This window comes from Chrysoperla carnea, chromosome 3, assembly GCF_905475395.1.
Source record: "Chrysoperla carnea chromosome 3, inChrCarn1.1, whole genome shotgun sequence".
In the NCBI taxonomy this organism is placed as follows: domain Eukaryota; kingdom Metazoa; phylum Arthropoda; class Insecta; order Neuroptera; family Chrysopidae; genus Chrysoperla; species Chrysoperla carnea.
Genome location: NC_058339.1, coordinates 16,901,996 through 17,190,353, shown reverse-complemented (window position 1 = coordinate 17,190,353; position 288,358 = coordinate 16,901,996). Strand labels below are relative to the sequence as shown.

Here is a 288,358-nt window from a genome sequence, read left to right as displayed (position 1 = left end):
ATAGAATTTCTTTTTTATTTAGATATGAATTTGTCCAATCAAAACTTTTCTTCATAATTCAATTTTCCGTTAATAGAAAACAAAACAAGAAGTTTTTCTAAAAAATTAAAGTTTAATAGAATCACGTATTAGCCATATATTATATCTTATTCTTATAAACGTACATTTTCTGTGTTTGGAAAGTCTTTGCATTTTCATGTATACGCACTACTTCCATTATTTGAGAAAAAAGCAAGTAGTACAGATGAAAAAAATTAACAAAAAATTTTAATACCCTCTACCACAATGGCGCGGGGGTAAAAACTAAACATTTCCGTATAAATATCATCGAAGATAATAAATGAGAGCTCCAGGATATTTTGAAACAAATTTCGATTTTTGCTCCAATTTCCTAGATCAATTTTTTGTATTAAATAAATTTGTATTTCGACTACCAAGTAGTCATCATCAGAATGAATTAGCTAATCGTAATTACTCTTATTGTGTATGCTACTATGCTACTCGTTGCTTATTTAAGCAGTTCGCCACCAAATTACGAACGAGTAACATTCCCAATAAGAGTAATTACGATTAGCTAATTTATACTGATTATGACTTCTTGGTAGTCGAAATACGTAATTATATAATACAAGAAATTGATCTAGACAATTGGGGCATAAATCGAAATTTATTTTAAAAAGTTCCGCTTTAACCCGTATATACTTTTTTAAGAATAATTTTCTGAAGCCAATGCAAAAAACTTTTTGGAGGAAAAGGTTCGTCTACTATTCTAAATTTGCGATTAGAAAATGATCAAGAAGATGAAGAGGTGCTGATGGAAGTAAGCTGCTATCAACTTTTCAAAAATTTATTAGCAATAAATGTTTATCAAAACATTACGATCTGATTCAATTATTAAAAAATAAAAATAAAAAGTAAAAAAAAAATTTTGTACATTGATTATTATCCCAAAAGATACCCAAAAAATAATATAAAAACAATTGATAAACAAAAATAGGTAGTAGCAAAATTAATAATATTTTCAAATATTCAATTTTAACTAAATATATTATATTTTATAAATGTCAACAAAACTTGTCTCAGTGATGAATATTGAATTCAATTAATTAATCATTTTCATTCCAGATTTCGATATAGGTAGGTACTAATATGATATTGATATAGAAGTAAAGAGAGTTTGGGAAATGTTTAAAACTGATTGAATGATATTCGTTTTGAGGTAGGGTTTCAAAAGATCATAAAGCTAGAGCCAACTTTGCCCACACTTTTTCTATAGATATTTTCTTATCTTCTTCAAATCATATACACAAAATGGAAATTTTCTAAAGCTAGGCAGTGTAACCTTTGAGTACAATTAGCTTTGTTCTTATGCCAGCAAGACAGTTAAAAAATTAAATTACTAGCTTACTCCAACTACTTGTATTTCATATCCTCGGCTAGACACCACTGGCCTTATGCAATGTCAATAGAATAAATCAAGTTTATGTATTCGGGCTTTCACAATTTTTGTCCCAAAAGTTTGAGAAAATATGAGTTGATTGAGCGAAATACCCCGTGTTGACAGCTATTTATAAAAAAATTAGTTTTCGAAATTTTCGAAAAGGTATTTTCTTAAGTATTTTTTAATGTTTTTTTTTTTAAATTTTTGAAACTTACACGCTTTGAAACGAGATTTTATCTCTTTGATCCCCTAATACTGCCGAATGGGCTCTATTCGAAGCTACATTCATATTTGAAACCGTCTGTCTTTTAGTTTTTGGGAATATTTAATTTGTCCAATTTTAAACATTTATTTATCTCTTACGATGTAGAAAATGGGTTTATGCCATGAACCAGTTGACATATGCTGTTCGTTTACAAACACAAAGTCTCAAAGAAATTTTAATATCATAAGAATATCAACACAATATCGAAACTCATTTGTTACTTTTAAATTTTTGTTCTATCTCTAACGGTTTACAATATGTGATTCCAAAACCCAATTGATTTATGTTGCTCATTTACGAACTCGACCTTACTTTATACGCCTTGAGCACGCTGAAAAATTTTCACTTGATATCTGTTTTAATTTTTGAGCTATCGCGTTGACAGACAGACAACCGAAAATCGACTAATTAGGTGATTTTATGAATACCTATACCAAAATTTTGTTCATAAAATCAATATTTTTAAGCGTTACCAACTTGAAACTAAACTTAGTATACCGTGATATATTTCATATACATGATATAAAAATCGTAATATAAATTATGCCTGCAATTCTTAAAGCACTCCCAGTATATTTCGTGTGTTGTTGTCATTTTGTAAAATTTTATTTCCATTCTCTCTTTCTTTGAATTTCTTCTACTTCTCATCATGTCACCTGTGAATTTTTTTTGTTTTTTTCCATCTATATTATAATATATTATTATTATTATATGTATAACGCCGTATCTGTAGATATTTTGATATTTCGTGTGTATCATTTTCGTCTTGTTTAATAGTTAAGATTGTTTTGACTGTTATAAGGTTTCATGATGAAAATTGTCATTGGTTGTAAATCCTTTGGGATATTTTCTTCACATCGTTGGTTATCTATAAAATATACATGTTGTTTCAAAATTTATTTTAAAGTTAACCAAGTTTATTTTTTTATTTTTAATATATAAATCAATTTTTCCTTTGGGTTAATCTTTGTTAGTTTTGATTCATTTTATATAACTTATTTATTGAGAAAGTGTTTAATTTCAAAGAATTTCTTGGAAGGCATCTACGGGAGCTTCGTAGATGTAGTTCAAGTGTCAATGTTGTATTTAACTTATCGATTATTGAAAATTTTTATTATTAAAATCAAAGCAGATTTTATTATTTCTCTGCTTTTGCTAACAAATTATAACCACTTGATTGTTAAATGAAGTGCAAACTTATCTCAGGAAGTGTTCTGCATATTGACCGTGAAATAGTAAGATCTGACTAATGGAACAGAACAAGAGTCTAGTAGAAATCTAGAATATGACTAATGGTTTAAGAGACGCTGTAGGGTGGATCTTTGCCCACCTGATAACTCAGATTTTCACCATGAGAAAAGTGCGCGTTCCTTTGCTAGAAAAATAGTTTTTAGGTACTGTACGCGTCCTTCTTTAGGTTTGCATATTTCGATACGTCTATTAAAAACTAAGTGGTCAAGCGAATTAAAGCGCATTTGACTTTAACCGATTGGCTAGATTGCGGGTTCGAATCTAGGTAGCGATAGTCTGATCAATTATAATTAATGGGGAGGTAAATAGATCACACTGTCGTCGCTTGGATATGAACGAAGTAACCAGCTTCACCCACATGATAAAAATTTAATTGTAATCGGATGTAGTTTAATAAATAAAGATTAAAAATAAGTGTTAGAGACGTTTATGTCTGAGGAACGGATTTTAAACCCCATTATTATTATTATTATTATATTTCGATACGTTTAAGTAAGTGTAAAATTGAGTACTTAACAAGTTATACTTCGAATTAGCTGTTATAATCTCAGTTATTTCTTTTCATTCTTTTCATTCTTATCACATATTCATTTCTATTATAATCTCAATTTTTATGTATTTCGACTATATATACAGATTAGTTTCCTCTAATAAATATCTATAATATTTACTGGGTATTTAATTCATTTTGATATGTTACAACACCTGCCAACTAAACTTTCCGAATCACTAACGAAAAATGTTATATGAACGTTGTTAGCAACATCGTCAATGTGAATCAGGGATTAATAATTTTGTATCGGATACTGTGTTGTGTTATTGTCGGGGAACATACAAACTTTTGTCAAAGAAAGGATATTATATATATTTTGACATTATTGATTGGATTATATTTGTGACAACACCTATAAATACATGTACAATGTGTTTCAAGATGTTGAGCAAACAGTATGAGTCAAGTAGATAAAAGAGAATGCCATTTAAATAAAGAGTTTCGAGAACAAACTGAAAGCATCTCCAATAATTTGAACTTTTGTGTATAAATTATTTATAATATCTGGATGACCGAGCTTTGCTCGGTTATTCGCCAATAGATGTCAGCAAGAGTCATATTTTTCACTTTAGACTACTCAAACGCCTCCTTTTTGTTATGTTATAATTTGCATTGTATTTCATTAACTACGTTATACACCAATAGATGTCTGATGAATTTTTCATGAAAAGACGGATAAAACGACATTTCTGATAAATGAAACCTAGCTAGATCGACTTATCGCCCCAAAAAACCCCTACATACTCATTTTCATGAAAATCGTTGGAGCCATTTCCAAGATCGTTGATATATATATATATATATATATATATATATATATATATATATATATATATATATATATATATATATATATACAAGAATTGCTCGTTTAAATATATAAGATTTTCTGTTAAAGTTTCAAGTCGATTCTCTGTAAGGCTTACGTGAAAACAATTATTTTAAACAGTATTTTTTCATCCTTATTAATGGGAGCGCCCGCTTTCGGCATCCGTTTTCTAAAATTTATAAGGGCAAATTTGTAAATAAAGAAATTTGAGGCGCTAACTCCAGAGTGTCGGATTTATGAAAGTGGAGTTTTTTTATTTTTGTGATTGTTATAAAATCTTTGTTGGCTAGCATTGCTGTGATATTGACAACGTCCTGCGATTTTATTCCATATATTATGTTGTAATAGCAATATCAGACGAACAAAAGGTGACAAGAACATGTAAATCGAAAAACTCGTTTTCCATAAAGTGGGAACTAGAGTCACAGATCAAATTTATTAATAATCCAACTGACATTTATCAATACTCAAAAGGGCAGACAAATATAATTAGGAAATTACGTTTTAAATGTTTACGGTCTTTTTTTACCCGACTGTCAAGGACTCGCTATGTTTTTCGTGCGTGTCTTGTATGTATAATTTTCTTTATTATGTCGTATTTTCCAAACAGCTCAATGGATTGCAACATTTAAGGTATCATTATATTTGTCATAAAACTCAAGAGTTTTAAGGTAAGTGTTGAAAAAAAAGGTCAAATTTTTGGAGCGAAATAGTAATGCGGTTAAAAAAAATTAACAAAACCTATCGATTATTTATGTTATCAAAATTGAGGGAATTTAAAAAGCATTAGAAAAGTTATATGTTCAAATTTAATTTGGAATAATTAATTGGCTTTAAAGTTTTAATAAAGTATATTAAGAGGATTTTTTTTAGTGCTGGGACTTGAAAATAAAAAACCTGACTGCGTTAAATAAATTCTGAGAAGAAAGAAACAAGTCCAGTAGTATACAACGCGACTTTAACAGTCATGGCACATTAACAACTAGACCTACCCAAATTTTCCCACTAATAGGTCCCGAATGTTAAAGTGGCTTTGTAAACTACAAGCCTTGTTTCTTTTCAGAATTTCTTTAACGCAGTCGGGTTTTTATTTATTTTTTTTTATTATTTATTTTATTATTATATTCGGTTTTTCACCACAATACACCTATGATGACACATTTTGTATTTGTATACATGTCTATATATTTTATGTAATAATGTAACAGACGTACACATATGTAACTAATATTATATTATGATCTTTCAAATAACATAAAATAAAATGTCCTGGAGAAAGATTCTATTTAAGATTTATTAGATTGTTGTATTTTATTAAAAAAAATTTTTATCAGCCCGATTATTACATGTCTTTTCATACAATATGAAATACTACACCTTAAGCTTCACATATTACAGAGAATTATTTTGTCCGTATAAAATTTTATTCGTAGAAATTTTTTTCTAAATGAAGATTCACAGAAAAAGTTCTTATAAATTTCAACAAAAATAATTATAATATTTAGAAAAATATTTCATTTTGAAATAACAATCTAGCGAATTAGTGGTTTATCTTTAAAAAGACTTTATAGTACGCTATTTTCATACTTATTTGACAATAATTAAATCATAAATTTTCTCAACTTCTCTTTAAGGCAATCTGTAATTTCAGATTACTTACTACAACCTGTGGTTGTGATTCAACTGGTCTATTTTTGGTTGGTTTTTATGATATTTATGTAATAAATTTCAATATAAAATAATCTAATCTAGATTTAGAATATAGCACCTACTATAATACCAAGTTGTGGTGGGTATGGTCTTTGGGGTCAGCCAATAACTTTCTGGGCTTAGGAGAACTATATCCATTTTATTAAGTAACTGAGATATTTCAGTTTGAGGGATACAAAAATTGTAAAATGGATTTGAAAAAGTTAGACATACAATTTATAATAAATATTAGGATTATTTGACTAATTGACTTCTGATCTGATGACGAATTTTTTAATATTAACCGTGAAAATCTAACTTTTGTGTTCGAACCCAAGGAATTATACTTAATACAAATTAATTAATACAAATTAGGCAATGGAAAATTAACATTGAGAAATCAGCTCTCAAATAAATAAAAAAAGATAAGAAAACGTTTTTAAATAGTTTTAGCTGGTGTAATTCTGCGACAGTTCACGACAATATGCAAAACCCCAAATTAACATTAACAGTTTTTCGACGATAGCTTAAAAAATATACAACCATTTGAAAAAAAAATGGAATTGCCAAGTAATATTTCATTTTTTATTCAAATTGAATTGTCAACGAGTCAAAAACGACATTCAATGAGCCATATCTCCGAGAGTAATATCATTACAGAATTGAACCTTTATAGTGCTATCACACTTTGCTTTGAATTTAATGTACGGTTTTCGAGTGACTTGATTTTCGAAATAAAACCAATAAGTTTCTATCAGAAAGTTAATAATGTACACATATCGGCACCACACCACCTCCTGCCTCCATTATGTGATACCTCTTTAATTGAATCAAATGTGCACCACAATTTATGTTATCAGTATGATATATGTGCAAGTCGTGATCATAAGTCTTGTAGTAATAATAATATAATAATGTTATACCAAACCACTAAACTCATCTTATGTCTCATTTCTCATTTTATCCTTTTACAAATAATATACAGCTTCATGGGTAGATAGATATAGATAGTATAGGAATATGTAAGTCGTTTATTTTCAACAACTTAATCGTTTTGAAATGTCGTCTTGAGAATCAATTTATTAATAATGCTTTTATAAAAAAAAGTACTCCGATTATAATAAAGTGTGGAGAAAAAGAAACAATGATAAATATCAAGCAATTTGCAACTTCCTCACCTTCAGCTTTATAAAAAAAATAACTCGTGGGCGGCAGAGTTTCATCACTAAACTCATATTTCCCTCTTATTTATTGTTTCTTATTTTAGATATGTTCATTGAAATGGGATGTTAGTCCTTTGTCAACTCCACACACTATAACCAGTTTTCATAGACATATGGAATATTTTTAAAAAAACTCAAAATTGTAATTTTTTCTATAAATTTTATAAATTTTTCGCGAATAAATGAATTTGAAAATGAACTTACTACTTACTAGCAAGACACTATCTTTACATTAAGGTATTTCCAGCATGGTATTTGCAGTTTCTATGTTAAAGCAATGGTACAATTTTTTTTTCGACAGAATTTAACGAAAAATTAAATTTAAGAATTTAATAATGCTTACTATTAATTCCCAAAGTTTCAGAAATTTTGACCGTTTAAAATGGGAAATAATTATGCCAACGTCCCAATTTCGATCAATTTACGACAAAATTAATATCTCGAAAGTGAAAATTAATTTCTAAATTTTTTTTTTTAGAATTTTATTGTATAAACATTTTTTTCTACTTTTTCTTCAATATATAATAATATCATAAAAAATAGTTGGAGAGACCGGACATTTTACATGCTTTAAATGGGACATGACCCTCAAAATCGCGAACTTTGTCTTTAAATATCTCGCGATCTAAACGGTCAAAAATTATGAAATTTTAGGAATTCATAAATAAAGCTATTATAAACCCGAGAAAAAAAATTCGGCCAAATCTGTCGAAAAGTGATTTCATGCTGGTACTACCTTAATATTTCAGAATCCATTGTATATATTGGAAAATTTTACTCTTAATTTTCGTCAAATTTTCCAAAGTTCTAACAGATTTTGTGAATTAAATTCAAAACAGAAATCTCAAGTACTATCATACCTACATTTACTTTTTGAGAAACTACCTTAGCTTAGCTTATTTTAGAATAATTACATAAGGTATAATTTTTTTTAAATTATTTTATTTAACAAGTAGGTATCCTAGAAACAAAAAAAAAGGTTCAAAATAATGATGTAATGTACTTACTTTAAATATAGGTACACTGTATAATTGCTTCGTTATTTTATGACTAGAGATTGGAGAAAGCATACGATTATCGGAGAAATAATTCATCATTGAAACACCATCCGTTTTGGTGGGTTTGTTTACATAATTTCATGTTTTTTATCGCTTCTACTATTTAAATTTTTCGTTAATTTTGAAAACTTTGATGTGTTCTCGAAGGTTTATCTAAAAGTGCAGTCTACTTTATTATACCATGTATATATGAAATATACATAGTATATTAAGTTTAGTCCCAAGTTTGTAACGCTTAAAAATAATGATGCTAGAATAAAAATTTTGTCATAGGTGTTCATAAAATCACCTAATTAGTTCATCTCCGGCTATCCGTCCGTCCGTCTGTGGACACGATAACTCAAAAACGAAAAAAGATATCGAGCTGAAATTTTTACAGCGTACTCAGGACGTAAAAAGTGAGGTCGAGTTCGTAAATTAGCATCATAGATCAATTGGGTCTTGGGTCCGTAGGAACCGTCTTGTAAACCGTTAGAGATAGAACAAAAAATTAAATGTAAAAAATGTTTCTTATCAAAAATTAAACAACTTTTGTTTGAAATATTTTTTCGTAAACATCACTGTTTACCCATGAGGGTGCCAATTAGGCGGAAATTTTATAAAAATCAACACTGACTTTGCATGGTATTTCAACAATTAACTCAGTCAATTGTTTGTTTTCACTTGTTTTTAACATAAGAGTAGTCATGTCATTAAAAACATCGCTGCAATAATTAAAGATGCGATATATTAAACAATTTTAATTCTACATCAAAAATAAATATTAAGAAAGAATTAATTTAAATTTTTTTATTTTTTTCTAAACTCATTTCTCAAATTAGGCACTGAAAAATATTTTCGGCCAAAAAACATTCAAGGGAGAACTTTGACATGTTCTTTGGTTCTATCTGCGTATCTATCAATCCTACGAACTATATCTCAACACGAAGTAAACTAAAATTCATTCTTATAACTATTAGTAAGTAAATTAAAATTTAAGTACCTACCATAGAACCAACTAAACTTATTTCTAAAATTATATATTCCCCCATTTTGTGTAACTTGACCAATCCCTCGTGCAAGTCTTTTGAAGAAAAGAAACGTAGAAATAATAATTATATTTAACTATTTTAAAGGTTTTGATAGAAAAGGTCATTTGACAATCGATGATGAATGAATATACATATTTCGGTGAAAATAATCTTATTCAAGGAAATTATAATGTAATCGTCAATTCGAATTCATGTTTTAGTGTTACAATTTCCTACATACTTCCGATTACATTTCCATTAAAATTCATTTGACATTTATTTATATTAAGTATTTTTTGACGTTCGACAGTGAAAATTGTATATTTACTCAGAAAAACCATCAACTTTCAAAAGTTAATAAGTACGCATTGCAGTAGTAGATTCGGTATAAAAATTGAAATTGTGAACTATTTTAAGATGAAATAATTGTCCTACTATTCGATTCTAGTGGAAAAATAAAGAAGCATTTCTTTATTCCTTTGCTTTTCCTTTTTAACCGGCTGCAAACAAAAACGGAGGAGGTTATCAATTCGACTGTATTTTTTTTGTTTTTTTTTTTTTTTTATGTTTGTTACCTCAGAACTTTTGACTGGGTAAGCCGATTTTGATTATCCTTTATCTGTTTGAAAGCTGGTGCTTCCCATTTGGTCCCATTTTGGTCTAGTTCTGACAACGGCATCCATGAAAAAATCATAAAAGTCTTAAATTTGCATTAAGTATGCACGACAAGAGGACGAATAACTCAATATCACTTCGATGATTATTTTTTTAGTGACACCGACTCCAAAAATAACAATAATTTTAACTACATTATATTATCGTTATTTTTTTACTTTTTAGTGCATTTTAATTTATTTTGGAAAAGTTTATCTTTTGAAGTCGGTTTTCTTTTGGTTAAAAGTTTTTTTTTTTTTTTAATTGTTTCCATCAGCTTATTTTGCGCACATTTTAGATTTTAAATTAAATTTACTGAAACTTAATTGTTGTGTTTGAGATAACTGTATTGTATGAATTTCTAACGTTTTCTATAGGAAATGAAAATTTGTAACCGAAATACTAAGAAAAAGCTAAAGTAGAAAAGACTAGGAAACACGGAGTGAACCGCCTTTGGCTGTTGTACGATATATTGCTATATTTTTAACAGACTAATATAATTGATGATTATTGACTCTGATAATAGAATGAATCTAAAATTAAAATAACAAAGGTTTTATTTATAAATACCTAATTTAATGATATGTAATTATAATTCAGGTATGATTCAGAAATTATTAATTAAAAATTTGATGTTGATTAATTAAAAACATTTTCTTGGCATTGTCAAAAATTATGCCTATTCATATTGAAATGTACGTATTATATTTTGAACAAACTGCACTCTCAGTGCCAACATATGAAATACAAAAGGAATAGCACACCACCCCAATTTTTTACTGTTCGTTCAAGTTCAAGCTCAAAATAATTCTATACTTATGCGACGGTAGCCCCTATAGTTTTGAATTTTTTTTGTGTTACGTTTTTGTGACGCAAAAAAATTAATTTTTTACCCTAGTGTTACTATATACTTGTCATTGACAATTGTGTGTCCGACCGAAACTTCGGCTTCGGCTACTTTCGGCCAAAAAAACCACCTTTGACCAACCTTCGGCTTCGGCCTGAATTTCGGCCGAAGTCGAAGGTTTATTCGAAGATTCCTAGCAAACGTCGGAATTGAACGAACTGTTACGAACTAATGCCTCAATAAGTTCGTACTTCTAGAGATCATAATCTCTAGATCAAATTCTAGAGATCAACTTTAATATTAAAGTTTTAAAATCATTTTCTTAAACCTTCGGCTTCGGCCGAAGGTTGTGGCGATAGCCGATTAATCAGCTTCGGCTTCGGCCAAAAATTGATAATGTACACTATTGATAATCTTTTCTTTTCCGTTTTTATCTCTCAGGAAGTTAAAAAATCGTGTTTTTGAAACTATTATTTATTTATTCAAGACAAAAGAACGCTTTTATGGATTATCGGTTCAAATTTCTGTACAAACAAAAGCGGCCAAAACGAAACTTTCATTGGCATCCGTTATCCTACCATGATAAGGAACTATTTGTTTCCTGGAATTGAAGTCCGTGATCTCCAAGACATTTGGTATCAAAAGGATTGTGTCCGTCAAGATTATATAAATACTCGAAATGATCGGATGCGCCATCGAAAATTGGAACTGCGGAATCGAAAATGTTAACCGTAGCTATGGGCAACATTTGAAAGAAATAACCTTTTAAAAATAAATGTCAAGAATGGTTATTTTGTATGATAACAAAGATATTCCCCCTGCAGATTTATATATATATATATTTTTAGTTTTGATAAAAGTATATCCAAATATATTACCCGTTTCATTATTGTACCACTAGGGCTGATACACTTGTATATACAATCATGAACAGGTGTATTACAAAAAAAATTTGTTTTTCCTTTGTAGGAAAAAAAAGCTTGTGCTTTAAGAAGTATTTTTTGCTTGAATTTTTTTAATGTACATATAACGGTATAGTCTATATAGATATAAAACTTATTCTTTAATTGTTGTACATCAACAGTTCACAACAAAACCTCTCTTAACAATCAACATCGTGTAACATCGTCTCAAACGATAACGGCCGATAATAAAAGAACGACGTCTGACGACATAACGCGACGTTAAACAACCATTGAGGAGAGATGATCGTAATGATGATTTCCTATATAGTATTATATAGTAATTCACTATACAAACAAAACCGAAGAGAAATAAGAGAATACATGCTATCTGCAAGGTACTTCCACACACATAGCACATAGATTCATAACAAACGAACTAGAAGAGAATAGAAGAGAATGTACATGGCATGAAGAGAGTATGATGATAATAATATTTATTCATCACATCGCCGCTCGTTGAACGTCAAACGAAATAGTAACACCGCGTGCGTCGTGATATTCAGACGTGGTTTTTATTTTTATATGTATTGAAACAAAAGTATGATTATTATATTTCGTTGTCGTAATCATCAAATATTATTTATTATAAAATAATTTTACGTCAAAATCTGATTTTAAATTGTGACGTTGTGTTTATTACGTTAATAACCGCCCACTTTAGTTTAATTAAATAAATTTGGCAATTTTTTATTTTATTTATAAATCTTAGTGGTTTTTTTAAATAATATTTTATATAAAAATATAACAAATATTATTCAATCCAGTATTTTTGATTATAGGAAATTTTTAAAGGTGAATAATACTTTTTTTTTTCAAAATATTTATATTTAAAAATAATATTTTTTATTTAATTTAATTCCACTATTTCGTGATTTTTGTATGTTGATAGGTATTAATGGATTTTATAATTTTAATGTTAAATAATTAAACATAAAAATTATAAAATCACACTTTTTATTAATAAATAAGTTTATACAACGAAAATCTCTTATTTAATTTAAACAAATCTGTTTAATATTAACATTTTATTCATAAAATAAATTAACTTTTTGAATTGCTTTTAAAATATTTTATATAATGTAAAACAATGGAATGCATTTTAGTCGTATATTTTTTGTTGTTGGTTTTGGTTTGAGTTATAATCTTATCTAGTTTCCCGGAATTTTAAAACTGAATGTTTTATTTAGCAGTTGTTGGTTTATGTTTTATTAAATGTAAACACAAGGATTAAAAACGGAATGCCTTAAAATAATTTATTTTTAAACTTTCAAAAAATAATTTACTTTTTTTTTCCTTGAGATAATTTTATCTGATGTACCATCAAGTTATACTTTTTAAAATTGTTCTTTCTTTTTTTTTTTGTTAGCTTTTGACTTATGTTCTTCATAATTTTTCAAACATTTTTTTCTTGATAATGTCTGTGTAATCGTAAATATTAGTTAATTATACTTTTAATTTTTTATCTCGAATACAAGATCACTTGAACACGTGTGTGTGATAGTTAATAGTTATTTTTTATAGTCGTACATAAAAAAAAGAAATTTGTAAGTAATATATTTTTCTTTTTTATAACCATTGTATACACATATTCGTTTTATTAAATTTTCTATTTAAGTATAGAGAAAAATCGTATTGCATTTTCCAACACGTGTGTAGCAACGTCTGTTCGTACTTAATGTACCAACAAGAGAAAATTTTTCAATATACAAATTTACATTAAATTCATTAGTTAGTCGAATACATTTAAAACAAAAACGTTGGTAATTATTAAAGTTTGTTATTTGTCAAATTACCTACCAAATTCCAGCGATAACAACCCCTCGAACTTAAAAAAGGGGTGTTATAAGTTTGACCGCTATGTGTGTGTGTCTGTCTGTGGCATCGTAGCGCCTAAACGGATTAACCGATTTTAATTTTTTTGGTTTCATTTGAAAGGCAATTTATCGAAGAATTATCAAAAGTTTAAGGTTATCACTGAATTACAATACCAATGAATTTTTGTCTAAAAATTTATTTCCGAAATGAATATAGATTGCATGTTATCATTGTGGAAGCGTCTTTATAGTTATTCAATTGCTATAACTTCTTTTAATTCAATTCTTCTTCTTTTTTAAATGTCACTTTCATGTAAACTGGCGCGATACGTATATTTATGTAATTATAAATCAGTGAATGGTGGTAGTTAAAGCAAAGCCGGATTAGAGCCTGGTTTGAAATTTGAATCTTAAGTGGAGTCACTCCTATCCCCATTTTAATGGGAATATACAACGGACTCCTAGTCAGATGGCTATGACAAAACGGCTAGAGTTCTGTTTTTGCTTCTGGCAATATAATCAAAGATTATGAGAATTTGTACATAAGCTAAAAATTCGTAGGCACGTATTAATTAAGGCATCTTTATGTAATATTGAAACGAATGAAACTTTAAAGCATTTAGGAAAAAAAGGACGGGAAAAAATAGACAAAACTAATTTTTGTAATAGTGTCCCATTTTTAAACGCAAGGGCTAAAAACTTCAAAATCCAACCAACTCCTCTAAAGTCGACAAACTCACCCAACCATCTAGTAATTACAACAATAGTCCGGGCCTGCAAAATTTTTGGTTTATTTCTTCGGTTTACTTTCTCCGATTAGGCTGCCGTTTTTATTATATAGCAGTCGTTATCCGCCCACTTCGCTTGACAATTCTGGCTTCTTGAGTTTATTCCCAGATGACTTCCTTCGTTCTATTTTCTAAGACAACAAATATGCATTTCAAGCTGCCTTCAGTCTTTGGATTACCTCATTAGGCCTCTTTTGCCGCCTTTATTTAGACTCCAAATAGGTGTTTCTACCTAAATTTGGTCTTTGCATAAAACATTGTGAGGATGCTTTGGCCTTCATCCCTGAATGAAAGTTAAAGAGAGGAATCAAGGAAGTCTTCGGTATTAAAATTCGCTACACCTGAATAAGATGTGAATCCTAAATAGCGTTTGCTACGACAAGAGTTTACCATTGAGAGGGGGAGCATCAAGGGGAGCTTTATTTAAACAAGAACCGTAGATAAAACAAATATTCATTGTGAATTTAGTCTCAAGTCGTTATTTTAAATTTTACATTTTAGTAGGTTCTGAATTAAAAGCTTGATTTACGAATTTTTTTAATATTAAATACATAAATAGTTGATTACTATAAATTATAGTTTTTTTTTAAATAGATTTATTTATTCATTGTTATAAATAAATATTCAACAAGTAATAATAATAACTTATCAAGTAATAACAATAATTTAAGAAAGGGTTCATTATGTTTCTTTCAATTCAATTATTTAATAATCAGTTCATATATTGTTGTATATAGGTACGAAAATGGGTGTAAATTGAAATTATCATGAAAAATTTATGATAAAGACAAAAACCATTTTTATTATTAAATTAAATGTAAGTATTACATGCCAGTATATTGTTAGGGTGTTCTATGGGCATATGCAGGCTTGTAGAAAGAATATTAACAATAAAGTTTTATTAAAAATCAATTATACTATAATATATCCACCAGCTTAGCTTTTATCGTACGAAAAGAAAGATCCGTTGAAATATCAATGAAGTTCTTTGAACTAATGAATGCTGGAAAACTTAACTTATTTTACCTATTTGAAATTCTTTTGTGGAATTCATAAACTAACATTTTAGATAGGTTTTCTTTACATGATTCTAAAGGCAATACAAAACTCAGAATTTGACTGTGCTCGGTTGAAACTAACTAGAACACAGCTGAGAAGGGTAATGGAAATTCTTAGAATGAGAATCTTTTGTGATCCCATTTGTAGAGCCTGATGATGTATAACGAAACCTCTCTACATGTTATTTACACCTCCAAGAACCTGCGGGATGTTTGGAATAGAATGTTTGGATCCGAAACCTTTGAAACATCAATTCTGGGAGTTATCCTGGCGGAGAAGCTGTGAGCTGCGTGGCGTCTGGCCTCGACAATATCATATGAAGGAATGAAGGTTGCCTTAAATAGAATCTATAACCTGAAGACATTTCGCTTTTTGGATGGCATGTTGTTCTTAAGAAGGGCACAGACGGTCCCTTGGTCTTTGTGCTAGAAACCGGACCCTTTCTATCTGTATTAATAGTATATCCTTTGGAGACCATGGAGACCATGGTTAACATTTTTCAAGGTTTTTATCGAACTATACAATTATTTGCTACCAATTTTTTTAGGAAGTTTTGTTATCTGAATCGATTTTTAATATGAAATTGATTCAGCTTTCGATTATCTACGAAGAACATGTAAATTCAAATTAGGATTTATAAAAAACTAAATAATAGTCATGACATTGACTTTTTAGGCGTGAATTTCTGTTTGAAATATATCTTATTCTTTTCACATAGGAATGTTTAATGAAATTTAACATTTAGACATATCTCTTACTTTTTTTATTTAATGTCTTCATAGTTTATATTTACACCGCTTACACTGAAAATATAGAACACAGGATATTGAAGAAAATTATACATGTACTTAATAATATTCAGGTATAGCTATGAATCTATACATCGATAGTAACTGAACAATGAAATCCGTTGTGTGCTGGAAAGCCTAAATAAACACATATATAGCGAATCGTTTTTATTCGAAAATGTATTACGTTTTGCAAAATGCTGTGATGTTTAGCTAAATTCACACACTTCCACAATTGATTTGTTTGGCGCTTACATTGATTTGTTGTATTATTGAAAAGCTATCGAATTGCAACAACAATAACACTGTAATTCAATGGAGATTGTTTTTAGCTATGTTTTAATGTTAGCTAAGTTTCGATGATCGGTTTAGTTTTGAAAATGCTTTGAAGAAAAAGGTAATTTAAAGAAGAGTGTTCTTAGATACGTTTCAAGTGCGAGTTTAGGGTCTCGTACCCGATAAATGTCGTGTGTTTTTTAAATTTTCTAAATTAAATCCCTTCCAATGAAAACATAGCAAAGTAGGTGAGGTCTGTTGCGACCCTTGAGGTAACCCTGGAAGCCCACGTTGGTCCTCTCTTCGTTTATCGAATCTAAATATTTGTGGACGTACTAAGCAATATATTTGGATAGACATTTTGAGATAGGATAAAATTCAAAATTTGCTTCCACCCTGGAAAATGCTTTAACAAATATGAATTCATTGAACATGTGTTACAAACAGGAATATATTTATGTTCCCTTTATTCCCAATGTTGGCATTATTTAACATGTGTTTGTAAAATAATAGTTATTAATGCTACAAGTGGGATAACTAGCAAATAATCTGACAGTCGTGGTGTTGCGGCATGAGCGTAAGGTTATGAGACATTCTTATGAAGACGAGTGTGGTAGATGTCGCTACGAGCCGTAGGCGAGTTGCGACAACCACACGAGTCTTCATAAGAATGTCTCATAACCTTAGAGCGAATGCCGTAATCACGACTGTCATATTTGCTAGTTATTCCGCAAGTAGCATTCAATACTTTTTACAACAATCGCTCGGGAAGTTGACTTTGAGAGAAATTTATCAATTTGAGAAATGATTTATTTACTTATTTTAAATTTAAATTTTATTGCATACAAATTTTTATTGCTCGTTCATTTTAATTTCAATTTTTAATTTTGTTTTTTTGTATGTAACACTCGCGTTTGACACAATCAGTGTGGTAACTTTAATAAATGAGGGTTAAGATTGATTACTTATTTTTTTTTAGTACAGATGGCGTGTCAGTAGTACATACAATTATGTAGTCTATAACCGAACATGTGCGTTTATGAAACACCTATAACCGAACATGTGCGTTTATGAAACACATATAGTTAAGTATGCGATTATTGTGTATTTTGAAGGTGACATACAGCGCTCGAAAAGTCTACTTCCCGAGTGGGCGTTGTAAAAAATTATATTGTTTAATTTCTGCTGTTTTCTAATAATGTAGGCAGTTGTTTATTTATTTACGTTTAGCGACACGGGGTTTTCTAGGAAAGAGTATTATCATAAATTCATGTTTTATAGAGACCTAACAATAATAAAAGCTTATAAACTGATGAGTTTTTTCTGTGTAGAAACACTAAATCAGAAAATAATTATAAAATTATAGTTTCTAATATAGTTTCTGATTAAAAAGGTCGATATTTATGTTTTTTAATTATATTTTTTAAATAGAATTTTATTTCGAGTATCGTGGTATTTATTATCGACCCTAGTAGCTCAATTGGTTAAAGTGTAACCAATTCCATTCGTGGTATGCTTAAGGTAGCGGGTTCGATTACCGCCATCACAACAAAAATTAATTTAAGTTTTAGGAGCTGCTGTGCATGCTATATGCATGAAGGAGGTGCACTCTCCAAATAATTGAGGAGCTGATAAATGAAAATAGCGAAAAAATTGGTAAAACTCATATATGGTATCTAAATAGGTTCTATTTAGGACTAAGTGTGTCCTTCGTGGGCAGTCAATATAACCTAACCTAACCTAACCTATTGTAGTATTTATTTCAATAACTATGTCTCAACTCGAATTCAAAAAAAATTCATTCTTATTTTTCGATCATGCTTATGAAGCGTAAATTTTCATTATTTCACAGCCTTTCTTTATTTAAGGGGGTAAATATTCATAAAAAAACCAAATCACCGACATATTTTACACACCATCAAAAAATAATCAAAGTCAACAATTTCTTGAACATTCTGTACATATATTTAATTATTATTAGTTGTAATTTGTATTTTTCCTCAAGAGATACATATTCTTAAATTACATTCATTTACACATTTGCTACTACGATATGTATGTTTATGTATATCCAGAAAAAGAAGAAAAGTTTTATAATAAATTTGAAAATTTTTGCTGATGTTACACGCCTTTTGAAAGAAGCAATGATTTATATAAGTTTGTTACAATTAATCTTATGTTCATTTTCTTAATATGTGTGTTTCATGTTTACAATGTTATTAGTAAATTATTTATTTGTGTTCAAATTCCAATATTTTTTTTCCTTGATATGTATTTGAAATGAATGAAAGAGTAATTAGTCTTCGAGATGCGTTTTTAGCTCATTTATTCAAATGATCGTTGCCAAAACGCTACCGTAAAAGTTTGGTTAGCCACAAAACCTTGATGATCCGTAACGTAGTGGAGAATATACAGAGTATATCGAATTGTTATATTATCTATCTTTGCTTATATATTTTCCTGGCTTTCCTGGCTTTTCCAAAGCATCACCAATCATATGCCTTCCTGAGTGCGATGATACTTATTGAATAATACCGCATTGTTATCGAATTTTTGGTAGACCGTGGAAAACTAAGGGTGCTTAGTAAAATGATTAATACATACTTAAAATTTCGTGAGTTGCTTTTTTTTGGCGAGTCTACCAAACTTGTCTGTGCGACTTTTTTTCGAAAGCGCTGCGTTCTAAAATGAACACGATGACGTAATATTGAAGTTATCGGTCTGAAAAAACTCAACAAGATATTTGTCGGACTCTATGATCACTTGATAAATCACATTAGTAATTATTAAAGAATAAAATTTTTTTTCCGACAAAAATACTGCACCGATGAGCTTGTCTACGACCTCGAACATGTCGTACCTAGGTATTTTTGCCTTTCGATACATACGTAGTTCATCTTTGCTCAATTGATAAATAATTATGAATGTTATCAAGTCGTCACAGTTTCCGACAAATTTTCAGAACGATAACGCTTTCAAAAAAAGCAAAGTACAAAGCAGTTTGATAGACTCCACAAAAGGAAGCTACTCACGAAATTTCAAGTATGTATTGATCATTTTACAAAGCATCTTTTCCGACTCACGGTCTAAAGTATATATTTGCAATATTTCATATCATTCAGATATCCGGTCGAGTTTAGTTCATATAAACGTGTTAAAGGAATTTTACTCTGAAAGTTTTGTACTAAATTCCATAGATTTCAGTATATACAGAGAATCGAAACTATTTACTTAGTTAGTTGTTACATCTCTTGTTTTAAATATTTTTCCCTCATTGAGATTTTATAATAAATGTTTTCATATAACTATATTTTTAAACTGTATGCTTCAATGAATTATTTAATGTTTAATTTTATGCGTTATATTAAAGTACAATGAGTTTATAATTTATGTAATTTTTTCCATTTCTCCATTAAAATAATTAAATACGTCCTTGAACATTATTTATAATCATATTCATTTGATTATTAATAATAATAAAAACAATGATTTATTAAAAACTATCAAAGAGGAAGTTTTGACATTTCATTATTAAGTTTTTTTTTTTTTTTTTTTCAATTCAACAAGTTCATGTTTCATAAAAATAAATATAATTCTGTTAAGAAGTATTTAAACAAAATTAAGTTTTTCTAAAATTTTATAGCCACTTTATATTAGCATGAAACTTGTTTCATTTTATAGGAAAAAAAAGCTTTAGCCGTTTTAGTAAAAATAAAAATAAGTAATAAATTAAAAATAGTTATAATTATTCGCCGGGTGCCTTAGTGGATAGCCGTATCACTGGACTCTTGAAAATTTTTAACTAGCAATAAGGAACTTTGTCCCAAAAGTTATTCTTACTAACCTGGAAAACCTTGGAACTACCCGGTAAACGATATTCAGATATAAAAATCTTCATAGGCCACGTAGCCCGCGTGGTTTTCAAACCTAATTTGTTTGATCAAATTGTTCACAGTAGGTACATATTTTAACGGAATCTAAAGTATAAAGTGAAACTCTCAACGACATTTCTCTTACTATAATTCCGGTACTAAATATCTGATACCATTACAACACATTTTGGAAATCAAATATAAAACCTTTTGCATTCTAAGGAAGCTGAAGCTATTTCTTTGCTATCTAAAGGCTTTGTTTCTCCACCACTTAATTTAATTGTAATGATATCTTAAAAATTTTTTTGTTAATTTTTAATGTAATTAAGCAAAAAATACGTATTGAATTAATTTTATACCTTCGGTACCGTTATTCTAAGAGAATTGAAAAAAAAAACATATACCAATTGAACATAGGAGATAGAGGAAATCGATTCACGCCCTACCAGCATTTCATGCAAAGCTTCCTACCAACTCTACCATATTGTAGACGTAATGTGTAATTTTTTCAACTCAATGACAAATTTTTACTTTGTAGATTATATAATTGTAATTTGATTGTCATACGAGTTTCTAATATGAAAAAAAAAATACCACCTATACTGGAGAGAATGTCGATTTTAATAGAAAATTTGACACTCAAATAATTGAAAAAGTTATATTTTACTATTTTATTATACCGCGTTGCAATGAATGGCATCGATAAAATGTTCAAAATATCGAATACATATGATGTTCGTTCAACGTTAAAAAGCTAAATGAAACTCAATATTGTAGGTGTACGAATGAATACAATTTCAAGAATAATACAATTATGTCAACGGAAGTTTAATTATGTAATAAAATATTTATTAATTGCGAACAAAAATAACCACAAAATTTTATTGTCAAATAAATTATAATTACATTTTTATTTATAAATAGGTATCTATCACATACAATGAAATTTTATTTTTATATCTTGTAAACATGTTTTTATTTTTACAAAAACAAGCAAATAAAATTGATACAGTTATAGTTGCAGTACGACCATCAGAATATTTTTAAATGACTCATAATATAAATATGATGAGTTTTTCACTTATAATGAATATAGATCTGATAAAATCGGTCATTGAGAATGAATAATTTTCGTATGGAAAATTTTTGCAGGGTCCCGTATAAAAAATGCTCCTGAACGTAAAAGTTTGTGTTGCCAGTGCAGCCATCATAAGTTTATCGCACATTTTCGAATGTTGGCCTAATCCATCGGGATTCCAAAAAACAGTTTCAAACAAAATTTGCTTAAAAAAATAACTAAAAACTTTTAATTGAAACATTGTCTCGTAAATTCAACTGATTCGGCGGAAATCCTAAATAATGCAATCCGCAAACAACCGTTTTAAAATTTGTCTTCATTAAGAAGTTAAGTTTCGTGCCACAGTAATAAATTTTCTCGTTTTTCCTCATTTTTGTTATTGGAAAATTGAAAAAGTAGTTTTGCACAAATAACCCCAAAAAGTACTTTTTTCGACTTTACTATAACGATTTATACAAATATGTGTTCGTAACTGTAGGAACAGATTTTTGTCTGGATTTTGATCTGTTTTATTTACAAAAAACAAGTTTCGATGAAAAATTGTTGGAACTCGAAACCGATGTTGTTTTAAAAAGCAACTTCGAATCTTTTATCGAAAATGTTTACCTTCGTTATTTACTGTATAATCATAGATACAGTAAATATAGAAAACGCATATGTAAATCTTTCTCTGCAATTAGTACTAATTAAATGATTGTGTTATATTCATTAACACTGTTTCAAAAATATCCAAGGTAGAATAATTTTAGTTTATATATTATGTCCATTTCGTTTAAAAAAACTATATTTAAAAAAACCGACTTCAAAAGACAAACTTTTCCAAAACAAATTATTATGCACTAAAAAGTAAAAAAATAACGATAATATCATATAGTTAAAATTATTGTAACTTTTGGAGTCGGTGTCAGCCAAAGAAAAAACTCTGATAGAGCAGTTTGCTACATTAGCTTCAACGGCTGACACCGACTCCAAAAATAACAATAATTTTAACTACATTTTATTATCGTAATTTTTTTACTTTTTAGTTCATTTTAATTTGTCTTAGAAATGATTTTCTTTTGAAGTTGAATCATCAAAATCGGTTCATTCAGTCGAAAGTTCTGATGTAACACACATAAAAAATATATAGTCGAATTGATAACCTCGTCCTTTTTTGTTTGAAGTCGGTTAAAAAATTGTAATAATAAACTACACATTCCAGAATTCTTAAAAGAGAAAATCTTCTCTTGAATGTTAATAAATTTCCTGTATATATTCACCATATCGTTTATGATTCATATTTACTACAATATCAAGAAAAATAAATATTTTCATATTGTTATTTTTATTTAATTAAAAGTTTTTACTTTCTTATTCGTGACTATACTAAATATTTCTATTAAATTAATTATTTCATTTAGCATATTATTCTTATCACTTAGCATACATATCTAGTCTACTGTTGTTTTGTATGAGTGATTTATGGAAAATTATACATTTTTCATATCACATTAAACAAATTAAACATTTTTCAAATTTTATTTTCATTTTATTTTGACGTGAATACTTTTATACCATGTATATGAAATATATCAAGGTATACTAAGTTAAGTCCAAAGTTTGTAAAGCTTAAAAATATTGATGCTTTGAACAAAATTTTGGTATAGGTGTTTATAAAATCACCTAATTAATTCCTTTCCGGTTGTCTGTATGTTGTCTGTCCGTCTGTCATCACGATTACTCAAAAACGAAAAGAGATATCAAGCTGAAATTTTTATAGCATGCTGAAGACGTAAAAAGTTAGGTCGAGCGCGTAAATGAGCAACATAGGTCAATTAGGTCTTGGGTTCGTAGAATCCATCTTGTAAACCGTTAAAGATAGAACAAAAGTTTAAATGTAAAAAATGTTCCTAAATAATAAACAAACAACTTTTGTTTGAAACATTATTTCGTAAACATCACTGTTTACCCGTGAGAGCGCATATTAAGCGCAAATTGTAGTATTCTATGGGTATATCAATTATATTTATGTGACATGTATGTATGTGTAATGTGACAGAGTAATCAACACTATCTATACATGGTATTTCAACAATTAACTCAGGTCATTGTTTGTTTTCACTTGTTAAAATGAGTGACTGCACTGTTTAAAATGAAGGTATGAAAAATTGGCCAGTTCAAAGATTGAGAAAGTCGGAAGTGTACATCAATTCAATCCGATGATGATTTGGAGGGGATGAAAATCACGTTCAGCGATTCCGTTACATAAAAGATACATATATCAAGCTAAAAAAATGCGTGATAAAATCAGATTAATTTTTTTTATTTCTTTATTGTAAGAATTACGACCAATTTTCATGAAACAACAAGAACTTTTTGACCGAAATATAACAATTTACAATTATCGCGGTAATTTTCAAATGTCACCGCTTGTAGTCTCTAAACTCACATAAAATTCAGCTTTATAAAAAATGATAACATAAATATAAAATTATATATTTTTAATACCAAAATTTTAATACATTTAATGACTTTCAATGTTTTTCAATAAATTTATATCATCTTAAAATAATAAAAATGATGTATTTTTAATTTACTTTCAATATATAAAATAAACATACGAACAAGATACTTCATACCTAGCACATACAAATAAATTGGAAAAAAATTTATATTTTATGCAAAAAGAAAATGAAAAAATGATATCCAAATTTCAACATAAAATAAACCTATTGCCTACATGTAATTTAAAACAAGTGAAAACAAATGTATAGACATGTGTTGATTACTCTGTCCCATTACACATACATACATGTCACACATATATAACTGATATACTCATATAATACTACAATTTGTGCATATTATGCGCTCTCACGGGTAAACAGTGATGTTTACGAAAAAATGTTTCTAACACAAGTTGTTTATTTTTATACATGGAACATTTTTTACATTTAAACTTTTGTTCTATCTCTAACGGTTTACAAGATGGATCCTATGGACCCAAGACCCAATTGACCTATGTTGCTCATTTACGAACTCGACCTCACTTTTTATGTCCTCAGCACGCTATAAAAATTTCGTAATAATAGACGGGCAGGCAGACGACAGAAAGACATACAGACAACCGGAAATGGACTAATAAGGGGATTTTATGAACACCTATAATACCAAATTTTTTTTTCGTAACATCAATATTTTTAAGCGTTACAAACTTGGGAATTAATTTAACGTACTATGTATATTATATCCTGTATATATGAAATATATAAAAGGTATAGTAAGTTTAGTCCCAAGTTTACAACGCTTATAAATATTGATGATACTAAAAAAATTTTGCTATAGGTGTGTATAAAATCACTTCATTAGTCCATTTCCGTCTGTCTGTCGGTCGTCTGTCATCACGATTACTCAAAAATAAAAAGAGATATCAAGTTGAAATTTTCATAGCGTGCTTAGGACGTAAAAAGTGAGGTCAAGTTCGTAAATGAGCAACATAGGTCAATTGGGTCTTGGGTCCGTAGGACCCATCTTGTTTCAAATATACATGGTAAAATTTTCAGAATGTTTATAAACTATTTTGTTTGCTTGATTACATTAGGTAATGTTTTGGAATCTCAAAAACGCATCCAAAGATTTTCATGAAATTTTGTATGCAGGAGCTTTTCGGTACGAAAAATCCACCTAGATAGGTTTTATTTTGCCAGAAATGCCAGAAATACTTTACTTATTACCAAAATATAGTTTTATAGGATTCAAGTATCTCAAAAATAACATAGTATACCTAATTAAATAAATTGTAGAAGTTATAATTAAAGTGGCTTTTGTGTTAATAAAATTATCATTGATTATTTTTGATAATTCTTATATAACAAAATAAATAATTATTATTCATTTAATTTTTGTTCTAAAATTAAAGTTCATTACTTAAAATTTTATTTATATAAAATTATTTGTTGTAATAATTATTACAATAAAACAAATCAAAGAAATAATGAGTAAACGGTGAATGTCGTTTTTGTTTTTGACATAGTAACAACCGTTCATAATTTCATATCAAATGTTATTCTATTTATTTTATTTTTGAAAGTTATTTACACATTTCTACGTTATTTATAACGTAAACAAATAAATAATACCTACCTAGAAGTTTATTTTGAATTTAAAAGTAAGACAGAATATTATAATTTAAGACAAAAGAATTTTAATTTAATTTTTTACTTCTATAGGTATATAAGGTTTTAAAAAAGTATGGAACCTTGCTGAAAGATGAAATATTTTTTTGCTTCTAAAAAAGGTAATCTAATATACCCGAAATGCTAATGTTTTAAGCCAACACAGTAAGCCGGTATTCCATCTCTTATGAGCTTAGAAGATATGAATCTTTCTTGAGCATTAGGCGCACATTTCCGAACGCATACATACTTATTATATTATTTTCGAAGGTATTTGTTTTCAAAGTTTTTGCGGGCAAAAATGACATTCAAAAGTTTCGGTTTAAGCCCTGACAGTGATAACTTCTCTTATATCGATATATTAAAGGATCCAATAGCCGTCTGTACCACAGGTACCTACACAGGTTTCGTTGCGATATCTGCGCTGTCTATAAGCGTGTAATCTATATTTGTAGATTAACATCTGTTATAAAAGTGTTGTTTAAAACATGCACTGATACTTCGTATAATAAACAATTATCTCTATATCAGTTAATTATAGTTTTGAATTGTAAATAAACATCTACATTTGGTGATTTATCATCAGATACGTTTATTCTCGTTTTACAGATTCAAATCACAGTAAAAAATAAATACACTGCATACAATTATTTTATAAGTATATTTTTTTCAAAAAATACATTTTTTTTGATAAAAAAATGTAATGATTGAATCGATACTTGGATTAGCCTGATAGTGATCTTCAGGATCAACGATTAAATAAAAAATCTTGATGGTTGAAGCGCAGATAACATTCCATAATATTAATAAATAAGAGTTAAAAAAATACGCTCTTGTAACTAGCTGAACTATAAAGTACAAAATAATTTCTTTAAGTTCAAAAAACTTACCAATAAAATATTTACAATAATTAAAATCTAGCACTTTTTTCCTTATGAATGATTTTTGACAATGATCGCTTTTATAAATACCTCAAAATAGATTAATTTTACGGAAAACGTTGTTTTTTTGTGAAAATGGGCGCAAGTCTAGATACGTAAGGGAATATTTTAAGTAATTTTAAAATCTTTCAAGTCTCTTTCATTTAAAAGAAATTCTAAAAAAAAATTAAACGTATTGTCTTTATTTACGACTTCAATGGAATATAAAGATATTTTCCCTATAGAAAAATATTAATTATAAATGATTGCTTCATGCTTCCATTCAATACTAAAACCCTTTTTTTTTATATAAAATAATGTATAATTGATAGTGCGATAAAAATAATCAAACATAAATCAAATTAAACAAATATCGGTTAAGTGAGAGAAAAGACTAATATCGAAAATTCTATGCAGATAACTGTTTTTTTAAAATATATTCAGGTAAATTAGCTTGCTAACAATTTGTGAATAGTTGCAAACAATTTGGAAGTATAATTCGGTGTCATATTTCTAGCATTCGGTGTCTACACCGAAATGTATGGCGTTTACTACAATGATGGTAAGGTATAGAGACAGATATTAAGGTATCTATTTTAACATAAGTAATTATTGAATAGAAGGCCAGAAGTGTTGTGGGTATCACCAACCAGTGTGGACCTGACACCCATACTGCATTGACCGGTCCGCCATAATTATTACTAATGTTACTACTCCCTTAATCCTTTGGCCAAATCAGTATGGCGTTCACATCGATACTGATATAGTGATATACACAAAAAATGTGTTACCGTGTTTCAATTTTTAATATGTTATAAAGTGTTGGGTTCGTTTGAAAAAATATTATTTATAAGTCTTACAATCAGTTACCCTAGAGAACATACTAATGCAAAAATTTCGATTATACTCTTCGGAAAGACAGACCTTAGATAAATCATAAGACCACTTTCACTCTCCTTTCATCAATAGGATGCACCCAACAAGACGTTTGTGTTTTCGTCTCTTTCGTCGACGATTATGTAACCATAGTAACCACTTAACCACACTGAGTTTGTGATGGAAAATAGCCGTGTATTTTATTGGCCGTGTGGTCGAAAACATATGGTGTGAAAAGGGCCTTGAAGAGTACACGTAGCAATTTATTTATCGCACAAGTTTGTTTACTTTTATCATTGATATGATAAATACTTCATATTTTTATCCTTTGCAACAGAAAAGGAAAATGCTCGTCATTAAGGGAATCCCAAGGGAGTGTTAATTTACAAACTGGTTGAAAATTGATAAGTTTTTAAAGCTTTATTACTGAATTTAATTTAGTTAGAAAATGTATAACTTTTTCTAGATACGAGATCCTGAAATCAGCATCGATATAATACGATTTGATCATTATATATATAATATTATTGATATTGTATATAAATAAATATATGTATATAATAATAAATATATATATTTAGAGGACATAATCACATATCCATCACATTCATCAATCAATCAATCAAAATCACATTTGTATATGAACTGTAAATTGCCTCGCTTATGTATTTTATGTTTTGTTTAATTACATTGTACACATTATGGGTTCAAAATACAAACATACAATAAATAGGTACACTGTGTATCAGTATCATAACACTACAGTTATTTGGAGTAGTGATGAGCGAGACCAAGGCTAAGACCAAAGACTGTTAGGTTAGGTTAGAGTGGCTCTCCTGTGGTGGGACATACTTAGACCATAGGGTCCGTTGTGATACCGTAAATGGATTTGGCCCATCCCCGGCCACTACCCCATGAACCATTTGGAACTGTTTAAGAACAGCAGAAGGGCTTTGACGTCGAGTGACTTTAGTTCGGAGAGGTCGCCAAAGAGAGGCTGGCTTAAGTAAGTCCATCTTTTCATGAAAAGAGCTGGGCAGTGACAGAGAAGATGAGACATTGTCTCTTCCTCTTCACCACTGTGACAACTTCTGCAGTAGTCGTGATACACTGCCAACGAAGACTGTATGAGAGTATCTTTGTTTAACGAAATTTTTACCAAAAAAATATTTGATCTTAAAAAAGTGGATTGCGTTTCAAAACAGATATTATATGTCAACAACATTCTATACAATGTGATCGAAATAAAATAATATTTTCAATATGATGTAAGCATTTTGCGATTTTAATTATAATTCTTCATGATCAAACAATAAATGAAATAATAAATATTCACTTTCAGTTATTTATTTTTACTCACAAAAAATTATGAAATCATTTTATTTTCATTGAAATAAAAATTTAATTCTTTACAATAAATCAGAAACAATTAAAAGAAATTTGAGAACAATGATTAATAATTTTTGCCTACTGTTATAACAAGGTTAGTAAAATGGTCCCTATTGAGAAAAATTGAATAGTTCTAAAAATTTGATCAAATCAAAAGAAACTGGGCATTTCAATATTGCAACAAATGAATAAAAAACCAATATTATTTCAACGTTACTAATATTTCGAATAATTTGGCTATAAATTACATTATTTCGTAGGAAAATCATTATAGGACACCATCCCCTACATATCCGCTACCCCCGCCGTGAAGAAAGTAATTTAAAGCTGTATAAAAGAAAGAAGGGTAAATTTATGCAAAATGCTCAAAGAAAAATTCGACAGAAAAGTTCATATGCACCCAGCAAAACCTTGGACTTTTATCTGATTGGCTATAAATTTTTAAGATAGGCTGTTCCATATATAATCCTGTATTATTTCTTGCGTTAATTTAAGGACACCCTATAGATACCAGAAGAAAATGTCATCTGACGTTTTTATCGTTCAGAAAAAATAATTCTTTAAGGGCTCTCAATTATTACTACTTAAAAATCAGATCCTAAAGATGACACATTGAATACTTATAATTTAGTCTAAAAAATACTACTATCTGTAGTCATTTTTAACCTCCAAACTAAAAAAGGGGTGTTATAAGTTTGACCGCTAAGTGTGTGTGTCTGTCAGTCTGTCTGTCTGTGGCATCTTAGCGCCTAAACTTTTGTTTTCAAGTACGCGTTGTGGTTTACGTACGCTAAAAATCTAAAAAGTTAGCGATGATCTTCAAAATTGGCTCAGTTTGGAAAAAGCTTTAAGAAGGAATATAATTTAATGCAGAGTTTTCTTGGATATATTTCAAGTGCAGGTTTAGGATTCCGTAACTGAAAAATTTGCCGAAGGTTTTTTAAATTTTGTAAATTTCACTTGTGACTTGTATGTTTCCTGGGTAATAACATACAGATGTACCAGTGATAGTGAACTACTCCTGTCCCTTTCTATATAATTAATTACAATAATATAAAACTATTATTATAACATACATACGATAATAAAAAAATAAAAATAAAAATTGTAGATGAGAAAGAAAGTGGAAAAAAATAATTATAATAAATAAACACTTTCGTGTTTTAAAAGCATTTAATATATAGCTAAGCTATATCATTTCAATTATCTACAATTATTACATTAGCAAGGTAATGATACTAATGGAAATAATTCAATTAAATATTTAAATAGATAAATACTATTTATTTATTTATTTATTGATCAAATTTTAACTGTTGATGAAAACGATATACAACGATATAATATAAGGTAAAAGTGTTCATAATTTTTGTTTTATACAAAATACTAGAGTGATACCCACCCGCTTCGCTGGGCTTAAAAATAAAGATTGATAAAGATTGCTCTCGCTTATCCCCTTTCTATAACACTCGAAATAATGGTAAGGATTATTTTACACAGGTAAAATAAATGTATGGTTTTTTATTTTCTTTTAATAGTAATTATTTTTATTTATTAATTGTAATTATTCATTGAGTATATCAGAGAAGATGGCCGTGAAATATTTTATATTGACTATTTTTACAGAAATCTGTTATTTATGGTAATGTCAAATGTCAAATTAAATCTTTATAAATTATAGTTCATGTGTTATTTTGATATATCAGCTATATTGCTGTACAGTTTCATTAAAAACCATTCGCTAGTTTAAGCGTGAAAACGTAACAAACAAACAAACAAACAAACATGCCTACTTTCGCATTTATAATATATAGAGATTTCTCTAAACAACTCATAGTTATTTTTCATTTGATATTTTAAAAAAACATAAAATAAAATTGGTGACACTCTCATATGACCTACATACACAAACATTACATTACCAAAAAAAATAAATGTATAATAAGGTCAGTCGTAAGTATCGTTTCCAAAATAACATACAGTTAAGTATACTTCAATTTTAGTTGTTTTAAAAAATCTCGAATTTTTTTAGTCAAGTTAATCTTAAAATTACGTTTGACTAGCAGTTTCCCACCAGCTTCGCTGGATAAATTCATCTCCATAAACAGACGCTATCGCGCTATAGTCTTGAACTATCTTGCCCTCATTTTACGTTCTTTTGTTTCATAGCTCTCAATTTCATGAGTTTTAATTTTTTTGGCTAAATCAAAATTTTTTTTTAAATCAAAAATATATCCCATATTTTTTGGGAGAAAAATTTTTTTAATCGAAGTTGGTCTTGAGTTTATTTATTACAAACAAAAAAAAAAAAAAAAAAAAAAAAAAAAAAAAAAAAAAAAAACATATACTTGCTCATTCTAGATTATCATTCTAGATTATCATTGTGGAAATCGAAATTTTTCGAACTTATCTTTTAATTTGATTATTTCGAGTTAATTTTTTGAAAATCCTATCTTGCCAGCATGTATAGAACAGAAAATCGTTATTTTTCTGTGGTTCGTCGATACCTTTTTATAATGTGAGTCTATTTTTCGTCATTAGCCCGCACACTTAGCTTTAAAATGAAAGGTAAATCATGGAAATTAATATAGGAATAGGGAAGATTTAGCGAAGTGGCAAAAAAAACCAGAGAAATATTATACACAAAAAATTAATAATAATAAAACATAAATCAATTAACTTTTGTTGGTTGTAATTAATCAGTGCACTGAAGATATTTAATACTTATAACAATTAACTTATGTAAACATATTTCGAGATATTGAGTTTCAAGATAAACTGTAGGAGATTTAATTCTTTTTGTATGATTAACCATTGTTACTTAATAATGATGATAGATTGAATTTCGATTACTTGAAAGACGATTTTGTTTAAAATTTTTTATTTCTTAGGTAAAAAAATTGGATTCGAACAAGAAAAAAAAACAAACCTGTAACTTATCCGAGTTTTAGTCTTTACATCAAGGCAAACTTTAGTGAGGAAAGAATGTACCTATCTTAAAGGACGCCTGGTCTAATCTGGTCTAATTTGCTGTATTTACACAGCATCATTTTTGCTCTAATTGAACAGGTAGTATATTACTTTATTTTTACGAAAATTTAAGCTACATGTCGAATTTAAATAGAATCCATTATCGAAATGGGAAACGGTTTTCGCAAATTTTCTTAAAAATGTTATTTTCTACAATAAATTATGAAATATCATTCCCTTTTAGAAACTAAGCATGTAATTTCACCTTTAATATTATATAAAAAGTATCTCTTAATGTGAATATAACTCATTATAACAACACAACCATGTATTTTGTAACATCTGACTAAATGAGTGAATTCATAATATCTACTGTTTCAAGTTCACATCCCATTTCAAACAACACATGAGATGATACGACTATTAAATAAGTCATTCTTCACTAGTCAGTTGGAATACATTTTGACTTATTATATGTATTTATAAACACACACTACTTCAGACTATAGAGAATTTTTTTCTGCATTGAATTACAGGAGTTATTTTTATACCATGTGTATATGAAATATACATAGTATATTAAGTTTAGTTTGTAACGCTTAAAAATATTATTACTTTATGTTTTTGTTGTTTACTTTTAATCATGCATACGATATTTATTTACATCATGGTCTCTTCGATTATCATTGATATTTTAATATGATGCATATACAGTGTAAACTAAATTGACAAATATATTGTTTAGTTATTTTAATTAAAAAGAATTGAAAAAAATTCCCTCGAACCAGGACTCGAACCCGGACTTCGTTGATTCATGTCAAGCGCCCTACCAATTAGGCTATTCGACTTCAAGACACGAATGCAATTTTTTGAACTAATTGAATATTTTTTACATGCTACGAAAAAAAAATGGTATAGGTGTTCATAGCATCATCTAATTAATCCATTTTCCGTTGTCCGTCCGTCCGTCCGTCTGTGAACGCGATAACTCAAAAACGAGAAAAGGTATCAAGCGGAACAGCGCACTCAGGACGTAAAAAGTGAGGTCGAGTTCGTAAATTAGCCATATAGGTCAATTTAGTCTTGGGTCCGTACAACCGTTAGGGATAGAACAAAAATTTAAGTATAAAAAATGCTCCTTATTAAAAAATAAACAACTTTTGTTCGAAACATTTTTCGTAAACATCACTGTCTACTCGCGAGGGCATACATTAGATGCAAATTTTATAGTATGTATTAATATGGGATTTTCAGCTATGTATGTGTGACATGTATGTAAATGTAATGTGATAGAGTAATCAACACTGTCTATACATGGTATTCCAACAATTTACTGAGTCAATTGTTTGTTTTTACTTGTTTAATTTAAAAAAGTTCAGTATCACGTACTGAATGTAATAGCACAAAATTCTTACAAGAGTAGGCGGGGGAAGTTCCTGTATGAAAACCGTTTTGGAAAAAAAAATTGGTAATTTAATTATCTACAATAAAGATTATTTTCATTTTCGTTCTTAAGTGCACGGTTATGGAGATATAACCCAAAACGGTTTTCGTTAAAACGAAGGCATTTCGCCTTCATTTTTGTAAGGATTTTAAGCATCTACATTGAGTACGTGATACTGAACCTATTTAAATAAAAAATAACTCCTGTAATAGGGTATTATCGTTAGTCAAAAATAAATTATGAAATTTGAAAAAAGTTAAAATTTATATAAAAATATACTTAAATATTCCAATTTCGAGTCATAAAAGCACATTTTTCTTTTAAAATATTAAAATTAAAAATCGTAATTTTTAAGCTGTATATCACGTGATCTAAAACGCGGCCAAGCCTTGCTGTGATGTCATATCGGTAGTAGCCATTAGTTCAGTGTAGACAGCTGGGTATACTATATCCATTGATAATAAGTATTTATATTTATTATAACCAGATGTCTATGAATATATCTGTCAAACTTATTTGTGTTATTTCGTGTAATGAAAGTTTGACAGTTTAAAATAGGATTAAAATTTAATTTAAGTTTTTGGCAAGAATGGGTGTGTATTTTTCGGATATAAATTTTTGATGGCTTTTTATAAGCAAAATCAACATTTTGAAGTACTTTTTCAAAAATAGTAGAATACCCTATTTAGTGCATTATGGACAAGAGTAACTAGCTTCTATATAACCTGTATTACACTGTCAGCGCGCATACATTTTGTGTATGCATGTACCATAGTAAAAAGTGTTTATGTTAAATTTATGTTAAAAATTCACAAAATATTATTCAATTAGACTGTTTTTCTTGTGTATCTTTTACTTATATTTTGAATAAAATGATTTATTCTTAATTTGGTACATTTAAATGTGATAAAAAAAAAAGTACAACACCATATTCAGCAGTGAAGAAACTCATAAAATATACTGGTGTTTCGCTTTTTCTTTTTTATAATTCAAGCTTTATGTTAAACGAGAAAGCACAAAAAATTCTCATTTTGTTTTGGATTGTTTTTTTCCCAAGTTGGTGTATTCTCTAACTCAATACATATAATATTTATTATATCATACATATAATGTCAAAATATCAAATTCAGTTATCGTTTGCATGACTATAATTGTATTTTATCCATGAAATTGAATTTCTCCTGTAGTCGGAGCTTATGATGTGTTGGAAACATGAATAATTTCCGAATGGTATGGTTGACTAGGCCTTAAGGAAGTCGGTTTTTTGCTTGCTCCGGCTAGAAATTGTCCAGTAGGTGCACAACACCTTATCCATTTTGACACCGCAGTAAACTTGAATTTTAATACATTATTATAATTTCTAATTCAACTTCTTCTGTTTTTAAATTAAGGAAGTCAAGTACTATTGTGAAAAACATAAATTAATGCTGAATGGATAATTTTCCAATAAATCAATATATTAGTGATTTATTTCACAGAGAAACTGCACTTAACTGAATCCAAACAATTAAAAGATCTGATGCAAATGGCATTCAGCTGACACGTACCTAAAATAAACAGGATGGACCATTTTAATTTATTATGGCTAAAAGCTCGTGTTGTAATTTACTAATCAAAAACAACTTAAAGAAAACTTGTAGAGTTTGATGGGGGTATCGTGTTCTGATATCAGATTTAACCTAGAGTTGTCAGATCCTAAAAGGTTAGATAGAGAATAACACTTTAAATTAAAAAGTTGAGCTTTATAAAAAAACTAACATTTTTTATTGAAACCGAATTAAAAAAGGGGAGTTATAAGTTTCACCGCTATGTGTGTGAGTCTGTGTGTTTGTCTGTCTGTGGCATCGTAATACCTCAACGGATGAACTGATTTTAATTTTTTTGTTTTCGATTGAAAGGTAATTTAACGTTGAGTGCTCTAAGCTATGTTTCAAGTGCGAGCTTGGAGTTCCGTTTTGCTATGCTCTTCAAAGTCGATTCAGATTGGAAAAGTCATGACGTATAATTTTAACATATAAATAATTACTATAGAAATGAATGGTCAAATTAACCTGGCTCAATTCATTTTGAAAAGTGAAATGGAAATAATTAGGTAATTCAAAACAATAATTCAAAAGAACAAACTCAACTCAAATATTTCAATTTCAATTAAAATATTTCCAAAAATTTGTTCCAAAAAAATGATAGCTCCGTAAATTTCATCTCATCTGATGACCTTGACCATCACTTTGATAATGATTTAAGCAGGAGTGATATAAGTTTAAAGTGTTTATCTGTGCGTCTGAATGTTTCATAATGGCATCGTAGCATCTAAACGGTCGAACCGCCTTGATTGAGAACATTTTATAGCTAAATTTCCAAAAATCGGTTTACAAGGAATAAATCGCATTTGTCGAAGGGTTTTAAAATTTTGTAAATTTCACTTGTTTTTTCAGTTTTCTGGGAATAAATTGGTTATAGACATTTTTATAATCAATGAATTTCATGAATGGTTGCTTCGATATATAATATACAACAGATAAGTACAAGAGTTTGTAAAGAACATAAAAATAGAGTATTATGTTTTGTTGCAGCTACAAAACATTACTTGTATAGAAAAACTTAGATACTCAGAATATACGATATTTACAACCAGAGACACTATGAATTGGCTGAATGTTGTTTTTAACATCAAATGGTCGATGTAAAAATTCTTTTCATCGTATAAACTCATTTATAGTTTTACTATGATGTTAATAGTGAAGCTTTATATAATTTGGAAAGAATTACTTTTTTCTAACGACATTCCTTGAGAATGTTGAATAAGGCGGTAGGTTGTCTGTGCTAAGGCACGATGAAGTTTTAGCCCCCGTCGTAAATGGAAAAGTGTTTTAAGTTCATATCAGTTGTCTGTCTAACTTGGTATCTGTACAAGACATCATGTCTCCCGAAAAAAATATTCAATGTTATTTTTCAATTGAAAAGACGGTTATTTAATGTAGGAATATTTGAAAATCATAAAATTGTGTAAGTGCAGGAAAGAGTAAAATTAATTTCAAAAATTGGATGCAGAGTTTTCGGAGATATCGCAATATTTCGATCGATTTTAGCCCATATCTCAAAATTTATTCAACCAGTCATCAAATGCACCCGAATTTTGTACTTTTTGGGTCAAAATTACCTTATATACTGAGTTTTATCGAAATTGGAGATAACAAAGATTTTTTCAATTTTTTTAAGGGGTACCCCTTTAAAAAAAAGAATTTTTTTTTGGAATTTGATGAAACTCGTTGGAACTATGGAAACTCTATAGAGGTAGAGTCACCAATTATGAGAGATATATTATTCTAATCACATAAAGTATGATGTTGACTGACGCATGCATATCATATATTCTAGTTACATATTACGTACAGTATCATTGTAGTATAACTAATCGTTTAACTCCGCACACAATCTAACGATTTGACCGCCGTTGATATAAAAATGAATTTGTTGTTTTATTTATATGACGATGGTCTGTGTGTCTGGTATCTACGTACAACACGATAGTAACACGATTATAATTGTACAATGTTTTATACGTTCACCTATATTAAACGAAAATGATAACTCTGTAAATGATTCCTCAAAAGCTTTTCATTCACATTTTGTGTATTTTGATATTAATTGTAAGTCAGAAACTTTACGAACTTTTATAAATATATTCATCTGATTCCTCATGAATGCATTACCCTAAATATAAATAATAAATTCTAAAAGTCATATCTACACATGACTCGATGTATGGTATTTAACTTGCAATGTTTGTATGTATTGATGTATGCCTGTCTGTCTGGGTGCCTGTCTGTGGCATCGTAGCGTCTAAACGGATAAACCGATTTTGATTTTTTTGTTTCGTTTGAAAGGTAATTTAACGGGGAGTGTTCTTAGCTATGTTTCAAGTGCTAGTTAAGAAATTGGTACCCGAAAAATTGTTCGGGGTTTTTTTTAATTTTGTAAATTTAACTTCTTGAATTATTTTTTGGGTTTGTTAAAATTTACAAACTGCTTCTCTATGAAAATACGTAAGAAAACTGATTAGTGAATGAACACCATTAAGTGCATATTTAGTTAAATACATAATAAACTTTTGTAGAATCACTAGCAGCGTTTTTTTTTACGTTAAAATCAACATATGGTAAAATGTGTGATATGTGAGCTCTTATTTTATCACGTATTATGTAATCTATCAAATAAAAAAAATGTGCACGTGATAATGTTTATGTTTTGGAAAATATTATCCTTTTTTTTAGAAGAGTGCTTGTTTTGCCGGTGATAGTAATGAATATTTTCGTATAATCTTGCCATTATTATTCGTTCGATAGACTTATTTGGTTAATATAAGGTATTTAAGAAAAAAAATTAAGAGAAAAATAAGTTTTCATATTAAAAAATTTTCTCTCATTATTTTTCTTTGTACACTACTTTTAACTTCATTTAAAATTTAGGTGTAAAATGAATGTACTAAATTTACAACAAGTGTATTTCTTTATTCACTTAGAATGGTCAAAGGTATATTTTTTAAGGTTTCCAGATTTAAGCTTTTTTTAATCACTCATGTAATGGCTTTCAAAATACCCGCTGTACCTCTAAAATGCTTAACGCTGTGGTAAATATGTTTATAATTTTGGCATGGAATAAGTATAGAAAACATCTGTGACATAAAGCAAACAAGTCTTTAATTTTCCATTAGAATAGAGTACACATACAAAATGCATGAGCTTAAATAGTATTGCATTTACTAACATACATGCTTTAAAACATATGAATTCAAAATGTGTGGATATACCTTTATACTAAATGTTATTGTTCTAGTTTATTTTAAATACTAACCTCTCTCAAAATATAACAACAATAATACAATAATAATATGTTACATATGAGATGTGATGTTGTGTGGAATTCACTTTAAATTTAACATCCGTTGATTACTGTTGTGTAATGATGATAATAATTGAGGCTTTATGTGTTTGTTAAACTGAAAACTGTATACATTGTCATTTATATTTTGTAGTTCTCTAAAGAGACGTTCACATCACAACTGATGTTAGATTCCATTTGCTGGTTTATCCGACTAAAAAATGCTCATTCAAAAGGCGATACATATGAATGGTATATAACAATGAATTTTTCATATCTTATAGGCAAGTATTTAATACAACAATAGTCGAAGTACGTGCTTATTGAAAAGGAAATGATAGTCAAAATTCTCGTTTTGTTGACCAGTTATTTTCGAATAGCTATTCACGAAAATCATGAAGTCTTACAATTTGATTACTCCAAGCAAATGCTATTACAAATCGATATCATTAAGTATCTTTGAATTTCAGGAAAATTATGATTTTAATAAATGACTGGTCACAAACGGTTAGTTAACACAAATATTCCAATGTAATCAGACGACAAAAAGTAGTCGAAATAGCATTATGGAATAGAACTACAATGCAAACATTACGAAGAGTGTCATGAATTATAGCCTTGGTCAACCTAAAAAAAAATTAAACACTTTTTAAGATCCTGGATTTTATTTGACTTAAAATTTAAAAAAATATTTTCTTTCCTTTAATCACTTTTGCATGGCTATTTGTAAAACAAACCGAAGATTTTTAATTTTCGATTTCTAAATCCTTTGAAATTCGAAATTTTTAGGGGTAAAAACTTCTTTTTTTTTTTAACTCAAAGGCAATCAATAGTTTATATTTCATTATTTTCTGAAAAGAATAATAGCAAATCAAAAAGTGTTAAAAAAAATTGTTATTTTTTAAAATATTTACGATATTTATTTAATAAACATAGACCAACATGTTTTGAGTAAACATGAATAATATTTCGTTTTGCAATTCAGTTATGTCTATCGATTGAATTTTATTGATAGTTTAAGTTGTTTAACTTCCGTCGTCTTCAAACTTTTTTTTGTGTGTCTTATAATCAATATGAATATTCAATACGATTAAATCCAGATGAATTGGCGTAATTGGGTTGTTCAACCAAATTTTTCTTTTGACAAAAATGGAAAAATCATACATAAGTTTTATAACCAAACTGTTTTTTATGTTTTCTTGATAATTTTAAAGATACAGGCAGTTTTAAAAAACTTTTCGAAGGAGAGGAAAACGCCCGACATAAAAAATGGTCTTAAAAGATCGTGTTACGTCATTATGTTAATTAATAATTGTATACAGTGTATACTATTCAATTAACATTATTACGGCACATGTTTTACGAATACTTTTTTGTCGGGCGTTTTCGTTTTCCTTTTGAAACTAAAAAATAAAAACAGTTTTGTAATAAAACTTATATGCGATTTTTCCATTGTTGTCAAAGACATTATTGACCGCTTAAAGGGAGGCAGAAAAAAGAGGCCGTCTTCCTCTGTGTCTCGTAGCCTATCAAAGAGCTATATTAATATTTTGAATTATTGTATAAACACGTGAATGTGTATGTCTTTCATAAAAGTATGATAAGACAGGCAAAGACAGCTATACGCGTACTTTTTGTAGGTCTCTCTGTATAACGATCAACCGTTTGGAGGCCACACTACGGTTCTATGTTATTAAACTCTATTATTATAACTGATAAAATTATTTTTCAATTTTTAGTTATTGAAATTTACCTGCAATCGAAATTTTAAAATACACCTGTGTGTAATTAAAGTTTAAACGATGAAAATAAATTTTTATTTTTAGTTTCTTGTATGATGTCCGAGTTGTTTACATGATTTAAAATTAAAAATATCAATTTGTATTTAGAAATTAAAAATAAATAATTTCAATATTCAATCATGTTTAAAATTTCTGCTATAATATATTCATCCTCCGCAATCTATCCGGTTAAAAATAAAATTGTAAATTAAAAATTATTATTTTTGCTTGAAAATTAGTTTTTATTCATTACTGGGTATTATTGGATATCCATTTTAAACAAGCGCAAGATAATTATATTCGTATTTAAATCACACCCAAATAGAAGAAAAATGTCTCAGACCTCATGTTTGTTATCCTCAGCTTCGCCTTGGGCGAAAATGAACATAAGATCAGAGGCATTCTTTACTTTTACTCCTTAGATTTGTAATATACTATTCAAATAATTTTCACAAAGACAATGGAGAATGCTTAACTCAACTAGTATTACAAACAATAAACAAATTTAAATTTAAAAAAAACTTGTTTAGGGGCAAGCTTTTATTGTATTGAAAAGAAGAAAATAGTTTTTCTTATGGGTCTACGCATACATGACTATTTGTAAAAGCTCGGTACGCTCAATTTATAATGTTAAACATGCTTCAGAGCGCCTCAAACTTTTACAAATCAAGGAAAGGAAAATAATGATTTTCTAATTTAAAATATAAAAAAAGCCCTTAAAAAGTATTTTATTTAAATTTCTTACTGAAAACTAAAAAACCGATGTATATCGAATATGGTGGACGCGATAAGAAAAGCAAGCCATACCTACTATAAATTGCATTGTTACGGCAACAAGACGTCTGTGTCAAATTTCAGCCCGATCATTTTAGCGGAAGTATATTAAATATTGATTAAAAAATTTCAGGACATATATATTTATAACAAGTGCAGTTAAATAATAGGAGGTAATAGAAGCTGATATTGTTATATAGGAGTTTGAAATGGTTTATCTTACTTGAATAAAAGTACAAATACAAATATAAAACAAGTGAAAACAAACAATTGACTGAGTTAATTGATGAAATACCTTGTATAGACAGTGTTGATTACACTATCGTTTGTTTTTTGACGACTTGTAAGTAAAGAAAGATATCCACTCTTAGATAGCCACACACATGTAACTGATATTCCCATATAATACATACTATAAAATTTGCACCTAATTTACGCCCGGTGGGTAAACAGTTATGTTTAAAAAATGTTTCAATCCAAAGTTTATTATTTTTATATATGGAACATTTTTTTACAATTAAACTTTTGTTCTTTCTCACTTTTTATGTCCTAAGCACGTTGTAAAAATTTCAGCTTGATATCATTTTTTGTTTTTGAGTTATCGTGTTGACAGACAGAATCAGAGACGGGCGGACAGTCGAAAATGGATTTTATGAACATTAGGTGATTAGGTGATTTTATGAACAGCTATAACAAACTTTCTGGTAAATTTGTATACCTGGGGAAACTCTTTCACAACAATAATAATAATAGTGTTGAAATAAAATCAAGGATATTTCAAGCAAAGAATGCATTTTTGAAGCTAAAAAGTTTTTGACGGACAAAGAAATAAACAAAAGTATACGTGTGCGGTTTCTAAAATGTTACGTTTGGTCAGTTTTTGATTATGCTTGTGAAACGTGGACCTTGTCAACAAATATAATAAAAACAATAAATTCATTTGAAATGTGGTGCTATAGAAAAATTCTAAAAATTTCATGAAACACATACACAACAAATAGTAAAGTGCTTAAAATTATTGGACTTTCAGCAGAACTGAGCAAGACCGTCAAAAAAAGACAATTAAGCTACTTTGGGCATATTATTAGATCGAACAAATATAATATGATTAAGGTGGCCTTATTTGGTAAAATTCCAGCTAAACGAGCAGTTGGAAGGAAAAAAATTAGCTGGATGGATAATATAAAAGCTTGGACGGGAATGACATTAGAAGAAATATGCAGAGCCCCGGAAAAGCGAAAAACATGGACTAAATTAGTCTCTAACATCCCTTAAAGGGATCTGGAACCATACATACATATACCAAACTTTCGGTCGTAGCATTATTATTTTTAAGCGTTACAAACTTGGGACTAAACTTGGGTACTATGATATAGTTCATATATGCATGGTATAAAAATATTGATTATTATTATTTAAAGTTTTGGAAATATTTATCATATTATTATAATATTTAATAGGACAGAAATGAACAAACAAAATGCTAAAAATATATTTTTAAATAAATTATATGGTCAAGGTTGTAGAAATGATGATATAGATATACTAATAGTCTTTTGACTAATACAACAGCAACCAGACTAATAGGCGTGTGTATAAAAATTATTTTGATAAACGTAAATAACAAATAAATTTTCATAAAATTTAATTAATATAAATTGTATAAAAAATACTTATAAATCAAAGATGTCGTTTTGTTTATTTCGAACAGATTCTAACTATATATTCAGGTCTCTAGAAATATTGGATATAGAAAGAAATGTTATTGCATGTCCGCCATATTAGTTCAGAAATGGATTTAGAAATGCCCAAATCCAGACTTCTGCCTCCTCTCCACTACTGTTCATATCATTATTAAGAAAAATATTATAGGAATATTATATCATGAAGGTTCTCTTATGGTTTTCGCATTTATCTCAGATATTTTCAATCTGAGTTTTTTGTACCGGAAATGTCCGGAATTTGCACGTCTTGGTAGCCTTTGGATCTGTGTGTTATATTGTATTAATCAAACATTATGTGTTCTCATATTTTCAGGTTATTTATATCTTTTGAGGGGTACAAATTTAGTGATAGCGGTATTCTTTTACACTTTTTACTCCGACTATAATGGCGAAGGTTATGTGTTTGACCGATATGTATGTATATTAATCTATTCGAATCTACTTTCTTAACTTCGTATCATAATTTGACAAATGAGATATCGTTAGAAGCGACTTAATTGCCCGCTGGTTACAGGTTATGCGGCATCATATTAAATTGAATATGGCGCCCTCTAGTGGTCATAAAGTTATGATCGAAAAACAAATTTCGATTTAATTATAGCGTATTTGGTATCAAATTAGACGGCGTAGTTAGCACTTTTCAAAAATAAATTTATCTCGAAATTATACCCCGAAATAGTTTAAAATATATGTATTTTCGTCTGTTCCTTCGAGCTCCAATTTACATGGTATCATCTTATTGAATAACATTGTATAGCAATCTACACATATCACGGTGAACTATTTTAATATCCAATCAAAACCTTGCAGGGCAACAAAAATACGGAAATATTATCAAAACAATGAATGTTAGTTTCAAAGGGATGTTTTTTGGGCACCATGAAATTAACATTAACCATCAAGATCCTTTTAAAGTCACCTGGCTTTCGACCGATAAAAGAATCGAAGATATATATATATTTTTTTAAGAATAAATTTCTAATTTAAAGCGTTCAACTAGGTATGTCTTGTCAAAAGAAAACCTGTGATCACTTTTAGATAATTCTTTGATTAAAGTCAAATTTCTCTAGCTTCTCCGAGGTCAACATTTTTATTTAAAAATTTTTTCCCATTATCAACGAAAATGTCCACCATCCATGATTTATTTAATACGCACCTTCAAAATGTATCTGTAGCAATGAATATTATACATATTTATTGTAGGGTAATTGTTTTAAAAACACCGGATTTCCACAATGTGATTTTGACGAGGTCAAAGTAAAATAAATAAATAAAAATGTGGTACTCACACGAGTATTTGAGTGTGTGCATATTTTTAAAATACCTACTATTATTAACTCAGTAATATGACAATTACACAGTGTGATGCTACTATTGTCTATGAATGGCAATTTATAGTTTAAATTAAACAAAATAGATAAACTTATTACAGAGTGATACAACGTTGGTGGCATTTAAAATCAATAGTCTATTTTTAACTGTGTTTTCTTGCTTTCTGTATGGATATGGCTGTATGGCTATGTATGGTTATGATGACAGTATAGGGGGATACATTTTAATACAAGTGATATTTACAAAATTTAAAAAACCCCCGATAAATACGATTTATTCCTTGTAAACCGATTTTTGGAAACTTAGATATAATACTTCTCAATCAAGTCGGTTCGACCGTTTAAAGGCTACGATGCCACTGAGAAACACACAGATAAACACTTAAAACTAATAACACTCCTTCTTAAATCAATATCAAAGTAATGGTCAAGGACATCAGTTGAGAAGGAAAGGATACTAAGGGAGCTATCATTTTTTGGGACAAATTTTTGGAAATATTTTATTTGAAATATTTGAGTTGACTTAGTTCTTTTGAGTTATTGTTTTGAACTACCTAATTATTTTACCATTTCACATTTGAAAATGAATTGAGCCAGGTTTATTTGACCATTCATTTCCATAGTAATTATTTATATGTTAAAATTATATGTCATGCCTTTTACAAACTGAATAAATTTTGAAGATCACCGCCAATGTTTTAGTTTTTTCGGGTACGGAAACCTTAGCTCGCACAGCTAAGAACACTCTCTGTTAAATTACTTTTGAAATGTTTATTACATCCGTTCAGGCGCTACGATGCCACACACAGACACACTTTTAGTGTCTTAGGCCTTCGGCTGAACAATGAACTATGATGCTACAGTTATGTGTTTCATCATTTACTCATTATTATATATGTTTTTCTATAGATAAATCAATTTAGCACACATTGTAGATGTTACAATTACTGCGTTTGAATTAAGCGCCGAAAGGTAAGTACACACATCAGACAGTCTATTATATACATTTAATGAGTAAAAGGATGCTAGAGGGCGTAAAATTTTTCAAATTAATGGATCGAAAGGTATATATTGAATAGGAAAATGGTGTTAATTATATATCAAACGAGCGTCAGAGCTTCACAAGTGGAATGTTCGCCATTTTTTTATGATGCGCCTCTCTAATATGTTGCAATCTTGTAAATTGGAAAACCTTTCGGATTAGAACAGTGTAGGTATAATTAAAAAGTATACTTTTCAAATTAGCCTACACCAATAACAGAAGTTACTTACAGTATTGTTAATTAATCATTGTGTATCCCGCGAATCCATAGAACAAGGCCACCATGGAGGGACTCTAACAGGCACTATATTCAACCATACCACATTCAGCAAACTATGTAAACAACACATAATTCGCACAAGAAGTAGCTAGAATCTTCTGGGATTAGAGTGTTAACCTACCTTTACAATTGTTACGTACTAAAAACTATTTTAAATTACTTGTACTTTAAACGTAAATAAAACATATTATCATAATTAGAATATTGTTATATAGACTACTACTAAAAAAAAAAAAAAAAACCGTAATATTGTAGAAAATTATTATTATTTTGTTTATACAAAATTATTATTAACAAAAACAGACATATTTTAAACTAAATTAAATGTTAAATTTTTATGAATGGAATAGGCATGTGTATAATTAACACATATAATAATACAATTAATAATAATATAGTGACAAATTTATAGTCCGTTATAATAAAACACTTAATAATAGTCATTGAAAAATTTCTTTTTTCATTAAAAATTATTATGCATGCACATGTTAGAAAGTATTATCTTCCTTTCCAAATTATCAAAGCGTTTACGATTTAATAAACTGTTTATGTGAAATGAAAATTTAGTCATTTGTGCAAATAATTTTTTCAAGTTTAGTTTTTACATAAGTGACAAAAGGCTTATGCTACTCGCGAGTATTATGATATAGTTATTTATTACTTGCTTTCTAGAGTTGGACCTTCTGTGATCATAAATATAAATTTAAAACTTGAAACGAGGTTCCCTTGATATTACTGATATAAAAATGTAAAAGTTTTTTGAAATAGAGAAAAAAGAAAGAGAAGAGCCACGTTAAAATAGATTAATATATTTTGTCAGAACAATTTTGTGGTATTTGCAAAACGGCAATGTCTCAACACCTTAGGGGAGTGTGAAACTATGTTTTGCAAGCAAAAGACGTTGTTCCACCTGCATAATACGTAAAAATATATTTGACATAATTTCACACTCTTCTACGGGATCCCAATAACATACTGAAAAACCTTTCCATCGCCTTCCGGCCACCATTTGTACTAGTTTTCGAAAATTTTTCGAAACATTTCTAGAAATTTTTTGTTATTTTCATAAGGCGTACTAGTTGAACCTACCGTCTTTTATATGTTTGGAGAACATTATATTTTAGTTTTTCAACTATTATTAGTGGAATGTTATCTGCGCTTCCACCAGAATTATAGTTATACCAGAGTTATTTATATTATGAAATCGTTATCCTTAAGATCCTGTTCAAGATAATCGGACAAACTTTATTATATTAAATAATTATATTAATACTAGCATTTAATTAAATAAATTTTTATTATAATTAAATTCAAATAATTGGAAAACTTGTACATGTTTCAATTATTATTTAAATAAAGTGATTGTGATTGAGATGAAGTTATTGTGAAAAAACCTTCAAAATAATTTTATTTATAATTGACATGATTAACAATATTAAAATGATGGTGAACCTTATAACTAAACATCTAATATAAATAACAACTATCAATTTTAATTGTATTTATAACATACAAATAGAGTTCTATTCATGGTCAAGTTAAGCTCTAACATTCTTCATTAAGTGTGCTTGATATGTTTAACTGAGTTTAATAAACATAATTTATTTATTTTTTGTCAAACACTAAAATTCTGCCAATTAAATTGTTACGTAATTGAAATTGTTCTATCAGACACCCAGGTACAGTCACAAAAACAACTCCCAGTTCTAGAGGCGCACTGCGGAGAAAGTCTACAAGAAGTAAATGTGAGCAAAACAAGGACGGGCAGCAAGCTCTCTAGTTTGGTTGAAGGCATCATATTGTCCAAGGGATAGAAGTGAAGTTGATGTTTAGGGAGCCGGAGCAAGTGGAGAGGAAAAAAATTAATACATTTGGTTTGTTAGTTAGTTGGCATTGTCTATATTGCGAGGGAAGCGTGTGGGTACCTGCTAGTAACTTACAATATTACACAATCATATTGTTTTTTTATTCATTGTTCATCATAAATCATTATTAATATGTCTCATTAATTTTGAACTTGGCTCTGGCATTCACCTTCAGAACTTCTGTTTATTTATACAATTGTTAAACATTTATACAAATGATTATAGATAACGGTTGTACCGTGCAAAGTGTAGCGATCAGTTCTTTAACAAAAACCTGTTTCTAGAAAACATTTCTTTGCCAAATTCGTTCGTTAAAAGTTTTTTTAAAATTTTATCCAGATTAACTAAAGCTTCTTTTTTTACATATTTTCTCCAAAACTATAAAAGAGAGTGAGTTGAAATTTGCAGGTAGTTTCAACTGATTTTCTCTTCTTTTATGGGAATTGGATTTAAGTGAAATTAATCAAACTTATTTCTTAAAGTTTTAGCATAAGACGTATGACGTACCGATCGTACATCCTTAAGTTTCTAGATTACCAAAAAACATTGACTTTTGCTGGGAATCTGGGGGATTTTTTGAGGGGAATTATCATTTATAAGATTCAGAACAATACACTCTGTATAATCTATAATATGTAAAGTTGATAATTAATATTTATTACTACGTGCAAATGTTATGATGAAATATTTGTTTAGTAATAATTCTTACATTAGTGATAATTTCATAGATATTTGAAGATCTCTGTGAAATGTTTTAGCACAAATTCGATTAATTTACTAACGAAAATAGTTTTAATATTATTGTTTGAATTAAAACCTCTTATAAAGAAACTAGCTGTGAACTACCCGCTTTGCTGGGCAACATTCCCACTTTCACCCCTCCCCCCATATTCCATATCCTTTTCTAGGTTACTATCTATCACCTAAATAAATTTCATCAAAATCCGTTCAGCCCTTTAGGCATGATAGAGCAAAACTCCCAGCAAAAACCATAAAAAAATCACTAACTCAATTCAGTTTTCTGCCTACTTCCTACCCCCTAAGTACGATGACGTGATCATTTTGATCTTATATCCGTTTTTAGGTAACCATATATTACCTTACTAAATTTCATCAAAATCTGTTCAGTCGTTTAGACGTGAAAGAGCAAAAATCCCAACAAAAACGACTAAAAATCACTAACTCAATTTAGTTATCTGCTTACTGCCTACCCCCTAAGAACGATGGCGTGATTATTTATAGCCTATGACCATTTCTAGGTTATCATCTATCACCATACCAAATTTCATCAAAATCCGTTCAGCCGTTTAGGCGTGAAAGAGTAACAGACAGACAGACAGACAGACAGAGTTACTTTCGCATGTATAATATTAGTATGGATTGTTTTAGATTATCTCTAGAATAAAAGTGCTTTATGAAAAAATGCTTAATTTTTAAAAATATTATTATTACGTCTAAAACTGTTTTTTTCTTTCGTTCAACAGCCAGGAAAATTTTGATTATAGGTTTTCATAAAATCTCTTAATTAGTCTATTTTCGTTTGTCCGTTCGTCAGCTCAAAAAAGAAACGAGATATTGAACTGAAATTTTTACTGTGTGATCAGGGCGTAAAAAGTGAGTTTAAGTTTTTTCGTACACGTCGTTGTTATCCCGTTAGGGTGCTAATTAATGCAAAACAAATAGAGAATTGAAAATTTGTAGGTGGCTCTAAAATATTTTCAAAAACACTAATACCCAACACTGACTATACAGGGTATTCCAACAATTAACTCAGTCAATTGTTTCTTATCACAATAAGATTGACCATAAAATTTTCGATTGATCATAAAAGTTGCTGATGATATTCCTGATCAATGCAATAAAAAACTGTTTACATAGTTGCGGGTTAAGTTAATATTAACACAAATGTCAAATATTACCGGAAGTTAATATTAACACAAATGTCAAATATTAACACAAAATTTAAATAATATAGCTATTTTTTTTGTACTTAAATTATAATTGAAAAGCTCATATTCTTCAGCTGTTTACTTGACTCGTCGTCATATTTTTCCATATAAAGAGTCGTGTGAAAAAATAATTTTCTTCAACTTTGTTTTATCTTTATCCAGTAAGGAAAATACATCATTTTAATCCATTTTTCTTATTTATTTAAAATGTTTATTTTCTTAACATGACAGTGAGACTAATTTTAATTTTATTATCACACATAGGCATAAATATTTTTTTTTACATTCATATGGTAATTAATTCACCTTGAGGAGTAAAAATAAGTTAATTTTTGTACTTGTATATATTCATTATCATTTGAATTTCTAGGTAATATATCTACGCTTTAAAAAAATGCTTCATATCTTATATTTTTAAAATCTGGAAAAAAACCTGAATATAAAGCAAACTAAACAACGAAAATCCTTTTGAAGAAAAGTCCTTGAGGCATTTTGAAATTTTATATTTTAATATAATGATATAAAAAATAAATACGTAGGTACTGTATCAAGTTGTGATGTTTTAAATTGTATTCTTTAAACTTCGAAATAATATGTTCGAGGCTTGTTGAGATCTAGACAGAGCTTGGTTTATGTCTTTAACAGTGGAAAATAGGTAGTTTGCAGCGCATTCGTAATGCGAACGAATACAAATATTTAGAGCGCCCATTAATTTGAATATACAACAAGTACAGTTAGTACACACATTCTAAGGACAGCAATAATTCTGTCAGCAGAAAAAACGAACAACGGCTTCATTTTTGTGCAGTCGTGTGAAGCAAACGCGCTACTCGATCTCGAGGGCGTATACAAATTTGAAATTATAGTTTATTACACAGAAATAATAATGTTTTGTTTTGATATTTATCCTTGAGAATAGGTATTTGTTGCTCCATTTGAAGCAATTTTTCAAAGTTCCAATAACTAAAAAAGCGTGGATTGGTGCATTGTACTTACTAATTAAGCATAAATAATTTTATATGCATCAACAAAATAATTAAAACTATTTGATCTTGCAAATACAAATTTCATGCATTCTCATTTGTTTAAATTATTTGTAATGTTAATTGCTTTACTTTTATGCATAATTTGCGTTAAATCTTAGGGTCATGTTAATTCGTAGGCGGCTTCCATGCTGGCTAGGCATGTAATTCCACGTCAATCTGATTTGTAAAAATATTCTAGTTGTTATCAGGTACCGAACCCTAAACTCACTTTGATGATATAGCTACTAAGAACATTCATGGTTAAAGAATCTTTCAAAGACAAAAAAAAAAAAAACAAAAAAAAAAACAAAAATCAATATTCGTTTCACTTATAATCCCTTCTTTTCATTGAGGGATTAATAATAACAAACTCGAAGTGCTGAAAAATAGAGTTAAAAATCCATTTCCTTCATATGTGAAAAACCCATCTTTCTTCTTTAAGTTTATTTGAACTGAAACAGTTTGAATTTGTTCAGAAAAGTATTTTTTCGTTCTAACAATGAAGCATTTTTTTGGAAACATTCTTGGAAATCCTATTTCTCAATTCTTGAAAATCCTATGATATGATACATCATGAAACATTGCCACATAGAGTTAAAAACCAAATGTTAAAAACAACAAACGGTCCGTGCGGACGGTTACGTGATTTCAATCTAATGTCTCTACAATATTTTTAGCACATTGATTTTCTATTTTATTTTTTGTGAAGTAAGTTTTGACCTCCTTGAATATTACTTGTATAATAATAAATAAGTACTTTGATCTCAAAAATTTATCCTATTTAATCAATTAAGTATTTAAAAAGTGAATGAATTATTTATCTTACTTAATAATACTTTGTATTGTTTACATTTATGTGAGAAAAATAAAACAATTTCCCATTTATTTAAAATAATTATTGCAAAACATGGTCTATTCATTATTTATGAATAAAAAGTAAAACCCACTTATTGTATGGGTGTACTACATGCAAATTGTATTAAGTATAAATTTTGTTTTTTGTATTTATATTAAAAAACTAAAATTTTCTCACATTTTTTTTACAATTGCAAAATTTGTTTTATCAGTGATATTTATCAGAAAACCTTCATCTAACCGTAACGAATCGGATTCTATTATCTGATAGTTTAAGCCTCAACGTTTTTTAGTGTAGGAATTATACCATTTTTTAAAGAAATATTTTTACTATTTTCAATAGACAAAGTTTTTTCATATACAGTTTCTTTGAAACACAAAATAATTCTAAAAGTGTTGTATTTTTAAAATTTTTAAATAAGATAATCTATTTTTATACCATGTATATATGAAATATATCAACGTATGCTAAATTTAGTCCCAAGTTTGTAACGTTTAAAAATTTTCATACTACGAACAAAATTTTGGTATAGGTGTTCATAAAATCATTATCTGTCTGCCCGTCCGTATCACGATAACTTAAAAACGAAAAGAGATATATAGCTGAAAAAGCGAGCTTTATAGCGGGCTTAAGGCATAAAAAGTGACGTAGAGTTCGTAAATGAGCAACATAAGTCAATTGTGTTTTGTATACCGTTTGAGATATAACAAAACTTTTAATGCAAAAAATGTTTCTTATACAAAACAAAATAAAAAAAATCTATATTTCGATGAAAGATACTCTTATAACTTTGTGTGTATGAGTGCCTATCTTTCTTTGTATCTATCTTTTTTTCCTTCTAAAAGCTAGCAAATTATACAATTTAAAATTGCAGAAAATAAAATTGTTGATTATTCAATTTATTTTCATACGTACATAATCGAAAAAAATCATGCAATTATTTTGATTTGTTGAAGCTAAATAATGTGAAACAAACTATTAACAAAAAACACAATACTGCAAATAAACTTAATTTATAATTAAATAGAAAAATCATACATATATGCATCGATTGCTAAATTCTCAATATACATAGCGTTAATCTGTAATTGTTTAAACGCTCAATTTATGTTCAAATTTTTAGAAATAGTTACTTACGATACTAGTGCGATAACAATCGCAGAAGTACATTATTAATGCGTTATCACACGTATATCGAACAAAACTTTATCTACGCCTATAAAATGTGAAAATAAACGATAATTATTATTTAAAATTTATCATGGCTTATCTAGAAAAAAAAATTTAAAAAGTTATTATTGTAACTGAATTCATTACCGCCCCAATGCGAGAATAAATTCATCATTACATTAGGGCGGTAATGAACTATTTTTCCAACGCATACTGAGTGAGAAAAGTACTTCTTTCTCACGGGCGTAGATAAAATATTTGTATGTACTATTTGGTTGCATCAATGAATGTTTTTACTCGGAAGTCCTCAAAAGCAGCTCAGATTTTGATCCTTTGTTTTTGAAATTAAAAAAAAAATGTTACTTAAAATCAGAGATCTTTCAGAGGCGGGAAATAATTTGTGGGGTATCCCGCCTGATATCAACACCCAGCCTAAATAAGTTTTTGATAGGAGTATGAAACTTCGAGAAGATATTCATTATATGCAATGAGATGAAATTATTATGATTAAGTACAAATATTGGGGAGTTATTACAAACAGTAACACGGCAACTTACATACCAAAAAACCTTTTTGTTAAGTTTTTGCACACTGTGTCTGTAAAACCCCCGGCATAAAAACAGGAGTGTTATAATTTTGACCGCTATGTGTGTGTGTGTTTCTGTCGGTCTGTCTGTGCTACTGTAGCTCCTAAAAGAATGAATCAATTTTAATTTTGTTTGCTTAAGTTTGAAAAGTAATTTGATTCGGATTTTTCTTTGCTATGTCCCAATTTGGGGGGGGGGTCAAGGTCAAATTTTATTTTTACCTTTTGAATTTTATTTATGGTATTTGCTACTTCAATTGAGCTAAAAATTAAAATTTGTCTTCTTTGCTAATTTTAAGTCAAGCTTAATTATTAACTGAGTTTACTAGTTTGTAAAGTGAATTACTAGTTATATGTAGGTTAATTATATTGGTAGCAATAAATATCTAGTTGCCTAATGATAATCGAATTTTCTGATTGACACATGTTATATAACAAACAATTGGTATTACCGAATCTATTTACTACACATACATAATCACAGATTATTCTCTCTAATTGAGCTGCAATGTTTGCTAAATTGACCGCAATAATATCACAATTTATACAAATTAGTGTATATATGTATATCATCACAAGAGCAATATGTATATCTAACCTCAAACTATATCTCCTGTATCTACTCAGTACTCATAGTACTCAATACTTTGTTGTGTGCCGTCTGATTATAATTGTACTCTACTTATCACTCTATATATAGTAGGTTAAGCCTTGAAATATCTATTAACTACAGATAGATATAATAATAAACGTCTATATCACAATTCGAAATTTAACTCTTTTATAATCTGATTAGGATGATTATAGAAAATATTTTATATATGTTATTTATTATTTATGTCGGTCTATTCGATAAAACTTTAATATTCTCAAACATTTTGTCCTATCCAAACTAGGTCAAAAGAGGGAGAACCCCTTTAAAAAAATGGCAATATTTGGATCGATTTTGGTCCGTATCTCAAAACTATTCGACCAGTCAACAAATGCACCCGATTTATGTACTTTTTGGGTCAAAATTACCTTATATACTGAGTTTTATTGAAATTGTAGACAAAAATTTTTTTCGATTTTTTGCAAATTATTTAAGGGGTACCCTTTTGAAAAAATCGAGAAAATCGAAAACAAAATTTTAGTTTTGGAATTTGATGAAACTTAATGGATGGGGTAATTTTGATTCAAAAAGTGCAAAAATCGGGTTATTTTAATGATTGGATGCCGAGTTTCAGAAATATCGCAAAATTTTTATCGATTTTAGCCCATATTTCAAAAACTATTCGACCAGTCAACAAATGCACCCGATTTTTGTACTTTTTAGGTCAAAATTACCTTATATACAACGTTTTATCGAAATTGGAAGTAAAAAAATTTTTCGATTTTTTGCAATTTTTTTAAGGGGTACGTACCCCTTTGAAAAAATCGAGAAAATCGAAAAAAAAAATATTGTTTTGGAATATGATGAAACTCGGTTCATGGGGTAATTTTGGTTCAAAAAGTATAAAAATCCGGTTAATTTAATGATTGGATGCAGAGTTTCTGAGATATCGCCATATTTGGCACGATTTTAGCCCCTATCTTAAAAACTATTCGACCAGTCAACAAATGCATCCGATTTTTGAACTTATTGGGTCAAAATTACCTTATATACAAAGTTTTATCGAAATTAGAAGTAAGAAAAATTTTTCGATTTTTTGAAATTTTTTTAAAAATCGAAAAAAAGTCAAGTTAACAAATGCACCCGATTTTTATACGTTTTCGTGATGAAGAAGAAATGCACAATCTTATATTGTTTTTAAACAAAACCATAAAACTCATTTAAATAGAAAACATAAAACCAAATAAAATAATATCTAATTTAAAAATGAAACAATTATTTTTTAATTGTTATGTTTTCAAAAATGTATATCAAATTGTATTTTTTTATTCTAAAAAATAAGCACTAATTGAAATATAAACCTACTAATCTGAATATGTTAAATTAAATGCAAACAATATAAAATTAAAGCTCATGAGGATGCATAGAATACATACAAGGTTCGACAAAGTAGAAAAAGCTATAGAAAAGCTGTGTTGTTTAGAAAGAAATCCTATCAATTTTATTAAAATATCCCTTTAAACTGCATTCAGAAGCCTTTAAAAAGTAAGCACTAATGAAAATTATCAAACCATCGTTATCAAACATACACGAAGACACCCGAACGTCATTTGCACAATTTTAAGCATTAGAGAAGTCTATTTTGTGGTCGCTCCCATTACCCGCGGGCTCCCATTAGGCTTTGATCTCCCACCTATTCGCACCGTGCGTAATTTTGTTTTGGAGGCGTTTCCATGGTAACGATACACTACTTTAATTATAGAATTGTATGAATGCAAATAAAATTGTATGGAGTGCATTTATGACTTACATTCAAAATTTAATATTATTGTCTCACAAATTTAAATAAATAATTATGATAATCTACATTTGAAAAATAATATTTGTGCAATTTGATTTCTTATTTTGACTATTTTTAATGCATTAAATTTTATTAATTCGTGTTTTTCAATAATTTTAATTTGACATTTCCTATAACATTAACATATAAAGAATTCCAAATAAGTCATAACAGCCTCTTTTATCGCGAAAATTTTTCACTGGAAGCGCTGGCATCGATTTTATTGTCCCTACTATGACTATGCACACAACGAATACTATGTAAAACATGAATGTCAATTGTAAATTCCAATTAGTTTTGTAATTAAATTGGTTATCAGCAGTTGTATACTATTGACAAATGACGTTCTTTTAAAACAATGTTTTAAATACAATAATATTCTTATATTTTACAGAAAACAGAAAATCAGCAAATTTTTTAAACAAAAAATTGAATGAACCCTTGTTTTAATGATGAACGAAAAATTATGATTTAGATATTATCAATAAAAATATTTATATAATGAAAGATATTATACTAACAAAAATCATCTTATAATGGATATAACATTTAGATACCAATCTAATGATTTTTAGATAAGTTAATTCATTTATAAATTATAGTAAAATTTATTTTTCTCGCTCATGATAGGTACATTTTTCTATTATCTTAATAATAATCAGTTCCTCTTCCGTATAAATAAACCTATTTCAACGCCTTTTTAGCTTCTTCTTGATTAAATTCTTTTTTCGCAAGTTCAGAAAAATGTCACCTCAAACATTCACGTGCATTTTATTTAAATAAAAGTGTAAGTAGGAAAGAATTATTTGAATCTCAAAGATTAAAAATAAAGTCTAAAGTTCATAAAATTATCGATTTTGATTGTCGAGTGGAATAAATTGTAACTTTCTATTAAAGACTTTAAATGTAATTGCACACTCGCCGTTTTACACATCTTAGATGTTACTAAATAAAACTGTCTGACCACTGAAGTAATTACTTACTTCTCAGTAAGTTTGAAGCATCTATATTAATGAAATAATCTTAAACATCCGAATGAAATTCAAAATCTAAATTATTTCATTGTTTACAAAAATATTTAGATAATTATCTTCAATTTTTAAATGGTATGGTACAAGTGTATCCATAGTTTTTTGGCTAGGAGAATGCTGCAAAAACATTTTTCTTGCCAACCTTTAAATTGTATGGATTATCTCTGTTACTGAAGTCGCAAGAGTTCGGAAGGGTTTCTTCCTAAATTGAAATACGATCGGACAAATAACAATATCCAAGTGAAATATTCGATACATAGAGCAGTATAATATGAAAAAGTTCGTTTATATCGAAGTTTTTTTCTTTCACCTTGAATTCCGAAGTTTATACTGCTTGGATTTAACAGACAAAAGTTTACTGGTACAGACTTCAGGATGCAGTAGCTCGAAGGCGGCTGAATTACGGCAAAAAATCCTCTGAAAACTTTTTTCAAAACTATAATTACTTTGAAATTTTTTGTACTCTGTCTTTGAACCGAAGCCAATACTACTAAGGGTAAGAATATTTTAAGGAACCATGAAAGATTGGACACAGCTACAGAGCCTTTCCTCACATTAAATTATGCCTTTAATTGAATGAAATTACCTCAGTAACTTTAAAAAAGCGAAGTTAATTTGTAAGATAACGATTAATTTTGACGGTATACTTTGCTAGGAGATCCAAATGAGAAAATTTTCACGAAAAAACTTTTTTTTTGCTATGTAATCCATGAAAGGTTTTATTAACGTATTTAATTGAGTAAGCGTATGATTTTGAAATCAAGTATTTTATTATTTTTTAAACTGTATTTATTGATTGATAAGAATAAAATATATAAACAAAATAAATACTTTATTTATACTACTAATAAGTCTTAAATAAATAAGTATTAATTGTCTGTATCATTTATACATATAGTTGAAGAAGTATAAAATATTTGTTTGTTATTTTAAGTAAAAAAGTTATGGTCAATTGATTTGATTTACAGGTAGGATTCTTGAATTCCTTCATTATTAAGTATATATTTAATAACATGTATACAGTGTCCCTAATGTATATATAATGTAGATATTTTCTTCTGCCAAGCAAGAATTTTCTCATGTCAATCAAATATCTTGCCAAATTCACTCAGAATTAAGTAATTTGTATAACATGAATATATTCATTATAAAGAGCAATTAACTAACTGACGATGAACAAAAAATCACACACGAACGCAGACCTGATTTCATACTCTTTGAAAAAATAGAATGGACAATTTGTGAGGGTTGTCTACAATCCACTATGCGAAAAATCACTAACTTAACTCAATATCTCTTTAACTCACCTCGCGTGAGTAATGGACAACGTTTTGTACTATGTACTAAGATTTCGTATTTAAAATCACATTCTTAACGTACACATGACTGACTCATAATATCATTTTTATAATATCATTTTTTATAACACTAAGAATATTATAAGTTATTCAATTTTATTGCTGTCGTGGCATTTTTTACTCAAATTATTATCTGTACTTTATTCAAAGGTGTGATTAATAAAATAGAGTAATTTATGATAGGATAAAGTCTTTGCTTTCTTTGCTTCGAACGTTTGAACGCTTGGATTACAAAGCAAACTTTATTTTTTCATACCAAATTATCACAAAGAAATTAATAATTTAAGGATGTATGAGTATTTTTAAAATATTTTAATGATTCCTCTGAAAAGTTATTTATTATTTTGTAAAAAAAGACATAATTAATTAATATTTAATGTACCTATTTATACAAGATCTCAATTTTATCGGGATAATAACCTCTTTCATACAATTGGGCTAATAACATTCGAAATATGGAGTAAAATAAGGGAGTGTAACTTTAAATAAGAAAATTTGCCCTACTCAAATTTAAGTGCGTAAAATGGCAGCATTAAAAATATTAAAAACAAGAAACTACAATGATTTACAATCATTTCCGAGTTTCTCACTATATAATTTGCCAAAACACTTCAAAATATGGTGGAAGCAATGTGAAGAATTTATTGATAAATTAAAAATTTTCTATAAGTAATAAAATCGTTTATTTTAATGCAAACAAAGTTAATAGAAAAGTACTTTTCCACTTAGTATTAAAAACATGTTAGAGGTACAAGGCAACGAAGTTAAAAACCCTTAGGAAAATGTTTGGGAATCATAACCGATAGGAGATAGAACATTCTATTTAAACAACTATAACTTATTAAAACATTTTAAAACTCTCTTTGTGAATACCAAATCAACTTCGCAAAAGATGAAAAAAAATAAATAAATAAGTATACATTATTGCTTTTTATGCAATCTATATTACGATAAAATTTAGTCAATAAAGTTTTTTGTTTTTATATCGGAAAATTTTTTATTTCAAGTGCCCTCTTTTGTATTGCCATGACTTTTCCGTCATAGTCTGACACTTTTGTTAGACGTGGTATTACTAGATTACTACTTATATGTGGAATATACTAATAATTACTGTTTGTATAATCTGTTTTACTGAAAGAAATTGTTTTTGCGCCGACGAATTAAAACTTGTTTCTATGCTACTACATCCTTAAAAAAGTTGATTAAACACACTGAAGTCAATAAACACACACATGGCAACTAATCATTTGTTTCTAAGTAAAATATTCTGAATTAGCAAAAATTTTATGATTTTCATGCAACATTGGTAAAGTAATATGACCTCAATTATATTTACACATATATTCCAAGTTAACAAAATAATATCTGTTTTAATATAAATGCATTTGTCTGCCTGCACAGTTAAAAAAATAAAACCTTTAAATATTACTACCTACTAACTAAACAAACTGCATTTTTCATTATCATTCAAAATGTTTTTTAAAATTAAAATGACCATATTTTTCCCAAAAATGACATTATATGATAAAAAGTATTTTAATCGAATATTTTGAAGCGAATATCACGACCGTAGTAGCCCATTTTTATTAAGGTGAAATGAAATACCTAATTTGGTATTGGAATTTATAGATCGAGCGAATTTGAAAGGAAAAACCTACCTTACACTTCAATCTAAAACCTTTATGTAAAAATCTAACTATAAAAATAACTAACTTAACTTTTTTGGTATGTTATTTGGACCCCTAAAAGGAGTGTAAAACTTCGAATTTGGCGAACAAAAAAAAAATATCCCGTGAATAACTGCAATATTTTCGGACTTTTTTCAGTTTTTGTACTTGAATTCGAAAGCTATGTGCTTTTGACATTAGTTACTACTATCATTTTGAAAGAATATTAAATTTGAAACATTTGAAGCCAACCCTCAGCTCCGTTATTGCTTGTGTTAAACCGTTAGAGATAGAAAAAAAATTTAAATGTAAAAAATATTTCTTATAAAAAATTAACACCTTTTCGTAAACATCATTGTTTTCTCGTGAGAGGGCAAATTAGAACAAAACTTTGTTGTCCATTTTTTCAAAATTTTCGAAAACTGGTATAAATTACGGCTGTAAGGCGATATAAAGCTGCTTTTTTGGTATGTTTTCTGAACCTCTTAATGTCAAACTAAGTTTTGCAAGCAAAAAAAGTTGTGTTATCCCCTAAGGGACCAAATAGCTTGCAAAACAAGCAGCTTTACATTTCTTTTTGCGATTTTAATGAGGAATTTGACTAGCGTATTTGTAGTTAAATATATATTTATTTTAAATTTTGATTGAAATAAATAACTTAATAAAAATTAAACATAATAGTCAGATGATTGTCGTCCTCCAGACGAAAATTAATATTTTTGTATCGAAATTGTGCCATAAAATAATACCTACGATATTTCTTCAATAATGATAGTTTACAATTGGTCTCGGGCGAGTGTTTTTATTAATAGTGAACTATTTTAAAGGCGAAATGTATTCCATTTTATTTTATTATTGTCAATGTTTTGTCAACATTTTAGACTTTGTCAGAGTTCCTTTAAGCTTTCAAAAAATGTATGTTAATAATCTATTTGAGCCGTGACGTGATGAAGTAAACAATACAAAGAAACAAGTGAAGTTTATAAAATTTTAAGAACCACCGATAAAAATTTTGGGTACGGAACCCTAAATCCGCACTTTGAACATATCTAAGAACATTAAATTAATTAAAGAGAATTGAAAAAAATACACTCGAACCAGGACTCGAACCCGGACTTCTTGGATTCATGTCAAGCGCCCTACCAATTAGGCTATTCGAGTTCTAGACACGAATGCAATTTTTTCAACTCAATGAATTTTTTACTTTGTTTATCCACCTTATTTATTATTATTACTTATTTTTGTTGTTCACATTTAATTATGCACACAATATTTACATCATGGTCTTTCGACTAATTTTGATATATAATATGTTACATTCAATCGTGAACTAAATTGACAAATGTCTTGTCTAGCAATCTTAATTAAAGAGAATTGAAAGATTGTGTGCATAATTAAATGTGAACAACAAAAATAAGTAATAATAATAAATAAGGTGGATAAACAAAGTAAAAAATTCATTGAGTTGAAAAAATTGCATTCGTGTCTAGAACTCGAATAGCCTAATTGGTAGGGCGCTTGACATGAATCCAAGAAGTCCGGGTTCGAGTCCTGGTTCGAGTGTATTTTTTTCAATTCTCTTTAATTAAGATTGCTAGACAAGACATTTGTCAATTTAGTTCACGATTGAATGTAACATATTATATATCAAAATTAGTCGAAAGACCATGATGTAAATATTGTGTGCATAATTAAATGTGAACAACAAAAATAAGTAATAATAATAAATAAGGTGGATAAACAAAGTAAAAAATTCATTGAGTTGAAAAAATTGCATTCGTGTCTAGAACTCGAATAGCCTAATTGGTAGGGCGCTTGACATGAATCCAAGAAGTCCGGGTTCGAGTCCTGGTTCGAGTGTATTTTTTTCAATTCTCTTTAATTAAGATTGCTAGACAAGACATTTGTCAATTTAGTTCACGATTGAATGTAACATATTATATATCAAAATTAGTCGAAAGACCATGATGTAAATATTGTGTGCATAATTAAATGTGAACAACAAAAATAAGTAATAATAATAAATAAGGTGGATAAACAAAGTAAAAAATTCATTGAGTTGAAAAAATTGCATTCGTGTCTAGAACTCGAATAGCCTAATTGGTAGGGCGCTTGACATGAATCCAAGAAGTCCGGGTTCGAGTCCTGGTTCGAGTGTATTTTTTTCAATTCTCTTTAATTAAGATTGCTAGACAAGACATTTGTCAATTTAGTTCACGATTGAATGTAACATATTATATATCAAAATTAGTCGAAAGACCATGATGTAAATATTGTGTGCATAATTAAATGTGAACAACAAAAATAAGTAATAATAATAAATAAGGTGGATAAACAAAGTAAAAAATTCATTGAGTTGAAAAAATTGCATTCGTGTCTAGAACTCGAATAGCCTAATTGGTAGGGCGCTTGACATGAATCCAAGAAGTCCGGGTTCGAGTCCTGGTTCGAGTGTATTTTTTTCAATTCTCTTTAATTAAGATTGCTAGACAAGACATTTGTCAATTTAGTTCACGATTGAATGTAACATATTATATATCAAAATTAGTCGAAAGACCATGATGTAAATATTGTGTGCATAATTAAATGTGAACAACAAAAATAAGTAATAATAATAAATAAGGTGGATAAACAAAGTAAAAAATTCATTGAGTTGAAAAAATTGCATTCGTGTCTAGAACTCGAATAGCCTAATTGGTAGGGCGCTTGACATGAATCCAAGAAGTCCGGGTTCGAGTCCTGGTTCGAGTGTATTTTTTTCAATTCTCTTTAATTAAGATTGCTAGACAAGACATTTGTCAATTTAGTTCACGATTGAATGTAACATATTATATATCAAAATTAGTCGAAAGACCATGATGTAAATATTGTGTGCATAATTAAATGTGAACAACAAAAATAAGTAATAATAATAAATAAGGTGGATAAACAAAGTAAAAAATTCATTGAGTTGAAAAAATTGCATTCGTGTCTAGAACTCGAATAGCCTAATTGGTAGGGCGCTTGACATGAATCCAAGAAGTCCGGGTTCGAGTCCTGGTTCGAGTGTATTTTTTTCAATTCTCTTTAATTAAGATTGCTAGACAAGACATTTGTCAATTTAGTTCACGATTGAATGTAACATATTATATATCAAAATTAGTCGAAAGACCATGATGTAAATATTGTGTGCATAATTAAATGTGAACAACAAAAATAAGTAATAATAATAAATAAGGTGGATAAACAAAGTAAAAAATTCATTGAGTTGAAAAAATTGCATTCGTGTCTAGAACTCGAATAGCCTAATTGGTAGGGCGCTTGACATGAATCCAAGAAGTCCGGGTTCGAGTCCTGGTTCGAGTGTATTTTTTTCAATTCTCTTTAATTAAGATTGCTAGACAAGACATTTGTCAATTTAGTTCACGATTGAATGTAACATATTATATATCAAAATTAGTCGAAAGACCATGATGTAAATATTGTGTGCATAATTAAATGTGAACAACAAAAATAAGTAATAACATTAAATTACCTTTCAAACGAAACAAAAAAAATTCAAAATCGGTTCATCCGTTTAGGTGCTACGATGCCACAGACAGGCAGACACCGGTCAAAATTCATTTTTAATTTTCGTTAAAAAATATTTCATTATTATCTTTGAAGGACACAAATAACAATAATTGATGCCCCCTCATAAAAATAGTTTTTGTACACGACCGTATGTTCTATAGTAAATATATATTAATAATATCACATTGAAAGAAATTTAGTAAATGTTATCAGTTAAAAACTTAGTAAGTCATCACCATGACAGCTTAATGATAAGATTAGATACATAAATTTAATTTTAATAATAACAAACAAATACAGACATATACCCAAACTAATGATTTGTGTTCACAGGATGACTTAAAATATATAAACTTTTATTATATAGACTGCGTCATGAAACACTTTACTCTCTCTATTTCAAAATCACATCATTACTTGTAAAAAAGATGATAGAAGTAATATCATTCAACTCCGTTATCGAAAAATAAGTAAGATATAAAATATGGTTTGGCGGCTGTAATATGTCGATTAGCATAACTGACAACAAAATCGTATCTTACTTGATCCAACATTTGTAAGATCCGATATGGGGGGATCCGATATAATATACGGAGTGTATAATTCGTCGATACAAGAGTGTATATCCATAAAATTTCATAAAAAATACATATCATTTGATTACAGGTAAACGTTGGTAATTAATTCATATGCATTAATTCTTTCACTCATTTTGTTTCCATATTGACTAAAAACTTACAAAATTATTTCAACAAAGTGGCAATACTGTCAGAATTATCAAAACTTAGTTGCTCTTAATCTCTTTACTAGATTCTGCTTGACTTATCTGGACAACGACAAATTGGAGTCATTTTATCCATGAAAGAATGCTATCACAACACACATAACCTCTTGGATGAACTGATTATTATGCAGACCGTCAATGCTTCTAGCACGCGTTGCTATTACGTGCTTCAAATTTTATTTATCGTATATCATTGATGTCAGCTACATTAAGATGAATATAATTCACTGTTTATTACTGTCCAGCCATCATATTTGCTTTCGAGATTTTAAATTCAATATCACTTTTAAACCGTAGAATATATTCTTAAACGATATACAAGTATTCTGTGAAAAGTTCTAAAGGTTTGCTGTTCCTCCTTCCCTGTTAACAAGATATTAGTTTTAACTTATCACAATAGGCTATTCCACTGGACTTTATCAATTTGCTTTCCTGGATTGGCACAAGGCAGTGATAATTAGTTAATAAAAAAGGTAGACGATTATATTAGTACGGGTTAAGCATATATAAATGCTATTAGTCTATGTACTGCTCTAACACAAAGAGGGCAAGAACAGAACAATGTCTTCACTAGTTTCTCATGTAGGAAATCCAAGCTTGACGATTGATCTTTCTTTAGTGCTTGCCAAGGCTACAAAATCAAGCCGTGGTTCATCAGTTCTTGCTTTTGCCAAGGTTGCTAAATCAAGGCTTGCTTTAGTTGCTTTAGGCAAATGCAACATTTTTGTTTACATGGAGAAAATTTTAATATAGGCTGTCTTAATAGGATCAGTTTACTGCTCTGACATAAAATACTACCCTCGCTTATCCTGGACAGACATCATCTTAAAGTTCAGGAAAACATTTTTCTTAATAATTTACTATTCTCCACTTACATCTACGATTATGTAACGGCGTTGGTTGAATGAACATAACTTGACGAGGGCGACATTCGTTGATGATGGATGTATAGAATGAAGAGAGGTAAACTTTCCATTTAGGAATGTTTTAATAAGTGGTTACTAAAAATGTTAAATGTTTGTACACCCTGTGTTTTTAACAAAAAATTTAAAAGATAACACATACACACAACCAATTACCAAGACAATAATGTAGTTTTAGTTGGAAAAAATTTTACAAACATAATATGTACATAAATATAATCTTATTATTACAGAAAGAATTACACTGGAGACGCAGCTTACAACAGTTGATCAGTCTCTGACATGTGTCGAGACAATACACACATCAACAACAAATCAACATTATTACAACAAATTAAAAAATACAAATACAACAATACCAACAACAACAACAATACAACCACAACCATTGTTGATCACATCATCAACAATAGTCAACAAACAAAACAATACATTACAAACAACAATCAACAACAATCATCAAACAGACGACGTTCAAATAAAGGAAGTCGTGCCAGACATAAATAATAAAACAATTGATGATCATGTGTTACTAACAAATGTTAATAATAATGCTAATAATTTAATACCAAAAAGACCTCCTAGAAGAACTTCGAAATTATTAAATAGAGGGCGACAACAGCATCAACAACAAGTGAATAACGATTGTGGTAGTGCCTTGTGTTTACAGAATAATAATAATAATATTAATAATAATCATAATCATAATAATAGTGCAGTTGATTTATTAAAAAAACGTTCAATTTGTAATAGTGAACAACAAACAGTGCCAATTATTTTTGTAAATAAAAAGACAACAAATTCAATAAATAATAATCATGAACAAATTACAAAATTAAAAAAATCACCACCACCAGACGAATTTATTGTAATACAAAATTCAAAAAATGCTTGTGATACAAAAAAACTAATAGCCAATAATAATAATATTTTAAATATTGATAGTCAGCAAAATAGTAATTTCAATAAAACTAATATTGATTTGTGTAATAATCAACAGTCATCAACATCATCAACGACTTTATTACAACAACAACAATCATCCACGATTACAAAATCATCATCATTTAAACATAATAATAATAGTAAAAAATCAACAAGTGATTATTATTGGTGGCTGTCACGTGATCAATTATTAGCCATGTTGTGTATGCGAGGCGGTAATTTTAAATTAAAAGAACGTTTAATATTATGTTTTAGTATTGGTGTTGTGTTATTTACATTATTATTAGTGATTGATTTACAAATGGATTATGGTTTTAGTGGGCATCATTTAGTGCCATCACATGGACGTGTGAAAATTGGTAATGATTTCGATGGACCTAATAGTGCATATAATAGTTTTCGAAAGCGATTTTTACAAAAGACTCAAAGGTATGTAATTTTATTGTAATTTAGTTTACATTATGAGTGTCTAAATATCTTTTCATACTGGGAACTGATTTTGTAAAGTATGGGAAACGACCTATGCTCACTGTTGACGTAGAGAAAGGTGGTCTAAAATGATCCACCTAAGAAAAAAATACAATTATTCGACATATGTACAATGTCGAAATATTTGCGAGTTCTTTATTTAAATATTACAATATTGGTATGTAATTTTCATTAGATTTGTTCCAATTTTTAGAACTATTCAATATTTCCCAAAAGGGATCGTTTTGACCGACCTTGTAAGGATAGTGAGTAAAATGATCCCATTGCATTTTTATCAAACAGTTCACATAAAATATCAACTGTTCTTTTACATTGCATCAACAACGATTAGTAGGAAAACAAAAATCACTGGTAAATTCATCTAAATCAGCACATTCAAGACCCGTTACATGATGGGAGATCAATTTATCTATTATAATTTTACACACATACTAGGGATCATTTTAGCCTATATAAAGGGGATCATTTTAACTGTAACGACATATTTGAATTTCGACATAAAAACTGACCTTAAAATTTATTATACGCCTATGAAAATATGTTATTAATTATTAATAGTCAACAAAAGCCAAGAGTAAAAACAGCCAGCCGGCAAAAACTAATACAAAAAAAGAAATTTGTCTTACCATAAAGCATAAGCAGTAAAATTAATTATTTTGTTACGAAACAAAAATTTCCTTATACATCACCATAAGTTTTTGTTGAACGATTAATTTGATCGCGCGGAAACCATCTATCGATAAATATATTAGAAGGCTTTAATGGTTTACTTAAAACAATGAAGGATCATTATAGACCACTTTTCCCTAAATCTTCTTTAAAAGAAATGACATTCAAAACTAACTTCCTTATATTACAAACTAACTTTGTATCGCAGATACCATTTATGGTATATTTGAAACTATTTAAAACAGAAACGTGTTGGCGACGCTAGACACAAAAATTAAATGAAATTTTGTTTTTAATCCAGCGCATAATTTTATTTTATGTAAATTATTGAACTAATTAAAATTATTTAATTAAAAACTTCATTTTTTTACTTCATTTATTTAAGTTTGTAAAAATATTAATTTTATTATTAACATTTAAAATATTTTAAATATTACAGAAATGTCAGATTTTTTTATCTAAACTGATATACAGATAAAAAAACCTGTTACTTCTATATACAAGTTTCACCAAATCTTTATATCTTTATGTTTTGCTTATCAAGTTTCATGGGACTAAACTTAGTATACCTAGGTATATTTCATATACATGGTATAAAAATGGAAGTTACCGGAAATAGATTTGTTTACACGAATCGAAAATTCACGTAAAGCTATATATAAACGATTAATGGTAATATTTAGATACCTTAAGGACTTTTATTTACCACCATGTTTTGCTATTTGCGTTCATAAGGAAAAAGTATAAAATTTTTAATAATTTTAAATGCAAAAAAAAATTGAAAATTTTGTGAAGTTGGAAAAAAAAATTTTAATTATTGTTTTAAAATAATTTATGGCGGGGTCATTTCTACTTTGAAACTGATATTAAGCCCCTTAAAAACAGCTAATTTCTTCAACATTTAAACAATAATATTTCTTGAAAAAAAACTTTATTTTCTTTTGATACAAAAATGTACTTTCGAAAGTAATTTTACTATTTTTACTATTTTTTGAGATGTTTAAATTGAGATTGTTATGAACGCCAACATTGCCTGTATATATAGAGGGTTATGTGCAGCTATTAACATCACACTGTTTTTATTAAAAAGGAAATATTTGGTTACTTTTAAATATAATGTTGTGGTTTTTAGTTTGTTTGATTATAATACTTCCTATGCCATTGTAATTATACTCACTTAGTGTGATAATAAATATAAAATCCCGTGTTATAAATATGCATGTAAATATGTACAAGATGATCCAAGTTATGACCGCAGGATTTTATCTAATGTAATCTTAAAATAATATCAACTTCTCAATACGATTGTAGTCGAGGAAAAGTCTTTTTCTGGATACAGGTTGTTGAAATTTTGGGAGAAAAATTGTATTTTTGTTTCAATATAAGCTGAATTTGTTCTCTAAAAGCACGAGTGATCGCCCTCTTGTTGTCGCAAACCTCAAAAAGCTTTTAAAAAACTCCAAAGAAAAAGATTCAAGAAAAAATAAAACTCATGATTTGTAAGATTGTTTATGGCTTAATCTCTGTAAATTTTTCTTTCACATTTTATGAAGCTAAACCATTATTTGTATTTGGCGAACTGTGGCTGCCAAACCTTTCGAATTCGGTTTTCGTCTAGGGCTCTAGTTTAAAAAACGTTGTCTTGGTTTTTGTACTGTGAAAATTTTAGGACACTCTTTACAACAACGTAATACAATGCCTTGGGATATTGTGTGTAAAATTGTCAATTTCTCTAAGCTTTTTTGACTAACATTCTAGGTTTAGAAAAGGACACCTTCTTGACTAAAAGTTTATTAGGAAATTATCATTTTTTAACTTCGTATATCATTTGAGTCCTGTGGTTATTACTTGAATCACTCTGTATATGTGTGTATTGTATATGTATGCATGTTTGAGTTCACTTAAGTACAAAATATAGAAAACAAAAGTACTGAATATGTGATTTTTATATTTTATTTTGAATATTGTTGAATTGTAATTTTTTTTCGTGAACTTTGTAGGCAGTAAATATCTAATTCAACAATGATGCCATTTATATTTATTGAATGTGTGTGTTTGCCTGTCTACAATAGGTACATTTGATAAATATTTCAACATCATTGAGACGATTTTATTGTCAATTCAAAGTCAACACGCACTATTATTTTTTAAAAGTTAAAAATGAAAGTGTTTATTTAGCGAATTCTTTGAAAAAAATGTTTAATACCTCGAGTCCATGTACTAGATATGGAAAATATTCGCTTTTAAACGATCTTGAAGGTAAAATTGAGTCTTCCTTGCATCTTTTACCAAAACAAAATTTGCTTGGATAATTTATAGGTGCAAATTTTAGTCCGATTAGCAATGTTGAAATAAGATATCTAGACTACTTTCTGAACTGGGCTTTGTGATGGTGGGTATGACCAAGACTAAAATTACTGAGATCTTGGATTTAGTCTTACTTAATATACTTAATCTTTCTTGCAGCAAAGCTCTTACAAGAGTTGTGTTAAAAAAGTTAAAAAAACCTGTTTTGAATCTTTATATTTTCGAGATACACAGGTGGTAATTTTAAAAACAAAAAGAAGATAATGCTAAGTAAATCTAAGTCCTATAAACATGCGGTTAAATATTTTTCATTATCGAAAAATTAAATTTGGAATAAAAGTTTGAAAACATCATGATAGTATACTTCAAAAATGAAAAGTTTCAAAGGAATCTCAAAAACTAATTTAATTCTCATGACAATTTTATGGAAATTTTCTGATTATTTTGTCAAACTTTTACTGGTCACATATTTAATTACCTGAAGGTAGCACCTCATTCAGAGAATAGAAGCAGTAATCGTCTATTACTTTTTAATACAAATTATGTGTAAAAATCGTAATCACAGTAGGTATATAAAATATCAAAACACATCGAAATGTTTCCATAGACTTGATCGCCGCAATTGTAATTTATACGGCTATGCCTACAGTTTAAATTTAACACACAATTTCACATTTTAAATGAAAGTATAATCCTTACATCTTAAATATAATAAATATGGTCCAACTCTCTTTCGTACAGCTTTATAAATCATTTTGTTATATATTATGGCATCGACTTACAGTTTTTAATAATGATGGTAACTTCTCAAATATTTTATAAAGTGTGTTATTGTAAACTTGAACTTATTGATTGATTCAATTACACATCATGCATAATTTTCAAGTCTAGCGGTAAGATTTATTTTATTTATTGTACCTTGCCCACCTTCATTAATGAATAAAAAGCATGGAATCGATCTTGAGTACCTATCCCAGGAGAAAAAGCTGAAATTCATATCTTACTCATTGATTTTTTAGAAGTACATTTTGAAATTTTTCTTAAAACAACGTTTCCTCAAAGTAACGTTTCACAATTTATATTTATGGTACGGTTGATCGGGGGTAATTAAGCAGGTTTTGTCTTCTATAGCTTCTTAACGACTTATCATATTTCAATTTTGGTAGGTAGCCAATCTCTTCCTGAAAAAATTCTTTCAAAGCAATGCCAGTATCTCTTGTAGTTTCAGAAAAAACTAGCTTAAAGTGCAATGGTCGTGGCTGCTCAACTTATCTTTCTAGTGATGTAAGTTTTCTTCACCTGTCCCTCCTCCTTATCATATTTCTTCTTCTTCTCATATTTTCATGCCTTGTCACCCACTACTGAGCTAAGGTCCAAATTACAAATCTCTAGCTCATCGGAAAATTAGTTTGAAAACAGTTACAAAATTCGACCTGGCCAAAAAAAAAGCGAATTAATAAAAACATGTTAAAAATCTGTATATGCAACATGTTACATATACCTACGACAAATTCTCATAACACATACTTTTAATTAACCAATCACTAATTAGTGATTAATGTTAATAAATAAAATAAACACAATGAATTTTATTGTAAATAAAATAAATTGTGAAATTAAATAATATTAAAAAAAAAGAAAAAAATTAAATTAAATGGGTAATTGTGCTATTAATTTACAAAACTAATAAAAAAAAAACTAACGAATACTTATTAACTGAAATATATTATTATTAAATAACTAACATCTTGTTACACAATAATTAAAGTTTAATTAAAATCAATCTAAAAAACATAATTATGTTATGTGTTTCTTTATTGCCTATAGGCAGGTAGAAATAAACACCTTACAATTTATGAATATAATTTATCTTTGTATGAATAAAATGTAAGTTTTGCTTGTATCAGTACATGCATCACGCGAAGGCTCATTCAAGATTTCGGGATGATATTCTTTTAATTTTTAATGTCTTTGTAGTAGTTCTAGTCCGGACGATGAGCCGATTTTCGTATCCAATTGAGTTCCACGAAAAGTCTTTTGTTTACGAACCCATTTGAATAATAAAAAATATAAACTTTATTACAATTAAATAAATTGAAAATAAATATAATGAATATCTAACTAATGTTTTTTATGTAACGTTCAATTCACATCTTTGTTTGAAAAAGAACTGTTACACAAGCAATAATCTTCTCTAGTTATCAATATAACAATAATTACTCGAATTTAATTTCAACTTGTGAATTAAATTCTGCAAGGAATTAATTATTATTATTATTTGTTTATTAAGTTTATTTCACATAATTTTGCAAATTATGTTTAATTTGAGGTCACTTTAATTTGTGATAACATTTCAAGTAAAATGATTTATCGTTCCAATAAATTTTAATACAATGTATGTTATTTTTGTACATTTTTAAATATTTATACGAATTTTTTATCAGTGGTTAATATATTGAGTTGATGAATTAAAACTGTTGCAAAAGATATTATATTAGAAAAATACAAAGAATAAGACCTGAAAACTAAAACCGAAAAAATTATAAGCTTTATTTGAAAAGTATGGCCCAAATTTAGTAGAATTACATACTTATCTTATTCAAATTGGATAAAATTTGGGTATGATAGAACAAAATTAAATTTTTTGAATTCTGATGACGTCACAAAGTAAAAAAATTCGATTTTTTTGATAACACAGGCAAATTTGATACGATCTTATTGGAATTGTTTTTGAAACCCACTAATTTTGGGCCATTCTTTTCAGCTGTGATATAATTTTTACGCTATCTATCACTAATATGCTTAATTCGGCAAACCAGGACTCCACATTCTTGAAATTTATTAGAGCTAGGTTTATTTTGATCACAAATTTGAAAAGTATGACCCAAATTTAGTAGGATTAGGTACTTGGTTTATCAAAATTGGATAAAATTTGGATGTGATAGAGCAAAATTAAATTTTTTGGATTCTGATGACGTCACAAAGTTAAAAAATTCGTTTTTTTTGATAACACAGGCAAATTTGATCCGTTCTTATTGTAATTTTTTTTGAAACCCACTAATTTTGGGTCGTTCTTTTTAGCAGTGATGTCAATTTTTCGCTAGCTATCTCTTGGTAATTAATTCTACTCTTAAAAAATATGCGTGACCTACGTTTGTTTCATCTTTTCAAGAACAAAATCTTATTAAGCTAATATAATAAATGTGTGAAATACGTGAACTGAAAATATTTGTAACCTTGAAAAATATTTCACTTAAAAGATATAATTAAAAGTTTAAATCTAACACGTTCGTAGTATATCATATTTTTGATTAGTACGTTCAACATAAAAAACCACAAGTCGACATAAAACATATATTTTTTGAAGCATTAATATGTATGTTTGTTTAATAATGTGTTTTAAAATAATTGAATCATTGCATCTTAAACGATGCGACATTGTATGTATCCAAGTGATAAAAAAATTTCCCGATTTTTTGCAATTTTTTTAAGTTGTACCCCTATGAAAAATCGAGAAAACGCGAAAAAAAGATTTTGTTTTGGAATTTGATGAATATCGGTGGATGGGGTAATTATGATCCAAAAAGTATAAAAATCAGGTTAATTTAATGATTGGTTCAAAACCAGTCAACAAATGCACCCGATTTTTGTAGTTTTTGGGGTCAAAATTACCTTATATACTGAGTTTTATCGAAATTGGAGATACAAAAATTTTTTTCAGATTGAGATAATAAAATCGAGTAAATCGAAAAAAAATTATTGTTTGGGAATTTGATGAAACTCGATGGATGGGGTAATTTTGAGCCAAAAATTATAAACTGACCTCTGTTTGTTCATGAAACCTGATCTCGTGTAAAAAATCAAATACTGTGTTTTCATTGCTCCTAAAAAAAAGTCCATTTTGACTATTTCGGCTTTTTCATTAATTGCTGTCGAAATAAAGGTGGAAACTTTTTAAAAGATCACTCTGTTTATGACAATATAGTGAATTGAATAATTTTACCAAATAGAGACATATTTTCCAAGACATTAACAATCTACTGGGTTTTATGAAACGAAGTATATTAATAATACTAATCATTCTTTATGATTTTATATTTCACATGTCGTCTGTTGAGAAGACATTTTAAATAAAACAATAGACAACAAACTGTACCTGCTCCAAGTATAAAAAAAATATATTTAGAATTTTGTGTTATTAAAATTAATAAATTCATACATATTGTTGTAATAATAACAATAAAAATAATATTCTTATTTTATTATATATTTATTTATTTTTTATGTTTTTTAATAATTAATTTCATTGTGTGAAATTTTTGAAAATATAAATAACTTTCGTTTGTTTTTAAATTCAATTATCTTTTGTTTTTATGAAGTTATTTTTGTTTTTGTTTTCTATAAAAAAGATTCCTCACTTTTTTTTCTCTTTTATATACAAACAAGCCACCAGTATTTCATAAGTACAATATTGTTTTCGATATAAAAATTCCATTTTCTTTTAATCCAACGGTACTTTTGCTCGATAAATAGATATATCAGTGGATAACTTCAGATTTTATCTGAATTCGGGTTTCGTTAGTACGGAAATTGCTTAGAAATTCAAACTTTTTATTCATTAGGATTGTTCGAGTAAAACTTAGTTGTCGACAATTTTAACTGGAAGGTTTATTTTTTAAAAACTTGAATTGGGACATCGCTCCACAACAACGAAATACACACATTTATTATATATTTGACACATTTCAAATCGATTTGTACTAAATCTTTGAATTTTTGATTGATAACAGACATAGAAATAAAACCATGCAGGTAGTAGTAACTGTAAAATTCGTTGAGCTCGATTATTCTACAAAACCAGTAACCATTGTTTATTAGTTTTCTACAGATATTATTATATCTTGTTTCATAGAAGTCAAATAATTAAACGGATTGTAGGTAGCACTGTCTATGGGAAATCAAAATTTTGTACACATTGGAAAAAATTAAGTGGACCTCAAAATTTCATGTCCAATTGATTGCTTTTTATCGCTTACGAATTTGAAATCGATTTTTACTTACTTAGTTGTTTTACTTACTATTAAAATTTCAGCTGGCTATCATTAACATTTTCACGGATAGACAGTTGATTTAAAAGGTATCTTCTTTTTGTTAAATTAGGTTTAGACAAGAAATAATAATTAATTGATTTAATAAGGTTGGTCTACTATTACATCGTAAGTCATAAATCAAGTTTCTGCGATTAGAGTTTAAGGCGTTACCGATTCCGTACGAGGTGTGTCTATGATAGTATGTTCGATTGCTACCGCCACAACATAAATTAACAGTTGTGATGGGCTGAAGTAATGCGATATTTTCTAGGAGGACATATTCAGCCGTTCAAAATAATTTAGGAACTGAAATAATCAGCGAAAAAGATGGTAAAACAAAGAGCTCTAGGCCTCCGAGTTAGTGTCGGAAGTACGGAACCTGCCCTGTAACCTATACCTGCCTATTTGTCTGTCCATTATATAAGATGAAAATTGTTGAATTTCAATGCCTTACTATTAACTTGTAAACAGATAAAAAAAATCGTCTAAAAACACAAAAATTGATGAGCTTGATGTACATAAATTCGTCGCACGAGCCAAAATTAAATACTCTAAATGGAAGACAATGAAATAAATAATTAATTTCGTAATCCCTTTTGAAATTCCTTTATTTTGAGACCCAACTTGATAGGCTTAGTTTTTTTTTTTTTTTATTAACTTATTACTATTTTGCGGCAAAAAATGCGCCATTTTGTCTTTTTACCAATTATTCAAGGGCACTTGAAGATATGAGATATACATACATACATACATACATACATACAAGATACGCGCGAAAAACATAACCACTCTTTGACAGTCGGGTAAAAGTATCATAGATTATCACAAAACAATACGTCCAGGCGTTTTCTACCATCGAATTAAAATTTAATAATGTTTTATTATCATTATACATAATAATAATTACTTTTTATTAAATTTAATTTATGCGTTGGTTCCATTTGATAAAAAACGGAAAAATATAAAAATCATTTGTTTTTTGTCATCATATTGTTGTTGTTTGTTTTTGAACAATAAAACAAACAAATAAATATTATAAATAAATAAACAAAATTTGTATCAATAAATAATTGAAATGTAACGTTATATAAATAAATATATTTGATGTGAATGATGCTACTGATGCTACCTATTGTTTGTGTTTCCTCATAAATTTTCTGATTTTTTTTGTTTGTAAATATGAATTTTTATTTCCTATTGATATTGTTTCTTTATTAAATTTTATTCAAAATATGGATTTCTGAAATTTTTTTTTTCACATTCTGTTTGAGATACACTTAAAGAATGTGAAGAATTATTATATACTTTTTTTGTTCTTATTTTATATCATGCATAAAAATTGATTTGGATATTGGAGCATTATATGTATGTATTATATGTACCTGCCTATATCTTAAGTGAGTGAGTGCTTAGATGATTGAATTCGTTGCTTTTCTATGTGAGTAAAGGCTATGTTCAACAACAACTTATAATAATATAAAAATAAAACGGGGCAAAATGCTTTTGGGCACATTTTATCATCATTTTTCAATTTTAAAAATGTAAAATAGTCTAAAGCGTGTACTATATCAGAAAATCCTGGTTCCTATTCACTCTTTTTACAGAAACCTTTAAACTGCGCCATAGATGGCGCAGTGAAATGACAAGAAATAAATTTGATTTTTTTTTTAAATTATATTTATTTAATATAATTATAAATTATAGCTCATGTGTTAATATGATGTATGTGCTATATTATTGTAAAAATTAAAATCCATTGAAATTTTTTTGCTTGATACCCGCTCGCTTCGCTAGGTTTAAAGTAAAGACACCGCGTTATAGCTTAATAATTGCAATAATATAGCTTAATAATATAGCGCAATAATTGTCATTGGATTAAGTCAGCAAAACCGACTGGCATGTGTACACATGCGCATTCTTTAATTTTACCTGTAAAACGACATCTATGAATAAAAAACGTAAGAGACTAAATGAAATGTCAAAAATAGCTCCCTTCAAGTTTTACTTTTGCGACACAAAGTAGCCGTTATTTTAGTAAGGTTCTTCTCTATACTAGAAGCCATCAAAATTGGTTTAGGTGCGTTTATTTAGATTCTACAATTAAAAAATTTACATTTTGTCAATCATTTGCCACCATGAAGGAATAGGTATCACAAGTCCACACGTTTTTTGTCCCAAAATTAAATTCTTACAGCGTTAAATCCTCTTTGAGAGAATCAAATAGCAAATCTGCCGTTCACAAATTGTAAATTAACTTACTTAGAATTATTATAGACTATTGTATTAAAACTTTCGGAGTAATTTCACACGTGGTATTTTCTAACAAACATAATCTGTGAATCTATTTATGGTATATAAATTGTCACACATTTACTAATACCTTCGTTGTAAAACTGGGTTAACGAATACACGTGTACTTGGTTTTTCTGTCAATAAGAAAATCGTATAATTTTTATGATTTATTATATTCTGCATATAAAAATAAATTTTATATTTGACAATATGAAGTGTATTATAAACTTTTCTTATGTCCGCCCGCCATATAATCGGAAATAATTATGTATATTTAATTTTTTGTCGGAAGTTAAGCATATACATTTTTTTTTTAAATAAAAAATAATTATGTATACTTTTATAAAATAATTTTGACAATTTAATAATTTATTTAATAATTAAGTTTTTTTTAATATGTCAAGTGAAAAAAATGTCATAATTTTCTGTTCAAATTATATGGTTTTATTTTCACTTTTAATTGTGAACATATCAAAACTATAGACCTATAGCCACGATGAATGAATTTTATCTTCTAGATTTTATCCAGGCCTATCAGATTTTAGATTCAGTTACGTTAAAATGGAATGGGTACACTGGCAACTTGAAGCGAATTTCAAATGTAAAAAAAAAATGTTTTTCCTTTTTCAGAAGATTTTTATCGTATTTTTTATCACAGATAATTTTTCCCAGGGAGCTTTAATCTCGACAATATATCTATAATTTAGATTCAATATTAATACGCCGAACTTTTCGGTACGATACTTTTTGTTTGCTACTTTATACTGACTCAAAACATGGTTTTCACTGAATCCCGATGTGATTTAAGTTAGTTTATCTACCTTCTTGAAATTTACATTATAATTTACAGCTAAGACTTCGCAATGCAAATCCCCGGGGTTCCTAGGTAACTTGAAAATAAGACGCCCCTTCTTTTATTATAAACCATGTAAATAACTTTGGCACCTCCTGGGAAACCTAGCTTATTTCGGGTCCCTAGGCACCTAATCCACCTAATGTGTAATCCGTCACTGCCCACTATATAATTACCGGGACTGATTAGAAATTGAATAAATTCGGTACAACAAGTTTGGAAACGAGCGTGGATTCATTTCTATGATCGTTTATCATTTTCAAGTCCTGCAGTGGAATTCGAAAGGAAAAAAAACTCTTAAAAGTGATTTCACTATGACGAATTACTAAGGTCTGAAAAATGAATTTATTTTTCTAGAAATTAATTTTATGAGAGACTATCTATGAAAACTGGAAGAATGGGTGGGTATAAGTATTTTTCCGCTTTGAACTTTTTGTCATGCGAATAAAAATTATGAAATCTTATAAATGAAAATAAAGGTGGTAGATGATATACACGTATAAAAGTAATATAAAGAATAAATAAATATAGAAATTCAAAAACATAAATTGTTTATAAAATAAGATTTATATTTATTAAAATATTCTTTGAGAATAAATGTCAATATATAGTGCAGTAACTACAACAATTATCGGAAGACATTTTATAGTTGTGCAATATGTATACTTGCAATTGAATTTAAAGTGGCTTTTATGGTTGCTATCCGGATCTAGATCCAAAATAGATATAGATATACATACTGTGTCAAAAAAATAAGATTACATTTGAATTTAAACGGTGCGCGTTTGTTGTTCATTATGAATTCCTTCCGCCCGTGGAGAGACAATTCATGGTTGTTACACCACGATAATGCAACAACCCATACTGCACTCATAATTCGTGATCATTTCGCCAAAAACTCAAGTCATATCGTTCCGCAACCACCGTATTCACCTGATCTGGTGCAGTGTGATTTCTGGCTGTTCAGCAGATCGCTACGGAGAAACCGTTTTGATACGATAGAGGAGATTCAAGCCGCAGAGAAGACAGAACTGAAGGCAATCGGGAACGGATCTAGATCCAAAATAGATATAGATATATCTACATACTGTGTCAAAAAAATAAGGTGACATTTAAATTTAAACAGCGCGCGTTTGTTGTTCATTATGAATTCCTTCCGCTCGGCCAAACAGTCAACAAGGAATATTATTTGAACGTTATTCGTCATTTACATAACGCTATCCGCCTAAAAAGGCCGTAATTGTGGAAAGACAATTCATGGTTGTTACACCACGATAATGCACCAACTCATACTGCACTCATAATTCGTGATCATTTCGTCAAAAATTCAAGTCATATCGTTCCACAACCACCGTATTCACTTGATCTGGTGCAGTGTTACGGTTACTCTAACAAATGCCGGAATATTAGCCACTCAACCGGAGACCGTAGGTTTGGGCGAAGAGTCAAACATGCAAAAGAGAAAATTTATTGCAACGAACAGGTACGTGGGTGATGATTTATCAGAATGATAACAGGGATGTTATATAAACAGTTTTCCAAAACACAGCCAGGTAGCCGAGAATGTAAGTCTGAGTGGAGAGCCAAACATGGAAAAGAAATTTTTGCAACCAACAGGTACATGGCTGATGTTTTGTCAGAATGTTAACAGAGATGTTAAAAACAGTTTGCCAAAACATCTGCCAGGTAGCCGGGATCGTAAGGGATCGGCAGGGTAGCAAGGTTTAAACTCACGTATCTGTTTTGCTATTAAATTTATATTTAGAGCATAAAAATTCACATTTGATTTCTCCTAAAGAAGAAGCTGCATAAGTTACCTTCTTTTTGTTCTCGAAGTTACCATCAATTTCTTGATGACGAAACATTTTTACAACAAAATACCATTTAGATATCTTATTACGGAGAAATATTTCCAAAGGTAATGATAAGGAAACAAATGGAAAATTGCAAAACACCTTTGGTACAGAAATTACTTACACACATTGAAGTAAAAACTTTTATAAAAGTTTATATAATACAATTTGAAACATGCTCGATGTAGATGCAGTAACATATATCTTGAAGTTGCCCATCTCTACTACATATACAATACTTTTTACAAAAATATAATATAGTTAAACTGTAAATAAAAAAATACTTATATATATAATTTTCTACTTTTTTGCACTGCCTCTTTATACAGTAAAAATCAATAAAATATAGGTTTGTCCAAATGAGTTAGTGTGATATCAGCATTTTTTTTAATAAAAATAATATATTGAGAATGTGTTGTTTAATGTTTAGTTTTGCCTTGCTTTTCTTTTCCATCATTCTAAAAAAAAAATTATTTTATTTCTTCATTTATACCACATCACTCATTGTTATATAACAGCATGATTCCACCGAGTACAACGAATGACGCTTTGTTAAAAAATTTTTAATCAAATATATTAATTTTTTATACATTTTCTGTTATTTATAAAAGGAATACAATCGAAAGTTTGCTATTTGATATTTTAATCAAAATATTTCTAAACATTGATCTCCATACTTTTACAACAAAAGTTAAATATTAGAACGACGCTGTATTCATCTGATTTCAAGGTATTTCTATATCGAAAAAATAAATCCAAAATAATACTAAAGATTTGAAATTTTCTTTATCAATTAACCATCCTTTTATATACGGCTTTAGTGAAAAATTCATATTGATTCTCGCACGGTTTATGAAAAATTAACTGTCAAAGTCACCCGAAGGTTTCATTCAATTTCATGTCGCATTAAAAAAAACCACATCTTTCTAGCATGTCTAGAAGTAGCTCAGAATTTGTATATGTCAATGATTGAGTCAATTAGTCAGCTTCAGTTTGGGAATTTGCTGCTGATTGGTTTTTATTTTTTAATTTCTTAAATACCTTACTTAAGGATATAAACATTTCAAAATACCTAAAAAACATTTTTTAATCATGAAAATAATTATTTAGGGGCCCTTCAAGGACAATTACAAAATTTTCCATAGTGGCTATAGAACATACTCCAAATTGTTCATCAGCTCTCGGACTATAAGTTTAATTAAAGTAATCAATGTTCCTATGTATGCTTAGATCTGTAAAGCTACTCAACGGATTTTAATGCGATTTTTGCTAATACCTAGAGTGATTCAAGAGGGAGATTTATAATACATGCATAATGTAGTGCAGAAACACTAATAATTTAAGAGGTTAAAAGAAATTGTGAACAAAAGGAGGGTAAGTGACGAAATATCAAGTGTCCAACAAAGCGAGTAGTTCAAGAGACAATTTTCAATCGTAACAAACTGCTTAAGTTGCCATTTTATTTCTAATTATAAAAGTATAAAAATTTTTGTTTCCTGCCGGCCGTAAACATTTATTACGTTGAAGCCCACCAGGTCATTAAAATGAATAATAAATAAATAAAATGAAAAAGTCATAAGACAATGTTCAATCGCGAAAAACAGCTTAAGTTATCGTTCTACCCCCAAATGATAAAAGTATAAAATTTATTTGTTTCTTGATATGATGGCTTTAAAAATTTATTATGTGGGCTTATATTTAACATTGAAATTCAAAATTGATCATTAAACTGATTAATCTAAATTATTTTTAGATTAATTTATAGTCATTTATTACGGGAATTATATACCTATTATCACAATTATTTAAATTTTAATATTTTTATGTAAATATGTAATTATATTACTGCTGTAGCCAGTAATAAAGGCAATGTTTGTTGTGTCCCTCCTTTTAATGACATTCAAAATGTTTTAATATTTTATAAATACAAGTTGATTGGCTATGTTGGATATAATATTAGATAGAGCGAGCAGATTTAACAGAAATAATTGAATGAAAGAATATCCTTTTGAGTACTCAAAATAGAGAGAGTTTCAAATGCGAAATGCGGATTTTGAGCTGTTAAATTTTGCGTTTATACATATAAATCCTATAATATTAAAGAGGTTTTTAAGGTATACTTATATTATATAACAAGTTCCTTTTAATAAAGAAAATTGTAGTACGTGGCATTCGTTTTTCCATAAAATACATTTAAAGTGATAAAATGAATGGCATTTGTGTGTTGTGTGATTTTCTTTAGGCATAAATATTACAAAAATTATGTCGAAAAATTTTACCATTAACTTTCGTTTAATTTTACCTAGTTCTAAAAGAATCCACCCTCAAAATTTGAAACGAAAGTCTCAAATATTTGCATACATTCTTTTTGGGAACGTCCTTGAGTAAAAACAAGTGAAAACAAACAATTGACGGAGTTAATTGTTGAAATACCATATACATATAGTCAGTGTTGATTACGCAATCGTTTGTTTTCTTACGTCATGTAAGTAAAGAAAAATGGTCACTCTTAGAAAGCCAAGTCGTGTATATAAGTATAACACGAATGTGTTGCCACTATAAAATGTTTCCAACCTAATTTTTGCTCTTGCGGGTAAACAGTGATGTTTAGGAAAAAATATTTTTTTTAAATTATTTGTAAAAGTAAAATTTTTTTCATTTATACTCTTGTTTTATATCTAACGGCTTGCAAGATGGACCCAATTGACCTATGTTGTTTATTTACGAACTCCACCTCACTTTTTACGTCCTGAACACGATATAAATATTTCAAATTGATGTATTACTGGAGTAAATCTAAGCAAAAAAAGGCTGTTATATGGATTAAAAGTTCGAGCAACGAAACTTTGGGGTTTTTCTTTTCACATCAAAATAAGTATTTTTTGAAATTTTTTACTTTCCCGGAGTGGTGCAACATGTTTAAAAAACAAAATGGCGTCAAAAATGAAATTTTTTTCAGAAATTTTATCATTTTTATTTTATATTCGCAAAAGGAGGCATCGATGCATATCCAAATTTGGTAGGTTTGTAGTCCATGTTAAGAACTACTCCTCATAATTTTTTGGTGGGGTTTCGTCCCTTCCCCTCCCAGTTATATATATATGTATACATACATATGGTAAAACAGTTCATTTGACTATAACTTGAAAAATATTCGATTGATTTTAATAAAAACTAATATCAATAGTAGGTTTTATTACTTACAACTTTCGGTTAAAATTTTAGCGAAATCCGTTAAATAGTTCGGCCAAAATTTCCAATTTAGGAAATTGTTTAAAATGGCTGCCATTTTATGCCATTTTGTCCTACGAGGTTAAATTTTTTTTTAAATTGTAGCATTTTTTATTATCTTTCGATTTTATAATAAGTGGCTTACCCGTAAAATGACTCCTTGATCCATATTTTTGCGAAAAACGGAAAATTTAGCACTTTCTGGAAATAATTGTTTGGGGGATGTATGGACTGGCTTTGGGGGGTGTTTTTTGCTTTGGCATGAGAAAACTATTTTTAAAAGAGGTCTATATGGTTTAAAGCAAAATTTTTAAGTTTTAACCCCCGCGCTGTAAGGGGGAAGGAGTGTATGAAATAAATGTGTCTTAAAAGATTTTAAAAAGAGGTCAAAATAGCTTAAAATGCTAAAGTAACCCAAAATTTTAGATGCTTTTATTAATATAGCACTTTTTACAACATCCACCCCTTCCCCTCCTGCTTTCATATTTTTTGCTAATTCAAAATTTTTATGACGTATAAAGAGGTTTTGGGGGTCGCTGATCTCGAACTTTTGGCCCAAATAAGTACACCCCCTAAAAATATTACAATTGTTTTTGATAATCTATTGCAAAATTCGAGATCAGCGACCCCAAAAACCCCTTTATACGTCATAAAAATTTTGAATTTGCAAAAAATATGAAAGCGGGAGGGGAAGGGGTGGATGTTGTAAAAAGTGCTATATTAATAAAAGCATCTAAAATTTTGGGTTACTTTAGCATTTTAAGCTATTTTGACCTCTTTTTAAAATCTTTTAAGACACATTTATTTCATACACCCCTTCCCCCTTACAGCGCGGGGGTTAAAACTTAAAAATTTTGCTTTAAACCATATAGACCTCTTTTAAAAATAGTTTTCTCATGCCAAAGCAAAAAACACCCCCCAAAGCCAGTCCATACACCCCCCAAACAATTATTTCCAGAAAGTGCTAAATTTTCCGTTTTTCGCAAAAATATGGATCAAGGAGTCATTTTACGGGTAAGCCACTTATTATAAAATCGAAAGATAATAAAAAATGCTACAATTTAAAAAAAAATTTAACCTCGTAGGACAAAATGGCATAAAATGGCAGCCATTTTAAACAATTTCCTAAATTGGAAATTTTGGCCGAACTATTTAACGGATTTCGCTAAAATTTTAACCGAAAGTTGTAAGTAATAAAACCTACTATTGATATTAGTTTCATTAAAATCAATCGAATATTTTTCAAGTTATAGTCAAATGATTTGTTTTACCATATGTATGTATACATATATATATAACTGGGAGGGGAAGGGACGAAACCCCACCAAAAAATTATGAGGAGTAGTTCTTAACATGGACTACAAACCTACCAAATTTGGATATGCACCGATGCCTCCTTTTGCGAATATAAAATAAAAATGATAAAATTTCTGAAAAAAATTTCATTTTTGACGCCATTTTGTTTTTTAAACATGTTGCACCACTCCGGGAAAGTAAAAAATTTCAAAAAATACTTATTTTGATGTGAAAAGAAAAACCCCAAAGTTTCGTTGCTCGAACTTTTAATCCATACACAAGGCGTAATTTCACTCTACTAGATATATTTTTTTGTTTTTGAGCTATCGTTTGACGAACGGACTAACGGACAAACTCTGGAAATGAACAAATTAGGTGATTTTATGAACATCTATACAAAATTTTGTTTATAGCATCAATATTATTAAGCGTTACAAACTTGGGACTAAACTCCGTATACCTTGATATTTTTCATATATACATGGTATAAAAACAATAACTATCACTTTGGTCGGTTGGTTGATATGTCGAATTAGAATTTGAAGTAGAAAACAGAAAAAAAAATCTTTAGAGATGGATTAAAAGATCTAGTCTATCAACGCTCGAATATGAATATATATAGCAAGTCTCTTTCTTGGGACGAGAATCATGCTTGTTGCTATCATAAAAGTATGATGAACAATTATTGAAAACTTATCAATTGGAAAGAATCAATCATTTTGTATATTTTTAATCATCACATTAATCTCATCAAATAAAATACTTTTAATACATTTAATAATTCACATCATTAAAACTACTAGCTACGTGTACCTATATGATATTGTTTTTTTTGTTTTTTTTTTTGATAATAATCGTTTGACGTCATTAATGCTTTTATGCTGTTGTATAAAAAGGAAAAACACCAACAACTAACTTAAACACATATTTAATATCAATTGTTTATTAAAATATAATTTTAAGCTATTTTAGTATTAAATTGTTTAATTATTTTCTAATTTCTAATGATTAATATAAAAAATCAAAATAATGAACACGATATATCTCCTTTACGAATATAATTAACTACCAAAGTCAGGGTTTTTACCAAAAAAACTTTTCATTTTTATGCACAGTTCTTAATTTTGGTATGATTATAAGGGTTAAAACTTGAAAAAAATTGATACAGGTTTTTTATGTTAATGGTTACATTTTTAAATACACTAAAAAACAATATTTATAACGACTATGGTCATATACCACCATGTAAAATGTATTGTTTTTAATAAATCGTATACCGTACAAAGAATCGGCTTGAAATTTATACAGAATGCGTATTAAATACTCATTAACTGACACAATAAAATTTCAGTGTTTTGGTAACACTTTCGTTGTGGTATCGAAACGCCTTAAGAACAACGCTGTTGCTGACATTTACGAATTGATTTGGATAATATAATATATTTTTGTTTTCGATAAAAGAACCAATCGATATGACATATGTATTTGTGAAAGAAAAATAGCATGTCGTGATAAATGTTTTGACAATTGCAATTCTCGAAATACTTTTGAAAATAAATTGTGATTGCGTACGTGATTTCTTTCCATTTTAAAACGAAATCTCACTTTGTGGTCTGTTGATCACTTTTTACACTATCTATTTGAAAAAGACTGAGAAATTTTTGTTTTGCTTAACATAAATGGCTGTTGTATAAACGGCTTGTATTATCATTTAAAGGTCAATAAAAAAGATAAAATATCATATATTAAGAAAATATTATGAAGTAAATTGATAAATGTTTTGTTTCGGATACAAAGCAAAATTATTATTTAAATTCCGATCTTTGAAATACACGTAGTTACTGTTTTATGAAATTTGTAAAATGTTTTCTTGTGGAATAATTAATTCAGTGAAATTTTATCTGCTGTACGCTTGAATATCTTATATCTCGTAATATCTTACAAACTTGGGACCAAACGTAGTTTACCTTGATACTCATACATGGTATAAATATGCAAAATAATAAAGGCCCAATCTGTTGCTTGTTTGAAGACATTGACTATCGTTGTTGCTGTTTGGGGGGACAGGGTAACCATAGGTCAATTCTACTTTTTATACCATGCATATATGTAATATGCAAGGTATACTAAGTTTAGTCCCAAGTTTGTAAAGCTTGAAAATATTGATGCTAAGCACAAAATTTTGATATAGGTGTTCATAAAATCACGTAATTAGTCCATTTCCGGTTGTCCGCCCGTCCGTCCGTCTGTGGACACGATAACTCAAAAACGAAAAAACTTATCAAGCTGAAATTTTTACAGCGTACTCAGGACGTAAAAAGTGAGGTCGAGTTCGTTAATGAGCAACATGGGTCAATTGGCTCTTGGGTCCGTAGAAGCCATCTTGTAAACCGTTAGAGATAGAACAAAAGTTTAAATATAAAAAATATTCCTTATAAAAAAATAACCAGCTTTTTTTTGAAACATTTTCACGTAAACATCACTGTTTAGCCGTGAGGGCGCAAATTATGCGTAAATTTTATAGTATTTATTATATGGGAATATTAGTTATGTATGTGTGACATATATGTATCTGTAATGTGATAGAGTAATCAACACTGTCTATGCATGGTATTTCAACAATTAACTCAGTCAATTGTTTGTTTTCACTTGTCTTATTGTAGTTTTTGTGTTCATGCAAGGAAAGCAGAAATCTTAGAGCTCCTACGCTATAAATTTTCTCATATGATTTTTAAATGAGTTTTTTTTGAAGAATGAAATTGACAATTTTTTATTTAAGAATTTGGAGTTTTAACTTTGAAATTTGCAGTTTTATTTACCTCTTATCATTATTAGAATGTGTAAACAAACACTTTAATCAATCTTAGTCTTTTTAACACGCTTTTATAAGTTTGGAGTGTATCTATGTAACGCGATCTTTAAACGTAATTTTCACCCACTTGCTGCAATTCTATGAAATATTAGCATAATAATTTGGATATCTCATATCGTCACAGAAAATAATCCATGGGAGTAAAATCATACAAATTATATGAATTTTCATAATTGATATTATTTAGCGAAAAATTACGGTGTAATAGAAAACATATCGAATATAAATCGTCTATCAGCTGTCAAATTAACTGCCATTGGGAAATGTGTGGCCATGTATCATTTTTGCACCACTTTCGGCTTCTAGATTATTTATATTTTTTATTTTCATATTTCATTCTGTTAAGGTAGCACTATTGATACAACAAGTGTCTTATGTGCTTTGACTTGTTTCACTTACGTAGTATTTATATCTATCTACCTACGCCTACGTAAAAGCAAGAGAAATAGAGCTTGTAAGCTTACAGTTACCTACTGTTTCTATAGTTGTATAAGCTCTTTGGTACACTATGAATTGTCATAATAGATGACGTCATGATTCATGGAACACGTTTCTGAAAAATCACAATTTTTTTAAGCGATTATATTTATTGCAAAACACTTTTAAATGTTAATATTTTACTATAGGAATAATTTCTTTAGTCCCCACAATCGATTCGACGTGTTTTTGGTACATCAAAAATATCTATTCTTAAATTTAATATCAGAAAAAGAGTATTTGAATTTATAAAAACAAAAAGATAATTTGGAAAATCATAAACTTTTTGGGCATAATCGACTAATTCTGTTTTTTGATTGAACCTACTAATAATTTGTGTTATTTGTTTCAGCAGTAATGCATCCAAAGAAAGTCAACAGCATAATCCAATTGAAGTTCCTACACAATCATCAAATGCACAAAACAGTGATAAATCTACACAACAACAACAGCAACAACAGCAACAACAACAACCAAATAATGATCCTAGTAATCGTAAAGACACAAATATTGATTTAAATGATAAATCAACATATGAAAAACATGATACATTTAGTGATTTAGTAACATACGTAAGTTTAACCAGTGATGAACGATTAGAATTAATTAAATCAACACATGAAATTGTTAAAAAATCACCACCAATTAAAAATAATCCAACAATTAGTGAACAAATTGGAGTACCTATTGAGTAAGTATTTTTTTATACAATTATTTATTATTATTATTGAATTTTATAATTTACTTGGCATGCTTTTTTCTCTACATGATTTATTTTTATAATTATTGTGAGTATGGAAACTTTTTAGGTGCTTGGGTCTCGGTTTTATCTTCAGAATATCTATTCAGACAAGCATATAACGGAGCCGCTTACTAAAATTTTCTTTGGCATGTTCAAGTCTGTCCTGGTCGATTAGGTCAATGTTATTTATTTGTATTTTAAAAAATTAGTTTAAGATAGTTTTGGTAATTTCTCTATATAAAAGGTAATTTTGGCCCAAAAAATACAAAAATCAGGTTTACGTATCGATTGGATGCATAGTTTTTGAGAAAATCGCTATTTGTATCCAATTTTGGATTATATTTCACAGGCCACAGACCCAATCATTAAATAAACCCGATTTTTTTATTTTTTGGGTCAAAATTATCTTATATAATAAATTTTGTCGATATTGGAGGCCAAAAAAAAAATTTTAGATTTTTTGGAATTTTCTTAAAGGGTTCCTTAGAAAAAATCGAAAAAATCGGGAAAAAATTGTTGTTTCTGATTTCGATAAAACTGTATATATAAGATAATTTTGACCCAAAAAATGCAAAAATCGGGTTAATGTATCGATTGGATGTATAGTTTTTGAGAAAATCGCTCTTTGTATCCAATTTTGGATTATATTTCAAAAGCCACGCACCCAATCATTAAATAAACCCGATTTTTGAATTTTTTGGGTCAAAATTATCTTATATAATGCATTTTATCGATATTGGAGGCAAAAAAAAATATTCGATTTTTTGGAATTTTCTTAAGGGTACCCCTTAGAAAAAATCGAAAAAATCGGGAAAAAATTGTTGTTTCTGATTTCGATAAAACTCTATATATAAGGTAATTTTGACCCAAAAAATACAAAAATCGGGTTAATGTATCGATTGGATGTATATTTTTTAAGAAAATCGCTCTTTGTATCCAATTTTGGATTATGTCTCAAAAAACCACCCATCCAATGATTAAATAGACCCGATTTTTGGATTTTTTTTTAGTTAAAATTATCTTATGAAGAGAATTTTATCGATATCGGAGGCATAAGATAGCATTGGTGGGTAAATGACTTTAAAAAAATTCACCAAATTAATTTAATTGATTATGCACATTTTGAATATATATTATTCCGATTTTTAAATAAATATAAAATAAATCCTATATAAGGTAAATCCTTTATTTTACACTGGTAATAATTTTTAAATGAAAAAGTTTTTTGATTTAATGAATTCATATTTCATAAAATAATTTTTTTTATCCAGTTTTTTATAAACGATGAGATAGCGGGATAGATATTTATTTTCACAAATGATAAAATGATATTTGTGTTAACTTTAATAATAGTATTTATGTATATATATATATATATATATATTATATATTATATATAATATTATACTTTGTTATATTTTGTATGTTTTCATTGGGTTAGCAGGTAGCTTTTGTACCACCATATTCTTATGTAGAGAATGAATCCATACCATGATAGGAAAAATGTGGTTAAACACATATTATGGTTGTCACATTAAATAAACACCGTTATACAACTTAAACGTCTAAGTAGGGAACAAGGATTTAATTTAGTTATAGCGTCATTCATTTAACTTTTTTTCTTAAAAGTCCATGACCTTTTGTGTATGTATCATGTTGTGAACTTTTCTACGATTATCCTCATACATTTCAAGATTGAGCAAAATAAAAAACTATACTTCTATTGACACATTTGGAATTTGACACATTAGGAACCTGTGATGTTGTGACCTTATTTCTTTTGACACATTTGGAACCTGTGATGTTGTGACCTTATTCATGATGCAGTTCAATAACTGTCTGAAAAATTTGAAGTTTAAAACTATTTGAAATGCAATTTGTAATAATCATTGAGCTTACTTGTACATAAAATGAACATAAAAAAGGTCGAATCATTAGTCTTTGGATAAATTTTATCATTATCATAAAATAATTAATTAAATTTCAAAAGCTCACATACGTGACACTAAAAAATATATAAGGATTATCGTAGAAAAATGGTTCAGCTGAATACCATTCTACAGTAATATTTTTTATTCTTATTTCATTTTCATATACAGGGTTGGTCATTTAATTCGATTACGACTAATAGCTCGTTATCTTATAAATTTGATAATATAGATATTGCTCTTCAATCATCAATACTCTTACTATAGTCGTCTCGGTTTATCAAATGATGAATCCTCGATGAACTCATAATTAAATTAAAATTTTGTATTTATAACATCGACAACCTTATATTTTTATGGTATTATTATAAACTTCAAGATTGTTTAACAATATTTAAGAGAGTTTTTTATCACCCTTTTTGAAATAAAAATATCCAATTGAAAAGGATAACCTATAAAATTCATCATTTTTTCAGCCAACTTTGAACGATAAAATAATAATAAAAAGCCCGATAACCTAGGAATTTTTTGTGATTTTTGGAAACTTTGTTAATCAAAAAATGTATTTTTAAAAGTTTTATTAAAATCCTTTGACTATTCAATCCTTGCATATCGCCTGAACCACCCACGAGTACCATCGTTAATCTGAGTACATCAATATGTATTGCATAAAATGCGACTATAATTTTTTTTTTTTTTCGTTTTTGTTAACATTGTTTAACAATATTTCATTATATAAGCCATCAGTATACCTGAAACTTAAATATAATTATATAAGAGCTTCATTTTTAAATGATATTGTATTTGATTTATATGTATATGTATATAATATTATAATGTGAAAATTTATTCAACATTTGTGTATGTTAATATTCATCTTTCATGTCTTGAACAGATTTCAATTAAGTATAACAATACACAATCTTAATGACTTCTCTTTATTTAAATCCATCAAGAATTGTTGTTGTAGGTAGACTAGCTTAGTGTACTGTGTAGAGTGTAAGAGTATAAGTACACAGTACCACAGTACAATATATAGGTGTACCTATGGTGATGGTTCTTCTATATTATACAATACTACTTCTTTATAATATATTGTACTATAATATTAACAAATGAGTACCTAGTGTCATCATAAGTACTACGAGTACAAAGTTTAAAAAAAAAAGCTTTATCAAACTTAATTTATATAAATATTGTGTGCTCTTTAATTTGAATCTATTTTAATGTTTTACTTATTTAAGTTCAAATATGTAATATTCAGTATTGTAAAAAGTTTTGGTTTATTGCACGGTACATACATATAAACCAAATTCATACTTTGTAGTCAAATAATGTGTTATTTTTAGCTTTAAAATACCACGCAACTACAAAAATATATAATATATTGTGTGCAAGTGATGTTAATAAATTTGATAATATAGATATCGCTCTTCAATCATCAATACTATAACTATAGTCGTCTCTTTTCATCAAATGATGGATCTTATATGAACTCATAATTAACTTAAAATTTTATTTTTATTTCGTCGACAACCTGATATTTTTATGGTATTATTATAAACTACAAGATTGTCTAAATATTGTTTGATAGTTTTTTATAACACTCTCTAGATTTTTTGATATAGAAATATCCAATTGAAAAGGACAATCAGTATTAGTTTTCCAAATTAATCTCAAAAATTAAATTTTAAAAACGCATACTTTAATTTACGTGCTTGCAAAGAGCGTTAATGAAAATTCATATTAACGATTTAAGGATGGTCATGCGAAGACGTGATTTTTTAAGAACGCCCTTAAATCAAAATACATACCTTATTTGATTGGCTGCTGTTTTTATAGATATGTGAGTACCTACATAAAGTAGATCTGGGCCTATATTACACTCAGTAGGATCAAGTTTCGATGAGGAAAGCCTATATATAATAATTATTAATATTATTATAAATAAATAAAACAAAACAATCAAAAATAATAAGTTTAAGAAACAAATGAAATTGGTTTTTAGGTTGATTCTCCACAAAAAACTTTTTGTGTGAAACTAATTTTCACTTGACTATTTATAATAATACAGAATAAAATACACACACAGAAAAGTTTATTTTATTTAATTCAAAATAAATATTTGAAAGGGATTTTCAAGTTATAATTATTTGTCAAAAGTATTTACATCTTTTATATAAATTATAATTATTATACACAAATGATTAACATATTTGTGTTGAAATATTTTTTGAACTGAAGTAGCAAACAATTTTCGAAGAAGGTGTGTATTTTATTTATTTAATCAAAAAAAAAAAAAAAAAATTATTTATGCAATGTCAAAGGGTAGGGCAATTTTATATTTCTGTTAAATTTTCTTGAAAAGTGAAATTTACAAAATTAAAAAACACCGGAGAAATTTTTCTCGTACGAAATCCTAAACTCACACTTGAAACGTATCTTAGAACGCTCTCCATTAAATTATCTTTTTCCTTCAGGATAATTTTTAGGATTATCACCGGTTATTTAGTTATTCCTATACGTTTCAAACAAAACAAAAAATTCCAAATCGGTCCATCAATTTAGGCGCTACGATGGCACAGACAGACACACAGACAGATAGGCACACATAGCGGTCAGACTTTTAACACCTCTTTTTTGGTTCGGGGGTTAAAAAAATGTAAATCTTTTCTATTTATCGCCAACGTTTCGTCAACTTTGCTGACTTCTTCAGAGCTAATAACATACACATCTTCCTCCAAAACTATTTTAATAAAATTGATCAATATAGCTAACGAAGTTTTCACTTCAAAAATAAGCGGAATGATTCTTCTGTTAAGGAAATATGAAAAAGATTTGTTATCCTTTTAATAGAAAAGCTGTATTGACCTAGGTGATATATGATACCAATTATCAGGAATATTTGATTAACTAAAACCAAATTAGCGAACCATTTTAACTATGTTCTCAATACTAGAGACCAATCTAGAAAATTAAAAAAAAACAAAACACAAAAATATTCTATGGTATAAGAATTTTTCCGAGATTTTCTCGTAATTATAATAAATTAAATAAATAATGAAAAATAAATGAATTTTAATTGAATATTTTACTAAAACTAATTTGATTAAATATGCTTTTATTATATGAACAGGAGAATGTTATATATAATTAAAAATTAAATTGTTCTAGGAATGAAGAATTTTTTTTTCTTTTTTCATTAAAAAAATGCTATTAAAGACAGAATGAAAATATTTATGCTAGTAATATTGGATTTTCTAACTTATGTTTTTCTCTTTCCTTTTTTTTTCTTATTTATAAAATATTCAATTCTTCATTAATTAGTAATTCACTGAAGAAATGAGTTTTTTGTCTTGTATATTTGTGTAAAAGGGCATTAAAAAAATACAATGAAAATTTAATAGAAAATTTATGAAATTAATTAAGGTTTTGAGACAGTTTACATTAAAATGTTACAACATTATAATGCGATCTTTTTCACAGTTTTCTTTTTAAAAACTAGGTTTACTAAAAAAAAATAGTATTTTTTATTCTTCTTTATAAAAAATTTCTTTTATAGTTTAAATTTTTTTTCTTGGTATTTGTTTGAGTAGATAATAAATTACTTTTTAGTCTCCAAGTGATTTTAAGTGGTAATCGAAATTATCTAATTATTAAAAAAAAAATTGGTCAGAATTAAGAAGTCAAACAAAATCATGGATTTGTGCCCACATTTTTACGCCCAGAAAGAATAAAAAATAAATGTCTGTCAAACTTTCTTTTCAAACTTCATGATTTTGAGAGAATAAAATTTTTGATGCTTGTCGATTTAGTAGAAAATTGAAAATATCAAGGAAGATACAAATGAAATGGTAAGGGGGCGTCCACAAATTACGTGAGATGATTAAGGGGGGGAGGGGGTCGAGTCAAATATCATCTAATCTCACGTTGGGGAGAGGGGGGGTCTCGACAAATATCACGCAATTTTTCAATCAGCACGCCTTATGATCTCTATTGCCCAAGTGTACATGATGATTTAGAGAAAAGGTGCTGTAGTACATGCGGTATTTACTTTACATCTGTCACAAGAGCTGCAGAGCACAGGCGAGCCGCCTACATTGTACCAGCTAAACAAGCACGTATGCTCCGCAAAATGCGACCATCACGGATTGTCACAAGACGAGCTAATGAGTTACTGTGCGCAAGCGTCAACGGCTTGGAGTGGCTAAATCAGAACGAAGTTGAAGGAGCGGATGATTTTACTGAAAATCATATGGACATGTTGGTTCCAATAGTCTCTCTTGAGACCGCGCATAATTCTCCATGGACTGATTAGAGTAATTCTTTTTTTTAAATCACAGTAGACATAATTTAAGTATTCTATTCTTAACTTTTTATTACATTTATAACTCTCAGCAATATTGATTGGTAGTCTTAACTAGTCGTAAATAAAAGCACAAACCAAATTGTTTTTTTCTTTTTACAATAAACAATCTAACGCGTTTACGTAATAAACCCACATTCTGAAAAATCTCACGTGAGATTGGGGGACGGGGGAGGGGGTTGACTAAAACCTCACGACATCTCACCAAGGGGAGAGGGAGGGACAGAAAATTTAAAAAAACACCTCACGTAATTTATGGACGCCCCCTAATACAATGCCATGATACAAGAACGAGAAGTAGTAGAAGAACTTTTTAAGCTGATAGCAAGTGAAGAGATATGGTTAAACATAATTTGACGAGTTATTTTTGTGTTTCAATTTCAATTTTTTCTTCTCGGTCAATTTTCGGACAAAGAACACACTAGATGATTCACTATGTTTTGGATAAAGTGTTGTATTGATTGTTCTAGGAAACGATCAAAGAAATCTGAACAAAATTTTCAAGTACAACTATTAGAAACTAAATTTCTATAAAATCTAAAATATATTTTCTCACATATTAATTTACATTGCGTGATGCCCTAGATAGTTCAAATGCCGTATAATTTTTTAAAATATAGCTACCTCCAATATTTATATAATACAAATTGAAAATTAATTAAAATCTGGGTCATGAGTGATATTTCAATTTATGATTTTCACATATTTAATAAATTTCATACAATAAAACCAATAATTAAACAATAACAAAAATAAAACAACAGTAAAATAAATAATTATTAAAATCAATTAACTTATGTATAAAATTTTTAATTATTTTACAAAAGATCACCACAGATCAGAGAACATCAAAATGAAAATAAATGTTAACGAAGTTGTTATTCGTAAGCTACATAATTCGTGAGTACTTATGAGTATTAAAATAGAATTTTTTGAAATAAGTTTTACAGATTTTTATATATTTATGGCAAGAAGGTCCGGTCCGTTAAACAAAAGTATCAACAAAAGTTTATCGTAAAATTTTGGTTTTGTATTGACATAAATGACGATCAGATTAAAATAAAAGCTTTAAAATAAGAGTGTTTTTTGAAGAAATTCTTAAAATTCTAGAGGGGCGAGGCCAATATCAGATTGTGGTCCATTTTTTTTAAATTTAAATACTCTATAGACTAGAATGAATTTAATGACTTGATGAAACACTTGAACATGTGGCAAGCATGGAGTAAGGGTTCCTTTAAATTTTACCCAAGTGTTAAAAACTTGCTTCTCGATAATTTCAGTAGTTTTTGAGTGATCCACAGACTGATACCCTTCTATATTAATAATATACATATATCAAGGTATATTAATTTTAGTTTCTAGATCATAAAATCAATGAATTAGTTATTTCGGAAACACGTTAACTCAAAAACGAAAAGAGATATCGAGGTGAAAGTTCTATAACGTGCTCAAAACGTTTAGGAGCAACATAGGTTAATTGGGGATCAATCCTCTGCCCCTGGAGTCAAACCTGTAAACCGTAAGAAATACAACTTAATCTTATATGTAATGTTCCTTACGCAAAACCTTTGTGTTCCTTGGCGTCCTAAGGGCAAAATTTTGGTATTTTTTGTCCAAAACTACTACAGTAACAGTAACTTCAAATTCTTGGTCTTGTAATAGATTTTAAAAAATTTTTAAATAAGTTTTTTTAGGAAATGGAGGGACCGCCATAAATGTATTGGTTTTTTAAAGTTTTCTTATTTATTAAAAATAATGTCAATTTATTTTCATTTGTTTGTCAATAGAAGAGTAGAAAAAAGACTTACTAGAAGTTGTACGTGTGAAATCTCCCCTTATTTTAAGTAAATATCAACGTTCAGAGTTTATATGAATTAATGGTAAAACCTACATTTGTAGAAAACTTCGAACATATAATATCTATCTGTACAGAGCAGCTTATAGTAGGTGTTTACCGAAATATAAAAGCAGTAATGTAAATAAAAATACAATAAAACATGTAATTATAATTATTAGCATGAATTTTTTTTTTTGTATTTAAAACCATAATATTAATAATATTATAAAGCTTTCACACATATAAAAATCTTTTTAGAAGTCAAATTGTTCGTTGATACAAAGCATTTGTAAAAAATTCAAGGTAGATTACTCTGATTTTACAGCTCTGATTTGATTAAGAAAATTTAAATTAGAAATATTGAAAACGGCAACAAAATTATATAAAATATTATCCCTATATATATTTAAGTTTGAAAGTAAGAATGTTTGTTTGTTTGTTTGCTACGCTATATATATCTATACAACAACAAAGGCCTTGGAATTTTTAAATTTTGTTTGGTAATGAGATAGGTTTACGGAGGGCTCTTTTAAATATATATAGTGCTTTTTTTTTTAAACTTCTACAAAACTGGATGTAAAATTTAAAATTTGTAGCCATAAGACAATCTTTTTTACATTCTATTTATGTCGAAAATATTATATTCATACCTTATCATAGTGCCAACCCGTGTGGAAAACCCGTGCTGAAGAAATAATATATAAGTGATAAATCTCAGTACTTTTTATTTATAGGAACTTTTGTTACAGTAATATTTATAGATCGTGAGTCTATTTTTCGTCATTAGCCAGCACGGTAAGCTTTAAAATTAGGATTAAATCATGGATATTGATAGAGAAACTTCCTTATTCCGTCATCAATTATTTCAAAGAGAAATAATCCTCCTGCATAAATTTATATATTCTCGGTACATCGCCTACATCCAATACCATTGATGTTGAACAAAAACGAAAAATATTATAGTTAATATAATACTAGTAATAATTTTTAATTATTAACATAAAAATATATAAGCGAATACATAAAAATAGCATTACCACCATAAAAAAGCGTAAAAAAAATAAAATAACTGTTCATTGCGTTCGTTATAAGTTATTATAGGTTAAACAAAAAAATCACCACTCATCACTTAACTCAGTAATGTCTGTCTATATTGTGTAGTATGCCTTTTAAATATCATCACACATTTTTTGAAAAGAATAAAAACAAAAAAATTTATATATACATATTTTGGAAATGATGATAAATTAAAAATTTAAATTAATGTTTATAAAAGCTATGTAATTGTCATACGAAAATAAAATTTATTACGTGTGTAAAATACTCGAAAAAAATGGTGATTGTTGATGGTAATGAAATCGATGATTTAGTGGGGAATATGTACAGTTACATACCGTATAAAAGCTTTCATTGAATTTGGCCTCGAACTCACTATTTACGGATTGAAACGGTTCGGAAACTGTTTCAATTTTGAAAACTAAGCGTTTTAAATTGAAACTTTATAATAAGCTAAGAAATCAAAAAGTTAAATTTACTATAAATTATGATCTGAACATACTTATAATATTTAAGTACTACTAAAATGTTTCCCCTTTCAATAATTTATTAATGCTTATTAATCATAAGTCGCGGGAGCCTAATAATTCGTTCTTTTTGGCATATTTTTAACCCTCGAATTAAAAAAAAGTGTGTGTCTGTGTGTTTGTCTGTCTGTGGCATTGTAGCGCCAAGCGATTAACCGATTTTAATTTTTCTGGTATCATTTGATAGGTAATTTAACAGAGAGTGTCCTTCGCTATGTTTCAAAAGCGAGCTTATGGTTCCCTTTTTGAAAAAACTAAAAAAGTGGCGATGATATTCAAAATCGATTCATTTTGGAAAAGGCATGACGTATAATTTTAACATATAAATAATTACTATGGAAATGAATGGGCAAATAAACCTGGCTCAATTCATTCTGAAAAGTGGAACGGTAAAATAATTAGGTAATTCAAAGCAATAATTCAAAATTTCAAACTCAACTCAAATATTTAAATTTCCGTTAAAATATTTCCAAAAATTTGTCCCCAAAAATGATAGCTCTCTAAATATCCTGCTCATCTCATCTGCTGTCCTTGATCATCACTTTGATATTGATTTAAGAACGAGTATTATAAGTTTAAAGTGTTTATCTGTAAGTCTGTGTGTTTCTCAATGGCATCGTAGCCCCTTAACGGCTGAACCTACTTGATTGAGAACATTTTATGGATGGAAGTTTCCAAAAAAAAGTTTTTTAAATTTTGTAAATTTAACTTGTTGTTTAATGATTGAAACTAATAAAATTTATTGTTTTATTAACTTATAGATTTTATAGTAAGAATGACGTAGTGTTAAAAATGTATTGACATGATGTTTTCAATCACCAATTTAATAAAGTAAAAAATAAAGCTATTAAAGTGAATTGCCAATAAATTGTATATTGAATGTGTGTTTATTTTGACGGTGACAAATTAGGGTGAAAAACCATGTCATGTTGTATGGATGCCGCCAATCTAATTTTATTGTTATATATGCATATTATACAGGTTGACTTATAAAACAAAATTCAAAACTAACCTTTTCCTTGTAGTCTTTTGACTGGCTGTCTTTGTGATTTAATCGCAAATGTAAATGTTTTTTCAAAGTTCTCTTAAAATAAAGAACATTGGATAGAAATATCGATTGTTCGGCAAAGAATTATAAATTTTACAATAGTTTCCAAAAAATTTTTTTTCCAAAATTTCAAACAGCTGTATCTCTACAAAAAATCATCGAATTTGGAAAAACTATAGCTCGTTTGAAAACTTGCATTTTCAATTTTTAAAATCTTTTGCTCAAAACTTCTTTTCATTCCGTACCACTTTGCACGTGGATTGTGGAAATGGTGAGAAATGTTTTCACTAAATTTTACTATTAGCTTAAAATGGCTATATCTCGGCCCATTTTTAACCAATTTTGCTATATAACCTATATTTTCATGAGAAAAAAATCTTTTACTCTTGACTTTTTAGTGCATTTTTATTTTTTTACTTTTTGAAGTCGGTTTTCTTTTTGTTAAATGTTTTTTTTTTATATAGCAAATCCTCTGTGCAGAGTAAAAATATTTTGATATGTTTTTAGAATGGCTGATGCTGTAAAGAACATTCTATATTTTATAATAGAGCTATTTTTAGTTTCTGTTAAATGAATATAGAACATACGCAAATTTTAGTATTGGCTACAAAATAAAAATGTTTGATAATTTATCACAAAAACCTACATGCTTTCAAGTCATAATAGATTATACGTGCAATTTTTTATAATATAACTATTTTTCTTTTAAAATTAAATTTGTTGCTAGTGCAAAAGTGATTTGATATACATCTTAACAATGTATAACAGAAAACTCTTGAATAAATAACTAGTCCTAATAGGGTATCACCTCGGAATCTCATGAAATAAGCTGAATAGTTCTACAAACCTTTATTTTAAGTACAATATTGTCTCAAAAGGCATATATGATCACGCGTGAGCATCCATACATATTCAAGATCAAATGTCCCAAAAATCAGTTTTTGAGAATATATCGTTTATTTTACCATTGATCGTAATTACATTTAGTACAAAAGTTGTAGAGGACAAAATTTCCTATAAATTTTGTCTGAAAACTTTAACACACGAACTAAAAGAGGGTTCTTATAAGTTTGACCGCTGTTTGTGTGTTTGTCTGCCTAAGTGGATGAACCGATTTTGATTTCTTTGGTTTAGGTTGAAAGGTAACTTCACGGAGAGTGTTCTTAGCTATGTTTCAAGTGCGAACTTAGGGTGCCGTAGCCGAAAAATTTGTAGGGGGTTTTTTAAATTTTGTAAATTTCACATGTTTATACGTTTTTTTAACCATTTTTAAAATAGACCATATAACAATATATATTAAAACATTTTATTAAAAATAATTAAAAATTTGTTCACAATAATTTAAACAAACACAATAATTTAAACTAAAATCTATTAAAAACAAAAACGAAAAACAATATAATACATTTAATTTTTTTTTAAATATTAAATTATGTTTTACCCAGAAATGTATTAATGAAATGTATTTAACCTATCGATAAAAAATTTTTTGAGCTTATCATAGTCCTAAAATGATCTTTGAACTTAATTTCATAAAGTTCGGAAGGTTAAAGGTAAGTGAGTATAAGGTTAGTATAGACATATGGAAAAGGAGATATTTAAAATGACGTCACTTCGCAAATCAGGCCTTGTCAGTTGAACATGTACATAAAATTTCAGCTCAATTGGTTGAGGATAACTTCTTAATTTAAGTAAAAGATTTGACCCGAACAAACAAACATACATTCAAACGTTGTAAGTTTAATAAGAGCTTTTAAAATTATGCAAATGAAAATATTTTCAGATACACGGTAAGGAATGCATGGCATTTATTATAATGCTGGTATGGTACAGAAACAGATACATATACAGTATCTATGTAAACCTAAGTAATTTTGCCGTATTGAATAGGGCTGATGGGCTATCTGATGTATTGTTGGCATTGCCAACCCGAATTTCTTATCGTATAGTGAGACTACCTTTACAGATGGAACGTCTTACGACCATTAAAACATACAATTTTCTACATCTAACTTTTACTTTCCAAAATATTTTCAGAGAAAAAATATGCTATGCATTTTGTATTAGCCAATCATGTTTATTTACTCGATAACATGTACAGTATCATGTAAATTGCACGTCATTTATTTCTTCATTTAAAGTGATATTTTTATGAATTTCTTCAAAAATATAATGGTTTTTGAATGGGAATACCAAGACGGCTTTTCAAAAAATTTATTTGACTTAATCTGCTGACCACTACAAAATTCATCAATTTTGAATATATCTGCGCCCTGTTTATATATCTTCGACCTGTTTATGATCGTATTTCTTCCCACCAATTTCCTCTATGGATAGTGGAAGACTTTTGAGCGATATTTTACGCTCTTTTCAAAACACACACATACAAATGCAAAGATTTGATACATTAATACCGATAAAATTCCTAAAATCTGCAATTCTGAAAACGTGTAAATGGCAACCGTTTCATACAATAAAGCTCCATATGCGTAATAAACTTCGTTTAATTTATTATTCATAAAAGATAAAAATAAAAAAATGAAATAAAAAAACTATGTACGTGTTATACCGAATACAATTTTAACCTCCATATATCAAGATCTTTTTCGAGGTTTGAGGGTATACTTAGGAGCTTATTATATAAATTTGAAAGTTGAACTTTTTTGTAGATTGGAGTTTTGAAACAAGGTACACATGTAAATTGTTGAGTAAAGTAGTAAGCGAATTTGAAAAGGCTGTAAAAATATCTAACAAATTTAACAATTAATTTTTCTTCTATTTTAATATGAGTAAATAAGCTTTTAGGAAATTAACTTTCTTAAATGAAAGACTCAAAATAATTTTAACTAAATCCGCGTCATTGCCAACCAGTAAATACTGTCAGATTTCTTGTTTCAGTTGTTGGTGGGTTATCACGAAAGACTTGATACTCAAGTAAATCATCAAGATAAAGTCGCCCACTAATTTACAACCTACTTAATTAGCTTAAGATATAAACTAACCCATAAAAACCAAGCTATATTATACTTCCCTTTCTAAATTTTCCCGTTTTTCGGTTATAATTCGCATATTAACTTTGGTACATACATACGGATTATGTGGAGCTACTAAATGTCAAATTTTTACAATTTTTTTTTTTATTATAACCATTAAAAATGTAATTAAAACTTTTATAATATATGAATGCAATGTGGGCATATTTATATTAAAATGGTTTATTTATTTTATTATTATTATTATTAATTTTTTTAAATATTTTCATGAATATAATTTAATAATAATAAAACTAATAATATAACCAAGTCGTTGATAACATGTTTAACGGTGACTTATTATTCATATTTTAAGGTAGTTTAATGTGTTAACGTTCACATAACGTTTAAAATGATTAAAATCTTGTATAAGCTTTTTTTTTTAAAACGTTATATCAATCATTCAAAGTCATCTGAAAACCATCTAAATTTAATGCTTTTTATGCGCCGTATTTGATAAATGGTTACGGTAACTTATTAAATATTTCAATTGAGTCTAAGTCCTTAACTTATGTTCTACAAACTAATTTTTATACATCTTTGCATAGAAATCTTTACCGAGAAAATCTTGAATCGTAAGATTCTACAAGAAGTCAGCTTTTAATAGTATTATATTAATCGTTCAAAAAATTATCTGAAAAAAAAAAAATTAAACTTGTTTTACAGTTTTCTTAATTAAAGATAATTGAAAATAATACACAAGTTGTATGATTTGTACCAAGGTCTCTTGGATTTGTGCCAAGCGCCTTAAACAATTTGCATTTTTCGATAATATTATTAATTAATTTGTTGAAGCTACTTGCAAATTTTCAACTCTATATCATTTATAGTTTTGGAGAAAGTGGACACCAATGTTTAGTCCTAATTTGCGCCGTCACGGGTAAACAGTAACGTTTACGGAAAAATATTTCAAGCAAAAGTTGTTATTTAATTTTTTTAAGGAATTTTTTCTTACGTTTAAATAATGCACATTATGGCGTGCACATATGGAATTTTTATGAATCTCATATCTTCAGTAGCACTATATCACTTTATAGCAGTTTTCATTACTGTTATGTCTTCAGTAGCACTCACAAGGCTAAGACAAATCGATTGACGTCAGAATCATGAAAATCGGGTCACGCGCGTGGCCTCTATTGCGCCACTTAGGAACACACAAACATTTTTTCCACAATATGGCGTCTGGTGGTCGCCATATGGAATTACTATGACTGCCATATCTTCAGTAGCACTCATCAAGTTAAAACAAATCGATTGACGTGAGAATGATCAAAATCGGGCCACGCGTGTGGCCTCTATTGCGCCACATAGGAACACACATACATATTTTCCACAATATGGCGCCTAGTGGTCGCCATATGGAATTTTCATCATTGCCATATCTTCAGTAGCACTTCCAAGGTTAAGACAAATCGCTTGAAGTCAGAATCATTAAAAATCCATCTAGTGAGTCATATAGGAACACACATATGGCTAATAAACACATTACCACTCCTTTGCGTTGCTCAGTCGGGTAAAAACAAATTACATTTAAAGTCATTATTTCGTAAACATCAATTTATTTTTGGGCGTATTAAATGTTCGTTATTAAACATGATATAATGTTTATAAAACTAGTGTTTGTTAAAATGTTTAAAACAGGTAGAATAATTAAAACGGGATCTATTGTTATAAATATTATTATGTAAGCAATATTATAGACCCTAATTATAGTAATGTCACTTGTGTATACAATACTTATATATATATTATATATATATATATATATAATATATATATACTTTATATTAAGTTTCTATTCAGTATGTATCTAAGTATAACAGATATTTTAAATTGTTTCAGTGCCAGAAACCACATATTGTAATTAAAATATATGTTCACTTTTCTGGTATTTGTGTGAACTACTTCTTATTTTATAATTGCACTTGACATATATGTAGAAATTCAAATTTCGTAGAACAATATGAAGAATTCTTCTGATTAAAAAAAATGCAAAAGTTGTTTTTCAGGTCCAATCATTAAATTAACCTGATTTTAATACTTTTTGGATCAAAATTACCCCATCCACTGAGTTTCATCAAATTTCAAAACAAAATTTTTTTTGCGTTTTTCTCGATTTTTTTAAAAGGGCATCCCTTAAAAAAATTGCAAAAAATCGAAAAATTTTTTTTACCCCCAATTTCGATAAAACTCAGTATATAAGGTAATTTAGACCCAAAAAGTACAAAAATCGGGTGCATTTCTTCACTGGTCGAATTTTTTATGAGATTTGCACTAAAATCGATTCAAATATTGCGATATCTCAAAAACTCTGCATCCAATCATTAAATTAACCTGATTTTTATACTTTTTGGATCAAAATTACCCCATGAACCGAGTAACATCAAATTCCAAAACAAAAATTTTTTTTACGTTTTTCTCGATTTTTTTAAAGGGGTACCCTTTAAAAAATTGCAAAAAATCGAAAAATTTTTTCACCCCCAATTTCGATAAAACTCAGTATATAAGGTAATTTTGACCCAAAAAGTACAAAAATCGGTTGCATTTGATGACTAGTCGAATAGATTTTCACATACCGACTACAATCGATCCAAACATTGCGATTTTAACTCAACCTGAAACCTTAACTCAACCTCAACCTAATGTTTTACATCCCGAGCTCTCCATAAAAATTTCAGCTTTATCTCTCTTTTCGTGTTTGAGTTTTGTAGTTTTCGTTTTTGAGTTGAGAGTACCTACCATAAATTTGTTCGTAGCATCAATATTTTTAAGCGTTACAAACTTGGGACTAACCTTAGAAGCCCTTGGTACACGGTACCAATTTCATATATAGGTATACGGTTTTATCTTTCGGTACATCGGAGAGTTCTCTCACATTCTGAACATGCTTAACTTTTCATATAATGGTCATTTAACATTATTTTTTCGATATATTTCGATTTTATTACAATACAAACATATTTTTATTGCATACTGTGATTTTATACAATTTATTTAATTGAATAAATAGATTTATTAAGTAATAATAAATAATAACATATACTACAACAATTTTTTTTTTTTAAATCAACCAAGCGCACATCATCTCCGGTCGTAAATTACAAAACAATGTTTTTATATTTACAATTATACATCTAAAAATATAAATATATATAAATATCTTTCGATCAATTGATTGAAAAAATAATAAAAATATATAGAAATTTATTGTATACTTATTAATAATATAACAATAAAATTTTGTATTATTTCATTGTATTTCAATGATTTTGTCTAGCTCAGGCATGGGCAAACGTGGCTTAGAGTAGCCCCTCAGACTTCTGTACCTAAAATACGAGTAAGACAGTAACAACCGTACCAGTGACAACCAAAAATACGAATAAAACAGAGAGACAACATTTTTTTTTTTCTATTTATCTCATTACTAAAGAGAAACTGGGATAGGTAGAAGAGTCGTATTCCGTCTTGCTTAATCCTCTATGAGCAATGTGGTCTTGGATCAAGAAACACAATAAAGTTATAACAATGGTCACTTCGACTTAAAATAGCTCGCCCATACCTGGTCTAGCTAACGAAGAAAAATCGCTTGAACTTTTTACTACACGATGAAATCTGGTAGAATGTGTTGTTTTGGGTGTTTATGAGCCAACCTCTAAGGGATTGAAATGGGGCAATATTGGTCTAACCCGCTTAAAATTGAAAACACGTGCGTTAAATAAAAAAATAAATAATTCATAAAAAGTTGCTTGCATGATTTCGCACATTTTTATACTCTTTTATAGTATAGTAGATTGCGGATATATAACTGATACATATTTATCAAATCCTTTCAGATTTTTAGCCGAATTCTTCCGGTTTATGAAAAAAAATATTTAAGAAAATGGACAAAAGTGCGTTAAAATTACGATTCATGAATTTCATTATTTTAAAAGTTCATTCAACATTATATGTTATCAAGTGATTATAGTATCCCACAAATTCCCCGCTACGTTTTTTCAAACTTATCGCTCATATGACGTTATCATGTTCATTTGAAAACGCATCACTCTTAAAAAAAAGTCATAGAGAGAAAATTTTGTATACTAAAGAACAAGTCAATCACGAAATCTGTACCTACCTATTAATATTTTAACAAAAAGAGTGCGGTTCCGAGAACTATATACATTTCAATTAAACCGCGTAGCCATACATTCTAACAGGCCATTAAAATATTAATATCTGATTTTCAAATATCAAAAAACGTCAGTTACCTATTCGAGTTAAAAGCCATAAAATCATACAAACAGGCACACATTAATTATGGACAAAAAAAAAATTTAATTTCAATGAAATTCATAAATTCAAATAAGAAAGAATCTTTTATGTTCACCTTCTTGTAAAGACATTTGCGGTGAGCACCAATGTTATTTAATGTCGATAATGCCTTTTTTCGATAAATGAAAGAAAGATTTTACATAATTTAGTATAATAATATTGTATTGAGTACAATATACTTTTTTTCAAAAAGGTTTTTCCATGTGCCTCGTAAAGTATCAACATATGCCAAGACTATTTCAAATTTAATAATAATGTTTTTTATTTCTCTTCATTTTGAAGAAAGTTTCAATCATACTACATATAGAGATGATGATATCTACTGCTATATGTAAGTGCTTCGCACTATATACTATAGTATTTCCAACTATCCGACATTTTTTAAGTATCTACTTACCTACCTACAAACGTGGAACAGTGCGTTTGTTTTATAATGATGTTATATGATAATTTATTTTCATAGAAAAAATATTTTTCGACAAAATTATTTACACAAGTGAAATTTACAAAGTTTAAAAAACTCCCGACAAATGCGATTTATTCCTTGTAAACTGAATTTTGGAAACTATAAAATGTGATGAAGTCGGTTCGACCGTTTAGGGGATACGAAACCACTGAGAAAACACACAGACGCACAGATCAACACTTTAAAGCTATAAAACTCCTTCTTAAATCAATATCAAAGTGATCGTCAAGGAATGAGATGAAAAGGATACTTAGAGAGCTATCGTTTTTTGGAACAAATTTTTGGAAATATTTTAATTAGAATTGAGTTGAGTTTATTCTTTTGAATTACCTAATTATTTTACAATTACACTTTTCAAAATGAATTGAACCAGGTTTATTTGACCATGTATTTCCATGGTAATTATTTATATGTTAAAGTTATACGTCATGCCTTTTTCAAACTGAATCGATTTTGAAGATAATCGCCAATTTTTTCGAGTACGGAACCCTAAGCTCGTATTTGATAGCTAAGAACACTCTACGTTAAATTACCTTTCAAAAGAAAACCAAAATATTTAAATCGTTTCATCCGTTTAGGCGCTACGATGCCACAGACAGACACACACACATAGTGGTCAAACTTATAACACCCCATTTTTTAGTTCAATTACATCAAGAGTTAATAAGAGTGGATACCTTCCATTTTCTATGTAGTATATCGTTGGAATAAATCGATCAATTTCAAGTTTTTATCATGTTTTAAAAGAGAATTTTATGCTCTTTCCAATTATGCATCACAAGGTAGGAAGTACTACTTGAAATTTCAAAGTTAGGGAAGCTGGTGGTGAAGAGATGAAACCTAAAATTCTCTAGGTGTCATTTTTGAACTTCCCCTTCGATATCTAAATCGATGTGTTCTCACTCAAAACAATAATCACATCAGGTTAAAAGTTATTAAGGATGGATACTTTTGAAATGAAACTGGTCAATGATATAACCATCGCTGTCGTCTGGGTAAAAACTAATGGGTAACTCATTTGCGAATGTTAAATCTATTTTCAATGATTATATAACCTCAATTTTTACCAAATTCTTTGTATACTTTGTAAATATTCAATATATCCTACGACTGTGTAATGAAACTTTTGAACAATTTTTTTTCACAGTTCGTATCATTGAAATGAAAAAAAAGTTTGCCACAAGTAATTTATATAGACTATAATTTTTTTTTAACCACCATACGTAAACCATATTATATAACATATATAAACTTCGGATATCGAATGAGAAGGCTCAATAATAATTATTTCTAGAAACTTTTCTATTCTACAAGAACAACAAAAAAAAACCCTCTCTAATTCTCTGGCATACAAGTTTATGTTTATTACATCATGTGTTATTATAAAAGTACTACATAACATATCGTTAATAATGCTATCATAATTATATGTACAAACTTGAATTTGATGTGTTCATTGTCCAATGTCTTTTCTTATCTTAAAAACTATAACTCTCCAAGGAACAATAAGCAGGGTCAGATGTGTTAACAAAGATTTTAAGGGAACAAAACTTTCATCTATTCCTTATTGATCACGTGTTACATAACCGATTAATAGTTTTAAATGAATGAGATAATATAGCAGAGAATGGTAATTAATAGTACATTAACTGCAGGCTGTTTGTATAATTTTAACAAGTGAAATTTACAAAATTTAAAAAAACCCCGACAAATGCGATTAATTTTTGTAAACCGATTTTTGGAAACTTAGCTATAAAATGTTCTTAATCAAATCTGTTCGACCGTTTAAGGGCTACGATATCACTGAGAAACACACGGACGCACAGATAAACACTTTAAACCTATAATTCTCCTTCTTTAATCAATATCAAAGTGATGGTCAAGAACATCAGATGCGATGAAAAGGATACTTAGAGAGCTATCATTTTATGGGACAAATTTTTTTATATTTTAATTGAAATTAAAATATTTGAGTTAACTTTGTTCTTTTGAATTACCTAATTGTATTACCATTTCACTTTGAAAATGAATGGAGCCATGTTTATTTGACCATTCATTTCCATGGTAATTATTTATATGTTAAAATTATATGTCATGCCTTTTCCAAACTGAAACCGTGCTTGTTTTTCAACGAGTTTATCACCTCATATGTATAATCATAATAATAATAATAATAGTATTCAAATTATAATATTCTTTAAATTTATTTATATATATTTTTTATTATGAATATTATTATTATCTAATATAATAAAAATAACATATAATTTTATTTATACGATAAATATAATGTAAAACTAATAAAACATAAGGAAAAACAATATTGTTTTTGTTACCAATTATTATTACTTATATATAGAAAAATGGATGTCGTAGACGGAGACAGTTTATGACTTTAAAAACTAATTTACGTAAAAGTAATTTACGATTTTTTTTATAACATTTATGTCATCTAGCGTTTTTTGTCCTTTCATTAACCCTGTGATTTAAGAATCATCGTCTGTGAATTTTAACCTCAGGGGTAACGCGAGCCGAAAATCTTGAGATTCGTGCTAATTGGATTTCATCATTAAAGACAAGGCGAATCCAAAGAACGCTTAGGTATTTCAATTTCAGGGTTAACCAATGTTAACTCGGCTTCATTTATTTGGAAAACTTGATTGTTTTCTGGCTTGAAATCTATTTTTTCGTTAATCTGTACCATGAATCCCTTCCCTATATATTACAAATGTGAAAGTAAAAATGTTTGTTTTATTCTTTGCTTGTCTGTTTGTTTGTTATGCTTTCACGCAAAAACAAGCGAATGGATTTGAATGAAACTGTACAAAAATATAGCTCATAAATCAGAATAACACATCAGCCATAATTTATAAAGTTATATTTGAATTGAAAGAAAAATGTGCAAATATTTTAGCTGTGTAGGTAAAACAATTCCTTCAAGTGTTATGGAAAAGAAATAATTGACATCAAAAGAGGTGGAGGTCATAAAGCGGTTGTTGTTACTTTTGAGTCCAGTGAACCGGGCGGGTAGCAAGACAGTATTATAATAAATTTGGATTTGGAATTTAAATTTGGAAAATTGAAACTTTTGAAAATTGGAAAACTACTTATTTATTATTTCTTAAAAGTCCTGTATATTTGCTTGAAATAGTAATTATATTCATTATGTCAAAACTTTAGTAGCAGTTTTGAGAAACGTATTGCAATAATGGCTGAACCTTGTTCAACTGTTTTACGAAGCGGAGCTGTTCTGTAAAACAACTAACGGCTCCAATACTTCCCACTCACATTGTTACACTAAACTCATTTTAATGTATCTTCTTAAAAATAAAATATTTATTTAAAAAAATATTCATATCTCATGAATATGCATACTGAATTTTTTGTAATTAAAAAATTAATGATTTCCATTCATTTTTCTCAAGTGTACAAAACAACAAAAAAATAATGATTTTTATTTTAAAAAAAATATCCCAACTTAATTATAAAGTTTTATTTTTTAACTATTATTTTCTTTGTTATGTTTTTTTAGTTGACATTTTGATACGACACATATATATACACACCTGAATAAATTCCCAATAGTAACATTTAAATCTTGGTTACATTTTCTGGATCGGTTGTAATAAATTTTATTGACGTACTACTGGTAAGAGCTATAGATATGTAGTAGGTACCTACACCTACCTATGTATGTAACTTGTAAGTATAGTGAGGAGTTGTGGTGATATTGTGCATATGTCAGCAACAATACTCCTTATATACCTTCTAGTTGTATAATAGGTAACACCAATGTATTAGTACGGACACAGAGGCATCGTAAATTCCCAAACATATTTCTTTTTATAACTACCACGTTTTCAACATTCCTTTATACTTTTATATGTATGAAGGGTATTATTTTCTACGTTTACGGATACAGCGAACGTCAATATTTTGTACTGACATTATTTAGAAAGAAGATAAAATAATAATTTTAAAAAGTTCGTTTAACACATCAGTTTTTAATTTTCTTGTTTCTGCTTAACAGTGCGTTAAAAATTCCACTTTTCACAAGTATTTAGTAAAATATTTCGAGTAACACGAAGCTGCCTACAGAAGAATTCATTCAAGAAAGAGACACGATTTCCAGATTCCTTGATTTTTCAGAACAACCATGTGAACTAACTAAATTCCGACTGCATTGGAAAAATAGTCTTGGTAGGAGTAAGCAAAAGTTTTTATTGTCCCAAAATCGAATCCAACTAAACCTTCTGTCTTGCTTTAAACACAGCTAGTAGCTTCTTCTGTGTCCTTTATTTTGTGTGTGTACATTTTCGTTTGTTTCGTTTTCTTTAAAAGAAAATGCGTTAATCCATTCTGTTGAGATGGCAAAAGTTAATAAAAGTATACAGCCATATAAAAATGGAAATTACCTTTAATTAGGTAAGTCAGCAAATTTCGAAATACTATTCACAAAAAAATACGTTTAATAAATACAAAATAACTTCTAATTATTGTTCAAAGATGGCGTTCGATATAAAATATTAAAAGCATGAATATTTTTATGATTTCTTTATATTTTTATAATAATACAATTAATATAATAATATTGGAGTTTAACCTCCGTTTTTCAGATATCTATCTATAACAGAAGTCATCCACATCACTATTTCTTCATTTATTTAACTTTAAACTACATCCAATATACAATTAAATTTTATAATGTGAGTAGAGTAACTTCATTCTTACTTCTGAGTTACTTCGTTCTTATCCAAGCGACGACAGTGTGATCAATTTTACCACCCCTTTATTATAATTACTCAAAATGCCGCTGCCTGGATTCGAACTCGCAACCTTCCAGTCAATAGCCGAACGTTTTAAAGACATAATTAATATGAAAATGTCTTTTTTCATAACTTGATAAACGAAAACTTTATGAAACATAATTTTATTACTGTGCCTTTATTGTAGTTGTTATTCAATAATACATAATTTAAAACGAAAGGGACATAGTTCCTACCGGTTGTACGACGAAATTTAAAACTTTAATAAATGATTCATTCGGTTAAACCTTTGAGTCACCTTCAACTTGAATCAATGACATTTAAGATGACTTGTACTGTTTATATGTTAAGCTGTAAGACCAATAGTTTGAGGTTACATGGAATTCAACTCTTAATTCGTATATATATGTTATATAATATACCAATGTATATAACAATACAAAAATATACACATAATTTACGTCGAGTGTTGTGTATGCATTAGCATTTTTCTGGTTTATGTGGTTATTTGTTATCCGAAATATTTATTAAGTGAGTGCTTAGAAGAAGAAGCAGAGCTATCACTATATATTTATGTAGTTGGCGGAATGTATGTATAATGTGCAAATAAAGCTTTGGTCACAGTATTATATCAAGCATGAAAATTCTAGTGATTGTCAATAAATAAAATATAAAATACTATAAAAATTGGCGTTAATTTAATTATATTCTCTATTTAACTGTTACACAATTTTCCCATTTAAATAAAACTACTTTTAAGAAGATATGCAAGGATTGGATAATACAAGGGATTTCAATAAAACTTTATAAATACATTTTTTGATTAACAAGGTTTCTTAAAATCACAAAAAAATCCTAAGTCACCGGGCTTTTATTATTATTTTATCGTTCGAAGTTTTTTGTAATTTTTGAATCACTGAGTATACAACTGTTTGCTTGCTACAAATTTGTAATTTTAAGTAAAGCTACTTTTAACTGAAAGAAGTTTTGTCGTGATCGATAATTTTTAGCCAACGAAGGACCGAAATTTTCTGTATGCTTTAGTAATTTTTAAATTACGTATACCAACAGTATAAGTGTGAACACACCTTTATTGATATAAAAAGTCGATAAAGTAAATCTAAAAATTTTATTTGGTATACCATTTATGCCATTTGCAATTTAACAACATAAATAAATACAAATTTTATTATTTAAGTATATACAAAAATCTGTGTGTATGTATGTATGCGGGTAAAAAAAGAAAAACATGAAAAACCAAACCCATTCACATCGATTTAACCGACTTACGTTTCACCGATATTACATATGTATAAGCAGCACCCTTATGTACATAGAATTTCAAAAGTATTGAAAGTAGAATACTCTTAATTTAGATATTTAAGGCTAGGTGGTTATACTCGCAATATTGCTCGTAAATGTTATTATATCTTAGTAAAATTTAATGTCTTTTATTCATAATTAATAATTAAATCTGTCCCAAATTTCGTTTCAAATAAAGGAATATTGTCTAAATCTTGTACAACTAGTTTTTCAAATATTAAATACCCTATGAATATCAAGTATACTCAATGTCAGAAAAAATGATCGGTATAAAACATTCTAAGTGTTACTATTATAACATTACATATGATGAGTACGCTTAGAATGTTTTAACTGTGGCATTTTTTCTGACAGTGAGTTACGTTTTTCAGTAACAAGCAAATTTGACATATGCCTTTGGGCGGTTCAACGCACAACCTAAACCAGCGATAGTACTGATCTGAAACGATGTTACAAATAAGGTGTGGGGGGGCGGTCTCAAAAAGTAGGGAAGTAGTGTCTACTTTGAATCTTTTCGGCGCCAGTTGGAAGGAAGTTTAGACGGAACATTATGAGATTATCAGAAAATCCTTTCATATTCTCAAACAATTTCGAATAATCAATCACAAAATTTCAACAAAAAATTTAAATTTTATCGTAGTATTCAAAAATTTTGGTATCATTACTAAAGCGGGTTGAAGGATTTTTGCATTGGGTTCGATATTTGTCTTCGTCACATTTTATGCTTTACAACAAATTTCTATCTGAAATTCTTCTCACCAAGAAAATTATATACCCTGAACATTTTAGAAACCTTTTGTACATACAACATTTAGATATTATATTTGTTCAATGGTTATAAAGAGATGTATATTTCACGAAAAATAGAATCATTGTCAAGCGTTTCATGTAGAATGGGTTATCCAATTTTGCGAACATAAAATTTGATTGTGTATACGAATATCATCATATGAATAGAAGACGATATACCCATATACTTTAGCCTGATTATATTCTTCATGATATTTGTAATGTAACTAGTTTCCCGGCTTTTAGTGCAGCGAAACAATTGAAGTCAGTAGTTACACGTTTTTTTGTAACTGAAATTTCTTATGATTGCGTCATTTTTCAAAGTATAACTATGGAAATAGAATTTCTTTTGGTTTCTTTTATTTGAGAAATTAAATGTTTTTTAGTTTTCCATAAAAACGTGTGATCTATTGTACATGATGTGTGTGCCATGGTATATTAGCATAATGTACCATGGAAAACATCATATTACACCTTGGATAACCTTCCTCGATTTTTCTTGAAGGCATTCTCTTCTACATGTAATCGTTACAGCTCACTCTACGGAACAGAATCATAGAATATATGTGATTGAATCATTGAAAACCCAAAATGTTTTTACAGGAATTTGCTATTCTGGGCAGCCAGAAACAGTTTCAGAAAGGGCAGCAAGAAACATGTTTTTTTAATGACACCTGGTGAATGAGTTTTTTTTACTTATACATCGCTTACCTATAGGTACTAGGTAATGCATATAAACAAGAATACAATTTAAAAATTTTGTGCATGTTACACTGTATCAACGGTACAATATGTTATACAGACTCAAAGTACTTAACTACGTATTTAAAACTTTTCCTCCTCAAAATTTAACGTTAGTTTTAGAACTGGCATATGGTATGGTACAACCTACTTCCATGACCAATGCTTTACGTTGAATATGATTTATATAGCAATATGCAATTCTTGTAAATAGAGAGCCAGAAGAATTAAATAGCATTCAAATAAAATACCCTTATTTCAATGCAAATATTGTCTAATAAAATGCTATCAACATATGTCGAGAAAGTACAAAATGACTCATGTACTGTCCTACATTTTACCCTATACCTAATTTAATTTAAACTCGTAGCCCCTGTGGCCTTAGTAGATAATAACAATATAATTTAATCTAATTAATCTAATCATCTCATCCACAAATTATCTCCATCGTATAGCCCAAGTATAATAACGACCATAAACAAAATAGCTTCTGTCGTGTGTAGTGTCGCGTTGTTGGTAGTATCCATCAGCAGTTGGTATAATTAATCTTTTTCTAGCACTCGTACTACATGTACAATGTTGTCTGTTGGCTTTTCAACTTTTCATTTATTCAAATGAAAATATGGTTAGAATAGTTTTTTTTTTTTTCAAACAGAAAGTTCTTGCTTAGACCCCGATTGCTTCTACTAATTAAAGATACAACACCATTGGAAAAATGTAAGTGTTTATAGCTATGACCACTTTTTTGTCGAATATTTCCACGCAAAATTCATGCGACCCATTGAAAATGTGTAAAATCGATAAAATTTTTAATGATGAAACCCAAGAAAAGATTTTAGATGGAAGGATTAACATAAAATATGGAATTTTGTCAAAATTGTCTGCATTGCGACTAAAGTAAACAAAGATAGTCAGTCGTGGGAATTGTCGGCGGATGTGAAAACTTAATTTGTTTATTAAAATAATTGACGTGTGTATAAAAACTATTAAAAATAATATTTAGAAAAACGCCATCTATGGGCAGTAATCAGAAGGTACCAAAGATTAGAACCACTTAGTTAATAGTTAGTTGTACTGCTTTAATCATGATTACACAGGCGTCGTTTTTTCGATCGAAAAAAGTTTTAGTTTCCTAGGTTACAGTGTTACACATCTGTAGCTATATTCATAGTATGTTGATGACGTAAAACCACAAGATTTTACCGTACCAAATATTATTTATTTACCAAATTTTTAATTTTTATCAGAAGCCAAATTGTTGAAAATAAATTTTCTCATAATTGAATAATGAATAGAATAATCCACCCAATATTTTGATATCTTCTTTAAAACAGTAATTTACTTAATAATTTTTGGTCTAACTTCTAAAGCTCACAGCCACCATAGACACCTTTTCTTTTTTTTTGTTGGTATATTCAATGTGATAATACTACATGAAAATAATGTAAGTTCCCAAAGGTCTTTATTAAAATATCACATTCGTATGAGATATTATATAACAAACATAACAATATCATCCCTCTATACATTTGTTAATTATATTGTTGATACTCTGGTGTGTTGCTTCTGTCTTTTTGAGTTAATAACTATTACTGTGATTAGAGCACCATATTATCATTCTCTTCTAGCTCTAACTCGCTATTATACCGAGTTGTTCAATAAGGTGTCGCCACAAAAATGGCAGATATTTTGTGCAACACTTAAGTAGGATGGGCACATTGCAAATGTTACTGCCACTAAATACCAACGTTCATGAGAAAATTCGCATTTTTGATTTTTTCATTACTTGGGTCCACACTCATAATTATTACAAGTTTATCGAAATATTTGAATACATTACATTATTAAATTATCAATTCGTCCAGTTTTTACATTCTATAACACACTGGTTATAAAATTAAAAAATTAACTTTTATAACTAGTGTACTATGGAATGTAAAAACTGGACAAATTGATAATTTAATAGTGTTATTGGGTATAAAACAATATCCATTCTTAGTAACTTTTTCTTATAGTTTTTTTTCTATATCTCTAATTATATCTTACGTTTGGCAAAATATTAAGTAGCGACCCTATTTGTCAATTTTTAAGTAGCTGAGCTTTTAAGTTTTGATTTCGATTAAGTATCTTAAAAGTCTGGTTGACTGGACAAAATTTCACTTTGATATTCTAATAAATAACGAAAATATGAGGATATCTTCATCTTAAATGCAACACACTGTTACATACAACTTGTCACTCTTGTATTATGCTATTAAAATACATGCCTCCACCCATTTAAGTAGCAGTATCTTCTTGAACAACCCTGTAAATAACATACATATATAGTAGCAATAATAATAATAATAATAATAATAATAATAATAATAATAATAATAATAATAATAATTTCGTATGAAAATAATACTTCATTATGAGATAATTATTAAATGATGGCATATTACTTCGTATAGAGTATTTGTTGAAATAGAAATCATAGATTAGATTAAAATTATATGTATGCTAATATTGTATATGCCCCCAGTTGTGTCCTGCGGCTTTGTACTCGTGAACTATTAATTGAATTGAATTGTTTGTAAGCTAATCTTTTAAAAGGAGAAGTTCTGTAAATTACCCAGTAATAATAATAAACACACTCAACTGACGAAGACTAATGAGGAACGTTTGAGATTTTGGTATACTTTTGAAATTGCAAATCGATTCGTGTTCTGCTTACAGCTTTAAGAGCGGCGAAAAGTTACTACAACCAGTTGTTCATCAATATCTATATACTGGCCGTTCATTCTTTAAAAATGGTAGAAACCCACTGAAAAAAGTTTCTTTATCCAAAATCACCCTGTTTTGGGATAGTAAAAAAATTCTTAAGCCTTCCCTTCATTAATATTTTCGTTTAACGCGTTTATTTCATTCCACATTACTTTCTAGATAGAATTTATAAATTTTTTTTTTAGCGAATTTTCGAAGGAAACTAGGCTATTGCTTTTGTACTGATGATGGAATTTTGAATTATTTATCTATCCTACCAAATAGGTGTCAAAAATGAAATGAGGATTTTTCTATTTGAAAGGTCAAGTTCATTAATGAGAAAAATCGACAGATAACCAAGGGGGGGGGGATGAATGCATGAAGTACAAAATTTTGAATTTATTCAAAATAAAAAATATTTTTGTATTTTTTGATCAGTTTTAAGCAAAAAAATACTTTTATGATTTTTTCTCTAGGCTCCTCTTTTTTGAAATAATATGGACTTTTTACATAGCTTTATGAAAATCCCAAAATAAAGTTTAAAGTTAAATTTTAGAATATTTTTATAAATTTACAAATAGTCATTTTTTGATATTCATTAATTTTTTGTATGTGCTCCTGATGATAAATAAATTGGATAAATTGTTTATTAATTATATTAGTATTGACACAAAAATTTAACGTAAATATACAGAGTAAATAAATTCAGTGGCTTGAAATATTTTACTGACATGTGCAATTTGTCCAGAATATACATCCTACACAGCAAAATTATTCTCTTTGAGCTTGAGTTCCTAGAGGAATTTATATATTATTTTTCCCTTAATAACAAGAAATGCATGATGCCTTTAATGTATTCTGAGTAAATTTGTATAGATAAAATAAATGTACGGCTTTAAAATAAATTCTATAGAGTGTTTGATTTTAATTACCTCAATTAAATTTTTCTTTAACAAACCGTTTTCGTAAGAATGATCGCCGCAAATCTATTTAGAGGGTAATATTTTACGAAGACGTCGATAAACCTTAACGTTCAGAATATTTGAAAAATTCAATTCTTGTTAGTAAATGATATGAAAAAGAGAAAATTGTTAAATAATATAGTTGAATTACTTTAATTTCTTTACCATTTCTTCATTTTTCAAAATGAATTGAGCCAGGTTTATTTGACCATTCATTTCCATAGTAATTATTTTTATGTTAAAATTATACGTCATGCCATTTACAAACTGAATCGATTTTGAAGATCATCACAATTTTTTAGTTTTTTCGAGAACGGAACTCTAAGCTCGCACTTAGCTAAGAACACTCTCCGTTTAATTGCCTTTCTAATTAAACCAAAAAAATGAAAATCGGTTCATCCGTTTAGGCGCTACGATGCCACAGACAGACAAATACACATACACACACACATAGCGGTCAAACTAATAACGCCCCTTTTTTTTAATTCGGGACCTAAATAATAATTCGAGTAAAAAAGTAACTAATACTTTCCTCGTTTATTCTTTACAAACATGAATTGAATTTTAAACAGGTGAAAAACAGGAGACCTGTCTCTAATCTACACAGCTTTTACCCGAGTAATTTTCGACGAGAATCTTTTGTTAAAGAAAAATATATGTAGAAATTAAAATGGGTCACCTTATATGTATATTACTCGAGTATTATTTATTGTATTTGTAAAGTGGGTGTACTTGGGTTTATTATCAGAAACCATATACTTAGTACCTACAGATATGATTTAATAATTATAATAATTTCTACACTATACGAGAGTAATTATAACAACTTAATAAAGTTTTATTATTTTCTAGTGTCAAATTAATTATATTTTATTACTTTAATAATAATTTAATATTCATAACTATTATTATGTAATTATTATTCATATAAATATAACATATCGTATCGCATAAGTATACATAAGTATCTTAATTTCTTCCTTAAATGATACTGTTAATTATTATATATGAATATAATTCCTAAAATTTTTTTTATACAAGTTTAGACACCAAGGATATTAACTGCAATGAGTATATTTCAGTTTATTTTATACAATGTGTCGCATTTAAGATGAAGACACCCTCACACTTTCGCCATTTATACAAATATTGATTTGAAAATTTGTCACAGTCATACAGGGGCATGAGTCCCATTTTTTAAGATATTTAGCCGAAACCTGAACCTTAACCTCAGCTTACTACAAATTGATAAATAGAGCAAATTCTTAAAATTTTGCCAAGCGCCAGAGATGGTTAGGGATATCGAAAGTTTCAGAAGAAACTTTTTCTCTTTTTCGAGTTGCTAATTTCTTATGTTTCTTGTAGGTTTTAAATCATAGATCCGCTCAGTGGTGGAGCAATCTAAGACGTTAGTCTTAGACAGTCTAGCTACTGACTGGGAGATTGCGGGTTCGAGTCCAGGCAGCGGCAGTGTGAACAAGTATAATTAATGGAGGTGCAGAATTGATCACATTGTCGTCGCTTGGATAAGAATGAAGTAACCAAATCCACCCACATCAAAATGTAATTGTTAATATGTATGTAGTTAAATAAATAAAGGTTAACAAATAATGATGTGGGTGGCCTCTGTTATGAGGCGTATATGTCAGAGAAACGGAGGTTAAACTCCATTATTATTATTAAAGTCATAGATTTTTATTTGTTAGCAGCTGATTAATTAAATTACTAACAATTTTGAATTTTTTTAAATGATTTTCGCCACTTGTGAAAATGAACTAATGAGGTGTTTCTTACAATTTTTTGAACGTCCATCGTCAAGCACACCAGGACCAACGGAATGTTTAACATTTCTCCAAAAAACATTTTGTCTACGAGTCGGCTTTTTCAAAATATCTCTGGTCATAAGGGATTAAAATCTTGCCCAAAAGAAATTTAAATTTAAAATTAAAATGGTCTCATATACATTTTTAGTTCAAGATCATTTCGAATATAAATAACTAATTTAAGTTTTATATTAGAAAAAGCACTGAATTTATAAAAATTTAGATTATTTTTATATTACTAACTAGAAAAGTGTACATTTTTTGCCATGTTGTTTTAATTATTTATTAGAAGAGAAACACTAGTAGACAGTTAAATTAAAGTAGTGTCTTCTAGACATTTTCATTATTTTTTTTCAAACATTAGAATTTATTTATAATGAAATAAAATAGAGGTTTTAAACTAACATTAGCCTTGTAGGTAATCTTTATTAAGGTTACATTTATTATTTGAAACAATCTATTGCCAGAAGAAGAACAGATATCTCATCTTCGTGGTACTTAATTCTAGTAGATGTATTTAGATGTAGCTGTTTTTGCTTTTTATTAGTTAAATATCAACATTACTGTATAAACTATATCGTGATTATCGTCATTTCATCTAGAAATGAAAAACATTTAGCCTCTATACTGAGTGATTCAGAACTAATAAAGCGGCTTTGAATAGAATAGTTGACCTTAAAAAATATAGAGTTAGCTAAAATTCTTTAGAACACTTTTGAAAATCATTTTGTTTAATAAAAAAAGTAACCGGCTAAGTGGCCGACTCCACCCACACCATAAATTTAATTGTATTCGGATGTAGTTTAAATAAATAAAGATTAAAAATGATGATGTGGATGATCTCTGTTATAGATGTGTATGTCTGAGAGGAAAGGAGACTAAACTCCATTATTCTTATTAATAAAAAAAAAGTTCCAACGACTACGAATCACATTCTAAAACGTATGAAAACAAGAAAATATTTTTATCAGAAATTGTTATGATAAGTAAAATTACAGTGGGTGGACAACTAAGATTAAAAAGTTTGTCCCTGATTTAAGTTATCTAAGTAGGTGATTTTATGAAGACCTATACCAAAAAATTGTTCGAAAAATCAGTATTTCTAAGCGTTACAAACTTGGGACTAAAATTAGTAAACCTTGAAATATATATCTCGTATAAACAAAGTATAAAACAAGATCTATAGAGTTTTTATTGACAAAAATAGCAAAAAAGTTGTTCTACATAAAAAGTGTATCAGTGCATTTAATTAAATATCTATAATGCTAGCGTAGATGACATATTATATCCATTGACATTATTTCTATGTCACTATTATCCGTAATGATTTAGAAAAGATTTACTTAATTTTCTTCCATAATCAGGTTAGAAACTATGCAGCGTTGTCTCATGTATCTTTACATAAATGTATTTTGTAAATACCACATGCCTAACGAACATACATATATTATTAGATACATACAGTGTGTGTTTGACATTATAGAAGAGTATATATGGAAAGTACTTGTATTTTAATTATTGATAAAAATTAAGGAGAAAGGTTAGAATTGGATAATAGTTGTGTAGCCATTAAAAAAATTGCAAAAATTTTTTGTATCTCCAATTTCGATAAAACTCAGTATATAAGGTAATTTTGACCCAAAAAGTACAAAAATCGGGTGCATTTGTTGATTGGTCGAATAGTTTTTGAGATACGGACTAAAATCGATCCAAATATTACGATATCTCAGAAACTCTGAATCCAACCATTAAATTAACCGGATTTTTATACTTTTTGGACCAAAATTACCCCATCCACCGAGTTTCATCAAATTCCAAAACAAAAATTTTTTTCCCGTTTTTCTCGATTTTTTCAAAGGGGTACCCCTTAATAAAATTGCAAAATATCGAAAAATTTTGTTTATCTCCAATTTCGATAAAACTCAGTATATAAGGTAATTTTGATCCAAAAAGTACACTGATCGAATAGTTTTTGAGATACGGACTAAAATCGATCCAAATCGATTGCGAAACACTTATTTCCTTTTTCGTGCCTAGTTTCGTTGTTTTTAATTTTTGGTGCGATTCACGGCGACCAGTTTGTTAACAATAAATAAATTTTAGGAAATTCTTCGAAATATCATTCACTTCACTTGATTGGAGATCCCAAGTGAGGGTGTCAATTTCCTCCTTTTCGTTAAAAAAACGTCAGCTATGGTTAAATAACACCCTGTATATTATATAAGTGAAGCAACTAATATAATGTATATATCTAGTGATGTCATCTAATAAATGTCCTGATAGAATATAATACCAGTATATTATTATCACTTAGTTATATACCTATCTCCCTAACTCCCTAGTACCTACGTCAATACCTACCTACATAGATACCCACTACACATTATTACCTAATGAACTGTGTATATACTCTTGTAATTACAGTTAAAATAAACCACTAGGTATGTTGGTTGCTAGTTGCTACCTACTATACTATATACCATATTATATTGGTCGTGGTCGTTACATGTAGGTACCTTACTACCTACCATTACATACGGTGAACCAGGATTGTTATCATTAACTATCTATGGTTGCTCTTGTTTTTGTTGTTGTTGTTGTTGTTACAGTTTACGAAAATTTCACGTGTATTATATATAACACCGAAAATGTTGTTACAATTACCATGGAAATATTAGAAGTAACTTGTTAAACAGGATGATTCATTAAAAATTTCAAAAGGAAATTATGGGTCTTTCTATTTTCTTAGAAAATGAAAAATATGTGTCTGGTTTTATTTTCTGAAGACACCTTCCAAATCAAATGATGGTCAAGTTTGCTTTTTAATAGGAACTCCCTATTTTTCCAAGCAGATTCTTATTCAATGATTCAACAAGTAAAATTTACAAAATTTAACAAACCGCCGACAAATTTTTCGGGAACGGAACCCCAAATTCGCACTTGAAACACATCTAAAAACACTCTCCATTAAATAACCCTACAAAAAAATTAAAATCAAAATCGATTCATCCGTTTAGGCTCTACGATGCCACAGACAGACACACAGACACACATAGCGGTCAAATTTATAATTTAAGTCAAAAGTTCACCAAAAATTTTCTTGGTGAAAACTTTCTTACCTTATTTAAAAATCACCTGTATAATATTTGCTATGTTATCTACGATATCTTGGCTAAAAATGGCCTTTATATTTGATGTAGCTTTTATAACATGACTACTAAATATTATGATTAAGTTTTGGTTTTTCTTTTTACTTATGTGTGTGTACGGGAGAAATACATAAAACTTTCTGCAACTTCGTAACCAGATCAACTTTACTCAACGAAACTATTTTTATCCGATCGAGCATCGCAAAAGAGTGGTAATTTGTTTATCAGTCTATATATGTGTGTTCCTATATGGCACGCTAGAGACCAAACGCGAGGACCGACTTTGATGATTCAGACATCAATCGACTTTTCTTAGGCTTGCGAGTACTACTGAAGATATGGCAGTATTGAAAATTCAATACGGTGACCAACAGACGCCATACTGTGAAAAAAACTGTATGCGTGTTCCTATGTGACACACTAGAGACCAGCGCGAGGCCGATTTTAATGATTCTGACGCCAATTGGTTTGTTTTAAACTTACGTATACAGTCTATGGTTGTGGTTTTGACTTCTCAACAGGTGTCATCTTATTTCATAAAATTTTTATAAATTATTGATATAATCATATTTTGAATTGAATTTATAACTTTTGACTTTTTTAATGTTCCAACAAATGTTTTCATAGTGAATTTTTAAAATTATATTATGTCCCCTAATTTGCTTTTAAATAGACGCAAGTATGAGTAATTATAGTTCGTGTATGTTGAATGCATTATCTTTGACTGTTTAAAAAGTATTATAACTAGATTATAGTTCCTTGTTTATGAAATTCATAATATAATGTGATATCAATTTTATATCTTAAATTATTATTAGAGGCTTTCATTACTATTATTATTAGGATAGTGTTTTGGTTTTCTGTGAAGTTTACGAATATAATTATGGTATCTATGCTTCATTTAACGTAAATAAGTTAATGTATTAATAACTAACTATAGAGTTATAAACAATATTCATGTATGTGTATATACAGGGTGTTCTGTTATTGATAACAAAAAATTATACCACTAAATTAAGCTTATCAAGACAAATGGAGAAGCTCCTTACCAAATTTCGATCCGAGGCCCGATTTGGGAGATGTGGCTATGGGACAAATAGAATGATTTATGAATTCACAGACCAATCAAATTCATTAAATTGGTAGATGTTACTTTAGAATATAGAGGTGACTATCATAAAACAATAATTTTAAAATGATTTAATTGGGTAGCGTAAAAAAGAAATTTTTTTGTCGTTATTTAGGAAAGAAAAAAGTAATACATACCTATTTATCAAATTATTTCACCAATACAAAGACAATTAGATGTGGGAGGTATCAAATTATATAAAAAGTATATACTTTTCTTTGAGTTATATGGGATATCAATGAATTCTTTTTTTAACACACATCTACTTTCTTTTTCATAAAATACTATCCAAAATTTTAGGTTTTCTGTACTTTGGAAACATTTGAAAAAAAAAGTGGAGCTAGATTTCTATAATAATTAAAGTGTTTTACCATTTTATGTGTCAATAAAAACTTTTCATTTCCTCTATCCTTAACGAGTATATGCATATAATATAAAATAAAGACTGTAAGGAAATTAGAAAACTAACCTTGAAAAATGTTCTTCATGAAATAAATACACGATGTGCATAATGATTGTGATTGTTGAGGTCGCGACATAAATCCTTGAGCTTTTCTTGGTAATTCTTTACGAAATAGTAAATATTTATAAATATTGTGAATTGATTTATTTTACTATCGTTCTGTAAATTTACAATTATGAGTTTTTCATTTTTAGTCGTACTTGTATCTCCTTGCTCCGAAGTTCAATTTTTGCTGAAGCAATGTATATATACGGCTGGGATTGAAACAAATATTTTAAAAATTGTGAATAAATTAAAACTGTCTTTAATATCTGTTTAAAAAATGTAGGTTATTTGAAACGGTTTAACAAATTATGATTTCTTTTGTTATTCTTATATTATTTTTATACCATGTATATTTATCTATATGTAATATATATCAAGGTATACTAAGTTTAGTCCCAAGTTTGTAACGCTTAAAAATAGTGATGCTACGAACAAAAGTTTGGTGTTCATAAATTCACCTAATTAGTCCATTTCTGGTTGTCCGTCTGTCCGTTCGTCCGTCCGCCTGTGAAGACGGTAACTCAATGTTTGTGTTGAAATTAAAATTTGCAAAGCCCCTTTAAGGAATGCCTCACATTTTCCAGAAATTTCACAAATAAAAATGCTATAGATTTACTGAAAGAAGGGAGAAAGTGTATCTCTGTTAATAGCCACTAGTGAAAAAGTGCATTATTTTGGAGTCGGTTCTTTTTTTGCAAAAAATTTTTATTGTATAATTCAAATTATTGATTTGAACTACAAATTTTCTAAGAAATATTTGAAGTAGTTTTCTTTGAAATTGAATTATTAATTTTAAACTTCTACAGATTAGAATAAAAATTATATGAATTATTATGATTATTATAAGTTTGATGGAACTTGATATCATTTTTGGAAGGTTATAATATAAATATCATTTTACAAAATATAAATAAATACTATGTTGTATATTGTATTTGTTTTATACATGCAACCATTGTAAAATCAATATTTAAACAAATTTTAATATCTAATCGACCAATTCTTTGCTTGCCAAAATTATAAAAAATACAAAACTTGCATATTTCAATCAAATACATTTTTCAAGTAGCTTAAATAAATTGAGCTGCGTTATTTTACAGAAAATTTATCCTGTAAGAAAAGTTATATGACATTATTTATCTAGCTTTTGTAACCACATTTCCTTAACCAGCTCAGTTCAGATCCGCTCAGCCTTCTCCGACAGTACGATACAAACGATACGGTACGGTACCGTACAAAAAATCGAATTTTCCTAGAATATATGACAGGAAAATGTTTGGGGGGGGGGGCTTTTCCCACTTTGTTAATTCGACTTTATTACACGTCCAATAGAAAAACCCCATCATTCTAGCTTGAATTGAAGTTGAAAAAGACAGTTTTAGAGGTGTTCTCCTTATTTAACACCGCTATTAGTTTTATTGTTCTGACAAATTCCCTATGTCTTTTCCCAATGTCCCATCGTTTAAAGATAAACAGAGTTAAGATATAGATATTAACTACACATTTATAATAGTTATTAGTTAGTAATACAATTAGGTATTATAAATATTATCCTAGTAATCGTCAAATCCATGTTATAAAAACTGTTATAATATCTTTTAACCTTAAATTATTTTAACGTTAAAAAACAATTTTGGCTGTAAAATTTATGAATATATAGCGTTTTAGATAAAATTATTTAATAAATTGTCGCCCAGTTGCCCTTGATTAAATTTTTACGTAAACTGATATTACATTTTCAGTTAATAAAAAAATAAAAATGATAAAAAATTTAATATACCACGTTTTTATAGCGGGCTAAAAAGTATAAAATAATAAAAAGGTTTTAAAATACTTGTGAGATTGCAACATGAGGCGTATGCAGCAGTTATTTATTGTTACATGTCACACATATATAACTGATATACCCATATAATACATGCTATACAATTTCCGTCTAATTTGCGCTTTCACGGGTAAACAGTGATGTTAACGTTTTTACATTTAAACTTTTGTTCCATCTCTAACGGTTTACAAGATGGGTCCTACGGACTCAAGACTCAATTTACCTATGTTGCTCATTTACGAACTCAACCCCACTTTTTACATTCTCACCACGCTATTAAAATTTCAGCTAGATATCTCTTTTCGTTTTTGAATAATGATGATGACAGACGGATAGGCGGACAGACGACAGACAGGCAAACAGGAAGAAGTCTCTTATTTGGAAGAAGTATCAGTTTTTTTTTTCACTTCTAATTCTTTTGAATATTCCAACCAACCGGAGTAATAGTATTTTCTCAAGAAAATCTTCAACTATATAAATATTAATATTTGGTTTATTAGAATATTAAAATAATTTAGTACAAATACTATAATTTATTTTCATTCATTTTACATGCAGTTTTCGAGACATGTAACATTATAAGATTGTATGTAACAAACTAAATATTGTCACAACGTATAATATTCGGTTCATTAAAATACTTGTGTATATATATTTAATTGCATGCACAACAAATATTATTTCTAATAATTTACATTTTTCGTTTACAAGGAAATATATATTTGTCACAAAAATAATTTACAAAGACGAAAATTCTAATTTGACAAATATCTAATTTTCTGCATTCATATTTGCCATGTAGATGTAGTGCTTTTATGATGCTAGTACTACATATTAATCATAATTTCAAACATCATTCCACTTCCATTAAATTAACTAATTTACTTACATATCCAATTGGGGATGAAAGTTTATATGAAACTCTGTAATTTTGGTGGCGAAAAGGGGGATGATAGTTTGTATGAAAATTCGTCATTTTTGAATTTACTACTTAACGTCGATTATAGTCTGTATCTCAAAAACTATTCGATCAGTCAACAAATGCACCCAATTTTTTTACTTTTTGGGTCAAAATTACCTTATAAACTGAGTTTTATCAAAATTGGAGATACAAAAAATTTTTCGATTTTTTGCAATTTGAAAAAATCGAGAAAAACGGAAAAAAAAATTTTGTTTGAAATTTGATGAACACCATTGATAAGAATTTGAAAATGATTGAGATTTTAAGTAGATACAGATTCATACTAACAGTTTTTAAACACTTGTATATTATTATGGAAGTAGATATGTGTATGAACACAAAAAATGAACAAAATTAGTAATTTGCAATGTACATATTTTAACACAAAAACCAACTAAAACAAATATCTAAAAAAGAAAGATATCAAAATAAACCAACATATAACCCACGCTACTAAGCCAATGAAAAGCTTTGATAATAAAGAAAAAGACAGATTGTATGATAATACCACACAAATAACCATGTTGTGTTGTTCTTAGATAATTTTCAGGTTATAACATTTTATACTATACAAACCAAGTCAGCCACTAGTCAGAAAAAGTTATACATTTACCAAAAATTTATTATCCAGATTCCAAACTATCGTTATTATTATACACACACAAAGTTTGCAAAATATTGAAGGAGGCATCTATTTACTGTTTAATAATAAAGGGATTATTTATATATTATAAATAAATAAATAATACATACAGTAGTGTTTATCATAAATTTTTGGATAATTTAACAATTTTCTAAATTTACTAAGAAGTAGCCAACTTTTGAGATTTTTCCAAGCGTTACCGATAAAACAGTTATGAAATAATATATACAAAGTTCAAGAGAAAAGTAAAAAATATATTATTCCGAAATTAGACACGATTTATTTGTATTTTTAAATTGTGCTTTATTAGTTACTGAAGAAATACTTATTCATTAACAGTATATTTTTCTCCAATTTCGCAAGGGCTTTAATTATAATAGTATTAAACTCTTTTAATAAAAGTAGGGAATCAATTTGTAGTTTGGTGGTCATCATTAGATCACCGAAGTTAAGCAACGTAGTTCATAGTCATTACTTGGATGGGTGACAACTAGAGAACAGTGTGTGATGTTTCTTTTTTATTAATTTACTAGATTTATACCCGCCCACTTTACTGGGCTTAAAAATAAAAACAAACCACTTCATTGTCTCCACCTCTTTTGATCTTACTTACACCCCATTCCATAACTCTCAGAGGGATTGGTTTACACAGCCTAAATATATACATAGTTTTCAATTTTAATAAATTGGACAATAGTCATAATTCATTGAGTTTATTAGAAAAGATTGCCATGAATTATTTTACATTTACTATTTAAAATGTTTACATAAATCTCTAATTAATAGTTCGAAATGATGATCATAAATGGAATAGTAAAATATTAGATTATATTCAATTTTGTTTTTGTTTTAGATATATCTTTATAAATTCAAACTTTGTTATTCTGATGTATGAACTATATTGTTATACAGTTTCATTCAAATCCATTCGGTAGTTTTTGCCTGAAAGCGAAACAAACAAAAAAACATCCTTGCTTTCACTTTTATAATATATAAGGATATATATATTATCTATAAAAATTTGACTTCCGTTTGTTTACGGCCGAAAAAATCGACAGATAGTCGATGGATAGACTTGAAATTTTGGCAGGTCGTTGCATTTATACTCAAGAGTGTTGCACATATAAGGGTGTTTGCATCCCAAAACTTTCACGAGAACAAATATTTAAAAACAACTGAAAAAAGTGGTTTAGACCATATAAATAAACGTGGCCGGACTTAGGTAGTATGTTAATAATTTTCAAATTATCTAATATTAATTATTAATACTATTGAAAAAGTCAAAAAGGCACAGTTATTCCAAAGTTTTAAGTTTTCATGTCTGTCAGCAAATTTTATGACTGCCTATCATTTTTATACCATGTATATATGAAATATACATAGTATATTAAGTTTAGTCCAAAGTTTGTAACGCCTAAAAATATTCATGCTACAAAAAAAATTTTGGTAAAGGTGTTCATAGAATCACCTATAATTAGTCCATTTCCGTCGGTCCGTTTGTGGACATGATAACTCAAAAACGAAAAGAGATATCAAGATGAAATTTTTATAGCGTACTCAGGACCTAAAAACTGAGGTCGAGTTCGTAAATGAGCAATATGGGTCAATTGGGTCTTGGGTCCGTAGGACCCATCTTGTAAACCGTTAGAGATAGAACAAAAGTTTAAATGTAAAAAATGTTCTTTATAAAAAAATAAACAACTTTTGTTTGAAAAATTTTTTTGTAAACATCACTGTTTACCCACGAGGGCGCTTATTAGGTGCAAATTTTATAGTATGCATTAATATGGGAATATCAGTGTGTGTGTGGCTATTTAAAAGTGGATATCTTTTTTTATTAACGTGACGTCAAAAAACAAACGATTGCTTCATCAACACTGTCTATACATGGTATTTCAACAATTAACTCAGTCAATTGTTTGTTTTCACTTGTTATTCTATGAAATAATAAAATGTAAATAATGTTTCGTAGTTCTTTTTGGAAGTGAATGTCTACAATCACTATACGATATGACATGTGTATCTATAATAGTATTTCTGTCTATATGAATATATTTAAATATTCCCGGTTGTTTGCATGCATGAATCCAATGTACTAGATCTATCCACATAGAAGCAAAATAACAGCGAATGAAATAGAAAAAGCAAGTTATAGTAAGAAATAAATAAGTTATTATACGTTAAAACATAGGTTACACATATTTATAACCAAACCTTATACAGATACAGCGAAAATCATTTATAGTGATGCGTGTTTGTACATACGACATATCCGGTATTGTATTAAAGTATGCGTTAAATTATCTGTGCATAATGCTAAAATATACTAATTAATTATGAGAAAATCCGAATAAAATTCCGTTGAGTATATAACTTGGCCTCATTATCCCCATTCCTGTATATAATAGATGTAAAATTAAGGATGTTTGTTTGTTTGTGTGTTTGCTACACTTTCGCGCAAAAACTACCGAATGGACTTGAATGAAACTCTACTTTTATAAAGCTCATACATCAGAATAACACATGAGCTATAATTTATAAAGATATATTTAGAAAAAATTTTTTTAAATATCTTCCCTGCAGTAAAAATTCAAATCGGCTGTTTACAATATTACAATAAAAGTTATTAAATTAACATTTTTTATTGACATCCGGGGATTTTTTTAGTTGATAAAATTCTGACTATAAGCAAAAGTGAAATTAAAATCTGATGTTTATATTTAATAACCAAGAAACAAATTTCTCTAACTAAACCTTAAATCCAAGAATACATACAATTAATTCCCTTTAAATGGTTTATTCTCTTGTGATTCGTCTTTGATCATGATCTAATTAAATTTTTTTATTTACCAAGATCACCTTCTGAAAAACGAAACAAAAAAGTACCGGGCGATCTATGAATTTCTTAAAAACAAATTACCTGATTTTATTTGCGTTCTTCTTTCAAGAATTCTTTTAATTTTTATTAGCTTAATGAGCGAATCATTTAAAATTACTTACATTATTATAAGATTTACGACATACATAAAAAGGTATTCTACATCGCATATGAATCAATTTCATTTGTACAATTTCATTAAGGTTGTGAAACGACAAAGTCTTTTTTTTCAAAACCAAAACAGTATGGTATGTTTGGGACTGTCATAGGACTGTCGACGGAAGTGAAAGTGATATTTTTTAATTGATTATAATATAAATAAATAAAATTGCATAATTTTATATTGTAATAATTAACAAATGTATGAAAAAACTATTATAAATTATTTTAAAAAGCAACAACACACAGTACTTTCAAGGGGTAATCTATCCTAGAACTAAGTATGCTCAATGTAGCCTAGCTCAGTGATCGGGTGATAAACGTTGTTTTCAAAAACATTTGAATTTTTTGTTGATGTTGTTGCAGGGAAGTAAACAATATTTTATTAATTATTTTTTTCTGAGAGAGCACTTCCTGATACATACTGTATAGTTTTAAGTAAATATAAATAAATCAACCTGTATGTGAAGGGTAGATAAATACATTTATTAAGTTTATATTTTATATACAGTCTTATAATATATATTACCTACATATCAAACAACATCCGGTAACCTAAGTATATAGATCTGCATATACATGTAGGTTTATAGGTTTACGGTAAGATATAGTACTAAGAATACATGTACCTCGATTCCTTCGATAACGTTAAATTTTGAGCCGGTACATTTAGACAAAACCCACCATCATGTACCTTAGTTTAAGCAATATGGTGTACCACAAATAGTTGACAAAAGATACGCACTAAATTTAAGAGTTTGAATTATTATTACCTCCTTCGTTATAGGTAGTCAAGTAAAGGCTAGCGTAGCAAAAGCGGAAAAAAAGATGACTCCTTCATTCAGAATCAATAAAAATACTAGTTATACATACCTATTGCAGGACAGTAGAAAAGGAGGCTTGTAAGAGAAACTTGTACATGTTTCAATCACGTACATTATATGATGATGTTTCCTAGAATGAACGGTAAATATCATATGTTGAAGAAAGAACCTTCCGGTAAAATCAGTGGGAGTGATTCTAGATACATTAGTTAGGGTATCGTTCATTCTGATATTGTTCCATGGATCACACATCTCGTAATATAGTTCACACTTCTTTACTGGCAGCGTATTACAAAAAAAATTTTTTTTCTGAGATTTAACAGTGCCTTAAACAGAGGCTATTTTCATTATGATATTTAAAAAAATATTTTGAATCCTGGTACTACAGTCTCCCTTACTATATACCTCTGTAGTATGTAGAATACATAGTATATGAAGATGAAGAACTTCTTCAGGGAATATTCAAATTATATTAAAATATGAAAAATGAAATTTATTTTTATTATTAATGGTGACATCATATTTATATGGATAGATATGTGTATAAGAACAAGTTAGTTATATTTTTATTTTTATCAATATGTTTTTTAGTAAAAAAAATTGTATATTATTGATAATAATAAGATATAAAATATGTATAAAAAACGGAATGCTATTGTATAGAGTGTTATTTTTATTAATGAAGTGATTTCTTGGGTCATTTTATGTAGCATCTAATCTTCATATGCTATCATTGGTGGAAATACATAAGAAATTATTATATCGGGTGTTAAAAGTCACGGGATGGTCCAAAAACTTCCAAGAAAGAAGTATTTTTTTGATAAGACTTTGAAATGACCATGATAGCAACTTACTAAGAAAACATAATAAACGAAAGATATTTTCGTTTGCTACATTTTTCTTAATAAGGTAAAACTTTTGACCTTTGAAACTTTTATTTGAAATATTTAATAAAATATAACTAAGCTTGCAACCTGTTTTCCGTAGTAAAATTATCGTCCGTGAACACTTGTTTCGATGTCCCTGTCGGATACCAGATCCTCACATTTTTTTCAAATGTCAGTTTTATTTATATTTTTATTGGTTCAACTTATCTACTTAAATTGAAATAATCAGCGGATTGGAAAGAGAACGCTGCATTTTTTTTAAATTTCTTAGGTGGTTCGAAATTTTTGGTGGAGGAAAAGTCGCATTTGTTGTTTTTACTTAACAAGATCTTTACTTAACCATGTTCACGCGAAATTTTAGCAACGAGAGAGGGTAGAACGTTTTTCTGTTGAAAACTATTACTCAAGATATATACACGCCTTCCGAAAAAACTATAAATTTAATTTTTAAATAATTTAAACGTCGAATAGTTTAACTGTATAATTTGTGATTAAATTATTCAGCAACAACACAATTTGTTGTAGTCAGTAAATTTTCTTTATCACCACTATTACAAAATTTGTGATAGTTGAATATATTCCCTAATTTTGAGCCCAAAAGTGCATTATTTTCATTTGTGATATATTGAACGATTTTACTTTTAAAAATAACTTGTTGCATGTAGTCAAACATTAGAATTTATTTGTTCAGTTATATTTTACCACTCCATATTTTCCACATAGATTTATGTATTATTTCATTAGATGAATCAAATATTGAGATTTTTACATAATCAAATTCTGCCCAATTTAATTTTATATTCAAATTCCTGTTCATTATAATTGCATGTTATGAGAATGTCATGCATCATAATATGTCAATTCAATCTCCTGCCACCGGTTATTATAAACTGATTTTTATACCATGTATATATGAAATATATCAAGGTATACTACTAGTTTAGTCCCAACTTTATAACGCTTAGAAATATTGATGATACGAACATAATTTTAGTAAAGGTGTTCATAGAATTACCTAATTAATCCTTTTTCGGTTGTCTGTTCGTCCGTCCGTTTGTCTGAACACACGATAACTCAAGAAAAAAAAAAAAAGATAACGAGCTGTCCAGTTTCTTAAATATTATATAATATTATATATTTAAACGAGCAATCAACAATCTCGGAAATGGCTCCAACGATTTTCATGAAATTGAGTATACAGGGGTTTTTTGGGGCGATAAGTCGACCTAGCTACGCTTCTTTTTAAAAAACGTCGTTTTATTCGTGTTTTCAGGAAAAACTGAAACATAAACTGCAAAATATGACTTTTTCTGACATCTATTGGTGTATATCGTAGTTAACGAAATAAAGTACATTACCGGGACATTCAAATTGATATTTGTGTTTAGACAATTTAAACGGTACTTTTATTATTGATAAAATTTGTATCTTTTAACTAAAAAATTACCGAACAAAGCTCGGTCATCCAAGTACTAAAAGTTTTAATGAAAAAAAAGTTCCTTATAAAAATATAAACAGCTTTTCTTCGAAAATATTTTTCGTAAACATGACTGTTTACGCCAATTAGATATTATATAATTTGTATGTATTTTATTAAGTATACCCACATACAATGTATTTGCTGTGTATTTAAACAATTAACTCAATTGTTTGTTTTCACTTGTTTTCATGTAACTTGTTGTCAATTGCTTTTTAAGATATAAGGTAGGTAAAAAACAATAACCAAAAGAAAACCGAAAAATTTAATCAAATTAAAACATGCTTCTTTCTCAATCCTGAAAATGGCAGATAAAAATAATCATGGAAATATTGCGGTATATTATGGATACACGGTGTTTTTGTGAGATATTATTGGGTGCGACGGGTATAATAATATATCAATGCTGTGAATCGAACGCATAAATAAAAATAAACGATGAATGAATAAAGAGTGTGGTAGTAAATAAGTTTGGTTAGATATACCTAAAAATAAAATAAAAAAAACATTGAAATACCAATAAATTTATTTGTTGAATAATAAAGCACTTTTTTTTTATCTTTATATACATGTAGATAGATATACATACAATATACATACATACGTATCTAGACTAAAAAACATATTTATTCTTTTTAGTCTCATCTTACCAGTCTTCTTTCAATTTAATAAATTTTCTTATTTTTCCTACTTCATGGTTCAAGTCGATAGATAATCAGGTTTACCACCACGGCAATCAAATCCTATACAATTGTGTATACTTATACTAACAATAATAGTTATCCCGTTACGCTATTTTTGTATATCAAATACAGGGTGAGTATTTTTTTTCACTCGAAATAAATCATGCTTAAATATATTGTTTTCTGAAGACCAATCTTTTTTTGTAGGTTTTATTAGTAGGCTTTTATAAAAGGGTAAACGTTATTTCAGAAGCATGATTTATAAGGAACAGTAGAGCCTAAATGGCCGAGCGGTCTAAGGCGTTTGCCTGTGACTGTTTGTCAATAGGTTCGGGTTCGAATCCAGGCAGCGGCAGTGTGAACAATTTATAATTAATGGGAGTGACCGACTCCACCCACACCAAAATGTAATTGTAAATATGTTTGTAATTAAAATAAATATAGATTAACAAATTATGATGTGGTTGGCCTCTGTTGTAGGCGTGTATGCCAGAGAAACGGAGGTTAAACCCCATTATTTTTATTATAATGAACATGTCTATATCGAAAAGTGATAAGCATCTTTTTAATTTTTCCTCTCAACTTTCTGGGCTTTTTGACGTTAACTATGCTAACTGCGCCAATGCATTGTCGTTAATAATACTTTAACGATTATGTTTCATTATTTGTGAAATATAGATAAAGGTGCTTAAAAACTCTGCGAAATCTCAATATATGTAAACGTCAGTCATATCTGAAACCTTTCAAAAAATTTGTTTTTATTTATGATTAAATCTTTTGGGAAATAATGTCTCATTTGTGTCTCACACTTTTTATATAATACAACTTTTTTTTTTAATCATTCCTATGCAATTTCTTAGTGCTTATCACAGTATTTCAAAGCTATAAAGTGTCGTAAAAATTACCTCAAACCATCATTTGAACAAATAAATCATATTTACAGCGAAATATTTTGAAATTAGTAATAGGCGAATTCTAGATATATCAGTACCCCTTTAAGTTTACAATCATTACATTATCCCTGGTAAGCTGAGAAAAAATATTCTTTGCTCACTTGGACGTATCAAGAAGAAAACTATTGAGTTGACGAAAGGAGGTGTCAAACAAAAAATTTTTTCAATAGTGATTAAATACGATTATTTTGTGAATACCTGCATCGAATTTTATTAATACAATCTTTTGACTAATACACCTTTTCATATTAAAAACGTGATTATTGATACTGAGTGATTTTTATCCGAGTGTCAAGGGATGATTAAGTTTTGCGCGTACCTTGTATGCATGTATATTTGTTTGTAAATTTCTTTATTACCTCATATCTTTCAAACGGCTCGACGGATTTTGCAAGTAAAGATATCGTTATATTCGTTTTAAAACCCCAAGTTGCTTGAAAAGAACCAAACCCGTCGAGTAGGGTATCAAAATAAAGGAAATTAAAAGCGAATTACAAAAATAAATATAAGTTTATGTTTAAATTTAATAAAGGATAATAAATTGTATTACTTGCGAGGGTTTTTAAACTACTGCACTCTTTTTTCTTTTCAGGTTTTATTTGACACAGTCGGGTTTTTGATTTGTTTAATTATTTTCATAACTTTTATTGACCATACTGTAAACAAAGGTTTCTATTTATCTCATTGCATGAAGTTGTTATTTGAATCTTTTCCGCTATCATTCTCAGTTTCTACTATTCTCATACCATTTTGTACTTGCACGTATTTTTACACATATGTTTAAACCGTCAGTGAAAACGGGGTATATTCCGTTATGTATAACAGTTATATAAATACAGTTAGAGTTGGTCCCATCTTCTAAGTTTATCTGAAGTGATCTAGAATGAAGTGGTTGGTCGTGTATGTATTGTCTAGTAATAGTTCTTGGAAATGGTTTGTTCTACGTTAAATGCAAAAGACATCTGGTGGTATGTTTGGTAAACTAACTACTCTATAGAAAACATAGTTGTAGAGTTATCTTGAACAACAAACATAGTAACTAACACAAGCTATAGTTTAAGGGTATTCTTGATGTTTGTATGGTAAAACCATCTACCCTTATATTAAACTTTATATATATATATATATATATATATATATATATATATATATATATATATATATATATATATACTACATTCATGAGCCGTGTCTGGTAGCATCATCATATATACTTAGTGCCCTTTCTCTATTCTTGAAGATAACACACACCACACACTCACTTAAAAAGGTTTATTTCATTGCAATCTGCATAAAGCTTCTTCTTGTTATTGTGGTTACTATACACATATTAATACAAAGAGTTTTATTAATATTGAAACAGAATAACTTATTATTTTAAACTTTAATTTTTATGAGCTTTTGAGTGTAGTGCTACTAGTAACTTGAGTACATTATTAAGAATTCAGTCGAGTTGTTTCGAGCCGGGATAGTTTTCTTTTAAATTTTTTCCTGGTCGATACTGCGCGAACAAAAAATAACATCGACTTCGTTTAGGGTTCGATCGAAGCGTATTAACGGCAGTACAATTCGAAAAGAAATTCATAACATTCGGTCGAGTCGGTCGGTGTGGTTTTGTAAAAGTGATCAGAACCGTAAAAATTATGTAAAAATAATTTTGTTGAAATGTTTGAACTTCAAAATTTAAAAACTATCAATTATTGTACTCCAAGGCGAGATTTTTTATTTATAAGTTGCTTTTTCTCTAAGCGTTTTGATCTGACCCACCACCAAAAACTGTAATTTCAGGGCCTAACGCTTCCATTGCTGAAGTAAATTAAACATAAAATTTAATTTTAATAAGTATTATCCAATTTATGAAAATATATATATATATATCGTGGAATATTAATAACTCTCTATAAATTTTTAAAAACAATTCAATTTTGCCCTGAATCAAACAAAAAGAAATTAGCAAATTGATGTTCAAAATTCTACCATGTTCATCCAAAATATTCTTTATCATTAAAAAAAGCTAAACATTTGGTGAACCCCTTTTATTTGTATGCGTTGTTAGTTTATACGATAGTATTACTTCGTATAGAAGATCATATGATTAGAGTAGGATAACATACTATTATATAGCCTGAGAACGTATATATCTACTATTTCTTTTATATAATATGGATATAATATACTTCATATAAACATTTATCATCTTAAAATGATGGAAGTGTTTCTCTAAATAAAATACAATAAAATTATTCTTTTTAAAAATGAAATATCAACTTTTAAATAAATCTACGTTATAATAAATATATAAAAAAAGAAACGTAACATTTATGTAACTGATTCAATATATTTTATTAACTTGCCAAACTTTATAGATGATCTCTTACTTTTCTTCAAGATGTATTTTTTTTGTTGCAATGTGTTAGTGTTTGGAATTCTATTATATCCTTTTTTTTAATACGAATTATAAAAAATGATAAGCTATAAATGTTACAAGTCTTATGTTGATAAAATAAAGTATTCTGAAGTCATGGATATCTAAAATTTTATTTAATAACAGTCAAACCCCCGGTGCAAAAAGAAGGGTGTTATAAGTTTGGCCGTATTCGTTGTGTGCGTAGTCATGGTAGGGACAATAAAAACGATGCCAGCGCTTCCAGTGAAAAATTTTGGTGTTAAAGGAGGCTGTTATGACTAATTTGCAATTCTTTACATGTTAATGTTATAGAAAATGTCAAGTTAAAATTATTGAAAAACACTAATTAATTAAACTTAATGCGTTAAAAATTGTGAAAATAAGAAATCAAATTGCACAAATATTAGTTTTCAAATGTAAGTTATCATAATTATTTATTTAAATTTGTGAAACAATAATATTAAATTTTCAATGTAAGTCATAAATGCAATCCATACAATTATATATGCATACATTTAATTCTATAATTAAAGTAGTGTATGGTTACCATGGAAACGCCTCCAACAAAACTCACGCACGGTCAAAATATCGAAACCTTCTCAGTACCAGCAACTCATAATTCTATTTCTTTAAGGTTATCAGGTCAAAATATCGAACCCCTCTCAGTATCTTCTAAGCAACTCATAATTCGTTTTCGAAGAAAATGTCACCTTTGTCCTTAGCACGTATTGTAAGCCTTAGGCCTTATTAAATTATTTTCCAACGATACCGAAATAAAATATTATTGCCTTTTTTCACCTTGGTAGTATAGTACTTTAAATATTTCGTCATAACATAAGTAAATATGAAACTGATTCATCTGGGGGCGAAGTTTAATAGATGCAATTCATTTTCGACGGCAACATTATAAAACTTAACTAAATTTTGAATAACCTCTAACACTCAAACAGTTTCCATGTGATATTTAAATCATTTTTTTCAGTAAAGAATGAATAAACCAACCTCATATCGTGTGGTTTACAACAAGTATGACGATTTATGTACACATGTACTATATAATGTTAAATAAATCCCTTTTAAAATTCCATCAAGATATGTAGCGGTAAAGGATAACTTAAAGCATTGCGAACGATATTATCTTTTCTAAATGTTATATTATGTAATACATACATTTTACATATATATATCCATCCATATTATATGAATAGCCAATGGCATTTTTTTTTTCTCTTTTAAAAAAATCATATTATTTTTTGTAATATGATGGTGTTTTTACTTTTACATGAATATATAAATGTTTATGCAAAACCGTTACATTTAAATGTGCAATGTGCATCAGTAAAACATTTTTGATAGTTTTTGAGATACGGATTAAAATCGATCCAAATATTGCGATATCTCAGAAACTCTACATTCAATCATTAAATTAATCTGATTCTTATACTTTTTGGGTCAAAAATACCCCATTCACTGAGTTTCATCAAATTCCAAAACAAAATATTTTTTTGCGTTTTTTTAGGTTTTTTCAAAGGGGTACCCCTTAAAAAAATTGCAAAAAATCGAAATTTTTTTTTAATCTCCAATTTCGATAAAACTCAGTATATAAGGTAATTTTGACCCAAAAACTACAAAAATCGGATGCATTTGCTGACTGGTCGAATAGTTTTTGAGATACGGACTAAAATCGATACAAATATTGCGATATCACACTTGTTATATATACCTATAGATATGTATAAATACTTCTGCTACATTCAGTATTCGTTTTAAAATTATTTAAATATCCATAAAAACAATATTGTTTAAATAGTCAGAAGAAAATTATTTTCCACTTTCATTTATTTAAAACATTCATAAATAGTTACACACATATAGTATCTTTTTTGTAATGGATTTCTTTTTTGTGTAGTAACATCTCGCTCTATAGGTGTCGCTTATGCAAACAAATGTACCTACGTGATACTTTAATATAGAAAATAATATAGTTATTGTAGGGAATAGAAATCTATTTGTAACTTGAATAATATGTTGGGTACATTATCTATGATCAGATAATACTTACCCATTTAATTTATTATCTTACATCCAAATGTTATATTTATATGTTATAATGATAAAGGAAAAAACAATAGTTTTTGTACGGCAATAAAATGTACAAAGTTTAGTTCCTTTAACTAATGTGATGGTGAGGTTAAAGTTACTATAAGCCCAGTATGCCGTGGTATGCCCAGGGTAGCGGGTTCGATTCCCGCCGTCGCAACAAAAATTAATTTAATTTATAGTTGTGATGGGCTGGTGTAGTGCATGGTATAAACATGAAGGAGGTACACTCTGAAATTGAGGAGCTGATAAATGAAATTATCAGTGGAAAAGGTGGTAAAACACATATATGGTATCACAGTATGCTTTATAGCCTAAGTGTGTCCTTCGTGGACAGCCAATACCTAACCTAACCTAACCTGTAAAAATTTTAAAAATGGTAAATGTCAAATTAAATTCATTTTTTTAAATATATCTTTATAAATTATAGTTCATGTGTTATTCTGATATATCAGCTATATTGCTGTACAGTTTTATTAAGAACCATTCGCTAGTTTTAGCGTAAAAGCGTAACAAACAAACAAACAAATAAACAAGCATGCTTACTTTCTTTTTATAATATATAGGGGTTTGAACTTTATTTGAACAACGGTAAAGTCTGTTTAAACGGACACTCAAAGTTGATGTCTGATATCTTTTAAGGTTCACCAAATATTTCAGAAATCTACTTTTTGAAAAATGCTCCTGTGCTGTATATTTTTATTCATTGCCCAATTTTTTTAGTATTGATTATTTTATCACATAAGTTTTAATATTTTATTTGTAATTTTAATCTAAATTTTAATTTGTTTCAGAGAAAAGTCATCAAATCAAGAGAAATTCCAATTATCAATAAGAAAACATGAATTATATACTAAAGATAGTGAAAAACTAGTCCAAAAAATACTAAATGAAATGGCTACAGCACCAATTGAACATGTTTGTAAGTAATTTTTATTAAAACAATTTCTTTAAGTTAATAAATTATTTTAGCACATTGATCTTTGCTTAATCATCTCAGTGAAATGTAAAGTAAACAAGAACTAGGAAGTTATAATTATAACAACATAGTTAGAAGCTATTTATTTACGTGTGTCCAATATATGGAAGCCCCCAGATAATTAGAGTAATAACTATTCAGTGTATAATATTTTTTGTGTATATTTTAATTACAAAAATATGTTACTTAATTATCCAAACAAATTTGTTGCAATATATTTGTATAATTGCACTTACATAATTTTATGTTAATGAGCGTTTACAAATATTGTCATGTTTAAAACCATTTTTTTTAAATTTACGTAGTAAATTATAAATTATAAGCGACTGTGTTACTTTTGAAGCCTCATTTTTAGCCTCACTAATGCCATTGCTCAATGTATCTGGGCGACGACATTGATGAATGCTTACGTTAAAATAAAATAGTTAGTTCTTACTCCAAGTTCTTACTCGAGTATTTGCCGTTTTGAACCTAAAAAAAATTTTTTTGTAATATTTTGATTGTAATTGAAATATTTGAGTTGACTTTGTTCTTTTGAATTAATGTTTTGAATTACCTAATTCTTTTACCATTTCACTTTTCGAAATGAATTGAGCCAGGTCTATAATATGTTAAAATTATATGTCATGCTTTTTCCAAACTGACTTGATTTTTAAGATCATCGCCAGTTTTTTAGAGCATGCCACCCTAAGGTCGCACTTGAAATATAGCTAATAACACTCTCCATTAAATTACCTTTCAAATAAAACCAAAAAAAAAATCGGTTCATCCGTTAAGGCGCTACGATGTCATAGACAGACAAACACACAGACACACTCACATAGCGGTCAAACTTATAACACCCCTTTTTTTTAGCTCGTGGGTTAAAAAATATTTGCACCTAATGAAAAGAAATTCTGAATTGTATAATTAAAACAATTTAAAAATGTGGCGCCTTTGATCCTACATATTTTTTTCTAATACAAACACAAACATCATATATTTTCTCGATGATTAATTAAAAACGAATATACATTTTTCAATCAAAACTAATGTATTCGATATTGTATTTTAATTACCAATATAAATTTTATTTGTATGTAGGTATATATCATAACTATCAATCCATACATAAATAGTATGAATATCTATTTACTTTTTTTGAATCAATAAAAATATCATTAGTAACTAATTAATTTATATTATAAAATATTCAAATAATTTAATAAAATTGATAGACATGCTATATGTAAAAGTAATTTTTAATCTATGACGTTATTGTATTTGTATATGTAAAAGAAATATAATATATCATATGTTGGACATAAATCTCGTTGACGAATTAACTATAGGTTAGGTTAGGTTATATGGCTGTCCACGAAGGACACACTTAGGCTATAGAGCCCATTGTGATACCATATATGTGTTTTACCACCTTTCCGCTGATAATTTCATTTTCCGATGATAATTAACTATAGAAAATTCACAAAATATTTTATCAATGGATTATAAAATTTTGTTGTTTTTTGTTTGAATATACATAACTAAAAAAATTACAGAAGTTTCAAATGCCATGGTATCTGGTGTTAACACATACGAGGGACAGTAACACTCTACAGCTACAGATGTATTAGAAAAATAAGTATTTATTTATTTATTTATTTAGGGCCCCTGAAGGGAAATATTTACAAGAAGTGCAAATCTTACAATCTTTATTCAATAGGAATCTCTTGCCGCTATTTAAGGATTAGATTTAAAGTTTATTTTGATAAACGCCATTCTTTTGTTAAGCGACTTCAAACAAAAAAGGAGGAGGTTATTAATTCGACTGTATTCTCAAAACTAATTTTTCTCTTTATGTCTAGAAAATACGATTTGTGTATGATATTAACACTCACATCAGTGAGAAATTCTTTTGTATAATCTTTTGTCAATTGAAAAAAAAAACATCGTACAGCGGTTGCTTAAGATTATTATATAAAAATTATGTTTATGAGAAATAGGTGTAATTATAATTATATTTTAAATTTCATTCAATATTATACCTTAATATTTTATACAATAAATAAATCGTTTGTAATTATTAATATCATCTAATAATAATTAATTAAATTATAATTTGTATTAGCTCTTTCTTATCAGAAATGAGTTAGGAATTTTAGCTCCAATTTGTGATTATATGCTTGAAGAAGGTACAATAAATTATAAATCAAAAGTAATTAAACTACATATTAATTTTTATGCAAAATAAATACAAAAATTTAAAATTAAAAGTATTTTCACTGTCAATTTAAAATGAACAAGAATTGAAAATTATTTATTTCCATATTTTCCTAAGATTATTCTAATAAAATTTAAAAAACAATTACCAAAAATTGCAAATAAATAATAATATAAATAAACAGCAGGACATTAGATGGTTGATAGCTTTAAAATAATGAAAATTTCTCAATACCAGAAGTTTGAAATTTTATAGGTATTTCGTGAAAAACTCATTTCGATTATGTCTATGGTTTAAGAGGAATTAATACAAGTCAATATACCAAAAAGGGGCACATTTCTCATAAACCGAAAAAGAGAGTAGATTAGAATTTTTTACAAAAAACCTAGATAAGGGTGATTGATCATTTATATTTCTCTTTAAGGTATTTCGATACCGAAAAAATGAAAATTTTACCAGAAGTTTGAAATTTTATACGTCATTTGTGGAAAATTCATATCAATTATGAGAAATCTGTACGGTTTATGATAATTGAACTATCAAAGTCAGTGTTTTTACTTAATTAGTACTTAATTTGATTACTTCCAAATAGAGTAACTTTTAGGTAAATTTAGTTCAATCAACTTATTTTGAGTTGTACTACCTGGTTTAGCACCATACAGATAAATTAAAAGAGTATCTTGATAATAATATGGTGAGGCACCCTACGATTTACGAATATTCCAAAACTAAAATCAATAAAACAGATGTACAAAACAAAAATATTCATTTCATTAAATTATAATTGAATTTGTTATGTTTATTCAATAAATATCTAGATCCTATATAGGTGGGTAGCAGATACAATGTACGGTATACAGAATGTTCGACTTACATCTAGGCATAAAAATATCACGAGGTATTATATACATGTGTTGTTTACTAAATAAAATATATGCCTAGATGATAAACCAAATATGTAATCCTACTAAATTTGGGTCATGCTTTACAAATTTGTTATCAAAATTAACCTAGCTTTAATAGGTTTCAAAAATGTGGAGTCATGGTCCCGGAATTAAGCACATAGGTGATAGCTAGGGAAAAATTGACATCACAGCGGAAAAGAATGACCCAAAATTAGTGGGTTTCAAAAAAAATTCCAATAAAATCGGATCAAATTTGCCTTTGTTATCAAAAAAATAAAATTTTTTAACTTTATGACGTCATCAAAATCCAAAAAATTTAATTTTGCTCTATCACATCCAAATTTTATCCAATTTTGATAAGCCAAGTATGTAATCCTACTAAATTTGGGTCATACTTTTCAAATTTGTTATCAAAATTAACCTAGCTCTAATAGGTTTCAAAAATGTAAAGTCCTGGTCCCGGAGTTAAGCACATAGGTGATAACTAAAGAAAAATTGACATCACAGCCGAAAAGAATGTATACAACACATGTATTTAAAAAAAGAACTGAATAAGAGGTATTATATACATGTGTTGAAGCTTCGATATGCATTGAGATAGTTGTAAGACGCTTGGAGAGTGGGAGTTTCTTAGTTGAATAGATGAACTACAACAGAAAAGCCACGATACAAGTCATTTATTCAATTTCGTATAATACCTATAATACCTCTTACTTAGATGCATTGCTGAACGCATGTATTCTTGTCATACTCGTGATATTTATATACCTAGTGTATAGATGTAAATCGAACATTCTGTATAGTTTAGTCATACAATTTAGGTATTTGTTGTTATGGTAAATTGACTGACTATACAAGAACAATACTAACATATTTATATGAAAATCTAATAACCGTACGTACGGTGGTAGCACTGGATTGGTTAGATTTGGTTATTCATATAATACACATTGACTTCCTTATTATTGACATTTAACTACTGTTTTACTAATATTACACAAAATAATATTGAAGCTATCTACCTACCTACCTACCTACCGACCTCCTACCTTTTAAATTTAAAGGATGTCACAAAATTAAGGTAGTACCAGCATGAAATCACTTTTCGACAGATTTGGCCGAATTTTTTTTCTCGGGTTTATAATAGCTTTATTTATGAATTCCTAAAATTTCATAATTTTTGACCGTTTAGATCGCGAGATATTTAAAGACAAAGTTCGCGATTTTGAGGGTCATGTCCCATTTAAAGCATGTAAAATGTCCGGTCTCTCCAACTATTTTTTATGATATTATTATATATTGAAGAAAAAATAGAAAAAAATGTTTATACAATACAATTCTAAAAAAAAAATTTAGAAATTAATTTTCACTTTCGAGATATTAATTTTGACGTAAATTGATCGAAATTGGGACGTTGGCATAATTATTTCCCATTTTAAACGGTCAAAATTTCTGAAACTTTGGGAATTAATAAATTCTTAAATTTAATTTTTCGTTAAATTCTGTCGAAAAAAAAATTGTACCATTGCTTTAACATAGAAACTGCAAATACCATGCTGGAACATCCTTAACTTGGAATATTTTGTATTCTACCACAAGAGAACAAAAGTCATCTTTAGTGATGAGCAGGATCAAGACTATGACTAGGACGAAGGTCTAGGTAATTTGAAATGTTTTTTTCAATGTTCAAATTCAAATAATAACAATAAATATTTTGACAGAATTTCTTGCTGTGAAATGACTGGTCAAGGATTGAATAATACTAGAAATTTCAATAAACTAAGAAAGTTTCCAAAAATCACAAAAAATTCCTAAGTCATCAGGGTTTTCATTATTATTATATCCTTCAAAGTTGATTGAAAAAGTGATAAATCTAAAATCGTATAGGTTATCTTTTTCAATTGAATATTTCTATATAGAAAAAATCTAGAAACTGTGATAAAAAACTATCTTAAGTATTTAGACAATCTTATAGTTAATAATAATACCATAAAAATATAAGGTTGTCGATGATATAAAAACAAAATTTTAATTTAATTATGAGTTCATCGAAGATCAATCATTTGATGAACAGAGACGACTATAGTTTGAGTATTCATGATTGAGGAGCGATATCTATATTATAAAATTTATAAGCATCACTTGCACACAATATATTATATATTTTTATAGTGTTTATAGTTGTGTTTAATTACCAAACTCTAAGTTTGTACTTTATATTTAAAATAGAAATATTCGTACTTTTTAAATTAATAATTTATACGATTAACGAAAACTTAAAATAGTAGTTCATCCTTTATAAAGTGGAGCTTTAACCTATTTTTATATTGAATTATATACTAGTAGTTATATTTAGAGAGCTACGTTTATTATCTACGTATCTATAGATGTATATCATGTATCAAGAATGTCAGTTTTTTACATTTTTGGATTTGATAAAAAAGTTTTTGTTTTATACATTACTGAAGTTATTGCTGCGATCTTTGTACACGTTGAAAGTGAATTAGTATCAATTGAAAATGATGTAAAAATAACATTTTTGGTGTCTAAAACAGAGAATGTGGTACTTGCAGGAAAATAAAACAAAGATCCGCCACTCTTTAAAAACCGCTCGGAGCTAACAACAATTGACGGAAAATATGTGCTACTATTGTTACATATGGTTCTAAGGGTAGTGGTTTTGTGAGGGGGGCGAGCATTTCTAAAGGTGCACTGTGGTTTTTATGATTTTTATTCTATACGAAGCTAATGTAGAATTCATCTAATTATCCAATGAGAGCAGGTTGAGAAGGGATGACGTTACCACAGCATAAAGATCATAAAGATCAAAAATTTCATCTGATGAAAAATTTTATCTCATTTTGATTTTTAGTTTTCTTAATATGATAATAAGTCAAAATTGATTAAAGCTACGTGACACAAGCTTAATAAAGAATCTAATTTTATGAATGTATTGTCATATTATAGAAACAATTTCAGCTATTTTGTTGAGACGACTCTTCACAGTACGAGTGACTTAATTATAGTTGTTCATTTTAATATAGAAATATATGGTTATAATCGATTTTGATTGAATTAATTTAGTAGCTTAGAGGCGGAGACTAGGGAGGGGCTTAATAAAGCTTATAACGTGGTGATAATTGATTCTTAAGTTGACATAAGGCTATCGATATGGAGGGAAGATTTTAAGTTGAAATTACTTAGTGTAGCGAATGAGCATCGACTAAATGAGTTTCCGAATTCTTAAAAATGGCTTTTTACTCTTATTTTATTCTATAAACATAATTTAACATTACCAAACTTTGTATAAATATGGACAATAATGTATCAAACTAAAATGATGCACAATATAATATACAGCAGATGACAGATGTATATGTGTAGGATCATCATCAGTATGTAATAAATTTAATTTCTAGAACTATGACATACAGACTTCGAACAATATTTACATACATATACATCTTTGCACAGAGTGTTTCGTAACTAAATAATATTTCATCCAGTCTACTATTTTTTTCCTATTCTATATGTTGAGTTAAAATACAAAACACTCAGAATGGTCAAGTTTGAAGGAGATATGCATAGATTGAATAATACTAGGGTTTTCAATAAATCTTTATAAATAGTTTTTAATTAATTAACAAAGTTTCCAAAAATCACAAAATATTCCTAGGTCATCGGGTTTTTTATTATTATTTTATCGTTCAAAGTTGGCTGAAACAATGATGAATCATATAGGTTAACCTTTTCAATTGGATATCTTCTTCTAGAGAGTCTGATAAAAAACTATCTAAAATATTTAGACAATCTTATAGTTAATAATAATACCATAAAAATATAAGGTTGTATAAGATGATATAAGAACAAAATTTTAATTTAATTATGAGCTCATCGAAGATCAATCATTTTATGAACAGAGACGACTGTAGTTAGAGTATTGATGATTGAAGAGCGATATCTATATTATCAAATTTATGAGCATCACTTGCACACAATATATTATATAATTTGTAGTTGCGTGGTATTGTAAAGCTTAAAATAACTCATTTCTTGACTACAATCTACAATCCTCTTTAAAGCTTATTTACTAAATAATGCTTCATTATAATTGCATTATACTCCCGATAATATTTTGATTATACTCCATTTCACAATCGTATTCTTTCCTCCCAACTCACGGAACAAGAATAAATGCGCAAAACAAAAGTGGTAAAATTATGGTCTCGATCTTTCTATACAATATAGCAACAAAATCATAATATCTGGTTTACTGCATTGCAATTTGATTTGTAAATATTGTGAGTACATACCTACAACATACTCTCATCCAGAATACAATAGACTCATGATAAATACAATATTTAACTAATTGATGATTTGTTAAACCAATTTAGAATTTGTTATTGTTTATACATATCTAATTTGTTTTTGATTGTTATGTCATCATTATTAATTCAATATATTGTTTAAATCAATATCAACAAAATATATATCCATCCATACCATCATCGTGCGGTAGTAGCTTCCAAAACAACACAATATTGTTATTGTTATATTGAATTGAAATCAACTCTGGTATTGTATTGTAGTACAGACTGCGAGTAGTAAACCCAACAATTAACTATTGACGCATACTCTTACAGAGCTAGCAACATCAATCTAATGTTTTGTTATCTAATTAACTTTTCAAATACATTTTTGAGAAATAAATGTTACACAATTTGTGTTGAAAGTCTAAATATAAAGTATCCCAAAGCTATCGCAAAGAAGATAATATTCTAAGAATAAATATTCTAAGAATTTCTCTATTAATATTAGTCAAATTGAAGCTCTAAAAAAATAAAGACTAGTATAATTTTCCCCTTTATATTTTGCTCCCTAAATTTTATATATTGTTAGGCCCTGGACGGCGTTATCCTTAAAAACGTGGTTCTAACACATTAAATCAATCAAATTATTACTATTAAATATTATTACTTAATTTGATTGATTTAATGTGTTAGAACCACGTTTTTAAGGATAACGCCGTCCAGGGCCTAACAATATCAGATATTTATTTACGTTTAAACTTCCCAAATAATTTATTTATGTTAAATTTGAAATTTTGTACTTTTGAACATTGAATAGAAGTATCTCCAGAACCGTTAAGCTCAAATAAAAATGTTGAGTTGATAAATTTTTTATGCTTTTTGCACAAATATAAATAATATATAATAAATAGTATACAGTTTTAATTAAACACTTCAATCAAAAAAGACAATCATTGACAAAAATTTCAGACAGAAGAACAATAACGAAGAGGGGACAATTTAACGCCTGAAATGCTTCTTCATAAAGAGTCAAAAATTTATGAAAGATTTGAGATCAAAATGGTAATGAACATACAAACAATCAAATTTGTTATAAAAACAAACGTTATTGAAAGAGAAACGGCATTACAATGACTGAGCTATTCTCTGAGTATAACAATTGTTAGCTTTAATAAATTCACTTAAATACCACGACAATCATAACCTAAACTTATTTTTTTATTGGACATACATAAGGGCCGACTGGCCAGCCCTGTTCCAACACCTATCTAACTGACAGTCATAGCTGTTATTTATATGCAATATACAATTTGAATAAAAATTTCCAGCTTTAGTAAATACATTTAAATATCACGGAAATCATACCCGTTTCGATAGCATATATCTGATCCCAGTTCTATCGTTCGCTTGACTATCGCAGTATGTGTGTGTGTACACAACTACTATAATGAATCCTAAAATGATCAATTTCAGTAAATTCAACGAATTTTTTTTCGGCCTGGATCTTTGGCCTGGAATAAGTATAAGGTCTAGTTTTACGTAAAATAATTAAACATAATTTCAAGTAGTGTTTACGTATTATAATTTCAATGGGATGTAGTCAGTGGGTAGTTATCGTTAAAGACATTTAAATATAAGACCTATATATAGTTCGTTCAGGATCTGATAATAGAATTCTAAAAAAAACTGTTTTATAAACGAATGTAACTAAAAAGAGAAACATATACTAATAAGAGAAACATATAATAATTGGTTATTTATTTCATAGGATATTTACATGTATAGTTATGTGGACTTTTATGTTTTGCTAATTAGTTGATAATTAGCAAAACATAAAAGTCCACATAACTATACATGTAAATATCCTATGAAATAAATAACCATACACATTAAATAAATTGTCGACCAGGACAATATCTACTTCGTGTATGTATAAATATATGGTATGTAATGCAAATAACACAACTTATAGTATTCTCCTATAAATCGTTATGAATTCGAACTAGAAGAACCTTAATAAAGTTAATGTAAGAAACAATATTTTTATACGGAATGATGTTATTGAGGTCTCAGTAATCACTATCTATGCTAGAATCTATTATCGCACAATCCTCATATAAGATTTACTTGAATTGATTGAAGATTTGAAATTGAATTAACAGCAATTTAAGGAGATGTGAAAGGATTGAATAATACTAGGGATTTCTATAAAACTAAATAAATACATTTTTTGTTAAACAAAGTTTCGAAAAATCACAAAAAATTAATAGGTCACCGGCCTTTTTATTAATATTTTATCGTTCAAAGTTGACTGAGAAAATGATGAATCATATAGGTTATCATTTTCAATTGGGTATTTCTATATCAAAAAATCTAGATAGTATGATAAAAAATATCTAAAATATTTAGACAATTTTGTAGTTTATAATAATACCATAAAAATATAAGGTTGTCGATGATATAACAACAAAATTTTAATTTAATTATGAGTTCATTATTTGATAAACAGAACTACTATAGTATTGATGATTGACGATCGATATCTATATTATCAAATTTATGCACACAATATATTATATATTTTGGCAGTTGCGTAGTATTGTAAAGCCAACATCATAGCCTTGGACCATACTTGGGTAAAAATTGGCAAACGAAGGCAGTTCTTCTACCTCTGCACTTACATGCACGTCTGACGATATAATGTCAAGATGGACATTTCTTTCTTTGGAAGTACTACATACTGGAAAAATTGTTTTGCATATGAATAAAAAAGCTGCTTTTAAGGATGTTCCTATCATCCATACTATACATTGAGGTTATAAATACCACATCCGTCATTTTTTTCTTAATATGAAATATATTTCGTCAAAAAATATTGCTTTATTTTTATACCATGTATATATGAAATATACATAGTATATTAAGTTTCGTCCCAAGTTTGTAACGCTTAAAAATATTGATGCTACGAAAAAAATTTTGGTATAGGTGTTCATAGAATCACCTAATTAATCCATTTCCGGTTGTCCCTCCGACCGTCCGTCCGTCCGTCTGTGGACACGATAACTCAAAAACGAAAAAAGATATCGAGCTGAAATTTTTACAGCGTACTCAGGACGTAAAAAGTGAGGTCAAGTTCGTAAATGAGCATCATAGGTCAATTGGGTCTGGTGTCCGTAGGACCCATCTTGTAAACCGTTAGAGATAGAACAAAAAATTAAATGTAAAAAATGTTCCTTATCAAAAATTAAACAACTTTTGTTTGAAACATTTTTTCGTAAACATCACTGTTTACCCGTGAGGGCGCCAATTAGGCGGAAATTTTATAATATGTACTATACTTGAATATCAGTTATTTATGTGTCACATGTTTGTATGTGTAATGTGATAAAGAAATCAACACTGACTATACATGGTATTTCAACAATTAACTCAGTCAATAATTTGTTTTCACTTGTTTTTTCTTAATATGAAATATTTCGTCAAAAAATATTGCTTTATTTTTATTTTTATGTCTTGTTAATTGTCGAAATATTTACAAAATAAGAAATTAATTAAAATGTTTGTTATGTAATAATATTCTTTCGACACATTTGTTTTTGACATTTCGTTTATTCCATGTAAATAATACAAACAGAAAATATATTCTATGTATGTATATAGAGAATTTTCTGGGGAAAAGTTAATAGCGGTGAAATGAACATTTCGTCAAACATAATTCTAGAAGTCTTCGATACTCTCTCTTTGAATTTCAAAATGTATTCATTTTTCATACCGTGTGTTAACGAAATGGTTATACATTTTTTAATTTGTAATGTCGATGAAAATACCTTTTATAATGTTGATGAAAACCGTAAAATAGCAGTCGATCTCGTGTGAAGAGTGTTTTTTGGTCATAAATCATTTATTCATATGCTGTCTTTTATATTCTTGAATAAACGGACTGAAATCGACTACAAGTGTAATTTACAAGATTTCAAAAACCCTTAACTAATTTTTCATATAGAAGAACACTCTTCATTAAATTTTGGAGAGCGTTGCCAATTTTTTTAGTTTTTTTTTCGGGTACGGCACCCTAAACACGCACTTAAAACATAGCTAAGAACACTCTCGGATGAAGCGATTTTGATTATTTTTGTTTCGTTTGAAAGGTAATTTAATGGAGAGTGTTCTTAGGTACGTTTCAAACCCTAGGTTAGGGTTCCGTATCCGCAACAACTAAAAACTAGACAATGATCCTCTAAATTGGTTCAGTTGGGAGAAGACGCTAAGGCGAAAGGTAATTAAATAGATAATGTTTTTAGATATTTTTCGATGGTTTTTCAAGGTTCCATACCCGTAAATTTCACTTGTTTTAAAAGTTGCATGATCCAAATATTTAAATAGTACAAATTCAAAAAAACACATTCAATAGTTGCTTGAGAGTAATGAGTAACTTAAATGCTTGAAATTAGTGAATAGATTGACATTTTTAAATACGGAATTCATTTTTGGGCATGGATAGTCAATTCCATATTCACTGTTACGGCTGCTAAATAACGCCACCGCTTTCCGAAGGAATGGCTGCTTAAGCAGCCAGTGAGACGTAGAGAAAAAAATTGTAAGCATTCTTTTAGTAAGGAAAAACTGGTTTTTGTCGAAATCTTACGAAAGAAATGAAACAATGTAAATAAAGTCTCTAAACAGAATACTTGAACGAAAGTTTCCAGAGGGTACTATTCTTTTATCCAATAGACTATTTCGTATCATATTAGATATATTCTGAATATACCGTTTTTCTTGTTACCTTTATATCTATATACACATATAATATATGGTATGGTTTTTGTTCGGACGGTATAAAATATCGATAAATATCGAGTACTTTATACGCATTTATCATGTATGGCACAATTTATATACCAGGTGTAAAAAATTACCGGTACCACACAATTACTCAAAATGTAATTGTTTTCAAATTTTTCAACGACCTTAATAACTCACGAAAATCGGCATCAAGGTAATTAATTATCACGTATTACAAGTATTTTAAAAATAAAAGTGATGGCTTTTGAAATGAACCTTGTACCTTGTACCTTGCACCTTCCAAGACCTCTAGATTCAACTTTACACGGTAAGAAATGCATGGCGTTTACTACAATGTTGGTATTGTATAGAGGCAAATACTAAAGCATCAATGTTTAATCACCAGAAGTATTGTATCGCCAACCAGTGCAGTGTGGCTATCGCCGTCTAACGCACATACCGTCTTACAGTATCAGTACAGTAAATACAGTATCGAATCACTCCGATACTTACGTAGTATCACACCGATACTTACATAGTGATTTCCACAAAAAATTTCTTACCGTGTACCCTGTGATGTATTTTAACGTGAAACTTTTGGTTCATTTCCGATATCAAATGGGAGGGTTTCTAGTAGAAAATCTTCGAATTACGCAAAAAGTTGCCTTGGAAATTGATTATGGTAAAGTTCAATATCAGTACAAACCTTGGAACCCTTAAACTTTTTTATTTAATTTAATTTCTTGAATAATTGTTCCTCGAGTAATTTTGTGATAACGGTATTTTTTACACACTGTCTACGTATCTACATAATGTAATATATCGACTTTTCACTATCAGTTCGAGGTATCAATTTAAATAGCCAATATTAATGTAGTTTTAGTCTACTTGCTTATTTATACCATGTGTGTCAAACAGTGATGTCATCACTGCCCATATAGAATTTTCACTTTATGAACAGATATTTATTTTATTACAAAATTTAATTCTGTATCTTTTGCTCATTTACTTAAAATGTCTTCCAAATTATGAATCTTTATTTAAAACTGGGTCATAATACTTGACTTGTGAGGTTTTCAGATCATTTGATTGAAAAATTTTTTTGATCATGTAATGACGCCTGTTATCCAATGCAATAGCCAATTAAATTTGTTTTAATATTTTGGCGAGATACAATTTTAAACTAGGCCCATTACCACCAAAAGTTGTTCTACTTCAAAACATACAAAGTCTTTTAAATATCAACTCAAGTTCAAAAATTTTGTGCAATATTTTGCTGCCGTATGTATTAGGTCTACGAAAAACTCAACAAACTCAACTGCAACAAAAGATAGAATGACTTTCGAATTAAGAAATGTTCTTTATAGCTGATTATATAAAGACATTATCAGTTCAGATTAAATTTAAGGATTTTCTATCTATTCTAGTCTTCGTTGATGAAAAGAAGGATATTGGTAAGGCCGCATTTTTGCACCAGAATAACGAGGGAATAATCTCTAATTTTTTTCTAAAAATATTTTTTTTCGTTAGACACACAGTCTCCTTTTAAAATATATAAAGAAAACATCAAATCGTATGACTTTATTTTTTGTCCTTATCGATATCCCCTTCCCTTTTCAGGTGGTTTTTTTTAATAGCCACCCTGTGTATATATGTTAATATATATCTATGATATATAATAACAGGGTTAATACATTTAACGTGATGATCGACTAAAACCAAAGACAAAGTTGAGGTGAAGTTTGACTTCCTATTATGTTATTTATTCTATCACATCGTATCGTTTGAAATACATTTACAAAGCTAGTCATCCAACAGTCAACCAGCCAGCCAGAGCCTGCTGCATATATTATTATCATGTATCATCCTGATGATAGGAAGGATAAATAGAATGAGAAAGGTTTGGCTGTCCGTCGTTTTATATCAGTTTGATACATTTTATATAAATAATTAAATATCCTCTATCTGTCTGCTAGTTACGTATAATGTAGTCGATAATAATATTATATTAACTTTCAAAATAATAATGAGTAACTAATAATAAATATATCTGGTCGGATTTAATTTTAATTATTTAAAACCTTTCAATACTGTTTGAAGTTTATGCATATAATATTTTATTTTTAATTTCATATATAATAGAAGAGAACAGGGATTAAATATACACCGTGTTCTGTTAAATACTGCAGAAATCCAGCTTACCAAAATAAGCTCATCAAGAGTAACAAAAAAATTATTTTCCAAATTTTCATCTGAGGCCTAATATAGGAGATACGGGTATGGCAAAAACTGATAAATTTGTTCATTCACAGACTATCATTCGATATCCAGTAGCCAATGATAATCAGTTGATATTAGTAAAATTACTTTCGACGAAAATACGATATCTACGTGGCAGAGATACATTGCTAAATTTTGATATGCTTCAAAGACCTGAAGTGACTTTTTGTAGATTTTTTAAGACTAGTTTTATGGCACAAAATATATTAAAATTTTATAAACTTATAATAATAAATAGATAAATAATAAACATCAAGTGACTTGAAAAAATACGAAAACTCAAAGCTTTTTTTAAAGATTTTTTAGTGAAAATTCAAATGATTTTCTAAGAAAGCATATTCTTTTTTTTATACGGCCAGGATTCTATATATTAATTTCTTTATATAAATATAATTTATATATACCATATCTTAAAATTCTGGGAAAATTTAACGCAAACAGTTAGTAATGCTGTTATTATTATTATTATTATGATAGATATCAAATAACAAGTACGGATTGTATGCAATACGTATGAAGTAACATATTTTAATAAGTACAGCACTTTTGTTGGTATATATGAAGTTTTCAGATAAAGAAATGCACATTTCCTGTAGTAGTAGTAATACGTACAACTGTTGTACTGTAATACTTTCTATAAAAAATTCTACAATGCATTCGAAAATTGGACAATGTTTTAATTAAATAAGTGCAAACAAACAATTTACTGAGTTAATTGTTTAAATACCTTGTATAGAAAGGTTGAAAGTCAGTGCTTGCTTTATTTTTTTTATAAATTAGAAGAGAATAAAAAAACAACACAATTATTTCGACCTTTCGGCTGCCATTTATTTGGTTTTCGAAAATAATTTCTAGAATTTTTCTAGAACGAATGTTTCACAAGACCAATAGTTGCAGCTATCTGCAAAGTTTTAACTGTCTATCATTCATGATTTTGGAGAATATAATAAGAGAGAATAATAGTGGCCCACAAAAATATTGGGCGGTTTGGTGTGACCTCCATCCCCAACAGGTCGAAAATACGGGGGTATGAAAATTTATGAACAACCGGCTAATTTTTAAGCAATGGTTTAGTAAATATAATTAAAATTAAATTTACATAATGGCCTACATATTTCACGAGCCGTTTTCTCAGACCTACGTCAGTTTAACGACTATGTATTTTATTAAGCTAACGTCCCAATTTCCAAAGTTTTCGCTAGTAAAAATGTTGGAGGTTACGCTGAAATGTAGCCACCCACAAAGTTTCATGAGTGTGAGAGGGGTCACACCCCTCTCTGGACTATACCGTTTTGTTTTATTAAAAATTTGAACATTTGCACCAGCACAAAAATTTAATTTTGTAGGTTTATCAAATAATCGTAAATAACGAAGATTCTAGAAATTTTTGAAATACAAAGTAAAGTAATAATAATAATGTTGCACACTAAATGCTACGATTGTGTACAACATAGATAAAGTGCAAAATGCAGTGTGGCATTAAATTGGTATAGGAAGGTTGGTGGTAAAGATAGAATAACTCGACGCTATATCACACAAAACACAAAACCTATATGCATATACTCCAAATATGTAGGTACTGTAAGTATGTATTTGAATGCATGTATACAAATGAATAGTTATCTAGGTTTTACAGTAAGCAAATAACTTACATTGTTTCACTAAATAAGAAAACCTTCAGTTTTCATTTGTAGATTTGTCTGCTATGTCTCATATAATCTAGCGCGTCATATTTAGAAGAAAATAGTTAAAATGTAAGATTATAAGCGTTCAGCTTAAGTTTTCTTATTTTTTTCCTTGAATATATGAAAGGTTCCTGCATAATGTATGTATGGTTCCATATCTCTTAGGTTAGAGACTACTTTAGTCCATATTATTCGCTTTTTCGGGAATCTGCATATTTCTTCCAATGGCATTATGGTCCAGGCTTTTAAATTATCGATCCAGTTAATTTTTCACAACAGCTCGTTTTACTGTAATTTTACCAAATAAAGCCAACCTGATCATATCATATTGGTGAGGCCGAATAATATGCCAAAGTAACTTAAGTGTCTCTTTTTGACGGTCTTGCTCAGTTCTGGTGAAAGTCCAGTAATTTTAATCACTTTACTGTTTGATCTCTGATGCCTTTCATGAAATTTTTAGAACCTTCCTATACCGTGACATTTCAAAAGCATCTAATGTTTTTATTTTGTTTAGTGTTACGGTCCAAGTTTCATAAGCATAAAGAAAAATGACCACACATAACATTTTAAAAACCGCACACGTATACTTTTGTTTATTTTTTTGCCCGTTAAGAACTTTTTTAGTTTCATAAATTTACTCTTTGCTTGCTCTATCCTTGATTTTGTTTCAACACTAGCCTTGTTATTGTTGTGAAAGAGGTTCCCCAGGTATCTAAATTCACCAAATTGTTTTAGGTAAACACGCATGACACTCTATTTTAAAGATTAGTATATTCAGTACTTGGAATCCACAAATTTGATCCCCCAATGAAAATATTTTTGATTACGGCTTTGCGCTTGTTTTGTTTTTTTATTCTTACTTCTACCATCAATATTTATTGTTCTTTAAAGGTTTTTTTGGCTAAGATTGTACTGGCTCACCACTAGATTTAAATTAAAAACATTTAATAAAAGTCTTTTCAAATAGAAATGAGTGGTACATACTAAGTTCGAAATGGAATGTAATATAAGAACAAATGAAAACGAACAACTGACTGAAATAATTGTTGAAAAACTTATGTATAGACAATGTTGATTACACATGCATACATGTCACACATATAAAACTGATATTCCCATATAATACATACCCTACGATTTGCTCATAATTTGCGCTCTCACGAGTAAACAGTGACGCTTACGAAAAAATGCTTAATTCAAAAGTTGTTTATTTTTTTATAAAAAAACTATTTTTATATTTAAATTTTTGTTCTATCTCTAATGGTTTACATGATGGTTCGAACGGACCAAAGACCCAATTGACCTATGTTGCTCATTTACGAACTTGATCTCACTTTTTACGTCCTAAGCACGCAATAAAAGAGACTAAGCGCGTTAAGTTTTAGCTTGATATCTCTTTACATTTTTGAGTAATCGTGATGACAGACGGACAGACGACAGACGACAGACAGACAGACAACCGGAAATGAATTAATGAGGTGATTTTATGAACACCTATACCAAAATTTTGTTCATAGTATCAATATTTTTAAGCGTTACAAAACTTGGGACTAAACTTAGTATACCTTGGTATATTTCATATACATGGTATAATAATTTGTATTAGCAGAAATCGTACTTGGCCTATATCATGACCCGGTTCATTATCATTTCCATCTTCAACCATAACAAATATTGACTTTTAAAATTAAAACAATAATGTCTATTGTTTGTTTTCCACGTGACCCATGAAACATATAGAGATTATTTTTGTATTTTGGCACAGTTTTAATATCAATATTGTTAAAATTTATATTAATTAAAATGTAATTAATTATATATATATGCTATTTATTTATTAAAGTTTTTCTGTATACAAAGTTATTTACAAATGAAATTAAATCTTATAAAATTCAATTCTAAAATTACTTGAAAATATTCATGAAAAATAATTCCAAATATTATATACTATTTATTTAGTCTTAAAAGATATCCCAGACCAAGGTCTTCTTTCACGCACTTTGATTCTCGGGTTTTACTTTAGGGTTTCGTAGCCGAAAAAAACTAAAAAAAGAAAAGGCATGACATTTTAACATATAAATAATTACTATGGAAATGAATGGTCAAATAAACCTGGCTTAATTCATTTCAAAATGTGAAATGGTAAAATAATTAGGTATTTTAAAACAATAATTCAAAAGAACAAAATAAACTCAAATATTTCAATTAATAAAATATTTCCGAAAATTTGTCCCAAAAAAATGACAGCTCTCTAAGTTCATCTCATCTGATGTCCTTGACCATCACTTTGATATTGATATAAGAAGAAGTGTTATAAGTTTAAAGTGTTTACCTGTACGTCTATGTGTTTCTCAGTGGTATCGTAGCTCCTAAACGGTCGAACCGCCTTGATTGAGAACATTTTATAGCTAAGTTTCCAAAAATCGATTTACAAGAATTAAATCGCATTTGTCGGGGTTTTTTTAAATTTCGTAAATTTCACTTGTAGATCTAAAATTTGTGTTTAAATCTTTTTTTCTTCGAATTTCGTGTATTTTGTTTACTGGGACACCTTGTAGATGAGTACATATTAACTAGTGACTTAAAACCCATTTCATGTTCTCGTAACCATCTAATTACACTTGCAATATCCATAACTCTAATATTCAGTTTAGATGTAGTCTTGGATAGCTTAATAGATCACTTACATTTAATACATTCGTAACAATATGTATCCACTATGCATGATGCAGTTACTCTCGAATAATACAGATAGTTAGTTGGGAACAAAATATTAAATTGCAGAAATTAAATAATATAAAATTGAATATTACGAAAAGTTTTCTAATATTTACTGAATACAATTTTATAGTTATTTACACAAACAAACACTATTTTAAAATTAAATTTTCATCCACTCAATAAAAAAAAAGTTAAAAAAGAAAAACAAACAACATAGGTATGTTGAAATTTGTTTACAAACAATAGATATCTACCTTTTATGAAAAATCACTATTTTATTCGCTCCGTGCGTGAGTTTCGTTTCCATGGTAACGATAAACTACTTTAATTATAGAATTGTATGGATGCATATATAATTGTATGGATTGCATTTAAAACTTCCATTGAAAATTTAATATTATTGTCTCACAAATTTAAATAAATAATTATGATAACTTACATTTGAAAAATAATATTTGTACAATTTGATTTCTTATTTTCACAATTTTTAATGCATTAAGTTTAATTAATTCGTGTTTTACAATAATTTTAATTTGACATTTCTATAACATTAACATGTAAAGAACTGCAAATTAGTAATAACAGCCCCCTTTAACGCCAAAATTTTTCACTGGAAGCGCTGGCATCGATTTTATTGTCCCTACCATGACTACGCACACAACGAAAAGGTAACTTAATAGTCGCATCAATGAGGGTTTTTATCCGGAAGTCCTCAATAGCAGCTTCGATTATGATTATTTCTTTTAAATATGTTTTTTTTTTATATTTAAAATCAGAAACTTTTCGGGGAGGGGAAATAATGTTGGGGGAGGGGATGGAATGTCCTGACTAATATATCAAGCCCCAGCCTAAATCGCTAATTACAGAAGTTTGAAATTCTGAGAGGATATTGATTTTTTTCGAAATTCATTCCCAATAAGCCGTCATTTTTAAGTTCACTACTCAACCACGTAAACAAAAAAAATTTTTATCTAAAAAATGATTTTTTTTGTCCCGTTTGCCATTTAGAAAATATATTACTAAACACATATCAAATTCATTTTAACAGTGATTATCTCACCTTGTCTAATATGAATTTTTATTTGAACTAAGAGAATATTTAAAACACAAAAATAAGAAGAGAAAAAAAAAAACATAAAAACAAATAACACAAATAAATATAAAATTAGATTAACATGATACAACACGAATTTAATGTAACGAAATGATTACCTTGGCTGCTCTACATATCTAGTGTTGGCTATTTAATTCTATTTGAACAGCTTTAAAATAAAACTATAAAATTGGAATTTGATCAGCTTTGAATTTTTAATAATATTTGAATGAACTTCGCTTGAGTGACAAATTTTACTTTGTTTTTGAATATAAACATGCAATATCTTCGTCAGAAAAACTTTTTAAACTGTAGGTAAGCAATCTTGTATAAATGATTGGAAAATTGATTACCAATTTCATCAATTTCATGCGTATATGCAAAACCCATCTTTCCAGGAGAAATGTTCGTACAAAACGTTGCTCTTTCTAGATGTTGTGATTTCTACAGCAAGATGTTTCAAATGTAGAAGAGAATACAACAAGCCCACCCTGATCGATAGGTTTTGTTGAAAGCTCAATGAAAGGAAAAATTGTACACTACTATCACAGAAAAACAAGTTTTCTTGACTCAAGAAATATTTGAACCGAAGGATCTTCAAATAAGAATTTAAAAGGGAGAAAAAAATTCTTGATGTGCAGAGAAATTTTTTATGGGAAAGAATTTGTTTATTTTAGTCTTATGCTAAATCTTCGTTTTCCTTTGAATATTTTTTAGCTAAAAAAACCAATTTTTCTATGTATAACTTATGTGTACTCAGTTGAAACAAACTAAGGCTAAATTGAAATAGGTATTGGGTCTCTTGACTGGAAATTAAATTTCAATAAACATGATTTGTGAATCACCGGTGACGATTCCCAGTCTAGAGAGCATGTATACGGGATGATGACGTTTGACTAATGTTATCTATATAACACTACTTTAGGTAGAAGTCCCCATACACATACACTAAAATCAAGAAGTGTGGGTGTGTAAACCAGAATGTAAAATCGTTGTATATCTATTTCATTAGTGATAGCTTACCTAGAATACACTATATTCGATAAAGCACATTATAGTCTCCAGTACATCGCTTAATTTTTTCAGTTATTTCACACAGTTATTACACGTTTCAAACTTCGTGAGTGACTTGCGTTTTGACAAGTCTCAACCATTTTGATAATTCTAAGAAATAGTGCGTTTTCGAGATAGACGCCACTAAAATGTCAATTTAGCCGTATGGTGATTATTTATGATTCCTTACTTATTGTAAATAAGTGATTATTTCAAAATAATAGATATTTTTTGTGTGATAAACGTAATGCAGCGTTGGTTCAGTCCACAGTCAATTTAAGGATGTATATACGAGTGCAATTTTGGATAAAAAGCTTTATTTTTCTGAAATTGGACTAAGTTTAAATAAATTCTGAAAATTTTATGGGGAAAATAAATAAAAAACCGTTGAGCTAATTAAGGATGTACCAGCACGGTAGAGGGGACACAAATGTAAAAAAATATGTAAGACATAAAGTAAGAATAAAATTTTTCAATATCTAGAGTAATTTTCAAAATATTGAAAATTGAAAATTTTGTTTACTTATCTATCTTTTGATATTTTGAAAACCAAGACAGATATCAAAAAGTTGTATTAAAAGTCTCATCATCAAAGTTGAAAATAAGATGTACTGGGGACTATTAGAAATACTACCTACTAGCAAATTACATTCAATACAGCAAATTCAATAACAAAATTAATGAAACTCGAGAGTTTACAATTCATATTGCAACTTGTTTTACTGCACTCTTGAGGTTTACATTTCTATAAACAAATATATTTTTTCACAATGTTTTTTTGTTTTGTTTTTAAATTAAACAATTTTGTACTAATGTAATATAAACTCTTAGAAACCATTTCTGCTCACATTATCTGTTTAGAGAATCATAGATTATTAAGTATATAGACTTTAGCAGAATCTGGCATATGGTACACGTAACTATCGATATTGAACAGTTTGTAAATGGTAAATAACTAGAATTATAAACTTATAACAAGCATATATCTAGAAAAGTAACATTGCACTGCTCAATTATCGGATACTCATAGTTTTCTGTGGTCTGCAAAAAATTGGTTTTTTCTATTTATATATAGTCTCACGATCTGTATATCTTATGTCCTAAGGTGTTTTGAAACAAATAGAAAAAACCAATTTTTTAATGAATTTGTACGGATTTTCCTGTGGTACGTGGTCGTACTAAACGCCAGAAAAAAAGTACAAAGCTGTCATAATTAAGTGCATTACAATACTGCTACTTAAGCGCGCGTAAGACAAGTCCAAAAGCATTCATTGCCCTTTTGTTTTATATACAATGTAGAACAGGCAAATTTCAACGAAAAGAAAATACGGAAAACATAATGTCCAACTGAAATGTTTCTAACACAAAAACATATTAAAAAACTCTTGAGCAGCAGAACTCTATCACTAAAGTCATATTCCCCTCTCATTATTATTTAGTATTTTCTAAAGAAATGTTATTATTGTCTTTGGATATTTAAAAAAATTAAATGGGATATATACATAAACAAACGGCTTGAAGAGGTGTCCGACTGCCAATACTGCTAAAAGGCAGTTCCTTAACACTAACTTATTTTAAAAGGTACATTACTCATTTTAGTGAAGAACTAATAATTGAAGCTGCTTGTTTTAGGTAGTTGTTCAATAAGTAACCACGTAAATGGGGAAGAATTTACCATTTTATTGAGAGAAACTTGTAGAACAAAAACATGTTACCACTTAAATGGGAAAGAGGCACTAATATAAGAAGTATATTTATGTTATTAATTATAAATTAAATATTACTCTTACACCTACTACCTTCCTAAATACATGTCTTTCCCCGTTTCAGTGGTAACTTAAATGGGGAAAAAGTCTTCCATTTTGGTGGAAACCTCTTATTGAACACTATGTACTTACAGCAACAAAATAAAATTCATACATGAGAGGTTCCAATTCCATATGACGTTAATAACCATAAAATCTGCGAAAAACCCACGGGTTTTTCACAGATTTCGCTCGTGATTTCAACGTAATTAATTTACCCTAAAATCCCTCTGGTTTATGTTTATGTGTTTTTCTTGCTACTAATGGAGCTACTAAGAGTAACTAACAAACTATTATGATCCCCTTGAACTCATACAAATGTTAAGCCTCTATCTTTCACCGTTTGAAAGTAATTTGAGGATTGTCCAATTTTTTTCCATCACTGAATATAGATCGATATATAATTATCAAACATTCCCAAATCTCCATAAAACGTATTCTAAGAGTCATAAAACAGATTTATAGCGTAGCTTCACCTGGCTTCGTTGCACCTCGTTACAGTGCATAAGTCTACATTTTCATGAAAAATATGACTAAAAACTACTATTACCTATACCTAACCTTTATTTGTATTAACAATATGGTTCCAACTGATAATAATATTTATAGATGCTGTTTTGTGTTTTTTATTTATGAGACACTTTACAACAAGAGAGATAATAATATTTGTACTTATATTTATTTTTATTTTTATTTTGTTTCAGCTCAAAAAGAAGGAGGAACACAATTGAAATTAATAATAGATTTCCCTCCAAGTACACAAGCATTATTTAAGCCAATGAGGTATGTAGTTCTTTGTATATTATTTTTATTTTTCAATATTTTTCTTTATAATTTGAATTGTTAAAAATCTAAAACCGACTCTTATAAAAGAACAAGTGAAAACAAACAATTGACTGAGTTAATTGTTGAAATACCATGCATAGTCAGTGTTGATTTCTTTATTACACATACAAACATGTGACACATACATAACTGATAATCAAGTATAGTACATATGTAAATGACTTTATAGTGTTCTGCATTACCGACCGACATTTAGTGTATAGTTTGTACACATATTATAAAATTTCCGCCTAATTGGCGCCCTCACGGGTAAACAGTGATGTTTACGAAAAAATGTTTCAAACAAAAGTTGTTTAATTTTTGATAAGGAACATTTTTTACATTTAAACTTTTGTTCTATCTCTAACGGTTTACAAGATGGGTCCTACGGACCCAAGACCAATTGACCTATGATGCTCATTTACGAACTTGACCTCACTTTTTACGTCCTGAGTACGCTGTAAAAATTTCAGCTCGATATCTTTTTTCGTTTTTGAGTTATCGTGACCACAGACGGACGGACGGACAACCGGAAATGGACTAATTAGGTGATTCTATGAACACCTATGACAAAATTTTTTTCCTAGCATCATTATTTTTAAGCGTTACAAACTTGGGACTAAACTTATAATACTATGTATATTTTATATATACATGGTATAAAAATATTAAAATACTTTTCTGATCTTCAACTGTCAATCAACTGTCTTCCACGTCCAGTGTAACTTGTGTTAAATAGTCCGCAGGCCAGTACCATTTTTCTTAAATGATTAATACAAACTTGAAACTTCATGAGTGGCTTCCTTTTGGAATGGCGAGTCTACCAAACATTCTCTCTATGACATTCTCTTTTTCGAAAATGTTTCGCTTTCAAATGAACATGATAAGATCATATTTAAGCTATCGGTCTGAAAAAACGCAGCAGAGAATTGGTCAGACACAATGATCACTTGAGTTTATCTTAAGAACCAATCGATCGATTTTTTTTTTTACCGATCGGTTGAAGAGAGAATTGTATGCCCTTTCAAATGAGGTATCACAAGGTAGGAGATGCTATTTGAAAGTCGAAGTGAATAGGGGTTTAAGGATGAGACCTAAACTTCTCTAGGTACAATTTTAGAGCTTTAAATAGAAATTTACAAATAAGTGAAAATATTCAAAAAATTTATGAATCCCGTTGAATATTAAAAGACACAACTTAGAAATCAACCCCCGTCGTGGCTGGTTATGTTAAATCAAAACTTTTAATGGTTAACACAGGTTATTCAATCACAAAATCAGTTTCTTTATTCCAAATCGTTACATTTTAATAGAAATATTATCGAACTATTCTACCAATCAATTCAGTATGAGTGAAAATCGACTTCTTATATTTGTCAGCGAACTTTATAGTTTCCATTCAAGCACAGGCAAGTAGAGTAAAGTCAACTGACATAAAAAGTCTTAAAAAAATAGATTTCACTTCATTGTAAATTATCTTTCTACGAAAAAAATAATTGAAATTCGATATAAAATTACTCAAAGTTTATATAAGTAATTTATTTAAACATGTATCAAATTAATTCTTTTTATATAATCTAAGTACAGCAGTAAATTGATTATATAATAATATATCATTACTAGCAACATACTCTACATATATCTAGTCGTCGCCGAATATAAGTCCTTGATCATACGAGATTTCTTCCAAAACAATATTTAAAAAATAAAAGATATTCAGTCTGGATAGAGACTGTCGACGGAAGTGAAAACTTAAAACTTTGGAAAAAGCATATTTTTTTAAAAACTTTTTAATTATTTAAAATTTCATAATTTGTTAATAGAAATGATTAATGTGTGTACAAAAAACTATCACCACATATGCACAGTTATCAGAAGTTACCAGAGATTAGAATCACTTATCTAACAGTTAATTGTACAGCTTTAATTATTATTACATAGGTGTCGTTTTTTCGATTGAAAAAAGTTTTACTTTCCTAGTTTACGATGCTATATGTGAAGTTATATTCATGGCATGTTGATGACGATGTGATGACCCTAAGATAAGATTTTACCCTACTTAAAATCTAATGCGCCCATAAAAGTTTTCACGACGAAAAAACATAAATTAAGATTCATTCATTGTAAAAGTTAACCTTATAAATGACTTTCACTATAATTTAATTTTATCGTTTAATAACGGTATCAAATGTTACTGCTTGAAAAAAATAAAAAATAATCGACAAAAATAAATAAAAATTACACAATTCATGAAGCTTTTGTCAATTTACACATAAACTTTGTAATCAATCAAAAAGACTTGTAAACAACCAAAGCAGTGATGGTATGGGGTCAATCCACATGTTATATTGTAGCATCACAGGGGATTTTAACTGGTTTTTTTTCTCTTTATTGTCTTACATCACATATTTTTTTAGAAGCATATATAGTATATACGAGGTGGTACGTAAATTTTCACAAGACTCTTGATAAAATCTTGTTTGGGTTGCTTTTTCAAAAGCTTTGACCAAAATTCGTTCAATGTCAAATAAATTTGAAGAATACCTTTGAAAAAATCGAGAAAAACGCAATAAAAATTTTGTTTTGGAATTTGATGAAACTCGGTGGATGGGGTAATTTTGATCCAAAAAGTAAAAAAAATCAGGTAAATTTTATGATTGCATGCAGGGATTTGGAGATATCGCAATATTTGGATCGATTTTAGTTCGTATCTCAAAAATTAGTCGACCAGTCAACAAATGCACCGGATTTTTGCTTTTTGTGCGTCAAAATTACCTTTTATTCTGAGTTTTATCGAAATTGGAGATTAAAAATTTCTTTTGAATAAAGTTTGTAAATGTAAATGTGTTTTAGATCATACTGTACACATGGTATTCTATTAAAAAGTGTAACATTAAAACACTATTATTATCTTTACGTAATCTATTACGTAATTTAATATCAATTAAGAAAACACACTACAGGTGAATAATGTTAAATTAAAAACTATGGTTCTTATTTCAATAAATTTATTCAATTACAATACAGAAAAAAACAAGTGAAAACAAACAATTGACTGAGTTAATTGTTGAAATACCATGTAAAGACAGTGTTGATTACTCTGTTGCATTACACATACATGCATGTCACACACATATAACTGATATACCCATATAATACTACAATTTGCGCATAATATGCGCTCTCGCGGGTAAACAGTGATGTTTACGAAAAATTGTTTCAAACAAAAGTTGTTTATTTTTTTATAAGGAACATTTTTTTACATTTAAACTTTTGTTCTATCGCTAATCGTTTACAAGCTCACTTTTTACGCCCTGAGCACGCTATAAAAAACAGACAGCCGGAAATGTACTAATTAGGCGATTTTATGAACACCCATATCAAAGTTTTGTTCATAGCATCAATATTTTTAAGCGTTACAAACTTGGGACTAAACTAAGTATACTTTGGCTTATTTCATATACATGGTATAAAAATCTATATGTACTGAACATCAATTAGTTCGTTCTCGTCTACTTTGAAAAATAAAATACAGAATAATGTCTTCCACATTATTTACCAGAATATAATCAACAAAATCTTTTTATTAAATATTTTATCTTGTCTTGTCGTTTATTAAATATTTTATCTTTTTTTTTCAGACATGAAATGTACATTCCTAATTTAAATATAAATATTTATCTTTGCGAAGAGATTTGTTTTCTGTACATGAGCATGAAAAAAAAACTACATGGGTTTTATCTTAATTAAAATTTGTATTAGCTTCTAAATAATAATGTTTATACGTGAAACGTTAAAAACATCAGTCCTGTGTTTTTAACATCAGGGAGCAAAAAAAAAAACATACGTATGCTTCAAATTTTGTACCTTTTGTAACTAATATTATTTACATCCTAACGACTTTACAATATATAAAACTTCTTTTACAAAAATTAATTTATTACTTTTTTCAACAAATTCTATTTTAAATCTTACATTCTTGCTTTTACAATTTCTAAACGACAGAATACATCATAAAGATAAATGAATTATGCATCAAATTAATATCAAAATATCATTTCAGCATTTTTAAGTTGAGAAATCACAGGCCTATGATACAAAATTGTTAATTTTTCTCTAAGATAAAGAAGCTCTTTAAAATCTTGGAAAATTTGATTCGTGTTTTATGTGATTTTGGACTTCTTTACCGGTAGAACTTTCAAATTTTTGGAAGCCAAATCTATTTTGACATATATATATATATATATATATATATATATATATGTCAAAATATATATATGTCCAAATCTATTTTGACATATATATATATATATATATATATATATATATATATATGTCAAAATAGATTTGGCTTCCAAAAATTTGAAAGTTATATATATATTTATAGAGTGATTTGACTATTTTAATGGTATTCAAGTCAAGCATTTTTCTTCTGTTCGTTTAATTTTTCGTAGCATGTGTGTGTGTGTGTCTGTGGCATCCTAGAGCCCAAACGGAAGAGCCGATTTTAATTTATTTGGTCTCGTTTGAAAGGTAATTTAACGGAGAGTCTTAGCTTTGTTTCAAGTGCAAGTTAAGAGCTACTTTCATTTTAAAACTAGTCAGGAAAACCGACGCAATTACCCAAACAATGAAACCATTTATACGAACTACATTGTACACATAGTTTGTTAAGCAACACAAAATTTGTAACATAATAATATACTTCTACATATAGAAGAAAAAAAACACCTTCTCCGCCATGCACAAAACACAACAGTAACAAACTCAAGGGAGTTTATCTTACACTCCATGTAGATAAACAGATATACAGTACGTACACTACAGGCCATAAAAATTGAATCTAATAGTTATTGTAAACTCTTTTATTATCGAATAGAGATAAAATCAATATCATCACTCAGAATAGATCGATTCACACTACATAATCAATTAATTCATAAATTGATTATGAAGTTTTCTTGCTGTGACAGGCATAAAAACTGCTATCTGGGTTAACAACAGTTCGCCTCTTTGTAAGCTCGTGCCTGTAGGCATGGCACGTGCCTACTTTGCCTTATAGTACATTTAATAAGCCAGAAAATACCATCAAATGTGGAAAAGTGGTGGAACAGCTCCGATTTCAAAAATTTTCTTTCTGCACCTTCAGCAACATTCAGCAGCACTAACCTCGGCGTTAGAAAGAAAACTGAGAAAATTAGGGTAGTGAAGAAAATCGTCTCCTAAAGGTTTTCGATGTCGCTGATCATGAATTCAAGGTTAAAAGGAACTGAATACGTTTCCAACCACATTTAAACTATTCCTGAAAGTGACTTTTATGAAATTCAAAATTTAACCTCAGAAATCGTCTTGAAGAGCTTTTAGATTCGCCGTTCAAGAATCCTAGGTCAAAAAGCAACTGAAGATGGTTTCAACCCCATTAACTACCCCTTGAATTGTCAATGACAAAAATATTTTGAAAATTCTCAATTTCATCTCAGAAATTGTCTCTGAGGTTTTCGGAGTCGTTGATCATGAATTTTAGAACAAAAAGCAGCTGAATGTCGCTTCATCCTCATTAAAACCACCACTAGAAGTGACAATGAAAAAACATTTAGGAAATTCTAAACATCACATCGGAAATCATGTCTTGGTAGTTTTCGGAGTCGTTTTTTCATAAATTCAATGTCAAAAAGCAACCTTTATGAAGTTGCAACCACATTAAAGTCATTCCTAGAAGTGGCAATGATAAAAATTTTGAAATTTCCACATTTTTATTATGGATAATGTGCCTCTGATTACATATGATAATGATAAGTTCAACTTTTAGAAGCTTGATTGTACATAATACTAACCATCCATACTTGTAGATATATACCTACACATTCAGTCAAGGAGATAGTGTTTATTAGTAACAAGAGAGCTTTAACCTCAATACTTAAACATAATACTTGAATATTATGTTGATGACTTGCACGTTACCACTTCTCCACTTTTTTTTTGTTTTGTACTCAACTCAACATTTTTTCGTTTTTTTGTAATTTACAATGATGAAAAATACATGAATTTGTTGTTGTATGGAGTCTGTGTGTATAGAGAAAATGACAACACGCATACAGAGCAACTGTGTGGAAAAATAATAACGAAAAGTAGTACATAGAAAGTATACAAAAAAGGGATTTGATGTTATATTTTAGATAATAATTATCTTGATTATTATAATAATGGATTATCTATCATCTTATTATTAAGGATTACCAAATTAAATTTATATACATTTTATATTAAATCGAATCTACTAACAAAAGTTTATATTTGTACAGATGAAGTTTCTTCTTCATCGGATGAAGTTTCTTCTTCAGGCACCAAAATCACTGAGCCAAACAGAAAATATGTTTTCCTTCCAAAATTCTAAGACGAAAAGTTCTTTTTTCGTATTACTTTTTGTTTTTGTTGTTTACTTTTAATCATGCATACGATATTTATTTACATCATGGTCTCTTCGATTATCATTGATGTTTTTAATATGATGCATATACAGTGTAAACTAAATTGACAAAAATCTTGTCTAGTAATCTTAATTAAAGAGAATTGAAAAAAATATACTGTGTCTTTGATCATGTTTTTTGATTTTTCAAGTTAAGTTACCAGCATTTTCTAGTTTAAACAAATATTAGAAGACATATCGGTCAAATAGTCAATAAATAAATCGTCATAGTCGTATAAGTAAGAAACGGTTGGAGGTACAAAAAAGTTAGTTTTCAAAATAGGTCGGTAATTTAATTAACTACCATAAAGGTTATTACCAATTTTGGTCTTAAGTGCACTGTTATGGAGATATTTACTAAAACAGTTTTCGTTAAAATGGAGGCACTTCCCCCTCCTATTTTTGTAAGGATTTGTGCATTTAAAAATAACTCCTGTAATTTTATGATGAAAAAATTTCTCTGAAGTCTGAAGTATAAAAACTATTTCCGAAATCTATTAGGAACAAACATCGAGTACTTACCTAAGTTTTTAAACCTAAAATATCACGCAAACTAGTGTTTAAATTTTTCACCCTATATACTTAATCGTATTTTAATTAGTCAAAGCAATTAGAATTAAATAGAATTTCTTAGTCATGTTGATTATATTCGAGAAATTGTTTTCTGATGTTTAATGTAGGAGGATTTATATTCTAAAAGAATAATAATTTCCGTTGTATATAATTTACTAGTGGCTTCGCTTGAGTTTACTAATTACTTCGTCAAGATAAAGAATAATTAAGAAACATTTTGATTTTCAGTCAATTTCAAATTTTATGTTTTGAAACATTGAACAAGTCTATCTCTTCTGTAAATATTTAATTTTAATTGTGACTACTGGACACTGCATATTAAAATTAATTTTAATTTCTGAAATCTTCTAAATACACAATTCATTTTATACAAGATGATTTTTTTAAAAGCTTCCTCGCTTATATTTATAAAAAGGAATGAAAACAAATTTTATAAAAAAATACATAATTCAGTTCCTTTCTACGATGACGTCTTCGTACCCAAACTGGGGAAAAATTTGCTTTTAAAAAATTACTAACCGATCAAAAAAGGAGGAGGTTTTCAATTCGACTGTATTTTTTTTTTTTTAATGTTTGTTACCGCAGAACTTTTGACTGGGTGAACCGATTTTGACGATTCTTTATCTGTTTGAAAGCTGGTGCTTCCCGTGTGGTCCCATTTCATTTTGGTCCAGTTCTGACAACGACATCCATGAGAAAACCATAAAAGTCTTAAATTTGCATTAAATATGCTCGGCATTAAAAATCACAAAATAAAAAAAACAAAAAGAAAACCAACTTCAAAGGAAAAACTTTTCAAAAATAAATTAATATGCACTAAAAAGTAAAAAAATTATTGTTAAAATTGCAGTTAAAATTATTGTTATTTTTGGAGTCGGTGTCAGCCAAGGAAACAACTCTGACAGAACAGTTTGCTACATCAGCTTGGCTGACACCGACTCCAAAAATAACAATAATTTTAACTGCATTATATTATCGTTATTTTTTTACTTTTTAGTGCATATTAATTTATTTTTGAAAAGTTTTTCCTTTGAAGTCGGTTTTCTTTTTCCAACTACAATAATAGTTTGGAATATAATTTTTTTATTAAAATTGGTTTTTCAATAAAAAAAGTTAGATATTCCTTCTTTAAAATCTATACAAGAAAATAATATTTCTTTCATTGTTAGAATAAAAATTATTTATAAAATGTAAAATATATTTATAATATTACACATATAATAATTATAAAGATAAGAAGAATAAAATATTCACATATTTCTGAAAATAACTTGGCACACATATTTATAACGAAAGAAAATAAACGTATACAAACATTTTTATATATAACAAGAACAACTAACTAAACAACAACAAACGACCGACCACCAGTGCTGGATTTACACTAGGGTCAGCCGGGGCTAGCGCCCAGGGCGGCAAATTTTCTAGGGCGGAAAAATTTGGAAAGTGAGAAAACATTTTCTATACAATATATAAATAACTAATTCTTTTAAATAAACATTTGATCTTTCAAGAAATATAATTGCATTATGTATCAAATTAAAATTTTGTATATTATAATATATTAAATTTAAGTGAAAACTATATTAAAATAAAATTAATTTCCATAAAGGTTTGAAAAAATTAAATTTGATATTTTTTTTTCTGGAATTGATAAATATAGTTTTTTTTTTTGAAGAATTAAAAAAAATTTTTTTTCTCATATTTATTGAGAACTCTAGACATAAAGCTGAAGATTTGCTAGTTGCTGTATTATCTGTTCTTGAGTTTTTTGATCTTGATCTCTCAGATTGTCAAAGTCAGTCAGATGATAACGCGAATAATGTATCAGGGATTTATTCGGGCTTACAGGCAAGAATTCATGAAATTATATCTTGCAGAACATGCTCCTTGTGCTGCTCATTCTATGAATTTAGTTGGAGTTCACGCAGTAGAATGCGCCCCAGAAGCTGCTTCATTCTTTCATACAGTACAAACTTTATACAACTTTTTTACTGCATCGACGCATCGCTGGGAAGTCTTACAGTTTCATACTGAAAAAAGAATTGCGTTAAAATCTTTATCTGCAACCAGATAGTCAGCTCGTTATGAAGCGGTTCTTTTTTCTGCAATTAATTAGTTATTCTAATTCTTAAAAAATAAGATATCAAAACTATTAAAATAAAATTTCAGTCATAAGGCGGCATTTTCTTCAGTGCCCCAGGGCGGCAGAAATTTAAATCCGGCCCTGCCGACCACCATGATCATTTCATAACAATTTTCACTGCTACTTAACAGTGACTTACTTTATTTGTGTGACATAGAAATTTAAATATACTTTAAATAAAGAGAATTCGAAAAATATTCAATGCAAATATTCAATAATTGTTCTTTAGTTTTTCAGTTATTTTGTGTAATTTATTCTAGGATTATTATTCTCGTGATTGTACCAGAGATTTTTAATCTATTTTTGTTGTAAATTTAATGTTTCGTTTTCAAAAGCTACTTCACAAATTCATAGGAATATTTTCAAAAAATTCATTGCCATCGCTAAATAAGAATGGAGGTACCTTATGAATGAACTTTATGAGTTAAGAAGAAATTATAAACATCTTCCTCGAAAAAGAGATTGAATGAAGTATTTTTAAACATTAACTGTATGCACTTTCGACATGTAAAAAGTGCTCTGTATGTATTTATGAGTCCTATAAATTATTATAAATGATCTTTCATATACATAATAAAATAGTTTAACAACGTGTTATATCGTACGTACATAATACGCCTACAAATTTGTGCTAAAATTAATTTTTTCACATGATTTCAATAACACTTGATATTTAAAAATAATATTATATATTTTAAACTTTAGAAATTTAGTTCAACATGCTATAATAGTGTCAGTACTACTATTTACTAATAATTCGAAAAAAGACATATAAATTCTTCAAAACTTGTAGTAATAACAAAAAATATTTCTGTGCAATACTCAAGTTCTTGCTTATTATTTGGAAATAGTCTAGTTCGGAGGTCATTTTAAAAATTCTTGATGTTGGATTGAAAAAAACAATTTTTTGGTGTCTTCCGATACAGTTTGGCAACCATCTCGTAAGCTATTTACAAAAAAGAGAGTATAAAATATGTAGAAAGACGTTCTTATGCATAAAAAAAGAAATCAACACTGCAGTGTTGTATTGCAATTACATAGCAGGGCACGTTTGGTGTGTCTATTGACAGCGATCATACCACATAGGAGGATCATACCAAACCTGCCTTGCTATGACATTGCTATATAACACCACTGCGTGGTTTTCTTTGTTTTATGCGTAAGAACGTCTTACTTCATATTTTATACTCCTTCATATATTATAAATGGCTGACGAGATGGCTGCCAACCTGTATATATTTTAATAGAAGAACATAGAAGAATTGTAATTTGTTCAAAATATTTGAAGCATTTTATAATGATACCTACCTATGTGTAGTTATACCATGTATATATGTAATATATATCAAGGTATACTATACTTAGTCCCAAGTTTGTAACGCTTAAAAATATTGATGCAACGAACAAAATTTTGATAGGTGTTCATAAAATCACTTAATTAGTCCATTTCTCGTAAATGAGTCAATTGGGTCTTGGTCAACCGTTAGAGATAGAACAAAAGTTTCAATATAAAAAAATGTTCCTTATAAAAAATTAAACTAACTTTTGATTGAAACATTTTTTCGTAAATATGAGTGTTTACCCGTGAGAGCGCAAATTAAGTTAATTAAATTACATATGTGTGACATGTATGTATATGTAATGTGACACAGTAATGAACACTGTCTATACATGGTATTTCAACAATTAACTCAGTCAATTGTTTGTTTTCACTTGTTTACTTATATGTTACATCATATCATTCTCCTTTGTAATACATGTAATAAACAATAATATTATCATCGACATCATCTGTGTCTTTTTCATGCTCATTTTTTGTTTGTTTTTGTTTTTTATGTTTCTTCTGTTTTATGTTTTTAAGTACAACAAAGTTTCTTAACTTTAAATTAAACGAATAGTTACTGTCTCATATAATTCTCTCTCTAGCTAAGCTAAGCTTAGAACAAAGCATTAAATAAATAAAATATAATAACTACTATGTTATGCTTTAGTCCTTTAAGTTATAGTTTACGAGTTTCACAAAAATGCAATAAAGAGGCCAAATTTTTCGTTTTGTCTCTGACATTTTCCACACATATTAAATAGAAAATGATCCTCGATTAAATTCGCTTACTTTTTCAAATGTTCTTCGTCTCGATGTGCAGAACAAATGTTCCCACGGGAACGAGTCTACAATATGCTTCTTTGCAGAATTTTTAGAAGAATATAGCTAAGAATACTCTCCGTTAAAGTACCTTGCAAACGAAACCAAGAAAAGTTAAAATCGGTTCATTCGTTTAGGCGCTACGATACCGCAGACAGATAGACACAAACACACACATAGCAGTCAAACTTATAACACCCGTTTTTTTAGTTCGGGGGTAAAAAATGGATCCTGATGATTAGTTACCATCACTTCTACACTTCGCTTTCTAAATTCTTATTTTTATTAACCAAATACAAAATAAAGCATACAAAAATTTGCTGTTTTATAATTGAATATTTTGGCTTGTAGTGTTCACGCCCGAATATTGATCCCCGAAACGTCGTTATACGTGAAACCTTGTTGGTTATTTAAGAACGCCGTTCACCCTATTGGCGAGTGCCGTCGCACATTATATATCTTTAAAAGAAGCTCGATGCAAAATTTCGAAAATTACGCATAAATACTTGATTATAACCAGCAAATTTTGGTAAACTTTATTAACTTCAAAGACTTGTTATACTTGCATGTTTAAAGAGTTTAACAAAGTAAAAAAACGGTGAAATGGTTGTTTCCATACCGTATGAAAATTATTATTATAATTAAATTAAATATAGTAACGTTAAAACAATAATCCAATTTTTTAAACTTTATATATTAAATTAAATTTGATTTAAATTCTTGTTGACATGAATACATTTTAAAAGTTTTGTACATTTAATGAGTTAATTAGTAGGGAATCTTCACAAGTTAATTTTAAAATAATACCGAGTGAGTCATAAAAGAGAGTAAACGAACTATTTTATTTTCTGTATATGATATTTAAAAATGAAATAGAGAAAAAAATGATGTGCTGTTTGCCCGAATAAAATAAGACCGAATTATTTGTATTCAAACATTATTTGTTGCAAATGGTCGATTTATAGTACTTTGAAAATATTTTTTGATATAAACTTAGAAACGAAATTTTCGACATAGCCTCGCAGTAGCTCTCAAAATGAATTATACAAGCAAAAATTGACGTCTTTGGTATTTGACAACGTTCTCAATAATATGTATTGGGAACGTTTCAAATTACAGCTCAACTGAACTGTAAGTTGACATTATCATTAACCATGAAAAAATATACACAAATATGTCATTACCAAATAATTTTCTTTTAGCGTTTTTTTTTTTCGGTTATAAAATTTTATTTCAATTAAACATTAAATGTTTCCGATACACTAAAATATAACACATCCACATTTAAAAAAATCGGAAGTTGAATAAAAAACCAAAGCAACAAAGTTATCTGATCGAAACTAACATGCAAATGAGAGTTACACATAATAATAAATGTATTATTTAAAGTAATTGAACTGAAAATTAAAAAAAAAAGAGAATATAATATTATATTAATAATGATATCAATTGAACTGTAAGTTGACATAATCAATGACATATGCGTGCATGATATATCTACTAAATTTCATAATAATTGTACTCACCTTACAGGGTGAATCGCAAAAAATTCCTAGGTCATCGGGTTTTTTATTATTATTTTATCGGTCAAAATTGGCTGAAAAAATGACGAATCATATTAGTTATTCTATTCAATTGGATATTTCCATATCATAAAATCTGGAGAGTATGATAAAAAACTATCTAAAATATTTAAACAATCTTGTAGTTTATAATAATACCATACAAATATAATGTTGCCGATGATATAAAAACATAATTTTAATTTAATTATGAGTTCATCGAAGATCCATCATTTGATGAACAGAGACGACTACAGGTATTGATAATTGAAGAGAGATATCTATATTATCATTATTAATTTTTAAGCAGCACTTGCACATAATATGTGATGTATTTTTGTAGTTGCGTGGTATTGTAAAGCTAAAAATAACGCATTATTTGACTACAATACAAAGCATATATTTGGTTTATATGTATGTGCCGAACAATCAACCAAAACTTTTTTACAATACTGTAGGTTTACAATCCCCTTAATTAGCGACTCTAAATCAGGCGTGCGCCAGTTATTTTAAGTCAAAGCTACCATATTCATAAGTTTATTGCGTGCCATAAAGTTTATTGTGTGTCTCTTTATGCATGTCTTCATTGCTCTTAGAGGAGGAAGCGAGACAGGTCTACGACTCTTCTCTTCTACCTATCTCAGTTTCTCTAATAGTAATTAAATATTTAGAAAAAAAATGTTGTCTCTCTGTCTTACTCGTATTATTGGTTGACACTGGTTAGGGTGTCACTGTCTTACTCGTATGTTAGATATAGAAGTCTGAGTGGCTTCTCTAAACCACATTTGCCCATGGATGCTCTTAACCCATTGGTATCAGTATTTACTTAAAATTCCAACTTCTTACGTTAGATACATCACTGTAGGTGACATATAACTATAATATATAATGTAATAATGTTTTATATGGATAAAATATCCATATACACACAGGTAGAATAGGTATACCTACCTATATAAAAGACTCTACTATAATATTGTGAATGTGAATCATACATATTATAGATTTTACATATAAAACATGTAAAATATTCATCAATTATGTCAAACAATTACAATTTAAATAACACAGGATATGAATACACTTATACAATATGTATATACAATACAACATATATGTATTGTATTGTATTATATTACAAATTACAATTAAAATATATATTATGTATTCAAACTACTAAGGGAAGGTGAAGTACCTGTCCTTAACATTTGTTTTTTGTGCTTTTAATATGCATTAAAATATCACAATGAAAATTATCTTTATTTATATCACTGTTGTTCCTCAACATTACGTAGTTTTTTTAGTCTTCAAATTATCGATAATATTATAACTATTTACCATAGAATGATTCAATGTAAATTTGACTCTAGGCACTACACTTTACCGTATACAAAATTTTATTTTATTTTAATACTTATTTATATGCAAGGTGAACTATTTATGTAATACATAAGGTCATTGATTACATGAGGAAAATAGTGTTTTGTTAATTAAATAATGCAAAGTTTAACATACAGGGTAGGCCATTCATTAAATAAACCTGATTTTTATAATTTTTGAATCAAAACTACTCCATCCACCGAGGTTTATCAAATTTCAAAACAAAACTTTTTTTTTGCGTTTTTCTCGATTTTTTTCAATGGGTACCCCTTTAAAAAAATTTCAAAATATCGAAAAAAAATCTCCAATTTCGATAAAACTCAGTATATAAGGTAATTTTGACCCAAAAAGTTCAAAAATCGGGTGCATTTGTTGACTGGTTGAATAGTTTTTGAGATACGGACTAAAATCGATCAAAATATTGCGATACCTCAGAAACTTTACATCCAATCATTAAAATAACCTGATTTTTATACTTTTTGGGTCAACATTACCCCATCCACCGAGTTTCATCAAATTCCAAAACAAAATTTTATTTTCCGTTTTTCTCGATTTTTTCAAATGGTGCACCCCTTAAAAAAATTGCAAAAAATGGGAAAATTTTGTTTATCTTTAATTTCGATAAAACTCAATATATTAATTTTGCCCCAAATCGGGTGCATTTGTTGACTGGTCGAATAGTTTTTGAGTTTGTTCAAATAAAAAGTTTGACACTTTTTATTTGAAAACAGGTTAAAAACAAGTGGAGATCTCATTAAACTATTATGAAAAATAGGTGTTGGTTTTAAACTGTACTATAAATACATAAATAAAGAATAGAATTGAACCTAATTTTATTTCACACGCACTGTAATATTTAATAATAATATATGTTTAATGATGTAAATGATTTTTATTAAAATTTATTAGTTTTCATATAAATTTCTTAAAGATTGTTTTTTTTTTCTTCATAATGTTATCGAACAAAAGAATTAGTTTTCTATAAATTCGTTACAATAATAAAATCTATAAATTATATGTTTTTATAATATGCATAAAGCTTTTTACAATAATATACAAATAAGGCATTGATGAATGATAGTAAAAAGTTTACCATATGCATAAATAATACACAAAATTCTCGTAAAAATGTGGGACACAACTTTCCTTAATTACACTGCCAACGCTTCGCCGCGTGACAAATCTCGAACTGCACCACAGTTTAAGATTGATTAGAAAATTAAAAAACAAGAACTGCTTAACTATTTCATTTTAACTAATTCATAAAAATATATAAAAAAAAATAAACATTTATATTATAATTTCAGAATTAATGCTTCTGTGTTCGCTTACATTATGCTTTTTAACGAACTCAACCTTTCTAAAGCAAAAGATACACCAATAACCTTTGTTAGACAAAAAAAGTTAAATAAAACCTTTTAAAAACTGTCGTAGTTTCCGATCTTCTCTGTATAGCTCAATGGAATATATGCATTTTCAAATTCTTGAAAATGTAGCGCAAAAGCTTCCAGTAACATTTCTTAGCGATTTCTTCCGAGCATTATAAGAATCGAAAAAAATTTGTCCATTTATTTTAAAGCCAAAAATGTTGATTTTGCTCAAAAAAATTCATTCGACAACGCTGAATAAAGTTTTTTTTTTCAAAGAAAATACCAGGCTTGTCGGTGATAATATCGGTTTCATGCAAAATAAATGGGGAAAATTTTCCACCAATTCCATCTTCCTACACCTTTTAATAGTTAGTAAAACTTTCCATTAAACAACTTACTTCGATAGTTTACCTAATGTTTATGTTGCTCATATACTTTTCACTGTTGTTCACGTTAAGTATGGAAAATAATACAAAATATAATAATTTATAGTTGATTTTGTGAATAGGAGCTTATTATATTTCAACAAACATCATATGACCAATTCTCTATTGTATAATAAAGTCATAATATCTGCTTGAATTCACCATATATACAAACCACACTATAGATACTTTATATCTTATAAACCTACGTAGTGATGTACCGAATCAGCTAAAATTTAGAACCGCGAATTCGAATTCGGGTCATTAGAGGAAAGATTCAAGTGTAAGGATACTGATATGAATCTTTGATTTAAATTATGATTATGCAAATTTCGTTTGATGAGTGTATAAATTGGAGCAAACAAAGATCTCTTTTTTGTCTTGTAACATCTCGCTCTATAGGTGTCGCTTATATAGGTAAACTAGGCAATTTCTACCATAAAAACAAAGACTACCACGGTATAGCCCTCACTTATGCTCCCTTTTGTTCACAATTTTATGGATAATAATTTTTTTGAAATATATTTTAAAATCGGTTAAGTAGTTAATTTAAAAATGACTAATTTTCAAACAAACTATGATCCCCTTTTCACCACCAAAACTACGAATTTTCATCCCCTATTTGACCCTCTGAAAGAATGAATTTTCATAAAAAAACAAAAATAAAATTAAGTTTTACATTTCTAACTTCAAAAATGACAAAGTTTCATATAAATTTTCACCCCCTAATGTACTACCTTTTTTTTCAAAATAGTAATACAGAAAACTTTTGTTTCGAATCATGCTCATATATCATTTTTACATTTCTTGAAATTATTAAAGAGTGTGTAAAAAACTATTATAATAATAATTATTATAAAAATACAAACAAATCATAAAATTAATCATTCGTTCCAATCTTTATATCAAACTCCATCTATGAAGAATAATCTTACGTTACCAAAGATCAGAATCACTTAGTTATTAGTTAATTGTGAAGCTAGGATTATTATTACATAGGTGTCGTTTTTTCGATTGAACAAAGTTTTAGTTTCCTATGTTACGGTGCTATATTTACATATTTCGAAAGGACCATAAGGTTTTACCCTGCCAAATATTATTTATTAAACATATATTACATATCTAACGCGCCTATAGAAGTAATAACTAGTAAAAAAAAACCATATAAGATCTGTGAAAAAAGAAACAGATATGGATATTTTATTTTTGACAGATATCCGCTCTTATAGATACAGATACGAATATCCGGCAGTACACTAATACCTTACCCAACTTATATCTATGGTATTAAACACATTATTAATTTATACTTATTTGTTTATGCTACTACTAGTAACTAACTATCCAATAGGTAAATCCTACTAGGTACTATTATTAACATGAAAGTTTCTAAAAACGTATGGATGTTTGTTAAGCACAAAAACTACTGGATTTTTATGAAACTTTACAGTATTGTTACTAATACATCAGAATAAGACTTTAATTTATATCGTTACGATAAAACACTTACAATACCTGGATATTAAACCTTAGAGCCAGATTAAAGTCTTCTTGTCACAGCTCAGGGGTGAAACTAAAACTGGCTTTCATTCGACGGGGATATCTGTGTTGAAGGATAGCATATGGTTGATTTGTTTTCAAAGTTGGCATTATTTAAATTGTAGGTGTTCTGGAAGAGGAATATAAGCAAGTCGAAATTGCCTAACAAAGCAGGCGGATAGCGGCTAGTACAATATAATAAAGATCGTTTTCAATGTTTAATATATATTCACCATACTATATACTATAATTATTATTGCTTTTATACCTAAGAGTAACAATATATAATATTTAATATCGTAAGTTTTGATGTTTCAAACTACTACTGATTAAAAATACTTTTGTGTGTTAACGACTTTTGGTCTTATTTGTTAAATTTTACTATTATAAAAGTATTATGCCCACACTTTAACATTTAAGCACTGGTTAATTAGATTATAAATATTAAAGATTAATCATCGATTTATATCAGCCTATAAATAGTAAATTTAATTTCCTAGAATTATCCTTACAGTTAACAAACTAATGAGGAAGGAGTTAATATATAAAATCTAGACATACTAGGTGGAAACTTCTTCCTTGTCCAGTTAGTTGTCTCTTCGATAACATCTTATATTTGAAAATTAGAGTAACTTCCAATGAAATCGAGACCTGGAAATTACAGAACATATGTAAATGAACTGATAATACAATTTTAAAACATAAATATACTAGAAGTCCAAACTGGAATCGTGGAAATTGTCTTTTCCTGCGCGGTAATGATTAACGAAGTCTATCCATAAGCAATAGTGATAAAAGTAAAGAAAGATAGCTAAACATACATACATACATGTCACACACATTTAATTGATATTCCCATATAATACACACTATATAATTTGTGCCTAATTTGCGCTCTAACGGATAAATAGTGATGTTTACGAAAAAATGTTTCAAACAAAAGTTATTTATTTTTTTATGAGGTAAATTTTTTATATTTTAACTTATGTTCAATCTCTAACGGTTTACCAGATGGGTCCTACAGATTTACTCGTCGAGTCCTACGAACTCGACCTCACAATAAAATTTTAGCTTGATTTTTTTCTTTCGTTTTTGAGCTATCGTGTTGACGAACAGACGGACAGACATACAAACAACTTAAAATGGAATAATTAGGTGATTTTATAAACACCTATACACAAATTTTGTTCGTAGCGTCAATATTTTTAAGCGTTACAAACTTGGAACTGAAGTTAGTAAACCTTATATATTTCCTATACATGGTATAATAAGCAAAATGTAATGTTATTAATTTTTCATGTTTGAAATTTCTTCGACAGCCGTATATTTTATCATATAGATTGATTCCAATCTTACATGTAAGATACATATATAATATACAAAAAAAGGACTAAATTATGATTATGCAAAGTATATATTGGGCACGGGAAAAGCTAAAATAATCTAATTTCCCTGTTGTAATGGAACATACCTCTTGTATAATAATAATAATATCATTCTCACCTATTTATATTATATAGGTGGGTATATAGATACGTGTTCAATCATTTTAAGACATCATCTACAGCAGCACCTCCTCAACAATATATATCTCTTGCTCTCTCTTTACACTTAAATAATGCTAGCACATCAATTGTATTATTATTATTATATATTCATCAAGTTTTCATTCTCTATGGTACTATATAATACGATATTGTTGTACTTTGTGTACGCTCCAAATTACAAAAAATTGAGATATTATAAAAAAATAAAGTTCGAAAACTAAAACCCCGACAATTACAGAATCGCGCTCTAAAAAGTATGAAAACAAGAAAATATTTTCAACTGAAATTTTTATGATAAGTAAAATCGTCATTATAGTCGGGGGATCTCTTTTCGGTCTTGGTGGAAAACTGTTGAATCATAGAGATACCCGACTGTAATGATGATTTTACTTATCATAACAATTTCAGATAATAATATTGTCTTGTTTTCATACTTTTAAGAGCGTGATTCTGTAATTGTCGGGGTTTAAGTTTTCGAACTTTATTTTATTTAAATCATTTTGGGGTTATAATTACGTGAGAAAGTATAACTAGAAATTGATATTTGAAAAGTGTTATCGTAGCTTTATGTCCTCTAGAAGGCGCCGTATTTAATTTAATGTGACGCCTATAATCAGCGGGCAATCAAGATGCTTCTAAGAATATCTTATTTGTCAAAGTAATTTCGAAGCTAGGTCCAAACAGATGAACATACATACATATCGGTCAAACACATAACCTTCGCCATGTTATAGTCGGAGTAATAAAAATTTATGCACAGGAAGTCATATGTGACCAGATTAATGTTGATGAAATCAATTAATAGTATAAGAGACATGGTTATTCTTCGAGTTGAGACACAGTTATTGAAATAAATACCACGATACTCGAAATAAAATTGTAACAACAGACTTACATTTTGCTCAATTTTGATATTTCGATTGCAACGCAACCATCGTCAGTAGCTAAATTTATTCATATAACGCATTACAAACAGTTTTTACAAAGTTGAAAATAAATAAATCTATTAAAAACACGAGTACTGCATTAAGAAATTCCCCACGATTCGGGCTAGTTTCATTTAATATAAAAATAACTTAAACTGAAGAACTCACGACTCTATAATTAAATTTGACATTAAACTATTCTATGAATAGTACGAAATTAATTATGATATATGATAATTGATTATGTTTGAAGAAAACCTAATTCTGGTATTATATAATCCCAGATGCCTAAGGATCTAATAAAAGAAATTAATATTTTATTGTTCAAACAAATTTTCAAAAAAAAAAATGAATCGGCGGTTAAGAAAAGTAAGAGCTTCTGTTGTTCAATTCTTCTCTAAAATATAATACTTCTTCTCTAAAATATAGGAATATTTTTTTTAAATATTCCTTCAGGCTATAGACTCAAGTTTTTTGATAAGTTATGTACTAATATATGTGGAGGTATACACTATTGGTGGAGGTATATATATTTGTGTTGATGATGATGTTTTGTTCCAATTCTATTCGAACTATGAAGGAGATGATTTGTGGATCATGATAATAATGTATAATAATAATAAGTATCATCTATGTATATTGTATATGGTGGTTGGTTTTAGAGAAGGTCGATCGACCTGCAGACTAACTCCTCTGTCTGTTGTCAGTTGAATTGTTATAGATACGAGATTAGTTTGGTTTTCATTTATATGTGTATGTATGTTATACAAGACATTATTGTAAATTTGATTTGCGTTCACTTTGAAATAAATTGCATATTGATGCAAATTCTATTAGATACTTAGATACATAGATTATAAACGTTTTCACTGTAATTTTTAGAAAAATGAAACGATTCTCTTGTGACGAACAAAGAATAATAGTTTAAACAAGTGAAAACAAACAATTGACTGAATTAATTGTTGAAATACCATATATAGTCAGTGTTGATTTCTTTATCACATAACACATTCATACATGTGACACATACATAACTGATAATCAAGTATAGTACATATCATAAAATTTCCGCCTAATTGGCGCCCTCACGGGTAAACAGTGATGTTTACGAAAAAATGTTTCAAGCAAAAGTTGTTTATTTTTTAAGGGACACTTTTTACATTTAAACTTTTGTTCTATCTCTAACGGTTTACAAGATGGATCCAACGGACCCAAGACCCAATTGACCTATGATGCTCATTTACGAACTCGACCTCACTTTTTACGTCCTGAGTACGCTGTAAATTTCAGCTCGATATCTTTTCGTTTTTGAGTTATCGTGTCCACAGACGGACGGACGGACGACCGGAAATGGACTAATTAGGTGATTCTATGAACACCTATAGCAAAATTTTGTGCGTGGCATCAATATTTTTAAGCGTTACAAACTTGGGACTAAACTTAGTATACCTTGCATATTACATATATGCATGGTATAAAAAGGCTTTTGCTTCTGTCATGATATTAACACTTAGGGGTAAAAAGTAAAGAACGTTTTAGGTCTCATTCAAAGGAGAGAAGTTCGTTTTATGTCCTCGCAGGTTATATGAAAAAATAATAGTTTTGTGAGGGCGCAAATAAGGTAAGAAACATTATACAGTGTTATCATTTCAAAAGTATCCACCCTTAGTAACTCTTGACCTGAAGTGATTTTTTTTTTATTTATGCATATTTCAAGTCGCTCCGAGAACCCAGGTTCTTGGCAACTGCACTTATAACTACAATGTTTCGATAAATTTATAGGTATATAAATTACAGGCGCGAACATTTGGTTTTACAGATATAACTATGTTACTATTTGCATATTAGCAGATTAGTTTCATCGAGTTTAACAATTTGATAGCTTGGAGGCAATGGCTATTGTTGTCCCTACCTTGGACTACTTCATTCGAAAGAGCATAAATTTCTCTGTTCAAGCATGAGAAAAAAAATTAAATCGATCGATTGATTCTCAAGATAGACTTCGCAGAAGATGGAAGTTATCCACCCTTAATAACACTTGACCTTATATGATTATTGTTTTGAGTGAATGGAAGGTATGAATTCCATCTTCTGTGTAGTTTATCTTAAGAACCAATCGATCAACTAAATTTTTTTAAATCATGGTTAAAGAGAGAATTGTATGCCCTTTCAAATGTGGTTTTGAAAGGTAGGGGGAACTACTTGAAATTTCAAAGTTGGGGTGGATGGTGATGAATGTATAAAACTTTTCATTCTCTAGGTACCATTTTTGAACTTGACCGTTGATATCTAAATCGACGTGTTTTCACTCAAAACAATAATAACAACATTACTAAATTTATACAATTCAATTTTTTACAATTTTTCACGTTTAATTTCCATGCTAATAATCTAAATAAAATATCAATGTTATATTTTAAATTTTATATTAAAATTAAAGACTAGACACCATTAACGTTTTTATCTTTCTTCCCGTAACCTCAACCATTTAAAATTCTATTTCGAAGCTCTCACGATATCAGATTCATACTATCATACTATTATTGTATTGTCAATGATTGTTAAATAATTTCAAAGCATTCAAACTTAATTGAAAATTCCATTACATTCATGTAACCATATCAAGCTTATAAAAGAGTGTTAAAAACTGCATCGCATACCAAACAAAACTATTACTTTAGGTTCTAAAGAAAGTATTTCATTAATTCATTTCCACAAAGAGTTGTTGTACACAAACAATTATTTATTGCTCATGAATTACTATCTACTCTTGGAAACTGTCTTTTGTTTTAAATGTCATGCCATCTAGTGTTATTTTATCGCATGCGGGGAGCACTTTAACCCTTCCGATGGCTATATAGGGTGTTCTATAATTGACTGCAGACGTCTTCATTTTATGAATAAGCGGGAAAAAAAAGAAAGAAAAAGTTCTTGACCAAATTTCGATCTGAGGCCTAATTTAGGAGATATGGTTATAGAAAAAAATGAAAAATTGGTTTATTCACTCACCACTAATTTTTTAAAACACCTCATACATTATTAAGGACAATTTGTCCTTTTATAAAAAAAAAATAAGAGAAAATCTGATAAGGTAATAAATACTGTGATAATTTTGTATTTTAAAGTCTCTAAATCAGGTTTACACGTTTCGTATGATGTAAAATAACGTCTATTTGTGATGAAATTAATCATATTACACCTTAGAACGTAAACATGTATATTTTTATATATTTTTTACTATAATCCATTTTTATATAATAATAATTCATAATTTAGACGAATCTAAAAAAATTTATGACTTAAAACATATAAAACATATCAACACGGGGTATGTTCGTTGCTGTTTTAGTCACATATTTTCTAGTGTACAACATACTTACTGATGGCGTGTATACGATGTCAATTTCGCCCGCTGAAAATACATAAAATTTGTACAAGAATGAAAAATGAAGAAAAAATAACTTCATTTCATCAAAATAATGTCATATGAAACAATATTTTAAAATTATGTAATAAATATAAAATTATATTATATGATATAATAATATGTTTTTTTTTTCATTTTTGGTTTATGATTTATATTTTTAGATTTTTAAAATTATCAAGTTTTTATGTACGTTTATTTTTTTTTTAAATTTAGTAATCAGAATCAAACCCGTGCAAAAAAAACAACGAGTCTTTTTTGGTAAAAACTGATAAAGTCTTTTAAAATAGCATTTAACTATGCCTCCAATAATTTAAAGTTGGGTATAAATGGAACATGTGCATGAAAAATTTCAATCTGTGATGATATTCAGGATTTTTATTATTTGAGAGAATTGGTAATTAGATAGGGGTATGTTTATTCGGTTAGATGACTTATATTCCACGACAAAAAATCCCATGCATCAAAATAACTCCTGTTTAAATATAAAAAAATCAATTTTCTATAAATGCATTATTTATTTTGTAGTATTGATAGATTTTGATCTAAAATTATTTTGGGAATGTATTTACATCTGAAACACCAAAAATTCCGTAGGGGTGTCCTAACTCGACTCCATTAAAAGCATGACCAATCCATGGATCACAGTGTGGTCGTTACAAAATTGACCTGAGTGCCAAGAGAACTCGCAGACCTGTTCTTCCTCAACTCCAATATGGTTATAAACTGCAGAGTGCAGACTCATGCTTACTCGCCCCTCTCATTAAACGCATGGCCAAACGGTATATCACATTGTGATCGCATTTAACAAGATTGATGTGATTGCCAAAATTCGCAGGTCTGTGCTTACTCAACTTCATAATAGTTGTAGACTATAGTAAAGTGTAATCACGCGGTTAATCCGTTGATCATAGGGTAGAGTTAAAATAATAGCACTGGTAAGACACATATTTTTTACCGACATTGCATCCGTCGATATTTTATTGGCGGATATTTCTCTCATTCGGATGTTTTACTAAGCGGATATTTTATTATGTGAATGTGATGTGGATAGTTTGTAACGCAACACCTTAAATATATTATCATAAAATTTTATTTTTTAAATTTACTATACAGGACCGATTTTTCCAATTTTTGATTTTTCCTGAAGTATATATTTTTTCTCGGGGGATATTTTTCCTAGAATACATTGCCACAGTTTATTATTCCCAGGATATTTAGTCTTGTCGTCATAGATATGATTGTTCGTTCTATAGTGTTATTATTGGCATTTTATTATTTGATTGGTTTTATCGATCTTTTATTAGATTTCAAGTTTTTATTGATCTGCATATTTTAAAAGTTAATTTGAAAATATTTTTTGTAAATAAAACAAGAAAAAAAAACTTGAATTACTCTGATTACTTCATAAAGTATCGGCTGTTTGTAGTCGGCATAGTACATTGCGTTATAGTAAATTTTATTAATTTACAAAACAGTGATATCGGCTTAAAAATTTTGAGAAGAAACGTTTTTTCAAAATTATAATAATTCATTTAATTTTTATATAATAAATTAAATTGATAAAAGTAAATTTATTTTACTATTGTTGGACATAAAAATCAAGTTAGGCCTTATTATAAAATTTGATAGAAAATCTATCATAAAAATACACATAAAATTTAAAAATAACGATAATAATTTAAACCAAATCTTATTTTATTCTTATCACAATGACATACAGTCGACGGTACAAAGTGTGAGATGCCTTAGGTTAACAGTTTGTAGAATGGGAAATAGAGAAAACGGTGGATATGGCGGTGTTACTACACACATAAGAATAATGAACAAACTAAAATATACTAGTACCAACCCAAGCTAACATGTTTTCAAGAACAAATATTTAAAATCTGAACAAAAAATCCGTTCAAAATTCATATTCATATTTTGTAACTACAGTTAAATCTATAAGAGAGTTGAATTATTCACCACCTGAAATCAATGACAATATTGTTGGTGACATATGTTTCAAATGATTATTGAATATCTATCAAATTATTCATACAGATATCTTAAACAACTGTGTCTCCCGCTGTGCATGTATCGAATATATTTCCATAAGATAATAATTAGAATTAGAAATTTACTGAGATTAAATTTATCGTTTGTCCAAGTTTATCATTTAACATTTTTCTGTACTTCTAACTAACAAAATTCGAAAATTTAGTAGATTTTATTTTGTGTACACGCTTTCCCTGGAAAACAACTTTATTTTTGATTATCTTCCAGAATCACACAAGTATTCAACTTTTTTTATTTCTTAGTATTTGTTTTAGGTGTTATTTCAAATTTGAAATAAATGTTATAATTAAGTAACTCCTGTCCACGTGAAATCTTGCTTTATCAAATTTCATGATTTACTTCTCTTTTTCAAGGTTTTCGTGTTGTCGACTAAAGGAAAATACCACAGTCTTAAAATGTACCGCTTAGGAAACAGACTAGAAAAATCATATTAAGATTTAATATCGTTTATTATGTAATTGGTAAATCATATCTGTAATAAAATTGTCTATAAATGAAAAGAAAACAATCATTTATATAGTAGTACTAGCTGATGACCCCGTGAACTTATTGTTTCACCTACAATTAATTTATTTGAGTATAACTTTTGAGCAGCTATTATTAATCTACGTTAACATCTGCAAATCCAATTATTATTCATTAATAACTAATACTATTGATTAGCTTGCCCGCCAACGATTTCAATTTTTTGACACGAAATCGGCAAATTCATTATTTATCGACCAAACTTTGCTCTAGGGGGTTCTACACGGATTCTATGATTTGAAATCAGCGAACAAAAATACCTCTTACATCGCAGTTTGGACGATAAGGACTTAGTTTACCGTTTTTGTGCCTTAAAATGGAAATTTTAAGGAAAAATTGCACGATTTTTTAAAGACGTGACAAAGTCTGTCAAATCTGACATTTGATTCGTAATCAGCGAACAAAAATACCTTATAGAGCACAGTTTGGACGGTAAATATTAAGTTTATCGTAGGGCAGTCATCACTAGGTTAAGTTGTCTGAATGTTCCTTGGAGTCCTATAAACACGTATTTAGCCACAGGTACCGCACTAGGGAATTCCTCACGAGGGAGCTAGTATTTGTTATTCAAATGTACATTTAGTTACTTAAGAAGAATTAAATTAAAGTGTCTCTAACACGAGGTAAAAATAAGCAATAGCTAGTTAATGAAAATTTGTTTGTTAAATGTTATAATTTTTTAGAAAGGTTTCACTGTAGTATAAGCAAGTGACAAACAATATAATATATGTGTATGTATATGAAAAATCTTGATGGAAAGAATACAATAAGTAGCTCTAGTTAGTATAAACTAGAAAATTTTATATAGCCACATAAGTAACGTCATCTACCAGTAACTCGTCCTCGTCCTCGTCCTCGTCCTCGTCGTCTAACATCACCCATATATTCCTGGAATCCCGTTGTTCTTTTTTTTTTCTTCTTCCATAAAATCCACCGAGCTTCCCCCCTCTATATATTTATATACGTATATGATATATAGTTTAATAGTATAAGGATGATGTTGGTTGCTGTTATAAGTACCTATCTACCTACCTACCTACCAATCTACGTCTACCCCAGTACCTACTACGTACACATACGTAGTATTTATATTCTCTCTTGGCTGTTTGTCGAATAGACTGGGGTAACAAAGGGACAATCTACAGATAACAAATAGACCTGTACGTTACGTGACCACAATACTCAATTTATATATATGTTTAATGTATATCATATATACAGGGTGTCACTCACTAAAAGACGTGCAAAAATTTTAAAGCCTAATATTTGTAACTGTACTAGAGCAAGTGTCGTAACCACTATAATAGACCATCTTTGATAATGATATTACAAACACTAGTGGGGCCTGGCTAATTCTACAGATACTTACTCTCTAATCTCTAAATATTGAAAATTGTAGATAAAATACATTAGGTTTCAGTTTACCACTTTTCACAGATATCGATCCTTTTCATGGTAGGGGTTAAGATATAATACTGTCAAAAAACACCAGGTTACCAATTTAATCCTTCGGTTATCGTAATGTCGAATTGAAAGTTCAAAATTATTTATTAATATCGGCAATTTACAAAGTTAAAATACAATATGTCAAATTTTTCGGATATGGAACCTTAAGCTCGCACTTGAAACATATCTAAGAACACTGTCCATTAAATTACCTTTTTCCTTAAAGCCTTTTTCCAAGCTGAGCCGATTTTGAAGATCATTGTCAATTTTTTAGTTTTTTTGGGCACAAAACCCTAAACTCGCACTTAAAGCATAGCTCATCAAATCACATCACTCTCCATCAAATTTGCATTCAAAAAAACCCAAAAAACTCAAAATCGGTTTATCCGTTTAGGCGCTACGTTGTCTCAGACAGATAAAGACAGATAGACAGACACACAAGCAGACACACACACACATAGCGGTCAAACTTATAACACCCCTTTTTTTTAGGTCGGAGCTTAAAAATGGCTTTATTTAAGAAGGACAACTGTGCAGTGAAATTAAAATTCTTTTCAAGTCTATTGCTCCATATTGCTCCAAAAATGTTTTAATAGACCTTTTCATCATGTCACATGCGCAAGTGCAGAGTTTATTTTTTCGTACTGACAGCAATAAGTAGGACTAAGATAGAAGATATTTGTTATGCATTTTATCACATTGGTTATAAATCATTTAGTACGAAACAAATGTGAGTCGTGATTTTAAAATGAAAAGCCCTATTTAATATTGGTCAGAATAATTTTGTTATCAATGTTATTTTGATTTTTTTTGTAAATAATACTTGTTAGCCTTTCTAATTTTTGAAATTTTTTTCAAAAATGTTTCTATTAACCGTTGTTAACTAGGCCAAATTCAATTCTTCCCTTCAAACAGGCCAAATTTTGCTTGAATTCCTTGAAGAAATATTATACTGCGTTAAAAAAAATGTGCATCCTGTATACATAAATATATTTTATGTGTATATGGTTGCCAATTTACATTTCTAGGTATACATAACGGTAACCACCCATACCATATAACTATAAAACCATCAGTCTTACAACTCATTCAGTTTCGTAACAAAAAAATTTTTTATTTGTGCTTTGCTTTTTTCGAGATTTGTCGTATGTCATATAAGTTAAGTACACCGTCATTGCACACAGTAACGACTATTTTTAACTTCCTGTTATCAACACAGAAGTAAAAATATCATTTATTTTATGACAATATGTATTTGTAAACTACCATCATGCAATTTTATTAACTAGCTGTTTGTTTTCTATAAAGTTTAATGATGAATTGATATTCTCTGTTTTCTCTGAAGCTTACCTTTATAGATCGTTACCTATCAGTTGTAAACCGTGTTTTAGCCGGATAATTTTCTTTCATGTTTTTTTACAATAAATTGCTTTTATTGTGTCTTTTAACGTCATTTTATCGTCATTGATAAAAAATACAATTGAAATGAATTTATTTATTCATTCATTTATTCATATTCATTTTGCATTTACAATTTAAATTTCGAAATCACTCGATCGCTTTGAAGATGAAACAAAATGTTCTGTTTCGCAATGTTCAAAGTATGAAAAAATTATTGTTAAAAAGAGTCTCAAAACTTTATAAATCAAAGATATACTTAAAGTCGAACTGCTGACTAAATAAGGGCATTGTATAGTGATTAAAGTATTATATAACAGCCCTAGTTTCTCGACAAATAGGATTGACAAAAAAATGACGTTTTGTTGTAAAAATTAAAAAATTTGAATTATGTCCTTTCGGTAACTTGATTGGTGGACACACTGTATATATTGAAAATATTACTAAATTTGATTCAAAATCTGAACTATTAATAAATAAATTTTCGAAATGTTTGACATGCCTCTCTAGACGATAACTCGATCAGAGTACATAATCAACGCTTGTCGGTACATACATTTGTGGTTATTCAAATTCTCTTCAAAGTCTAGGTCATGCTAGATATTGTACATGTCTTACGATATTAAATAGAAAGTGCCTGTTTAAATTTCACCTGGAGATGTGGTTTCATATTCTCATTTAAGCATTAAGTGTAAAGACTAATTAAAATTTGTAAACTTCTACTCGATAAAGTTTGGAATAATTGTATGGGGTTGTAATAACTATAGCAAAAAAGTTCCAAAAACTATACTATTACAAAAAAAATTAAGTTATTAGAATTATAATTGCTCTAAAAAAATAGACAGTTGTTTTCAAAGATAGAGAAATTTTGACATTTCACACTATTTATGCACTTGAAATGCATGCGAAAATTCATTCAAAACTTTTCCTTAAGAATAAAAATTATTTCAGAACAAATAATGCCAGTACAGATATTTTTGCAGCACGCACAATGGCGTGGTTATGCGTAACTCGGTTGCGTTTACAGATGTGTCGAATTAGGACCTCAAAGCAAACAATTCTTCTGTATAATAAATGTATAAGTTGGAAAAAAATTAATCCCATGAAAGAGAGGGAAGCATCGAGTTTTGTGTTTGCACTAAAAAGCAAATATTTATTAATATTTATCGATATTTTTTAGACGATATGTTGAGTTACGATTCTTTTTTCATTTGTAATTTACAGAAAAGCACTTTTATGCTATCTGGATTATTTAAAACTTACTTCACAAATTGTATTATGGATAGATTTCTGTATATTTATTTTATATATTCTCTCTTTATTTTTGACTTCTGAGTTGATTTGATAATAAATAATACCTATAAAATATTTCGAAATTCAATTCGATTTAAAATATCGAAAATTAAAATTTTGGTTTAATCATTTAGCATTCTATATTTCGAAAACCAAGGCAGATATAAATATTTTATTCACATTTTTCGTCTACGTTAATGAAGTTATAACAAAATTAATCAAGGTGAAAATAAGTACAAATTATTTCAACCACAAGCCTAAACTCGCTCGGCACTCGGTGCTACCTTAATTGAATTGACAGTATGACAGTGCAGACGTATTTAGTTAAATAAATTAGTTTTTCCTAAAATATTACAATTCAACTTAATTTTAATGTGTTTTATCTAAAGAAAATTATTCTTAAATAATAATCATTAATGAATTAAAATTAGTTATTTTAACTTAAATACAAATATAAGAGATTTAAATAATATTAATTTAGAATAGACTAACCTAAGTGTCGTTGCATTTTTTTTTTTTTTTTAATTAAAAGTGTGTTGTCATTTATTTACCTGTGTTATTATAAACAATTAATTATTTACAGTTATTATTATAAAACATTAAATTTAACTAATAAAGTTTTTTTTTTTTTTTTTTTGTTACAGATATCCACGAGAACAACAAACATTACCAAACCATTTTTATTTTACGGATTTTGAACGGCATAATGCTGAAATTGCTGCATATCATTTAGATAAGTAAGTACTTTTATCAAATAATCTATTAAGTGATACATATTTTTAAAAAATTTTCAAAAGCTACCTCTACAAAATTGTATAGCGAATTGTATTACTTTAATAAAAGGCTAAATAAAACTATTTATGAGTTTGTACACGGGACTCTTATAAAATAAAATTATATATTTGTAAGAATTTTTGGATATAAAAACGATTAGTTATTTTTAACAATAGAGAAATAAGAAAAATTCGGTATGAAATTGGTAATTTACTGCGAACGCCACGTTTCTTTAGGCCCTTCTTCCTCTTTGTTATATTTCGTTACGTTCAGCAATAGTCGTTCTTCGTTAAGGTTGCATGACTAACGACAAACTATGTATTTTCATGGTTAAAGTACAACAATTACGAAATTCATTCAAAATTAGAACTATGCCCTAGTTACTCTATAGATACAACTTGTATACTCCTGTTTCTATACATTCTTGTGCCGTTCATGTAATAAATATAGGTAAAATTGAATTTGTAATATGTGTAACAAAACTTCCGGTGCATGATTTAACTTCAATTTGGAACTCCCAATAATACATAATTATCTTATGTTTAAATCAGCTTTTGAGTTATTTCTAAGTAACCTATTAAATCGAAAGAGATAGAAGTAATATACAAAAACTGCTCATTTTGAGAAAAGAAATAAGTTTATTCATTAACATTTATTTGAAAAATTTTCCCAATTTCGCTTAAATTTTAACTTAAGGCCAAGCTCAAATTATAGTAGTACTTGACATACGACTTATAAAGACTATGTACTTAGTGTATGGAAACGGTCGATGAGCTCGAGTAAAAACTCTTCGTATACACTCGAGTTCGTAAATAAGCAACATAGGTCAATTGAGTCTTGAGTCCGTAGGACCCATCTTGTTAACCGTAGAAGTAGAACAAAAGTTTTAATATAAAAAAATGTTCCTTATAAAAAAATAAACAATTTTTGTTCGAACATTTTTTTTCGTAAGCATCATTGTTTACCCGCCAGGGCACTAAGTCGGTTAAGAAACATTATATAGTATGTATGCAGGTAACTTTAGTATATGGACACCTGTATACTGAGGATGTTAGTAAGAGTAGCGATCTTCCTTTACTTATAAGACATAAAAAAAACAAACCGATGCGTAATGAACACTGTCTATACATGGTATTTCAACAATTAACTCAGTCAATTGTTTGTTTTCACTTGTTAATTTAAACATTGATCTTAAATATCAACAAACGGGTTATCAAAACAATTAACTTAAGTAAGTTTTTTTCTTTACTTCTTTAGTTTTCATTCAGGTTTGCTCATTCAATTTTTCATTTCTATCTTCCAAACCTTCCTTATTTAAACCACGTTGTAGTATTTATATTTACCAAACAAAATAAGTTTTTTTATTTACACAAATAATGCTAAATGATACACCAAACTTTTTTTCTTCAGCAAACTTTCATCGAAAATGTTTACAAAAACTTTCAAATTTATAGAAAACTTCTATGTATATAAACTTCAACAGCTACAGAAAATTTTCGTCAAAATATTTGTGTATAATAATACGCGGGTTGGTTGGGTCAGTCAAATGTCAATAAAAAGTTTTATGTTTATATACTACAACAACTATTTTCAAGCATCCTCATTTTTATATTTATTTTATTATCATTTTGAACTTTGTATATATATATTCAGTTTGAATTGGATTATGCCAAACTTTTTAATCTATTGGTTAAAGCATTATAAACTTGTAAGTGAATTCGTATATTATAAGCTTATATGTAGTGATGAAGTAAGCCATTGTTTCACGAAAACACGTATAAAGTTGCTTGCTGCTATTCTTCAATAATAATATTTTATAATAATTATTATTTAAAGTATTTAAACGCTTAAAAATAAATGATGTTTAACTTTCTTTTTCAAATAATATTGTTATTTAAGATTATCACAAATTTATCAAGTATTTTTAATCTGAACATTCTTAATACGATCAAGTTTTTATACCATGCATATATGTAATATACAAGGTATACTAAGTTTAGTCCAAAGTTTGTAACGCTTAAAAATATTGATGCCACGCACAAAATTTTGCTATAGGTGTTCATAGAATCACCTAATTAGTCCATTTCCGGTTGTCCGCCCGTCCGTCTGTGGACACGATAACTCAAAAACAAAAAAAGATATCGAGCTGAAATTTTTACAGCGTACTCAGGACGTAAAAAGTGAGGTCGAGTTCGTAAATGAGCATCATTGGTCAATTGGGTCTTGGGTCCGTAGGATCCATCTTTTCAACCGTTAGAGATAGAACAAAAGTTTAAATGTAAAAAGTGTCCCTTAAAAAATAAACAACTTTTGCTTGAAACATTTTTTCGTAAACATCACTGTTTACCCGTGAGGGCGCCAATTAGGCGGAAATTTTTATAGTATGTACCATACTTGTATGTGTTATATGATAAAGAAATCAACACTAACTATGCATGGTATTTCAACAATTAATTCAGTCAATTGTTTTTTTTCACTTGTTTCTTTATCAGTGTTATATCCAAAGAGGTTATATAACATAGAGGCTTAAAACCATAGGAAACGCAATAAGTGAATTATTGACTGCTAAAAAAGAGAACTGAAAAATGGTACCTTTAAACTCTTTATTCTATTTCATAGAGTTAATATATGACAGACGAAGGCAGCATACGCGTACTTTAGGTCTCTTTCCATAACGATCAACATAATAATAAACTACCAGATAATAATAAACTACCAGAAAACCACTCCAACCCTCGCTCAACTATCTCAATGCCTATTATTAGTGAATTTTGTTCAATACAAAGAGTTGGACTTAGTTGTTCAGAGTCGAATTAGCATGAGTTTGGGTGGTTTAAGGCCATTTTTTTAACGATTAATATTCAATCTTACTAGTTGGTTTACAATATGACGCAGAAGAAAGAGCTTAAATGGCCGAGTGGTCTAAGGCGTTAGTCATAGAACGTTGGACTATTTAGACTTAGGTTGTGGGTTCGAATCCAGGCAGCGGCAGTGTGAACAATTTATAATTAATGGTAGTGCAAAATTGATGACATTGTCGTCGCTTGGATAAGAACGAAGTAACCAACTCCACCCACATCAAAAATGTAATTGTAAAATATGTTTGTAATTGAATAACTAAAGATTAACAAATAATGGTGTGGGTGGCCTCTGTGATAAGGCGTATGTCACAAATACGGAGGTTAAACCCCCATTATTATTATTATGACGCAGAAAAGTTTAACGGTGACATATACAGGGAGGACCACTTTAATATAAGCTAATAGCCCGTTTTGTAGCCAACCAACAAAGACAAAAAATTTAAACAAAAGTTGCAGATTTTGATGGGGGACATCATGTTCTGACATCATATTGTACTTAGTTCTCTGGGTTGCTTTAACATTCAATTTAGTTCCTAGACAGAAAGAGATAAAGTAACACTTTAAATTAGAAAGTTGACAATCATAAGAAAACAATCATTTTTTATTCGAAACATTTTTTCGAAAATTGTTATATTTGATTAGCAACTTAACAGGTTTACTTACACTATAAAATATTTTATTTTTTATGGTGATAACTATCCATCAGTTTTCTAGCGATCTATCATGATACGGTAATAATTTCTAGGCACATTATATTTTGCTATAACTGTACTATACTTTTCAACAAATTACAATTTTTCAGACGTCAGTATTATTATAAAATTTCTATGGTATAATGATAAATGGGCCATTAACGAACTAATAAATAATAAAAATAAGTCTATTGATCTTGAATTTGAAGAAATTTATCACACAGTTAATGGAAAAATGCGACTTATTTTTGTTCTTATTGTCACCATTGTGATACCGTAAATAAAAGTTTTAAGTTGTAATAAATCTTTTTAACTGTAGTTTATACAAATATTACAAAATTGATTTAGTTGACGATTATATTATTGTAGAACTTTTTAAATGGATTGTAGTCAAATATTGGGTACCTTATACATTTTTCATTTATTTTTCGTAAATTTCTTTATAATGCCCAACATTATTGTAGCTTCAAAAAGAGTAAGGCTTCATTTTGTTTTATTATCTAATCCGAGTGTTTATAAATAATGTTAATGTTATTATTATTATTTTATAATAATGTTTAAACTTTTATTGGGTTGCTTCCGTGATCTTTAAATAATTTTTTAACGTAAAAAGATTCTAATACACTATTGGTATAGAGAAACTATAGTCGAAATATTTTGATAGTTTTTAATACAAGCGGATGGGTAGAATTACTGAGATATCGTAATATTTGGATCGATTTTAGTCCGTATCTCAAAAACTATTCGACCAGTCAATAAATGCATCTGATTTTTGTACTTTTTGGGTCAAAATTACCTTATATACTAAGTTTTATCGAAATTGGAGATTTTAAAAAATTTCCGATTTTTTGCAATTTTTTTAAGGGGTATATTGCAATATTTTTATCGATTTGAGTCCGTATCTCAAAAACTATTCGACCAGTCAGTCATCAAATGCACGAAATTGGAGATCAAAAAAATTTTTCGATTGTTTACAATTGTTTTTACAATTGGGTTGGGTTGGGTTGGGAAAATCGAGAAAAATAATTTTGTTTTGAAATTTGATGAAACTCGGTGGATGGGGTAATTTTGATCCAAAAAGTATAAAAATCCGGTTATTCATTCTTTAATGCAGAGTTTCTGAAATATCGCAATATTTGGATCGATTTTAGTCCGTGGAAATGTGGAACTATATATACAAAACACTTTGACTATATTTACATACTTGGGTAGAAAACGGTATGCTTAGGGTATCGGGTTCGATTCCCGCCGTTGCAACAAAATTATTTTAATTAATAGTTTTGATGGACTGGTGTAGTGCATGTTATATGCATGAAGGAGGTGCACTCGCCCTTTGAAATTGAGGAGCTGTTAAATGAAATTATCAGCGGAAAGGTGGTAAAACACATATATGGTATCACAATGGGCTCTATAGCCTAAGTGTGTCCTTCGTGGACAGCCAATATAACCTAACCTAACCTAACCGGTATAGAAAACTACAATATAAACTATTTTCATTGAAGAAATATCACCATTGGTACAAATTTATATTTAATTAGAAGTACGAAGAAGAAGAATCTACCATTAGTTCATTAAAAATATTTCGTGTATTTGGACAACACACGACACGACACACATAGGAAATAAAAAGAAAATTGTTAGAATTTAGTTTCTCAATGGTTGGTTATAGAACGTAATAATAAAATGAATGTGACTCACCCGCCAAATGTTAGTGACTTTCTATAAGAAATCAAATAAATTTTAAAAGTTTTACAATAGCTTGTTTACTTTACAGTTTTCTTCGTAAGAAGGTTCAAAACTTATTTGATACCTTCCTTATGTATACACAAATACACACTCAATTGTCGTACTCGTACACTTAAATACTGGGCACACACTTTTAAACAAGACCATTTTATTAAGGATATAATAGGATGACGGGAGAGTGGCATTGAAAATGAGTCAATACATTATTTGTCTAAAAATGTTACATCGTTCGTACCAACAATTATTTCGCAACCGGTAAAAATTCGTTTTGAACAGAAAAAGAATTCCCAAATATAGAAAGGTATCATTTTTTCCTCTTGAGTAAAATAATAAATTTCTATTAATTCATTCCCGAACCAAAAAAAGGGATGTTATAAGTTTGACCGCAATGTGTGTCTGTCTGTCTGTGGTCGCCTAGTGCCTAAACGAATGAATCGATTTGGATTTTTTTGTTTCGTTTGAAATGTTATTTAATATGGAGTGTTCATGGCTATGTTTCAAGGGCGACTTGGGGTTCCGTACCTGAAACAACTAAAAATAGGCAATGATCCTCAAAATCGGTTCAGTTTGTAGAAGGCTCTAAGCAAAAAGGTTATTTAATAGAGTGTTTTAGATACGTTTCAAGAGCGAGTTTAGGGTTACGTACCCGAAAAATTTCTCGGAGGTTCTTTAAATTTTGTAAATTTTACTTGTTTATATTTTTAACAAACTCATGTCTAATAAACTGGGAAATAGTAGGATAGTTAGCGAGAAAATAACTCCCCTAAAAATTTATATCATAGCCAAACTATTTGAAATATGTATAACGTCGGAATAGTTTTGGTTTCTTTATTTGTGTAGTCTTATATTGGCAAAATATTAAAATTGTAAATATTTTTCAAATTAACGTTTCTCGAGAAGGATCATTTTAGCCACCTTGATTGGCAGAAAAATCAGCCAGTTCGTATTCAATATTAATTGTTCTTGTAGTTGCATCATTTCATCTATATCAATTTTTAGAAATAAAATAGGGATCATTTTACCCAATACAAAGGAGATCATTTAATCTATAACGACATTAATTTGCAACGAATATATTAAAAAACAAATTTTAAAAGTTTCTATGCGCCTTATTACTATAAACAATTGCTTTCCTTTAATAATAATATTACATAAGAGGAGTACCGCAAATGGATCCCTATAACACCTAGAACAAGAAGTTCTCTCTGTCTTCCTTGAGAATTCGTCTTCCTGTCACCCTGAACATTTCATTAAAAATTTTTTCTTGATATTCGAACCAACGTACTGTTCTGAAAACTTTCTTTGCGTTAATCTTCCTGTGCTACCCTTAAAATGAAGACGGTAATGTCACAGTAACTTGCATTTGGGTATAACGAATTAATCTTTAATAAATAGAACAGTGGAATATTCTACAGACGAAAGTTAATTTTTGGACATTATATGAACTTTCTTATTACTCTTACGATGTCAAAATTATCTATCAACTATTGAGCTTAAACATTTTTCAATCAAACTGACTTCGATATATTAAACTATTTTCAAAATTAAGCTACATTTTCTCTTTAATAAATATACGCTGAAGTTTCTAATGTATTTATTTCTTACAGATTATTAGATTTTCGACGTGCAATGCCTGTTGTTGGACGTCTTGTAAACATCACATCAGAACTATATCAGAAATGTGAAGGTGAATTATTAAAGACCTTCTTCATATCTCCATCAAATAACGTTTGTTTTCATGGAAAATGTAGTTACTATTGTGATACGTCACATGCATTCTGTGGTAATCCAGATACAATTGAAGGCAGTTTAGCAGCGTTTTTACCTGGCAAGGATGTTGCTTCTAGAAAAGTAAGTAAATAGTTTTAAAGTAATGTATTCATATTGCTTTTCTGTTTAAACAAAAAGACTAACAATTACTATATTCTGGAAATTTAAGAAACAATTTATTTCATATACTTTTCAAGGATAGTTTATAAATAACTGTAGTGACATATAAACATATAAATTTTATTTCGAGTATCGTGGTATGTATTTCAATAACTATATAAATGTGTTGAAATTTTTGATTTTTATACCATGTTTATATGTAATATGCAAGGTATACTAAGTTTAGTCCCAAGATTGTACTAAATTTTGGTATAGGTGTTCATAAAATTTGGTGCCCGTTCGTCTGTGGACGATAACTCAAAAACGAAAAAAGATATCAAGCTGAAACCTACAGCGTACTCAGGACGTCAAAAGTGAGGCCGAGTTCGTAAATGAGCAGCATAGGTCAATTGTTTCCTGGGTCCATAGGACCCATCTTGTAAACCGTTAGAGATTGCAACGACATTGTAATTGCGTTTCTATCGAATGTATGTACATTCGATAGATACGACTTTGCTTTGTAGAGTTTTGAATGATCAAAAATTTACTGATAAGTAATTTTAAGACCTTTTTTCAATTAGGAAGAACGTATTAGCTGGGAAATCCAATAGATTTGTTCAAAATTTGAAACCTTGGAAAGTGTTTCAACAATTGCAAAAAACTTTTTAGTTATTCAATTTAAATAAATATAATTAAAATTATTTTAAATTTATTCTACAAAATCAATTTGTATTTTAAATGTAAAAAGTGGGTAAAAGCTATGAAGAACTCATTTTTTTACATTGTGAGAAAATTGACTAATGTTTTGAAATAAAACTTGAAAAACTTAACAGTTCAATATTATATATTGCGTATTATATTTATATAAAGTTGTTTTTATATAATTATATTATCATCAATGAATAAATATTATTAATATATATATTGGAAAAGTTAAATAAGTTTCCATGTTTATTAATTCAAATGTATTTAAATTGAATTTTTTGTTAATCGAATTAGTAAAAAATTTTCAATAACAATTATTGTTTTATTCAATTTTTAGAAATTGTATTTTGGAAGAACAAAAAAATTATTTTTAATATGGTTCTGGTTTATTTATTTTCCATTTAATTGTAAAAACAGATTTTTTTAAATATTATACACAATATTGATGTACAGGATAATTTTGTCACTTGATCCCTGGTTAACTTCTTTTCAAAACTTGCCCTTGCAATAACTACTTTTTGGGTCAAAATAACCTTATATACTGAGTTTTATCGAAATTGGAGATAAAAATTTTTTTTCGATTTTTTGAAATTTTTTTAAGGGGTACGTACCCCTTCGAAAAAATCGAGAAAAACGCAAAAAAAATTTGTTTTGGATTTCGATGAAACTCCGTGGGTGGGGTTATTTTGATCCAAAAATTATAAAAATCGAATCGAAGAAAACCATACATATATTTTACCTGTGTTAAAACAATCCTCACCATTATTTCGAGTGTTATAGAAAGAGGATAAGCGAGAGCAATCTTTATCAATCTTTACTTTTAAATCCAGCGAAGCGGGTGGGTCTCACTATAGTCAGAATATAATTTTGACGGCCTTGTTTATCGAAACTCCTCCATTTCATAATTTATTAACCAGAAACAATACATCAAATCCTCCTACATACAGTGAAACGAAATAATACAATAAAAAATTTCATTTAAATGCATATTCTATTCAAAAATACTCCCAAAAGTAATAAACAAATACATAATATACTTTTTTTTATATTTATTTTGTATATATTTGTTGTAGGTGTGGAGACATCCATGGAGACGTTCATATCATAAACGGCGTAAAGCACAATGGGAATTAGATGGGGACTATTGCTCTTTAGTTAGAGAAATACCACCATACGATAGTGGACGCCGATTACTTGATCTAATGGACATGGCAATATATGATTTTCTCATGGGAAATATGGACCGTCATCATTATGAGACATTCAAGTATGTTTTTAAAAATAAAAATCACAAATTTATTATTTACGTATATATTTTCTATTTTATTTATTCATTTATAAATGTTTTTTTATTTTGTTTTGCTTGACCTAAATATTTTATCCTTTTTATTGAATTTTGCTTTGTCGTTAAACTTAATTTTAAAAAAGTTTTTGGTATAAATACAGTGTGCTAAAATTAACAGCATAACACCAAGCCTTCCAACCACTCCGTTATTTGTAAAGCACTCCATAGCAAAACCTTTCTACACTATAAAGTGTAGAGATAAAGGTGCAAACTATCATGATGTCCACAATCCATCATGGTGTCTTGATTCAAAAAGTGTCCACAACATTGCCTTAAATAAAGAGGCTAAAATCGCGCTTATGTAGCAAGAGGGCATTTGATGTACACTTCTCTATCCTTCTTAAACCAGTGTATAGACCTTTTCATCATGTCATATGCGCAAGTGCAGAATTTATTTTTTCGTACTGACAGCAATAAGTAGGACTAAGATAGAAGATATTTGTTATGCATTTTATCACATTGGTTATAAATCATTTAGTACGAAACAAATGTGAATCGTGATTTTAAAATGAAAAGCTCTATAAAAAGTAATTGATAGTAAAATTACCAAAATTATTATATTCCCAAAAAAAATATATAAAAATAATAATATCCAAATATTTCCCGAGAAAAAAACTCTACCCCTTGCAAAAAAAAGCACCATATACAATTTTTATTTAATTTTATTCATTTCATTTTATGTTTCTTGAAATTAAAGGGAAAAAAAGAGATGGGTGGGTATGGGTATGGAGGTTAGCGGGCCATGCTCGAGCAAGCTCGGGTCTCGAAGCAATGTTTCAGAGCACCTAGCCAAATAGACCCTTGTACTCTATCCCCGCTACGCTTTCCAGTGGCTATTATAACCAACTAATAATAAAAAAGAGAGATAATTCTATTCAATGAATTTTTTCTTACATTTTCTCCTATTTCTTGTAAAATTTACTTCCTTTTGGGACAGAATTTAGTAAAAAGAAAGTAAAGTTGCTTTTTCTATTTGAAATCTATGGATTTTGAGTTAATTGTTGAGTATAGGCTTTCAAAAACTTTTTCTCTGCTTACAGCATATTTGGAAATAATACATTTCCAATACACTTGGATCATGGACGTGGTTTTGGACGACCATTTCATGATGAATTATCAATTATCGCGCCCGTTTTGCAGTGCTGTTTAATACGTGAATCCACCTTACGAACATTACTTAAGTGAGTACAAATTATAGAATTTTTTTTTAAAGACAATTTAAGAATTTTTTATTCTAGTTTAAGAAGTGTTTTTCAATATCATAGAGTAGTGTTCGAACAAGCCCCAAACTCTAAACAAATCATGTTTACATGAAATAGAAAATTCTCTACAGGGAAAGATAAACTACTAAATCAGATCACGGTCGAGCATGCTTTTTTTAAACACAATTATTGAGCCGCCATTATTTGCCTGCCATAAAGATTGAATTTCCTAAGTCTCTGGAATTCCCCTTCAATTTTTATTTTCTACATTTTACAACTATAAATTATATATATCATTTTAAATAACAAAATGGTAACAGGTCAAGATACCAAAGGTAAATATAGGTATCACAAATAAAATATTTCATCTCGGCTTTAGGATTTATAAGATAAAGTAAAAACTCTCTTCTAGAATTGTATTTATAACATCTAAAACCAATAATATGATAATCAGTAATTGAATAGATATCATTCCAGTAATGTATTTCATATATTATCTCTAAAAGCTTTCCAAAACATCTAGAAAAATTCTAAGAATTATTCAAATATCCAATCCAATTGTTTTATTTTTCAATATAAATATTGTAATCCACTTCACTAACGAACATAGAATGTATAATCCAAGAGCTGGTGACACATTTAGAGCACGGTATCGTCTACGATAGTTATGCAGGAAACTATTAGTCTCGCTTGCACAAGTGGGGCAGGTACTGTACAAGGTAGAAAAATTTTATTGACCCAGAATGAAATAACATAAATGGTAGTTTAGTATCAATAAAAAGCGTAATATATGCACCGCAGTTTCAATTGTTCTTTTACATTTCATCAACGATTAGTATGAAAAAGAAATCACTGGTAAAAATAATCTAGCCTGTCACATTATGAGGGATCATTATAATTTAACGCACAAAATAGGAATCATTTTAAGGTATATAAAGGGGATCATTTTACCTGTAACGACATATTTGAATATCGTCATAAAAACTGTCCTAAAAATTTTGTATTCGCCTATCAAAATGTATTCTAATATTATTAAACGTCAACAGAAATCACGAGTAAAACAAACAGCCGACGAAAAGTAACACAGAAAAAAAAATTTGTCTTACCATAGATTATTAAAATTATCATAGAACAGTAAAATTAATACTTTTGATACGAAACAAAAAATACATCGCGACAAATCTTTATTGAGCGATTAATTTGATCACGTAAAACCCATTTATCGTTAAATATACTAGATGACTTTAATAGGGCTCGCTTAAAACAATGAGAGATCGTTGTACCTTGCGGGATCAGTATATAGCACTTTTCCCATCGGATCGTTTTGACAGTGGAGTCAGCTGTCAGACACGCTAATATTCTTGAAAACAGAGTGAGACCGAAGTAAATGTGTCACCAGTTCTCGGATTAATAGTAAAGCTTGCTGTTTATATACGTAATGTTTTCCAAAAACAAAGTGGATTACACGGAGAATCATATGTATTTGTTTCATATTCCTAAGAGAAGCATGGATAATGTTTATATATACGTTAGGGTGGCAATATTTTTCGACTTTTTTTTATTTATGAAGCTCTCATGAAAAACTGTAGGTTGAAAATTTTTAAAGAGTCCTCGAGTTGTTCTAGATTTTTTAAATCAATATTTTATTTAAAGAAAACTTTTTTCGCCGGTTCAATGGACATACCAAAATTTTTAATTGTTTACATGTAAATGATATAGTAAATGCCAAATTAAAATTATTGAAAAAAAAAATTATATTATGTTCGTACTTAAATTGTAGTTTGATCAAATATTTTACGAGGACATTCGTCTTCGCATTTATTAAAATATTTTTTCATTATTTATTTATGTTGTAGATAATAGCATGATTGTCAAAAAGTGCGTTAATTACTTTTCTGTAAAAACGATTACCTGCATATTTCGAAAAAAGTTAACACTTTTTTAAAGTTAGTTGATGTACATAAATCAAAACTTCACCTCCTAATCACACAGATATTACAAAATTGACCTTATGCTATAATTTGTGAGACAAACCCATTTTATTAGAGTGGCTGTTTCATTTCTTACAAATTCGTGAATACATCAAATGAAATAACTACCTACCTATAAGAATATTACTGATTTTTATATTTCTCGTAAAAATTTGGGATATGTTTTTTTCTGAAGCACGCTATACAATCATAGCTTACTATAAAAGTAAAAATAACCTAATCTTTATGAATGATGTGTATAGCAAACCCATACAGTGAAAATATAGGTATAAAGATAGAGTACATTTATCGCACTTACTTACACAAAGTCAAAAATTTCTGTACTCCATAAGTAGTTTAACTCTTTTTAATATTTGCACCCGGCCAATTTCTTCATTACTATGAAAGTTTTTGTTATTTATTTTACATACATTAAGGTTGACTGACCAGTTTTGTTCTAACATTTAACTGACCGACTGACATAACTGTTATTTATATGCAATATAGAATCTGTATAACAATTTTCTGAATTAGCAAGTTCATTTAAATACTATGACAATCATAACCGTTTTGATAGCATATATCTGACCCCTGATCTATCGTTCGCTTGACTGACCGCAGTATGTGTGTGTACAAAACTACTATAACCAATCGTTAAATGATTAGCTTTAGTAAATTCAGATATTTTTTTTTGCCTGGCTGTTATTTCATTATTTGAACTTTTAATCAGGGTGACAATACCATCCTGTATGCAATGTTTCAAGAAATTTTTACCGAAAGAAAAATTCAATGCTATATGAGCGGGTTCCTCTTAAAATAAGCTCAAAAAATGTGTGCCAGTTTTACACCTAATAACTTCTTCAACATACATTGTCTATAAAGTTTCCCAGTACAGCAAACAGATAAAAAAACTCATATAATATTACTTGATATTCATTTGTCCAACAAGATGGTAAAATAATGTTAGTCAAGTACCTACTGAGATCAACTATATATCATTGATAATGGAAACTGAAGTATAATTTTGTAATTCTATTTTGTATACTTTACTTTACTTTACTTTACTTTCTTGAAGTCAGTCACAATGACAATGAGAGAACGTGTGAATGTGTAATAAAGAGGACTCAAGTTGATCATCCAAAGTTGTCCCAATGAAGCCATGAATGTTATTATTGCCTCATAGAGGTTTATTAATTATTAAATAGGTTATGTGTTTGTCAGTATATTGTATTATATATATGTATATAATATACTTAGAGGTAGCACTAGGTGGAGCTGAACTATACGATATCCGAAATGTATATTTCATGTATTCTATTATAATATTTATGAATTTGTTTTTAGTATTTCTTATGTTTATGTATACAAAGTGTTGCAGACTAATCAAAATTGAGATATTGAGAGCTACGAAAAATATTATCTTTATTACCCCGACTATACTATGGCGAGGGTAATGTGTTTGACCGGTATGTATGTATGTTCGTCTGTTCTGACCTAGCTTCTAAACTGCTTATCATAATTGGACAAATGAGGTATCGTTAAAAGCGTCTTAATTTTCCGTTGGCTATAGGTTATGTGACGTCACGTTAAACTGAATATGGCGATCGCTAAGATATATAAAGTTATGATCGAAAAACGAATTGACTTAATGATAATGTGTTTGGAATCAAATGAAAGGGTCGTTAACACTTTTCAAAAATATATAAATTGTTATACTTATCACGAAATTATAACCGCAAAATAGTTAAGAATGTATATATTTTCGTCTGTTGCCTTCTAGCTTCTAAACAACTTATCATAATTTGACAAATGAAGTATCGTTAAAAGCGTCTTGATCGTTTGTTGGTTATAGGATATGTAGCATGACATTAAATTGAATAAGGCGCCCTCTAGAGGACATAAAACTATTATAGCACTTTCCAACTATATATTTGTTGTTATACTTTCCCACGAAATTATATCCCCAAAATAGTTTCAATAAAATAAAGTTCGAAAACTAAAAGCCCGACAATTACAGTATGAAATAAAGAAAATATCTGAAATGGTTATGATAAGTAAAATCGTCATTATAGCCGGGGACCTCTATTCCATACTCGGAAAACTGTTGAATCTTCTAACATAAACCTAGAATACACATGGTTTCAAATTTTGGCCAGATTTTCTTTGTTATGTGAATAATTGAATGCCATTAAACTATTCCTGTTGCACATAAACAACCTTAAACAACGGTTTTTGTGACATCTTGTACAAATTCTATCTATTCTATATATATCCCATCCTGTGTTCTTCCTTCCATATTTAAAGAAGGATTGTATGTATCTATAGTTAGTTGCTTATGGGTCGAGGAAACTTTATTCGACCGTTCAACATTCATGTTGCATGTATGTTGAACGAACATATCTGTATACAATACAAACTGGTATTGAACAATATACTCTATTTATTGTTTATGTTTATTTTGTTATATGAGTTCATATAATTGTTGAAAAATTAATAAGCGTCTTTCACGAATATCAAGAACTGACCAATGTCTATGGCCTCATTTTACCATATATATATGAAATATATGTATATCAAGTTATACTAAGTTCAGTCCCAAGTTTGTAACGCTTCGAAATATTCATGCTACGAACAAAATTTTGGTATAGGTGTTCATAAAATCATCTAATTAGTCCATTTCCGGTTGTCCGCCTGTCTGTCGTTTGTCTGTCTGTCTCGAAAAGAGATATCGAGCTGCAATTTTTATAGCTTGCTTAGGACGTAAAAAGTGAGGTCGAGTTCGTAAATGAGCAACATAGGTCAACTGGATCTTGTAAATTGTTAGAGATAGAGCAAAACTTTAAATGTAAAAAATGTTCCTTATAATAAAATAAATAGTATGTACATGTATGCTATGTGTAATGTGACAGTGCAATCAACACTGTCTATACATGGTATTTCCACAATTAACTCAGTCAATTGTTTGTTTTCACTTGTTTTAAATTGAGTTTGTTGCATGTAATGGGAACCACTATTTTTATAGCCGATTTGGAAAGAATAATATTTTACGTCCAAATATGACTTTGACCATAACCTTCAAGGTCATTGAAGGTCAAAAATCTTATTTAATAGGAAACTTTATGACCAGAGGGACAGTTCTGTCAATTTTTTTTTTCCCCGTTGCGAGATCTTCATATTTTTCTATAATTTTGGTACATCCGGTATAGGATCAGTGTAAAAGTTTGGCGAACATTGTTTTTGTCCTGAACGGCAAACCTGAGAAAACTATAGAAGTCTATAAGAATTTCCAAATTAATTTTTTTTACGTGTAAAACTCAGATACGTTCCAGAACAAAAATCTGTTTTATCCTGTAAATTATTTATAAAATATTTAGTGAAATTATCGTTAACATAATTATTTTTTCTATATGAAATAATATGTTGTTTTTTTTACGTTTTTGTCTTTCATAAAAAATGCAAAAGTTTTACGAGAAAAGTATCTTACTTATTAAATATTAACATCTAACAACAACAAAAAAAATAAAATAAAATAAAATTCTAAAAAAAAACTGCAAGAAGGAAAATCAAATAAAAGCAAAACAAAAAAATCACATTTTTTTTATATCAAACTTAGTAATTTTCACAACATAAATACAAAATTATTTCACTAATACCATGCCGGTAGTTTTTTAATATTTAATGTTTTACAGTTTTTTTTTTTCTAATGAACTTTATTAAATATTTAGTGAAATTTTGCTAACATTTATTTTAAATAAAAAAATATTTTTTAATTAAATTTCACAGATTTGTGTGGGCGTTATTTATAACAGTTTAGTATAAGTTTTCAACCGTCATTTAAAACATTGCTTTGAGGCAAGGCGAGATGAGCTTTATAAAAATATCTCGTATCGTTATGTTTTGTAAAAATTAGTTTCATTTCGAACTCATCTCCTGCCCAACAGAATAACAATAGTCTCACTTATGAGATTAATTCCGGAACCAGGATTCCACATTCTAGAAACCTATAAGTGCTAGATTAATTTTGACCACAAATTTGAAAATTATGACCCAAATTTAGTAGGATTACATACTTGGTTTATCGAAGTTGGCTAAAATTTGGATGTGATAGAGCCAAATTAAATCTTTTGGATTCTGATGACGTCATAAAGTTAAAAAACTCGTTTTTTTTTTTGATAACACAGGCAAATTTGATCCGATCTGATTGGAATTTTTTTGAAACCCACTAATTTTGGATCATTCTTTTCAGCTGTGATGTTAGTTTTTCGATAGCTATCACTTATGAGCTCAATTCTGGGACCAGGATTCCACATTCTGGAAAACTATTGCAACTAGGTTAATTTTGACCAGTAATTTGACAATTATGACCCAAATTTAGTAGGATTACATACTTGGTTTATCAAAATTTGATAAAATTTGGGTGTGATAGAGCCAAATTGAATCTTTTGGATTCTGATGATGTCATAAAGTTTAAAAAAATCGTTTTTTTTATAACACTGGAAAATTTGATCAGTATACGAATTTTCATCAAAATCGTTAGAGCCAATCCCGATATATATAAGGCGCAACCTTAATACTTGCCACCGAAACTATTAACCTTCGTTGCGGCCCTACTTTGAGTGATACTATACGTAGCTCGGGTTATTAAGATACTTTCAAATTACCTTTAAGATATAGATTTACGAGAAATAGTAGAAAATATACCACATATAAAGATTATAATTTAATTCATTTTTGTCTCATCCTGTAATATGTATGTATGTATACATGTTGTATAAAAAAAAAATAACAATGACATTTGATAATCGAAATAAGTTCATATTCTTTCGTCTCTTCTTTTTAAATAAATTCTGTCAATCTAAAAATGTTAGAGATTTGAAAAAAAAAAAAAGAAATTTAAATTAGATTTTTATGAAAAACATATTTTCTTTCTACTAAACATTCATTGTATTTTTCACATGTAGTACTACAAACATGTTAGAAAATACATGCATATGTTTATGTCATCAATAATGATAGTTTTTTTTTTATATTGTCTCTTTTGTGTCTGTTGCTGTATATTGTATCTATGTGTATATTTACTCTTTTTTTTTAAAATTTCATGTCTTCAAAAGATACATTTACAGGATACAACAAGACAGGAATGAACGGGATGATTTGATTTCTTAATATATATTAAAAAAGTCTTGTTGCATATATTTATTATATTCGTTTGTGTTCTTAGAGAATCGTCAGTTTGCTCTTGGTTTTCACTTTTCGAATTCCGTACCTACCAAAATTGATAGTTTTCCTAATCAACGTCTTTCCACTCTGTTCTCATCCATCTTCTTTGAGAATTTTTTCCAAGGTTTTCCCTGGTTGTCCTTGACTTCTTTCGTATTCCAATTCCACATTTGATGGATAGTTTTGACTCCGTTGCGTCTCAGAGTATGCTCAACCCATCCTAGTTTTCTAGGGTGTATTTTTCTGTCAACGAGTGTCTCATCTGTTCCATTGTTCTTCATTAGTACGAACCTGTAGAAATTATATCTCATGAATCTCCTGAGACATATGTCGATGAACCTTTAAACGGTCCTTATTTCAAATTTTGCCTGAGCAAAAATACTATCAATAATAACTTTTGAGTTTTGAATAATACTAATAGCCTAGGAAAATAAATGTTTTTCTGCTTAAGAAGTTTTTTCACGAGGACTATCCTAACTCAGAAGCAGGAAATGGCCTATGAAAAGTCAATTGCAAAATTATGTGCGCAAAAAAAATTATTCAAGGTTCAAGGTAAAAGAAGTTTTTTCAAATATCTCATCCTACCTTTTTTATGTAAAATTAACAAATTTTTTATTAGGTAAAACTGCCATAATCTGAGTAGTTTACGACATATTTGAACAATAGCTATTTTTGCGACCTTTGACTTTGAATTGATTTGGACTTTTCATATGTAATTTGTTGCATCCAAATATTAATCACTTACATTCTGAAGAAAATCGGCTGTTTTATTGTCTTATTTTTCTGGGTTATAATAAACAAAAGTTTGAATACTTTATGAAACAAATAATACCTTTTGTTAAATATGGTTCGAAACGCCGCTAGCATTTACTTTATAGCTTATATAATACCATGCTGCCTATTCGAGGCTATACATGATGTATCAGAAAGCTACAGACAGAAAATTTTCCTTGCAGTTTTTAGATTCGATGTACCATATAAAAGATATTCGGATCCGTTAATTATCGTTTGCAATTTTCAATTGTATCCACTCACGGGTATCGAAATTCGTCAGAATTGATTTGTCGTAGTTTTAGATATCTGTATCGAAAGTTTCCTCAAAATTTATTATCACCTTGTACCTATAGTTGAAAGGATGAACAAAATTTCCATTATATTTAGAGTCTTATGTATTACAGAAAAAAGGCACTAAACTCCTCCCTTTACTAGATGTTATTTTACACACTTGATCATATAGTTGTATTTTTAAATTAGAACAACAAACTTCATGACAAGAAATACATTTTCGTTTATCTATTAACTATTAACATTGTATACTCTATTTTTTTAATATGTCTAGAACTTCGTCCGACAGTTTTATATTAAAAATATACTAAATATTTGTAATAATAGGCAAAGTCATATATACAGGATGCATTAATAAAATTAAAAAAAAAAGAAAGTATATGTTCACAAATAGTTGAAGACTTTTCATTTTCGAGATATGTATGATGGTAGAGATTCGAATTAGATAAGAAAATACCATAGAGATGAAGAAAATGGTATATAGGATCTTTTCACTTTTCATAAAATAAGATGAAAGTTCATTAAACATCACAAATTTTCCATTTTTGAGATACGCAATAAAAAAACTTTGGAGCAAAGGTATTACACATCTTGAAAATAAAAAGCCTTTGACTATAATATGTGAACTTTAGTCTAATTTTCTCATTTTTTTATGTCGTATTTAAGGTGATTGCAAACCTACAGTATTGTAAAAAAAGTTTTGGTTTATTGCACGTTACATACATATAAACCAAATACATGCTTTGTAGTCAAGTAATGAGTTTTTTTTAGCTTTACAATACCACGCAACCACAAAAATATATAATACATTGTGTGCAAGTGATGCTTATAAATTTGATAATGTAGATATTGTTCTTCAATCATCAATACTCTAACTATAGTCGTCTCTGTTCATCAAATGATGGATCTTCGATAAACTCGTAATTAAATTAAAATTTTTATATCATCGGCAACCTTATATTTTCATAGTATTATTATAAATAGTGTTTTAGATAGTTTTTGATTGATATAGAAATATTCAATTGAAAAGGATAACCTATATGATTTATCATTTTTTCAGCCAACTTTGAACGATAAAATAATAATAATATGCCCGATGATCTAGGAATTTTTTGTGATTTTTGAACACTTTGTTAATCAAAAGATGTTTTTATAAAGTTTTATTGATATTCCTAATATTATTCAATCCTTGCGTATTTCCTTAAGTCTTTTTCCAAAAATGGGATTTAGGTTCTATCCTCTAAAAGGATCAGCACACCAAAATAACGCGGCACCCAATAGGTACGTTTTATGTCTCTTTTTTATTTTATTTTTTTGTTGATTTTATATTAAGATTGAATTTTTATTGTTAATATTATTTCTTTATGTATTTTAAACATGAATAATAATAGTAAACAATTCTATTAGGAAGCATGAATTTTTACTTGTATTTGTATATCTAAAGTTCTGTCATATTATATTCAAATACAATATTTCATGAAATACATTTTTTTTTTTAAATAAAAAAAATAAATTAAAAATATTTATGGACTTTTGTGAAATAAATTAACACGTTACCTGATGTAAATCATATTTATATTGTAGCTTTTATTTATATAGAAATAGACATTATTGTAGGTATTTATATTATATAGACTTAAGAAGATAGTGACAGTTCTTGGTGGTGCAATTTCTCGCTTGTGGAATCTTTTTTCACTTAGTAGTCGAGTTTTTTGACTTTTTAAATTAATTTTTTTAATAGATTTAAACACTTATTCATTGACTTTCATTAGCAGTTTTACATTTATATGTTTGATGGCGCTCTGGAGACTAAACGCGCAAATCAATTTCAATGATTCTTACGTCTATCGATTTGTCTATTTAATAGCTATTCAATGAATTTGAAGGAGCATAATGAAATTGAAAAATTTTTGTGAATCAAAATGTAAGATTTTGTGATAGAATATAAAATGGACGATCGGTAAAGGTTAAAAAATGTTCCATGAATTTACACCAAACCATTTTCTGTTTTCCAACTAAACTTTGAATACAGATATTGTGAATAAAACACTACAAAAGCCATAGATATCAACGTAGGAAGTATTTCATTATCACGAAAATAAACCATTCTCTTTGTTCTCAGTTTCATGTAATGTTTTTTTCCGATGCAATGTACGATTTTTATGCTACTCTCGTAAAACAGTTTTTATAAGCATCAATGTATTCAAAATCGAAATTTTCAATCAGAGGTAACCCAAAAATACGATACTTTCATTTCACTTTTTTTATCAACCTCCGAACTAAAAGTGGGCTTGTTATAAGTTTGACCTCTATGTGTGTGTGTGTCTGTCTGTGGCATCGTAGCACCTAAACGAATGAACCGATTTTGATTTTTTTGGATTCGTTTGAAAGGTTATTTAATGGAGAGTCTTCTTAATTAGATAGGGTCCCGCACCCAAAAAGAACTAAAAAATTTTCGATGATGTTTAAAATCGGTTCAATTTAGAAAAGCTTTTATGGAAAACGATAATATAATGGAGAGTCTTCATAGATATTTTAAGTGCAAGTTTGGGGTTCCTCAACCGAAAAATTTGTCGGGGGTTTTTTAAATTTTGTAAATTTCACTTGTTGTAATCGGTTTCTGGGGCTATTAGCCACAAAATATTATTATGTACCAAATATTAAAGGTGATTAATTTATTCAATGTAATTCGATTCCGGGGTCAAACTGTTCAAGCCCACCACGATAGAATCATTACCCCAATGATTGAACTTTCATACCACAATGATTTTTAATATTATTTTCTTGTATAATCATATTTTCTCATGTGATACAAGTAATGTCATTAATTGTTCAAGGTTATTTCCTTGTACATACACACTTAATTGAATTTTGTGGTTGTGTAGTTTGATAGTCTCCTATGGTGTAAGCTCATGTTTGCTAAATAAAACCAAATACTTACATACCAAATTATTATTTATCCTATTTAGAAATGGAACAAGAAATAATGTAATTTTACTTTCTGTGATAATTTTTATCACATGGAGACAGACCATAAGAATAGAATCAATCATACATATAATAATATTGTCAAACACAATTTAAAGCTGTAATAAAAGCTTATGTCATATTCAGGTGATCAATTGGATAAAATATTTTTAAGACATATGTACTGTGTTAACTAAAAGTACGCAACAAAACCGTATAAAATTGTTGAATGAAATATTGGATGAATATTAGATTTCAAATTGATTTTACGTTTTTATGATGTTCGCTCATTCGATTTTATAATATGCAATAAGGCTAAAATTATAATGTGATTTTTTAGGCAATTTACTGATTGGACGCAGAGTTTCTGGGAAATCGCAATATTTGAATCGATTTTAGTCCATATCTCAAAAACTATTCGACCAGTCAACAAATGCACACGATTTTGGTACTTTTTGGGTTAAAATTACTTTATATACTAAGTTTTATCGAAATTGCAGATAAAAAAGTTTTTTCGATTTTTTGCAATTTTTTTAAGGGGTAAAGGGATATTTACCAGTATCTTTAAATTATTTAATATTTTTTATTGGTTTAAAAATTTTTATATTAAGACTAATTATTTACTTAATAGTTAAATAAATTTAGTATAAAAATTAAGTACCCCTTTGAAAAAATCGAGAAAACCGGGAAAAAATTTGTGTTTTGGAATTTGATGAAACTTGGTGGATAGGGTAATTTTGATCCGAAAAGTACAAAAATCCGGTTAATTTAGTGATTGGATGCAGAGTTTCTGAGATATCGCAATATTTGTATCGATTTTAGTCCGTATCTCAAAAACTATTCGACCAGTCAACAAATGCACGCGATTTTTGTACTTTTTGGGTCAAAATTACCTTATATACTAAGTTTTATCGCAATTGCACATAAAAAAAATTTGTCGATTTTTTGCAATTTTTTAAGGGGTACCCCTTTGAAAAAATCGAGAAAATCTGAAACAATATTTTTGTTTTGGAATTTGGTGAAACTCAGCGGATGGAGTAGTTTTGATCTAAAAAGTGTAAAATTCAGGTTAATTTAATGATGGGGCCTATAGAAAGTTACAATGTTAGTCCACGACCCTCGATACTAGGACCCAGTCCGAATATGAATGAATCTGATGAATATTTGGTATGACTTGTTTAAACCTTTGAATTTGGTACTTACTTTTTCAGACTATTGTAATCTTTATATGCATTTAAAACAAGAAAGCCATAAACAAAATTATATAAGCTTATACAAATATAATAAAAATTGTCCACAATACACATAATGCAAAAGACAATCAATCAAATATATAAAATGTAATATAAACCTCTATAAATAATATTTCGTCTTTATATTTTATATATTACAACTATTTGTGAATAGAATATAAACACGCAATCTTACAAATTAAAAAAAGAATTTAGAATAGAATTAATAAATAATAACGTTCTACATAGAAATTCTTTTATTATCAAATAAAATAAAACTCGTTGAAACGAAAACTAAATGATACAAAATGGTAAAGATTCAAATTTGTGCAAAATTTGGGTTTGAAGATTAATCTTCCATCTTCAGGTCCATTGATTCTAATTCCATACTAAAAATATTTGAATATGGTGATGAAAAGGTTTAAATTTGAGGGAACGGGTTATTAATTTGTTTTAAAGGATGTAGTTCCAGAAAAGTAAGAATCCAGAAATGGAATAAACCAAGACATTATTTATATTTTCGAAATGTTCGAAAACCAAAAAAGTGTCGTTTTTTCAAAAGCTAAAAATTCCTAAAACGTACTCGTGGCTAAAAATAAGCTAGAGAAATAATATAAGTTAAACATCAAAGTTAATTTACTTTCTTTTTATTTATAGGCAATTTTATTACAAATATGATATACAATTTACATACTGAACAAAATTATACTTAATATTATTTTTCTAGCCTGTTTTTTCTTAAGTGGGACATTCCTAGACAGCGAGTCTGTATTTCGTCATTAGCCAGCAAGATGAGTTTTCGTATTGATATATAAAATGAAAGCACTGTTACTCAACACCGTCTACAAAAAACATTTCAACAATTAACTCAGTCAAGTGTTATATTCACAAATGCATTTTCTGAATTTAGTTAAACTATAATTTTTTGGTCACGAATTTTTTGCGTGACATCTTGTATAATTTTATGTTCTTATTTTGTTTTTTGGCAGAAAATCTAAAAATAAAAATTTGTTGCATGTTTATTATTTTATATTCAATATTTTTACCATCATCAATGAATTCATAAACAATTGTATTCTAAGAATATGAATCTTCAATTCTTCTATTCATCACAATATAATAAAGAACATAAGAAAACATCTTTGTAAAATAATAAATACTTTCCATTTTATTATATTTCTTAAAAACATATTTAAAAACGTAAGCTATATCTATTACAAAATAAGAATAGTGAAAAATATATATATGGGAGAGTGTCGTACCTTGAATCAATATTTACATTTGAAATTCAGAGTCTAACTAACACCATTATGCCTATAAACTCAGCTTAATTTCTTTTTTAGGTTAAGGAACTGACATTAATATTTAGTTTACAAAACTTTTGTCCTCTACACTTTTTTTGCTGATAGAAGAGGCTACATAAAAAAAATTCTTCATTTTTTGTCCTAATAGTGACACGAGTACTATATTAACCTATAACCTCATCGTATGGTAATTTTTTTCCAAATCAAGTGTAGAGGAAATATAATTATTGTCTTATCACAAAGTATCACCACAAAGATCCATGTCAAATCTTTAACAATATATTATATATGTAAGTGATCCATCGTAAAGGACCCTAATATGCACTAGATTACGCATCCGATTATGCCTGAAAACTTTAGAGAACAGCATCATAAAAGGTATGTTGAAACATTAAAAGGTTTTCAATGAAAATGAAAATCTTGAAAGTTATTCTGAGTATCTTGTAACAGATTCGATGGGTTTTTATTTTATTTAGTCGTGGTCGTGGTGGATGACACTTTTTCTCCACTTATACTACGATAACTTATGTATGCTAACATATAACAAACGACAAAAAGTTGTCCTTCGCTCATTGTAACTCTTTTTCGACCAATTCCTAAACACTGATCTATACAGTACGTTGTTTTGATCTATTAATTCTTTTATCTTCTCTATTTCTGTCCTCAAAGATTTGTTAAAAAACTGAAATATGGTATAAGAAAATTCCACCAACAAGCAGTGATTAAGGAAGAACGTAAATATAAACAAGTGAAAACAAACAATTGACTGAATTAATTGTTGAAATACCATGCATAGTCAGTGTTGATTTCTTTATCACATTACATATACAAACATGTGACACATACATAACTGATAATCAAGTATAGTACATATTATAAAATTTCCGCCTAATTGGCGCCCTCACGGGTAAACAGTGATGTTTACGAAAAAATGTTTCAAACAAAAGTTGTTTAATTTTTGATAAGGAACATTTTTTACATTTAACCTATTGTTCTATCTCTAACGGTTTACAAGATGGGTCCTACGGACCCAAGACCCAATTGACCTATGATGCTCATTTACGAACTTTCTGCTCGATATCTTTTTTCGTTTTTGAGTTATCGTGTCCACAGACGGACGGACGGACGGACAACCGGAAATTGACTAATTAGGTGATTTTATGAACACCTATGACAAAATTTTTTTCCTAGCATCATTATTTTTAAGCGTTATAAACTTGGGACTAAACTTAATATACTATGTATATTTCATATATACATGGTATAAACACACTTGTCAAATTTTTTTAAATTAACAGTAAAAAAAATGTTTTCCCCTAAAACACTAAAAACTTTTATTTATATTTTACTTGAAAACAATAAAGGCACAAACAAAACCATTAATTTTGGATGCCTGCCTTCTGGTAAGATAAAGTTACAGTCTCTTAGAGAGCAATATCTTTTAAGAAACTGAACAGTGTTGATCCAAGGTTCAACACCCTACTGTATGTAAGACGAAAAATATGATTTGTTTCGAATAAAACACGAAACACATTTGGAATATAATATAATAATATTCTTGCGTTTTAAAGTTCTCTAAATGAACAGGAAATTAATTTTTATACTTGGAAGAGTTTATAATTAATTTGAACATTAGTGGTTGGATTTATAATCACGATTATAGGATGTAAATGTATTCATTTTGACAATGTAAAATGTAAGAGGAATACTTTCGGTAGTATAATCTGTATAGTTTTTATTAATCATGATTATATAAAGTTAAAATTTATTTGTAATCTTTATTAAAATACATTAATTTATTATATTTCTGAGATTACTTAGCATTTCTGATATAGCAATGTTGTTGAATGGAAGATTACATGGTTTTAAGAAGATATGCAAGGATTGAATAATGCTAGGGATTTCAATAAAACTTTATAAATACATTTTTTGGAAACAAAGTTTCCAAAAACCACAAAAAATTCCTAGGTCATCGGCTTTTTATTATTATTTTATCGTTCCAATTTGGCTGAAAAAATGATGAATCATATAGGTTATCATTTTCAATTGTATATTTCTATATCAAAAAATGTAGAGACTGTGATAAAAAGCTATATAAAATATTAAGACAATCTTAAAGTTTATAATAGTACCATAAAAATATAAGGTTGCCGATGATATAAAAACAAAATTTTAATTTAATTATTTCATCAAAGATCCATCATTTGATGAACATAGACGACTATAGTTGGAATATTGATGGTTGAAGAGCGATATCTATATTATCAAACTATTATATTAATTTTATTTTCTGTTTTGTTCTAGGTAAGTACTCATTTGTCATGAAAATCGAGAAATATTGTATGATGTAAGTAAAGTATAATAGCATAGCTCAAAATATTCAGAATGTTAATAGGCAAATTTTTGAAAAGTTGCTCAGTAATTTGTTTGTAGGAGAATTAATTTTTTTTTAAATGTCTCGATTCCGGATATAAATATACCAGCAAGGTTCTACACTTTTCCCGATTTATTAAGATTCACAAAATTAAAAGATAATTTTACCATTAAGATTCAAAAATACTTCTTTTATCCCATCGAAATTGGTATCAAACGAAAGATAATTGAACGAAAATAATTGTATAAATCTTGCCTACAATAAACCGTTTATGGAAAAGATTGATTAAAATTAGCTTTGAACACTTTTCGATAGAAAAGTTGTGATAGGCATGTTTATAAATCAATAAAATTTCTTAAAAAAATATCTCATCTGGCTAATATCAGATGGTGGGTAAAGATCGAGTTTATACCGTCTCTTTTGACTGTCTTTTTGGTCTATTTTGGATGGTAGAGATGGTCTATTTGATTCTTGGAAAAGATGTTTCCCAAGAAAATTTTCACGGCTGCCATATTGGTTATTTTGTAGCGACAACTATTCTTTATTCCTCGGAGTGTTTTACAACGATTTTAACGATATCATAACAACTATTATCAGGTCAGGCGTTTTTTTATTTACAGCGAAAAAACTAAAAAATCAGTCACAGACATATGAAACACCTGTATCCTCAGATCTTCGGATAAAATGTGTGTTATTAAAGATATAATCGTGGTGGACCCAAGTTCCTATACAAACATTCAAAATAGCCTTAAGTGTTAAAAGTTAATTTCATGATACGCATTATTTATGTTTGCTAATAATTTATATAAAGATAAATTTAATTCAGTATAATAATATTAAATCATTGTTTATTGATATTTAAATTATCTATAATATAATATGTATAACGTTATAGTGATTGTCCAATATAACAAACCTTCACAAACACAGCACGGTATATACAACAAGACTTTCTACTATATTTCGACATCATCGACTACTGTGTTCTATGTTATATATTACCCTTAAACTTTATGAAAATCTAAATTGATAATGAATAAAATGCCAATGGAAATAAAAGACACGTACATTATATACATATTATATTGGTCGGAAGTTATAAGTATTAAATACTGTATATACGTAATCTATTTGTATAATGATGGAATGGGCTTTTCATCATTCAATATAAAGGGTGAAAATATACATTAAGGTGGCTTTCTACTTTAAATGTTTAAAAAATAGATGACAATTTTATGCAGAAAGCTATTAGACGGATTTTCAAACAATAATATTTATTGTTTGTTTAACATGTTGTTCTTAAGGAACATCTTCTTGTCTATGAATATCCTTTGGGGATGTCTTGAACTTTCGTCAACTATCGTTTTTTAACTTTTCGTTCGCCTAATAAATATCAGATACAATTGAAGAGCTTAGTGGATGAACATGTTAAGTGACATTTTTGAGGAAATCGAGCTTTTCATGTGGATGAACATGTTATGCTCTCCTTTAAACATAGCATGTTTCCCCTTTTCGCTAACCTTTCAAATAAAGCTATTTTCAGTGGATGAAGTTGTTATGTCTTGCATAACTTGTTATGCAAGTTAAAAACTTTACAGCTGATTATCTCGATTCCACTTAATTGTCTCATAACATCTTCATCCACTAAGCTCTTCAATTGTTTGGAAATAAGACCAAATAAATCAATTAATACAAGAACTTTATACACTTTTTCTTTACTGCCAATTGAGATCTATCCAGGTTGAGACAAAGAAGTGTACAATTTTAACAACCCTAGAATCCTTAAATAAATAAAAAGCATTTAAGATAATTTTAAAAATTGAATTTGTAGCAAATTTTAAATTGTATATTTGATTAAAAACTTGCGATTTTAGTTTGTGAGTTTCCGTGAATAGAAGAGTAACAAAAAGGTGGGCTTTTACTGACTGGCAAAAGGTAACAGAAAATGATCAAAAGCTTTGTCGCCTGGAAGAATGTGTACGCCTACTCAATTACATGTACCTAGTTAATTTTCTTATAGGCTATTTTTTATGTAAGTTTTATGTAAGAGTTTAAGTTGTTAAAAATACAATTAACTTAATATATTTAAAAATACTATTTACAATTAACATAAAAATTCACATTGTAATTTTCTTAAAAGCTTTTTTTATATAGTTTTACGTACAGTATAATTTGGAAAATTGGTGGAGTTTTTGATTTACAGCTTTTTCAAAACAACACACTTCTCTGCCTTACAAATTATAATCCTGTACAAATTAGTTATTTTACACATATAAATCAAAATATAAACAAATAGATCAAAAAATGTAATTAAAAATTTTAAGTGCAGGTATGCCACGACTGTTTTTCTGTTTTGAAACTATAAGAAGGTTGTAAATTGGTTAGTATAGTTTCAAGTAATAGAAAAATAGTGTCATTTTTTAAATGATTTTTGTAAGTAAGATGCTTTAAAACGAATTAACATTTTTATACCATGCATATATGTAATATGCAAGGTATACTAAGTTTAGTCCCAAGTTTGTAACGCTTAAAAATATTAATTTTGGGAACAAAATTTTGGTATAGGTGTTTATAAAATCACCTAATTAGTCCATTTTCGGTTGTCTGTTCGTCTGTCTGCCAACACGATAAATCAAAGACGAAAAAAGATAGAAAGCTACATTTGCATTTCAACACTCAAGAACATCGTTGGTTCAGTGGTAGATTGCTCGCCTGCCACGCGAGCGGCCCGGGTTCGATTCCCGAACGATGCATAATGTTTTTAATAATGGATTTCCAATCTTTGAAGAAACTTATGGTCAGCGCCAAGGGCGGAATCATTTTATCAATGGGCGGAATTTCCAATAATAATGTGTGGGTTCTTCGATAGAAAGAGGGAGTGGCTTGTTCGACCATGAGACGTACCCAACTCTTGACTATCCAGCCCGTTTTTCTGAATCAGATAGCGTAGTTTATCTTCCTCTGTAAGATTATTTTAGTTGGAATATTCTATTTTCACGTTAACATTATTTGGCGAGAGTGCGCAACTTTTTATACCATGCATATATGTAATATGCAAGGTATACTAATATATGTAATATGCAAGGTATACTAAGTTTAGTCCCAAGTTTGTAACGCTTAAAAATATTGATGCTATGAACAAAATTTTGGTTTAGGTGTTCATAAAATTACCTAATTAGTCCATTTCCGGTTGTCCATCCGTCCGTCTGTGGGCACGACAACTCAAAAACGAAAAAAGATATCAAGCTGAAATTTTTACAGCGTACTCAGGACGTAAAAATTGAGGTCAAGTTCGTAAATGAGCAACATAAGTCAATTGGGTCTTGACCTATGGGTCCGTAGGATCCATCTTGTAAACCGTTATAGATAGAACAAAAGTTTAAATGTAAAATCTTGCTTATAAAAAAATAAACAACTTTTGCTTAAAACATTTTTTCGTAAACATCACTGTTTACCCGCGAGGGCGCAAATTAGGCGTAAATTGTATAGTATGTATTATTATATGGGGATATCAGTTAAGTATGTGTGACATGTACGTATGTGTAATGTGGTAGACTAATCAACATTATCTATGCATGATATTTCAACAATTAACTCAGTCAATTGTTTGTTTTCACTTGTTGTTTATTTAATAACAATGCTATATTTCAAAAATAACATTGTCACGTGTAATTGCATTCTCTGAGAAATTCAATTTTATTATTTATAAAATATGAAATAAGATTTTCCTTGAAAATTGAGGTTCTCAAGTAACTACAAAAATTTTAAATCCAATATACGTAGAATACAAAAATATGCTCTCTATTTTCACTTTAATATTTATACGTCTAAATACAATAATAACAAATCTAACAATATTTATTTAAATCATACCGTATAGTACACAAATTCTAACAAAGTCACCCTACCAAAGTCACCTACCCTACATGTAACCTTAGTTCTTATGCATAAATGATAGGCCAGAAATTGGCTTCTGGAATATGCAAAACCTATTAATATTAATGTTGTCTATATACAAATTCATATCCTTTATATAACACAGTATAATATGTTTTACTATACAGGGTTTAACAAAAGTAACAAGACAGCTTAAGAACTTTTTTTTTTTAAAGTGATATTTTTTGCTTTCTAATATGTACTATAACTAAATTAGGAAAAAAGTTTTAGTTTCCTAGGTTGCGATATCTATAGCTACATACACATCTATAGAAATTTTCACTTCAAAAAACTAAACAAAATTTGATCGTCATCGCAGGAATATCAACTTTTAGATCAAAGTTCAGGCCACAGTAAGACTTTTAGTTGAAACTTAGTACAGAATGCCTTAGCTTTTAAAAAAAGATGGCTCATCCAACAGAATATCCACCTGTTCTGTAAGATTATAGGTAAAAAGATTTTTTATAAACCATAAAACTCATTTTTGAAATATTTTTTGAAAAAAGCTTCTTTGAAAAGCTTATGGAAGTAGCGTTCCGTTACTTTTGTTACACCTGGTATAGATTGTATACTGCACAACTATATTATTATATTCTAATACTATACGGGAACGGTGCATAGAGTGTATAGTTTACCGTAACAAATAGGAATCATCCTTTAACTTAACTGTATTTTATGTTCAGAGACATAAATAAGATAATACTTTATCTTCCTTAAAAAAACTAGTTTTACCAATATGAAACATGAGGCACGATAATAGCACGTGACATGTTCCGAAATTAAAACTGAAATTATTGGTTTCCTTCTGTCACCATTATTCTGTCTTCAAATATATTTTGGCATTGACTAACGAATATAACATACGTCCAGCTAACAATTCTCCAAATAAATTTACGGGAAAACGCGTTCACCAAGATATAAGATTGTAAGAGCAATATTCTCAACTTTCTCGACTCGAGAAACTAGAAAATATTAATTTAGCGATCAATATTTGGAAAAGTAATCAATTTTTTAAAATAGTGAAGGTAGTTATAAAACTAGACAAAACCATTTAACCTTACAATACAACTTTTCTCATTTCACAGAATCACAATCACTACAAAAGAAACAGTGAAAATCTTGATCACTGCAGCTTCCTTACCTTGTAGTTTTCTTGAAATTAATTTATCTAATAAAGTCTTTAGAGATAAGCTGCTTTATGATCAAACTACAAATTTCGGGTGTCTACAAAACAAACATATATTAATGTATATCCAACATTGACTGACTAGCTATAACATTGTTCAGCATTATAGATAGGGTATGTGTATACTAGGTATATTCATCGCTATATGCTATGCTTTATCTTTGTTACAATTTTCATTATAAAGCAAAGTTAAATATAAAGTTGAACTCAAATGATCAGCTATATTATTTAGTATTTGAAATGTATCGTACCAAATAAGTTAATTGAATTTGATTGTAATCAAGTATATAATATTAATATTACATTAAGATAATACTATAAATATTTTTTAAAGCAATTATTTGTGAAATATAGGTATATTAATTTTTTGTATTCATATAAAATTATTAATTATTATCGGCAAGTTTGGTTATATCACGTATACTTGATTTTAGGAGGATTATGTATAGTCCTTGATTCTAGTGACAATAAATTTCAATTAATTTAAACATCCCAGTACTAAGAAGGTATTGTATTGGGCTCGAAAATCAGAAACATTTGAATTTGGGATTTATAAATTTACAAAATATAAAAAAAGTATTGAGAATGAATTTAAAGAACGAAAAATTTTCTGAAGATATCAACCAAAATTTTGTATTTGTTGTAGAGATCGAATAAAACGTAAGAGAAAAAATTTACCCACGTGTTTTAAGACTTTTTTCTCCGTAAAAAATACCTAAAACTTATAATAATTAGCATCGACTGTTTCTAATTTAAAGTAGTATACAAAAACAAACTTTTAAACTTGCCCATTTAAAAAGCTATTGTAATGGGTCCTATTTTCGAAATCAAAATTTTCAACATATCTTTGAGCTTTATGGTTAGGGCAAAGATTTAACCAACTTTGAGAAAAAGTATGCGTGTGTATGTGTGTGTGTACGCGCGAAAAAATGATATCGACTTCGTTGAGGTATCGATCCAAGCGTATTAAAAGAAATATGCTTCGAAAGGAATTTCATAACATTTTTTTATCGATATCAACTTTGATATGATATCGACTTTGTTGAGATGTCGATCGAAGCGTAATAATGGCAATATGGCTAGAAAGTAATTTCATAGCATTCTATCATTTTGTTCAAACTGTCACTATCCGGATTTGAACCCGCAACCTCGCAGCCAGTAGTCAAAACAAGCTAAGATGCCTTTATTAGCCGGTTCACAAACTTTATCATTTATAATAGTAATAGCAGTATCGAAGTTCATTTTCAAGAGTTCAAAGAATATATATATGTTTTAAAAGATATCACAATCATAAACACGTCTTCGAACTAGAAACTTGATATTTTGAAAACCAATTTAGTTTGTATTACAACTTTAAAGATTTATAGTGCACAGAAACTAAACACTTTATTTTATTGAAAAACTATATCAGCGCGTGAATTATTTTCTGTTCTAACAAAATTTTTGCCCCAAAATTAAATAAAAAAATCATTTAAAATATTATGTCTGTCAACTTTTTATTTACAATACAAATTTTAGGTGAAAACATCAGTATACACATAAAAAATATATAATAATATTTTTAATGAAAATTATGAAAATTTTAATGTTTTCACAGTATAACACATAAATTATAATTTGCCTTCAGTGTGTAAAACTTAAACTATGTAGAATTTATATAAATATATATACATATACCTACCTAAAACATTATTCTACGTCCAATCCTCTAAAGACCAGTTAAATTAAATTATGTTCATTATTTTCCATGTCTACGTAAACGAGGTATTGCGTTTACGCGTTTAAAATTTTAATTGATTTACTAATTGAGAATATTTAATTGAATTTATCAAGAAAGATTTTCTTTAACATTGTTATGGAGGTTTTCAAACTTATAGATAATTCAAATTATAGAATAATTTTGTTTTAAAAAAATTTACTCAATTTATTAAAAAAAATTACTGGATTCCGGAGCATGATAAAACATGTGTCTGCAGTATATGTACTAATATTAACACAAAATTTAATTTCCCCCTCCCGCGACTCAATTAATATATAATTTGATACCCCCTACATCTAAGTGTCTCTGTATTAGTAAAATAATTTGATAAAGAAGTATTATTTTTTCGTTTTCTTTATAACAAAATTTTTTAGTATTCGCTACCCAATTAAATTAATTTACAATCAATTATTGTTTTATGATGGTTTCTTCTATATTCTAAAGTGGCACCTACTAATTTAATGAATTTGATAGATCTGTGAATACACAAGTCTTTCTATTTTTCCCATAATCACATCTCTCAAATTAAGCTTCAGATCGAACTTTGGTAAAGAGCTTATCCATTTGTCTTGATGAGCTTAATTTACTGGTATAATTTTCTGCTATCAATAACAGAACACCCTGTATGTGTTCCACTATGAGATAATTAGCATGATAAACAATACAAAAAAATACTTTAATGTTTTTACAACAAAATACAAAAAGTTTTCATCAAAGAGTTTTCATATTTTCTCTACGGACTTTCTGTTAACATGTTCATCAAATAACAATAATTACACCATTATTAAAATAACATTCTTTCATAATAATAAAACAATATACATCCAACTCCATATCTTAAAAACAATTTAAATAAAAGTCCAATTGAATATAATATTAAAAGTGTTCATCATGAAAAGTTAAAATAAAATTTTAATGAACGTTAATTGTCTTATTATATCTTACCTTATGGGTAGGTGGATACCTGTCTTATGTAGGTAGTTATCTACCAATACCTACAATATGGCAAAAGTTGTTAAGAGGATTCAACAATGAATAAGGATATTAAGTAAATATAAATATGTATAAATATAATATGCGTTTACTAAAACTAACAAACTATTGTAGTTTGTAATGTTTTACTAGAAATGGTAGGTGGGTAGGTATTTATATAAAGGATTATAAATCATATTGTAATATACATAGGGGAGAGTTTAGTACCAAGGACCAACACGTATATTTATTAATTGAATTTATATTAGGTTTTTGGTAGTACATACTATATTACAATAAAGATTGAATGATTTTTGTCTACATGTACTACGTTTATATATTCTTGTTAATCCATAAAAAGAGAAAACTTTTTGAATAAGTCACTCATGCATGACCATCTGTAACAGTCATTAAAATATCAAAAATGAATCGGAGCGCCTCATCCACTCCGCATGCAAAGCTCAATCGGTTGCTGATAACTGCTTCAAAATTGAGTTGCAATATATTCCACCTATATAATTATATATTTTATATCTCTTAAAAAATATTATTCCTATTTTACTTGAAAACAAATGTACATGAATTTCTTGGTTGGTTGTATTCTAGAACAAAATATTTGTCTTCAAAGATAGTGATATTTGCCGAGAAAATATTGATTGATTCAAGATAAAATGTATCTAAGGTATTACACATTACCCTATATAATATAATATCTGGCTGTCTATCTTCTAACCTTAAACAGAATTACCTCTGGTTTCCGTTTTGTAATTAATGTAAATAATTAACTTTTAGACATTAGATTATCTTATATATAGCTTTATAAAATTAGTATCTATGCCATAATAGTATGAGTAAGCCGTTTAAGATGGTCAATTCAAATATACTCAGAATAAGTATACCAGAATGATATCTTAAATAAACGAAAAATTCCCGAAATTTGAAACAGATAGATTTTCAGCGAATTATTTGAGGACAGCTCTTAATGCACACTATGTATATGCATTCATAATTTAATATAAAACTTCAAACGCAATTTTATGACATTGTAAAAAATATTATCTTCTTAAAACTATATGGAAGATTGTTTTATAAGACTTAAGTTTGTATTCATAAGACGACATAAGTACTGGTAAGTAATTTTTTTTAACTATATTACTTTTTACAACTATTCTTCAATTTACAAAGTGTTACAACTTGTTACTAACATTGTCAATTCATTCAACGTCATGACAATAATGTCACATGTCATTATAAAAATTTCCTTATGATTGAAAATTTTAATAAACACTGCATCCAATCCGTAATGATTTTCTAATAATAATTGATTTTATAACTTCCATATGCTGTGTAGTCTATCTTAATAATCAATCGATAGATTTCAGTTTCATGCCCTTTCAAATTATGTAACAAGGAAGGGGATGTCATTTGAAATTTCCATTTTTGAACTACCCCTGGATATCTGGCGTGTTTTCATTCAAAGCAATTATCACATTAGTTTTAAGTAGGTTGGTAGACTACGATTTGTTTGACGTTCTCTACCAGCATTTGAAAAGTCGGAATTTTTTTTTTTCCATACATAATTAAAGTCCTTGAAAAAGCTACGATAGCTGTGCGTTTGAAAAAGCATCAATGGAGAGGAAAAAGCATTTCATTTAAATTTTAATATCATGTATGAATCATATCTGAAACGAAACCGAATAATGAAAATAAAAAATGCTTAGAAATAAAATTTAATCGAGCATACAACTTGTCCCTGAATACCCTTTATTAATGCTTACATACAAAAGAAAGCTATATGTGTTTAATTTCATTTGAAATGTGTAAATAACATTTTGTTCTTGACCACCGCATACAATTTACACAATACCTCTTAAATAATCTATTCATCAAATACATACACACTCAATTTAAACAAAATAAAAAAAAAAAAAGCTCAACTACTTACTGCTTTCTATTCGTAATAATATCTAAAGTTCGTTTATTCTAATAATAAAAAATTTATTACTGTTTTTAAAAAATTAATGTATTCTATAATGATTTTGAATATTTTATAAATGTAACAACTATACTATAAATGTATGTATTTTTTACAGGGCTTTCAATAATTATACGAAACAGCCGAAGAGCTCAAGAAAGCCATTTTATTTTAAACAAGTAAAATTTACCAAATTTAAGAAACCCCTGAGAAATTTTTCGGGTACGGAATCCTAAACTCGCCTTCTCCAATCAAACCAATTTTGAGGATCATCGCCTATTTTTTTAGTTTTTCCGGGTACGGAAAAAAAATTTGCCCCAAAAAATGATAGCCCTCTAAGTATCCTTTTTATCTCATCTGATGTCCTTGGCCATCACTTTGATATTAATTAAAGAAGGAGTGTTATAAGTTTAAATTGTTTATCTGTGCGTCCATGTGTTTTTCAGTGACATCGTAGCCCTTAAGCGGCCGAACCGACTTGATTTAGAACATTTTATAGCTAAGTTTCCAAAAATCGTTTTACAAAGAATAAATCGCATTTGCCGGGGGTATTTTAAATTTTTGTAAATTTCACTTTAAATTTTTCTTATTAAAAATAATGCAATCATCGATATTCAACTTTTACTAAAGGGTGTTTTTACAACTAACTTAGTCAATTGTTACTACCTAAAGCTCTAAAAGACACAACTTTGTGTGACACTCTGTATTTGAAGCTCAAACATTGTGTCTGTACTTGGTAATATCCTTGTTGAAGGGTTTTAATGTGTGTAAATATTATATAAAATAAAGGAAATGATGAAAACCATAATCATTATCAAATTTCAATTTAGGAGAATTAATTTGATGTGATGAGGATCTTATTAAATTTATAAAAAATGTAAATTTTTGTGTGTGTTAATACAAAAAAAAAACCCATTACGATGTTAATTTTGTGTAACTGAATATTATGTTAATATAACGTATACATAAAGACGGGATATGATAAAAAAAAGAAAGAATTAGTAAATTATTCCTATGGGACTTTTAAAAAAATAATTATATGACTTTTTATTTTTGGCAAGACATATTTCTTAATTATTTATTTTAATAAATAAGGGAAATTAAGGGCAAAAGTTGTTCCTCTTAATGGTAAAAAATATAAGTAACTATGTAAAATTCGCTTAAAAAATTAAAATAAGATAGCTTTTAATATTTTTCCTACTCAAAGTATTTTCAGTGAATTTATGTTAAAACATTTTCACTTTTCCAGATGCATTGGCAGTTGGTAGTTTTACATGCAAACACTTACTTTGTCTAATCTTCTTCAACAAAAAGTATTCCGAATTTTAAGCACTTAATTTATATTTGCCCAGAATTATACATTTTTTAAGTTTTACCGTTTTCGAGATATATATGGTCAAGTGTTTCAATTACTAGATTTTAATACGATTCTCCCGACTCAGCCTGTATATTTAAGAGAATAATTCCTATGAGTGGTAATACTTCACCATAAAATGCGAATATGTTTAAAATCAATTTAATCATTTGAATAGGATACAATTAGACGTTTAGAAATGTTTCTTCAAGTGATAAAATTTTATCAAATTTGATTTCCATTTTGTATTTAAATCATATAATAGACAAATTTTACCACCAAATAAAATACAATCGATTTAATGTGAATGATAAAATCCCGATGATATTCCATCTTTAATGTTAAATAATTCAATTAAATATTCTAGGTATCTTATTTATTATTCTATGACAGTTATTCTGGTGACAACCAATGACAAAGGACAAATAACATGCAAGCAAACTTTCACCGTTAAGGTTTCAATTTTAATTTTTATCTATTGTATCTCCTTAGTTTAGATTTCTTCAAGTATCAATTTTGGTTCTGAAAACTAAATATCTTCACCTTCAACTAAAATCAATCGAAAACTACTGTCTTTTAACACCATGTATTAATGTCTTGGTTTAGTTTAGTTTTATTAACACTCGCAATGAACAGTTATTTTTTCGATCGAAAATTTTCCATTTGATTCACTTTTGTAAACGCATATTTTATCGCTAAAATGTTACTGTCCAGAAGAAATCTTCAAACGTCAAAGTCTTACGTCTTTGAAGTCGTCAACTGTTCGTTTTATTATATTCTGGAAATAGGTTTATTTATTCTTTTTGTCACAAATAGAAACATCTAAACTGAAATTGCTTTAAAGATATTACTATGGAACAAGAAAAGTTGAAAACATGTGAAAATACTCTCAATAAATTAAAGTGTAGTGAATTTCACAACATGACGTTTCTACAAAACAATATATATATTAGAATTAGATACTATAAATTCTACAAAAAGTATAAATCTTAATCCCTTATAAAAGATGTAAGTATGATCTGAAATGGACATATTGTAGCATTGTATTAAAGAATTGTTCAAGCATACAAAAGAAATATAGTAGAAGTGTCTAAAAATGCGCACTAGTAATAAAAAAAATTACCTTAATTCTTTGACATGAGATGTACGAAAAAAATTTGGGAATACCAGTCAAAGATATTATAACATTTTGGTATAGGTGTTCATAAAATCACCTAATTAGTCCATTTCCGGTTGTCAGTCTGTTCATCTGTGAACACGATAAGTCAAAAACAGAAATAGATATTGAACTGAAATTTTTATAGCGTACTCAGAACGTCAAAAGTGTGGTGAAGTTCGTAAATAAGTACGTTATATAGGTCAATTGGGACTTGAGTCTGTTGATTGATCAAAATTTTAAAAATAAAAAATGTTCCTTATAAAAAAAAAGCAAATTTTGTTTGTTTATTGTAATTATACGTGTTTTGTATTGTATCAAGTATATATGTTTTGTATATATGTATTTGTTTGTTTATTACGATGTACACTGCGTAAGTGGGAAGAAAGATACTCTTATTACTTTATGTGTAAGATTGACCGTCTTTCTTTACTTATATGACGTAAAAAAAACAAACGATTGCGTAATCAACACTGTCTATGCATGGTATTTCCACAATTAACTCAGTCAATTGTTTGTTTTCACTTGTTGTTTAATAAAATGTATATAAATGATATACGTCGCGCCACTAAGCTGTTGCAAACTGGAACAGCGTCTTTGTGAATATCATATACAGCGGTAAAATAACAACACATTTCATAGACGAGACAAATTTAACATATTACAAGAATAACGCCCACATAAAGAAAATGTGTAATCTAAAATGTTTATTTTGATTTTATTATGTATGAAGTGTATATTAGAAGTATATCTATACAGAGTGTTTTTTAAGATGACGTTTCAAAACATGAAAAATAATAATTACGACCCAAACGTTCGTGTTCAATCAAAAGCACACTCTCCTTCTTAACCTTCTTTCACCCATTATTCGATTATCAAAAAAAAAAAGATCAATCAGTCAAAGGGACTGTTGACGGAATGAAAACTTCAAACTTTGGAATAATACCTTTAGCCTTTGGCCTGACTGGAGCATTCGGCAGTGAATTCGGCATTCAAATAGCTGTTCACAATTCTATATAGATATGGTGGGAGCGCAAATAAATACATTTGAATAGTAAGATGTAATGTAAATATATCATTTATATGCGTTTCCACCATTTATTTCATGGGTTTAAATTTTTTGGCGCGGAACCTCAAAAACATTTTGTAGTAGACCGAATTCATTGTGATTGTGAATCTAAACAATCCCTGCATTCACTTGAACACACATACAAAATTTCATCAAAATAGGTCCTTCCGTTTAGGAGGAATTCAATTACAAACACCGGTAACGCGAGTTTCATGATTTTTTATTCACCTTAAAAAGGTGTTCAACGTGCCAAAAGAAGTTTTCACTTCCAAAATTTTCGATGAGCCTAACAGTTTTTGTTTCAAGCATTTTCCTCAGTTAAACTTATTTTTCGAATTTTACGTATGTATCACGCATGATTAATCCTTGCACCGAATTTATTCTTTTGGTTTCGAAACGTAATTCTAGATCTCGTGGACAAGGTATTAGAGTTTAAAAAACATCCTATATGGATGCTTATATATGTATATATAGACAGATACATATCTTGCAATCCTGTATCGAATTTAAGCACATATTCATCTGTCGCATGAAAAACGCGACAAAACAGAAAAAGACTAGATGTACACAGAAAAAATAACTCCCTTCAGCATATTTAAGATGACACCTTCATATGAAATGCGTATAATATATTTTTAAGATATTGATCTTACCGAACTCATCCAAAAGCACCAAGTGGCGAGAAAATCGATTTGTACGGAATTAGATCGACTTAACGATTAACGTGCAGCCGAACGATCCATATTAGCTCGATTAGGTACGATTAGTAATATCTCGTTGACAGTATAGCCACAACGAGAATGAAACCCTGTCGAGCCAATCACATTGATTAAAGAAATCATCAAGCGTAAAGCCTAGTATATCATTCAACAGAGAATGGTCCTTAAAATCTTTTTCAGAATCTATTTCAAAAGTACGCATTTCCAAGAACGATCATTCTTGTCAGTGATTTAAATATTCTGTGGCTAGTCAACTAATATATTTCTTGAACTGACAATGCTTACAAGAAGTACATAATCATTTATCGATAAGATTTTTTTCTATGTATATATTATATATATGTAATATATTCTCATTATTTCACGAATGGAATATAAAATGAAGGCAAAAGACAATGTTACTTACTTCAACTTGAACTCAATTGAAAACTTTACTTATATATCTTGGTTGGTATCAGTATGTGTGCGACAAACATTTTATCTACTTAAAGAAGATATTAGGAAAGTCTGTTTGTTTATTGACTTATAAATTATATTCTAGATGTCAATAAATACAAAATAAATAAAAATTCTTTATTTTAATCACATACTCATTCTTCTAATATTGATTGATATCCACTCAACTCACCATTATTTCAATGACTTCGAATTTATTTCAATAAGTTTCTCTTTGAACATAATGATATTTTCCAGTGAATGTTTTCTGTCATGATCACAATGATTTTTTGTTTTTTCCAATCTTCATTAACGCTTTTATCAATTTCAATTTTATGGCTTCTTATTATTAATTTGTTCGAACCCCCAATTAGATTAGTGGAATGGGGTTGATGAGGTTTACGGAATGATTTATTTTGAACACATATACAAGACTGTACACGGTAGTATAGATGTGAACGCAATACTCTACTAATGTAAGTGGCGCAAAGGTCTCCCATAAAGTATTGTAAATAACGCCTTACTTATGGATCTTACGTCAATTTTAAATAGACTGTTACCAGATACTTTTTGATTATCTGTCCCGATACCATACCAGCATTGTAATAAGATCCCAAAAAATACTATTTATGTGTCATAATTTGATGGAATTGTAATTAGTTTTTCGATTCATCGAATCAGATTTGTTTTACTGGTTTTTCAATTCTTCGCATCATAACGCAACCACTATTGTCCTGATGCTACAAATCTCTATAATCTGAATACTGGATTTTCTGTGGCAAGGTTTTTGTTCAACTCTTGTCAATAATTACTCACGAGCATTTGTCAGTAAGCTCCTATCTTATCGTGTCAGTGATATTCAAATCGTCCATCAGAATTATTTTTTAAGTCTATAGATAGATTCGTTTTATACAATTTTATTGAATCGTACACTTTATCTCTCTATATTCCTATTAAAACTTAATACAATTCTAAGTGTTGAATATCCCCCAAAAACTATACCTAAACACTTAAAATATAAATTCTATTACTTATATAGTTAGGTAGTTAGTTTGTAATATATAAACGTAGAATGGTATACGTATAATGTATACTTGGTATTCTACCATATTATATACATAGTGTTTTATCGAAATGCAACTTTAAGGTGTTTGTTTCCCTACAGCAATGTAAAAAAGTTTTGGTTTTTTTACACGGTACATACAAATAAACCAAATACATGCTTTGTAGTCAAATAATGTGTTATTTTTATCTTTACAATACCACGCAACTACAATAATATATAATATATATTGTGTAAGTGCTGCTTATAAATTTGTAATATAGATATATCTCTTCAATCATCAATACTCTAACTCTAGTCCTCTCTGTTCATCGAATGATGGATCTACGATGAACTGATAATTGAATTAAAATTCTGTTGTTATATCACCGGCAACCTTATATTTTTATAGTATTTAAAACTACAAGATAAATATTATGTTAATCTATTATTTTGTTAAACTTATAAGATTATACTTAACTTATAAGATCAAGGTAAAACTCCTCCATTTTTTATTCAATTAGTTTGTTGTCTTTTAGTAATTATGTATTAGACGTTATATTGTAATTTTGATAATTATAATTTGTAGTTGCTGAAGAAGTCTCAATAAAGAGGCGAAACGTACAACAGAATTAATTGTTCTGATTTACTCCTAGTCCAACTTCTGTGATTCAATTTGTATGAACAATATTTTACTATCTGGAAACTTTTCCTTAATTTTTCTTTCTCTTTCTTCTGGTTAATATCCAATATGTTTGGGTCAAGTCGTCAAAACATTGAGTCAAATCTCAAATCAAAAAAGCTTAAATAATTATGTGCTTCTTCATATCATACAAGTTCACATGATACACAATGTAGACAGTGAATGACGTAACATAGTGTGTGCGAATCTTAGGTTCTTGAATTTGATTGAAGTCCCATGTTCATTGTTCCATTCTCTTCTTACACCTACATACATACATTATATTAACCATTCTTAGAAAGTAGTCTATTAAAAGGTATTTATATGTTTGTGATACTGATTTTCTTTACTTTGCTTTTTACTTCTTCTTATTGCTTCTTAAAACTGAACAAATTCTATTTCCATATACAGCGAAAGTAATTTAAAAATTATATAACTAAATTGCCTACATGTACAAAAATTATCCTTCATTTACCTACTTGGTCAAAAATACTTATAACTTCTAGTGAAATCTAGTTAAACTTCTGGTGAAAAATTTGGATGTGATAAAGCTAATTTAAATTTTTTGGATTCTGGTGACGTCATGGAGTTAAAAAATTAGATTTTTTTGATAACACAGGCAAATTATATCCGATCCTTTTTGATTTTCTTTAAAACTCACTAATTTTGGGTCATTCTTTTCAGCTGTAATGTAAGTTTTTCGCAAGCTATCATTTATGTGGCTAATTCAGGAACGAAGACTTCACATTCTTGAAAACTATTAGAGCTAGGTTTATTTTGACCACAAATTTGAAATTTATGACCCAAATTTAGTAGGATTACATACTTGGTTTATGAAAATTGGATAAAATTTGGATGTGATAGAGCAAAATTAAATTTTTTGGATTCTGATGACGTCTTAAAGTTTAAAACTTTGTTTTTTTGATAACACAGGTAAATTTGATCTGATCTGATTGGAATTTTTTTTCAATCCCACTAATTTTGGGTCATTCTTTTCAGCTGCGATGTCAGCTTTACGCTAGCTGTCACTTATATGCTTAATTCCAAGATCAGGACTCCACATTCTTGAAAACTATTAGAGCTATATTTATTTTGACCACAAATTTGAAATTTATGACCCAAATTTAGTAGGATTACATACTTGGTTTATGAAAATTGGATAAAATTTGGTTGGGATAAAGCAAAATTAAATTTTTTGGATTCTGATGACGTCTTAAAGTTTAAAACTTTGTTTTTTTGATAACACAGGTAAATTTGATCTGATCTGATTGGAATTTTTTTCAATCCCACTAATTTTGGGTCATTCTTTTCAGCTGCGATGTCAGCTTTACGCTAGCTGTCACTTATATGCTTAATTCCAAGATCAGGACTCCACATTCTTGAAAACTATTAGAGCTATATTTATTTTGACCACAAATTTGAAATTTATGACCCAAATTTAGTAGGATTACATACTTGGTTTATGAAAATTGGATAAAATTTGGATGTGATAGAGCGAAATTAAATTTTTGGGATTCTGATGACGTCATAAAGTTTAAAAATTTGTTTTTTTGATAACACAGGTAAATTTGGTGTGATCTGATTGGAATTTTTTTTCAATCCCACTAATTTTGGGTCATTCTTTTCAGCTGCGATGTCAGTTACAAACTTGGTACTAAACTTAGTATACCTTGATATATTCCATAAATACATGGTATAAAAAAACTAGGTATTACCAAATTGAATATATTACTGGTGACGGATAGGATGATTGTATGTGGTTGCTTTATAAACTAAAATCCCTTGTACAAGAAGAGTTAATTGTTTTCGATGTTTTAATCACATAATCCACAAATGTTTCTGAACATAACATTCAGTCAGTATACATAGTTACAGCATCACTACTATAGCTACTATAGTTAAGTTTGCTAGAGTTGAGTTGAGTACTGAGAATGTTTTTGAATGAATTTCAAACATTAATACATTCAAAATTTATATTCATCATATTATCCATCATCATCGTGTTATATTAAAATATATCTATGTGAAGTGACTCCTTTGCCGATGCCACAAGAACGATTTTCATAATTTTACCACGGAATATTGAATTGGAAGTGAATTTATTGGAATAAAAGTGTTTATGAACATTATGCAGACCTGATTAATATAATTTTTGGATCAAAATTACCCCATCCACTGAGTTTCATCAAATTCCAAAACATAAATTTTTTCCCCATTTTCTCGATTTTTTCAAAGGGTCTATCCCTTAAAAAAATTGCAAAAAATCGAAAAAATTTTTTGATCTCCATTTTCGATAAAACTCAGTATAGAAGGTAATTTTGACCCAAAAAGTACAAAAATCGGGTGCATTTGATGACTGGTCGATTAGTTTTTGAGATATGGGCTAAAATCGATCTAAATATTGCGATATCTCAGAAACTCTGCATCCAATCATTAAATTAACCGAATTTTTATACTTTTTGGATCAAAATTACCACACCCACTGAGTTTCATCAAATTCCAAAAGACAAATTTTTTCCCGATTTTCCCGATTTTAGGAGTACTTAAAAAAAAGCACAAAATCGAAAAAAAAATTTTCTACAATTTCGATAAAACTTAATATATAAGGTAATTTTGACCCAAAAAGAACAAAAATGGGCGTATTTGTTGACTGATGGAATAGTTTTTGAGATACGGGCTAAAATCGATCCAAATATTGCAATACTAATTTCGCAGGCGTACATTAAAAATGCGGTTATCTCACTAGTATCGTAAATAGCAATTATTTGTGATCGTATGGAAACCCCGGCAACGCAGCATCTTTCCATATCATGTTATCTATCTGTATGTTATCTGTTACTTGATAATAATTTATACTGAGATGTAAAATTGATTTAAAACATGAAACATAATAATAATTCTATCTAACACATATATACATATATATATATATATATATATATATATATATATATATATATATATATATATATATATATATATATATATATATATATATATATATATATATATATACATAATATTATATATTTTAATTTTGATATTATGTGAATAATAATTAGCTATGTCTAATTAAAAAGAGTATGTAAATATATTATTATATTTAATCATATTATTTTCGTATAATATCATTTATTTTTTAAGAATAATAAATCTGAATTTAAAATAAAACATGATATTATCCATTTAGAATTTGTACACCGAAAAAATTTTTTAATAATGACAACTGGATCTCGAAGTTGGCCATTTCCTATTGAAATAAAGTAAAAATACTTTCATACAATTGCCTAACGATTGAAACAAGTACAGCTAAATATTGGTATTTACAAGAGAACGAGATTGAATTTAAAATATGAATTCATTGATACAAAATCACTGAAGTTACAAATAAACTAAATCATTACTTCTATGAAAAGAATTGATTTTAGTTTAAAGTCATGCATTTTATTGATGGAAACAAATATTGTACTTGTTTGAAATATATAATCGTGTAAATAAAGCAAATCTATAGCATCTATCATGTCTAGTCCATATGTGATTGAGGCAACTTCATTAAGATTATTGTTACCAGTTAACAGAGAGTTTGAAATAAAAATATTGATCATTTTTATAATATTTACCTTATTTTTTGGTATATATATAACAAGCATCGATAGCGCAGATGGTTAAACTGTAGACTTAGGACACTTAAATCAATCGTAATCCATATGTCGCTAATTCAAATCCGACTATAATAAATTTTAGTCCCAAGTTTCAAACGCTAAAAATATTGATGAGACAATCAAAATTTTGCTATAGGTGTTCATAAAATCAACGAATTAATCCAATTCCGTTTATCTATCCGTCTGCCCGTTGGTCCGCTCAAAAAGAAAAGAGATATCAAGCTAAGGTTTTTATAGCGTTGAGGCCAATTTGGTAAAAAACTGCTTATTGCTATAAAAATGTTACAATTGCTTATTGGTTATATTTAATCTCGATTATATTTAATCTCGACAAATTACAAATAATATAATTTCCATTAATGATATAATATCAATATAAAACATTTTCTCATACTTATTTTCCGTTAATTAATTTCAATATTAAGTAATCATTTTATACTATCTTGGTTGTTATAATATTATGTACCTATATCACATAGTTCAATTAAGTTGACAAGTTGCCGGAAGGTTTTTAGCAATACTTTCATTCGGCGTTATTTTATTCATTCTAGTTTAGAATTACATCGCACTAAAGATGTGAATGTTAAAAGTGGTGCATAATATAACCCGCCAAAAAGAAAACATCGGGTATTTTACAAGTAGGAGACACAATAATGTATCCATAACCTTACTATTTATGTAAATATCACCTCATTGTAGACTATACTAAAAATGGTATGGGTGTGTTATTTGATCCTAGTTGTACTTCACGCTACCTTTTCATGCTAAATTTCATAAAATATTAGCTACCTGACCATTATAATTTCATTTATTATTCTTTTAATTATATACAAAAACTATAAAAATACTTAAACAACATACCTAATGGCTGTTATAATCATTTTTTTTTACTGATGATCTTTAATGAGAGAAAAACGATTTGCCTAAAGGTTTTTATTTTAATTATTGTGTATACGATCAATAATCTTTATATTTTGAAACATAAATATTTTTCTTTTTAATGAAGTAAAAATAAATATGTTTTTTTTTTGTATATTTAAAAACAGTTCATCAAAAATATTTTATTCAAATCTCAAAGAAGAAAAAAAATATTATTTTGTTATTAACTAGAAGTTTTTTTTGTGTGTGTGTTTTTTTTTTTTTTTTTTGAAAAATGTTTCATCTGCACTGATTAAACAATCAAACATTTTTCAATTGTCAATCAGTTTTATTTCAAATATTTTTCATATAATCCGTTGGTCGATATCGAAAGTGGGAGTCCGTTGAGTCGTATAATAGTTTTCTTTTTACAATATCTCTGTCAAAATTCACCGAGCACTACATATTTTCATCTCTCTAACAGAGAATTTGAACATACAATTAAAATTGCAAATAGTAAAGCACTGCTAAATTTATAGGCAACATAGTGTTTTCAAACTATCCTTCTTTCTAAATCAAGTAAATGCTAAAAATAGATAATAGTTTAAGAAACAATGGCAAAAGCAATAACAATTATATATAACAGGTATTCACAAACAAATTACATTTTTAAACATGTATATTATGTATATTCATCATCAATAGATTACTGAAGTACCTACCTCCGCATCACTAAAAAAAACCTCAAAGCTACCCACCCATCTCAAGTTGTCCTTAACTGAAACGAACGACCTTACCAATACCCACTTCAGCTGCACCAACAATCCAAACCAATGCGATGAGATGTTGATGATCATAGTACTATAGTACCTACTGCCTACCTTATATACTTCGACAATTCTTTAGTGTGAATGGTAAATGTGAGATGTTGTTATATCTTCGTTAAGTATTCATAATAATGGTTAGGTATAATTACTTTATGGCCTACGGGAGAAAACTTCTCTGTATAATTCTCATCATCTGGTCTCTGTCTCATCGTTAGTGAACTCACACATTTACCTACGTCTGCTCTACCTATTCATATTATATGTACGAGTACAGTAGAGGAGTAAAAGAAAAACCTATATACACGCTAAAATTAAAAAGTTGAACCAATTTGAAATTATGTGACCCTAAAAACCTATAGTTTGGCAAATTATTCGGGTACGAAACCCTTAACTTATTGTTTCTTTATAGCCCTCTACAAACTGAACCAATTTTGAAGACCATCGCCTCTTTTTTACTTGTTTCGGTTACGGAAACTCGAACTTGAAACATATCTAAGAACACTCTTCATTAAATTTCCTTTCAAATAAAACAAACAAAAATTGGTTTATTTGTTTAGGAGCTACTTATAACACAGCTCTTTTTGATTCGGGAGTTAAAAACTCTTTAGGCAAGGCTTTGAGATTAAGACGAAAGATCAATGACTTTTTTTGTCGCTCCCTTTTTTATGTATTTCTTACAACGCTATCGCCGTATGCACATAAGGCCACCATACATGCATTTCAATCAGGGACGCCTGGTGGTCGCCATATTGAATTTTCATTACTTCCATATCGACAGTAGCGCTCGCAAGGCGGCTAAGACAATTGACGTAATATTGACAAGATGAAGTCGATCGACGTAATATTGAAGTAAGTATGTACCGCATAAGGACAAACATAAATTATTTTTTCATAATATGACCTCTGGTGTTCGACAAATTGAATTTTCATTACTGCCATATCTTCAGTAGCACTCGCAAGGTTAAGACAATTGGATTGACGTAAGAATCATTAAAATCGGCCGACGTGTTTGGCCTCTAGTGTACCATATAGGAACACACATATATAGAATGATAAACACATGACCACTCAGTCATGGAGACTATCAACGGGAGTGAAAACTTTGGATTAACTGTGTTTTAATAATTTGTAAATCGAAATTATTAACATTTGGAAACAAAAAACTATCATTATAATTATTATTATAAAAATATAAATAAATCATAAATTAAATTCTGTTTTTAAAATTACATATCAAACGCCATCTATGAATAGTGATCAGAATCATTTAGTTAATAATTAATTGTACAGCTTTCATTATTATTACATAGGTGTTATTCTATCAATTGAAAAAGTTTTAGTTTCCTAGATTACGGTGCTATATCTGTAGCTATCTATATTCATAGCATGTTGCTGACGCGAAGCTATAAGACTTTACCCATCAAATATTATTTCTTATACACGCTAATAGAAGTTTTCACTTCAAAATTTGAATACTTCTTTTATATTTTCACTTTGCTTATTTAAATTCTTTCATTCAATTTTTTTGAATGAGACTGTACATATGTATCCATTGCCACCACCATCAATACCTACAACTTAATCCCTTTTTTTGTGTTATATTCGTTCATAATGTTCTGTCTTTCCACTTGTATTTGGCATTAAAATTCTTTTCTGATGAATTGTTTCTTATGTATTTTTGTTACCTAGTTTTATTTTTTGTTTTCATTGTATGTGTTTGTTACAAAGTCATATTAAAAACACCACATTAATGTGATGCTCCTAGCTCATAGCTACAGCTACTAGCTACGCTAAAGAGCTATCTATCTATCTATCTATATAGCTGCTACCACCTCCATACCGACTGCTATTATTATTGTTATCTAAGACGTGTGAAATTAACTATTACTACTTTAATTACAATTATAAAACATAGGTATTATATGTATATATAAAGTTTTTTCTTTTCAGTTTTCTTTTAATAGTTTTTCTTTGCTTGTACTTACGACATTATATATTATTCTTTTTATTGAAGATCAGCCAACTTCTAAACAACAGTTAAAAATGTATATGTCATAAAAATAAATAATAGTTTTTAAAAGACTAACAAATTTTGTAACTAAATGAACTAAGTAGAAAATAATTTCTATAAGTTCACAAAAAAAAATAGTTTTTCAGTAAATGTAATTGACTCAATGTAAAAAGCCTTGAAATAGTTTTGTGTAAAATTTAATAAACAAAAATTGATTCCATGATCATATTACTCAAAAAATTCAAATTTATCAAGTTTTTTTTTTCAAAATATTCAATCTCAAATTAAGATAAAATTTTTTGATGAGCTCAGAATATCCAAAAAAATAATTCCATAAACTTTTTGCGTTAGTTCTAAGTTTTTAAAGGTTAAATATTTTTACTTAATCGATCAATTACTCGTAAAATACTTTTTCTACCAGAAGATGGAAGTTTTTTCCGAAAAAATGCAGTCGAAAATGAATATATTTAAGTCAATATAAAGCAAAGAATTCTCAATATAAAGCAAAGTCAACAGGTTTTATGTATTCAAACGGCCGGATGTTGAAATGTAAATATAATTTTATTCTTATTACTTATTATTGTGTTCACATTTAATTATGCACACAATATTTACATCATGGTCTGTTTGACTAATTTTGATATATATATGTTACATTCAATCGTAAACTAATTTGACAAATAATTGTCTAGTAATCTTAATTAAAGAGAACCACTTTTAAAAAAGTGGATAACAAAGTAAAAAAATTCATTGAGTTGAAAAAATTGCATTCGTGTCTAGAACTCGAATAGCCTAATTGGTAGGGCGCTTGACATGAATCCAAGAAGTCCGGGTTCGAGTCCTGGTTCGAGTGTATTTTTTTCAATTCGCTTTAATTAAATAATTTTATTCATTTAGTTTTCAAAATAATATTAACCTCAAATTATCATAAATGTTAATATTTAGTTAATGGCTTTATTTAATTATAATCAAACACAAATGCAATTAATTTTTTTTTCTAATAATTTAAAAGCTATGTGTTATTACATCAATTAATTAAATTACAAATAATTGTCAATTGTCACTAGGAAAAATGAGTTTTTTAGGGATATTAGAAAAGATTTCACTCACTTATTTCCTCGCTTGAGCATCCGAGAATACTTTAAATTTCACAGTCAACAATTAAAGTTTACATTTAGCTACTTAAAATTATGACTGAGATTGTTAGCTTAAGTAAATACAGATTTTTGTGTGGAAAGGATACTTTTAACGTATGTTTTAAACATTAATCATGAAGCTTTTCAAGTATTTTTATGTTCTCTAAGGCTTAGATAAGTAACATCGAGGAAATGAATAATACAACGCGGATTTTGATCCTACATGGCTCATTTTGTTCCTAATTAAATCTAAAACCTTCCTCTTTTCGGGGATTTGACTTTGAATATCCCAAAATGAGGAAATATAGATATAAAAAAAAATTATTATAGACAAAAAGGTTTTCGGGTCGCTGGATCTAAAATTCTTTCATATTCTATAATCGCATAAAATTTGTCATTCCATATTAAGAACTGCTTTTATTTGAGTATTCAAAAGGGAGATCACATTATAGAATTAATAATAGAGAGTACGGATCACCTTATAAAATTAAAAATAGAGAGAGAGGATGATATTTTAAAATTAAGAATATTGCGTTAAAATTAAGATGGATAAATTAAATCGGAAGTGTGGTCTACTTTACAATAAAATTTTTTCTCTTTTATTATCTTATCTAATATAGGTAATATTAATATAGATTAGATTTACAGTCTTTATGAACTTAATAAAGTGAACTTTTTTCCGTAATCTTGATGAAAAAAAAGTCACTGTTACAGAAAAAAAAAAACTCATTAATATTCTACCTACATACCAGTGAATGTCGGTTTCAATTCATTTTAAATATAGGAAAGAATAAAAGAAAAATTTACTAATTCATTAACATTTAAAAAAAAATAAGAATATATATATATTAAATATATGCTGTTTGTGTAGACTTCGTTTGAAGAATTTGTTGCTTTACAAAAGTACAAAATCAATTGCTGCATATGATTTAAAGAATCAAAACAAATATTTATTGTGCATAAATTATTTTTTTTGTATTGTCAATAAGTTTCACACGACCTTCATATATGTCAAGCATATTTAAGATATTTTTCAGTGATTTTAAATCATTATCCTAAAAATTGCTGGGAGAAATAATTTTGATGAGACAAGTGATTGTATTCTGCAAGTAATCTTTTCATCCAAAACCACTTTCTTTACCAAAGCACCAAATATTTTGGAAAACCTTTCACTTTTATGTTCTTTGAGGAAAAAAACTAAATAATTGTTGGAAAAAGTACAAAATTGTAGTTAAAACTGCGCTTATTTTCATGAGTTAAGCGTATAATTTATTTCTCGATAAAAGTGGCTTGATAATTATAACATCAATCACGATATGACGTCATCGATATAATGTATTTAACATTTTCATATGGTGATGTTATCTTTTTGTTATTAATTAATCAAATCATCCGTTGTCTTAAATTTTTTATAACAAAATTTTTTTAAATGATTAATATGAATTCATTAGTGTAGAATCTGGGGGTTTTAGAAATAAAACCGTCAAACTTCTACGCTAACTTAAGTAAAGGATTTTGAGTTTGAAATTAAGTTATTATTCGCAATTATATCGTTCATAGTTACTTCATGAGTTTGAAGTTCTCAAAGATATTTGTCAAAATGTCATATAGATAGAGAGATAGATGGTTTTATTGTGCACATAGTACGGTCGGGTTTCTAAGAATACAATTAACTATATTTTTTACCTCAAAATTCTAACATAATTTTTCTGTTGAAAATGATATCATTAACTCTCCTTGGTGTTGAAATTTAGGATGTTTTATTATTACCGATCTTGCCTGTATTCGCCTGAGTGTTTTGTGTCGTCTTTGTACAAAATTCTGTACAAAAAACCGTTTTTTAAGCGAAATCGGGCAGTGCGAATCTTTAAAAGGTGAGACACCGTAAGTATCACATTCACATTTTTCTGTCTTTTCTGATTTTGTGTTTATTTGCGAGAGTATGGAGGAGGCTTAAAGATTAACTTTAACATTTCTTGTTCACATTAAAAATGCCAGAAATATTATTTTTTTAATAAAAAAAAACACCCATCTGCTCTTCTAAACAAAAAATCAAACTACACTCAAAAATTAAGTATTATCACACATGGTTTACCACAGTTCTTGAGCCATTTTAAAATATCTACTTCATTTCAATTTGATAATTTCTAGATTCCATGAAAATTGAACAGTTTTAGCAACTAAACTCAGCGTGGCCATAAGAGTACGAATCATTTCATATGAGAGTACGAATCGAATATTAAATAGAAAGTAAAAAAAAAAGGAATATAACAGTTTATAACTTGAAAAGCTTAGCAAATAACACAAAAATTTTCCAATATATTTATTGTTGATATTTTGCACTTTATTGACAATATAATAAGTGTATTCTGTATAGTTTGTACATACATATATACAAGCGCATATATAGAAATAGTACAACAATATGTAAACAAATGAATATAACATAACCATATATATTTTGGTCTGTTATATCGGTGTTATTGTTGTAATGCTTGGTCGATTCTAGTGTTGGGCAAAAAGATCCTGCTTACGAAATATATATATTATAACTCTCATTATTCCGCTTCTTTAGTTTGATTCTAAATTTTGATCCCGCCTTGTTTTTTATCGCAATTAAAATCAATATCAGTTCATAAAAAGATCACTACAGTTTCAATAATAGATCATTTGTCAATTCAAACTTGAGTTTAGAAAAACATTCGCTGCCTTTCGATAAAATTGAGTAAAAGTTGATAGATATACCGTTATGCCTGTTTCATGTTTTATCATCGAAATAACCCTAAAAAATAGCACATACTTATCAAAAACGCTTGGCGCATACGTGAAAGTCTTAAATTAGGAGTTATTGATAATGCTCATTTAGCAAAATAAAAAGAATTCTTCTGAGCAGGTTCGAGGTTTGCTAACTTCGGGAGCTGACTGCTCCTTTCTCTCCTATGCTTAGGGGGCTTTGTGAGCTTCGGTGTCCTGGATCATTACACCAGCGTAGCTATGATAGCCACTATTCAGGAAACTAATAAATAACGGATAAGCATGAAAAAAATTTATTCTGTGAATAAGAATCTAGCAGTTCAACTTAGTTTACCTTTTAGCATTAGTAGAACAAAGGTTTTCACTTCGGAAAAATGGAAAAAAGAAAAATTTCGGAAAGCCTATCTTTCGACAATACATCTCTGCCCATGTCAAGAACAACATATTTATTAGTTTAAGGACTGTTATAAATAGTAGCCCCACCACCGCCGGGAAATTTTCCAGCCGTCGTTTTTCTCAATCTTTGACGTTTTTGTCAAGTATATTTTAAACCAAATTTTCGCATATTTTTAACTGCTTCTGCTCATTTCACTTCTGCTTGTGGAGAATTAACTGCTTTTACTTATGCAAAGATTTAACAGCAGGCCTTTATTAATCAATAATGTTAAAATAATTTATAAATACACTCTTAGCCGAGAAAGCGCCCTTTTCCAAAGATAGTGTATTGAAAAGAAAAAAAGGGTGTTATTGTAAATCTAACTAAAACTTTTCTTCTAAAATTTCTACACTTTATATCTCGATAATGACGCTCTTACAACTATAGATTGAAAAATTATCATTATTTTAACGTTATCTACATTTTGATGAAGTCATGCTGTTATAATTTGGACCTCCCGGTAAAGAGAAAGATATCGAACATTTGCTGTTGTTTTGTTATGTCTGTGTTATGTTATTTCATACAAATAAAAATTCACAAAAATAATAATAAAACAAAATAAATATATAAATAAATAAAATAAAAAAAGTAGTGAGAGCAAGCAATAGCAGGAGCAGGAGCGAGCAGTAAGTAGTAACAATGGTAAAAGTAGTAGCGGTGCTACACAAACGATATGAAATTTAAAACATATTTCCACAACATTGCTTTATAAATATCCAAACATAAAACGATGTTTTGCGTTTCATTCGTTCGTCGATACAATACAAAACAAACTACTACTACAACAACGACAATAACAACGGCCGAGCCGATTCTACTTGCTTGCTAGCTTTTCTAATATTATATGCTTATACAAACTATATAGTTTTTGGAATATTGTTGATGTAAAATCATCATACTTGAATAGAAACACAAACCCTAAATCTGTCTCTCTCAAAACATACAACTCATTCTGCTATACACACAAAAATATAATAACAATCATAAAGCAACGAAAATTTATATTTTATTGAAGGTTTGTATATCTTTACGACCATAGATGTATGTGGCTATATTTTAAATGTACAGATTGGATCGAGCACACATTGGAAAAGTTTTGGTCAGGGGAAATTAGAAATTTTGTCCGGCGGATATGTACGTTATATTCCGGATTCGGATTTCGTCAATTTCGGTCATATTTATGTTAATACTTTCATTTTATAGGTCTCACATCAACCAATAATAAAGTCGAACTCGAACACCACGCTAGAGGAGTTTGCTATATTCTATTATAGTGGTTGTTTAATTTATATATTGGTATAGTACATCTCCAACGAGTATGAGAGAGTAAGTATGTATACATTAAGAAATGCGTATAAGAAAGAGGTGTTATAGGTATGCATTCTTGAGTTGAATGAATGTAGCTTCAATACGCGCTGAGCTGTACACAGCATACACAACAGCAGTAGAACCATCGTACAGCTACAACACTTGCAAGAAACATATAATACCTCTTTCTTACACGCATTACTTAACGCATGTAGATACTCTGTCATACTCGTGCCAAGAATTAAACTAAGCGCATGGTATAATATTATAAATGCGAAAGTTTGTGAAGATATATGGATGTTTCTTACACTTTCACGTAAAAACTACTGAATGGATTTTAATGAAACTTTACTTAATATAGCACTTAGTCTTTAATTTATAAAGATACTAGAAGTTACTCGCCCGTTAAACTGGATGAATTCAATTTTAAAAGCAAAATAAATTGGTTTCTTTATAAAAAGTAACATATATTTCGATTTTTATGAATGGGTGGGAAGGTATAAAGGAAGGCAACGGTGGTCCAGCGAAGCGGGTGGGTAGGTGCTAGTAAAATTCAATCCTGTTGTAATACAAATTTTTCCTTAATACTATTCTTACAGTTTATCTTAAAAACTGGGGAAAACAGAAACATAACAATTAAGATCAAAGAAAAATGTTGCTATGGCAGATATCGAAGAGGCAATAGCTGCGATACTTTCTGTGCTTATTAGTCTGGTTAACAAATTCAAATTGTTAACCAGACTAGAATTTTTTTTCGATAAAGTAGACAGTAATTTTTAAGAAAAAGCAAATTTGTTCCGATAAGAAAGAAATCGGAAGTACATCCTATATGGTCTTCTCATAAAATATACATATATAATGGGAATTTTTTTTTATAAATGCTGTTTGTTCTATACCATACACGAGTATACGAATTTTATTCATCTACTATCCTTATTTATCCATGTTGCATCTATTACTGTTGTTCTTATTGTCCATTTGTCTGTAAACTGTCAACAACATTCATCTTTCTACACACATGTATTAGCTAGAGCGTAGCTAACTTACTAGCAATGTAGCAGATTTCACATAACGTTTTTATCTTACGTGGTCTGCTTACACACAAGTATTCAGAATCTTTCACAATATTGTTAATTTCATTTAAAAACAAACGAGTGAAGTTAAACACAACCCTTTAAAGTATTTAATAGAGCAAAATAATTGCTTCAGAAGTTAAATGATTTGAATCTATTGAAGATCTGCCACCTGGGAACCTCTTTTGTTTCCTCAATTAACACGAATACCTAATTAATTTAAAATCTTGTCTCTTCTTTAACTTACATTGCAGCGTTATTTTTTTTTAACAAAGGCGCCGATTTTCCGTGGCTACATCATTTTTTATCATATGATTTCAGTCACAGCTGGTTTTATCAAGTTTTATTAAATTGATTTGGAATTTCTTTGCAAATAATTCAGAATAATTTACCACCAGCTGATCGAATGATCGAAATTCTAGCTAATGCAGCATTCTTCGACCAAAAATGCAAACTGTTTAATATCCGCTTACCTATCTATCAACAACCACTCTCAAAAATTCACTATATAATTTATAAACAACTATATACAATGTTCATCTACCATATACTTCAGCATCGAAGTAAAGCTCTTTTTGCTGTTAATCTTTGCCACCAAAGATTCATAGGTTGTTCTAACGAACGAAATAACTTACTCATTTTTATACCATGTATATATGAAATATACATAGTATATTAAGTTTCGTCCCAAGTTTGTAACGCTTAAAAATATTGATGCTACGAAAAAAATTTTGGTATAGGTGTTCATAGAATCACCTAATTAATCCATTTCCGGCTGTCCGTCCGTCCGTCTGTGGACACGATAACTCAAAAACGAAAAAAGATATCGAGCTGAAATTTTTACAGCGTACTCAGGACGTAAAAAGTGAGGTCAAGTTCGTAAATGAGCATCGTAGGTCAATTGGGTCTTGGGTCCGTAGGACCCATCTTGTAAACCGTTAGAGATAGAACAAAAGTTTAAATGTAAAAAATGTTCCTTATAAAAAAATAAAAACATTTCAAAACATCTTTTGTTTGAAACATTTTTTTGTAAACATCACTGTTTACCCACAAGGGCGTTAATTAGGTGCAAATTTTATAGTATGTATTAATATAGGAATATCAGTTGTGTGCGTGTTTATTTAAAAGTGAATATCTTTTGTTATTTACGTGACGTCAAAAAAAAACAAACAATTGCGCATCAACACATACACAACACATAGACAACACAATTGTCTATACATGGTATTTCAACAATTAACTCAGGCAATTGTTTGTTTTCACTTGTCTGTTCTAGATTTATAACTAGTTCACCGTACCTGGTCTTCTGCTTTTAAAGGACTCTTAATTTTATCCTTGGAGTAAAATATTCCTTAATTAAATACTTATTTTTAATTTGCAGGAGAAAAAGTCTAATATATTGAATTGAATGAATTATCACGAAGATGCACGCGCTTAAATGTTTGACAAACCAAACAAATGTCTTATATTTGCATTATTATTGCATATATTTTTATCAAATATTATTACTTGAATCTAGTACATACTATAAAGTATACGTTCAACAAAGCTTTTTATAATATACTTCACCTAGACAAGATGTTTCAGAATTGGAAGGCCTCACAAACTCAAAAAGTTCACAAATCTAAAAAACAATTGCTTACTTATTTCTCAAGAATATCTGTAATAAATCAACACAAAATCACAATTGACTTTTCAACACTTAGAAACTAATTAGAATTCTCCAACAGAGGGTATTAAAAATTTCACACTTCATTCTCAAGCAAATTCCTTAGTCTTAGATTTTTTTACCAATTAAATGAAAATAAGACTTCAGATAAACAGGCACTCCCGATTTATTGATCAAGAAAATTATTCATTTTTAATTGTCTTCGCAGTTAAAAAGAAATTCAAGAGTCAGAATTTTATGAATAGAATAACTTTTATAAACTTGCTTATAAAAGGGTAAAGTGTATTTACTACTTCTTATAAATTGTTAGTAGCTCAGTCAAGTAATGGATTTCAAGTAAAATAAAAATAACGATTTTTATTTTTTCAATCAAAAAACTTTTTCTTTTACTGTTAATTTGCTCTGCATCAAGCATCTATGCTTGAATTCAGATTGAATTTGTAGAGTTTAGTTTCGACCGTTCGTTTAGCGTGACAGTCAGTTTAATGCTTTTTTTCCCATCCTGATGTGTCTGATGCAACTAAAGAATTGATAATAATAATAATAATGGGGTTTAATCTCCGTTTCTCTGGCATATACGCCTATAACAGAGGCCGCCCACATCATTATTTGTTAATCTTTATTTATTTAATTACAAACATATTTACAATTACATTTTGATGTGGGTGGAGTCGGTTACTTCGTTCTTATCCAAGCAACGACAATGTGATCAATTCTACCGCCCTCATTAATCATAATTGTTCACACTGCCACTGCCTGGATTCGAACCCGCAACCTAAGTCTAAATAGACGAACAGTCAGAGACAAACGCCATAGATCGCTCGGCCATTTAGGCTCTAAAGAATTGATAATTATACATCTTGTTTCTGGATGCTTAAAGAATAACATAGTTTTTGAATAGGTTTGTACCTTAACATTCTGTATGAAGCAATGTACATAAATCCTTTATACTCAGGTACTCACTACTCTATAATAACAATAATACAGTAGTGTCATCACATTGTACGTGTATAGAGCATACAAAAGGAAATTTTATTACTTAGAGAGTACTTTTTTTTTTAAACATTTATATGTTAAATTGATGACGAGTGAAAAAAAAAATGTACTGACTGTTACGTTATCAAATCACAATTTTTTATTTTATTATTATTATAGTCAAATAAACAGCACACTACATAAAGTCATAAAGATATTTTTAATCAAATTAAAAATATCAACAAACAAGTGAAAACAAACTATTGACTGAGTTAATTGTTGAAATACCATGTATAGACAGTGTTGATTACTCTATAACATTAGACGTACATACTATACAATTTGTAATTTGCGCTCTCACGGGTAAATGGGTGATGTTTACGAAAAAATGTTTCAAACAAAAGTTGTTTATTTTTTGATACGGAACTTTTTTTACATTTAAACTTTTGTTCTATCTATAACGGTTTTCAAGATGTGTCCATGATGTTTCAACAAATGTTGCTCATTTACAAACTCGACCTCACGCCGTAAGCACGCTTTAAAAATTTCAGCTTGATATCTCTTTTCATTTTTGAGTTATCGTGATGACAGACGGACAGACGACAGATAATCGGAAATGGACTAATTAGGTGATTTTATGACCACCTATACCAAAATTTTGTTCATAGCATCAATATTTTTAATCGTTAAAAACTTGTGACTAAACTAAGTATACCTTGGTATATTTCATACACATGGTATAATAAACAGAAATATAATATTGTTAGAATGTAGATAGATGAACGAACGTTACTTTTATATTTGGTTGTTTTATTATAAAAGTTTATATATTGCAAAATTCCTATCTGAAATGTGAGAATGAATAATTATTATTTATTTATTTTTAATTGTTGATGTTATTTATTGATTATATCTTTACATTTTATTAATTTCCTGATTTAGTTTATTCACCCCAAAAAATCAATAATAATATTTTATTTTAGTCACATTTTTATGTTCTAACACATTATTATACCATGTATATATGTAATATATTTCAAGGTATACTAAGTTTAGTCCCAAGTTTGTAACGCTTAAAAATATTGATGTTACAAACAAAATTTTGGTATATGTGTTCATAAAATCACCTAATTTGTCCATTTCCCGTTGACCGTCTGTCTGTCTGAAAAGAGATATCAAGCTGAAATTGAGTATCAAGTTGTGTGACATGTATGTATGTGTAATATGACAGTGTAATCAATACTGTCTATACATGGTATTTCAACAATTAATTCAATCAATTGTTTGTTTTAACTTGTTTTTTTCTATATATAAGTAATGTTTGACACCAAGAAGTCCGTAAATATACGTTATCAAATTACTCCTTAATGAAATTTTGCAAATAAATTAATCGCAATTCAGGCTTCATTATTTTTTACGCGTTTTTGAAAACGGTATCGCAAAAATCGCTGAAGTACAGCTGTTTATTAACCCCAACATATCTGCAAATGTCTTGAATTTTTTATTGATATAAATAACTTTAAGAAAATTCAATTTACGCGAATGGAAATTATCGGAGTGCTAGAAGTGTTTTTTGAAGGAATCGTAACAATTGATGTCTTTGTGGCAGGACTCTTGATTCACTTAAAGAAGCTAGGACTGGGCTATCAGTATAATGGTTTTGGAAATAATTCATTAAAATTTTAAAAACAAAAACTTATAAGTACTAAACATTTTTATATAATTTCAAAAATCATCCGTAAACAAAGCAATTATTTTTAATTTACTACATAATTATCCAAAACAAAAAATATAAAAATAAAATAAAATAATAATCATAATAACATAATTATGATTTATATTCTAGAGGAAAAAATTTGTCACAATTTAAGTGCGTAACGAAAACCACCACCACTAGCATAGACCATACTCATCATTTGCTATGAGTGTATTGTGTGCGTGTGTCTGTGGAGGTGGTATTCAACAACGTTCCTTCAGCATTGACGTAAGAATTTGTTAAGAACGCAATTATTAAAATAATTTTGTTCTAAGTTATCAAATTACAATCATATACCTATCAATTTTATAAAGGCTGTTAAACGATATCAAATTATATTTGGGCTCTTATAATATTTAATTTTAATAAAAAATTCATCTTATAATTTAAGAATTTTAGAAGTTTAAGAACGTCTTGAATTATTACATTAGTTTGTGAATACTACTCTGCATATACTTTTCTTCGTATTATAGGTCTAATTAACCTGTCATAAATCAACTATGTAGATACTCTGTATTTTACATAGTCTTCTCATTAATAAATAAGGTACCAAGCGTTGAAGAGCCATTGTGATATACTATATCATTTTTAATATGCATGATCTTCCATGATTTTGGAATATAAAAATTTGGTGAAACGTCATATAATTACATACAGTGCAAGAGAAAATGAGGTTAGATGTATTATCTAGAGTCATATGTACTTAAAATCTTTTGTAGTTACTTGATATATATTGTCATTTTCTGGAAAGAATTTGTATAGAAATTAGGATATTTTATGAGAATAACATTTTATGTAGTTTTTTTATTTTCGAATAAACCAAAAAGAAAATTTGTATTCTTCTGATTGTCTATTTTCATGTTGACCATATTGTTTTCTAAATTAAACACAACGTAAAGTGTTGGATATAGGCAAGGAAGTTGTTATACCATTTTTCAGGATTAAACATCACGTTATATATTTTTATAACCTAAACTTTTAAATTCACAAAATAATGTACCTTGAATCTAGCAACATAATGTACCATGGACACATGGTTATATGTTTATTATATTATATTATTTTTTTTTATGGGCTTATAACTATAAATGAAATAAAAGTAGGAAAAAGAAGTCTCATTCACTCCAAGTCAGTCAAGATATCAGTTGAAAAAGTTGATGGACGCCCAAATTATGAATGCCTCTAAGAAACACGAGTAGGGTTTTCAATGTTTCTATTATATTCATTCTAGAGTTAACTGTAACGAATGCATGCTAAACAAAGCGCCTTCATATTCATTCGATGGGGGCCTTCTCTATAGTTTTGGTGAACTTTTTTTATTGGCGTTTTGTTTAAGCAATACTTAGCTTGGGACTTTGAAATTTTAAACTTTGAAATCCATCGAGCGAATTGGAAGATACTAGAAAAGTCGGATAATAAAAAACTTATAAATATACATTTTAATTCCAGGAACTACAGATTCCTCAATACCTAAAGGAACTAAAATATGAACATATTTTCATAATGGTTATTTAAAACAAACATTCATATTATTTTATTTTGATTTTAGAGATACAATTCCATCAGGTAACGTCATATTATACATTTTATTTTTAGTTTACATGAAATGCAATTTACTTGCAAACCAAATAACAATGGTATTATGCAAATGTTTTTAGAAACTTTCAAAGCTAATCCTCTTTTAGTTAATGTAAAATAGAAACTTTTTAAATCCTAAAAGCGTAATACTTACGAAAAAAACGGCAGAAATTTACTAGAGGTAATTATTTTATAATCGTATTCGGTATTTTTCAAATTTAATACCGAAAATTTAGTTTGACTCACAACACAATGGTGTGTTCACGATAAATGGTCTTGTGGTTGCCCAAGTCTAATATTTCGTTCTTGCATATTAAAATAAGGCAATATATGAACAAACACATCTATAATACACCATGTATATATGAAATATACATAGTATATTAAGTTTAGTCCCAAGTTTGTAACGCTTAAAAATATTGATGCTAGGAAAAAAATTTTGTCACAGGTGTTCATAAAATCACCTAATTAGTCCATTTCCGGTTGTCCGTCCGTCCGTCCATCTGTGGACACGATAACTCAAAAACGAAAAAAGATATCGAGCTGAAATTTTTACAACGTACTCAGGACGTAAAAAGTGAGGTCAAGCTCGTAAATGAGCATCGTAGGTCAATTGGGTCTTGGGTCCGTAGGACCTATCTTGTAAACCGTTAGAGATAGAACAAAAGTTTAAAAGTAAAAAATGTTGTTTATTAAAAATTAAACAACTTTTGTTTGAAACATTTTTTCGTAAACATCACTGTTTACCCGTGAGGGCGCCAATTAGGCGGAAATTTTATAATATGTACTATACTTGATTTTCAGTTATGTATGTGTCACATGTTTGTATGTGTAATGTGATAAAGAAATCAACACTGACCATGCATGGTATTTCAACAATTAACTCAGTCAATTGTTTGTTTTCACTTGTTTTTAATTTATAAATAGTATGAATCTTCACTTAAATGAAAATAGTTTAAATGTATTAAAATATGTAAGTAATATTGCTTCATAAAAGTAACGAAACTCTTGTATTTAAGATAATTCAATTTAAGCAAATATTTTATTGATTTTTTTCACGCGTCGACAACAATTTAATATGCAGTGTATCGAATATAGTATACAATATTTAAGATGAAAACACCACCATATTTTTGTCATTTACAGAAATATAGATTTGAAATTTTGCACAGTCATACAGAGTCACATTTGTTAAGATACTTAACCGAAATCTGAATTTCAAACTCAGCCTACTACAAATTGACCGATTCTTAATATTTTACCTAGCGTCAGAGATGGGTAGATTGATTGAAAAATTTTTTGGAAATAGTTGCTTATATATTATTTTTTTGATACCCATATATCGATTTTCATGATAAAATTAGCATTTTTAATTTGTTCATTATTTTGGTCCACACTCATAATTATTAAAAGTTTAAAATAAACTTATTATAATTAATAAGTCAACAAGAGGTAATTGATCTTTTCTAAGTTGATCTAAAAAAAGACATAGATGGAAATACATATAACTTTGTAGCACCCAGCAACTTCGTTCTGCACGATCACAAGCACTGACTTTTTTTTACTTTTTGGGCGAAAGGTTGTTGGTACTTAGACCCCATCAAAAATTCATATACATATGGTTAAAATTTTAAAAAAAACAAGTACTTGGATCCAGTTGGATATTATTCGACTTGGAACTTAGGTCGTATTGACGAGAGTTGTTTCACAATATGGTCAGAATTTATTTATGGTTAATATACAAATAAGTACCTCTTAAAAAATTATTGGCATGTTATTTATTTATTGCACATACATTAGGGCTGACTGACCAGCTCTGTTCTCACATTTAACCGACTGACTGTCATAATTATTATTTATATGCAATATACAATTTGTACAATAATTTTCAGCTTTAGTAAATTCATTTAAATACCACGGCAATCATAACCGTTTTTATAACATATATCTGACCTCTATTCTAGCGTTTGCTTGACTGATCGCAGTATGGGTGTGTACGTTATTATAACTTATCCTCAAATGAACAGTTTTAGTAAATTCAGATAATTTTTTTGGCCTGGCTCTCCCATTAAGACAATCCTTAAATTATTTGTATCCAATTCACTGCGCTCCCACCATAATTTTAAATCTTGCCCATTATACGATCAGATAACTAATTCTATAAATTTGAGTAATAGAAGCGAAAGAAGAATGCTCGCAAACTTCAGAATGTATAGGTTCGGTTGGGAAAACAGAAGAATAAACACTAACGGAGAAAAAATTTGCGTTTTATGTGGATGGGGCATTGAATCCATAAGGCACATGATTGAGCCAAGGAACTGAGGGAAAAGAGAGGGAGGGAATCAGTCAAAGAGGATACGAAAATGCGATGGCTATGCTGGAGGTTAACAGTAAAGAGGATATAATGGCGATATGCGATTACTTGGATTTAATCATCAAAAAGCGTAAAGCAAATTTATGAGCTAATCAAGGAGAAAAGTAGTAGTAAACACAGTATCTTTTTATTTTCTGTCTTTTTGTTAAATTTCTGTGCTATTTTATTTTGCAATAATATGTTGTTATTTTGAATTTTGTAAAAGCACTTATGTTTATTATAATGTAAAGAGTGATAAGCCATTTATTGGCAAATCAAATAAATAAATAAATAAATAAATAAATAAATAAATAAATAAATAAATAAATAAATAAATAAATAAATAAATATAAATTTGAGTGCATTTAGAAAAAGAAAATCTTTTTAATTAATAAACAGACAACAAAGCAAGGCTTTTATAAAGAGTCTATAATTTTGAAGCAATTAAATAGCACAAACAAGAACTATGACCCTATTTCTACAATTTATATAATACCCCAATGTTTGTGGTCGAATTGATATTACAATCACGTTGACCACTGTAATGTATGTCACATTACTTTAAATTTAGACAATCACATTCTGTATAATCTATATATAATTTATCTAATATGCAGGAACAGAACCGAGGTAATAGTACCTAAGTAATAAGTAGGATCCAGTATAGTTAGTATACATAGATACAATAGAATATATACCTAATTTGACCATCTTCTATTATTCATTATATATAATTGTGTTTATATTACCTATATAATATATAATGAGTTAGTTTGTGTTATATAATTACATGCATTTATAATATGTGTGCAGTGATATACATGTTCTAACATAACTAATCTTCAAGTAATTATACATTTATCATCATCTATATATGTACCTACTGTGTATATCAACACTTATAGTAGCTAGATATCTTTAGTTTACACTAGGTGTCAAAATTGTTATTATTGAACCACTGACTACCTTTGATAAAGTACAATGTTTAATTAAAGCTACCTAATTAAACATAGGTTTTTATAACACGTAGAAGAGGTTCAATATCCTATTATAGTGGAGAGACGTAAGATTTATACCTCCGAATTCAAGACCAGTCAATGAATCTTTATAAAAACTGTGCGAGTGCATCGTTTAAAACATACTTAAAGAAGTTAAAAATTTGAGCGATCTTGTCCAGGGAAAGGAGCCACCCCTTCTTGGGGGTTGAAAAATTTATACTGAAAATGACAACGATATAGGAATGAACGTATTTAACGTCAAATAATGTAAAATTTGACGTTTTTTGAAAAAAGTATAGCGTGCACTTTTTAAGTTACCATAAAAAACCATGAAAATGAAAAAATTTCGACTTCTACAAAATAGCTCATCCAAAAATATCCTGCAAGTAATATCCTTAGACAATATTGACCAGTAGATAAAAATGTATCCAAATTTTAAGGACTGTCAAAAGCCAGGTCAACTGGTATGCAATAACACATTAAATATACAATTAAAAATTCGGTTCGCACATACATTTTGCATCTTTTGACCTGATTTTTGACAGTGCGTCAAATTTTGATGCAAATTTTGATTCACGAATGTGAATATAATATCTTGACTAATTTACTAAGATAATGTACATGAGATTAAATTCTGTATGCTATAGATGCAGGTTTATTTGTCATCATTATATGTAGAAGAATTTTCACCTTATATTTTGTAGTTTCATTTTTATTTGCTGAACGTGTCGTTCAATGCTTTATTTAACAAATGCTATAGTTTCCTCGAACAGCGTTGACGTTATTTAACGGTCGTAATATGACGGTGGCTCATTAATTAGAGAAGTAAATACGTATGTCACACAGCTAATATTTTGTCTATCAAGGTTTTTATTGACTAACAAAACTAGTTTCTCAGTTCGATAATTCAGTTCACTTTTATATTCAAGGAGTCACAGTTATATAACAGCCGCTAAATAACGCAACCATTATTCGAGAAAATCAAAGTTTAAGAAGAGAAATATATGTGACAGAAAAAATATTTTTGGAAACGAACTGTATTTGTTTCTAACCAAATACTTTTGAATGTTTAGAAATTGATTTTCAAAAAAAGTTTGGTAGAAGAAAATTCAAAAAATGAAAATTAAATGAAAAATAACTTGGTCTAAATGAGAAAAGTATATGCGTAGTATACATCGATAATAAAAGAAACTAGGCTAAACCCGTGAACTTTATTTCACCTATAATTAAGTCATTTGATTATAACTTTTGATCAGCAGTTATTCATCTAAATTAACAACTGCAGCTCTAATTATTCATGAATATAACTAATGCCTTGCCACCCCGCTTCGCCCATTCGCTAGCCCACCATATTAACCATATGAAGTTTAGAAACCCTGAGTAACATTGAAAATTTAGCATTCATCCATATGTGTTTATAAAATTATTTACACGGGGCTTCCATATATAAATTATCGTTTCCTTTTTCACCACCTTGGAGTGGGGGGTAGGAAGGTGCAAAATACCTTACGTACAGGCACCGTGACACGAAATTTTTATATATTAGATAAAGGGAAAAAGTGTAAATTTTATCAAATGTATTTCGGTGATGAATAATAAGTTTTATGAAATCCTTATGAGTACAGGATTAATTATATTAAAAAAATATTTTTTTATTTTTGCTGTAAAACCGGAAATTCTTTGAATTAAGATTATCTAGTAAAAAAACATGTCAAAAACATCTATTTTAGTATATTAATATTAAAAATAAACGTTTTAATATTTTTTAATGATAATTTGAGGCCTCAAGCTTATTGTTTTGAGACCTTTAAAAAAATCACGCAATATTACACATAAAGGTTAAATAGAAATACAACACAATAATTTTCAACAAAAAGCTTTTCAACATAGTTCTACCTTTCATTGTTCAAGAACGCTCCTTTTCAAGAAGGAACAAAAAAAAAAGTTTCGCATATATAACAACAATATATGAATAAGGATGTTAAAATGCTAATCTACACTTGAATGCTTTTTATCCTTGAATAGAATAGACTTAGAAACAACAATTTATTTATATATAGAATATTCTAAAATTTTACATTATCATATAGCAGGTTTCCCAGCAATGTAAAAAAAATACGAAATATGCCTGTTAAATTTTGAGTAGAAATTCTAGAGCTTTATAACGAAAAAACGGAATCAAAAATTATTTAGAATTATCCAAAATATGATGTCATATGATTTTCATATCAATTTTTGGCCGGAACCACAAAATAATCTGTTTTTCGTCAATAACGAGTTTTGGATCCTTTTAACAATTGAGGAGATATGCAAGGATTGAATAATACTAGGTATTTCAATAAAACTTTATAAATGCATTTTTTGATTAACAAAGTTACAAAAATCACAAAAAATTCTGAGGTCATCGGGCTTTTTATTATTATTTTATCATTCAAAGTTGGCTAAAAAAATGATGAATCTGATAGGTTATCCTTTTCAATTGGATATTTCTATATCAAAATATGTAATGAGTTTGATAAAAACTATCTAAAATATTTAAACAATCTTGAAGTTTATAATAATAACATTAAAATATAAGGTTTTACCATAATTTAATACCATAAAAATATAAAATTTTATTTTTATTATGACTTCATCGAAGATCCATCATTTGATGAACAGAGACGACTATAGTTAGAGTATTGACAGTTGAAGAGAGATATCTATATAATCAAATTTGCAAGCGGCACTTGCACAATATATTATATATTTTTGTAGTTGCGTGGTATTGTAAAGCTTAAAATAACACATTATTTGACTGCAAAGTATTTATTTGGTTTATATGTATGTACCGTGCAATAAACCAAAACCTTTTTATAATACGGTAGGGAAACAAACACCTTAAAAAATTTACCAATAGGGTTTTTCATTTTAAAATCACGATTCACATTTGTTTCGTACTAAATGATTTATAACCAATGTGATAAAATGAATAACAAATATCTTCTATCTTAGTCCTACTTATTGCTGTCAGTACGAAAAAATAAACTCTGCACTTGCTCTTATGACATGATGAAAAGGCCTATATAAAACAATGTATGTGAAAAGAACATTTCATGTGGTTCTGTGTACTCGTAAAATCACTTCTTTCCTATATTTCAACCATTTTTTCCCGTACAATTTCCTCAACTCAGTTTGAATCGGATACTCACAGAAGCTTCTCATCTTCAGAAGTTATCTGGTTTCGAGACGAGTTGAGCTGCTAATTTATTATGTTAATGAATAAATATGTTAACAAATCTAGATTATGGTTGAACAACAATAACAACAGAATATACTTTGTTAGTTAGACCATTATAATATTACTTATTATAGTCATTGAATTGTCATTGAAGTCATTCATTTAACAACCTAAAAGGTAAATCATATATAATATTTGACATCTTATTATGTGACAATAATATTACCACAGATATATCTAACCTACTATAGGTGTAAGTCTACATATGTTTATTACACCATTTTATTATATGAAAATGTCCTAAAGTACAGTGGCTTCATTCTGAACTAGAATTAACTTTATACTTATGAATATTTAGTATTTTAATTAACTGTAAACTTTACAAATACGTTAAGTTTAATATGAAGTATGCATTGAAATCAACGCAAATATTATATTTAGTAATCTAATAATTTTATTTAACATACATCAACAAACATCTTTGTCAAAGTTCTTAATTATAACGAAAACGGTCGCACGTAGAAAGCGATTGTCTATAAACGACGAAAAAAGTGTAAGCTCTTAGGAATGACTGTGTTTTTTATATCATGTATATATGTAATATTCAATGTATACTAAGTTTAGTACCAAGTTTGTAACGCTTAAAAATATTGAAAAACAAAATTTTGGTATAGGTGTTCATAAAATCGCCTAATTAGCCCATTTCCGGTTGTCCGTCCGTCCGTCCGTCCGTCTGTGGACACGATAACTCAAAAACAAAAAAAGATATCAAGCTGAAATTACCCTCAGAAAGTGGAATTAAAGCCTTAATCAAGTTGTTATTATTTCTTCTCCACATCTCAGTAATCAAATATAAGAGCAACCTCTTACAAGGTCGTACGCTGGGCGTATAGCAGGAGTGTGTAGAAAGCCGGAGCAGTCAAGGCATGTTCTCAGACATGACATTCTCATCATCATCATGACTTGCATCCCTTTTTCAGTTATTTTTAAATATTTGTTCCCGTGAGAACTTCGAGATGCGAAGTATGTATAAACATTCTTCGATATAAATGCAACGATCAGTCAAAATTTCAAATCAACTCATCGACTTATCTTCGAGTTTTACGACCATAAACATGCGGAAGCTAAAATTTTATTTATAAGCAATACAATGTTTATAAGAAACTATTTTAAATATTAAAAAGGTAACAACATACAATGTTTTCAATCTTTCGAGTTGACGATTCAAACCATGATAACCACTAACGTGAAAATTTTATCCCCCACTAAAAAACACCATTTTAATAAAGTCGCTTAATGCTAGTAAGGAAGTTTCCACTACAAAAATAATAAATTTGGAATTCGTCTGAAGTATTTTGTACAATATACGTATAGGAAATATTACTACATAGTGGTTACTGTAATTAGATGTAATACCAACATGACGAATGAGAATATTCTGTATGTTATGTTATAGAAGCTTGTAGAAAGCTGTGCTACATCTATCTAGTAAGTATAGATGTTAACTTGTACCATATACATACTATCTACCTCCGAACAACACACAAAATGATAAATTATTCACGTAGGTGTTGATGAGTCTATTATATACACATATATGTATAGGATAACACCAGGAGATCACCATCACCAGGTAGATATGGTATTATATTTTATATATACATATACAGGACGTTCTGTTACTGATAGCAGAAAATGGTACCAGTAAATTAAGCTTATCAAGACAAATGGAAAAGTTCTTTACCAAATTTCGATTAATTTAAAAATTAGGTTTGTATTATTTTTATTATTTTTTTATTTTCTTTATAAATAAAGACTACAAATTATTATTTTTAGTATTCGCTTCCCAATTAAATCAATTTACAATCAATTATTGCTTTACGATAGTCCCCTCTATATTCTGAAGTGATACCTACTAATTTAATGAATTTGATAGGTTTGTGAATAGATAAATCTTTCTATTTTTCCTATAGCCACATTTCCCGAATCAGACCTCAGATCGAAATTTGTTAAAGAGCTTTTCCATTTGTCTTGATAAACTTAGTTTACTGGTATAATTTTCTGCTATCATTAACAGAACACCCTGTATACATATATACCTACATACATAGGTACTGTATAATATTATATACCACAAAACAAACACCCGTCTACACTATTATTTAACTATCTACGGTGCTACACAAAAAGTATATATAGGTGGTAGGTAGTGCCATAGAGGTTATATTGTGTGTCGTAAATACCAACCAGCTAGTGACGTGTTCATAAATATGTGCAACACATTCTCACGTACGAATGATTTCTCATCAATAATAATACTATTTTTATTTTTTTCAATTTATCAATAAAAATGTTCTTTCAATAATATCGCAACTGACAGATAAACGATGAATTCATTTACTAAAGAATGACTAGTTCTTTTTCGATAATGCGATTGATATTGAATTTGCCACAAAAGTAGATTTGATACCATAATAAAATTTGAAAGTTAAATTAAAATTGATTAAAACGTTATAAGCATTCAAAGATTGTTGCTTGTCTCTTTCTTACAAAATAGAGTTTAATAGTGCAATGACGCCACTATTGTATATCTTTCTCTTTATTTAATTAGGAGTTTTAAACGTTCATATGTACCATACTTAATATAAGCGTGCTAAAAAGTAGTACAAGTCAGTCTAATTTTTCATTTCCCAACTTATATTTGGGAAATTGTAGTTGTTCGTTGTTGTGACATTATTACCATCTCAAAATATTTTCCGATATTATAAGGCATGTCCCTATTATAAACATATGGAAGTCACAAACTTTTTATATCGATTTTTCAATTACAACAAGTTTTACCACATTGTGCTAAGCTAACGAAACAATAAACAAAAATGAGATGTTATGTAAGAACAGCAAGAGACAAATGACAAAAGAAAAAGATAATGATGAAACGATATCATATATTAAGTTGGTTACTGTAATGAGCCGTAAGTCATCTGCCAGTATACCCTTACACTTCTACTTCTCTTTTTTTGTACCTTAACCAACATCGTTCTTTCAATTAAAGACTGAATGTCTGTTACAAAAATATGAAATAAAAAAGTTTTTTTTTTCATAAAGGAAAATATTTTATATAGAATTTTTTTTATCAATATATGAATGGGAGAGTTTCGTACCTCGGGTCATTTATAAGTTTCTTCGAAGTAACTTTTATCACCCTCACCGATTGTACCCGAATACTTTCTCTTCAAAAAGAAATCTTTATAGTTATCTCAAGCTAACTATATAGCAGATATTAGGTTTTTCCCCGTGTACTGCGGTAATCTAAGCATGCTAACCTAAAACTAAATACCTGTACCCCTCTTCGTTGGTCGACGATTAAAAACAAATACGATAGTCAACCAATGACCAGTAAAAGCTAAATTATTTAATTTTCCCCTAAAAAATTGTATTTGTAACGTAAAAACGAAAGCACATGGTCAGCCATTCTCTCAATTACTCTGTGTAAGCTTTGTCTTAATTTAGTTCCGCTCAGATAGTCTCAAAGATAGCAGCAATTTCTTTCTTAAAACTGAAGTATGATTGATATAAGGTGCGTTATCTCCAAGAAACAACAAATTCTCCTAAATTTATTTTATGTAGAAGGCAGACGATATGCCACACACAACTTTTAAATCAATTTTATTTCCTCATGCATTTTTGTACTTTCATTTTTCTATTATAAGGTCATTATTATTTCTTTTAAGAGTGTATCTGACAAAATGAATTTTATTTTGGTACTATCATAAAATTTTATTCACATTATTGACAAAGTATAAAATGAAATTACTCGGTGAAAACATTCCAAAAATGTGATGCTTATAACGAAGATACCACGTACCGTATACGTAAAGTTTAGAATGTTGTAAATTGCTCACAGAATTTTTATTTCACTGAAGTTGTAATATAAGAGACGATTCCATACTGATAACATTATAAATCTGGAATTTTTCAATTTTATTATCCGACTCATGAATTTTGTGTAAAAAAAAACCTTCAATTTATCAAAAACCATAATGCAAGCATGAAATTGAAACCAAATGCAAACATTTTTGAAGTGAGAATTTCTAGAGGCGCGTTAAGCGATGATATATGTACAATAAATAATATTTGGTAGAGTAAAATCTTATGGTTTCGCGTCAGCATCAAGCTACGAGTATAACTGTAGATATAACACCGTACGATAATAAACTGAAAATTTTTTCAAGCGATAAAACCACACCACAGTGTTTCGTTTAAATGGAGCTAGCGGGACAAAAGTCATAACGCAATTTCAAAAAAATGATAAGAACATTATGTTAACAACCCTTTGTAGGTACCAAATTCGAAGATACCATTGGGCTAAACATCCCACTCAGGTAGGTGTTTGTGTTCAAAGTACAGTGATAACAAAGGTAGTGTAGCATTTGCAAATCGGTTGAATTTTTTTCACACTTTCGATAGCATATCTTAAAATTTGTGGTATAGTGGAAAGTGATTTTCGTGATGAATCATTTAGTTGAAGGTATGTACTGTATTTTTATGTTTTTTTTATAATTAAATCACTCACATTTTTCGTGTACCATGGCTTAGACTAATATCATAGAAATACTTAATATTTTTTGTGAAATTTAAACTTTAAAGGGTTGCAACTTTTTGTATCCACATGTATCCAGCTAGATTTTTCTGTATATTATACTTCAAACATTTAAGAAAAGATTCATATATATTTTAAGGCCCGAAAACCCCCGCAAGGAAATATATTGTCCTTTTTTCAGAGCGAGTCGTAACTATGACGAAATCGGATTTTTTCGAAGAATGGCTAAAATATGACAAAAGTGAAAGAATTCATCGCATTTTTGGTGTTTTATGTAATAAACATAGCCTGAATAAAATGTCTGAAGAATCTACAAGAAAATTCAAGACGAAAATCTCAAGTTTTTCCGCGAAATTTAGTGAAAAGTGGGCATCATCAAAATGCAATAGGTAAATATTTTTAATGAAACATAAGAACTGGTTGGATGGGTGTGGGATGGAATTAACTGTATGTGTAAACCAGCCGTGCCCTTCAACATCTTCAACGACCTCAGGAGGTCAGAATATAGGCCGACCAAAAAAGTCATTTGATGACTTATCAATGAAAACAAAGAGACGAAGAGTAGTAGACCTGTTGGAAACTCGATCTGCAAATGAACTAAGTTGCAGCTCAGTCGGAAGTTATCAGAAGTGTGTTACCTCGTTCATCCTACATTTTGATAAGTGAATGGGGCTGTGATGGTAGTTCGGGGCACATTCTATATAAGCAGAGATTCGAGAACAGCAACGCTACAGACGAAGTCTTATAGACAGTACAGAAGTCATTAATCTTGTCTTCTTCCAATTGGGCAGCTATCCAAAGAAGCTCAGGAAGTAAGAAATAAAGATTGCCGTAGATTCAGTGAACAAAACACCAGAAAGAGGTCACGTGTTGCCTCCAATACAGATCTATTGAGAATGCTTCTGATTACTTCCGATCCTGTAATAAACGCATTTAGAGAGTTACCACGAAAGAATTATACTTCTTTGCCAGCGAAGACTCTGCCGTTAATTGCCCCACCTTCAATTTCATCAAAATCCACGTCATTAGTACGCGAAATTAATGAGGAGGATTATTTGTTGTCAGACTCTACAGAATGGGATAGTAATGACGAAGAATCTTATGAGGACTATTAACTTTACATTTTTTCTTGATTAACTTTTTTTAATATTTATTTTTTTTATTTTTAATGTAGTATTATATATTTTTTTTAATATAGTATATGTTACTCGTTTTAAGATTTATATTTCTAGCAACTAACCTACGTAGTTTTAAGTTTTTTTATATTTCTAAATAATTTCGTAATACTTTAGCTTATTTATTTTATTCTTACCATATTTTAGTTAATTTAATATATAAAAATTTGAAAAAATATTGAAACCGAATCAAATATAGTTTTTGACAATTCATATGTTTTCTTTTTTTTTTTTAATGTTAAAATCTACCTGAAGGAAGTATAAATGATAAATTCTACCCAAATTAGGTAGTAAGTAAGGTACGTATGTAGGTATATACCCCTAATTACAGCGTGTTTACCTACATTTCACCCCGGGAATGGTAATGACACGTGCGAAATTGTGATATCAATACCGATCTACGGTCTACATACATTAATGTGTACAAATTATGTTTTTTCTTTCTTAAAATAGCATAATATACCTAGAAAATACATAAACAATAAAAATAAGTCAAAAAATAATTTTGTCCCGCTAGCTTGCATTAGACGAAACACTGTGCACACCTATGTACAATAATTAAAGTTGTGCAATTAACTATTTATTAAATGATTCTGATCTTTGGTAACTTCTGTATATTGTTCATAAATGGATAATAGACACACAAACTTTTAGACATACCTAACAAACCATATTCTAACAGGCACCTCTGAGTCTTTCCAGAAAGAAAAAGATAGTCACGGAGACTGTAGAACAGAAGTAGAATATTAAACTTTGAAATAACTTGATTTTTGTTTAATTTTTCAATTAACTATATTATGAATAATTAATATTTCATGATTTGTTAAAAATACTGGCTTTGATTCAATTTCTCATAAACCGTATAGAGAATCGATATTAATTTTTCGCAAAAGACGTATAAAAGGATGGTTAATTGATGAATTAAGTTTCAAATCACTGCTATTTACTTCTGTCATTTTCAATTTACTGTATCGAAATACCTTAAAATGTTGAAATGAAAATTATATCAAAAATTTTAAATTTTATTTATCAATTAATTTTAACTTTTTTTGGTAAAAAAACTAACTTTGATTCTTAACAAAAGAAGTATAAAAGGATGAGTCTTTGATAAATTGTACAGCTTTAATTTTTATTACAAAGGTGTCGTTTTATCGATTGAAAAAAGTTTTAGTTTCTAAGGTTACAGTGGCTATATCTGTAGCTATATCTATCACATGTTGCTGATGATGACGTAGAATTGCTGACGCAAATTCATAAAATTTTATCCTAACAAATATCTAACGCGCCTATAAAAGTTTTCACTTCAAAAATTCTCAAATTTCATATTGAAGATTTTTTTATTCAATTTTAACATACACATATGAATAAGAATGTTAAAAGATTGTCTTGTCTAACATTGACTTTTCTTCTATGTATCCAATATTATCATCATAAATAAAATGATGCTTCTTACATTTATATCTGTTCGGTATATCTATAGTACCTAATAACAATATATTTTGTAAGTCTCAATTTACACACGGTATTCATGTAATATATAAATATAATTCAACATTTCAGTGTTGTTGTTGTATGTATGGTGTTATAATACGCTTCAATAGATTGTTTGAATTCATGAAAATGTGCAACAAATAATTTATTTTTGAACTGTGTAGATAGTGTAGATAGACAGATAGATACGAATAGACTTGTGTTTGTTTTTGTTTGTTGTATCAGATGAATTGCTATAATATGTATAATTTTAATTTACACAATGTATTTATACAGAGAATTTGTAAAATAACTATAATGAAAATTTTATTATCTTCAACTGTATAACTAATTTAATATCAATCAAATATTAAACAAGCCGTTAATGTGAATGCGATCTTTATAGTCCACACAGATATAGTCCACCTTCCCAGATGACGAAAATGACTTTCTCCAACTGCTTCATGCTTGAAACAAAAATAAGCCATGGGGAAAATAATTTTTAAATGCTGAACAATTTCATAAAATCAATTACCGTAAACATTTCTGTAAAGTTTTGAAAAAAAAGTGGGTTAATTATTGTTTAAGGATATATGAGCATGACAACAATGTTTGATTTAAAGGCTCAAAATTTGTTTGTAGGTAGTCTTTTACTCAAAGAATATGTGGTTAAAATTTCAGCTTAGGTAACCGTGCAAATTTTTAAGAAAAAAGTCATTAAAAATCGATATAAAATACATTGGCTCTTATGGAGGAATCTCAAAAAACGACATATTTTGGAAGTTTTTGATAATTTTCATTTGGAATGAATGAAAACAAATTAAAAAAAAACTTTTTAATAGAAAGTAAACATATTAGCAATGAATTAGAAAAGAAAAAAACTAAGTGTCACCGTCCATATAAGGGATGTAAGAGCAGGGTAGATTAAGGGTTGAAATTATTTTTATCTTATTTTCAACTTTGATGATGAATTTTGTTATAACTTCATGAATGTAGACGAAAAAGAAGAATACAATTTTTCGATATGTGTCTTGGTTTTCGAAATATCGAAAGCTAAATAATTAAACAAAATTTTCAATTTTCGATATTTTGAAAATTAAGCCAGATATCGAAAAATTTTATTCTTACTTTTCGTCTTATATCGTCAAGTAATAATATAAATTTATCATCAAAATTGAAAATATCTATTTTTAAATTTGTGCCCCCACTACCATGCTCATACATCCTTAAGTGATCTTGATTTACTATCAAAATTTCCAGTTTTTTAATATTAACAAAATATTACTTCCTTAAATAAAAAAAAAAAAAAAAAAAAAAAAAAATATTACTTATCTTATTACTTAACAGTTCAAAATCGCTGTCACCGCAATCGTGAAAGAATAAATATTCCCGAACACTTCTCCATACTAGGAGTTAAAAATCCAAAACTTAAAGCTTTGATTGTTTCTTATTACAAGCAAAAACCTTTTGATAGATTTATCAGTAATACCTGGATAGTGAAAATCTTTTTTAAGAAAATTTTCTGTATATTTATTTACTCCGACTACGGCAAGAATTATGTGTTTGATCGGTATGTATGTATGTATGTATGTATGTGCATCTGTTTCCTTATAAATTCTAAACTACGAATTGTAATTTGACAAATGAGGTATCGTTGAAAACGTCTTGATCGTCCGCTAGTTATAGACATAGTGACGTCATATGAAATTGAATATGGCGCTCTCTAGAGGAAATCAAGTCATGAATTTAAAATTTTTTTCAAAATTCTACTTCCTGTGTTTATTACGAAGTCATTTTTAAGAACCATAAGGAAGAGTCAGACGCCATATTTCTAAGTGTCAATAAACAATTTACTATCCTCAATATATTACCAAGAACTGTTCATATATAACTAAGCTAGAGAGTATAAACTATATGCAAAACAAGATAAATGAGAGTTATAAATATATGCACTTTAATACAACCCACAATACTCCTATATATGTGGATATAAAAATAAGATTAAAAACCACATAGAGAAAAGTTTCTTTACATTTGAAAATGTAAAAATACATTTGAAAATATTGAAATATTATTTCTGTAAAGCCATTGCATTCTGTAAAGTAATTTTTCAGTATGTTATGACAAACTGACATAAAAATTATATTTTCTTGATCCTATTTTTTTCTTTCATTCCCAAGACGAAAGTACCATCTTCCTGGAGTAAAAAATAATGCGACAGGGAACACTGTAATTGCGGCTTGGGAATCAAACAAAATAGTATAAAACCCACGGCCATAATATTGGATGCCCTAGTGTTTGTGATATAAATAATTGATTCTTATATTTATTTCCTTTTATTATTTATTTAAAGTAAAAAACATTCAAATTGATACGTTAAGTTTTGAACGTTTTTGTCAACGAAAAAAGTTCATCAATAATAAAAAAAAAAAATTACCGAGAATCACTTTAAAGATCAGACAATTTTCAAAAAAAATGTTTGTATTTTTTTACAGAAATCGAATAAATTATAGATATCTTTATGAAAGAACGTACGTGTTTTCACAAAAAAATTCTACGAAAAATCATATTGATATAAAGTATGCAATTTTTTGTATAAACTTAAGGGAAATGCAAATATATAACAATTTACTTCACTGCACAAATTTTGAGAAAATTGTCTTCGAATTTGCTATAACGCAAAAGTGTAGGTACCATCTTTAATCTACCACTGGCTATAATATTTTATCAACAATATATAGATGCTTGTATATCTTTATTTCTCATATAACATTCATTCTAGTAGACCATGCGCCCATAATGAACCGAAATTTCAATGTTTCTTAAAATAAAAAATTAGTTTTAATTACGGTGACGAATTTTTGGAAATAGCGTTTTTTAATTTTCGTTTTTCAACTATTTTTTGGCCTAAAAACACGTATTGTGTTCAACCCAAATCATTTTCCAACCTAGTGGTCTAATGGAGGGCTTATGGCGGTATATACCATTTCAGACGCCAACTTCCAACATCCCTTAAACATCTAACATCCCTTAAAATGTATTTCCGAGGTCAATACAAAATCATGGAAAGGCACACACTTAAACCTTTATCAATCCTCCAAATGACAGCTAGAAGAATCACAAAAAGTTCACTTAGTTATGAGATCACAGTCTTAATGGAATAGAAGTGGAAAACTAAAATAGAATTGCCTTTTATCGCTTTGAGAAGTACTTACGTAGATTGTATGTAAGAAGCAGCTCTTCTAATGAACAAATATGAACAATCAAGAATTGTAGTAAACGTATCTTGTATTGTAATCAGTTATTCGTAAGACTATAAGATATATCATGAGGTTATATTGAGGTTTATTGTTATCATTTTAAAATAGTGAAATTGTTTTGTTCTAAAAAATCATTTGAATTTTTTATGTCTTTTTGTATTTGGTTTAGAATTCTTTACCTGCATACTAAATTTAATACAAGTTTTAACTTGCTTTGACTACTGACTACGAGGTTGCGGGTTCGAATCCAGGCAGTGGCAGTGTGAACAAAAAAGTTAACGGGGCGGTAAATTGATCACACTGTCAAAATATATTATCTAAGCGCCTAGTCCCGCTATAACTTGAGAACGGATGGAACAATTTCGCTAATTCTTCTTTTGTTGTGTCAATTATTTTCAAAAGAAGGTTCTTATTAAAGAAAAAAAATAAGAAACTGGAGCGGAACAATATAAAACTTAAGTCAAAATATTAAATGCAATAAATGGTGGAAACGCATATAAATAATACATTATATTACCTTACTATGTGCTTATGTATGTATTTACGCTCTCACCATATTTTTCTAGAATTGTGAACAGGTATTTGAATAGTACTTAGGCTGTATTTATTATTATTCATGTAAATAGGTATCCATCAGAGCTATATGCGAGCGCAGCGAGCTCCATTGCCGAAGGCTTCAGCCAGGCCGAAAGAGATAGTTGTAAAATTCGTGTTTGCCGAGCGTGCTAAACAGAGGATGGGCTTGTGGGTGGCATAACGGACTTAGCGAGTGGGCTAAGCATAGTACAACTAGTAATGAATTGTAACTGCAGATTAATTAAGATTAATAATCGATGATTCGCAATAGTTACAATTAAATAAATTGTAGGTAAAGCAAAGTTCACCGGGTCATCTAGTGCTAATTAAATCAAACTGATTAATGACTTTCAATTCAAAAAATAGGTGAAAAGCCCTATTTAAGATTAATGTAACGAAAACAATCCAGTCAATTTTACCCATTAATCAACCAATAAATTGAATAAATTGAACAATGTGAAATTTAGACGATTTCAATTTTTAATGCCACAAAAATTTAACTACATAAACAAATTTTATGTCCGGAAAAAAATCAAATTTATTTTGTTTATATTTCACAAAGCCTTATTTTTTTTCCGCACATAAAAACAAACATGTGTGTGTTAATAAACAAAGATATATAGTAAGTAAATAATATAAATCACTAAACCCTTTTTTTCCTGTGGAAAATATGTAATTTTCCATTTATATATAATATAAATATAGTGTAAGTATTAATGTAAATGTATATTGTTTTAATAAAATACTTGTCGTTAATACTTGTTGTAAGTAGAGTGTATTTATTGAGGTCCGGTTCGCTACGGAAATGGTTAAAACATTTTCTATATATTTGAATCTCATCCCGATTCGCTAGTATTTATTTTCTGTATACAGTCAAACCTGGATAAGCAAGAGTTCAAGGGAGCACAATCTCATTCTCGCTTATAGAAGTTTCTCACTAACCCGAGTTTCTCGCTAATGCAGGTACATGGGTAGCGTTTCTCTCTTATAGAGGTACGCAGTAATAGCAAGTCACAGCAAATACGAATGTAGTAAATATGTAATATGATAAAATGACTGTCACTTATAGAGGTATAAAATGACTGTCGCTTATAGAGGCTCGACTGTCGCTTATAGAGGTATAGATAAGTAGCAGTCTCACGGAGGTCCAAGAGGGAAAAACGACTCTCTCTTACAGAGGTTTCTGTTTCTCCCTAATGAAGGATTTGTGAGCTTAAAATGACGGGTCCTGGCGGTTACTCTCACTCATAGAGATTTCTAGCTTATCCAGTTCTCACTTACCCAGGTTTGACTGTATATGTATTTTCTATTTACGATAATACATATGTATATACGTTTTGTGATAGAGAAAATATTTATTCTGATAATAAATAATAATATTTTGTATAGAAACTTTTATATTATGTTATACAGGGTGCGAAAACACATATCATCTCTTATTTAGAGGGAATGAAAAGACAGTATTTAGAATTTGTATTAAGAGTCGTCTTCATGGTCAAACAGTAGTCAAAGTTTTTTGAACGGAGCTGCATATTTCTTTGAAAATTTGTTTAATTTTTAATTAATTGATTAATTTTTAACAAAAAGTAATTGTTTTTCGATAGAAATTAAGAATTTGTAAAAAAAGTTTGCTGGTTTAATATTTTCTTCGAAGACTTCGTATTAAGAACTTAATACTACACGTCAAAAAAGTCATGGCGTTTACTTTAATGCTGGTATGGTATAGAGACACATACTATGAGTATCTATGTTAGCAAAAGTAAAATTACATTATTGAATAGGGCTATCCACCAGTATAGTTAGTATCGCCAACCAGTATGGGCCAGGAGGCCAAATACTATTGCCATAGGAGCCATAACTCTTGCTAATGTTACTATTCTCTCAATGGTCAAATCAGTATAGTAATCACACCGATACTGTACGCCGTTCACTCTGATACTGACATAGTGATATCCAGAAAACTTTTTAAATGATGACCCTGTATATGTAATACTTTTTTAATGCACATTTTTATTTAATATTTATTTATATAAATAGATAAGAATAACAAATAATATTTACAATAATTCAGAATACTAGATCATATTTTTTCAAGGATGCATTTTACTAGACCAAAAACACAAAATTGGGGAAAAATATTCCACAGTTGGTACGTGTCACTGGCACAGAACTGGTCATGGTAACGTACTACCCATGATGAAAATGTCAAGCGTGATGGTGGAATCTAAGTTTGTTCAGTATTGCCATAACTTGGTTTTCGTATTCATGCCCAAGGCTAAAACAAAGTTTCATAAGTCAAGTTTGAGTTTGGCAAGACTTGGATAAGGTTAACAAACAAGTCTCTGCAAGTGTGTTATTTAAATCTTTCGATGAAATTCAATAATGAAATTTTTAAGTCGCATTTCGTCCGAAAGCTAACGTTTTTCGAAAAAATGTTCGTTTTTTATGAGGATCAACTTTTCAATTTAAAATGCTAATCCGTCTCTTACCGTTTAGGATCTAAATTGGCTATAAAAAGAAACCTAACAACTAGGTCCAATCTTATGTCAGAACAGGATATCCCCCATCAAACTCTGCAACTTTTGTTTAAGTTATTTTTTGATTGGTTAACTACAAAACGAGATATTTAGGTGTATATATTAAAATGGCCCACCCTATATATAATGAAGGGAAAATATGACTTTAATTGATATCAAGAATAATGCAATTAATTTATTTTATTATAGACAACAACCAAATTTATGAAAATGTACAAGAGACCCTTAATTAAAAATATACTTGGAAAAGACTGATCTAATTACTAAACGTACTCATTTTCCAGAAGACGTATATATACATGATGCATATCTTTCCATCATAATTATTTCTAATTATTTCATATTTCATCATCTTTATATTTGTAATTTGAAACTAATAAATTTATTCTTCTTGTTACAGATATCATAACGGACCATTACGTTTAAGCGAAGCAATGCGTATAAGTATGGAACAGGATCCAGTTGCACCAATACTATGGGAACCACATTTGACGGCATTGGATAGACGTGTAAAAATTGTTTTACAAACAATACGAGAATGTATAAATAAAGCAAGGGAAACAAAAAAGGGTATTAGTGAGAACAGTGACTTGGATAATGATTTAAATAATTCTAAAAAATCAGTTAATTTAGAAAATTCATGAAAGTTACCTACTACTATACAAATATTAATTATATGTTAATTTATAATTAAATATAGGTTAATATAAATATATTTCAAAATGGTTATAAATAATATACAGGATTATTCAAAAATCACTCCTAGTAAGTGTAACCAGTGAAACAAAAAAGTATTATTATACATTAACAACCATAATATACAGTTTGGCAACCATCTCGTTAGCCATTTAAAATATTTGAAGTAAGAAGAGTTCTTATTTATAAGACAAAGAAAGAGTCTTCAGTCAATATATTGATGTGTATACATGAACACAGCAGGTCATCCTCATCACTTGTACATCACCTCAGTTGTACACCTACGATACAGTGCGCATAACACAGAGTACACTCTCTCTTTTTTTTATACATAAGAACGTGCATAAAAACTCTTTTAACTTCATATATTTTAAAACGAGACGGCTACCAAACTGTATAGAATAAAATATTTATGCTATTTGTTTTTTATGCGCAGCTTAATACAGTTACGCCGTCACTCCAAATGGCTGCGGAAGGATTTCGAGGGGAAATTAAAATCGAATCTACCCGAAGGATCGAATCTACCCTGATATAAGGTTTTTTTCTCAAACTTTGTTCTTGTTTTATGAAACTGTGTTCTTGTTTTATGAAACATGAATGACCTACTTGGTTTAACTGGTTCGGGCTTCATTTTTTGTGTTTAATAATTGCTTTGAATCTTTGGTTTTTTGGTATTTAAACTTTTTTTCCATATAAATCCTTCGATTATAAATCAAAATGAGATAATTGGATGGGAAATATATAAAAATTGTGAATTTGTAAATAATATAGAGCAATTGTATTTAGATATAATTCTTAACAATTTTCTGGTTATATCACTAAACTGTCTGTATGCGGTCATTTGGGGCATCTTCTATCTTTATACTGAATATAATTGATAAAATTTTGGTGATTTTTTAAATTTCCTGTATTTAAATATAACTAAAAATTGAATATTAAATTTAAATATAAATAATAAAACCAAATAGAATTTTTTGGTATCAATAGAAAATGGATCACTTTGTCATAGCTATATAGTTTTCGGAGCTTAGAAGTTTTAATCTAATTTCAAAATATTTCCAATAAAAAATGAAAGGTTAAAATTTAAAAAAATCAATATGATTGATCAATATAATTATTTTAAGGTATATGAACCTCATGTATTTTTACCTCCGAATCACTTCCCAAAAATTGTAGAAATATCCATATTATCAAAATAATTTTGTATCATAAAATAGAAAGAATTATCGATCGATTTTTACAGAGAGTTTCAAAAGTACACTACCTTCATCGAGAGAAACGTTCATCGTAAGATAATAATATGATAATACATATTTACAAACATTAAAATAAAATTTCTACGTCCGACGCCAATTATGAGTTTCAAAAATTGATATAGAAAATTTCTCGATGGTTTTAAATTATATTTTATAATAAACAAATATAAATATTAAATATTGAACAAAATTGTGTAAATAAATTAAATACTAATAATCTTCCAAGAAAGAACCCAACTGAAATTTGATGGAAACTTCCTGAATTTTAAGTACAGGCCGTAGATAACAATTTTAAGTTTAATTCATAAATTGAATTATGTTGCTTAGATTGCTTGACGTATGTGATTGCATGGCTATTTAGAAATTGAGAAAAAATTCACCACTGGTAACATAATTCGAAAGAGTAAACTATAACTTTATATTTAAGTATCTGTCTAAAAAAAACACGCAGGAAATTGTCGGATAATATCAACACGTGATAACATTAAGAATAAATATACAGTAAAATTTATTGTACGGTAAAAATGTTTTAGTTTTGCAACAAATTGCAAAGTACAACTCTTCCTGACATCTATTGGTGTTTATTGCAGATAACGAAATAAAGTACACTAGCGGGACATTCAAATTTGTATTTGTGTGGAGACATTTTAACTCAAAAAACTTTAACTCAAAAAATACCGAGCAAAGTCGGTAATCCAGGTACTAATTATTATTGTTATCAAGTGGTCATAGTGTACGACAAATTCCCTACTGGTAAACTCGGCAAAAGAAAGTCACTCACAAAGTTTCAAGTATGTATTGATCATTTTACAAAAAGAGTGCTGCCCCGCAGACTAAAAAGAATATGAAAGCAGTAGAGCAGTAATATGAAAGCATATTAGTATTTATTTTGATATGTTCACTGTATATAAAATAAAGTTCATTAGAATAACTTTTAATATAATATGAAATAATATAGTTAGTGTACAAGCTTTTTCATCAAAGCACACACAAACGCATCAAACATTCATCATCCATCCATTAGACTAATAATGTTGAAAATTCACTTTTTAAATAATAATTATTATTATGAATATTGAAACACTACAATATTTTATTATAATTAATTAATTTTAACAGAAATTATCTCTTTAATTAACTAGAAAATTTATTAACAAAAAGTTATTATTTAACAAACAAAAAAAATTATAATAACAAGATCAAATTTTATTTTTTAATTAATATTCGTTATAATTTGTTCAATTTTAATTAAAAATAGAATTCATTTTTTCGAACAAAAAATAATTACATTTGACACAAAAAATGTATTTTTCTAAAAATTAATAATTCATAATTATAAATTTTAACTTTTATGGTTTTAAACTAATGAGTTGAATTTTTTTCTTAATTAATTTTAAATAATTTTTTTAAATTAGATTAGAGGCTAAAACTCCAATAAAAATAATGATACGGTATTCACTGGATCAATAAGCTTTAACTCTAAATAAAAGTAATAAGCTATATTGACCCCCAAGGGTCGATTCAAAGTAATTTCTAAGAGAAATCTAAAATTGAAGGCGCTTTTGATGAAAACATTGATTCACAAGTTTGAATTATGAAGCAAAATTAATATAATTATTTCGAGGACTTCATTGAGTTCGACCTCTTTTTAGCAAAATCTAGAACGACAGAGCTATTTGGAACGATTTTCATTGGCGTAAGCTCGTTTTGTTATGGAGGAGGAATGCATGAAGCACTGGTTTTGGCTAGAACTTTAACAACAGGTAAATGAGCGAACCAATATTTAATTTTTTGAGAAATTATTTAATTGAAAAAATGATAACTTTATCATGTACGATATAGGGTGGCATCCCTACCCTGGCGGTGTTCAAGGTCTTTAGATTATAAAAAATAATTATAAAAATGAAAAAAATAAATTTTTTTAATGAAATAACGGGTAAAAAAAATTTTCTCTGAAAACTTCCCTGGTTTTCAAAATTTTTCTAAGAGATTTTTATGTTTTCCCGTATCATTTATAAATTCTTTTACGGTTTGTTTTACCAATTTTATAGATAATTGAATCAATTTTATTGGAGTTTTAACGACAATATCTAATAATTTTTGGCCTATGTTTATCAACAATACGTCCATCAAATAAAAAAATAAAAAAATTATTTACCAAATATTCCTAGAAAAATCAATTTTGTTGAACATTAGCCAATTCCAAAGCAACTAGATGTGTATTGTTACCAATATGTAAATAATATATTATTAAATTATCATATAAAAATATTATTAAATTACTAATATCAAAATTTTGTAAAAATTAATGTGAATAAATTTATTAAAGGACTGAACTTTAACAAAATTACTAATATTAGTTTTAGATTTTTTAAATTAAACAAAATTATCAACAAATATTTTGACTTCGTTACCTTTGAAGAAAATAAAAGATGTGTTTAAACGCGGTAGTGCCCAATTTGTGTGTCTAATGGAAAATTGTTTGTACTGCCTACACAATTTAATAGTCTACAAGTACAATATACCAGCTTATGTACAAGTACATTATATATATACCAGCTTATGTAGCCCGGGTATTCCGATTTACAATATTGGCCAAATTAGTAAATTATGTGCGTTTGATGTGGTATTAACTATTGCCCCATCGCTACTAACGACTTCATTTGCTACATCTCTGCGTAAATGTATTACACAGCGTTGAAGCGAAATTCGTTTTATACATCAATATTTTACAATATATAATTCATGCACCAATAATGAATATACTTATAATGAAACGAAATTAAAAATTTAATCGAAGTAATCTAAGTTTTCTCGCACGAATATATAATTTTTTAAATTTAATTTGAGATTCCTTTGAAAGTTACAATTTTTTTTTAAAAACTCAATAATTTATACCTATAAAAAATCTTCGACCACATGTATAATTTGTATGTTTTCTCGCACTATTAAAAATACAGTCAAACCTGGATAAGCGAGAGTTCAAGGGAGCACAATCTCATTAGATTTCTTACTGAGATTGCTTATTGAGATTTCTCACTAACCCGAGTTTCTCGCTAATGCAGGTACATGGGTAGCGTTTCTCTCTTATAGAGGTACGCAGCAATAACAAGTCACAGCAAGTACGAATGTATTTTTATTGTAGCTATAGTTCCTCCTAAATAATATAAAGCTCGACTGTCACTTATAGAGGTATAGATAAGTAGCAGTCTCACTTACGGAGGTCCATGAGCGAAAAACGGCTCTCTCTTACATAGGTTTCTGTTTCTCGCTAATAGAGGTTTTGGGAGCTTTAAATGACGGGTCCTGGCTATTACTCTCACTTATAGAGTTTTCTCACTTATCCAGTTCTCACTTGCCCAGGTTTGACTGTATACCCAGGCTTTGTACTTGACTATATTTCATCAGCATAATATCAATCAAAAAGCACACATTTTGAGTAATGGGCGTTGAGCACATAATGAAGCAAAATTTCTATGATTCTTCTTGTCTACCGCTTAGAAAAAGATGTTTTTAACTGGAGCTCGAGGGTTGAATTTATAGAAATCGAGTTCCAAAAGTTCCTGTCGTTTATATTAAAATAAAGAAATTAGAAATACAATATACAGAAATAAACGTTAGAAAGTTGGCAAATATCGAAAGAGTTAGAAGGTGGAATGCAATTTTTCGAAAAATTATTACTAGTAATATGGGCAAAAAGACTCGATAGAAATATAACTTTATTATGATGTCAAAGATTCATCTATAAAATAAAACACTGAAGCACATTTAAATTTTAAAATTGAGTCTGATTTTGAATTGTTTTTGTAAAAAAAAAGAAAACAACATGCTGTAATATCAATAAAATAAAACTATTATATGTAATATATTGTCTATTTAATCCAATATATTTAATATCAATATTATCGTACATAAAGCTTCGAAATATTTGATAAATAAAACGTTTTACAAGCTAAATATATCATAAAAAACACAAAATATCAAAAATCTATGATTATTTCTCTGTCTACACGCAACATTAAAATTTACTAATTAATTACCGTTATAATAAATCTTTTTGTTTCTTGTGTTGAATTTTATGGAATTATTTAAAAATAAAAATTATATTTTTCAGTCATAATTTTAATTTTAGCGAATTTTAATTAATTTTAACCTTTATTTATAAACATTTAAATAGTAATAGTAAATATTTAATAGTAAATTTTATTGAATCACACAAAAATCAACTGAAAAATATATTCTTTTCATAAAAATATCATTGAAAAATGGGAAAATTAACATATTATATACGGAAGCCTGAATGGCTCACAATCAATTTATGAAAAAGTGGCGCTACACTAGCTTATTTTTTAAATGTGTACTACCCACAAGTAAAAAACCAGAAAGTTTCGGTAGTGTCTAATTAAAGAATAATCATCACCGACTGACATCTTCAAAAAGGTTCGTTTCCATAATACCACAAGTCACAAGTGCATTTGTTGAAAGTGAACTAGTGGCTTTTTAAAAGTTGGTTTTATTTACACATTTAAAAAATAAGCTAGTGTAGCGCCACTTTCTCATAAATTGATTGTGAGCCATTCAGGCTCCCGTAATTATACATATTGTAAGAAATATATACCAAATTTGTACATTAAAGTCTGTATATTATATTAAATAAATATGGCATTATATAACATGTTATATTATAAAATATATATTACTATTTATAAATGAAAATGCACTAATATTGTGATAATAAATACCTAAATAAATAAAAGTTATTATTTAAAACTCTGTGGATTTATTTGAAATTTATTTTAATACCTTTGTACTCTTTTGGGGTAACTGACCGCAGTGGGTAACTGAGCGCACGACCTAGGTAGAGAAGGAGGGAATTCATTCGAATGAAACGATGATGCTGGAGTGGCGAGTTAGTTTTGACATGACACTTTGCCATATGTGGTTTTCTTAACAATTTATTCGCAAAAGATTAAATTTTCTTGTTTCAGGTCTAGTTTAGGTTCATTTTGGCATTTGGGAAATCCTATCGAGTACCGTGCCACAGATCCGATACTGGTAAGTCTTGTTTTCTTTAATTATGATCATATTTTTGTAGATATGTGAGAAATAATGTTGAGTTTTGAAGACATATATTTTTGTTGCCTGAACCAGTACCGGCATTAATTTTAACATTAATTAAGTTTAACTGCTATGTGTGTATGTCTGTCTGTGTTTGTTCCGTAGCCGAAAAGTTTGTCGGGGTTTTTTTAAATTTTTTAAATTTAACTTGAAATTTGACTTGTGTCTACGAGAGGCAAATGTAAGCTGTGTGTAATGTAAAGAAAACAATAAGGTTATTAAAACATTTAAAAAAAAGTATATTTTCGATAGGGTCCCAATTGCTTCGACAGCGCGTATCTTAGTCAAAAAAGCACGTACGAGAAAGCGTAAAAACACATTGGACAGACAAATGCATAAGCCTTGAAATGCTTATATTGGATTTCTTACAAAATAAATTTTACATATCGCGTACGCTTTCAAAATTCGTAGAAAATAATAAGAATACTTTTCTCATTCTTTCAACTGTCAACTGAGGTGATTTTTTAATGCGGTCTGTAATAATATTCGGTATATTTTCATTTACTTCTCGCCATTCGTTATAAGAATATTGTGAAAGCGGGACTTTAAATAAGAATTAAAAATAATATAATAATGCAAGCTAATTAAATAGATAACGAAGTTAATGAATATAATTAAGATGTGCGTCCCATATCGTCGTACAAACACTTGTTCATGTACTAAACAGTTTTAACCCTATATTTTCCGCGTAACTTTCGTATAGACAGAATACAGAATAAAAGACGCTTCAGATTCCACTCCTTGATTTGTACCATCACATAATAGAGTCAATTAAGCGAAATAAGACGGTTAGCGTTCAAAGTAAGTTTTGCTCCAGAAAATTATTTATGCATGATTTGATCAAATTCTAAAATATTGGCTATTGAGATAATTTTGTAGATTTGGTATATGTACTACAAGTACTCAACTAACGTGAGTCACCGAGAAAAATGACTCTACACTGTTATTATTTATGATCCAACGTCCAAAACTCGACGAAATGTTTGAATTTGGATCATCGTGCCCGTTGTGACTTTTGATCAGGATGTCAAAATCTATAAAATCAGGCAATATGAGCTAATTTGACTGAAACCCAATGTGAGTCTTTTACTCTGGCCCATGTCATACAAAGGTTTGCCACCCTTATTCTATACGACTCATAATTTTTGATACATGAATTTTGTAAACTCAAATCCATTCACTGCCTATATGAATAAAATAAATTTTACAAGTGTCGTTATTATTTTCCCAGGTAAATAAATTTGTTCACCAAGTAAATTGATAGTTAAATGACATATTCACATGCTAAACAACCACAATGATGAAGAAGTTGTTGTTGGAAGTCTTATTAAGTTTGATCGACATATTGTTGTTGAGTTTGGAAGATAGGTACTCTCTTTACACAACGAGATAAGTAAAGGAAACTAAATTGTCTTTAGTAAGAAACAGACAAGAACATTTTATCGATATACGATACGATATATATGAACTTTTAATACAAGTAATTGTTCAACCCTCAACTGTTCGTTCAGTATTCTGCATTTGACATCAAACACTACAACCAATGCTCGTAATACAAAGCCTCTATATATAGTTGAAAAACAACTTTAGCATGCATACTCTCTGTATTATTATTAACTTTTTGATGGAAAAATATTGTTTTCACTCCGAAAATCCAAGTGATAAATTGTGAAACACTAATGTTTTCTACAATGGCTACTGAACTACAAGTATTTGGTATTTATCTTACGTGAGGTCGCTTGAATCCGTTGGATACACCCCCACGGTCACACAGCGCCAAGCACCGCCCAATAACACCCTCCAACGATGGGGCTAGCCACTGGGATACTGCTAGAGCGCCAAGACTTTTAGTATGTCTTCCATTTTAGCTACCAAAGTCCCTAGCAGATCAGGACCGTTACCTCGGTGAGGTTTGCGCCCTTTCTAACAGCATTTGATGAGTCTGTCAGCTGATCCGCCTGAGTTGAAAAAGAGTAACTCCCACTCCGCGAAAGTGCGCAGAATTATACTGAGAGCTATTCTTAGCCAATTAAGGCCTTGAACCTATAAGCGATGAGCCAGAGCAGCTTAAACTTCCCGGTTAGACTAGACTACTGAACTACACTAATAATTTCGAGATTGTGGAGATTGTGAAGAAGTTCACCTGCACTTATCTAAGTAGCTCGTGTTGCTTTTGGGAAGATTTGTGTAGTAACTCGAGAGCGTCAGATTAAGTACCTCTACCCTTCCTTAGTACCTCCACCAAATATTAGCCCTAAATATGCGGGGGCCCGCGTATGGCAGACAGTCAGATAATCTGATCGTCTGCTCTACGCGCGTTCCAAAAATTCCCTCTTAGGCTCCCCTACTATAATGAATGCGATAATTTAATAAATAGAAAGCTATAGGCAAAGACCCCAAAGTCTATACCCTCGACAGTATTTTATGATGATTATTATTATTATTATTGGTTTCGGTTGTGTAAAAGAAATTGAGTGGTTCTCCACATAGATTAGATTAAAACTTTCTATGTTGTAAATTCGATCTCTTCTATATATATATATATACAAAACACAACACAATTACAATAATTATTCGTTTATACCGTTTTACAAGATTCATTCTCATTTTGTTTCCCTCAGATCTTTTAAAGTTTTCAATCAACAATTTTAATTATACTTTTCTTCGAATATTGTTTGGTTTTTATGTAATATATGTACTTTCAATATCAACAACTTTGGTTTAGCAAAGCAGCAGCATTTTATAAATAATAAACTTTATTTTGTCATTTGATTGTATAAACAAATTATATGTGGTTTTAAATAAATAAAGTTTATAAACTAAATTAAAAATTATTAATTTAAAGTTGATGACATTTTGATTATTGTTATATTCTATTGAGTTACAATTTAGGCAAGATGATGAAATCTGTACTAATGTCTTTAATACAAAATG

At 28.6% G+C, this 288,358-nt stretch overlaps 1 protein-coding gene across 1 annotated transcript; it reads left to right on the top strand.

The window, feature by feature from the left end:
- The first annotated feature begins 65,185 nt into the window (after positions 1-65,185).
- Positions 65,186-278,998, top strand: LOC123295894 (extracellular serine/threonine protein CG31145). The gene is made up of 9 exons (XM_044877354.1): positions 65,186-65,598; positions 86,951-87,289; positions 140,441-140,568; positions 164,167-164,245; positions 195,156-195,248; positions 202,192-202,435; positions 204,232-204,425; positions 205,544-205,684; positions 278,755-278,998. The coding sequence occupies exons 1-9, from the start codon at positions 65,366-65,368 to the stop codon at positions 278,996-278,998; spliced, it is 1,695 nt and encodes a 564-aa protein (XP_044733289.1). The 5' UTR covers positions 65,186-65,365.
- The last annotated feature ends 9,360 nt before the right edge of the window (positions 278,999-288,358 follow it).

Coding starts and splice junctions, on each gene's coding strand:
- LOC123295894 (XM_044877354.1), top strand. CDS start 65,366: ATGTTGTGTATGCGAGGCGGTAATTTTAAATTAAAAGAACGTTTAATA. Junction 65,599..86,950: donor TTTTTACAAAAGACTCAAAG/GTATGTAATTTT, acceptor TATTTGTTTCAG/CAGTAATGCATCCAAAGAAA. Junction 202,436..204,231: donor AGGATGTTGCTTCTAGAAAA/GTAAGTAAATAG, acceptor TATTTGTTGTAG/GTGTGGAGACATCCATGGAG.